The 288358-nt window shown below is 43.0% G+C and overlaps 1 protein-coding gene across 1 annotated transcript; it reads left to right on the top strand.

The window, feature by feature from the left end:
- Positions 1 to 115750: 115750 nt before the first annotated feature.
- Positions 115751 to 286556, top strand: LOC126176324 (calcitonin gene-related peptide type 1 receptor-like). The gene is made up of 9 exons (XM_049923474.1): positions 115751 to 115765; positions 116417 to 116564; positions 159707 to 159875; positions 180512 to 180626; positions 215658 to 215814; positions 239866 to 240002; positions 251075 to 251160; positions 280121 to 280301; positions 286422 to 286556. Exons 1-9 carry the CDS (start codon positions 115751 to 115753, stop codon positions 286554 to 286556), a joined length of 1143 nt encoding a protein of 380 aa, XP_049779431.1.
- Positions 286557 to 288358: the final 1802 nt, after the last annotated feature.

The following is a 288358-nucleotide window of genomic DNA, read 5'->3' as shown; positions in this document are numbered from 1 at the left end:
AACTGTTTCATCTGAGACAGGGGGTCGGTAAAAGGAGCCAGTTATTAATTTATTCCGGTTGTCGAATATAACCTCCGCCCATACTAATTCATAGGAAGTATCTGCTTCAATGTCGATTGTGAGCTTGAACACACATTGCATTATTTTTCCTTAAGTTGTCCTTGTTTCTGTTGTAGTGCAGATAATTACAATTATGGCTTCTCCCTCCAGAACCCAGAATTCTTTCTCTGTGACCCTGTAAATACCAGAGCTAAACAATGTAGAACAACGTAAGTTACAAGCGTAGCATTCTGTATTACTTCATTTCCTTATTTCTAACATTTTAAAATTGTACGTCGACTTTAGATGACATGTCAATCATAGATGTTATTATCTCTATTTAGAGAACGTATTTTCAGTTATGTTTTGAACATTGTCTCGCCACACTTCATTAACTAATGTTTTTAGAGAGTAAATTAATATGGAGTATGTCGTTCTTCTTTTCAGACATTCACATACCCATTTATTCTTTCCTTATTGTCTTTTGGGTATGCAGTTGCAGTAATTAAAGTAGGCACAACTGCAGTGATCAAAAAGAAATGATTAGCGTACATTCGCAATCTCGTTACATCGTTCCTTTCTTGTTGCTCCCATGGCGATGGACTGTTTCTATCGCAATCAGTAAGCGTCAAAGGAAGCTACTGTACAGACAGAGGGATCTATATTTATACTTGGCAAAACTAATTACATACTGACATAATCGTCGGAATTTGCTTTCGCTTCCCAAAAGTTATAAATATTTCGATTCGTAAAAGAAGCTCTGTATTTCACCAAGATGAAGAAGACCCCTTACGTGCTGGTTGTATCGAGTAAGACGTGGAGACGGCGGTTTGAAAGCGGACAGAAGAAGTACGAGGAAGGGCGTCCCTTACCTGAGGGATCGCTACCCAGGCTACCTGGCGAAGGGGCAAGTGTGGCAAATGTCCGGCGTGGCAAATGTCCGGCATTCATACCAGTTTCTTTGGTTCTTCAGTGCATATTGTAAACAGTAATGGTCCTATAACATTTTCTTCGGATACTTCCGAAATTACCTTTACTTGTGCTGAATTTGTTGCGTTAAGAGCACTGTGCGAGGAGGTCTTGAATCCAGTCGCAGATCTGGTCCTATACTCGGTAACATTGTATTTTTTCCACTAATCGGCGGTACGGGACAGTAGCAAATGCTTTGCTGAAGTTGCGAGGAACACGACATCAACTTGAGAGCTGATGTCTACAGCTCTGTGGATCTCATGGAGGAACGGAGCGAGCTAAGTTTTGCAGGATCTCCGTTTACGGAATCCATGATGAATTTTATAGAGGTGATGCTAGCTACAACGTGACGACACTTGTTCATAGCTGCTGCTGACTTGTTCGTAACTGCAACTGGAATTGGCCTAATGAATCTGTGTTGCCACTTAAATCTATCTTCAGAGGAAGAAAGTTCATTTACGAACTAGTTGGCGGATGAAAGATGTAGTTCTTAGTATCAGCACCTTCTGCGGCGTCAGACAGTTCTTTACGGATGGATCGTACCGTGTGACTCGTGTGGCGGAATCCTGTTATGTGGGGCGTCTATGTGGCGAGTGATCACAACTATCTGACGTCATACTGCACACTGCGTCCAGGTATCGTTGTGTACCGTGCCTTGCAGCGGACACAGGGATATACCACGAACAGTAATAGTACTGTACCAAGTAATGGTGCTACAATACTCCCTTGAGATATTCCCAAATTCACTCTTAGATCCGCCAGTTTTTCCCCCTTAAGAACGACTTGTTGCATGTGGTATGAATTTCTGAATCCAGTCACAAATCTGAAGCTCGTATTTCATTCTGTAAGCGACATCTACGTCTAAAGGGTGTACAAAAACTGTTTCGACAAAAATCGAGTGATTGTAGAGGGCGTGTTGAACAAATCGAGGATAGGAACCCGTGTCCGGAAACATAATCCAATGCCGCTACAGAGCGTCGAAATTACAGGTGCTGGCGCCTGCCACGAGACCACGCCTTCAGCAGCAAACGTGACTTTGCACGCAGGCCATAGGCGAAACGTCTCGCAGTGTACACTCATGCTCATAAATTAAGGATAACTGCAGAATGTGGTGCCACAAAACGTAGCACTACAGAAAATTGGCGCTAATAGCATAGGCAAATAGGGAACACACACTACACAGATCTGTAAGTCCACGGTATTGGTGATAAGTTGAGAAAACCGTCCCGAAACACATGTGCTACAAAACGCCACTGTTTCCTACGTATGTACCCCGACATAAATATTGGATGTGATGACCATGCACACGTACACAGGCCACACAACAGGTTGGCATACTCTGGATCAGGTGGTCGAGCAGCTGCTGGTGTACAACCTCCCATTGTTGCACCAGTGCCTGTCGGAGCTCCTGAAGTGTCGTAGGGGTTTGAAGACGTGCAGCGATACATCGACCGAGAGCATTCCAGACGTGCTCGGTGGGGTTTACGTCTGAAGAACAGGCAGGCCACTCAATTCGCTAGATATCTTCTGTTTCAAGGTACTCCTACACGATGGTAGCTCGGTGGGGCCGTGCGTTATCATCCAGCAGGAGGAAGGTGAGGCCCACTGCACCCCTGAAAAGGCGCACATACTGGTGCATAATGACGTCCCGATTACACCTGACCTTTTACAGTTCCTATGTCAAAGACATGCAGAGGTGTACGTGCACCAATCATAAACCCATCCCACACCATCAAACCACGACCTCCATACAGGTCCCTTTCATTAACGGGTTTGTATCTGCTTCCTGGTTCATGCAAGATGAATCAATGTTGAGACTATACGTGGACTCGTCCGTGAACATAACCTGGGACCACTGTTCCAATGACTATGTGTTCTTGACACCAGGCTTTACGGGATCTCCTGTGACCAGGGGTCAGTGGAATGCACCTTGCAGGTATCCGGGCGAATAAACCATGTTTGTTCAGTCTTCTGTAGACTGTCTGTCTGGAGACAACTGTTCCAGTGGTTGCGGTAAGGTCCCGAGCAAGGCTACCTGACGTACTCCGTGGTCGTCTGCGGGCACTGATGGTGATATATCGGCCTTCTTGTGGTGTTGAACACTGTGAACGTCCCGTATTGTAGCACCTAGACATGTTTCCTGTCTGCTGTAATCGTTGCCATAATCTTGAGATCACACTTTGTGGCACACTGAGGGCCCGTGCTATGATCTGCTGTGTTTGACCAGCCTCCAGTCGCCGTAGTATTCTACCCCCACAACGCCATCAATATGTGTGCTTTGAGCCATTTTCAACACGCAGCGACCATTAGCACGTCTGAAAACGTCTGCACACTTACTCGCTGCACCGTACTCTGACATGCACCAAGACACCTCTGCATATGTGGACTGCTTCCAGCGCCACCGTGCGACGACCGCAGGTGAAATGCACCGCATTGTCATACCCCGAGGTGATTTAAAGCCGCAAACCGCCCACCAGAGCGTTATTTCGCCATGGATCAGCATTATCCTTAATTTGTGAACATGAGTGTAGTTTATTAGTCTGTGATGGTGACTCATTGCCGCTATCGCCAGCAAAGAAGATGGAGCTAGCTGCTGCAGAGACAGGCGTTGTCTTCTATGAATGCGATACTCTGTTGTCTCGGTGGATGACTGTTGCGGACACAAGTATCCATCTACAGTTTATTTTTCTCGAGGAACTCTCCAAAATCTCCAACATTTTCAGTATACAGGAGAAAATTAAACTGCAGATGGAAAGCTGTGCATGAATCTGTCATTCACAGAGCCAACAGAGCAACGAATTGGTAAGAGACAAGGCTTGTCCACGCAGCGGCTAGCTCCATCTTCTCCACATAGGTTTCCATCTGCAGATTACTTTCCTCCTGTGCACCGAAAAATATTGTAGATTTTAGAGGTTTACGTTTGCTGCTGAAGGGGCAGCCTAGTGGCAGGCGCCAGCGCCTATAACTTCTACGCTCTGCAGCGTCGTTGGATGACGTTTCTGGACACGGGTTCCTATCCTCGATTTGTTCCTCAAAGCACCTTCTACAAACCCTCGAGGTTTTTCCGCAACATTTCTGGGACATCCTGTATACTTCGGAAGTGACACTGAGATGTATGGCGGAGAATACTTTTTGTTAACATTATTGATTTCCCCTTCCATCTTCTATTCGCAACTGAAGACAGCCAGTATAGTATCGAACTTCATAATTTTTCTCATCGTTGTCATTCCGTGAGACGTATGGGGGAGGAATCAGTATATCGCCAGATTTTTCATGTAAGGCACATTCTTGAGATTTAAGTAATAAACCTACCTATGATGCGTAAGGCCTCTGTTAGACCATGTGCCTCTAGAGTTTATTGAGCATCTCCGTAATGGTCTCGTGCTTATCAAAAGAACCTGTGAGGATAGGCGCCCTTCATTCTTGAATCTCCTGTCTGCTGAGTTAATCCTACCTTCTAAGCGTGCGACACACGAGCATTAGTCAGCGTGTGGAACTTAAATGTGGACAAATTTCGATTTGAATTTCCCGCCATATCGTAGTTCCGCCGGAGGTCGCGATTGCCGTTCTTGAAAGCCATAGGCATCTACTAAACAGGCAGGACGTCAAAATGGCTGAGATGTTACGGACAAGTACGGAGTACAACCGAAGAGCCACGATTATCGAAAGTCTTCGCGCTGGGCGTTCGGCCACTTAAATATTCCGATTCTTCAGGTACCCGAGATCAACTGTTTATTAAATAGTGGCCAAGTATAATGCTTCGATGAAGTCCGGGGTTCACGTCCTAGGTGTTGTGTCCAGTGATGGTGACATCATGTCGCCACATTTCTTCGAAAACTAACAAACTTTCACAAAAGAAGTTTATCTGCAAGTTTTTACGAATGCCGTGTAACCTTGGATGGTAACTGTGGCTCCGGGGAGACAATATGTCTTTCAACAGGACGGCGCACCGATCCATACAAGACACTTAGTCCAAAACTGGCTCTCGCAAAAACGTCCATACTTCTAGTCAAAGGAGTTCTGGCCCCAAAATAGCCCGGATTTGAACTCCCTCGACTGCTATGTTTGGAGCATATTCGAAAGAGTTACCAATAATACGAGGCACACTAATGCCGCATCTCTGCGCACCGCTATCGAAGCAGCATTCGCGAATATGGACAGCGCTATTTTAAAGAGTGTGTTCATCGCCTCAGGACAAGATTGGAGGCGGTCATTGCGTCTGAACGGGGTTACGTCGAGTAATGTTTATCTTGAAAGACTCCACTACTTATATGTAAAATGATTTTCATTTTCATTTGTATTTTGTTTTAATAATTTTTTTGAGTTTCATTTGTCCAGATTTAAGCATCTTACCCTGTAGTATTTCGTTCGTAGATGAAGTGCATTTCCTTAGAATTCTTCCAACGAATCTCAGCCGAGTATCTGCTTTTCTACAACCAGTTTTAGAGAGTCGTTAACTTTATGTAACTGAAGATGGGTGTTTCCGGATACTTTGTTGCTGTTAGCTTCACAGTTATTTATCGCCAACGTTGTAATTGAAGAGCAATGTTACTTTCCTTCTGTTTATGTTATACTTATACACATTAGTGATCAACTGTCAGTTCTGTACTAATCGTGGATCCTGTGCAGGTCTACAGATACTGGCCCAGTAACTTCGCCATGTTCAACATTACTGTTTGTTCACGTTACCCAGACAATCGTCAACTTGCACGGTGAACACCAACGTTCCTAATACACTCCCTTGGGCAACTTTGGAATTAATTTTTTTAGATACGTTGTTTCCTTCCTGTTAAGAACGACCTTAACCCATGTCATGAAAAAAAAAAAAAAAACCGTACGTCTTGAATGGACATTCGTATTCACAGTACATGTACATTAGTATGTTCTGCAGAAATGATTACCGTTTGAACCATGTCGACCCGCGGGTTCAAGGTCAACTTCGCTATGGCGGCACAACACCACCTACCAGTAAAATGTGTCATGTGCCTGCCTGCGGCTCTCGTTGTCGCTATGAGCCGAAGGTAATGGATCAGTGTGACTTGAACGTGCAGGATACCTCGCAGATGTGTGCGCGAAACGCACCGTCAAATCGGTGAGTTTAAAAGACGGCGCATTATTGGCATGAAAGAATGTGATGCATCCATCCGCGAAACTACTGCTAGTATTGGACAAAGAGTTACGGCAGTACAGTTCATGGAAGGCCGTAGAACACGACGAGGTAGATTATGTCCCACCAGCCAGCGCATCCGTTGAGAAGATCGACACCTCATCCGAATGTAGTTGCAGCACAGATCTGCGTCCTCCTCGGCTGTGGTGCAACAGTGGAACAGTGGAACGCATCGTACACTATAAGAATAGATAGTCCGTCGCCGTTTATTACGGCATGGGTTTCGTGCGCGCCGTCCACTTCTCACCTACCTTTGACGAGTGTGTAGAAACGTGCTAGACGCCAATGGTGTATGGAACGACGACACTGGGTACAGAAGTGGCATCGGGTAGTGTTTTCGGACGAATCCAGGTTCTGTTTACCTGCATTTTGGTTCGACACAGGGAGAGGAATCGGCATCACAGTGACTGCATTCTCACAAGACATGCAGCGCCAACTCGTGGTCTTAAGGTGTGGCATGCTACAAATCATATTTGGTCAGTGTCCAGCGAGCTGAGACATATGTGACTTAAGGGAATGACGTCATGAAACCCGTAACCATACCCTTCCTGCACAACATCCCAAACGCCACTTTCTAGCAAGACAATGCACGACCACATGATGTTGCATAAATACGTGCCTTCTTGGTGTCGCAGGATATCGGCCTTTTGTCCTAGCCACCCAAATCACCAGACATGTCGCCAATCTAAAATGTGTGGGATATGGTGGAACGAAGGTGCTACGTTGTGACCCAATGCCAAGCATCACAAATGAACTTTGGAACCAGGGGAATGCAGCATGGATGGCTATACCACAGGATGCGCCGCATTCACTTCGATGCCATCACGCACGGAACTCGTTATCAGGGCCCATGGCAGACCCTATGCCTACTAGGTAATAGAACGCATCCTGAACCGAGATGACTGAAATGCTAATCATTTCTGCAGAACATACTAGTGTAAATGTCCTGTGAATATGAATGTCCAATTTCTAGTCGTTCAAGGTGTTCTGTTTCCTCTGAACATGAGTGTAATTTCTGTCTCCTAAGTCCTGCGTCGTTACAGAATTCTGGCCAGATACTCGGTAAGGTAGTACCTGATCCACTCAGTGACAATATTAAATTGCACTGACCGCAAAAAAAAAAGGTTCAAATGGCTCTGAGCACTATGGGACTTAACATCTGAGGTCATCAGTCCCCTAGAACTTAGAACTACTCAAACCTAACTAACCTAAGGACATCACACACATCCATGCCCGAGGCAGGATTCGAACCTGCGACCGTAGCGGTCGCGCAGTTCCAGACTGTAGCGCCTAGAACCGCTCGGCCAAAATGGCCAGCGCATTCACTGCCCTTGGCTTGTAACTATATTAATAATGAAGCTAAACTTTATGTAATGTGCCAATTCATTGTGCTGATATGGCGAATTGTTAATTGAAAATTGTCGATGTTCACATTACAAGCTACATCTTGCACACAGAATCTCAGTTACTCCATTGTGTTACCGGTACTTACATACGAGGGATGATCAGAAACTGAGAGCTGCAGTGAAACGGGTACATTTTGCTTCACACAACCAATACAGCCAATTGATCTTGAGTCTTTAGTCTTCTGAGTGGTTTCATTCGGCCCACCACGAGTTCCTTTCCTGTGCCAACCTCCTCATCCCAGAGTAGCACTTGCAACCTACGTCCTAAATTATTTGCTGAATGTATTCCAATCTGTATGTTCCTCGACAATTTTTGCCCTCTACAGCTTCCTCTAGTACTATGAAAGTCAGTCCCTGATGTTTTAACATATGTCCTGTCATCCTGCCCCTTACCAGTGTCTTGCATATGCATCTTTCCTCGTCGATTCTGCAACGAACCTCCTCATTTCTTGCCTTATCAGTCCACGTAATTTTCAGCTTTCTGCTGTAACATTGCATCATTTGCTCCGGTCTTACCACAGTCAGTCTCTCACTAACATACAATGCTTTGCTCCAAACGTACATTCGCAGAAATTTCTTCCTCAAATTAAGCTTCTCTCGGCCAGGAATGCCCATTTTGCCGTTCATACTCTGCTTTTTATATCTTCTTTGCTTTTCCCGTCACTGGTAATTTTACTTCCAAGGTAGTAGAATTCCTTAACTTCGTCTACTTCTTGATCACCAATTTTAATGCTAAGTTTCTCTCTTCTATCATTCCTGCTACATCTCATTACCTTTGTCTCTTTAGATTTACTCTCAGTCCATGTTCTACACTCATTAGACTTTTCATTTCATTCAACAGATCCTGTAGTTCTTCTTCACTTTCATTGAGGATAGAATGTCATCAGCGAGTCTTATCATTTCTATTCTCTCGCCCTGTACCTTTCTTTTGAATCCGTCATACCTTCTTTAATTTATAGATTGAACGGTAAGGGTGCAAAACTGCATCCCTGTCTTACACCACTTTTAATCCGAGCACTTCGCTCCTGGTCTACTGCTCTTATTATTCCCTCTTGGCTCTTGTACAAACTGTGTATTACCCGTCTCTCCGTACAGCTTACCCCTATTTTTCTCAGGATTTCGAACATCTTCCACCATTCTACGATGTCTAACGCTTTTTGTAAGTCGACGAATCCTGTTCTCCAGCCTTACTTCCATTATAAAGTGCAACTTTAGAACTGCCTGTCTGAAGCCTCTACCTTTCCTAAAGCCAAACTGATCGTCATCTAACAGATTATCAGTTTCATTTTGCAATGTTCTGTGTATTATTCTTGTTAGCAGTTTGGATGCATGAGCTGTTAAGCTGGTTATGGATAGTTTTCACACTTATCTACCCTCTCTATCTTCAGAATTACGTTAATGATATTTTTCCGAAAGTGTGATGGTACGTTGACAGTTTCATAGATTCTGAACACCAATTTGAATAATAGTTTCGTTGCCATTTACGCCAATGACTTTAAAAATTCCGATGGAGTGTTATCTACGCTTTCTGCTTTATTTGATCTCAAATCTTCCAGAGCTCTTTTAAATTTTGGGTCTAATACTGGATCCTCTGTATCCCCATATCGACTCTAATTTCTTCTTCTGTCACGTCATCCGACAATTCCTCCACTTCATAGAGTCCCAAAATGTACTCTTTCCACCTATCCTCCCTCTTTTCTGCGTTTACGATTCCCCATTACATTCTTAATGTTAGAACTCTTGCTTTTAATTTATATTGCTGTATTACTTTCTTTTCCTGGTGATATTTGTATTACATTCTTTCGTCGATCAGTGGAAGAGTTTCACCTTTTACCCAACGTTTCTCCGCAGCTAACGTCCTTGTACCAATCTTAATACGACACAGTATTCACTTCGGTGGAGAGAGGAGGATGTAACGGGACATGCACCTGTAGCATTACTTTTCCTCAACAGTAGTTGTCGACACCAGTATTATTTTTCGAATTCTGGATGGGCCAATATTATCTCAACTGCTTTTCTGAAAACTTTCATGTAATTTTATAGACAGCATGTTATATTTAAAGCTAAAGTGTATGAAAAGGATTTACTTTATAAAATATTTTAGTTTCGATATTATAATCGATAAGAACTATTTCTAAATGTACAGCTAAAATTATTTTTTTAGAAACATTTGAAATTACGAAATATTTGCAAACTTAAAATTTCTATTATTAATTACGCTATCCTGCAATGTTTACTGTGTTTATTTCTGGATATATTTATGACATAATAATAGAAATTCATAACGCAACAAAATCCAGAAGGAATTCATTTGTTAAGAAAAATTGTAAATCCTCTGGAATATTGTTATTTCCCGAGAGTGGGAGAGTCTTAAGTATGCCTCTAATGTGATCGGACGTAATTTTGTATTTTTGTGCGAACAATGTAATTTCGGCTTTATTTAGTTGAATCCAACCGCGAGGATCTAAAATGTGTGATTTTTAGCTTCAAGTATCACATTCATAGACAAGAAGAACTGGAGCCAACTCATCATGACCATCTAAGTTGAAACGTCCCCTTAGAAAAATTATAAATATGTTTGCTGGTAAACCTCTTATTTGATTTGATTTTCAAACAGCTGAGCAAAACTGAACGTACTCAGACAGTTCTCTCTTTACTTATTCTGATCATCACTAAACTGACACACAATACTTTTAACGCAACGCAATCTGACTTTCAATAATCCCTACAAAAAGAATGACTCTCACTAACAATAACCTATACGTTTCATGAATCACTTACCTCACAAAAATCTTCGTTACTCGAACTACAGCAATAAGCGAGCGCCAATACTGCCAGCTAAAGAAAGGATTCTAACTACTGAAAGCACTAACTACTCATAGGCATAGTTAGCAAATGAAAGATTTTCATAGAGAACAAACGATGTATTTACCTTAATAGCGTTCAGAAGTCATAATAATTATATAATTTTGTGACATCCAATTAAACAAATTTTCTTTTTCTGGCGGACACACGTCCAGACCGTCCGCTCAGAACTCTGGCATCTCTCTCGCCATATCCACCACTGCTGGCGGCTCACCTCCAACTGAACAACGCTACGGTCTGTCGACATCCAACTGCCAAACACTGCAATAGCAGATAGTCCAACAACGCCAATCAGCCACAGACTGCACACAGCACAGTCAGTGGTTTTCATACAGAGTGCTACGTGGCGTTACCAACATAAAAAGCTAAACAGAATACTTACAAAGCAAACAAGAAAATTTATTGTAATCTTCGCTCCTCTGAAATATTCGTAAAAGACTTAGTTTACAACAGCTGCAAAAAAGGAAGGACGGGGGAGGTTATAGAGAGATGCGTGGAAGAGACAGGTACAGAGACGAGGAGCAGTCGCTGCGATACGGCGTGCAGTGAATCAGAATGGGGTGACGACCTGCCCATCTGAGGGGGGAGGGGGGAGCAACTGTATAATGAGAGGCAGGGCAGGCACATAAAGGCAGGCCTGCTTCAGGCCATGCGGAAGTGGCGCCGCGGCTCGGGTTCCGGACCCGTCGTCGGGGTGAGCGACCCGCTGACGTCACGAGCGCTGTTAAGCTTTACTGCGCCGGCGACGAGGCGCGCCAACGAGCCTCTTCCGCGAGAAGGCCGTCCGTCCAAGGTGCCGGGGAAGAAGTACGTCCTCTGGTGTGTGTACCTGAGGCGCAGGTGGTTATCTCGTTTTGCGTGACCACGCTGACTGCGGTCCAGCCAGTTCCAGCGTCGCATAACGAGATGGGTACACAACGAGCGGCAGCTAGGACACACGAGGGAGAATCGGAAAGAAACGGACAAGAATTTTTTCCTTGGTATTGCAGTTGGAATGTTCGAATTTCACGATGGTAAGCGAGGTGAACATTAATAAAACTGGCAAACTGGAGGGGTGGATTCCTAACTGGAAGTGGGGGAAAAATGTCCTATGAACAAGTGTCCGCAAATACATCGTTGACGAATGGCAGAACCTCTGGTCACATGCCGTGTTTTTCTTTTGTGTTGCATACTGGGTATGTACTGTACTAAAACGAGACAGCAGTTATTCGTGGACGGACAAAACAAGAAGAGGTGCAGATACGGAAAGGTGTCCGACAAGGTTACGCACTATCCCCTTATTCCGTCTCCCTTACTCCTCCTCTCACTTTTTTACAACTGGAGTTAATTTTATTCGGCTTGTGGTTTTATTTATTTAGATATTATTATATATGTGTAGCAGCAAGTAAGTTGGTACACGGTAACTAGTAACTTTGCTTTACGATATTAAAGGTTTGGATTTGCAATGTTCAGACTGATATAAAACTGAAACTGAGAGCTGGTGGCAGTACACAAAATTATATGTAACAAGTTGCTATGGTTTTGCTTCAGTGTTATTACACTGTCTTTACTTGGTAATTCTTTCTTCATAAAAGCAAGTAACTTTGAGTAATGTTGAGTAAATATTTCACTTTGGCTGTATGAGTCACACTAGCACACATATGTTACGTTCAGACATGGAGTGGGAGAGGGAATAAACACTTTTATCATAAATGTGGCACACAGTGGATTAAATTATTGCTTTTCCACATCTGCGCTGGATAATCATGTAAGAAACATTCACTTGCTACTGTAACGTAATCACGAAAGAAAGAAAATTGTATCTGAAGTCACTACCTTGCATCGTAATCAGAAAAGTCAGTAATGAAATTCAAATGATCGTCACTGCACGGAATGTTGGTTACGTTATGCAGTGGATTTTTGAATACTGTTAATTAGAACAGGCGCGCGGCTAGCCCGCGTTCTCTTAATCTCAGGGAAAAAAAAAGTAAAATATTGCTTTAGTTTCACAGAGCAGACCTTGCCACAAAATGTGAAAATGATAAAGTCATAACACAGTTATTCGTTATATTTTTTGATCGCATACAACATATTGCACAGTGCCTTCCAAATCAAACTGAGAAATGCACTGAATAATATAATATAGTCTGCCGGCACTGCTGGAAGCTGTAACAAAATGTTAAATATTATTATGTTACCTCGCTTTACCGGCGAGACGACTGCGACGCCTGAAATAAATATTTTTTAAATGTGCCGCGTCTGCGGCCGTTGCCCTCGCAGATTGGTACAGCGGCTTCCGCTAAATTAAATGCTGAAAATGTCTGAATTATTTACGGGACGAATGGCTGGCAACTTTACAAATTATTTTAAAAACATATTTGCTCAAACTCTATATATTCATACAAAAATGCATTAATTTTACACACCTTTTTACAACAACTCGCCTAATGGCGGATCTCAAGCATCACGAACAAAAGACTCACGGCCAGCATATACATTTGCTTGAACACGCAAGTGTTACTCGTAACGAAACCCAAAGAGAACAGAGAAATTATTACAATGCTTTTTACTATTTATACATGTACTGAATTGTCATTTTTATCTGAGGCACAGATCATAATCACTAATTCATTTAACAAGAATACTATTGTCAAAGGTAATAATATGTCATCGATTCAGAGTTAAAAAATGCATAAAACGTCAAATAATTTTGAATGTTCTACATACACACATAATATATTCGTGAAATGTTTACACAGTCTTGCTTTGTTGCTTCACTTGGTCATGTTTATTCGTGTTTAAATTATTTCTCTTTCGCCTTGTGCGTGGCACTATATCGACACACGTTAACTGGCCTTACACACACGGAAAAAAATTCTGTCACACGCTTTTTATGACGATTGGCCAGGAGGCGCTATACCCTGTTATCTTTAACTTATACATTGAAGAGGCGCTGAAAAAAAGTAAGGGAAAATTCACAGATAGCGGTAGTAATTCATGGCCAATGAATAGATGTGATAAGATATGCCGATGATATAGCTGTCCTAGCTGAAAGTGAAGATCGTGTAGTCCTACTGAACAGACTGGATAAAGTTATGGGGAAAGAATATAATATGAGAATTAATATAGCAAAAACAAAAGTAATGGCATGCGACAAAAAAGATCAGGTGAAAGTCCAAGTTCATGAACTGTTTGAACAAGTTGATAAATTTACTTATCTGGGCAGTAATATTACCAGGGATGGAAGGAGCAAGGCAGAAGTGACAAGTGGAATTGCTCAAGCAAAGGCTACTTTTAACAAGAAGAAAAACATCTTAACATCTAAGTACATCAGCCTTGAAATCAGGAAAATATTTTTGAAATCATATGTGTGGAATGTGGCATGCAATGGGTGTGAAGCTGGCCGGTATGGTCGAGCGGTTCTAGGCGCTTCAGTCCGGAACCGCGCTGCTGCTACGGTCGAAGGTTCGAATCCTGCCTTGAGCATGGATGTGTGTGATGTCCTTAGGTTAGTTAGGTTTAATTAGTTCTATGTCAAGGGGACTGATGACCTTAGATGTTAAGTCCCATAGTGCTTAGAGCCATTTTATGGGTGTGAAACATGGACTCTCGGGACAGAGGAAGACCAGAAGCTAAATTCTTTTGAAATGTGGTGCTATAGACGCATGCTCAAAATAAAATGTATCGACAAGGTCACAAACGAAGTGGTTCTGGAAAGAGCAGATAAGAAGAGAAGCTTCTGGAGTTTCATTGTTAAAAGAAGAATGCAATTTACAGGCCATCTATTAAGACATAAAGGACTCCTGAACACAATCATAGAGGTATATGTAAGGGAAAAAGACCAAGAGGAAGACCACGGCTGAGGTACATGGATCAAATCGTGAAAGATGTGGGATGTAACACCTATAAAGAAATGAAGAGAAAAGCTGAAAGACGCACAGAATGGAGACAAGCTGCCATTGTAACTGATGCAAACCAATCCTTGGATTGACCACAACAGAAGAAGACTGGGTGATTGACGCAGCGTGCTTAAGCAGCAGAATGGTCTGTTATTCATGTCGGGAACAAGCCGAGATAGCGTTTGTGTACGCCAGGCAAACGGAAACGGTCGTCACGCACCAAAGCTATACCAAAAAAAGTACCCTCATAGGCACCAACAACATCAGCCAACACTTCAAGACCCTTTTCAGCGATTCAGACGCACGAATGTACAGCGAGGCAATGGACTGTCTGTACACCAGATTTGGAGGACCGGATTCTTCAGGATACTGAGACGAACCTTTGTACAGGCACCAGGCAAGTGGCCCGCCAACATGGTGTAACCAAAGTCTGATTATGTGTATCCTACACGACAACCGCTATCATCCGTATCACCTCCAACGAGTGCAAGGACTATCAGCCGGGGATTTCCCTCTACAGGAAGGATTTTGTCGATAGTTTCGCACTAGACCATCACAGTCATGGGTTTTCTGTCATTAGTCCTCTTTACCGACTAACCATTCGGCTGGTTGCAGTTTCGCTGCGCCAGTCACACATCCTGAAACACACAAGGAACACACGACACGTGGTCAGAGGAACGTTCATTCGTACAGCACCGTCTACCGTGGCAACGATGCATTTCCGGACTCATGTTCATAGGACCTTCTTTCCCCCATTTCCAGTCAGGAATCCATCTCTGCAGTTGGTTGGTTTTATAGATGTTAACCCTGTAGTTTGAATTTTGCGCTATGGAGGGTATTTTCTTTTCCTGTGCATCTCCAGCGAGATAAGCCTAAACTACAAAATAAACATTACGCCCATGTTACTGTCGTCAACCTGCGAAGAGCGACGAAATGTAGACAGATATTTGTGAGCCAGAGGACATAAACCGAGTGCCCCTTCCCCCTCCCCCTGAGTCCTTTTCTATTCCCCTCCTCTGCCTTTCCCCACTTCAGCTTGTGTCTGTCCAGCCCCCCCCCCCCTTTCCTCTGAGTCCTCGTCCTCCATCGGCTCCTTTCCCCCCTCCCCCCACTTCGTTTTTCCTGTCCTTCCCACTTTCTTTCCCATCATCTGTCCACATTCCCCCCATCTGGCTTTGGCTGTGGTGTGTCATATTTGTGCCAACTTTTTAGTGCAGTGTTCAAGTGAGTGTTCAGTGTTGTGCGTCTTTCCAAAGTGTTGAGAACCAAATCATGCTGTCACTAGGTGTGATTTTTATACCTCTTGCGAACAGAAATCAGACTGTCGCTTTGTTTTTTAATTGTCTATCTATTATTTTACCTGTCTGCTTCCTGTGTATTTCATTAGCATCGCCAACTCTTTGTTTTATGTTTTAAGTTCCACAATTATCCTCCATTTTACCATTTAAGTCACCGATTTTATCGCCTGCTTTTATTATTTATTTTCTTCATTTTTTAAAACAAAATGCTGTAGGCTGAAGAGCGGCGTACTAAGGTGCTGCCAGCCCGTCCCCTTCCGGTGGAATCGAACCTCAATAAAGGAAAAATAAAATACAATAAAATAAAATAAAATAAACAGAGTGAAATTCGGAGTGACATGTAGGCCTCTATGCAGACGACATCATGAACTAGGGCTATTGAAGTAATATCGATGTATCGATACTTCTCACAGAAGATATCTATACAGGGTGAGTCACTTAACGTTACCGCTGGATATATTTCGTAAACCACATCAAATACTGACGAACCGATTCCACAGACCGAACGTGAGGAGAGGAGCTAGTGTAATTGGTTAATACAAACCATACAAAAATGCACGGAAGTATGTTTTTTAACACAAACCTACGTTTTTTTAATGGAACCACGTTAGTTTTGTTAGCACATCTGAACATATAAACAAATACGTAATCAGTGCCCGTTTGTTGCATTGTAAAATGTTAATTACATCCGGAAATATTGTAAGCTAAAGTTGACGCTTGAAACCTCCGACGTTCAGTTGCGTGTTGTAACAAACACGGGACACGGTCGTTTCATAGGACGTGGAGGACGCATAAATTGGCCAGCCCGTTCTCCTGATCTTACACCTCTGGACTTCTTTCTGTGGGGTACGTTAAAGGAGAATGTGTACCGTGATGTGCCTACAACCCCAGAGGATATGAAACAACGTATTGTGGCAGCCTGCGGCGACATTACACCAGATGTACTGCGGCGTGTACGACATTCATTACGCCAGAGATTGCAACTGTGTGCAGCAAATGATGGCCACCACATTGAACATCTATTGGCCTGACATGTCGGGACACACTCTATTCCACTCCGTAATTGAAAACGGAAACCACGTGTGTACGTGTACCTCACCCCCTCATGGTAATGTACATGTACGTCAGTGAAAAAGACCAATAAAAAGGTGTTAGCATGTGGACGTAATGTGCTGTTCCAGTCTCTTCTGTACCTAAGGTCCATCACCGTTCCCTTTGGATCCCTACGTAATTCGGTGCTCTCCGATACACACGATCGAACAGCGGAGGAGTGGTACTCTAGCGCCAACTTTAGGTTACAATATCTCCGGATGTAACTAACATTTTACAATGCAACAAACGGAACTGATTACGTATTTGTTTATATGTTCAGATGTGCTAACACAACTAACGGGGTTACATTAAAAAAAAACGTAGGTTTGTGTTAAAAAACATACTTCCGTGCATTTTTGTATGGTTTGTATTAACCAATTACACTAGCCCCTCTCCTCACGTTCGGTCTGTGGAATCGGTTCGTCAGTATTTGATGTGGTTTACGAAATATATCCAGCGGTAATGTTAGGTGACTCACCCTGTATACATCGGGTTTAGTTTCCTCTCGGTATATCGATATATCGATGTCAAAATGACACTATCGAGTGTCGATAGTTTTGTTTTACATTATATTTTTTGCAACTTTCGTTATACATATTTGAAACTCTTTTTTTAAATTGTAATAGTACGTAATGTTACTTTCATTGCTTGAAGGAGAATCTAGGAGCATATACCACGTTTAAACATTAGGAGATACGAGGAGCGTTCAGGAAGCAATGCAACATTTTTTTCTCTGCCAGTTTAGGTTAAAAAAATTCGGACTTTGTTGTAGGGCATCGCGGACTATTCCCGCTTCACCCGCTATAGTTTCACGAAGTTTCGAAGATTGGTGGCGCTATAACGTTGTCTTCAAAATGTCGTCCGTAGCGGAGGTGCGTTTCAAGCAGAGAGCTCTCATTCAGTTTCTTTTGGCGGAAAACCAGAGCATCGTAGATATTCACAGGTGCTTCATGATTGTCTACGGAGACGTAGCAGTGAACAAAAGCACAGTGAGTCGTTGGGTGAGGCGTCTGCCGTCATCACAACAATGTAGTGCAAACCTGCCCGATCTCCCACGTGCCAGTCGGCTGCTCAAAGTTGTCTCTCCTGCAATGTTAAATCGTGCGGACACTCTCATTCGAGGTGATAGACGGATCGCAGTCAAAAAAATCCATAGCAGAGCAACGCCTCACAGAAGTTTGCACACCCAAGAAGAGCTCACAAGACTAAGAAGGCATGTTCTTCCTCATCCACTCCTACAGCCCCGGCTCTCGTACATTCCCACTTCATTCTGTTTGGTCCAGTGAAGGATGCTCTCCGCAGGAAGCAGTAGCCTACGTGGATGATGGGTTGGTCACTGAATCAGCAGACGTTGGCTCTGACGACGACCAGTGGAGTAGTACCATGATGGCATACTGACTCTCCAAGCGATGGGAGACCATGTTGCTAAATAGAGTTTTGTAGCCAAAAAGGGGGTAGTAATTTGGTGTACTGGAATCCTGAAAAAACCAACCTGCTTTCAGAAATAAATTTGTTGCGTTACTTATTGAATGCCCGTCATGTTTTCGCAGCCCTTCATTACAAGTTATTTTGCCACTCAAGTGTAAAGCTTTATTGCAAGCACGCTGATTCAGCAATTGCAGTAAATTACTCAGTTTAGTATCTGCACTATTTTATTTTATTTTTTTCCTTGCTATATGACTGCTGGTTGGCTGTATGCTGGTTCTTTATATATTTTTAATTTATATTGAACCTGTGTTACCATCTCCTCGCGTTACCTTAGAGAATTTTTATATGGTATCTATATTTTGACCCTTATTTGATTAATTTGGTAAACAAATTAATTATTTTAGAAATGCGCGCAATGGAAACCGGTGAGAGTTTCTCTAAGATAACACATTCTGGGGTGGTTGTTCTTAAAGCCGTCACTATAGCAGCTGATAGCTTTCTAAATTCACATTGCAGATTGTTTCTGTCTTTCATTAACTTTAGAAAATCGGACTGTATAAGATACATCCTACCCACTTCATGTGTCTGGTGTCTGGGGGAATATTTCTTAACTGAAATGCTGACTCTCATTTAATAGATTTATTTTCTATTTTGATGAAAACTTTAGAAGCCGACACATTACAATTTTTCTTTCGCTACAAAACTTATGTCTGAATCAGCGTTACCTCTCATGGGTAGGACAATGACAAAACGAAAACACTAGACGAATAATTTCATATAAGACACATAATTTCATAATAACACAAAAAATACATAAGTGGGCCACACCGTCTTTAGAGGGAAAATCGTCATTCATTCTTTAAGACTCGCTTATCGTCATGCATGAATTACACCTCTAGAAATTTAAGGTAGGCCACTGCTGAAGGTAGGTAACCTCTATCAGAGAATAGATTCTGGGCAAAAATGATGTACTATTGGCGCCAAAATGAAGTGCGAACTGAATTCACAAAGGAAGTACCAAAAATAATTAAATTTCGCGACAGAAATTTCTCGATCTAGCATCCGATACGCAATCTGCACTCATTGAGCTAAAAGTGAAGCTTATAACTCGGGAAATAGCTACATGAACTGATGGTTCCTGTTGCATGCTCACTACCACAAAGCAAAATTTCACAAACACATTTCAGAGAAAACTATTGCAAATAAATTAATACCGTAACCTGTACCGATGAAGGTATGTTGAATGCCTGCTATGAGCATACCCTGTCGTGAATTTTTAGCCATATTACCTCATTTCTATCTCACCAAATCTGCGAGCTGCTGTGCTCCCATGTCCGGTCCGTCTCATGGCTGACCCCACCATGTTCTCCACGCGCCAAAATCCGACCAACGTTCCTATTCAAACGCGGTGGTGTGGAGACTCACTTCACCCCCGCACCAACTTTGTAACCTACCCTCGTGCCTGTTTTCATCTTTGCCTGCTGCTCTGGCCAACCTACCGTTATTCTTGTAATGTTGGCAATGACTGCTACTCCCTTAAACTGTTCCCTTTGGTCTATGCTCCCGCTACACTTGACGTCCATTCATACCCATGCACACTCATACAGGATAGATCAAGGAGTATACATATAAACGGCGTGTGACCTCTTTGTGAAATGATGAAAAGAAATAAACAAATGCATCAAATATTCCTTTCACCCAGTAAGTATTGAAGCTGCTGGCAATGAAAGAAAAACTTATGCCTTGATGTATAAAACATAATTACTTCCTACTGTAACCTGAGGCAAAACGAAAGTAACGCCTCACCCTTTATTGTTATTTCACTCCACAAAAAGGGGTGGGCTGGCAGCGGCACAATACGCCACTCTTCAGCCAAGACAATTACAGAGAAAAGATAGGCAAATGAGAAAAAAACACAACACTTAACACAGAATGGGATAAAATGAAAAATTAACAAGAACAAAACTAGATGAGTAGAAATGGTAGATTTAACAACATAGATGAGAGCCATACACACATGCGGAGAATGAACACTGTGAGTCGACACAAAAACAAAGAAACATCACAATGGGACCAGAAATCAATGACACTAGTGACACTGCTGGTGCTGGTAGAACCTAGCACTGCACGTGGCACCGGAGTGACACTTACACCACAACAAAACCGTTAAAAATCACTGCACCAAAAGGGACCTACCACTGGGTGAAGGAAGGAGGGAGGGAAGAAAAGGGGGGAGATATGATAGTGGGGAACCAGGAAGGGACAGTGGAGTGGAGAAGGAAAGAAGCTGGAAGCCTGAGTAGGGGGGGGGGTGAAAAGGAAAAAGAAGGCATTCAGCAGGGGAAAAGGAGGAAGAAGGGAAGGGGAGAGGTAGAGAGGGAGCCCTGTGGAGGGGTGGAGAAGGAGGGATTAGATCTGGTAGGAGGGATAGATGGAAGGCTCAAGGACATCATCCGGGGGGGGGGGGGAAGTTGGCGGAAACCACCTCGGGCGAGGATATGGAGCATGTGGAGATGGAGACCAGGAGGGACACTGTGGTATAGGTGTGGCAGCAGGCTAGGGGTGGGAGAGGATGGGAGAAACCAATGGATGGGGGCAATCCAGTTTGCGGGAGACATATAGGATCCGTATTCGTTCTAGGAACAGGAGGCGATGGGGGGAAGGGAATCAGATCATAAAGGATCCACGTGGGGGATGGGAGACAGATGCGATAAGTGAGGTGGAGTGCATGGCACCTGCACTATTTTACCTGTGTAGGTAGTTATATTGCTTACGCCATGAAGAGTATTTTAATGTGAGTGTTGATATTGTGAATGGTTATTGTAGTTGTTATGTTGACAGATTATTACATGATTCAGTGACGTACTTAATGCGTCGTTAGCTAATCCATGTCAACTTTCTATTTGTCACAGCAGTTTTGTTTCGTTCTGGTTACTACACTGGTGTCCAAAATTAAAGCAACGAACTGCTATTTCCCCATTCTGTGTCTAATTCACGGTTTAATCACACAAACTGTCAACAGATGTCGTTGCGATCGTGTTCTGCACGGAAGATGGCGTTACGATCAGAGGACAACCACTCCAGCAATGATGTCAGGGCACCTATAAAGCGGGTTAGTGTTTACAGGGTAGTCCCACATCCACAGTCGCTGTGTCACTGACGGTGCAGTATGACACAGAGAAGACGCCTACCAGACTCTCTGCTGTGGAGGGCCATAGGATGAATGGAAGCACGAGTCACAAGCTGACGGGGCCCCATGGCTTAACATGTGAACCGTTCTGTTGTTTCTCGGATGTGGCGACAGTTAATAAGACCGAAACTGTATCCCAGAGAGCAGGACAGCGCAGACTAGGTATGTCATCAGACAGAGTGGACCTTTATTTGGCTGTAAGGGCACTATGGTACCGCCTTAGCACTGCACAGAAACTGGCATCTGACCTCGCAGCATTCCCAGGACGTATTATATCGAGGTAGACGGTGTACAGAAGGCTTTAGCCGAATGGCCATTATTGTTGAAAATATTCTGTCTTATTTGCCTCGGGCGTGTCTTCACAGAAGATAACGTCTAGAGTGGAGCCGTCAACATGCCACCTGAACGGTCGAACGGTGGGCCAATGTTTTTCCTACAGATGAGTCCCAATTTGGTCTGGAGAATGATTCTCGACGGATTCACATCTGGAGGGCATGTGAAACACGATTTCCCGACCCAAACACTGTGGAAAGAGACCGATTTAGAGGAGGAGCCATAATGGTATGGGCAGGGATTATGTTGACCACTCGAACACATCTTCACTGAATTGTACCGGTAAATCGGCAAGGTTTTATTGCTGTCAGGCACCGTAAGGAGATGTTGGGGGTCTTATGCGCGGTTGTTGCGAGATGCTGTGGGCGCAGACTTCGTGTTGATGGACGATGATGGTCAACCTCTTAGAGCACAGATTGTTGATGTTTTTTTGTAAACGGAAGATCTTGCACGCATCGCGTGACCTGCTCGATCTCCCGATTTGAATCCCATGGAGCGCGTCTGGGATGCATTAGGGAGACGGGTTGCATCACGTCAAACACTCTCCAAGGGTTGTGAGCAGCTCTGCAGGAAGAACGTAATTGCCTCAACATGAGGTTAATGACATCATTCACAGCATGTTCCGTAGTTGTCATGCCTGTATTGGTGCCAGAGGTGATCACACTCTATACTGAACGCATTAACCAGTTGTCACAATGTGTGTGCAAATCTATTAAGTTGAAAAAAAAACGAACATTTTGGTCTTGCGTTATGCATGTAGCAGTTGATTACGTTCTGTACTCTTTACATTGTTTCTACTTTACAGTCATCTTTTTATGCTGTTTTGTGGCAAAATAAATACAAACTTGCAAAATTTCCGTTTTTTTGGTTAATTTTGGACACCAGTGTAGTTGTCAATACGTGTGCATGAAAATAGGATAATATTATCGTGCATACTGTAATTTAGTTGTAGCTCGTCGTCGGGTAGTCCGATGTCTTCATGGTTACATTTTCAATCAATTGACGTCTTTTTGTAGTAAAACCGCGACGGTCATTTTGCATGGTGCACATGCCATTCGCGTACTAATTATTCTGACTCTCATATCCAGTACTCAAAGTGTGAGTGATTACGTAGAGTTAATACTACCAGATGAATTTCATACAGACTTACAACAGTGGTTTTTTTAAAAGGCATTATCTGTCTTCAAGAGTCGTCAGTGTTTTTTGTAGTCGAGGTAATTAAAAGGCTTTAACTCTGATGAACATGCAGTTCACTCATTTATGCAGGGCTTTTTGACTGCCAACACTTTCAACAGGCGTCTATGCCGTGCTGATCTTCCTGTATGTCGCCAGACTTCTCCTATACCCATGATGCACTAACACCCTAAGGGATGTTCCGATGGCATCCGGTAGATAGTTTATATACATCGTGAACAGTATCAGTTCTATAACAGTAGTACTCACTGAGTTACTTTTACAACTTTCGTCGCTTTGGCGTCGTTGAGACTTCAGTAACTTAGGACCACCACTATGACACGAATTGGAGTATCGGTTTGATTCAGGCAAGTTACACTGGCGTTAATATTCGAAACACTGTGATATTTTTACTTTGTAGCATCATTACATTATTCTTAACAAAACAAGCAAAAAATACAGACAAGTGTTATTTTGTCAAACACTGACATACTGAGCCGGTGGCTGTGTACAAAATATAGGCTGACTCTTATACAGAAGATTACAGCAACCAACCACTTTTCAGAATGCTATTTATTCATTTAAACAGTGCCGTTACCGGTTCCGAACTATGGTCATCAGGCCCCTAGAACTTAGAACTACTTAAACCTAACTAACCTAAGGACATCACACATAGCCATGCCCGAGGCAGGATTCGAACCTGTGACCGTAGCGGTCTCGCGGTTCCAGACTGTAGCGCCTAGAACCGCTCGGCCACTATGGCTGGCGGATGTGGAAAGATACATACGCGAAGTATATGAGTGGTGCGTTACATTATGTGCATTATATACACAAAAATTTGCATCACACAGTTTTGGATGTTGCAATATGATAAGCAACCCGCACTTGAACGTAATGACGCGGATTCATCATTGTCATCACTACGCCAAGGAAGTTTCGTCAGGTGGGGAAACAAAACTCGAAATGTAATGTAAAACGTGAACTAGCCGTCTGAAGATGGACCTATCGGTTCGAAACCGGTAACGGTGCTGTTTAAATAAATAAATAGCATTGTAAAAAGTGGCTGGTTGCCGTAATCTTCTGTGTAAGAGTGAACATATTCAACCAAGTGTTACATTAAGTTAAATGTCTTGCACGTAGTAACTAATTTTTGTGAAAAATAGATGTTTCAATATCTTGCTGGCTAGCCATTCTGTTGTATCACTTCCTTCAAACGCTGAGGCATATTGCTAACAGTCAGTACATAGACTGTCCCATTCTTATTTTAACAGACGCTTCAAAGGTGCTTTGGAAGATGATGGTGTTTTTTTAATACGTCGCTCTAGTTCACCCCACACATTCTCAGTAGATTTGAGGTTTGGAGATTGAGGTGGTGTTCGTAAGAATGTAGTGCAACTGTACAACAAACATTCCTGCATTATGCGAACATTATGTTTCGGGTGATTGTCCTGGTAAAACTTGATCGTGTTTTGATAGCCCCAATTTTCAGCACTTTTGCGTAAACTGTTTTTCAATATGTTTTTGCCATAACACTGTCGATGAAAAATGTGGATGTACAGACCCCAATAAGAACACTGTTACTTTCATGCATTACAGGCGGCTTGACATTTGAGACTAAATTATTGTGTCACACCATTCTTCGTCCATCCAAAACAGAAACGTTAAATTAACCTTCGTTGATAAAAATGACGTCGTTCCACAATGTTCCTTCCTTCGTAATAAGCTCTTAAGCAAAGTTCTACCTCTTATTTCAGTTTTGTTCATCCAAATGCTGTTTATTCCTAACCTCCATTGCAGCCACTGTCGTTCAGTACTTTGCGAGTCCTTTGAGGATGCCCCTTCTTTCTTCTCTCGTTCAGAAGCTCACTTGATAACCTGGGTGAACTAACTGTAAGATCCTTCTTTATTTTTCGTATTGGATTCCTCTTGTCAGGTGCATGCAATTTCTTTGGTTGGCCCTTCCGAGTGTAGAGTCCATACAGTCCTCGTTTTTGATTCGTCTGACGATATCTGCCACCCTACTCTCACTCATGATGAGGACGGCAGCTGCAATTTGCCTACATGATTTACATTTCGCGTTACGAAAAGTCAATCACAAGCAGTAGTTTATCCAAGCTGGTTTTAGTTTTGCAAGGCACTGGGGTGGGTTGGGTTTTTTGGGGGAAGAGACCAAACAGCGAGATCATCGGTCTCATCCGATTATGGAAGGATGGGGAAGGAAGTCGGCCGTGCCCTTTCAAAGGAACCATCCCGGCATTTGCCTGGAACGATTTAGGGAAATCACGGAAAACCTAAATCAGGATGGCCGGACGCGGGATTGAACCGTCGTCCTCCCAATTGCGGGTCCAGTGTGCTAACCACTGCGCCACCTCGCTCGGTGCAAGGCACTGTATCGTCTGGATAGTCGACTGCGCTTGTAAACTAACACTGCCTCCTAACTCTGAGTATATAACTTGGCGTGAACGATCAAAACAAGCACTACATTACTTCCTGAATGTTAAAGTAACATGAACGTCGAACATTTATTTAAATCCTATTATTTAATAATTGTTATAAATTGTATAAAAAAGTTCATTCTATTATTTACTGGACATCTACATTAATATTCCAACAGCGTTGCCACAGTGGTAACACCGATTCTCGTCAGATTACCGCAGTTAGGCGCTGTCAGGCTTGGCTAGCACTTGTATAGGTCACTGTCCGGGTCTGCCGAGTGCTGTTGCAAGTGGGCTGCACTCAGCCCTTGTGACGCCAATTGAGGAGCCACTTGACCGGGAACTAACGGATCCGGTCACGAAAACTGTCAATGGCCGGAAGAGCGGTGTCGTGACCACGTGTCCCTCCATATCCACATCCAGTGACGTCATTGCTGAGGATGACACGGCGGTCGGTCGGTACCGTTGGACCTTCCAAGGCCAGTTCTGAAGGAGCTACCTTAATATAATACTTTATATATTATTTTTGTTTTGTTAAGAATAAAATTATGATGCTACCTAGAAAACATCATAGTCTCCGAATATTAACACTATTCGCTGCTCACATGGCTCTCGAAAACAATCTATAGATTCACAATACGTCCAAAACCGCATCTCTGTTCCTGTGAATGTATGCGGAACTTACCACATAATCGTGTATACTGCGTTCAGAGTAAAATTTTAAAATCTGCCCTTTGCTTCTGATCTTCTGCTAGCGGGTAATGAATGTGTTCTGAGAAAGCAGCGGGCGGGTTTGTAGCAGAGTAGAGGCCACAATAGCAGAGGCCCTCCCCCCTCTCCCCCAGCACCCTCCCGCGTCGCTGAGCCTTGTTTGCCGCGGCTGTATTTCACAGCTCGTGTAAACTGTTTACGCGCGCCTTCTTTGAGTAAGCCCCGGGCGCTGCACTCGCGACGGCAGATTCTGTCTAACGTAAGACTAAGTGGTCCCACGGCTGCTGCGTATTTCGTTCTGCGCCTGAATAAGTGTGATTCACCGCCACTTGTTGTCATCCGGCCAATGATTCCACTGTAACGAAAAACTTTATAACTTAATCCGTTTTGCTGTGTTCGCAAATGTGACGAATGAGGGTGCAGTACACACCCGAAAAAAAAAAAATCGAACTGGCTGTCATTTTCCTCTTTGAGGCGTCTGCGATTTTCAGCACTCGTCTTAAGTTATATTTGTATTGAGAATCCACACGGCTGTATTGTCCATAAAAAGGAGAAACGACAGAACAGAGTCCTTCTGAGAGCAAAATAGGAACAAAATTTCTTTATTGAACCTGTCAGTTCAGCCGGCCGAAGACGCCGAGAGTTTCTAGGCGCTTCAGTCCGGAACCGCGCGACTGCTACGGTCGCAGGTTCGAATCTTGCCTCGGGCATGGATGTGTGGGATGTCCTTAGGTTAATTAGGTTTAAGTAGTTCTAGGTTCTAGGGGACTGATGACCTCAGATGTTGAGTGCTCAGAACCATTTGAACCTGTCAGTTCACATGGTATGATCAGTAGTTGCGTAGAACATATATGCACATACTTTTGGTTTACATAGTGCGGCAAGGTCAGTATATTTAGCAATGTATAAACCTTTTCAGCTTCATGCAGTAATATTAACTTGCTTTATTTTAAGTACCTGCTTCAGAAACGTTCAGTCGATTTAAATAAGAGCTTTGCAACGAAGCTGTATTGAGTGTAGTGCTCTTTTTAGCATTCCATGTGTATAATTAATGTGTGAACTAACACAAACGTTATATATACAGGGTGAGTCACCTAACATTACCGCTGGATATATTTCGTAAACCACATCAAATACTGACGAATCGATTCCACAGACCGAACGTGAGGAGAGGGGCTAGTGTAATTGGTTAATACAAACCATAAAAAAATGCACGGAAGTATGTTTTTTTAACACAAACCTATGTTTTTTTAAATGGAACCCCGTCATTTTTGTTAGCACCTCTAAACATATAAACAAATACGTAATCAGTGCCGTTTGTTGCATTGTAAAATGTTAATTACATCCGGAGATATTGTAACCTAAAGTTGACGCTTGAGTACCACTCCTCCGCTGTTCGACCGTGTGTATCGGAGAGCACCGAATTACGTAGGGATCCAAAGGGAACGGTGATGGACCTTAGGTACAGAAGAGACTTGAACAGCACATTACGTCCACATGCTAACACCTTTTTATTGGTCTTTTTCACTGACGCACAGGTACATTACCATGAGGGGTGAGGTACACGTACACACGGGGGTGAGGTACACGTACACACGTGGTTTCCGTTTTCAATTACGGAGAGGAATAGAGAGTGTCCCGACATGTCAGGCCAATAGATGTTCACTGTGGTGGCCATTGCAATCTCTGGCGTAATGAATGTCGTACACGCCGCAGTACATCTGGTGTAATGTCGCCGCAGGCTGCCACAATACGTTGTTTCATATCCTCTGGGGTTGTAGGCACATCACGGTACACATTCTCCTTTAACGTACCCCACAGAAAGAAGTCCAGAGGTGTAAGATCAGGAGAACGGGCTGGCAAATTTATGCGTCCTCCAAGTCCTATGAAACGCCCGTCGAACATCCTGTCAAGGGTCAGCCTAGTGTTAATTGCGGAATGTGCAGGTGCACCATCATGCTGATACCACATACGTCGACGCGTTTCCAGTGGGACATTTTCGAGCAACGTTGGCAGATCATTCTATAGAAACGCGATGTATGTTGCAGCTGTTTGGGCCCTTGCAATGAAGTGAGGACCAATGAGGTGGTCGCCAATGATTCCGCACCATACATTTACAGTCCACGGTCGCTGTCGCTCTACCTGTCTGAGCCAGCGAGGATTGTCCACGGACCAGTAATGCATGTTCCGTAGATTCACTGCCCCGTGGTTTGTGAAACCCGCTTCATCGGTAAACAGGTAGAACTGCAACGCATTCTCTGTTAATGCCCATTGACAGAATTGCACTCGATGATTAAAGTCATCACCATGTAATTGCTGATGTAGCGACACATGAAACGGGTGAAAGCGGTGACGATGCAGTATGCGCATGACACTACTTTGACTCAGTCCACCGGCTCTCGGAATGTCCCGTGTACTCATGTGTGGGCTCATGGCAACAGCAGCTAACACACAAACTGCACCCGCTTCTCCTGTGGCGGGCCTGTTACGGACCTGTTTGCGTGCTACGACCATACCTGTTGCATACAGTTGGCGGTAGATGTTTTGCAATGTGCGGCACGTTGGATGCTCTCTGTCCGGGTACCGTTCTGCATACACCCTGCAGGCTTCAGATGCATAGGTGAGTATCATCTCCGCCTTTTCAGAGTTCGAATACACCATGGTCACAGTTCCTTCAACACTACACTATGACAGTCGTCTGGTAACACGGTGTACTACAGTTGGTCTGCGTGCGGAGACGAATGCAGAATAACAATAAGAGCAAGCGCTACATGCGGACACTGCGACAGCTAGAGCAAACCACGACAGTGCACTACAGCCACACTCGTAAACACGGTCGTCGTCGTAAACATGTCCCTGCAGATGCTGCTCGCCGACCGTGGCCCGTGTTTGTTACAACACGCAACTGAACGTCGAAGGTTTCAAGCGTCAACTTTAGGTTACAATATCTCCGGATGTAATTAACATTTTACAATGCAACAAACGGCACTGATTACGTATTTGTTTATATGTTCAGATGTGCTAACAAAACTAACGGGGTTCCATTTAAAAAAACGTAGGTTTGTGTTAAAAAACGTACTTCCGTGCATTTTTGTATGGTTTGTATTAACCAATTACACTAGCCCCTCTCCTCACGTTCGGTCTGTGGAATCGGTTCGTCAGTATTTGATGTGCAAAATTACTAATGTTGTGTAGCTCGACAACTGATAATTTTTAAACTACGGAAATGCGCTCCGATTGGCCGCGGGATTGCCCTGTTGCCGGGTGCTCTGGACAACGCATGACGGTGAATGCTTAAACTACCGGAGATCGCGATGCAGCCAAGGCGGCGCGCACACTCGGTGGTAGCACGCCAGCCTTCCAATCAGATGGTAACCCACAATGCCTGCCCAAATGTTGAGCGAAAATCTTTCCTGTGTCCGTGGACGTACGTGACGTGAGGATTTCCTCTTGCCCAGTAATGAACTTTTCGAGTGTTGTCAAGGCCGTCCCGATGGAAGGTGCACTCGTCGGTACACAACACAATGGCGGGAAGTAGGAATCTCGTGCAACACGTCGCAGAAATCACCATCAAAACCCTAGCCTTTGTTCATAGTCCGCCACAGGAGTTAGTCCTTGGACTGGATGGAAACAAAATAGATGCTGGCTGTCATCCGACAAAACCTCCCAGACTAACCAATGAGTGACCCCCCATGTCGTGTCCAACCGCTCCAGTACTTGTCTTAGGTGCTTCCTCGAAGCGTTCGAGAACACACTCTTCAAATGCAGCATCCCGTCGTGTTCGAGGTCTTCCAGTATCATCACGACATCCCGCTAATGAGCCTGTTTCGCCAAGTCGCCGGGTTTGGGTGGTGTTTTGCTGAGTACCGTTCCTCATACAATCGTCGAGCTCCATGCGCATTACCGTCGGCTAGTCCATAAACAAAAAACATATCTCGTTGTTCTTCAAACGAATACTGTGCCGCCATGCTGAATAAATCGCAGGTGACGTATGTTTACTCCGAAGCGAAGCTTAGGTGTGAATGCCTCTGACGTGAGGTGGAGACAAACAGCAATGCCTATTCGACAAGTATGCGTATCACGTTGCCGGGCGAAGTGGTCGTGCGGTTCTAGGCGCTGCAGTGTGGAACCACGAGACCGCTACGGTCGCAGGTTCGAATCCTGCCTCGGGCATGGATGTGTGTGATGTCCTTAGGATAGTTAGTTTTAACTAGTTCTACGTTCTAGGGGACTAATGACCTCAGAAGTTCAGTCCAATAGTGCTCAGAGCCATTTGAACCATTTTTCGTATCACGTTGGGGCAGTGATGGGTCGAGGGACGTTTGTGTGTGAGAACCAACAACCATATCACTGCCCGTCAACCGACGAGTGGCAACAGGGTAATCCCACGGCCAAACGGAGCGCGTGGCGCCAAGTTTCCGTAGATAAAAATGGTGCGTTGTCGACGTACACAACATCAATAATTTTGGTTTCCACTGGCATCAGCTACCCAGTGTTAAAATTTCCTGACACAATTTTTCCCCACCCTGTACATACACGCACGCACACTCGCTCACGCACACGCGCAGGTCCGTGTGTGGGTATAATGGATATAAGTGCAGATATTTCTACTGGTGAGTGACAACAGCGTACTGAACGACATTACATCAGTATTTACGTCATGTGGAGACTAATATTAATACAAGTCGCATGTTTTTAGGTTGGTTAGTGTCTCAAAATGCATCTAGCTTGAGTAAGCCGTTTACACGTACAGGGTTATTACAAATGATTGAAGCGATTTCACAGCTCTACAATAACTTTATTATTTGAGATATTTTCACAATGCTTTGCACACACATACAAAAACTCAAAAAGTTTTTTTGGGCATTCACAAATGTTCGATATGTGCCCCTTTAGTGATTCGGCAGACATCAAGCCGATAATCAAGTTCCTCCCACACTCGGCGCAGCATGTCCCCATCAATGAGTTCGAAAGCATCGTTGATGCGAGCTTCCAGTTCTGGCACGTTTCTTGGTAGAGGAGGTTTAAACACTGAATCTTTCACATAACCCCACAGAAAGAAATCGCATGGGGTTAAGTCGGGAGAGCGTGGAGGCCATGACATGAATTGTTGAACATGATCTCCACCACGACCGATCCATCGGTTTTCCAATCTCCTGTTTAAGAAATGCCAGACATCATGATGGAAGTGTGGTGGAGCACCATCCTGTTGAAAGATGAAGTCGGCGCTGTCGGTTTCCAGTTGGGGCATGAGCCAGTTTTCCAACATGTCCAGATACATGTGTCCTGTAACGTTTTATTCGCAAAAGAAAAAGGGGCCGTAAACTTTAAACCGTAAGATTGCACAAAACACGTGAACTTTTGGTGAATTGCGAATTTGCTGCACGAATGCGTGAGGATTCTCTACCGCCCAGATTCGCACATTGTGTCTGTTCACTTCACCATTAAGGAAAAACGTTGCTTCATCACTGAAAACAAGTTTCACACTGAACGCATCCTCTTCCATGAGCTGTTGCAACCGCGCCGAAAATTCAAATGTTTGACTTTGTCATCGGGTGTCAGGGCTTGTAGCAATTGTAAACGGTAAGGATTCTGCTTCAGCCTTTTCCGTAAGATTTTCCAAACCGTCGGTTGTGGTACGTTTAGCTCCCTGCTTGCTTTATTCGTCGACTTCCGCGGGCTACGCGTGAAACTTGCTCGCACGCGTTCAACCAAAAAATGGTTCTGAGCATTATGCGACTTAACTTCTAAGGTCATCAGTCGCCTAGAACTTAGAACTAATAAAACTAACTAACCTAAGGACATCACACACATCCATGCCCGAGGCAGGATTCGAACCTGCGACCGTAGTGGTCACGCGGCGCGTTCAACCGTTTCTTCGCTCACTGCAGGCCGACCAGTTGATTTCCCCTTACAGAGGCATCCAGAAGCTTTAAACTGCGCATACCATCGCCGAATGGAGTTAGCAGTTGGTGGATCTTTGTTGAACTTCGTCCTGAAGTGTCGTTGCACCGTGATGACTGACTGATGTGAGTGCATTTCAAGCACGACATACGCTTTCTCGGCCCCTGTCGCCATTTTGTCTCACTGCGCTCTCGAGCGCTCTGGCGGCAGAAACCTGAAGTGCGGCTTCAGCCGAACAAAACTTTATGAGTTTTTCTACGTATCTGTAGTGTGTCGTGACCATATGTCAATGAATGGAGCTACAGTGAATTTATGAAATCGCTTCAATGATTTGTAATAGCCCTGGATTTTACCCTGGGCAGAAGATCAAGTATTGTAGACGCTTGGACGCAAAACAGCTGTACGGACAGGCATAGTCCACTTAGTGGTGCAGTTACTACCACGCAGGAAACATTAGGTCGTGAAGTTTTTAACGTGTTTGTGGGAAGACTGTTCAACATAGAGAGAAAACAAATAGTACACTGATGTGAGTTCGTATTATGGTACCACACATAATTTTATCTCCACTTATAACTGTTTCACGACATATATATGTAAATCCTGGGGAGAACTGTCAGTTAACGAAGAGGAACACCGGCATTCAGGCAAAGTAGCTCTGGAGAAACCACACACGAGCAATGAGCGACATTGATAGGTCATGAGCTTCACCTTTTTTCCTGTGTGTGCAGCACCTTTGAGTCCTTAGGTCACCCCCTCCCCCTTTCCACCCTCCTTTCTGTACTTCATGGGCAACATCGAATTTTGTGCCACTGGTTACGAGTAACACGTTATTCTGTCGACGGTGGAAGCTGTTGCTGTTGACTAAGGTTCACACTTTACCCCACTTAAGCAGCTATTCTCTTCTTCTCACAGAAGTTTATTAGATTTCATCTTTCTCTCTAAAATAACATTCTATGCTATTTTTATGGGTTACCAGGCATTGTACACCTTCTCCTGTAGGAAGCATACGTTGCGTCCAGAGACAAGCTTTAATTCCATTCCTCAGTTCCACTCTCACTGAAGAGAAACGAAAAAGGAATGAAAAATGCGGCATATGGCCCTTGCTTCCACAAGTCTTAGGAATAGGTTGATATCGAGGAAAAACTGTTGGTGGATAATGACTTCATGGCTGCCTTGTCGTAGGTAAGTGTCTTGATTTACAGGACGTTTCAGGAGGAACAAAAAATATGTAGGGTTAGTTAGTTAGTTAGTTTGCTGTACCACGGACCATTTGCACGATAAATCGTAATGATGTGGAATACGTCATTTTACATTCATATCACAAATTAATTTATTAATTAATTTGGTTGCATGCTGAACTTTTACAAGATTCATTTGTTTGTTTATGTCACCACATTTCGCAGCAGCTACTACAATCACGTATTAGTGATTCTCCACTTTAAGTTTATGGTAATTAAAGAGAATTTTACACTGAAGCATTAAGCTTTTATTTATAAAGCATCTTCTTTGGTCATTGCTGTTTCTGCCTCATGTTCACATCCATTCTATACCATCTCTACACATTATGTTGATCTAATGAAACAGTTTGTGGAGCGAGACTCAAAGAAGGAGGATGTTTCAAGTACCTCTGTAGAATTTTTCCTCACCTGTCAAAAACAAAACTGAAAACAAGGCGTGTTTGCTGGATGTGACATTTGGAAAAAAGATGTTTAGTTCCCACTCTGAATAAATTTGACTGTTAGTGAGAAGCAGAAACCAGTATCATTTAAGGAGGCGTCATTAAGTTTCTAGGTAACAAATTATATTTCTGTTGTTTTCCGTTGATTGAAGAATTAAAGGCAATAGGGTGGATCAGCATGTAATTCACTTTGTGAACAGTCATCTCGAATTTCTTCCTGGAAATGCGGGTGACACCAGCGAACCGAATGTGAGCCTACCACCACCGCATCAAAGTGCTGGGAAGATAGTATCGCAGACGCCGGAAAAACAACATAGTTGATCACTTTACCAAGACATAAAACAGGCAATTCATGCTACGTACTATGTTATATTAGACCCTTTTGTGGGAAAGAAAATATAAATCGTCTTTTTATTCTTATCTAATACAGACCGACTTCAATGAAACGTTTGTCCATATTGATAAATTAATTTACTTTTCATTATAGTTACATGTGTTTCGCTAATTTTTTAGTATATAACGAAGTGAAACTGGGAGAAAACTGTACGTGATAAAATACACTAAGATCAGATATAGGTTTACGGCAACAAAAAACTATAGGTTTAAGCTGTTTCCTAACTAAAAGCAACTAAAAAATACAGTGGTTTGTTCACCAGCGTAGTTTTGGTGTTACTGTCTTACTGCTTTAGTACTTTAGTCTCGAATTTCTCAAATCGTTCAAAGGGCTCTGAGCACTATGGGACTTAACATCTGAGGTCATCAGTCCCCTAGAACTTAGAACTACTTAAACCTAACTAACCTAAGGACATCACACACATCCATGCCCGAGCCAGGATTGGAGCCTGCGACCATAGCGGTCGCGCGGTTCCAGACTGAAGCGCCTAGAACGGCTCGTCCACAGCGGCCGGCTCGAATTCTCACTGTCATAATAAAAACTAATTGAAGCTGTAGCATTATTTTATATATTGATTAGTTTAAATCAAGTTATATCAATAACATTTTCCTCAACAGTACTTTTAGTACTGCCTGCACGTATAACAACAAATTTTCAGATATAAACAGCAGTACATCTCGTTGTGTTACACTGGAACGTTCAACTTCATGTACGTTTTCCGTGAAGCTATCGGTAAAGACTTTGTCTACCATTTCACTCTCACTCAGTTCCATTACTGGACTCGAACGGCTCAACTGAACATTCACCAGAGATATGAATGATGTCTGGAAGTAAAACAATGCCATCAGAAAATCTCAAGCATCATTTTTAACTTGGTAACATTAATGTCATATTTTTCGTAACAGTGAATGCCTTGTAACCTGTTTTCTGTCAGAGAGATAAAAAGCTAAGGACAAACAGAATCACCATGGCAGACTCCTCTTTGAGTTTTAAAAAGCATCGGAAATGACTAAAGTTGGATAGTTTTGCTGTTGTGCTGAAAAATTTGAATGAAGTACTTCCACACTCCCTGTTTTGTTGTAGTGTTCAACATAGACAAATGGCCTGGTATGAAAGACGCAACTCGCATAAAACTCACTCACCGTGAGTCAAAATATCTCACTTTATGAATTGGTCCTTTGGTAATAAGGTCCTTGCCCACGGAAAAGCAACTGTTGGAAAAGTTAAAATTCATCTACAAACGTATCCAGCTTCTTACGTAGTGTAGATGAGTAAACATGTGTAAAGTTCAGCAGAGAATTTGACACATACTTCGTGTTCCATGTATGAATTTTGGTGTTGATTATTGGATTTGTTTGGAATACTGCTGCAATGCCTCAAGCTTGCAGTGGCCACGTGGGGGGTTCTCTAAGAGGAGCGCGCTTTTTGAGTCTTTGACCTTCGTTACCAAACCATAAACACAGCGGCAGCGCTTCCGCCGCGCAAAAGCTCCTGTAAATATTTCCGCCTGTCACGGTGATTTAGCTCATGTGGGAGCTAGCTAGCTAGTTGCTACGACAAGCGTGTGAGTCACCGCTATTCCTTATCCACGAATTTTCTCTTGTCGGTGTGGCCTCTGAGATGGCTGGGCGGTCGAGACACTGGACTTCTACATCTAAATCTACGTGGATAATATTCAAATCACATTTAAGTGCCTGGCAGAGGGTGCATCGAACCATCTTTAGAATTCTCTATCGTTCCAATCTCGTACAGAGCGCGGAAAGAACGAACACCTATATCTTTCCGTACGAGCTCTGATTTCCCTTATTTTATCATGGTGATCGTTTCTCCCTATGTAGATCGGCGTCAACAAAATATTTTTGTATTCTGAGGAGAACGTTGTTGATTGGATTTTCGACAGAAGATTCCTCTGCAACGAAAAATGCCTTTGTTTTAGTGATGTCCATCCCAAATCCTGTATCATTTCTGTGACACTCTCTCCCTTGTTTCGCGATAATACAAAACGTGCTGCCCTTCTTTGAACTTTTTCGATGTATTTCGTCAGCCTTATCTGGTAAGGATCCAACACTGCGCAGCAGTATTCTAAAAGAGGTTGGAAAAGCGTACTGCAGGCAGTCTCCTTAACAGATCCGTTACATTCCCTAAGTCTCCTGCCAATGAAACGCAATCTTTGATTAGCCTTCCCCACAACATTTTCTGTGTGTTCTTTCCAATTTAAGTTGTTCGTCATTGTAATTCCTAGGTATTTAGTTCAATTTACGGCCCTTAGATTTGACTAATTTAACGTGTAACCGAATTTTGACGGATTCCTTTTAGCAATCATGTGGATGACCTCACACTTTTCGTTATTTAGAGTCAATTGCCAATTTAAGCATCATACAGATATCTTTTCTAAATCTTTTTGCAATTTGTTTTGATCTTCTGATGACTTTAGTAGTCGATAAATGACAGCATCATCTGCAAACAAAATAAGACGGCCGCTCAGATTGTCTCCCAAATCGTTTTCATCGATAAGAAACAGCAAAGGGTCTAAAAAACTACATTGGGGAACACCAGAAATTATTTCTGCTTTACTCTGTCTTTCCGTCAATTACTACGAATTGTGACCCCTCTGACAGGAAATCACAAATCCAGTCACATAACTGAGACGATATTCCATAAGCATGCAATTTCGCTACGAGACGCTTGTGTGGTACAGTGTGAAAAGCCTTCCGGAAATCCAGAAATACGGAATCGATCTGAAATCCCTTGTCAATAGCTCTCAGCACTTAATGTGAATAAAGAGCCAGTTGTGTTTCACAAGAACGATGTTTTCTAAATCCGTGTTGACTGTGTGTCAATAGACAGTTTCCTTCGAGATAATTCATAATGTTTGAACACAATATATTTTCCAAAATCCTGCTGCATATCGACGTTAGTGATAGGGGCCTGAAATTTAGTGGATTACTCCTACTACCTTTCTTCAATATTGGTGTGACCTGTGCAACTTTCCAGTCTTTGGGTACGGATCTTTCGTCGTGCGAACGGTTGTGTATGATTCTGAAGTATGGAGCTATTGCATCAGCATACTGTGAAAGGAACCTAATTGGTATACAGTCTGAACCAGAAGATTTGCTTTTATTAAGTGATTTAAGTTGCTTCACTACTCCGAGGATATCTACTCCTACGTTACTCATGTTGGCAGCTGTTCTTGATTCGAATTCTGGAATACTTACTTTGTCTTCTTTTGTGAAGGCATTTCGGAAGGCTGTGTTTAGTAACTCTGCATTAGCAGCACTGTATTAGATAGTATCTCCATAGAGAAGGCTTTGATTGTGTCTTGCCGCTAACATACTTCACATACGACCAGAATCTGTTTGGATTTTCTGCCAGTTTTCGAAACAAAGTTTCGTTGTGGAAACTATTATAAACATCTCGCATTGAAGTGAGCGCTAAATTTCGAGTTTCTGTAAAAGACCGCCAGTCTTGGAGATCATGCGTCTGTTAAAATTTGGCATGTTTTTGTCGTTGTTTCTGCAACAGTGTTCTGATCAGTTTTGTGTACCAAAGAGGATCAGCTCATCTACATCTACATCTACATCTATACTCCGCGAGCCACCTTACGGTGTGTGGCGGAGGGTACTTATTGTACCACTATCTGATCCCCCCTTCCCTGTTCCATTCACGAATTGTGCGTGGGAAGAACGACTGCTTGTAAGTCTCCGTATTTGCTCTAATTTCTCGGATCTTTTCGTTGTGATCATTACGTGAGATATATGTGGGCGGTAGTAATATGTTGCCCATCTCTTCCCGGAATGTGCTCTCTCGTAATTTCGATAATAAACCTCTCCGTATTGCGTAACGCCTTTCTTGAAGTGTCCGCCACTGGAGCTTGTTCAGCATCTCCGTAACGCTCTCGCGCTGACTAAATGTCCCCATGACGAATCGCGCTGCTTTTCGCTGGATCATGTCTATCTCTTCTATTAATCCAACCTGGTAAGGGTCCCATACTGATGAGCAATACTCAAGAATCGGACGAACAAGCGTTTTGTAAGCTACTTCTTTCGTCGATGAGTCACATTTTCTTAGAATTCTTCCTATGAATCTCAACCTGGCGCCTGCTTTTCCCACTATTTGTTTTATGTGATCATTCCACTTCAGATCGCTCCGGATAGTAACTCCTAAGTATTTTACGGTCGTTACCGCTTCCAATGATTTACCACCTATGGCATAATCGTACTGGAATGGATTTCTGCCCCTATGTATGCGCATTATATTACATTTATCTACGTTTAGGGAAAGCTGCCAGCTGTCGCACCATGCATTAATCCTCTGCAGGTCTTCCTGGAGTACGTACGAGTCTTCTGATGTTGCTACTTTCTTGTAGACAACCGTGTCATCTGCAAATAGCCTCACGGAGCTACCGATGTTGTCAACTAAGTCATTTATGTATATTGTAAACAATAAAGGTCCTATCACGCTTCCTTGCGGTACTCCCGAAATTACCTCTACATCTGCAGATTTTGAACCGTTAAGAATGACATGTTGTGTTCTTTCTTCTAGGAAATCCTGAATCCAATCACAAACCTGGTCCGATATTCCGTAAGCTCGTATTTTTTTCACTAAACGTAAGTGCGGAACCGTATCAAATGCCTTCCTGAAGTCCAGGAATACGGCATCAATCTGCTCGCCAGTGTCTACGGCACTGTGAATTTCTTGGGTAAATAGGGCGAGCTGAGTTTCACATGATCTCTGTTTGCGGAATCCATGTTGGTTATGATGAAGGAGATTTGTATTATCTAAGAACGTCATAATACGAGAACACAAAACATGTTCCATTATTCTACAACAGATTGACGTAAGCGAAATAGGCCTATAATTATTCGCATCTGATTTATGACTCTTCTTGAAAATGGGAACGACCTGCGCTTTCTTCCAGTCGCTAGGTACTTTACGTTCTTCCAGCGATCTACGATAAATTGCTGATAGAAAGGGGGCAAGTTCTTTAGCATAATCACTGTAGAATCTTAAGGGTATCTCGTCTGGTCCGGATGCTTTTCCGCTACTAAGTGATAGCAGTTGTTTTTCAATTCCGATATCGTTTATTTCAATATTTTCCATTTTGGCGTCCGTGCGACGGCTGAAGTCAGGGACCGTGTTACGATTTTCCGCAGTGAAACAGTTTCGGAACACTGAATTCAGTATTTCTGCCTTTCTTCGGTCGTCCTCTGTTTCGGTGCCATCGTGGTCAACGAGTGACTGAATAGGGGATTTAGATCCGCTTACCGATTTTACATATGACCAAAACTTTTTAGGGTTCTTGTTTAGATTGTTTGCCAATGTTTTATGTTCGAATTCGTTGAATGCTTCTCCCATTGCTCTCTTTACGCTCTTTTTCGCTTCGTTCAGCTTTTCCTTATCAGCTATGATTCGACTACTCTTAAACCTATGATGAAGCTTTCTTTGTTTCCGTAGTACCTTTCGTACATGATTGTTATACCACGGTGGATCTTTCCCCTCGCTTTGGACCTTAGTCGGTACGAACTTATCTAAGGCTCCGTCGTTTGTTAATCTGTATAGTAAAAATTTCTCAGCTACTGCCGACACTATTTCTTTGAATTCAAGCCACATCTGATCTACATGTATATTGTTAATTTCGAAGGAGTGCTGATTATCTCTCAGGAAGGCGTCAAGTGAATTTTATCTACTTTTTTGAATAGGTACATTTTGCGTTTATTTTTGATGGATTTTACGGTTACAATATTCAATCTTGCTACGACAAACCTATTTTCACTAACACCAGTATCCTTGTGATGCTCGTTATTAACTCAGGATTATTTGTTGCTCAGAGGTCAAGTGTGTTTTCACAGCCGTTTACTGTTCGTGTGGCCTCATCAACTAACAGCTCGACATAATTTTCAGAGAATGCCTTAAGCACAATTTCAGATGATCTTTTATGTGTACCTCCGGAATTAAACAGGTATTTTCGCCGACATATCGATGGAAAATTAATGTTTAATCATATGAGTGGGGCACATGTTTGAAATCAAAGTCAAGTTTTCTTTGAACATTTCAGCAATTGTATCATCTGAACTGAGAGGCCGGTAAAAAGGTCCAACTATTATTTTGGTCGCTGACAGTGACATCTGCCCATACTACCTCAAACGAACCATCCATTTCAGTTTCACGACAAGATAAACTACTACTAACAGCAACAAACATGTCACCGGCAACCGTAGTTTGCCTATCCTTTCGGAACACCCTTAGATTCTTCGCAAAAATTTCGGTTGAGCTTATCTCCGGCTTTATCCAGCTTTCAGTGCCTATAACGATTTGAGCATCAGTCCTTTCTGTTAGCGCTTGCAACGGTTATACCAATGGTTCCTGTATAAATTTTTTTCAAGTGTTTGGCCTGCACTCTTTGTGACTGATGACCTTTTTGTGTTTTTCCCGAGACCTTCTAACCTAAAAAACCGCCCAGTCCATGCCACAGAGCCCCTGCTACCCGTGTAACCGCCTCCTTAGTGGACTACTGTCCTATTCAGCGGAACCCTATTGCGCAAGTCGAGGAATCTGCAGCATACACAGTCGCAGAACCGTCTGATTCAGACCCTCCACTCGGCTCTGTACCAGAGGTCCGAAATCGGCCCTGTCGACTATGCTGTAAATGGTGAGCTCTGCTTTCATCTCACAAGCAAGACTGGCAGCCTTTACCACTTATGTTAGCTACTCGAAACCAGAATGAATCTCTTCCGATCCAAAGTGACACACATCATTGGTATTGACGTGAGCCACCACCTACAGCTGACAGCATCCTGTGCTCTTCATGGCATCCAGAAGGTCCCGTTCCATATCTGGAATGACTCCACCCAGTATGCACACACATTGGCTTTCTTCTGCTTCTTGGCAGCCACGTCCCTAAACGGCCCCATAACGCACCTAATGTTGGAGCTCCCAACTATAAATAATCCCACCCTCTGTGATTGTCCAGATCTTGCAGGCTGAGAGGTTTCCTCTGAAACAGGACAGTCAACATCATGTGGGTGAGTGGTGTCATTCACAGACAGCACCTGGAATGTGTTTGTCAGACTAACTGGGGAGGCCTTATGTGTGGCCCCCTGGTAAGTCTTTAGCCGCCTGCTGTGCCCCGGGGCGTCCCACCATTCGACCAGAAGTGAGGGGTCATCCTCAGTGCGAGCAGTAACTGGGCTGGCCATGGGTGAGGACCGATCGTACAACTTGGACAGGCTGGACGTCCGTCAGATCCCCATAGCCGACCCACAGCAGTAGTACCCATCCACTGCAGCTTCAACATGTGGAACAGAAACCATCACAGCCTGGAGCTGAGAGTGACGTGTCACCAACTTGGCTCGCAGCCACACAAAATGATCAAAGTCCATATCCATGCTGAAGACCGTGGAAAACTAAACTTTGCAGGTAAACTGACTATCAGTATGTGCTGCAGAACTCTACTGTAGACGCTGACGAAAACACAACCAAGATGTGTTTGTTCTGAAACACTTTCAAACTGGTTCATGAAACAGTCTGCCATGAAGAAATGGGAAAATATTTTTACATTTATAATGAGAATCCGCTCGGCTATATTGTCTATGAAAAGGTGGTCGCAGGAACGACAGGGCAGAGCCCTTCTCGGAGCAAAATAGGAACAAAAAAATATTTTTTTAAACATATGTTGGGGCTATCACTTTATATGATCTGATCAGTAGTTGCGCAGAACATGGATGCACACATCTTTCGATTTATTTAGCATGACAAAAGAAGTGTATTTAGCAATGTATAACCTTTTTCAGCTTCGTGTGGTAATAATAAGTTGCTACATTTTAAGTACCTGCTACACATACATGTAGTCTGTTTAAATAAGGGCTTGATAATGGAGCTGAATTGAGTGTAGTACTCTTATTAGCATTCCACGTGTATAAATAATGCGTGAATTAACTAAAACGTAATTCACAATAAATTGCCACACTTTTAGCAGGTAGGCAATGTGACATAAACATACACATGGGCGCGCGTGCGCGCGTACACACACACACACACACACACACACACACACACACACGACGAAATGAGTTAAGTGTAGATATTTCTTCTGGTGAGTGACGACAGTGTACAGAAGAACATTACATTTGGAGACTAATATTTATACAAGTTGTATGTTTTTAGGTTGTTCAGTATCACGAAGTACATATGGCTTGAGGAAGCCATTAATACGTATTTTCGCCACGGCAGAAGGTCACATATTGAAGCGTGGACACTTGAACGCAACGCAAAAAAGCTATACAGACAGGCATAGTCCACTTAGTGGTACAGTTACGACCATGCAGGAAACATCAGGTCTTGGAATTTTTAACGTGTTTGTGTTGTGTTCGCATAGGAAGGAAACAAACATTACACTGATGTGACTTCATATTAAGGTACCACACATAAACATATCTACAAGCATAAATTTTGTAAAAGCCTCGTCGCTATTGCTGTGGAGGCCAAGTTGCCACTATGGTTACGATAGACCGAGTTCATGAGTTTGTGAAACTGCTTCTGGTGCAGCACACCGCTAAGACAATTTCTCCCTGCTACTGTTACACAACTGTGCCCCAGTGTGACGTAACAGGATAGGAGAACGAAGGTTCTACAACACTCCAACAAATTAATAACAATATTACACAAATGAGTTAAAAGGTTTATTTATCTTGGGGACTAATTGAATATTGAAGTCTGCAACACTGCTTGTAATGTAGCACAGAAAAAGGCCTTCAATGACTAAGTGCAAATAATCGTAGGTGAACTTCACAGTATTCACTTAAAACTTCCGGGCCGATAGGCCGTGGTCGAAGTATAAAACTCTCCCCTGACGTTTCGTCTCCGACTGCGGGAGACATCCTCGGAGGTACGGCGGTGAACTGCGAAGAGAACTTGAGGAAGCGCTGATTATATAGGCAGTACGGAGGGCGCCACTGTCGATCACGTGACGTCGGCTATGAGATTGTCTCTGGTAATGCCAACATTCTCGATTGAAAGTAATCGATCGTCACGCTTGCGGTGCAACGCTGACATCCACATTTTATCCAGTTTAACACCTTCGTCTTTCCTGTTAAAATTATTACGGTGTTTATCAATCTCGATAGCCTCTCTAGACAAGCGTGCATAATAATGCGAGGTTTTTGATATGACGCTCGTCCCGCTGAATTTTATTTCATGATCACCTTCCTGGTAAACATGTTCCGCTACGGCCGATTTATCCGTGTGACCCAGGCGGAAATTCCTCTTATGTTCAACAAGACGGGTGTTCACACTTCTCTTTGTAGTACCGATACAAACCTGTCCACAACTACAAGGAATTTTATATACCCCCGATGTAGCCAAAGGGTGTCGTGCATCTTTTGCCGATCTTAAATATTCTTTTATTTTCCTGGTGGGTCTGCAAATAGTTTCCACCCCATACTTGCTTAAAACTTTCCCAATGCGATCTGTGACCTTACTAATGAACGGAAGAAAAACTTTGCCCTTGGGTGACTGTTGACTCACTTCATTGACAGGTTAAAGGAAACGAGCGTGGGCCCGGATGATATCCTCGTCAGTTTTGACGTTGTGTCCTTATTTACCATGATTCCGGTAAACGAAGCTATCTTAGGCATACTAAAGACCGTGGAAAACTAAACCTACGCAGAAAATGGACTATCGGCATGTGCTGCAGAACTCTGCTGTAGACGCTGACGAAAACGTAGGAACTATAATAAATTTGATTAATACAAAGAGATTCAAAAACCTAACTGCTGAAGCATTCAGGTGAATCTAAATAATTCGCCCCTGATTAGGAACTTGTAATATGTCACAAAATTGTTTTAATCTCCGATGCAAACAAAAACGTGAGAACTGTGGCTATTATATATAAATTAACATGCAGATATTCAAGAAACTGAACTATAAAAGCATACTTGGAATCGGGGAGCTTCCAAATACAGCGCAGATTTACCTTTCACATGCCTACGTTGAACAGCTCCATGCAAATTCCGAGATGCTGTGTTGTTTAACAAATGTTCTTTAACTGACTATTTAACCCGTCTGTAATAAACTCGCTGTCTATATCTACATCCACACTCATTTGTGGCAGGGTAACACATACTCTGTGTATAACAGATGTCGGACGTAGTAGGCTCGGTAGACTGGTAAAAAGAACATGTGGAGAACTGTGGTGGAACTAACATCAGAATTTAATGTTGAGCAGAGCACAAGTACAGAAAATTTCGAAAAAAAACCCACCTTTCAGACGTTTAAATTTCCAGTTGTTATTTTATTGAACATTCATTGTCGATATGGTACGCCATCTTCAGGCACCCTGACCTTCGTGGAGGAAGATTCCCACCTCTGGTCCAGTCAAAATAGGCGCTACCATTTATTGACCGGAGGTGAGAATCTTCCTATACGTCGGTCAGGGCCTGAAGATGGCGTAATGTCTCGCCAAAACCGGTTTCTCAATAAAATAACAACTGGAAATTTTGACGGCTGGAAAGTGTTTTTACTTTACTGAACAGCCGTGGTCCCGCAACCATCTGTATAAAGATGGACTTACAGTGCATCGAACATTCCTAACGTTAGGTCTTCGCAGACGATGATCCATGCATGTGCCAATGTCAGTGCCACGAAATCGGCAACTACGACTGAAATGGGCACGTCACCATCGGCACTGGATGTTGACGCAGTAGCAGAGTGTTCCATGGTATGACGACCGCTGACATCTTCTTCATAATGCCGATGGGAGGGCACGAATCTGTCGTCTTCCAGGGGAACAGCTCCTTGACGTCAGTACTGAGGGACGGAGACAAGCTGGTGGTGGCTTCATTATGCTCTGGGGAACATTCACGTGGGCATCCTTGGGTTCACTGGAGCTCGTGCAAGGCACCATGACGGCCAAGGCGAATAGTACTCTGGTTGCAGACCACGTACACCCCTTCATGACTGTCGTATTTCGCAATGGCTGTGACATTTTTGAAAAAGATAATGCGCCATATCACAAGGCCGGGATTGTGATGGATGGTTCGAGGAATGGAATAGCAAGTTCCAGTTGATGTGCTGGACCTCCAGTCCCGCAAATTGCCTGATCTCAGTCGAACACATCTGGGATTTAATTGAACGTGACGTCAGAGCACATCGCCCACCTCCCCGGAATTTACGTGAGTTAGGTGACTTGTGTGTGCAGACGTGGTGCTGACTCCCTCCAGCCAGCTATGAAGGCCTCATTGCTTCCTGGCCACAACGCGTCGCCACTGTTATCTGTGGCAAAGGTGGTCGCACTGGCTATTATGTTGTTGGTCATAATGTTCTGGCTGATCAGTGAATAATTAGATCACCTTACGTTTCATCGCGAATGACAGTTGCTACGCGTCTGGGCACTTCATTATCTCCACACGCAATTGTGTAGATGGCTGAATGATATTCACAGTTTCTGCTCTGACATACGTTTCTTATAGTTTTGCAAGCAGATTATGCCGAGATTTATGTGTTTCTTCGACTGTAAAGCAGTTTTTTCAGTATTTCTGTTAAACTCTCTCGCCATTTAAACAGATCTCTGACTGTTCGAAACGCTCTGCTTTCCATAGTATCTAATGAACAGTATCTGTACACCTACTAGTGAACATTAATGTGGGGAGTGTTGACCGTTCGCCTATGAGGGCTTGAAATCTGTTGAAGACAGTCTGAATGAGATGTCTGAATGTCTGTGGAGAAATGACAGTGCATTCGTCTCCAAGACCCAAAACCAGAGAAGGTAGAGATGTTGGACGCTGGAATCTGGGGCGAAGACGACATTCTCAGTCAAAGTTATTCCATTAGGTTCAGGGCGGGACTGTGGGTGAGCTGGCCAGGTCCACAAATCATTGCCTCGCACATGCTGCCCGATGACAGGGTGCATTGTCGTGCTGATACAATCAGTCAGCGTCTCTGAACTGTTCATCTGCTGTTCTCAGCACTAATTGCTACAAATGTCTTCAGATCCTTCTGAGTTTACTGTTTTGTTAACCGCAATAACTAGATCACTCCCGAACCATGGCTAATACCTACATATTGAAACATCACCTCCTCCATGTTTCACTGGTGACACTACACATAAGGCAGGTAATGTTCTCCACGCACTCGCCAAACATAAACCCTTTCATCGGATTGCCGTAGGGTATAGCGCTATTAATCACTCCCAATCACTCCTATGCAGCCATACACTGTCCAGTGACGTCGCTCTTTACACCTCCTCAAGCGTCACTTATCACTGACTATGTGGAGCTTATGATGAGCTGCTCAACCATTACACCCCATTCTTTTTAACTCCCAACACAAAGTCGTTGTTAGCTGGCCTTCCGGAAGCATTTTGGAACGCACGACTGATTTGTTCCCCTGATTTCACGCGATTTTTTGCAAGGACCTTCTATCATGCCCGATAACCCCTGTTCGTCAGTTCGTGAGGTCGGCTCCATCTTGGTTAGGCTGTGGTTGGTCCTTCATTTTCCACTTCACAATCACATCAGTCATCGACTTGCTCAGCTTTAGAAGGGTTGAAAGGTCGCTGATGGATTTGTTGTTGGGCAGACATCAATGACTAGTTCACATTGGAAATCACTGTTGTAGCGCAACTTTACGCTAGCACAGGGAAGGTTCGGTTAATGGAAGGACTACGCCACAATTCTCAAACATGATTGACTTTATTACAATATAACTCTCTGAGCAAGTTTCATAGTGAGCGATGACTTAGCAGTTTGGTCCCTTCCCCCCTCTTTTCAACCAACCAGCAAGCTTCATTCCTTGGTACCGAAAAAAAAGCAGAGAGCATAAAATTTTAAGACAAAAAATTACTCTAATTAAATACAGAAATCTCAAAAACAAATTCAATCTGACAAGTAAATGACTTTAGAGTTAACAGGATCATTAAACAACATTAAACGAACTCGTGGTTTTAAAATTAAGCCACCACTCACGCAACTACAAATGCATCAAGAGATAATGGTTATAATTGGACGTGTATACTTAAAACAGGATTACACAGCTTTCCTTTCATTACACTTGAACTGCCGCTCTTGGTACGAGCCCTTTTACTCTCCAACAATCAACAGGCCCAGCTCACCCGTCTCCTCGGGCAGGTCGTTGTACACACGGGAGAGAACACAAAGTAACGAGACAAGCTTTAAAAACACACAAACAGATGATGTTAATTCAACAAGCCCCAAAAAGATATTCATACGTGCTTCAGGGAATACAGGCCAGACAATAATGATAATTTAAACTATGGCCTGTAAACAAAATAAAAAAAATTTGACCACACTCGACAAACCATCAAAACACGGGTATTCCATTACTAAGGAAATCGTTCAGGACTGGCATTTGGCAATACCCATAGCACAGATTGAAGCAGCTGACGAGAATTTCGAATGAGGCAACAAGACTCAGCAGTAGATTAAATCACGTTGTTACCACAGTTCATGTGCTGAAAGTTTGCTCTCTCTCTCTCTCTCTCTCTCTCTCTCTCTCTCTCTCTCTCTCTCTCACACACACACACACACACACACACAAGCAGCTGACGAGAATTTCGAATGAGGCAACAAGACTCAGCAGTAGATTAAATCACGTTGTTACCACAGTTCATGTGCTGAAAGTTTGCTCTCTCTCTCTCTCTCTCTCTCTCTCTCACACACACACACACACACACACACACACACACACAAACACACACACACACAAAACTATCCATGGTTCCAATGCCGTCGTGAGCAGAAACAAGGCTGTCCACTCAGAATCCCGTCAACCAGTGAACGTTAGAATCACCAACGCCAGTACCAAAAGTCTCAGTTCTACGCGTTACCAGCTTATACAGGCGCCCAGCGTGCTTCTAAACACAGTGGATGCGCGACTCACGCCTCCTAACTGCTCCGTGTTCACTCTCTCTTCTCGTGCCTCCTCTCAGGCGCGCTATATAGGCAAACTTCACTCTAGACGGTATCGATGACCGCTAGGTCGATGTGCACACATAAACTGTGCCGTATTGTCCAGAGACTGCGGTGCCACAGCGGAGTCGGCAGCACATATCGATACCAAAGACGTTAGTGAGGTCTCTCTGCAATCCACAGCGGCGTATGGGACTAGGCTCTGCACAGCAGCGCCTTCACTCTGAGGTCAACATAGTGGAGAGCACGGAAGCTCTCTGTCCAGTCTGTGACCTCAGCTAAAGCAGTCAATATCATCGAACAGGACACGACTCGTTCAGTTTCAGATGGACATGTACTTTTGTAAATATGAAACACTATACTTCAAGAGAACAGTTTGTTAATTAGACTATAAAAGTGTGCTTTGCTAGTCAGTGACAGTTGTAAATTATACGACAATCCTGTGGCAGACAATTACGTCACATTAAGTAAATCTTTTATTGATTTATATGATAAAGTGGACTCATATTTCACGTGTTCTGGTTCCAATGTAACACCTCACCGAGCAATCATAGAACCCACAGCCAGACGGTTGTAGCTTTCTCTGGAAACAACGCAATGAGCTCTGTTCACCGTCCTATTCTGCTCTTACTGCTTCTCTACTGACAACACAATACTCCCCGCTTCCTTTTGTTGTGGCGGGTCGGCCGCTCGTTGCATCTAGTGGTCAATTCCGCATTACGCACACGTGTCCGGGTAACTTTTGATCAAATAGTGTACACTCATGACATTGCGTGCCAGACCGACCTAACGTGGGTCTGAAATACAGGAGAAGTATTAACACTGGAACGTACAGGGGTTCCTATGCAGTCTCTTTTACAGACGACGTGCAGTTTTCCAGTAGTCAACCATCGATTCGCATATTGACATTTTATTTACGTACGACTGAGCTTATGCAATCTTTCGATGCCACTTTTCTTACACGCTGTGGGGTTACGCGTATTTTGGGGGATGGTTATCTACTGACGCTTACCGTACCAGGTACTTTATTACGTTACCACTTCCATTTCAATACTACGCTGTCCTGGAGCTTCTTACATTACAGTGTGAGTAAGCCTCTTTCTCAAGTCATCTGTTAGGTCTGAAACATAACAAAGGCAAATTAAATTTTGTATAACAGGTTCGCCGCAAGATTTTACTACATATAAAAGAAGGAAATAAATTCTGCTGCTCTGGATGTCTACGTCAGAGCAAGGAATCAACTTTCTTATTCATAAACTATCAACTGTCGGAGTTTACAAGTTGTAATGGTACTTTCGTAGCATGAGGCAGTAATCACTTGTTAACATTTGATTTAAATAAATTAATTACTTTAAATAAATACATTACTGTGAATTCGGTTAATACAGGTTGTGAGGCTTAATTAACGTTAATGTGGAGTCAATTTCTCTAGCGTTATATCACTGTACATATGATACGCTGTGGTAAAAGTCATGGGATACCTCCTAATGTCGTGTGGGATCTCCTTTTGCCCGAAGTAGTGCAGCACCGCGACGTGGTGTCGACTGAGCAAGTCGTTGGAAGAAATACTGAGCCACGCTGCCTGTATAGCCGTCCATACCCGCGAAAGTGTTGCCAGTGCAGGATTTTGTGCACCAAGTGACCTCTCGATTACGTTCCATAAGTGTTCTTTGCGATTCATGTAGGGGGAGCTAGGTGGCCAAATCATTCGCTCAAATTGTCCACAACAATTGTTATCCTGTACCATGGGGCATTGTCATCCATGAAAGTTCCATCGTTGTTTGGCTGTAAATGGTCTCCCAATAGCCGAAAATAGCGATTTACAGTCACTGGACGGATCCAGTCCATTAAATATAAACACAGCTCACACCATTATGGAGCCACCACCAGCTTGCTCAGTGCTTTGTTGACGACTTGGATCTACGGCTTCTTGGGGTCTGTGCCACACTCGAACTCTACAGTCAGCTCTTACCAACTGAAATCTGGACTCGTCTGACCATATCACAGTTTTGCAGTCGTCTAGGGTCCACCCGATATGGTCACGATCCCAGGAGAGGCGTTGCAGGTGATGTCATGCTGTTAGCAAAGCCACTCGCGTCGGTCGTTTGCTGCCATACCTCATTAACGCTACATTTCACCGCAGTGTCCCAACGGATACATTCGACCCAAATCCCAGATTGATTTCTCTCGTTATTTAACGCGGTGTTGCTTGTCTGTTAGCATTGACACCTCTACGGAAACGCCCATTCTTCACGGAGTACTGCACTGAGGATATCGGTCGGTGAGGCCTGGCACGAAGTCGCGTTCCAAAACATCCCAAAGGTATTCTATAGGAGAGGTTGAAAATACCGCTTCAGTTGTAAATTTATTTTCGCGCGACCGGTTTCGGGCTATTATAAGCCCATCTTCAGGTGTCGTACTGGAAATAGCAAGAGACGGGAGATAATTTTCACACACCGCAACACATATAATTTTTTTTTTCTAACAAACTTTTAAAAATCATTTCGTAACCGCCAGTCGGGCTAGGCGCTGTGAAACCTATGTCCATGCGAAAGTGACACCAGACAGCACTACGGACGACTGCCTGGGTAGGGAAATATACAAATGATATCAGCACACTTACACTGTGCTGTGACCTCCGAGAGCCGCGGTTGACGTGTACCAGGCGCGGTGCGAACGAGGGAGTAGCAGATGCGAACGAGGGAGCAAATTGGTGCACCAGAGTGGCAAAAGCGCTGCCATTTATTGACGGAGGGAAGAACGCGGGGCCACTAGCCCGGCCGTTCACAATTTGAATTAGGGGTTTACATTTAAAATGAAGAAAAAAAGAAAAAAGTACATAAAAAATACACGAAATAAGTTAGTGCATTATGCGTAGTAAAGGAGCGTATTAAACAGGCCGCTATAGAACTGTGGTAAAACTGAGTGGAAGCGATGATATACGAGATGCATTCAAGTTCTAAGGCCTCCGATTTTGTTTCTAATTAACTACTCACCCGAAATCGATGAAACTGGCGTTACTTCTCGACGTAATCGCCCTGCAGACGTACACATTTTTCACAACGCTGACGCCATCATTCCGTGGCAGCGGCGAAGTCTTCTTTAGGAGTCTGTTTTGACCACTGGAAAATCGCTGAGGCAATAGCAGCACGGCTGGTGAATGTGCGGCCACGGAGAGTGTCTTTCATTGTAGGAAAAAGCCAAAAGTCACTAGGAGCCAGGTCAGGTGAGTAGGGAACATGAGGAATCACTTCAAAGTTGTTATCACGAAGAAACTGTTGCGTAACGTTAGCTCGATGTGCGGGCGCAGCCCTTCCCAGACGTTTTTGTTGCAGTGCAGGAAGGAATTTGTTCTTCAAAACATTTTCGTAGGATGCACCTGTTACCGTAGTGCCCTTTGGAACGCAATGGGTAAGGATTACGCCCTCGCTGTCCCAGAACATGGACACCATCATTTTTTCAGCACTGGCGGTTACCTGAAATTTTTTTGGTGTAGGTGAATCTGTGTCCTTCCATTGAGCTGACTGGCGCTTTGTTTCTGGATTGAAAAATGCCATCCACGTCTCATCCATTGTCACAACCGACGAAAAGAAAGTCCCATTCATGCTGTAGTTGTGCGTCAACATTGCTTGGCAACATGCCACACGGGCAGCCATGTGGTCGTCCATCAGCATTCCTGGCACCCACCTGGATGACACTTTTCGCATTTTCAGGTCGTCATGCAGGATTGTGTGCACAGAACCCACGGAAATGCCAACTCTGGAGGCGATCTGTTCAACAGTCATTCGGCGATCCCCCAAAACAATTCTCTCCACTTTCTCGATCATGTCGTCAGACCGGCTTGTGCGAGCCCGAGGTTGTTTCGGTTTATTGTCACACGATGTTCTGCCTTCATTAAACTGTCACACCCACAAACACACTTTCGACACATCCATAACTTCCATCACCACATGTCTCCTTCAACTGTCGATGAATTTCAATTGGTTTCACACCACGCAAATTCAGAAAACGAATGATTGCACGCTGTTCAAGTAAGGAAAACGTCGCCATTTTAAGTATTTAAAACAGTTCTCATTCTCGCCACTGGCGGTAAAATTCCATCTGCCATACGGTGCTGCCATCTCTGGGACGTATTGACAATGAACGCGGCCTCATTTTAAAAGAATGCGCATGTTTCTGTCTCTTTCCAGTCCAGAGAAAAAAAAATCGGAGGCCTTAGAACTTGAATGCACCTCGTAAAATTATTAGATAAACCGTAAAGTGCAATGAAACTTTCCTTTTACATGAGTGGCATACAAGTTTTAAACTTAGTGGAGATATATAAGTGCAACGTGGAACAACGCGCCATAGTCATAAGATAAAAGAACATACATATATGCCACTCCTATTTACAAGCTCTCGTTACTGATCAACAGGGAAAGTAGCAAAACTTTACAGTCTATGCTCTCTGAAAGCAATACGCCAGTTAATAGCTAGCGGCAATAGCACTAAAAGGATACATTAAAAGTGGGGTGAATTTAAAACCTGCTAACCAGCGGTCGACAACTAATCGAAGCTTACATTAGATAAGACCTGAGACATACTTTACATCATGAAAGACAGGTAAATTTTTAATTAATGAGGTTACTGATAATGCCATAGTACTACTCATATAATACGGCATAGTCATAGGATAAAATGAAAAACATGCAAACTTTTATTAAGAGAGGACAATTTTACAGCTATGTAAAATGAACAGAGTAGACCTTGCGGACTTTACTATAGGAACCAGGTATATGCCGTACATTCTTTAAAGCTATTGATAACCACAAAAATAATGGCAAAAAAAGGAAAAAAACACTGACCCGATTAAGAAGTATATATGTATGGCATACAGTAATCAGGGACCAGAAAGCGAAGGAAATGAGGTTGGACGCAGCTTCAAAAAAGAAAAGTTATTCAGCAGGACTGCGTGCTTAAGCACAATTTGCTCGTTCACAATGATTTCTATTTCTTCTAAATGTATTTACAACAAATAGAAGCAACGGATGAGAATGACGTATGGGAATTAAGGCTTCCTCGACGAATTCAGTTGATGAAATTTTCTTCGGTTATCAACCGAGTCGTGGTGTCGTGTTGTGGCAACGTTTCGATGAGTTTCTTATTCGTCATCTTCAGGCGATGTGTCGGGGACATGAACCTGAAATTTTGTCACAACACTACGCTGCAACTCGGCCGCAACCGAATCAGATTTCAACAATAAGCATCATGTTTCCAGATCGAATTATTAACACTCCTGAAAATTGAAATAAGATCACCGTGAATTCATTGTCCCAGGAAGGGGAAACTTTATTGACACATTCCTGAGGTCAGATACATCACATGATCACACTGACAGAACCACAGGCACATAGACACAGGCAACAGAGCATGCACAATGTCGGCACTAGTACAGTGTATATCCACCTTTCGCAGCAATGCAGGCTGCTATTCTCCCATGGAGACGATCGTAGAGATGCTGGATGTAGTCCTGTGGAACGGCTTGTCATGCCATTTGCACCTGGCGACTCAGTTGGACCAGCGTTCGTGCTGGACGTGCAGACCGCGTGAGACGACGCTTCATCCAGTCCCAAACATGCTCAATGGGGTACAGATCCGGAGATCTTGCTGGCCAGGGTAGTTGACTTACACCTTCTAGAGCACGTTGGGTGGCACGGGATACATGCGGACGTGCATTGTCCTGTTGGAACAGCAAGTTCCCTTGCCGGTCTAGGAATGGTAGAACGATGGGTTCGATGACGGTTCGGATGTAACGTGCACTATTCAGTGGCCCCTCGACGATCACCAGTGGTGTACGACCAGTGTAGGAGATCGCTCCCCACACCATGATGCCGGGTTGTGGCCCTGTGTGCCTCGGTCGTATGCAGTCCTGATTGTGGCGCTCACCTGCACGGCGCCAAACACGCATACGACCATCATTGGCACCAAGGCAGAAGCGACTCTCATCGCTGAAGGCGACACGTCTCCATTCGTCCTTCCATTCACGCCTGTCGGGACACCACTGGAGGCGGGCTGCACGATGTTGGGGCGTGAGCGGAAGACGGCCTAACGGTGTGCGGGACCGTAGCCCAGCTTCATGGAGACGGTGCGAATGGTCCTCGCCGATAGTGTCCCTAATTTGCTGGGAAGTGGCGGTGCGGTCCCCTACGGCACTGCGTAGGATCCTACGGCCTTGGCGTGCATCCGTGCGTCGCTGCGGTCCGGTCCCAGGTCCACGGGCACGTGCACCTTCCGCCGACCACTGGCGACAACATCGATGTACTGTGGAGACCTCACGCCCCACGTGTTGAGCAATTCGGCGGTACGTCCACCCGGCCTCCCGCATGCCCACTATACGCCCTCGCTCAAAGTCCGTCAACTGCACATACGGTTCACGTCCACGCTGTCGCGGCATGCTACCAGTGTTAAAGACTGCGATGGAGCTCCGTATGCCACGGCAAACTGGCTGACACTGACGGCGGCGGTGCACAAATGCTGCGCAGCTAGCGCCATTCGACGGCCAACACCGCGGTTCCTGGTGTGTCCGCTGTGCCGTGCGTGTGATCATTGCTTGTACAGCCCTCTCGCAGTGTCCGGAGCAAGTATGGTGGGTCTGACACACCGGTGTCAATGTGTTCTTTTTTCCATTTCCAGGAGTGTACACTGTACTAGTGCCGACATTGTGCATGCTCTGTTGCCTGTGTCTATGTGCCTGTGGTTCTGTCAGTGTGATCATGTGATGTATCTGACCCCAGGAATGTGTCAATAAAGTTTCCCCTTCCTGGGACAATGAATTCACGGTGTTCTTATTTCAATTTCCAGGAGTGTAGTCACACAGCGGACTAAATTTTAAAGTTAAACTCATAGTTTCCTTATACACCTACACTACCAGAGTGCGTCATGTGATTTGTTCATGAAGATACAATCAGGAGGAGGAAGAACATTAGGCTTCACTCGACGGTGCGTGAGAGTGTGCGTGTGTTGGGTCCTTAGCGTAGTGTGCAGTGTAGATGTTGAGGTGCTTGCTGAACTCGCGTGGCTCCCGTGCGTTCCCCTGCTCTGCTTTACGACCAATAAAGATAAGCCAGGCCGCGGTCCGGCCAATTACAGAGCGCTGCTTCGGACGCCTGTTGCGTGGGAGGTAATACAACCACAGCATCTGCGTGAGGCGATATATTGCTGCAGCACTGTTGTAACAACGCGAAGTTCCTCTACCTGTCGTACCCTGGGCCAAGTGTGGTCCTCCTGTGTTAAGTAATATGCATTCTGCTCACAATTCTTAACCCAAAGGTGGATCCACTGGCGACCATGCCAGGACAGCAATCTCTGCACTTCGCCAATGTAGCGATGAAATGTTGCGTGATGCAGCATTTAACGAAGCACTTGCGAGATATGTGGTACTGAATAAATTTCGACATCTATATCTACGTGTATACCCTGCAAAACCCTTAGAATTTCATGGCAGAGGGTACTTCCCACGATATCACTTGTCACAGCCTCTCCCCATTTCATACGTGTATGGAGTGCAGGTTGGATATTTGCTTAAATGCTTATGTAAGTGCTATAACTAGTCTAACCTTGCCTTCACGATCTATGTGATAGCCACACATCTGGGCTTGCAGTATATTTTTCTCTTAACGCTCGTTCTTGAAAATTTTCAAGTATGCGTCTTCAGGATAGTTGGCTTCTACTTTAAGACGTCTCCCAGGTCCGGATTTTCAGAAATTACGAGACGCTCTCTCATAATTATGTCAAACAGACCTGTGACGATACTCGCTGCTCTTGTTTTTTATACACTGCTGGCCACCGTAAATGCAACACCAAGAAAGACAAGAGGTAGCACAACAAAATTTATTTTGTAGATAAAATGTTGACCAAGTATCAAATGATTACGTTTACAGACGTCTGTGACATGTGGTTCCTGCCAGAATCAGTAGCCAGAGTAGCCGCCATTGTTCACCGCTGCCACACGTCTCGGCATTGAGTCAAAGAGACGTTGGATGTGTTCCAGGGGTACAGCAGCCCAAGCAGCTTCCACACGTTGCCAAAGATCATCTGGTGTGGCAGCTGGGGATGTAATCTGGGTCACTCGTTGAGCAACCATGGACCACATGTTTTCTATCGGCGAAAGATCCGGAGAGCGAGCCGGCCAGGGAAGCTATTCAATCTGGTTATTGACGAAGAACCTTTGGACAATGCGTGCCACGTGTGGTCGCGCATTATCCTGTTGAAATATGGCTGTGGCCGAGCCCTGAATGTAAGGAAGGACAACTGGCTCCAGCACCTCGGATATGTAGCGCCGGCTATTTAAAGTACCGGCAATGCGTACTAGAGGCGTGCGAGAGTAATATCCAATACCGCCCCATACCATAATAACCGGTGCAAGACCAGTGTGGCGGTGCATAATGCAGCTGTCCAGCATCCTCTCTCCACGGTGTCTCCACATTCGAATCCGACCATCGTGGTGCTGCAGACAGAAGCGTGCCTCGTCAGTAAATACAACGTCATTCCATTCTGCCGTCCACATCCGTCTGTCATCACACCATTGGCGACGGAGACGTCTGTGGTTCTGCGTCAATGGTAGACGAAGCAATGGAAGTCTTGCGGACAGACCACTCTGCTGTAAACGGCGTCGAATGGTACGCGCAGACACTGGATGATGCGTTACAGACGCAATGTGCTGTGCTATGGTTCGGGATGTCACTGAGCGATCCGTCACTGCCATGCGCAGAATTTGCCTATCAGCACGTGCAGTGGTGCACCGAGGTGAATGCGATCGACCACGTCGGTCCGTCGTACCCTCCTGCATCCAACGGTCACATATCCGCATTACAGTTGTTTGGTTTCGTCCAACACAACTAGCGATTTCTCTGTATGATAATCCACAATCTCGGTAAGCCACTATCCTTCCTCTGTCGGATACTTGATCAAAAGATGTTCGCTGTTGTCTACGAGGCATAACTGATCGTCTTGTGAAACAACCACAAGGTAAACACACGTGCCGAACGTACACTCGTCGAAATCGCCAAGCCTTAAATGGCGCTATGAGGTGGCGCCACAGGCGCGCGTGATGTGCGTCTGCGCTGAAATTATAATCAGTTGCATATCTCATCGCTGCAAACCCATGGTGTAAATTTCACTTGATTCGGATGCTTCCTTCAGGGTGTTGCATTTACGGTGGCCAGCAGTGTATGTTTGGTATCCCCTGATAGTTGGTATGGGCTCCATTCAGTTGAGCAATATTCTACGATGGCTGTCGTGAGTAATTTGTTAGCAGTCACCTTTGCAGGCTATGGAATTTCGCCAATGTTCTACCAATGAAACGAAGTCTACCACCTGCTTTACCTACGATGCAGCCTATGTGAAAATTCCATTTAATATTCCTACAGACTGCTCCACCCAGTGTAGGATGATTCTCATTGTGTCCTATTGATAGTATATTCTCAGGGACAACGCTTTTTGTCCAGTCTGCCTTCTGTTTATTGATTCAGACAATTAAAGGTGGTAGCGATCTGTCTTGGTACACAGTTGTCAGGAACTTTCTTAAGCTAAAAGTTCTATTACACAGTAGGTACAAAACAAATTCACAACCACTAGTTCCCTTTCGTGCCCCTCGACTCTTATAACTGCCATCTGGTTTCTGTACAAATTGTAAATAACCCTTCGCTCCCTGTATTTTACCCCTGCCACCTCCAGAATTTGAATGAGAGCATTCCAATCAACATTGTCAAAAGCTTTCTCTAGGTCTGTAGACGCTAGAAACGTAGGTTTGCCGTTCCTTAATCTGTCTTCTAACAAGAGAACCTCCCCATCGCACCCCACTCAGATTTAGTTATAAGTTGGCACAGTGGATAGAACTTGAAAAACTGAATCCCGATCAATCGAGAAAACAGGAAGAAGATGTGTGGAACTATGAAAAAATAAGCAAAATGTACAAACTGAGTAGTCAATGCGCAACATAGCCAACATGAAGGACAATGTGAGCTCTAGAGCGCCGTGGTCCCGTGGTTAGCGTGAGCGGCTGCGGAACGCGTGGTCCTTGGTTCAAGTCGTCCATCGACTGAAAAGTTTAATGTTTTTATTTTCAGACAATTATTATCTGTCCGTCTGACCGATGTGAGGTAACTGCGCCGTAGTATGGGGACGCCACACCTAAACAAACATCGAAACAGACGACGTCAGTCGACTACAGCGCACGGAAGAGAGAGCATTGCTGCTAACGAGGCTCCCTGGCTGGCAGTTGACTGTTCGCTACTTTGGACGAGAGTGCATTAAATACGTGAGATGTATTCCGTGGGCAATATGAATCCAGCAAATATAGCTCGCGACTTCAATAACAATCGCACGGTTTTGCGGTGCGGTCGCAAAACACAGGCGCTAAACTTATTACAGTGAACAGAGACGTCAGTGAACGAACGGACAGATCATAACTTTGCGAAAATAAAGAAAGTAAAATTTTCACTCGGGGGAAAACTTGAACCAAGGACCTCTAGTTCCACAGCGGCTCACGCTAACCAAGGGACCACGGCTCTCCTACACTGACATTGTCTTTCATGTTGCCTATCTTCCACATGGACTACTCAGTTTGTATATTTTGCTTACTTTTTTCATAGTTCCACACAACTTCTTGCTGTTTTCTCGATTGATCTGTGTTCAGTTTTTCAAGGCCTATCCACTGTGCCAACTTATAACTAATTCTGAGGGGGGTGCGATGGGGAGGTTCCCTTGTAAGATAAGTCGAAGGGTGAGTATTGCCTCGAGTCTTGCAACATTTCTACGAAGTCTATAGTGATCTTCCCCGAGGTCCAATTCTACCAGTTTTTCCATTCGTTTGTAAAGAATTCGTGTTAGTATTTTGGAACCATGACTTATTAAACTGATAGTTCGGTAATTTTCACACCTGTCAACACCTGCTTTCTTTGGGATTGGAATTATTATATTCTTCTTGAAGTCCGAGGGCGTTCCACCTGTCTCATACATGAGATGGTAGAATTTTGTCATGTCTGGCTCTCCCGAGGCTATCAGTAGTTCCAAATGAATTTTATCTAGGCCCAGGGCCTTGGTTTGACTTAGGTCTTTCAGTGCTCTGTCAAATTCTTCACGCACTATTTGTCATCCATAAAAATGAAATCACGGACTCATGCACCCCTGAAAAGGCGCACATTGGAAGGGAGTAAAGTACTCCATCTTCAGGCCACAAGTGACCCATTGGGATCATCCGACTACCGTGTCATCCTCAGATGAGGACGTAGATAGAAAGGTCGTGTGGTCAGCACACCGCTGTTTCTGTGACCGGAGCCGCTACTATTCGGTCGAGTAGCTCCTAAATTAGCATCACGAGGCTGAGTGCACCCCGAAAAATAGCAACAGCGCATGGCGACCCGGATGGTCATCCATCCAAGTACCGGCCACTCCCGACAGCACTTAACTTTGGTGATCTGACGGGAACCGGTTTATCCACTGCGGCAAGGCCGTTGCCAACATTGCAATTACGCTGACCGTTTGAATGTACCATGTTCAAAGGTTTGCAACTCAGTTCTCCGATGCAACATTATGCCTCCCAACAGAACCGTAAATTCTGTATCACCAAAACGATCATGTTCTACGTTTTTCTTGAGTGCATTACATATTCTCACCTCTCGCCATATGAGGGTAAGTATGTGTGGTGTGCGTACTGTAAGACCTTCGGTACACACACCATCAGATTATTTGACTTGTCGCTCTAACGAAGTAGGCGAGTGTCAGCAATATGTCTCGTGGTCTTACCGTGGCGTGTTTATCTTCTGCCGTTAGGTCAGACGATAGAAATGCCACTTGCACACTTAGAGTAGCAGATTGACGGTGACCAACTTTAAACAGAACTTGATTAATTTTCACACACATTTATTAAAATAATAAAAAATATAGACATTATGTTACTTGATTCTGGATGCTGTTTACAATTGACAATCTGAAGTTCCTTTGGTCTTGGTACGTTAATCTTATTCTCACATATCTCTGATACTTGACAAAGTATCTATTCATTTATCTTCAGGGCTATGTCCAGGAATATGATAATCTTATTAGGCACAGACTGAAACTCGACTACAGACTAATGCAGACTAATGCAGACTGATGCAGACTAATGCAGACTGACTAATCGGAGTTTTTTTCCTTTATTGAGTTTCGATTCCCCCTAAAGGGGGCGAGCTGGCAGCAGCTTATTACGCCGCTCTTCAGCCTACAGAATTTGTTTTAAAAAGATGAAGATTATAAAAAAAATAACAGTTGGCGATAAAATCGGTGACTTAAAGGTAAAATGGCAGAAAATTCTGGAGCTTAAAACATAAAACACAGGGTGGATGATGCTAATAAAATACACAGGAAGCAGAAAAATAATAGACAGACAATTAAAAAACACGGCGACAGTCTGGGTTCTGTTCGTAAGAGATAAGAAGCACACCCAGCGACAGCATGATTTCTGTTCACAACACTGTGGAAGGACGCACAACACTGAACACTCACTTAAATATTGCACTAAAAGTTGGCACAAATATGACATACCACACCTGAGAGCAGGTGGGGGGAAACTGGTCAGATGATGGGAAAAAGGGGGGGAAGGAGAGAAAAAGTGAAGGGGGAGAGGGGAAAGGAGCCAATGGAAGAGGAGGATCCATAAGAAGGGTGGGGTGTGCTGAGCAGACGTGCCAGGGAGTGGGGAAGGCAGAGGAGGGGAGTACAAAAGGACTCGGGGGGGGGGGGGAGAAAGGAGATAGGGAGAGGATAGGCGGGGAGACTAATCGGAGGTCTGTACACTCGTTATAATACCTCGCGCATTCAGGTATCACTGTGTGAGTGTGATCCGTGAGGAGAAAAGTTTCTACGTTAGCAGCAATATCATTGCGGATCGGCGGAAGCAGAATTTGGTCCATCTCTAAGACAGCGCCATCTCGTAGTGCGGAGATGGACGAGCGCTACGCCTGCGCTGTTGTGCTTAGCGGGGCGCGCTGTAGTGGGAAAGTTGTGTACGCGCTGACTACACGGAACTATGTACACAACAGTATGCCACTGTTGAACATGATCGTAGAGGCCTCGGTATTCTCTTTCAACTTCTCTGCAGTTTACTCTTAATGTTGTCACTATTGCTTTTAATTTCACCGAAAGTTGTTTTGACTTTTTTATAGGTTGAATCATTTCTTTCGACGAACGTGTCTTTTTCTGTATTGCTACCATAGTAGATTCTCGGAGTGCTCTGGAAGAACCAGAACATCCTTAAACATCAGAACGAACTGTTACCTCCCCAATGTACAAAAAGTATTTTTATCGGTCCCTCATGTAGTCCAAAACAATTTGTGTAATTAATGAAAAGACCACTACAGATGCTATGTAGAACTTGATCTAGTCCACTACGTGTTCAGCTTTCATGTTAAGCCACTGGCAGACGGTTCTGAAACCCCCATAAATATGATATATACACATAAATAACTGGAAAAAAATTATACGTTTTGGACGTTACATCCCTGTTGTAAGTTTTATAATCTGTTTGTATATAGGTTGGTGAGAAACACTCTGAAAAGCTTTAAAGTTATTGTGTTGGAAAGTAATTGTTAAGAAATAAGTCGATAGGTTGTGCCATTTCCAAGACGTTTAGCATTGAGGTTAGCCAATCAGGTCGTTGCGCACGCAAATTCAAACACTTGCTAGCGCTGAAATGCGGTGATACATAGACATCTCAGTGTCCTTGAGTTACCACTTGTTGAAAGGCTCATTACAGATTAAAACGTCTGTCTTTTTTAAGTTATAAATTTAAACGAGGTGAGCAAAAGCAATATTTATTCAGTTTGAGGAAAACAAACGTACAACTAGTTTCGCGACACCGTCTCATGCAGGCTGCTTGAATTTGCGCGAGCGTCGACGTGATTGGCTAACGTTAATGGTAAATAACTTGGCAATGACGCTATGTATTTTTCCTTAACAGTTACTGCTTTGCGCAACCTCCCCTGCAACACTGTTACAAGCTTTCCCGACTGTTTCTGACCACGGTGTACACAGACAGAATATGAAACTTACAGTAGAAATATAATGTCCAAAATCGTAGGTTATGTGGACCAGTTAGCAAAGAATAGTGACTCAAAGTGATGCCTTTCTTGGTACATCTCCATTATTCAGACGCTTGAGTCAGACAGTAAAGTGAAGGACTTAGGACGAATGGTAGCGATTATGAGTAACGTACAACACTAGAGGACGACCTTTCGCGAGGATGCAACCATTCTTTTCTTATAGAGCGTGCTATCCAGAGTTGGAAAAATGGTTCAAATGGCTCCAAGCACTATGGGACTTAACATCTGAGGTCATCAGTCTGCTAGACGTAGAACTACTGAAACCTAATTAACCTAAGGACATCACACACATCCATGCCCGAGGCAGGATTCGAATCTGCGACCGTAGCAGCAGCGCGGTTCCGGACTGAAGCGCCTAGAAACGCTCGGTCACAAAGGCCGGCCCAGAATTGAAATCTTCAGCACGTCATATAATACCAATAATCAGATTGCGAAATACCACGCTAGCCCTGCGCATCTCATAGGATCAAAGTTGTAACTGTTGTGACTTGGCAAGACAGCCAAGCCACTATGATTGGTAGCCGAAAGGCACGCGTTTAAGCTCACGCAGGCTGGCGTGAGGTCTGGAACAGTTAAGGGAATTTAAAGTATCAAGAAAAGTACGTAGCTTCTGGAATACTTAACTTTAATTCATAATTGGTGAACATCGGTCTGACGGTACATGCATCACAAGATAAATGGCAAATGATAATGACGCCTTGCTAGGTCGTAGCAAATGACTTAGCTGAAGGCTATGCTAACTATCGTCTCGGCAAATGAGAGCGTAATTTGTCAGTGAACCATCTCTAGCAAAGTCGGCTGTACAACTGGGCCGAGTGCTAGGAAGTCTCTCTAGACCTGCTGTGTGGCGGCGCTCGGTCTGCAATCACTGATAGAGGCGACACGCGGGTCCGACGTATACTAACGAACCGCGGCCGATTTAAAGGCTACCACCTAGCGAGTGTGGTGTCTGGCGGTGACACCACAGTAACCTATCCATATTATGAAGATTAACTTTAGGAACTGTCAGATACAAATCACTGACTCATCTGCTGTAGTCCGCCGCTCGTGGTCTCGCGGTAGCGTTCTCGCTTCCCGAGCACGGGGTCCCGGGTTCGATTGCCGGCGGGGTCAGGGATTTTCACCTGCCTCGAGATGACTGGGTGTTTGTGTTGTCCTCATCATTTCATCATCATCCAGGAAAGTGGCGAAATTGGACTGAGCAAAGGTTGGGAAATTGTACGGGCGCTGATAACCGCGCAGTTGAGCGGCCCACAAACCAAACATCATCATCATCATCTGCTGTACCCATTATGCCACGAGGCAATCGTCAGATTGGGAATTTCCCTGGCCACAAGTGCCACGAACCTTGCTCGAGACCCGAAAATCTTTTCACAGTCGGCGAGATATGTAAGAAAACGGGACATTCCTTTGTAGATCCCACAATGGAAAGACACCTAACCACAATAACAGTTTTCGATTGATTCGAGGAGAGTTGAACACCGAGCAGCTAGTGCCAGAAGTAGAAACTGCCCGCCGTTTCTTCCTCATTAGCGGGTCTGTCTGAACACTCTTAATATCAGTTCTGTACTGCATATTTATCTCTTACATTGCTCCTTATCAAACGTACTAACAGTGCCATATCACTATCAATTATGGATGTCTGTTATTTTTAATTGTTAAAGAAACGTAAGAAAGTTCGTAAAATTATGTTTGTGTTATTCGGATTAGTATAAAAGAGCGCAGAGAATGATGAACTGAAAACTCATTATAACACACCTTATGATAACCTGTAAACATATACGGGAACGAACGAGTGGTGCGGCCTGTGTTGCTGGTTGCAGAACACAAAGGCGCTGGCCTCCTCAGACGTCGAAGCACTGCCTCTCTCTCCCGAATGGCATGCTGGTGGAACACAGGAATGGGGTAACGCTATAATCAAACTCTGACAGGTACTCGTTTATACCACTGTCAATACCACTGTGTGATTTCTTAGTTACGTCTGGTTTACCTTCCACTAATCTTGCCGTTGTGGGATAGTTGGCGACTGGTAGTCGTGGAATACCGTAGCGCGAAGTGACAGTAGGACTCGAATAGTAATTAAGTAAATTGTGTGGCAGCAGAAGAAATCACGTATCGGTGCTTGTGAGATAGAGATACTGGTGGATCCTTCAGTGCCTCGATGTCGCAAGTGGCTGAACTCATAGGGAGTTGAAGAATTGTGTACGTCGAAATGTAGTGAAGGTGGTATTAGTGCAGAAAATAGACCAACACGAGAAGGATGAGAACTAGAACAACGTATTCGTGCTACCGAAAAATCATTCAGCATGTTCGAATGTAAACTGTTCCATCTAGACATTTTGACAGAATTCTGGTGAATTCTCCACTCTAAGATCAGTTGCAAGCAGTCTATCTATAACTGACAGTTTCAGGCATAAGGCTCATCGTAAGCTAACTTCACGTAATAAAAGTTGGTCCTGGTGTAACGCAAGACACTATTTGAGTGCACCATAAAATTGCTTCAAATTCCCTATCGTTTAATATATGGGTCTGCTTAATAATGTTTAACTTAACAGTTCTCATCGTGTGATTCAAGTTTTTCCTTTCGTATTTCTTCTTAGAAATTATGCCCAAACGTACCAACATTTTATTTAAAGCCAGAAAAATCCTATTTTTCGCAGTGAAATAATAGGTTCTGTAGGAGATGAGTGCGATTAGCCTGATACGTATAAGGTGCATTCAAAAGAAACTAACATCTGGATAACTTTCGAGATACTTTGCCTTGATAAAATTCTATTCCAGAGCTGTGTTCTATTTATAAAAAGCAGTCTTTCTATATACACAAGTCAAGAAATTTCTCTTCAACTTTTATTTCGAAATTTTTGTAGTGACTTTGTTTTTGCATGTTTCAGCCCTTGTATCAATATGCCAACCCAGTTAAATCACAATCCTACAAAAATATTTCACATGTGAACAGAAGCGGCACTCCATGAGGTTTCCGAATCTTATTTCATTACTCTGAACTGTGTTTAAAAGTGGCCTTCAGCGTAGTTTGAAACTGAATAAAAGTCAATTTAATTCCAATGGCATTTTGTAATCCTGACGTATGGCTTGATTGACGCCACAGCAATGACCAGAGTTAGGATTTTTAAGATAGGGCCCATATTTTCGGTAATATTGACCTGTTCCTTAAATACATATAAATTCTTGTTGTGAAGAAACTAAATGAATTACTGTAATTTGTTAAGTCATACGTATGGATATATGACCACTTCTCTTTGGTAGAACCTATCTTAGTAACTACATTGTTATATTCTTTACATTTTCGCTCTTTTAAGGAGTAAAGAACTTCTCTCACGCAATTTATTTCTGTAGTGTTACATTTCTCAAGATTGACCATTTCAATTTGTTTCTTAGAAAAGAGAAAACATATCTTGCTCCCGTACTTCCTTCGAATTCTCAATATGGATTTCACACTTACGGAGCCATGAGTCTGTGTTGTCTATTGCCACTCTATGTACAGGCATTTGCTTAAGACATCTCCGACACTTGACTGCAGACAAGTGTCACTGTTTTATTCAACCTTTTTGAAGAAGGATATGTGTGGAATAAAGTTCAGAAATAATCCTTAAGTGAACCAAAGTATCCAAGTGAAATTACAACAGTTTGTGGTTCAATATAGCGAGAAAGTATTTTCGGCTGATGGTAAAACGCTATATTGTAAACCGTGCGACGTAAGAGTAACTGCAGAGAAGTCATTTAACGTTCAGCTGCATGTGGCAACAGAAAAACACAAACGTGGAGCACGACGGATTGAAAACGTATAAACAATACAGCAAATGCTCCTATGAGAATCTCGCTAATCTTATTCACCTTTCTGTGAAGAACTTGGTGCAGCTTTCCTTTGTGCTGGCATTCCATGAAGTAAACTGTACCATCAAAAATTTCGTGAATTCTTAGAAAAGTACGCAGGCAAATCTGTTCCTGCATCTTCCAACGTCAACAGAATCTACGAAAAACAGTGCAACAGATCAGACAACGGATTGCAACTAAAAAAAATGTAGGTATCAATTGGTGAAATAAATTAAAATGTCATTGTGAGAACTTTAGAAGAAAACGGTCCAGGGGAAAAGTTTCAAATACACTCTGAACATTTAGAAAATTTAAATTTTTTCTAAATGAGTAAACCATTCGACAGATCTACGGCTGCCATACGGTCTGAAGGCATTAAGCATGACAACGTACTACTATTAGTAACAGATTTGCGCCTTATGTGGTGAAAGCTGCGGATAAAGCATTATAGCATACAGTCAAATGGTGCATGTGACTTGTTTAGCTCACGCCTTACAAGAAAGTCGTAGTAAATTTGTTGATGTTGACAAATTTGAACGGTGTGTCGAAGAGGTATTTTTGAGAGCCCCTTCAAAAATGGCTCTGAGCACTATGGGACTTACCTGCTGTGGTCGTCAGTCCTCTAGAACTTAGAACTACTTAAACCTAACTAACCTAAGGACATCACACACATCCATGTCCGAGGCAGGATTCGAACCTACGGCCATAGCGGTCACGTGGTTCCAGACTGTAGCGCCTAGAACCGCTCGGTCACTCAGGCCGGCGAGCCCCTTCATGTGTTACAGCATTTAAGTTGTTAGCTCCAGACATTCCCTACCAGGGTCTCCCATTTTAACAAAATGGCGGTCCTGGATAGATGCATGCAACTTCAACGTTGGGAAAAGCATAGCTATTTCATTCTGAAACAGGGAAACCGCTTCGGTCTAATGCTGAAATTTTAGACAAAACTTCGTACATATAGTCAAATTTTGGATCTAGTCCTGCTGCCATAACTAGTTTGGAACAATGAATAATGCCACTAGTGAAGCAGACAAAACAAGTGAAAAAATAATGAATAAATTATAAGCGGTTTGTGATAAAGTGGGAAAAGAAATGTGAAAAATTTGGATAAAAAGTCCTCTGTTAATCATTCAGATTTAGGTTCAAATGATACCGTCTATTTTAAATACGCTGCTATTGTATCAGCTCGACTATAAAAAGTTTTTCGAGGTCCATGGATTTTTTATTTGAAAATTTGTACAAGTTATACATTGCACATTACAACTCTCAGATCATAAATCGATGTAAAAAGGAGGAAGGGGAAAAAAGAAAAAAATCACATGTTAACTTGAAACACTACCGGCCCTTACAAAATTGGCAATAGCCGATAACGTTAACCTTCTGTGAAGGGTTTTGCCTGACCATGACAGTAGCCAATGACAAGGAATCTAACTATAATTTGGTGATCGCGAAGTTAGTGAAACAGTAACAACAGCAAAGCAACGCGTTTTGAACTGGCGTTCTACTGATACTAAAGTAAGCTGCAGTTATAATTACATGAGGTCGCCAGCCTAATGAGGCAATGCGGTATCAAGTTTCATGGCAAAGCGGAAATTAACTTCCCTAAGAAAACTAATCTCACTTGATACCCTAACTGATCTCTAGTAACACGGTTACTATCAATATTATATAGTAATTTGTCCTAGCAAACAACACATCAGCTAACTCTTATGCAGAACATATAACGTCCAGTAAATGCAGCTATTACACACTATCACACAATAACACTTGCTACTGGCAAAAATCTACTGTGGAATATAATGAACAAATGCAGAAAGAGACACGAAACTAATAATAAACACTGGCTGGTAATAGCATGAACTACTATTATTTTAATTAACTATCACAAAAAAGATCCTGATTTGAAAAATACTGATTACTATGGGGTTCAAAAATTTGCACATGAAGTTACTCTATACAAATGTGCAGTACAATTATAATTTATAAGAAAAGGTTTGGTGCAGAATAAATGATTGTAGCGACTGCTGCACTTGCTCAGAAAGAACCTTTACTTTTATTTACCACACAAGTTAAATAGCTAGTGGAGTCTCTTAAACTGGTATGGTCTGCAGAACCGTCCGCAGTTATAACTGTAGTGACAAATTTAAGTAGAATGAATACTGCCAAATTAATTCAACAGTTAACAGGGGGATCTAGGAACTAGTCTCTAATTGAACTCAAAGTCAAACTGCTTTTGTAAGTGACTGCACAACTTGAAAAACGACTTTAAAAAACATATACAAATAAACAAACAGTTACAAGCTTACAAACCTGTTCAAACTGAAACAATACCCTTGTCTTTTTATAACTTTTGCTTACAGACAGCTATAAGGACTTCATATTTTCATCATTGATCATATTGATGGCAGATTCTTATTTAATGAAAAGCTTTCTTTATGGACACACTTTAGATAACTTTAAGATGAAAAATTATGTGGAGTAAACCATTTACTACTGTGCAGGAAACCAGCCAAACTTCATACTCCACGAAGTAAATAAAAAACTGTAAAATGTTTTACTACCAAAGTTGCCAGTTTAATAAAAACAGTGTACTCGGAATTACAGCGGCTATAAAACTGGCGGTAAAGCAACCATGGTTCGTGATGTTAGCCAGGCCCAGATATAACATTTCTTCGCATCGTAAATTTAGCCAGACAAGGCCAGTAACGATACCATGGTCGACAGGCCACTTTACATTCCATCCGAGGCTAATTTATATGCACGCAAGATCTTCTTGCCTTAATTTATACATCCGAATTGATCACAATAGCTGACCAAGGCAGACGCTGACCACTCAGTATCACAGTCAGAACTCGAGTAAGGCACTCGCCACAAATGAATGAAGCACCTTGCGCGCCAAATCCTCCTTTTCTAGTCCCGCCAAACTACTTCCGTAGCGGTGCGGCTTTACTACAGGTTTTATATTTCCATACCCTCCTTATGGACCAGTAAAATATACAGAGCTTTTACAAATTATTACATTCACGGAGTATTACATGTCAAACCAGAGGTACAGTTATGATGCAATACCTTAAAACGCCAAAATAATTAACATAATTACTCCGTATTTATACAACCAAAGACCTTGACAATGCATGTACACTAGTGTACAGTGTTAACAGAGAACTTATACCAGATACACGTAAATCCAACGATTGTTGGTGTTACAAACTATGTTACGATAAAGTGAATAATAAGCATACAACAACATCAAATTCCACAGTTGAACTTCCTTCTCATGTGAATTTTATTCTTAAATAAATACACTACTGGCCATTGAAATTGCTTCACCACGAAGATGACGTGCTACAGACGCGGAATTTAACCGACAGTAAGACGATGCTGTGACATGCAAATGATTAGCTTTTCAGAGCATTCACACAAGGTTGGCGCCGGTGGCGACACCTACAACGTGCTGACATGAGGAAAGTTTCCAACCGATTTCTCATACACAAACAGCAGTTGACCGGCGTTGCCTGGTGAAACGTTGTAGTGATGTCTCGTGTAAGGAGGAGAAATGCGTACCATCACGTTTCCGACTTTGATAAAAGGCGGATTGTAGCCTATCGCGATTGCGGTTTATCGTATCGCGACATTGCTGCTCGCGTTGGTCGAGATTCTATGACTGATAGCAGACTGAAATCGGTGGGTTCAGGAGGATAATACGGAACGCCGTGCTGGATCCCAACGGCCTCGTATCACTAGCAGTCGAGAGGACAGGCATCTTATCCGCATGGCTGTAACGGATCGTGCAGCCACGTCTCGATCCCTGAATCAACGGATGGGGACGTTTGCAAGACAACTACTATCTGCACGAACAGCAGCATGGACTATCAGCTCGGAGACCATGGCTGCGGTTACCCTTGACGCTGCATCACAGACAGGAGCGCCTGCGATGGTGTACTCAACGACTAGCCTGGGTGCACGAATGGCAAAACGCCATGTTTTCGGATGAATCCAGGTTCTGTTTACAGCATCAAGATGGTCGCATCCGTGTTTGGCGACATCGCGGTGAACGCACATTGGAAGCGTGTATCCGTCGTCGCCATACTGGAGTATCACCTGACGTGATGGTATGGGGTGCCATTGGTTAGACGTCTCGGTGACCTCTTGTTCGCATTGACGGCACTTTGAACAGTGGACGTTGCATTTCAGATGTATTACGACCCGTGGCTCTACCCTTCATTCGATTCCTCCGAAACCCTACATTTCAGCAGGATAATGCACGACCGCATGTTGCAGGCCTTTCTGCTCCTCTGGCCAGCACATTCTCCAGAACTCTCACCAATTGAAAACGTCTGGTCAATGGTGGCTGAGCAACTGGTTCGTCACAATACGCCAGTAATATATTTGTCCAATTAGTACACGTTTATCACCTGCATTTCTTCTTGGTGTAGCATTTTTAATGGCCACTAGTGTAGTTCATTACCATAAACTGACTTACTGACTTCTTTTAAATAGGATAGGGCAGGATAAAAGGCGGTGGCAACACTGCCGTAACATGAAGAATGTGGTCACAAGGCATGCGCTCTGTCTATAACTAATAGCAGAATGTCAGCTCACGTAGTGCAGCGAGCTCGGCGGCTGTATTTGAGTCAGTGTCTGTAAGTGCGGGAGGCCACTTCAAGCGCTCTAACAGTATTTTTAAGAAACACGAACAATACGCGTTGATACAGACTGAAGTGCCACATGATCGGAACCCACAATGCACCTGCAGAGTAATTGCTCAGTCGCTACCACAGGGAGGTTGAAGATTACCTTGGAAGGACCGTCGCTATGTGCGAAACCTGGGCTCTGTCGTACCAACCACGATTAAAGCGGCAATCCAACGAATGGAAACGCCCTGTTAGTCCTCGCCCATAGAACGTGCGCCATAAATCAGCCTGTAGCAAAGTGACAGTTATTGTAGCTCATGATGTCCATGGGTTAATCCTACGTCACGTCATATCGCAGGGGCAGGCGGTCACTGCAGCCTCCTGCGACGTCACCCTTGTCCCGCACCGAGAAGAAAGCGACAGCACCTTCTGACACTGCATCCAATCATCCTTCATGACAATGTGCGATTCTACACGGCGCACCCGTGCAGGAGTTCCTGCTTACGTGGTGGTGGGAGATACTGGAACATCCAGTGTCTCAGAAAAAAGGCGAAACACTGTCGCAAACATTGAATGCTGTGGTTGTTGTCAGCAGCGATAGGTCTCGTGATACAACCTTGATGCCCGCCGCCCGTTGCCCGTTGCCATTTGCCTTTCCGTAAGTAAACTCTATCTCGGCAAGCCCTCGATTAGAATGTGGAACCATTCAATAAATAGTCTTCTGATTTAAGCAGCACTGTGGCGTTGCCTTTGTCCGCTGCCAAGACCACTGTGTCCTGGTCTTCCCTGAGTGCCTGTTGCAAACATTGAATGCTGTGGTTGTTGCCAGCAGGGACAGGTATCGTGATACAACCTTGATGCCCGCCGCCCGTTGCCATAAATGTCGAAACAAAAGTTGAAGATATTCAACTTTTATTTCGACAATTTTGTAATGATTTTCGTTTTTATTTTTGTCCTTGTATCAATACGTCAAACAAGTTAAATCAAAATATTACAAAATGTTTCACATGTGAACAGAAGCGGCACTCCAAGAGGTTTTCCGAATTTCATTTTGTTACGCTGAACCTTGTTTGAAACTGGCCTTCAGCGAAGTTTGAAATTGAAGAAAAGTCAGTTTAATTACAATGACATTTTGTAAATCTGATATATGGCTTGGTTGACGCCGTAGTAGTGACTAGGTTTAGGAATTTTAAGAGTTCTAGCTACGGAAAAAACTAAAAGAATTAGTGTAATTTGTTAAGTTATACTGATAGATATATGATCACTTCTCTCTGATGGAGCATATCGTAATACATAAATCGTTATGTTCATTAGATTTTCACTCTTTCAAGGAGTAAAGAACTTTTCTCGTGCAATTTATTTCTACCGTGTTACATTTCTGACGGCTGAGCATGCCAAACTGCTTCTTAGAAAATAGAAAATAAACCTCGCTCTCGTATTTCCTTCGAATTCTCAATATGGATTTCACTATTACGGAACCGTGAGTTTGTATAGTCTATTGCCACTCTATGAGCAGGCATTTGCTTAAGCCATCTCCGATAGTGGACTGCACAGAAGTGTTTTATTCACCCTTATTGAAGGCGGAAGTGCGTGGAGTAATGTTAAGGAAAAATCCTAAAATGAAGCAAAGTATTCAAGTGAAATTATAGTAGCTTATGGCTTGATACGGTGAGAAGGAATTTTCGGCTGATGGTAAAACACTGTATTGTAAACCGTGCGACGTAAGAGTAACTACAGAGAAGTCATTTAACGTTCAGATGCCTCTGACAACAGAAAAACACAAACGTGAAGCACGACGGATCGAAAACGTATAAACACTGTAGCGAATGCTCCTAGGGGAATGTCACTAATCCCATTCACCTTTCTGTGAAGAACGTAGTACAACTTTCCTTAGTGCTGGCATTCCCTTAAGGAAACTGAGCTATCCAAAATTTCATGAATTCCTAGAAAAATAGCCAGACAAATCTCTTCCTGTATCTTTCACGACGTCAGCAAAAGCTACGAAACACAGTGCAGGGCTGCTAGCAAAGAATGTAGGTATGAATTGATGAAGCAACGGATAAATTATAAATGTCACTGTGGGAACTCTGGAAGAAGACAGTCCACGCGAAAAGTTTCTAATAAACTGTGAACATTTGGAAAACGTAATTTTTTCCAAAATCAGTAAATTATCCGACAGATCTGTGGGTGCCATATGATATGAAGGCATTAAGCCTGACAACGTACTGCTATTAGTAACGGATACTACAGCATACAGTAAAATAGTGCATGTCATTTGTTTAGCTCACGACTTACAAGGAATTCATAGTAAATTAGTTAATAATGACAAATTTATTCGGTGTGTCAAAAAGGTATATTTAAAAGCCTCTTCTTGTGTTACAGCATTTAAGTTATTAGTCCCGGACATTTCCTTAGCAGTATCTCCCATTTTGACAAAATGGGGGTTCTGGATTGATGCCTGCAACATCAACGTTGTGAAAAGCATAATTGATTCTTTCGGTAGCAGTGAATCCGCTTCGGTTGACTAACCCAAGAATTAATGTCTAATTCACAAATTTCAGGCAAAATTTCGTACATAAAATCAAATTTTGGATTTATTACCGGTGCCATAACTGGTTTGCAGCAATGAGAGGTGCCACTAGTGAAACAGAGAGAACACGTGTAAAAATTGTGAATAAATTAAAAGCCGTTTTTGAGAAAGTGGGAAAAGAAATTTAAAAAGAAGCATAACAAAGAAACGAGGATTGTCGTACACAGTGTTCCAGTCCAGTGATTCTGTTGGATGAAAAGTCCTCTCTTAACCATTTAGATTTAGATTCAGATGATACTGTCCATTTTAAATATGCTGCTCTTGTGCCACATGAAGCAGAAAAAGTTTTCCGTAGCACATGGCTTTGTCACCTAACAATAGGAAATCTTTTTTATTTGAAAATATGCACAAAGTATACGTTGTATATTACATCTACGAGCTGATAAAATTAAATAAAGATGAGTAAGGGCAAAAAAAGGTAAAGTCATAGAGTCACTATGTTCTCTTAGCGTGCACTGACTTGTTTAACTCACGCCTCACAAGGTATTTGTGAATAAAAAGCGTACATCAGATTTCAAAGTTAAGCTTCTCTCTCGTGTGAGTTTTATTGTTAAATAAACAGTTTATTATCGTAAACTGACTTACTAATTTTGTACATGTGTGCGCGCACTGCTAGCAGCCTTACGGATGTATATAACAGCAAATGACAACAACATATAAATGTGTCAGCATGTATAAAGCACACACAGCTTAAAGCCAAAACATGTTAGTATACATGGTTACATAGCTGCATTTTTCATTTTGTGTAATTGGCCGAGTGTCAAAATACACAACGATTTTTCTAAAATATTTTAGAAACATTTTGTATTTCAGCTGCACTTGATAATGGCCTAAGGCCGAAATTGCAATAGTGGACATAAAATGTTTAACAGTCACTGGCGTAAACATGATGTCTTTCAATAAATTTCACATGACTGTGAGTCCCAGTTATGAAATGTTTTATTTTATTGGCCTACCAGTTTCGACGATTTACTACGCCATCTTCAGGCCCGTTGACCGACGTGTAGGAAGACTCCAACATCGATTCTGGTCAAAAGGGGGTCCAGTTTCAAAGACTGGAATCTGTAGATTTCTCCTTCATACAGTGATTACTTCAAGCGTCATCTGCCGACTCATCTTTTGTTGATGTTGATCGCTGTTGTCTTCATAAGCTTGATTTTATTAGCAATGAATCTACTGCACATAAAGTTTCTTCATGTCCACCTTTTCAGAGATGGTTCCAGGATCTCGGCTGTCCTTACAGAATGTCAAATCAAACACCTTTCATCCGTCTAATTTCCAAATTGTTATTTTATTGGGCTACCTCTTTCGACGATATTACGCCACCTTGAGTCTGTAGATGATGGCTGAAGTGATCAATGTATCAAATAGAACTCTACAGACACCAGTATTTGAATGGTCGCCCCTATTTTGATCGGAACCGAGGTTGGAATCTGTTTTATTCTCCAACAGTTTATTGAACGTAACTTCCTCTACAAAACAATAGCTGGCTGTACAAGAGATGTAGACGTCCGTCGATCTAGCCAGAGATGTGGTTCCTCTCGGTCGGCTGGTACTTCGATCGACGGTGCAGTACAGCGGCTTCGGTGATATCTTCTCGGACACTCTGCTATAGCGGTTGCCATTAGCAGCGGATGAAGTCTGGTCTGTCTTCGACCGGCCCGGCCTATACAGGGTGTTACAAAAAGGTACGGCCAAACTTTCAGGAAACATTCCTCACACACAAAGAAAGAAAATATGTTATGTGGACATGTGTCCGGAAACGCTTACTTTCCATCTTAGAGCTCATTTTATTACTTCTCTTCAAATCACATTAATCATGGAATGGAAACACACAGCAACAGAACGTACCAGCGTGACTTCAAACACTTTGTTACAGAAAAAGTTCAAAATTTCCTCCATTAGCGAGGATACATGCATCCACCCTCCGTCGCATAGAATCCCTGATGCGCTGATGCAGCCCTGGAGAATGGCGTATTGTATCACAGCCGTCCACAATACGAGCACGAAGAGTCTCCACATTTGGTACTGGGGTTGCGTAGACAAGAGCTTTCAAATGCCCCCATAAATGAAAGTCAAGAGGGTTGAGGTCAGGAGAGCGTGGAGGCCACGGAATTGGTCCGCCTCCACCAATCCATCGGTCACCGAATCTGTTGTTGAGAAGCGTACGAACACTTCGACTGAAATGTGCAGGAGCTCCATCGTGCATGAAAATGGTTCAAATGGCTCTGAGCACTATGGGACTTAACAGCTGTGGTCAGCAGTCCCCTAGAACTTAGAACTACTTAAAACTAACTAACCTAAGGACATTACACACATCCATGCCCGAGGCAGGATTCGAAACTGCGACCGTAGCAGTCGCGCGGTTCCGGACTGCGCGCCTAGAACCGCGAGACCACCGCGGCCGGCATTGTGCATGAAACACATGTTGTGTCGTACTTGTAAAGGCACATGTTCTAGCAGCACAGGTAGAGTATCCCGTATGAAATCATGATAACGTGCTCCATTGAGCGTAGGTGGAAGAACGAAACTAAAATGAGCTCTAACATGGAAATTAAGCGTTTCCGGACACATGTCCACATAACATCTTTTCTTTATTTGTGCGTGAGGAATGTTTCCTGAAAGTTTGGCCGTACCTTTTTGTAACACCCTGTATAGTGAGCTGGAGCCAATAGAAACCCGGCGTAGGAATCCGTGGCCGGATATGTAGCGGCGACCTCTGCAAGGAAAGGTTCCTATTAATCGACTGGAATCTTCGACGCGTTTACCTGATGTCTTCGCCTGTTTGGCTTTTGGTTTGTTTCCCTCCTAGCGTGGCTGTTATGCGGTGCTGCCTGCCATTTAGGGGAACCCGATGGCAAACAGTACAGAATCTTGCTACACGTCGGTCATGGGGCCTGAAGATGATATATCGCCGTAACTGGTAGCCCAGTAAAATAACAATTGGAAATTAGACGGCTCAAAGGTGTTTGATTTGATATTCTATACGAACAACCGACAACCCCAACCATCTCTGGAAATACGGACGTACAGAGCCTTTGTTTGTCGGTGGTGAGCCCGCTTTCGGTGTAGCAGCAGTGATGCTAAGTGGTGTGTTGGTTGCTGGTCCGGCAGGTGGCGTGCGCTGCGGCGCTGCTGGGTTGCACACCCGGGGCGTGGGCCGGCCTCTGCCTGCTGAGGGACCTGCCGCTCGAGCCGGCCGCCTTCTCGGTGCAGGCGTGCGGCCGCTGCTACAACTACTCCCTGCCACACGCCTTCCGGGGCCGGCGCTGGCCGCTCCTGGCGGTGCCCGGGGACCCTGGGACGCTCGTCCTCCAGCGTGGAAACCTTACCGTGAGTTGTCACAGGATATACACCCAAATACTTTCTGGTAGGACTGTGGGCTCGGCGCCATTGCTGACGTTGTCGAACGACACTTGCAGTAAAAGCTGTATTTTAAATAGCAGGATGAATATCTACTCCAATGCCAACCAATTAGATAATCTACAGAATTAATTTCATCATGTCCATTCTGCCATGCATCACTAATGTTTAAGTATCTGTGCTTGTACAGAGTCTGTATCTTTAAAATACAATGTCCTTCCGCCACGCATGCATGTCTGAATGAACAGACACTGTGACAGACGATTACAGCCGTGGTAATCATTGCGAAATAGATTCGGATTCTGTGAATATGCAATGACATCAGCTGCTTGTGAATTCTGTGCCAGACCAGGACGCGAAATCGGATTTCTCGCTTATCGCGAACGGCCGCTATCCGAGCACGCCTCCAAGATCGATCCAATCTTCCATATGTCACGTAGTGACAACACTTATCCTGGCACATTTCGTGATTTCTGCATAGTGATATGTTATATCGTCAATTTAGGCCATAGAGGCATGCATGCATTTCTGCAGGACATGGTATTGTGAAGATACTGACACTTCATAAACACTGATATTGTACCATTAATGATGTATCCATTCCTGAATGGGACAAAATGACGTTATAGTATTCGTCTTCCTGTGCGGGGACCACGAATTGTGCGAGCATATGAGTTGAGGCTATGTGACACGTGGAAGTTTGGATCGGTCCTGGAGGTATGCTCTGACAGCCTAAGTGGTTCAGGCGACGACTCACAATAAGCGGGAAAACCGGTTTCGAGTCTCGGTCTGGTACAGAATGCTCATTTATTGCAAACAGCTGAGGCAGAATGCAAATCCGTTTTGTAGTTATTATGTTTAGGTGATTTTAAGTCTGAAGACTAATTGAACCTCTCCATGCTACTTCATATCATGCAACCTTTAACTCTGCATAACTACTGCAACCTACATCCATCTGAAACTATAATCATGCCATCACCTGTTTCTCCAAGTTTATCTGGTCCCTCCCAATTCCCATAAGAATTCCATCCCCCTCTCCCAAAACCACCCTTCCTTATATTACCAAACTGATCATTCCTCAATGCCGCAAGATGTATCCTGTCAAACGATATATATTTTTAGTCAGGTTGTGCCAAATATTTCTTTTCTCCTCAGTTTCATTCAGAGTGCCTTCAGTAGTCACCTGATGCACCCATCTAATCTGTAGCATTCTTCTGTAGCGTAACATTTCAAAAGACACTGGTTTATCCTTGTCTAAATTGTTTATTGTCCCCGTTTCACTTTCGTAGAAGGCTACTCTTCAGATAAATACCTACAGAAAAGAGATTCTACCACTTTAATTTATATTCAGTGTCTGCAAATATCTCACTTTCAGAAACGAACTTCTTGACGGTCCATATTTTATATCCTCTCTGTTTCGGTTGTTATGAGTTATTTTCTTGCTCAGACAGCAAAACTCATCTATTAATGTCTCATTTCCTAATAGAATTTCCTCAGCAGCGATTGATTTAATGCAACTACATTCCACTGCCCCAGTTTTATTTTTCTTACTATCCATATTATAGCCTCTCAAGAGACTATCCAAACTATTAAACTCCACGTTAATGATTCTACTGTATCTGGCAGATTTACGATGTTACCGGTAAACCTCAAAGTTCTTATTTCTTCACCCTATTGTTATTCTGAATTTCACTCTCAAGGGCTTGACAGACGGTGCACAACATAATTGTTGTTTATCTCTACAGCCCCGATCTATAGCCGCACGTAGGAAAACTAATACCTAACTCATTCCGTGAAAGCTCTGATTTCATTTTATTGCTATCGAATGGGAGGAAATGAGAAACACTTTTTCAATGTCTGAAGTCCGGATTCGTTTACTCGCCCGTGATATTTTCATCCATGATGCCTGGTGGTCGTCTTTAAATCCTTTTTGGTAGGCACCCCATCCCGTGCAGAAATACTGCAGAGTTGTGTAAGCAGCTTGACTAATACATTTGTTGTACATTTTGATTGTTCTGCCAAACAAACACAGCTTGCTGTTAATTTTCGCAACAACATTTTCCCTACTATCGTTCCAATTTAAGTTGTTACTAACAGTAATTCCTAGGTATCTAGTAAACTCAAGAGCCACAAAATTTGTCGTTTAACTTGTAACATAAAGTAAACAGAGTTCTCTTGGTACTTATTTGTAGGACCTCACACTTTTTATCGTTCAGACTTTTTGCGACATCCAAGGTCTGTCCCACTCCCTTGGGGAGTGCCAAATTTATCTCCTTTTGTCTACGAGACAAGGTTCCCATCAATTACTGCGTACATGACTGTTCTGCCAGAAAATCACGAATCTAGTTGCGGAGATGAGACGATGCTCCATTGGAAATAGAATTTGGGGAACGGTGGCAAAAACCTTCCGGGAATCTAAGAACACTGAATCAAATCGAGATCATCTGTCGGTAACACTCATAATTAGATGTTAGTTTTTCGCGCACTTTTAAAGAGTGGAAAGTTAGAGAAATAGCTTGAAGATGGTTCGATGAACCTTCAGCCAGGAACTTAATTTTGAATTCCAGAGTAATCATGTTGACGGAGATTACTTCGTGCGAATGAAGCCAGTTGTGTTTAGCGAATCACTGCTGGCTATGTGTCAATAGTCCGTTTTATTCGAAGTGTGCAGCAAGTGATGCAACACATTCTTTTTCTAAAGATAGGTTGGTTTTATTCAGGATCTCAATACACCACTCTTTTTGCTTCAATGGAACGGCGTTACGCCACGTTACTGGGAAGGCCCGTATGTCCACGTGGTACCACTCTACTGGTGAAAATTGAAGCCAACGTCTTGCTGCAGCAGTAACCTCCCCATCATCCACGTTCTGTTTGCCGTAGAGTGCATCCTTCATTGGGCCAAAAGGATAGAAGTCGGAAGGTGCGAGATCCGGCCTATAAGGTGCATTAGGAAGAACAGCCCAGTGACGTTTTGTGAGCTCCTCTCGGGTAGACAGACTTGTGTGTGGCCTTGCGTTGTCATGGAGAAGGAGAAGTTCGTTTGCATTTTCTAGTATTTTATCCATCTTCTTCAGCAACTGTCGATTGCTTAAAATCATTCCGACCTCCACCTCACCTTGGCTTGTGGCTACTCTTCCTTCCTGTTTTTGCTGTCGACTCCACGCACTTATTGGTTGTTGTAATGTGCCACAGTCTCCAGCAACGCCAGACTGCGACTATTCTTCTCCAAAGCACGCAAAACAGCTTATCAGCCGAGTAGACTTTTTATTTTGGCATACTTCTAGTTGTCTTACCAAGTAAATAAATACCGTCTGAACTCCTAAGTAACAATAGTTAATAAATATCGCGCCACTACAGCTGCAATGTCTCAGTTCATTCATTGTTGTTGGTAACGGAGGCACATAAACAGTGTCTTTTACAAGCCCCCGCAAGAAATAATCACATACAGTCAGGTCCAGTGACCTTGAAGGCCAGTAATGTAAGGCTGAATCATTAGGTCCTGTGCGACCGATCCATCGTTCAGTAATCCTTTGATTTAAAAATTTCCGCACTTCCAGATGCCAGTGTGGCGGTGCCACAGTCTATTCGTAAATGAAGTCTGCGGATCAGTTTCCAACTATGGAAAAACAAAGTTCTCAAGCATATCGAGGTATGTGCTTCTTGTATCAGTGTTCTCCGCAAAGAAAAGTGGGCCATACACCTTTGCCCGGTAAACAACACAAAACACATTAAATTTTGGAGACTCCCTCTCATGTAGTAAAACTTCATGCGGTTGTTCCGTACCCCATATTCTCACTTTATGACGGTTCACCTTCCATTTAAATGGTATGCTGCCGCTTCACTAAACACTAACCGTGGATGAAAACTGTCATCTTCCATCTTGCCAAGAACGTAATTACAGAACTCCACACTCTTTTTTTTATCATTTTCACGACGAGCTTGCAGTGCCTGAATTTTGTATGGTTCTCTGTGTGAACGTCGACGCAACAAACGCCAGACGGTCATCGGTGGCATGTTGAGCTGTCGAGCTGCACGGCGAACGGATTTCTGCGGACTCCTTGTGAAAGTATGGTGGATGTGTTCGACGTCTGTGTGAGACACTCGGGGACGGCCCGACGATTTGCCTTTACACAGGTAACCTGTTTCTCGGAATGGTTCGTGCCATCGTCTAATGCTGTGTGCTGTAGGAGTTTCACACCACACCTACACTACTGGCCATTAAAATTGCTACACCAAGAAGATGTGCTGATGATAAACGGGTATTCATTGGACTAATATATCATACTAGAACTGATATGTGATTACATTTTCACGCAATTTGGGTGCATAGATCCAGAGAAATGAGTACCCAGAACAACCACCCCTGGCCGTAATAACGGCCTTGATACGCCTGGGCATTGAGTCAAACAGAGCTTGGATGGCGGGTACAGCTGCCCATGCAGCTTCAACACGATACCACAGTTCATCAAGAGTAGTGACTGGCGTATTGTGACGAGCCAGTTGCTCGGCCACCACTGACGAGACGTTTTCAATTTGTGAGTGTTGTGTACATAGTTCCGCGTTGTCAGCTCGTACACAACTTTCCCAATAGAGCGCGCCCCGCTAAGCACAACAGCGCAGGCGCTGCGCTCGTCTGTCCCCGCACTACGAGATGGCGCTGCCATAAAGACGGACCAAATTCTGCTTCCGCCGATTCGCGTATTAATATGTAACGCAGCCAATGAGATTGCTGCTAACGTAGAACCTTTTCTCCTCGCGGATCACACTCGCGCAGTAGTACCTGAACGTTCGAAGTATTACAACGAGTGTACAGACCTCCGATTAGTCAGTCTGCATCAGTCTGCATTAGTCTATAGTCAAGTTTCAGTCTGCGCCTAATAAGGTTACCATATTCCTGGACATAGCCACGAAGATAAATGTATAGACACTTTGTCAAGTATCAGAGATATGTGAGAATAAGATTAACGTACCAAGACGAAAGGAAATTCAGATTGTCAATTGTAAATAGCATCCAGAACCAAGTTATTTTTATGCTTGTTATTATTTTAATAAATGTGTGTGAAAATTAATCAAGTTCTGTTTAAAGTTGGTCACCGTCAATCTGCTGCTCTAAGCGCGCAAGTAGCATTTCTATCGTCTGACCTAACGGCAGAAGATAAACACGCCACGATAAGACCACGAGACATATTTCTGACACTCGCCTACTTCGTTAGAGCGACAAGTCAAATAATCTGATGGTGTGTGTACCGAAGGTATAACAGTACGCACACCACAGTGAGAGATCTGGAGAATGTGCTGGCCAGGGCAGCAGTCGAACATTTTCTGTATCCAGAAAGGCCCGTACAGGACCTGCAACATACGGTCATGCATTATCCTTGTAAAATGTAGGATTTCGCAGGGATCGAACGAAGGGTAGAGCCACGGGTCGTAACACATCTGAAATGTAACGTCCACTGTTCAAAATGCCGTCATTGCGAACAAGAGGTGACCGAGACGTGTAACCAGTGGCACCCCATACCATCACGTCGGGTGATACGCCAGTATGGCGATGACGAACACACGCTTCCAATGTGCGTTCACCGCGATGTCGCCAAACACGGATACGACCATCATGATGCTGTGAACAGAACCTGGATTCACCCGAAAAAATTACGTTTTGCCATTCGTGCACCTAAGTTCGTCATTGAGTACACCATCGCAGGCGCTCCTTTCGGTGATGCAGCGTCAAGGGTAACCGTACTCATCGTCTCGAAACTGATAGTCCATGCTGCTGCAAACGTCATCGAACTGTTCGTGCAGATGGTTGTTGTTTTGCAAACGTCCTCATCTGTTGACTCAGGGATCGAGGCGTAACTGCACGATCTGTTACAGCTATGCGGATAAGATGCCTGTCATCGCGACTGCTAGTGATACGAGGCCGTTGGGAACCAGCACGACGTTCCGTATTACCCTCCTTAACCCACCGATTCCATATTCTGCTAACAGTCATAGGATCTCCACCAACGCGAGCAGCAATGTCGCGATACGATAAACCGCAATCGCGGTAGGCTACAATCCGACCTTTATCAAAGTCGGAAACGTGATGGTACGCATTTCTCCTCCTTACACGAGGCATCACAACTACGTTTCACCAGGCAACGCCGGTCAACTGCTGTTTGTGCATGAGAAATCGGTTGGAAACTTTCCTCAAGTCAGCACTTTGTAGGTGTCGCCACCGGCGCCAACCTTGTGTGAATGCTCTGAAAAGCTAATCATTTGCATATCACAGCGTCTTCTTCCTGTCGGTTAAATTTCACGTCTGTAGCACGTCATCCTCGTGGTGTAGCAATTTTAATGGCCAGTAGTGTAGTACGAAAGTCACACTGAATAGTCTTTAGTGTCACGCACTGCGCAAAACGTAGAACACAAAACGCTTCCCGTTATCGCGACACCATTTTTGATAGAACTGAAGTGGGTGCACACTGCTGCTACCTAGTGGGAACCATGTAAAAGTCGAGAGTTTGCTATTTTCTACAGTACGTTGTTCACGCACATATCTGAAATAACATAATAGTTATTATTTTTTAAATCGGATGATTCTTTTTGACACACCCTGTACTTTTGAGCTAAAGCAATATATGATTATGTTGTTAATGCATGACGTTGCTTGCTTGCTTACTTGATAAATAACCACTGCCGCATGAAGCACTTAATGGAGGGACACTACAAAATACTTTTGAGCGCTACTATAAGAGCAGGTGTTCCACAGCAATGACGATTTTTTAGGATAAAGAAATACTGCCAGAGCAGATCGATGGAAGAAAATTCTGACACAGTATTAATTATGTGCAGGAACGTCTGTGGAAAGGTCCGCAACTTGTCTCAGTTGTAAACGACGACAGTACGCACATAGTACCAGGGAGAGACAGCTGGCTGAAACCACATGTCAGCAGCAACGAAATTCTAAACTCCGACTGGAATGGAACTTCCTGGCAGATTAAAACAGTGTGGTGGACCGAGACTCGAACTCGGGACCTTTGCCTTTCGCGGGCAAGTGCTCTACCAACTTTTTTTTTGTTTGTAATCTCATTTTGTTCGTTATAGTTCGTTGCAATTGTTCGTGGCGGACGTCCTCTGACGCCCGTGAAAGTTCGTTATTGATCCATTCACTCAGTTTTTTTATTACAGAGGGCAGCTAACCCTCTGACCGAACACGCTGAGCTACCGTGCCGGCAATAAAGCTACCCAAGCACGACTCACGCCCCGTCCTCACAGCTTTACTTCTGCCACTACCTCGCCTGCTACCTTCCAAACTTTACAGAAGCTCTCCTGCGAACCTTGCAGAACTAGCACTTCTGAAAGAAAGGATATTGCGGAGACATTGCTTAGCCACAGCCTGGGGGATGTTTCCAGAATGAGATTTTCACTCTGCAGCAGAGTGTGCGCTGATATGAAACTTTCTCCGATTGGAATGTATGTCGCAAAGACATGTTGTACGCTCGCGGTAGAACCGTTTTTATGGCAATAAAAAAATACGATGATATATACGAGAATGAGAGTTTCACTCTACAGTGGAGTGTGCGCTGATATGAAACTTCCTGGCAGATTAAAACTGTGTGCCGGACTGACGTCGCTGCCTTACTGATGGTCTGTGTCGAGATGTTAACCACGGTACGAGCTGACTCCAGACTTAGCTCTGAGGGGTGTTTGTTTCCCTTTAGCTCCTCAAATTCCTTTTTCTGTCGACTGCTGACCATGTCCTCCTCCATGCTGGCCTGGTTGTGGGTTATTTGGTCGATGCTATCCCAGTCCTTCGCGACGTCAGTTCTGTCCAAAGGGTTAAACTTCGCAGTTACGCCCACAAAGATTCCCACAGAAAAGATCATTCAATCTGTGGAGGCGTCACTCCACGAAGTACCACGTGTCGAAGCAGAAAAGATAAGGCAGGAAACTGTGAGAATTTTACAAACAGCAAAACTACCCAGAGCCAATATCACACGTGAAGAAAGACAGGCCATAAAGGAGCTCAGGAATAACAAGGATATTGTGGTCCTACATGCGGACAAAGGAAACGCTACGGTTCTGATGGACACTGCTGAATATGAAAAGAAGATGGACGAACTGCTAAGCGACCCCATTTACAGAGTACTAAGAAGTGACCCGACGGAGGGGATAGGCAGAAATACGAAGGCCCTCGTAAAGGACTCGAGAATTGATCCTGACACAGCCAGGAGACTAATCACCAAGGTTCCTCCTAGAATTTACGGAGTACCTAAGCTCCATAAGGAGGGTTATCCGCTGAGGCCCATAGTGAACAGAATAGATTCACCTACGTATTATGTTGCGAAACATCTGGCACCTAAGTTACGCCGTCTTGTGGGACAAACAGACTCCAACGTGAAAGACTCTCCCCACTTCATACAACTGATTAGGGAACAGCGAATAAAGCCATCAGACATTATGGTCAGTTTAGACATCAAGTCTCTCTTCAATAACGTTCCTATTGAGGAGACTATACGCATTCTACAGGATCGGATCCCACGAGATATCTGCGATCTGGTGCGCTTATGCATGTCATCTACGTACTTCACCTGGCGGGGAAAATATTACGAACAGTTAGATGGAGTGGCAATGGGTTCCCCGCTCTCACCTATAGCTGCGGACATCTTCATGGAAGCCTTTGAGCAAACGGCCCTAGCTGCTGCTCCGTTACGTCCCAGTTGTTCGCTAGGATATGTGGATGACACATTCGTTATCTGGCGTCACGGTGAAGCGGAACTGGGAAACTTCCTCCAGTACTTAAATAGCCTGCACAAAAATATAAAGTTCACACATGAGGCTGAAAACAATGTTTTCTTGCCATTTCTGGATGTGGAAGTATACAGAGCTGCCGAAGGTGAACTGGGACACAAAGTGCACCGGAAACCAACGCACACTAATCGGTACCTGCACGTGGAGAGCCACCACCACCCAGCTCAAAAGTGTTGTCCTGCATACGTTAACTGCCCGACTCTACCGGATAAGCGATGAAAATAACATCAAAGAAGAATTAAAGGAGCTACAACACACGTTTCGTGCCAATGTCTATGATGATAAAATCATAAGCAAGGTAGCTAAAACCAAAGGGAGCAGAACACGAGAAGAAGGCAAAGAAGAGAAGCTTCCACTGGTACACTTACCATATGTAAAAGGCGTCAGTGAGCGGCTAGGCAACGTCCTCCGCCGACGAGGTTTCAAACCGATTTTTCGAAGCAATCACAGGATCCACGAATTGATAGGTTCCACCAAGGATGTAGTCAACATTCTTAACACTGCAGTTGTTTACGGACTACGGTGTGAGTGCGGAGCTGCCTACATAGGAGAAACAGGGAGACCTGTCAGCTTGCGAGTAGCAGAACACGAACGCTATGTACGATTACAACAACATAACAAATCGGCGTTAGCGGAACACCACCGTGTCTGTGGACAACCTATCAGGTTCCAAGAAGCCCGAGTACTGGCGAAAGAATCGTGGATGCGAGAACTCAAAATACGGGAGGCGATCGAAATTATTAAACAGCCTGACAACATCAACATCAACATCAACTCCCGGCGTCCTGGCTGCCGGCCATCCCAGTCGAACGGGCCGCTAGCGGTCGCGGGGCAGAAGCTACACGGGACACGGACGTATCTGCACACACAGCTTTCAGCAACTGTCAGTCCACTTCCGCGCACACCAGGAGGAAAACTTGCCGACCAGAAGCCGAACGCTGATTGGCGGACAGCTACCAACTGTTGACGACATGGACATCCACGAATAGCCTCTTTCTTTCCATCTTCCCTTACGTCATGACTAGCCAATCATATTAGAGGGCCAATTAAAAGTTTTACAACAGTGACGTCAGACATCGATAGTCTGTAATAAATAGAAGCACTTATCCCCATGCAAAACCAGTCGTGCCCTGAGGAAGGCCGTTGCAATTCGGCCGAAACGTCGGTTTTAGTTTATCATTGTTGTTAGTTTTTAGCAATGAAGTACTGTCGACGGTTTAACGACAGGGATGTTCTCATCAGAGTCGACAGCTAACCAACGCAGATAACAATAGTACAGATATACGTGTCGACGTTGCAAGCAGAAGATGAAGAGATAGTACAAGATAATACTGAACGGATAATTCAGGATGTAAAGGGAGATGAAATTCTAAAAAGAATTAGAAAAAAAAAGGATTACGGAAGGATCTGGGCTTGGTAGGTAGAGCCGGCCGGTGTGGCCGTGCGGTTCTAAGCGCGTCAGTTTGGAACCGCGTGACCGCTACGGTCGCAGGTTCGAATCCTGCCTCGGGCATGGATGTGTGTGATGTCCTTAGGTTAGTTAGGTTTAAGTAGTTCTAAGTTCTAGGGGACTCATGACCTCGGTAGTTAAGTCCCATAGTGCTCAGAGCCATTTGGTAGGTAGAATGAGAGAGGAGGAATTCAGAGTGTGCTCCGCTGTGAATTTCAGCTAGTAATAGCGAATAATCTATTCAGGCATCACAATAGAAGGTGGAAGTATACTTGGAGAAGGCCAGGAGATACGGGAACATTTCAGTTAGGTCATTACATCGTGGTCATACAGAGATTCCTAAATCAGATATTTGATTGTAAGGCGTACACAGGAGAAGATATAGCCTCAGGTCACAGTTTAGTAATGCTAAAGAGTAGCCTGAAGTTTACGAGACTAGTCAGCAAGAATCAGTGTGCAAAGAAATGGGATACAGAAGTGCTACGGAATTTTTAAAAAAAATACGCCTTAAGCTGTCTGGGGCTATTGATACTGCGATAATGGATAGTCCAGCAGGAAGTTCGTTTCAAGAGGAATGGACGTCTCTAAAAAGAGCAATCACAGAAGTTGGAAAGAAAAAATTAGGTATAAGGAAGGAGGCAGAAGAAAAAGCTCAGCTAATCGACGAAATTCAGAAATAAAAGTCGTTTAGGGATGAAGTAAATAGGAAGTGCAGGGAAGCTAAGGCGAAATGGCTACATAATAACTGTGAAGAAATCGAAAAAATAACTCTCGGAAGGACAGATTCAGCATCCAAATCTTCAGCGAGATTAAAAGCATTGGGAGTGCAATGGGAAGTCCACCGTTAAATGCAGAAGAGAGAGCGGATACAGGAGTTGACAGAGACAATACAGAACAGCTTTAGAAAGGTTAAGATCCAATAAGGCGGGAGGGATCGATAAAATTCCATCGGAATTTCTAACATCATTGGATGGAGTGGCAACAAAATAACTGTTCACAAAAAATCATTGGATGGAGTGGCAACAAAATGAGCATTCATGTTGGTGTAGAATGTATGAGACTGGCGATATACCATCTGACTTTCGGGGAAACATCATCCATACATTTCTGAAGATAGCAGGAGCCGACAAGTGCGAGAACTCTCTCTCAATCAGTTTAATAACTCATGCATCCAAGTTGCTGACAAGAATAATATAAAGAAAAATGGGAAAGAAAATTAAAGGTGTGTTAGATGACGGTCAGTTTCGACTTGGAGAGGTAAGCACAGCAGAGAGGTAGTTCTGACGTTGTGGTTGATAATGGAAGCAACACTGCAGAAAATTCAGGGCACGTTCATAGGATTTGTTGACGTGCAATAAGCATTCGACAGATGTTCGAAATTCTGAGAAAAATAGGAGTAAGCTACAAGAAAAAGCGGGTAATATATAATACGTACAAGAACCAAGAAGAACAATGAGACTACATGCCTGTCTTACACTCGTTCTTAGTAGAACGAGTGCTCGGATTAAAAAGGGTGTAAGACAGGGTTGTAGTCTTTCGTCCACACCGTTCAATCTATACATCGAAGAAGCAACGACAGAAATAAAACGAAGGTGCAAGAGTAGAATTAAAATTGAGTGTAAAAGTATATCAATAATAAGATTCGCTGATGGCGATAGTATCCTCAGTGAAAGTGGAGAAGAATTACAGGACCCGTTGAATGGAATGAGCCGTGCAATGAGCACAGAATATGGACCGAGAGTAAATCGCAGAAAGTCGAAAGTAATGAGAAGTAGCAGAAATTAGAACAGCGAGAAACTTAACATCAGAATTGGTGATCACGAAGTAGATGGTCGGCCGGGATGGCCGAGCGCTTCTAGGCGCTACAGTCTGGAACCGCACGACCGCTACGGTCGCAGGTTCGAATCCTGCCTCGGGCATGGATGTGTGTGATGTCCTTAGGTTAGTTAGGTTTAATTAGTTCTGGACTGATGACCTCAGAAGTTAAGTCCCATAGTGCTCAGAGCCATTCGAACCACTTTTTTTTTTGAACGAAGTAGATGAAGCTAAGCAATTCTGAAACCTAGGCAGCAAAATAGCCCATGATGGATGGAAGAAGGAGGGCATAAAAAGCAGACTAGCACTGGCAAAAATGGCATTCCCGGCGAAGAGATGTCTATTGATATCAGACGTAGCTCTTAATTTGAGGAAGAAATTTCTGAGAATGTACATTCTGACCACAGAATTGTATGATAGGGAAACATAGATTGTGGGAAAACCAGAACAGAAGAAAATCGAAGCATTTGAGATATGGTGATAGAGAGTCGTCGAGGAAAGCAGTATATGGAGAATACGGACAAGAACAAGTGACACTGTGATAGGACATCTGTTAGGACTTCAGGGAATAACTTTCATGGTACTAGGCCCGCATCTCGTGGTCGTGCGGTAGCGTTCTCGCTTCCCACGCCCGGGTTCCCGGGTTCGATTCCCGGCGGGGTCAGGGATTTTCTCTGCCTCGTGATGGCTGGGTGTTGTGTGCTGTCCTTAGGTTAGTTAGGTTTAAGTAGGTCTAAGTTCTAGGGGACTGATGACCATAGGTGTTAAGTCCCATAGTGCTCAGAGCCATTTGAACCATTTGAACCATGGTACTAGAGGGAGCTGTGGAAGATAAAAACTGTAAAGAAAGAGAGAGATTGGGATACATCCATCAAATAATTCAGAACGTAGGTTGCAAGTTATACTCTGATATGAAAAAGTTAGCGCAGGAAATGGTGAAACATTCCGATTGTGGGCTCGTCCCTAATCAGGTCCACTTTTTCTCCTCTTCATCTATGCGTTATCATAATGGGAAAGAGTACTTTTGATAGTGGGTATTCAGGACTTTCCCGAACATATGTATCTCCTCTCTTGTATGGATTATTTACCATTACGTCCACTCGTTATTAAAGCGCGTCCGCGCAGTAGCATAAAACCTAGGTGGGCTGTTTTCAGGGGCGAAAAGAGTATCAAATTATTTCAGTTACGTTGTGTCATGTATGTTACGATGTGTCGTATTTCGATGCTGGATGATCGGCAGCTAAAGCTTATACCGGAGGCTCGCTCTTGAAGCTGCAGCTTACACTCACGCACTTCCGCTGGCGTTAATCCGGCCATCTTCCGTTCTGTTTGACTTGCCCCACCCTTAACCACTTAGCGCTACATAGTGTAAACTTGACATTCAGTGGTGGCGCATGTTTCTGGAAGTATCCTGAAAATTTACTGGTGATCCACGAACCCGGTTTATTTAGTTTCATGAATTTAATATGTAGCAGGCGAATGACTAAATAGACGAAAGATGAATAAGTGCCTAATTAAACTGGAGTGTTTGCTGTTCAGGGGAAACTCAAGTCTTTGCATTTCACAGCAGCATCAAAGAACGCGCATCGCGCGATAACTTCAGTTTGTGTGCTAACAGGGAGGAATTTTCTGCAGGATTTTATTGCCCGTGAAACATAACCTTACTGAACTGCTGACACTCACATATTTCTGAAAGAGTTCGCATTTCTGCGAAGATATTTGTTTATTCGGAAACACAGCGCACGCTTTCGTTGACATTATCAGAATCGTACTTCATGTATTAGTGTATCACTTAAGTAAGCGTTAACCCATAGCCTCCTTGATGCAATCTTGAAACATTTTCCGATTGAAACGATATTTAAAAGTAGTACGATTTGATACTTTTAAACATTATTGTGTATGTAGCGTCAAATTTAGCATAACGTGATTAAACTGATGTTAACAATGAAAGGTCAATTCGGACATACTAACCGCCTTCCTTCATTCACTAATGTGTTATTATTAGCGTTTGTTTTACCTGAATTGATTTTTATCGCCAGTAACTTGTCTAAATTTATTGGAGAATTTATGAATTTTCTGCATAATGATTACTTTCCATTATAGACCAGATTATTTCTCTATACGTCCATTTTTCCAGAGATGGTTGCGGGACTCTGCTGTCCAGTAAAGAATGTCAAATGAAACACCTTTCAGCTGTCTAATATCCAAACTGTTATTTTACTGGGCTACCAGTTTCGGCGATTTACTACGCCATCTTCAGGGCCCCTGATCGACGTGTAGGATGATTCTAATCTCGGTTCCGGTCAAAATAGGACTCGGCATTCAAACACTGGTCCGCAGATTTCTGCTGGAAGGTGCTAGAAGGTTTCTTGGGGAATGGTAGCCCATTCTTCACGGAGTGCTGCACTGAGCAGAGGTATCGATGTCGGTCGGTGACGCTTGGCACGAAGTCGGCGTTCCAAAACATCCCAAATGTGTTCTATAGGATTCAGGTCAGGACTATGTGCAGGCCAGTCCATTACAGGAATGTTATTGTTGTGTAACCGCTCCGCCACAGGCCTTGCGTGATGAACAGGCGCTCGATCGTGCTGAAAGATGCAATCGCCATCCCCGAATTTCTCTTCAACAGTGGGAAGCAGGAAGTTGCTTAAAACATCAATGTAGGCCTGTGCTATGATAGTGTCATGCAAAACAACAAGGGGTGTAAGCCCTCTCCATGAAAAACACGACCACACCATAGCACCACCGCCTCCGAATTTTACTGCTTGCACTACACAAGCTGGCAGATGACGTTCACCGAGCATTCGCCATACCCACACCGTGCCATCGGATCGTCACATTATGTACCGTGATTCGTCATTCCATACAAAGTTTTTACACTGTTCAATCGTCCAATGTTTATTTTCCTTACATCAAGCGAGTCATCGTTTCGCATTTACCGGCGTGATGTGTGGCTTATGAGCAGCAGCTCGACCATTAAATCCAAGTTTTCTCACCTCCCGCCTTCATAGTACTTGCACTGGATCCTGATGCAGTTTGGAATTCCTGTGTGATGGTCTGGATAGATGGCTGCTTATTACACATTACGATCCTCTTCAACTGTCAGCGGTCTCTGTTAGTCAACAGACGAGGTCAGATGGTTCAGATGGCTCTAAGCACCATGGGACTTAACATCTGAGGTCATCAGTCCTCTAGACTTAGAACTACTTAAACCTAACTAACCTAAGGACATCATACACATCCATGACCGAGGCAGGATTCGAACCTACGACCGTAGCAGCAGCCCGGCTCCGGACTGAAGTACCTAGAACCGCTCGGCCACAGCGGCCGGCTTGACGAGGTCAGCCTGTACGCTTTTGTGCTGTACGTGTACCTTCATGTTTCCACTTGACTATGACATCGGAAACAGTGGACCTAGGGAAATCTCGCGTACAGACGTACGACACAAGTGACACCGAATCACCTGACCACGTTCAAATTCCGTGAGTACCGCGGAGCGGTCTATTCTGCTCTCTCACGATGTCTAATGACTACAGAGGTCCCTGATATGGAGTACCCGGCAGTAGGTGCCAGCACAATGCACTTTATATGAATAACGTATGTTTTTTGGGGTGACCGGATACTTTTGATCTCATAGTGTACCATTTAAGAGGTTTGTTCAAAAAATTCCCGAACATTCGTAATTTCGCGCCAATGGTGTGTCGGAGCGAAATGCGCTTGGCGGCCCGGCACACGCCTGTGTTTAATGTGTAACTACCGGAAGTTTTGTTGTTGTCTGTCCGTTAGTTATTGTTCAGTGCTGTATTGAGTTGAACGTTGTGTAGCAGAGCTTGCGAATTTCGAGATGGCAGAATTAGAGGAGCAACACGACTGCATTAAAATTTGCGTGAAACTCAAGAAAGCCTTTACAGAGACACAACAAATGATGCAGGAATCCTACAGTGATGTGTGCTTAAGTCGTACTCGGTGTTACGAACGGTTCACGCGATTTAAAAGTCTGACTGTCCGAGAGATTGCAGAAGAATGTAACATTTCAGTTGGATCATGTCATGAAATCCTGACACAGCGCCTTGCAGTACATCGTGTTGTCGCCACGTTCATCCAACGGTTAATGAGTCAAGACCAGAAAGACCTTCACCTAGCAATCTGTGAAGAGCTTTTGGATCGGACAAATGAGAACGAGATCTTCCTTACGAGAATCATAATTGGTGATGAGACGTGTATCTACGGTTGAGCCGTGGTAAAAATTGCTGTTGAAGAGCACGCCGCAGCGCGTAGTGTGAAGCAGTTGCCCTCCGTTTCTGGCGGTGGCGCCGCTGTGGCAATCGCAGCTTTGGTGTCTCCCTCTGGTGGGAAAGGGGAAAGGTTGCCTCGTCACGTGCATTTAAGAGGCGCTATGAGCTCGCCAGTGGGTCAGTCTGGGTCAGTCTCTCGTCCCCATCTTGCTAGTCTGTCTCTCGTCCGCATTTGTTAGGCAGTTAGTGTCTGTCTGTCGTTCGGAGAGCTCTTACGTCTGTCGTTCGGATCAACCTTTAAAGCCGGCAAAATGAGAGTCTTTCCACTCCGCCAGTAAGAGAACTCCGTGAGTGGTCGCCCGGTCGGGGCTTATTTCCTGCATCTCAGTTTGCGCGTTAGGCCGCCAGTCTGCTCGAGTTCGCTCAGGCAATGGTCATTGGCGGTTGGATCGATCGGTTGGTCGGTCGTGCACTGAGACACGAGATGACTTGTCCGTCTTGATCGTCGGTTCATGTGAGGTCGCCACGTGAGTCCAGTGGGCCGCGGCGTATAGCGAGGGGTAGTGACTTCGCGGTCGACACGAGAGCAACAGGAGTCAAACCACGACATCGGTCTGGCCGGTGCGAGCTGCGACGCCGTGAGACGGGAGATCAGCGCGCCTTCCTGCGTCCGTTGAAGCGGTTGGCAGCGGACGGTTCGGGAGAGAGATTTGGGGCTGCCGCGGCAGGTCTTCTCGAGAAATCCCAGTTTATTAGAAGTTAAGTGATTGGTGATATGTTGTTTGATTTACTCTTGTTAAATTCTACTTGTTTTCTTGGTGAGGTCACCAGCCGTTTTGCTTTGGGGTCGTCCCACCATTCTTCTCCGTTTGCCCACCCGCGGGAAGGTGGTTGTTTATAAATCGGGTGGTCCGTTTTTCCCTTGTGTAGTAGGGCGGGTTAGAGCAACCTGCGGTTCGGGTTGTTCGGTAATCTCCCTATCAATCTACCGTACGTTGGTAGCTGCCTCTGTCATGTTTGTCGGATTTGGTGTGTTAGAGAATTTATTGCTTGGAGTGTAACGGCCTAGTACCTGAAATATGTTTTGATCTTTGGAAACTTTGATATTATTGCCTATGACCTTGAGAGGCGGTATCTGTGTACTGTACTCGATGTTGAGCGCCCATAAACCCCAACACACACACACACACTGTGTACTGTAGAGCATCTTAACTATTGTTTGGCCAACTTTATAGAATTTTATATAAGATTGCATTTCATGGGCTTTTATTTAAATGATAATTTTAGTATATGAAGTTGTCACCATGTCACCGTAAGACTTTTCTTAGAAGTTAAAATCAAGTTGCACCTTCTGTGGCAAGGTTAATACTTAAATGGTTAGTGTTTTGTACCATTTCCATCCCTCCTACGGGGCGTGCATAGTTTGTGTGCTTGTGTAAATTGTTAAAACTCTTGGTTTAAAGCTATCTGGTGTGTCGCAGATTTGCACCAGTGTAGTCTTTCAGAGGCTGTTGTGAGCGGTCGTAACTACGGCCGTGTCAAAAGGGAGTGGCAAGGTTCTCTGCCCGAAAGCTCATACAGTCAAAACTTGTTTCTTTCTGCCTCTGAATAAATTGTAACTTTGATATTTAGAGGGTGCTTTCTGATTACAATTTTAAATCTGTTTCTTTAAAAAAATGCTTTTAGGCACTATTAAAGTGAATAAAATTTCCATTTTTTAAAAGGAATTTGGATATGATTTCATCAGTCACTCCCTGGCAACTACTTCCATGCTTACATAGCGTGATTAAATGTGTTAATGTTCTTGATGAATTGCCAGTAAATAAAAAAAATTCTTAAGAATATTCTTTGAAAATAAATCACGGTTCAACGGTTACGATGTTGAGATCAACGTTCAGTCTTCACAGTGGGTCGGAAAAGGTTCTCGAAGACCAAAAGAAACTCGTGAGTTCAGGTCCAATGTCAAAGTCAGGATGATAGTTTTCTTTGACTTTGATGGATTAGTTCATCATGAATTCGTGCCACAGGGACAAACTGTTAATCTATGGTAACATCTGGACCTGTTGAGACGTCTGCGAGAAAGTGTGAGGAGGAAACGGCCTGAAATGTGGCGAGACGATTTATATCTCTAGGATTATGATAACGCACTCGCACATTCATGTCTGTTGGCGCGTGTCTGTTGCACGGAAAACGAAATCACTGTGCTGCCTCGTCCTCCGCACTCTCCAGACCTGGCCCCTGCGGACTTTTTTTCTACTTCCAAAGTTGAAAATCTAAGATCTAAGATTTTCAATGGTAGACGAGATAAAAGAAAATTCGCAGACGCCGCTTCGTGTGATCCAGCAAGAGGCGTACCAAGAATGCTTTCGGAAGTGGAAACAGCGTTGGGAGCGGTGTATCAATTTGGAGGAGAGTATTTCGAAAGAGACCAAGTACAATGAGTAAAATGTAAGCGTATTAACATATTATGGACAAAGTTCCGGAACTTTCTGAACAAACCTCGTATTAACACTGAATATTTACAATAAATGTACTGCTAGTAGGTGGATGAACGGTATTGGATTCCCATACCTAATACAGCTCAAACTAACTCTTCTGTTTCTTTGCAATCTGTGACTTAGTGACTGAAAGTACTTTGCAGACAGCTGTAGTTAATGGTTTTCCTCCATAAACAGGGACTGATATGTCAGTACCGTTGTCAACGTAGAACTTTGTACATGTCTGCAGAAGAGACGGGACTGTAGTAGCCTTGGAAGAGAACTGCTGAAACTGTGCTCCTTACCGAAATTACGGGAACTGTGATGCAGGTGTGACAGGACTGAGTGAGTACGTCAAATGTATTCGCAGTTGTGAATGTGGACAAGCATCAACTGTATAACGGAATGACGGCAGTGAAAATTATTGCCGGGCCAGGACTCGAACCCAGATTTACCGCTTATCGCGAGCGGTCGCCTATCATTCGGCTATCCGAGCACGTGCCACAGTCAGACCCAAATTTCCACATGTCGTCCACCACGTGTCAACAACCTGTGCTCGTACATCCGTTATGTATATTCCTGTGATGTGGAGACATCTTAATTGAAAGCCGCTTGCCCGGTGCCGGCGGATAAATAAAATATTGCAGTGGCTGTGTTGTTTAGAAGTACAGGTTGTTGACACATGGTTGACGACATACGGAAGTTTGTGTTTGGCCGTGTATCGTGCCCGGGGAGCCTAACGGTAAGGCTAGGGCCTCCCGTCGGGTAGACCGGTCGCCTGGTGCAAGTCCTTCGAGTTGACGCCACGTCGGCGACTTGCGTGTCGATGGGGATGAAATGATGATGATTACGACAACACAACACCCAGTCCCTGAGCGGAGAAAATCTCAGACCCAGTCGGGAATCGAACCCGGGCCGTTAGGTATGACATTCCGTCGCGCTGACCACTCAGCTACCAGGGGCGGACAGCGGTAAGGCGGCCGCTCGTGATTAGCGGGAAATCCGGGTTGGAGTCCTGGTCCGGCACAACTTTTCACTGTCGTCATTCAATTATGCAGCTGATGGTTGTCCGTATTCGCAACTTCGAATACGTTTTATGCATTTCATATCGGCTGTAGCTGCCCCAGCATGCATGTCTGAAGGATCATTGCATGGTAATACGGAATAACACATGCACTGCGATATCGTGTATACGAACTGAGTGGGTGTCGGCGACGCATTGGCTTTTGTAAATGTCGGCGTAGGATCTCCATCCGCGGTGGTGTTTTGCGGAAACAAAGTTGGTTGACAGCAGTCTCAGTGAGAGCTGGTAACACTGTCGGCGAATGGGTGTGACGCGCTGATGGACGTGTTGCAGAAGCAGAAGACGGTCCCAGTTGGCAAGCACCATCTGGAGGCGGCCGCCCCGAACTAAGGCCGCACCTGACGAGTGATTTGCTTGTGTGGCGGCGCCTCTCATGGTACTACTGCGTTTGAAATCTAACAAGAAAAACTCTCCGCCACATCCCCATCAGATTTAGTGGTCAGATGGGACAGTGAATAGTCCGTCAAAAGCTGAACACAGATCAAGCATGAAAACAGGGTGAAGATGTACTGAACTATGAAAAAAAGCAAAATACAAACAGTGAACGCTCTAGGAACAAGAAGTGCAGCAAAGACCAGCCTGAAAAAGGCGTCTTGGGGAAGTGGTCGGTTGTTTTTCTTTCCTCTCCACAACGTTAGGAACTGTCCGTCCGGTCATTGAAACATTTCTTCTCTTTCTGCAGTCTTGGCAGTTCTCATACTGATGAGGTCCCATACTCCGAGGAGTATAGGGGACGATGCGGGAGACCTGCACTTCCGTACTAGGCAAGGTCCTAGTGGACGTGGTTTGCCATGACCTTCCCCCGACCGTAATAGGGATGAATGATGATGATGATTAAGACGACACAACACCACCCAGTCAGACAGGAAATATCCCTGACCCCGCTGGGAATCGAACCCGCGACCCCGTGAACGCAAAGCGAGAACAGTACCGCACTGTCGTCGTAACTGCCGCCTGCTTCACGTCTGCTGTGCAGCGAGCTACCTTAATTTAAGTATTAACTGTATTTTTCTTACTTGTCACTTCTTCTTCCGTGTGTATTTGCTTTTAGGAAGCTTTATTTTTCGAGTGCTCTTAATAGTGTTCCATAGATTTCGTGTTTGTTTTGAATACAGTAAGAGAGAGTCCCTGTAGTCAACCATAGTGCCAGTAGTGCTAGAGTTTGTTTTCAATACAGTCCAGAGACAGGTAGTGCTATTTTCATTGTTTTCTACAAGAAGTGGCTAGCAACCACAGTTTAGTGAATAAGCAGCCGCCTTTAGTGAATTAGCAGTCTAGTTAAAGGTTGATTAACTCCCTTCAGTAAATTGTTTCCTTAGGATGGATAGGATGTGTGACAGCTGTGTACGGACGCAGGAGGAGCTGGCCACTGTTCGCGAACAGCTGAGCGTGTTGATGGCCGCGGTCAGCCGTCTTCAGGCTGCTGCCTCGGAGTGTAGCGGCAGTGGGGGAGTCTGGTGCGTCGCAAGGTACACCCCAGGTGTTACATACTTCACCCACTGTCCCTGCTGTCGAGACATCTTCGCGGGTACCGGGCGCGGTTGGGCCACCCTCTCCCCAAGGGGAGTGGCGGGTTCAGCGGCGTTCGCGGCGCACGAGGCGGAAGGTCAATGTGGAGGCTGGCCGTGTGGCATCGCCCGCTCTGCCTGTGAGGGGACATGTGGCTGCTCCTTCAGCAAGGTCCGAGCAGGCACACGGGGGGAGGGGTTTATTAGTTATTGGGAGCTCCAACGTTAGGCGGGTGATGGAGCCCCTTAGGGAAATAGCGAGAAGGTCGGGGAAGAAGGCCAGTGTTCACTCTGTCTGCTTGCCGGGGGGGTCTCATCCGAGATGTGGAGGAGGCCCTACCGGCGGCGATAGAGAGCACTGGGTGCACCCGACTACAAATGTTGCTCATGTCGGCACCAATGACTCCTGCCGTCTGGGTTCAGAGGTCATCCTCAGTTCGTACAGGCGGTTGGCAGAATTGGTGAAGGCGGAAAGCCTCGCTCGCGGGGTGGAATCAGAGCTAACTATTTGTAGTATCGTTCCCAGAACCGATCGCGGTCCTCTGGTTTGGAGCCGAGTGGAAGGCTTAAACCAGAGGCTCAGACGATTCTGCGGAGATCTGGGGTGCAAATTTCTCGACCTCCGCTATCGGGTGGAGAAATGTAGGGTCCCCCTGCATAGGTCAGGCGTGCACTACACGCCGGAAGCGACTACAAGGGTAGCGGAGTACGTGTGGAGTGCACATGGGGGTTTTTTAGGTTAGAGAATCCCCTCCCTAGGCCCGACAAGACGCCTCCTGAGACGCGGCAAGATAGGAGTAGGCAAAATGCAACAGGGAATAACAATATTAATGTGCTAATAGTAAACTGCAGGAGCGTCTATAGAAAGGTCCCAGAACTGCTCTCATTAATAAACGATCACAACGCCCATATAGTACTAGGGACAGAAAGTTGGCTGAAACCAGACGTAAACAGTAACGAAATCCTAAACTCAGATTGGAATGTATACCGCAGAGACAGGCTGAACAGTGAAGGGGGAGGCGTGTTTATAGCGGTAAGAAGTGCAATAGTATCGAAGGAAATTGACGGAGATCCGAAATGTGAAATGATTTGGGTGAAGGTCGCGGTTAAAGCAGGCTCAGACATGGTAATTGGATGTCTCTATAGGCCCCCTGGCTCAGCAGCTGTTGTGGCTGAGCACCTGAAGGATAATTTGGAAAATATTTCGAGTAGATTTCCCCACCATGTTATAGTTCTGGGTGGAGATTTTAAATTGCCGGATATAGACTGGGAGACTCAGACGTTCATAACGGGTGGCAGGGACAAAGAATCCAGTGAAATTTTTTTAAGTTCTTTATCTGAAAACTACCTTGAGCAGTTAAACAGAGAACCGACTCGTGGCGATAACATATTAGACCTTCTGGTGACAAACAGACCAGAACTATTTGAAAAAGTTAACGCAGAACAGGGAATCAGTGATCATAAAGCGGTTACCGCATCGATGATTGCAGCCGTAAATAGGAATATTAAAAAGGGTAGGAAGATTTTTCTGTTTAGAAAAAGTGACAAAAAGCAGATTTCAGAGTACCTGTTGGCTCAACACAAAAGTTTTGTCTCAAGTACTGATAGTGTTGAGGATCAGTGGACAAAGTTCAAAACCATCGTACAATATGCGTTAGATGAGTATGTGCCAAGCAAGATCGTAAGAGATGGAAAAGAGCCACCGTGGTTCAACAACCGAGTTAGAAAACTGCTGCGGAAGCAAAGGGAACTTCACAGCAAACATAAACATAGCCAAAGCCTTGCAGACAAACAAAAATTACGCGAAGCGAAATGTAGTGTGAAGAGAGCTATGCGAGAGGCGTTCAATGAATTCGAAAGTAAAATTCTATGTACTGACTTGGCAGAAAATCCTAAGAAATTTTGGTCTTATGTCAAAGCGGTAGGTGGATCAAAACAAAATGTCCAGACACTCTGTGACCAAAATGGTACTGAAACAGAGGATGGCAGACTAAAGGCCGAGATACTAAATGTCTTTTTCCAAAGTTGTTTCACAGAGGAAGATTGCTCTGTAGTTCCTTCTCTAGATTGTCGCACAGATGACAAAATGGTAGATATCGAAATAGACGACAGAGGGATAGAGAAACAATTAAAATCGCTCAAAAGAGGAAAGGCCTCTGGACCTGATGGGATACCAGTTCAATTTTACACAGAGTACGCGAAGGAACTTGTCCCCCTTCTTGCAGCGGTGTACCGTAGGTCTCTAGAAGAGCGTAGCGTTCCAAAGGATTGGAAAAGGGCACAGGTCATCCCCGTTTTCAAGAAGGGACGTCGAACAGATGTGCAGAACTATAGACCTATATCTCTAACGTCGATCAGTTGTAGAATTTTGGAACACGTATTGTGTTCGAGTATAATGACTTTTCTGGAGACTAGAAATCTACTCTGTAGGAATCAGCATGGGTTTCGAAAAAGACGGTCATGTGAAACCCAGCTCGCGCTATTCGTCCACGAGACTCAGAGGGCCATAGACACGGGTTCACAGGTAGATGCCGTGTTTCTTGACTTCCGCAAGGCGTTCGATACAGTTCCCCACAGTCGTTTATTGAACAAAGTAAGAGCATATGGACTATCAGACCAATTGTGTGATTGGATTGAGGAGTTCCTAGATAACAGGACGCAGCATGTTATTCTCAATGGAGAGAAGTCTTCCGAAGTAAGAGTAATTTCAGGTGTGCCGCAGGGGAGTGTCATAGGACCGTTGCTATTCAAAATATACATAAATGACCTGGTGGATGACATCGGAAGTTCACTGAGGCTTTTTGCAGATGATGCTGTGGTGTATCGAGAGGTTGTAACAATGGAAAATTGTACTGAAATGCAGGAGGATCTGCAGCGAATTGACGCATGGTGCAGGGAATGGCAACTGAATCTCAATGTAGACAAGTGTAATGTGCCGCGAATACACAGAAAGATAGATCCTTTATCATTTAGCTACAAAATAGCAGGTCAGCAACTGGAAGCAGTTAATACCATAAATTATCTGGGAGTACGCATTAGGAGTGATTTAAAATGGAATGATCATTGTCGGTAAAGCAGATGCCAGACTGAGATTCATTGGAAGAATCCTAAGGAAATGCAATCCGAAAACAAAGGAAGTAGGTTACAGTACGCTTGTTCGCCCACTGCTTGAATACTGCTCAGCAGTGTGGGATCCGTACCAGATAGGGTTGATACAAGACATAGAGAAGATCCAACGGAGAGCAGCGCGCTTCGTTACAGGATCATTTAGTAATCGCGAAAGCGTTACGGAGATGATAGATAAACTCCAGTGGAAGACTCTGCAGGAGAGACGCTCAGTAGCTCGGTACGGGCTTTTGTCAAAGTTTCGAGAACATACCTTCACCGAAGAGTCAAGCAGTATATTGCTCCCTCCTACGTATATCTCGCGAAGAGACCATGAGGATAAAATCAGAGAGATTAGAACCCACACAGAGGCATACCGACAATCCTTCTTTCCACGAACAATACGAGACTGGAATAGAAGGGAGAACCGATAGAGGTACTGAAGGTACCTTCCGCCACACACCGTCAGGTGGCTTGCGGAGTATGGATGTAGATGTAGATGTAGAAGACCACGAGCTGCAGACTACTCCTACCGTACATTGGTTATAGAATAAGTGTCGTGTGGTAAGAATACGTTACCGTCGTAAGTCAATGTGATGAATAGTAAGAGCAGGCGAGATACCCCATAGACGTCTCACAGAAATGAAACAACAGATAAACGTGTATGAACCACGTTACAACAGAGGAATTCAATAGTCAATGCTTCCAAATCGGAGCGCAACTTCAAAAACGTTAAAAACACATGTTTTGACAGAGGACAGAGGAACTGTGATTGTGAAACTTTTGCGTTCACTTGTTGCAGCTTATGTGACAAACTATTATGTTTCCATAGTATCCTTCGGAGCGATCACTTTCACATTCATACGAACACCTAAATCGGGCAAAGAGGCATACTCACACACTTACAGATCGTACAAATTAGGTGCGTCGATAAGACATTCCTATCATATGACACACGTACTGTCACTAATGCCTTGTATGGCACTCCGTAAGTGTTTTCCGATGGAGGATTCTGTTGACCTGTCGCTTTGTCATCAAATGTTTGCGGTTCCCATTCGAAAGCCAGTTCATTTCGGCTGTTAATAGAATAGATGTGCAGAATCAACTGTCATTATAGGTCCCTACCTCGCTGTTGCAAACGGACGTTACTCTACGGCACAGACGCAAATTCGAAAAATTGAACAGTGAAAAAAAAAAAAAAACTAGCATGAGGGAGGTTTGAACACGGTTTGCCCGTGTAGTAGTGTAACACCGTAACCACTTAACCACGAATCCATTTTTCGCGAGGGCTGCTCTATATTTCCCTTCTTGCTCTTGGACCGTTCACTGTTTCTATTTTGCTTCTTTCCTCACAGTTCAGTACACCTTCTTCCTGTTTCCATGCTTGATCTGTGTTCCAATTTGACGGGCTGTCCACTGGGGCATCTTACCACTAAATCCGACGGGGCTGCGATGGGACGTTTCCCTTGTAAGTGATAAACACGTGGGAAAGTAACGTGAACTATGACCTACATACACGAATGAGCGACATTAATCCTTGTACACAAAAAGTCTCGATCGGAACAGTTTTATGTTTGGTCACAAGGAAATCACCTTAACAGAGCTGAAATGCACGTAACCCCCAGTGGGAAAATGCTCCTATCGAAGCACAAATAATGTAAATATGTTCCTGTTTATTTAAAAGACTGTGACTGAAACGTGGGCTACCACCTTCCCCGTTCTACCTTCCTTAGCATCTCTAAAAGTACTGTAGTCTCTTCCCACTGCCACTTTGTCTGCCTGTCTCTCTCTTCCTCGTTGTCACTGCCATATACTCTGTCTCTCATTATCGCTAGCTCTCACCCACTTCCACTTTCTCTTTATTCCTCCCCCGCTGGCACTGTGTCCTTAGCTCTTTGCCTACCACTGTTCTGTTACCGTCAGCTAAGTTCCACTGCCACTGTGTACTTCAATTTCTTTCATACTGCCACTCTCTCCTTCACTCTTTCTGTAGCACAACCACTGTCTACTCTCTTCCAGTATTTATTACTTTTCTGTGTCTTTGCTACTGCCACTGTCTTCTTCTCTCTCTGTAAACAGAAGCGCGAATACGTTCGCATGCGGAAATTTTTGGGAAATTTTTTAAACGTCCGGTTAGTGGTAGAAGTACGCAACTGGTAGCCCACTTTTCAGTCATACTCTACTAAATAAACATTAGCACATTCGCATTTTTTGTGCTAGAACATTTTTCCGCTGGTTCCCATCTTTCCCCTGCTGCAGTAGGGCATGTAACTCATATGAGAAGAAATGTACGAGTACTGATCATCAAAATTTAGATAGTATACTTAGCTGAAACTGAAATGATGCAAAACTAATTTTACCTCTTAGACCGGATTTTACGTTCCAAAAATTTTGCATGTGCTTCAATACTACGGCATGGGGTTCCCAGATGATAACGTAGACACGTTGCAGCATATTTCTCCGCGCTACGTCGCTTTATGAAATACGGTTTCGACTCTCACAGGTTTTTATCTGCATATTTTATTTTGAACCTCTGTATCTCGAAAACGGATAAAGATATAAACAAAAATTTGAAAATTGTTCATGATGTTAGGAACGCATACAAACACTGCAGGCATTTGCTGTGCCATGCTATCTCGGAATCCGCGTATGGTTTTTGGTACAAATAAATAAGTAAATTCCAGGGTTTGTCGATAACGGATAGAAATGTTTGAAAACGGTAAGTTCCTAGAAAACTAAGCGTTAAAATTTGAGCAATTTTCTGTGGTTGTTTATTATTTAGATTTCTTCTCATTCCGGATTTTATGTGTTGAAGTAGGGTAGCTTTGAACCTCCATGTCATCGAAACGGATGAAGATATCAAGAAAAGTTTCAAAGGTGTTCGAGATCTGGATCTTAGGAATGTATCGTAAAAATTTCAGCTATTTGTTACGCAAAGTCGTTTTGGAATCCTCTGTTGTGTTTTGGTCCGCCGGTGACAGCCAAAATATAATGAAAAACCTTTTGATGGGATTTTATTAGGAATAGCCGATGAACTAATGATGCATCGATAATTCCCATCAAGCCCACGCTGGACTACATCCAATTCAAAAGGAACAAACCGATTTGGTCCTTTTGCCTAAGCAGGAGGAAATGTGTTCAAAATGGTTTAAATGGCTCTGAGCACTATGGGACTTAACATCTGAGGTCATCAGTCCCCTAGACGTAGAACTACTTAAACCTAACTAACCTAAGGACATCACACACATCCATGCCCGAGGCAGGATTCTAAATTGCGACCGTAGCAGTTACGCGGTTCCGGATTGAAGCGCCTACAACCGCTCGGCTACAGCGTCCGGCCAGGAAATGTGTAATATTCATATTTTGACCCTGTCCTGTAGGATAGTGACACTAAGATGATGCTTCTGTTGGGTATACAAATGTTCCCTTGCCGAAGAGCTGTCCAAAACACTTGGTACCACCTTTTTATAAATAATATAACCGAAGGTATGAGCACAGCATACCGATAAATAAAATCACGCTGGCGGGTAAGATTTTCACCATGAATTCTTGAATGTTACAGCTCAGACATGGCCACCTCAGCAGCACACAAAACAAATGCGTCGGAACTTAATAAAAAGAGCCATGTTGGCTCCACGTGGGGTCCATACGAAGGGAAGCATGCCAGTAGATCCAGCGGCGAGTGAAAGAGAGGGATGTTTATGTCTCCCCATCCGTTTGCCCGTGATAAGTCAGATTTCAATCACCCAGTCACCTGGTTTTACCGGAGGTCACACTTAGTTGTTGTTATATGGTAGTCTGAGCCATTGACACATCCTACTGTGGCTTGCATATACGTGAAGTGACGTCCTACCTTGAACTTTATTTGGAATAATCTGTTCTTTCCATGTATCTCAGTGAAAGCCACATACAGTGAAGAGCCAAAGAAACTGGTACACCTGCCTAATATCGTGTAGGGCCCTCGCGAGCATACAGAAGTGCCGCTACACGACGTGGCATGGACTCGGCTAATGTCTGAAGGTGTTCTGGAGGGAACTGACACAATGAATCCTGCAGGCCTGTCCATAAATCCGTAGGAGTACGAGGGGGTGGAGATCTCTTCTGAACAGCACGTTGGAAGGCATCCCAGATATGCTCAATAATGTTCATATCTGGGTGTTTGGTAGCCAGCGGAAGTGTTTAAACTCATAAGAGAGTTCCTGGAGCCACTCTGTAGCAATTCTTGACTTGTGGGGCGTCTGGGATGTCGTATTGTCCTGCTGCAATGGTCCAAGTCCGCCGGAATGCACAATGTACATGAATGGATGCAGGTGATCAGAGAGGATGCTTACTTACGAGTCATCTGTCAGTGTCTTATATAGACGTACCACGGGTACCATATAACTCCAATAGCACATGCCCCACACCATTACTGAGCTTCCACCTTCTTGAACAATCCCCTGCTGACAAGCAGGGTCCATGGATTCATTAGATTGTCTCCATTCCGTACACGTCCATCCTCTTGGTACAATTTGAAACGAGACTCATCCGACCAGTCATCAACAAGTCGGTGTTGACGGACCCAGGCGATACGTAAAGCTTTGTGTCGAGCAGTTATCAAGGGTACATGAGTGGGCCTTCAGCTCCGAAAGCTCATATAGATGTTTCGTTAAATGGTTCGTAGACTGACACTTGTTGATGACCCAGTACTGAAATCTGCAGCATTTTGCGGAAGGGTTGCACTTCCGTCTCGTTGAACGATTCTCTTCAGTCGTCGTTGGTCCCCTTCTTGCAGGACCTTTTTCCGGCCGCAGCGATGTCGGAATCTTGATATTTTACTGAATCCCTGATATTCACGGTACGCTCGTGAAATGGTCGTACGGTAAAATCCCCACTTCATCGCTACCTCGGAGATGTTGTGTCCCATCGCTCGTGCGCCGACTGTAACACCACGTTGAAACCCACTAAAGTCTTGGTAACCTGCCACTGTAGGAACAGCAACCGATCTAACAGCAGCGCCAGACACTTGTTTTATATAGGCGTTGCGAACAGCAGCACCGTATTCTGTCTGTTTCTATATCCCTGTATTCGAATACGCATGGCTATACGAGTTTTTTTGGCGCCTCTGCGTATTTGTAGATAGTTTTTTCCTGAATAAGATATTCTTCCATGTAATTGTTTAAGTTCATCACTGGCATGTTTACAGCGACCGTACCCTAAAGATCGAGCTGCTCCTCGTGTTAATGCGTTACCTACGATTCAATATTGAACATCACCCACCACATTCTCGTCGCCATCTCACCTCTCACCAGTCAGAAGAACGGGCGGCAGCGTTTGCAGTGAAGGGAGCCTGCCTTCCACGTATTGGTTCCCTCACACAGCAGACGGTTAAGATTGCGTCGTATACTATCTGATCAAAACTTCCCGGACACCTATTAGTGGTCATTAGTGTCAAGTGTGTCCACGCTTGGCCGACACTTTCATTGGAATGTATGAATAAACTCACTGAAAAACAGTCTAGATCGGAATGGTTATTTTATTCAAAATGACCGGTTTCGACCTCGTCTCACGCCATCTTCAGAATACCGCCATTAGCTGAAGTTGACGATGTCCAGAACAGTCAGTACATCTCAGTAGCTGAAACTGCTCTGCATCTGCACTGCTTTTTCACTACTTTTGTATAGCTTACAAGACCGCTGCTCGCCAAAAATGTTATCAAAATTTTAGATGTCTGAATGTCTGGAACGGCAGCACATTCTTTCTCAAGAGCCGGCACCAGAGATGGTAGTTTGGTTCCGACGATGCGGTTTAGAGCCAACTCGACGTTCTAACACGTCCTAAAGTTGTTCCACTGGACTCATGTCGGCACTCTGGGCACGCCAGTCCATTTCAGGAATGTTACTGACCACAAATCATTGCCTCACAGATGCTGCTTTATGGCAGGGTGAATTGTCAAGCTGATATAAGCAATCTTCGTCTCCGAACTGTTGCTCTACTGTACGCACTAAATAGCAGCGTAAAATCATATTCTTCCGGATCAGGATTTTCTTAAGCGTAAGAAGAGGACCACACCCTTTGGGACTACAGGTAACTTCCTCCAGGCATCCGCCAAACCCAAAATATTCCATCGGATTGCCACACAGTATAGGGTAATCCATCACTCGTTTCCAGTCAGCCACTCTCCACTGGCGTCGCTCTTTACACCACTGCACGCGTCACTTATCTCTAGGGCTGTTGATAAAATGTCGATATATAAATTTTTTTCCGAAAGACGTCGTAAATATCGGCGATGCTCTTTGCGCGTAAGTATCAAAATTGATTCAAATGGCTCTGAGCACTATGGGACTTAACATCCGAGGTCATCAGTCCCCTAGACTTAGAACTACTTAAACCTAACTAACCTAAGGACATCACACACATTCATGCCCGAGGCACGAGTCGAACCTGCGCCCGTTGCAGCAGCGCGGTTCCAGTCTGAAGCGCCTAGAACCGCTCGGTCACAGCAGCCGGCCACATAAGTATCGATATATCAATACCGAAATTGCAATATCGTGTCCCGACATTTTTATTTTCTATTATATTTGGAAATTGTGGAAGAACATAATTTTACTTTTACTGTTTGAAGTAGCCTTACTACTTTTTGAGCTTTCATCAAGCCCAATCTTTCTCTTTGACTTCGTGAAGCAAGTATAGGTGACACAAAGAAGAAGTCCGATTGGCCCCGGGGGTGGCGGTGTGAATGGAATAACATGATATCCGATGTGAAGAAATAGCACACCAGTTACTTTAAAAAACGATTTTTAACGCACCTTGTGTGCTATTTCTTCACATCGAAATTCATGAAAAACAGTTCCTGAAACTCTTGAACAAAAATTTAAATTAAATGATTGGTGGGCGGAGCCGTGTGAGGCGAAAGGCTGACGTAATCGGCACTCGGCGCTACCAGTAGAAACTGCAACGTTTTGCTTCAGCACGCAATTTTCATACTACAGCTGCTAGGTCCCTGGCGTTGGCAGAAATGAGTCGATATGAAGTGTTCCGGAAAAATCCGATATCTGACGAAACCGAGCGACTGACCCATCGGACACCTTTTATTGCGCCACTTACCTGCAGTTATCGCTGTTAGCAAAGTGGTTATCGCCATGTGTGAACGTGCATCGTTTGCCTTCCCATTCTTGCTCTAATTGGAGATATGCAGGGAGCTAGCTTGTTGATGTACAGAATATCTAATAATAAATCAATACTTAAATATACAGCTCTGAAACAGGCAGTGTATTTACAATGTGCATGCGATAATTTTCTTGGCCGGTGTGTCGATATTTTTTCCGTCGATATATCGATAAAATTTTTACCTATGCCAGGAGCCAATAATGATATTTTTTTAAAATATCGATGTGCCGCATTCCCAATATTTTTAAAAATATCAAGTGCCCTACTTAGCATTGACCTCAGAAATGCATGACTCATGAGGACCTCTGCTCGACCATTGCACCCCACTATTTTTAACTCCCTATGTACAGTCACTGCACCAGCTGTACTGCTGGCGAAAGTTTGGAACTCACGAGTGATTCCTTCCGTTGATTTCACGCGGTTTTGTACGAAGCTCGACTGTCGCTGGCCGTCAGTATTGAGATTTAAGGTCTTGAGGTTTCCACTTCGCACTCACATCACCAACTATAGACTTGGGCAGGTTTAGAAGGCTTGAGATGTGTTTGATGGATCTATTAATCAGGTGACGTTAGCTATTAGTGAGCTGTCACTGCTTCTCTGCTGACAACACGATACTCCCCTCCGCCTTTCACACTAGTGATTCCGCCTTTCTTAACATCTGGTGGTCGATTCCGCATTACAAATGTGTCCGGACATTTTTTGATGGGCTAGTGTAAGACGTAATCTACATACAGGATGTTTCCCTAAGAGCGTGCAAAATTTCTACACGACATAGACGATGCTCCTCCGAACAATTTGAGGTACGGAACATAGAGACGGAGAAACCAGCTTAAGGAGATAATAAGAATAAAATCACATTATTATGTACTTTATTATTTCATTAGTTAACAGCAAGTACCATCATTGACACACTGAACGTACCATTTGTACTGTATCTTACAAAATGTGCTGAAACTGACGCCCATGAACCTCATTGCAAGCATGAAATCGGCGGGGAAGATTCTGACGCACACTGACAGATGTCCCTGGTGTGTTTAGAATCACATCATAGGCAGCTACAATTGTGGTGTTGTGGATTGGCAAGAGAGCCAACCCGGTTTTGAGAGGAAGCCGAAAGGCACGCGTTTTAGCTCACGCAGGCTGGCATGAGGTCTGGAACAGGACAAGGAAATTAGACTAGCAAAAAAAGGACGTAGCTGTGGAATACTTAACTTTAATCCGTAAATGGTGAACATCGCTCTTGACGGTACATGTTTTACAGCATCAATAGTAACTGGTAATGGCGCCTTGCTAGGTCGTAGCAAATGACGTAGCTGAAGGCTATGCTAACTATCGTCTCGGGAAATGAGAGCGTATTTTGTCAGTGAACCATCGCTAGCAAAGTCGGCTGTACAACTGGGGCGAGTGCTAGGAAGTCTCTCTAGACCTGCCGTGTAGCGGCGCTCGGTCTGCAATCACTGATAGTGGCGACACGCGGGTCCGACGTATACTAACGGACCGCGGCCGATTTAAAGGCTACCAACTAGCAAGTGTGGTGTCTGGCGGTGACACCACATGTGGCGTCTAATTTCATCTCTGTATCCACTGGGGTGTCATACACAAGTGAGGTTAGATATCTCTGTAGGAAATATTCATGGGGATCTGGGTCAACTGACCTCACAGGCCATGAAATAGTACCTCCTCTTCCAATCCAGCGACCAGGAAATACTGTACTGGTGCTGCTCCATCGTATTATACTGTACGTCTCTGAATAGCGCTAATTAATGGGTCCGTCGATGATTCATAACATATTCTGTCATGAGAAAATGAAAATACGATACAACAGAGCCACCTTATGGACAAGTAAAGTAAACAAAACGTTCATCATAACTTCCTGGTTACCAGGCTCGTCCTCCTTGTCTATTGCAAGAAATTAAGAATGTACATATAAACAAACAGCACAGCACTTGTACGCATTTTGGTTGTCAATAAGATAGAAATCAACAAAGCTAGACAAAGCGGTAGACAAGTTTACTTCCATATCTCCTTAAACTAGCTTCTCCGACCCCAGGTTCCCTACCTCAAATTGTTCATTGGAGCATTCTCTATGTCCTGTTACATTTTTGCACGCGTTATGGAAACACCCTGTATAAGCATCGATAAAAACTAATCTCTCATTTTATAGTGATTTCAAGCTGTTGAATTATAATGGTGATCATGAATAAAGTTTAGGGTTTAATTGGAAAAAAATGTGGTTAAGCGGCACATTTACACAGGGAGCTTAGGGCAGGTTAAAAAAAAAGTGTTTAAACTTGCTCCGTGTTTGACGAAATATAACCCTCATGAACTAATATTCCTCCATAATAATTTCGCACGCCTCATTACTTTCAGATGAGAACATAGTACCTATATGGAAAAGAATAAACTACGGAAACAAAAATATTGATGCAAACGTAAAATTTTTGAGAACATTTGCTGGAGCCTTTAGTTTCACTTTCAAGACTCTTGCTAATTACTGTAAAAAAAATTGAAGTGGACAAAGTGGACTCCGCTAAAATGGCAGAATCACATCTGCTGAACGAAGGACTGTAACGATGATGGCAGTAGCTATAAACGGAGCCGCAGACAATATTCAGCCTTCCACGGTGTGACCTCGAATCAATTTCATTCTTGGAAATCCTGTGGAATGTGAGGTGAGAATGAATGATACACGGAATGTTTTCAAAACCTGTCAAGCATTTTAGCCATAATGTTCGACGTTTACCTGCAAGGCCCTGACTATTGCTATTCGACAAACACAACCCCAAGCTATCAGTTGGGGTTCTTGACTGTTTCAAAGGCAACACCGCGCCAGTTCCTGTCGATTCTTCGTGCGATGTGAGTATTACAGTCAGTATAGAAAGTATACAACGCAGATTTCACCGTTTCAACGGAAATGGAAGCACCACTATTCCCAGATCTTGGAAAGATGTGGACATGGGCTCATCTGTCGCAGTCAGTTCAATTAATAAAACAGTTGCTCTGAATCACAAGAAACTGCACATGATACGGTGATGATGGACAAGCTGATGTAAGTCGCTGTGGGCGAGATAAACAGATTGTGACAATATGTAACGTCGCGAGTCAAACCGCAATAGCATTTTATTGCAGTAAGCTACCTTGCAGCACGGGCCACGGGCTTTCGAGTCGGTGGCGGTGACAGCCGCTGGTTTCTCGGCGTGATTCACTCGCACCTGTCGCTAGCACGACCGTGGGGAGCGCTACTTGTATCAGCTCCAGCGACAGAAAATTCAAACCCTTAAGAATCTAAATAAACTATACTAAATATTATTCCATTTCGAAAAAAAACTTTATATTTAGACTTTTGTTATTAAAAAGAAGCTGTTTGCAAAATCTCAGCTTTCTGGCTGGAATATTTTCACAATTAGAGAAAATTACCTAAAGTACCAAACACCAACACTAGTAAGATTAAGGTCAGTTCGAAAGCATAACAGTTTGTCTTCTACTATCATTTGGAATTAATACAGAAGGTTATAAAAGGTTAGGTCAGAATGTTTGAATTTTTATGCTTGAATAACGTTCACTATTTTTCGTTTTCGTAATAAAGAATTCAGTAAGAATTAATATTCATTTAATAACTACTTGTTTTGTTGTGTAAATAAATGAGAGTAAATGAGAGTGTGTATGCGGGACATACATAAACATTCAATATTATGTCCTGTTAAACATTATGTAACTTGGTCATAGGAAAGTATGCAACAAGCTGTTGCAACGAAAGCTGTAATTCTCCTTGCTTGCTGATGACGTATGTCCAATTGTGCTTGTTTTTGTAAAAAGGCAGCCAGAATAGTTATTTGTAGAGTAATGGTTTTCTAAAGTTATTTCTAGACTAGTTTCCGTTTGGTTTGGTTTGGTGGGACATTTTATTAATATTTGCAGCATAAAATGACGTAATATTGAATTTAATTGATAAAAGGAGAAAATGTAAAAATTCAGTAAATGAAGCAGGCGAAAGGAATACAAACATCTCAAAAATGAGATCGACAGGAAGTGTAAAATGGCTAAGCAGGGATGGCTAGAGGATAAATGTAAGGATGTAGAGGCTTAACTCACTAGGGGTAAGATAGATACTGCCTACAGGAAAATTAAAGAGACCTTTAATAAGGCAGCCGTTTAATAAGGCACGGCTGCAAAATATTAACGCGAATTCTTTACAGACGAATGGAAAAACTAGTAGAAGCTGAACTAGGGGAAGATCAGTTTGGATTCCGTAGAAATATTGGAACACGTGAGGCAATACTGACCGTACGCCTATCTTAGAAGCTAGATTAAGGAAAGGCAAACCTAGCTTTCTATCATTTGTAGACTTAGAGAAAGCTTTTGACAATGTTGACTGGAATACTCTCTTTCAAATTCTGAAGGTGGCAGGTGTAAAATATAGGGAGCGAAAGGCTATTTACAATTTGTATAGAAACCAAATGGCAGTTATAAGAGTTGAGGGGCATTAACGGGAAGCAGTGGTTGGGAAGGGAGTGAGACAGGGTTGTAGCCTCTCCCCGATGTTATTCAATCTGTATATTGAGCAAGCAGTGAAGGAAACAAAAGACAAATTCGGAGTAGGTATTAAAATCCATGGAGAAGAAATGAAAACTTTGAGGTTCGCCGATGACACTGTAATTCTGTCAGAGACAACAAAGGACTTGGAAGAGCAGTTGAAAGGAATGGATAGTGTCTTGAAAGGAGGATATAGGACGAACATAAACAAAAGCAAAATGAGGATAATGGAATGTAGTCGAATTAAGTCGGGTGATGCTGAGGGTATTAGATTAGGAAATGAGACACTTAAAGGAGTTTTGCTATTTGGGGAGCAAAATAACTGATGATGGTCGAAGTAGAGAGGATATAAAATGTAGACTGGCAATGGGAAGGAAAGCGTTTCTCGAGAAGAGGAGGTTGTTAACATCGAGTATAGATTTAAGTGTCAGGAAGTCGTTTCTGGAAGTATTTGTATGGAGTGTAGCTATGTATGGAAGTGAAACATGGACGATAAATACACTCCTGGAAATGGAAAAAAGAACACATTGACACCGGTGTGTCAGACCCACCATACTTGCTCCGGACACTGCGAGAGGGCTGTACAAGCAATGATCACACGCACGGCACAGCGGACACACCAGGAACCGCGGTGTTGGCCGTCGAATGGCGCTAGCTGCGCAGCATTTTTGCACCGCCGCCGTCAGTGTCAGCCAGTTTGCCGTGGCATACTGAGCTCCATCGCGGTCTTTAACACTGGTAGCATGCCGCGACAGCGTGGACGTGAACCGTATGTGCAGTTGACGGACTTTGAGCGAGGGCGTATAGTGGGCATGCGGGAGGCCGGGTGGACGTACCGCCGAATTGCTCAACACGTGGGGCGTAAGGTCTCCACAGTACATCGATGTTGTCGCCAGTGGTCGGCGGAAGGTGCACGTGCCCGTCGACCTGGGACCGGACCGCAGCGACGCACGGATGCACGCCAAGACCGTAGGATCCTACGCAGTGCCGTAGGGGACCGCACCGCCACTTCCCAGCAAATTAGGGACACTGTTGCTCCTGGGGTATCGGCGAGGACCATTCGCAACCGTCTCCATGAAGCTGGGCTACGGTCCCGCACACCGTTAGGCCGTCTTCCGCTCACGCCCCAACATCGTGCAGCCCGCCTCCAGTGGTGTCGCGACAGGCGTGAATGGAGGGACGAATGGAGACGTGTCGTCTTCAGCGATGAGAGTCGCTTCTGCCTTGGTGCCAATGATGGTCGTATGTGTGTTTGGCGCCGTGCAGGTGAGCGCCACAATCAGGACTGCATACGACCGAGGCACACAGGGCCAACACCCGGCATCATGGTGTGGGGAGCGATCTCCTACACTGGCCGTACACCACTGGTGATCGTCGAGGGGACACTGAATAGTGGACGGTACATCCAAACCGTCATCGAACCCATCGTTCTACCATTCCTAGACCGGCAAGGGAACTTGCTGTTCCAACAGGACAATGCACGTCCGCATGTATCCCGTGCCACCCAACGTGCTCTAGAAGGTGTAAGTCAACTACCCTGGCCAGCAAGATCTCCGGATCTGTCCCCCATTGAGCATGTTTGGGACTGGATGAAGCGTCGTCTTACGCGGTCTGCACGTCCAGCACGAACGCTGGTCCAACTGAGGCGCCAGGTGGAAATGGCATGGCAAGCCGTTCCACAGGACTACATCCAGCATCTCTACGATCGTCTCCATGGGAGAATAGCAGCCTGCATTGCTGCGAAAAGTGGATATACACTGTACTAGTGCCGACATTGTGCATGCTCTGTTGCCTGTGTCTATGTGCCTGTGGTTCTGTCAGTGTGATCATGTGATGTATCTGACACCAGGAATGTGTCAATAAAGTTTCCCCTTCCTGGGACAATGAATTCACGGTGTTCTTATTTCAATTTCCAGGAGTGTAGTTTGGACAAGAAGAGAATAGAAGCTTTCGAAATGTGGAGCTACAGGAGAATGCTGAAGATTAGATGGGTAGATCACATAACTAATGAGGAGGTGTTGGATTGGGGAGAAGTTAGTGGCACAACTTGACCAGAAGAAGGGATCGGTTGGTAGGACATGTTCTGAGGCATCAAGGGATCACCAATTTAGTATTGGAGGGCAGCGTGGAGGGTAAAAATCGTATAGGGAGACCAAGAGATGAATACATTAAGCAGATTCAGAAGGATGTAGGTTGCAGTAAGTACTGGGAGATGAAGAAGCTTGCACAGGATAGAGTAGCATGGAGAGCTGCATCAAACCAATCTCAGGACTGAAGACCACAACAACAACAACAAAATGACGTAAATGCATCTGTGATTGTTGATTGGAGTAAAACAGTTTAGGCGCGAATATGGTCTTGAAAGATTGATCTGATTGGCTGTTCATTTGATCAACCAATCAGAGTGAAGTTTTCCCGGCACACTGTCAAGTAGTATATCCGCTGTGAGCAACGGCATTGAGAGAGTCGTAGTCTCGCTGTCGGACGCGCAGGTCATGTTGAATGTGTCCGAAAATGTTATATGTAAAATGAAGAAGGTACTGTTATTTCGCGTTCGGTTTATATTGCCGTGAAAGCAGATGCATTTACGGACAGATTTGAAAATTTGAGCTTTGTGAAGGAATTAGTAGGAGAGATAAACGCGTGTGAACTCTTGGCCTTTGTGAAGAATTCTGCGTGGCATATTTCGTAATCGTTTACGGAATAGTTGGCGAGCAACTTCTTTCAAAGAAGTCCAGTGAGAACGACCCAATGTATAACTCATGTTGTAGCTGAGTATAAACTGTGAAAATCGCGTAACATTTCGGGTTGAACTTTGGCACATTTCTGGCTGTCTTGCGTGTGTACTAGATAGTATGAGCTGTGAGATGAGGACAGTAATATTAGCTGTTAGTTTTAAATGCGGACTGATGGAACCTATTTGATTTGTCATCTAAAGCAAATAAAGAACTACCTGCCGAATTTTGACATTTTTCTAAGAGATGAAACAATCGTCCTCCATCTGTAAATTGTTATATTTACATAACATTTAGCAAGAGAGTTAATGCGGACTGTGCTAACGTAAGTATTGATGATGATTTTCTTAAACGCTGTTTTTAACATCGACAGATCGGTATCTACATTGCAGAGAAGCGGGTTAGTGACCAGACGCCGTACTGAGGTAGGTGGAACTTCTGTGATTGCCAGTATGACGGAAGAAGCAGTAAGCAGTTACGCGAATTATAATTCAACAATGTCGCTAATAGAACTGATCGTCACACGTACTACTCACTGACGCTTACTATGAGCGTTGGATGCGCTTTATATAATGCATCTTAACCATCAGCTGCTTATTTGTCCCGTTAGTCATCTAGCGGTTTCGGTCATTAACTATCATCCAGGATATCTATCAATAGCAACATTAAAAAATTATGCAATAATAGACTCAAAAAGTATAAGAGTGCAAAGTTCCATTTGTATACTTACAGAGTACAACATATTAGTTAAAAGCATCCCATATTCCTGAAGATGAACAATATCGAAATTAACCAGTGAAATTGTACAAACACCTGACATAATTTGTCTTAGATTAGTAAGTCATATGTCAAACAGACAAACATCGAAGGGAAAATAATAATCTGCACTTTGTCAAAGTCGATTATCTCAACGGATTTCCCACTTTGCAGCCCATACCTGTCCACGTCTGCTCCATTTATGTCCTTTTGTTACTGCGTCATGTGCCCGCAACACCACCAGGTGGCTTGCAACGTCGCGGGAGGAAGTGGTCATAATGTTTTGGCGAATTGGTGTATACATAGACGTGGAACAAAGTGTGAAAACTGAAAGCGGTGTGCGCGACGTTTCTGTGTTGCAGGAGGTGGTGGAGAGCCGCGACCAGCTGCGGCGGCTGGTGTGGGACAGCTTCAGGGAGGAGCAGCTGGCCAGCAGGTGGCTCTCCTGCTGCGACGAGGCCGACCGCTGCTGCGCCCTCATGGCCAACTCCTCCGGCCAGCCATCGCCAGGTGGGGCGCGCGTCTATTACTACTACTGTAGCTTACCCAACCCGCGTCTAAACACAGTATATTACTACCACTGTAGCTTACCCAACCCGCTGCTTCTCCAGCGTTGCCTGCAACGTCCGCACCGACTTTCTTTTGTTTTTTCTTTAATCGAATTTGTATGTTGTCATGCATATTGCTCAATGGTAAATCTACTCACTATAAAAAGAGTCAGTGACCCTTTACACGGCTGCGAGTCTTTGCATAACTGGAGTGTTCCCACCGGCTTAATTTAATTTCATATGGCGAATTATAAAAAAGGACACACTAGATAAGTGGTGGTATGGGTATCAGAGCTAGTCTTACGCCGGAGACTGAATTCCCTCATCTCAAATCGATATCCCTGTACATGAAATCACATTTAAACGCGATATACAGTTTGTCATCAGTAATCGTGTTTCCGTAGTAATTACAACAGAAAATAATTTTATAAACGTATATTGTTGTTGTTGTGGTCTTGTGCCGTCCTGAGACTGGTTTGATGCAGCTCTCCATGCTACTCTATCCTGTGCAAGCTTCTTCATCTCCCAGTACTTTCTGCAACCTACATCCTTCTGAATCTGCTTAATGTATTCATCTCTTGGTCTCCCTATACGATTCTTATCCTCCACGCTGCCCTCCAATACTAAATTGGTGATCCCTTGATGCCTCAGAACATGCCCTACCAACCGGTCCCTTCTTCTTGTCAAGTTGTGCCACAAACTCCTCTTCTCCCCTATTCTATTCAATACCTCCTCATTAGTTACGTGAGCTACCCATCTAATCTTCAGCATTCTTCTGTAGCACCACATTTCGAAAGCTTCTATTCTCTTCCTGTCCAATCTATTTATCGTCCATGTTTGACTTCCATACATGGCTACACTCCATACAAATACTTCCAGAAACGACTTCCTGACACTTAAATCTATATTCGATGTTAACAAATTCCTCTTCTTCAGAAGTGCTTTCCTTGCCATTACCAGTCTACATTTTATATCCTCTCTACTTCGACCATCATCAGTTATTTTTCTCCCCAAATAGCAAAACTCCTTTACTAGTTTAAGTGTCTCATTTCCTTATCTAATGCCCGCAGCATCACCCGACTTAATTCGGCTACATTCCATTATCCTCATTTTGCTTTTGTTGATGTTCATCTTATACCCTCCTTTCAAAACACTGTCCATTCCTTTCAACTGCTCTTCCAAGTCCTTTGCTGTCTCTGACAGAATTACAGTGTCATCGGCGAACCTCAAAGTTTTTATTTCTTCTCCATGGATTTTAATACCTACTCCAAAATCTGTCTTTTGTTTCCTTTACTGCTTGCTCAATATACAGATTGAATAACATCGGGGAGAGGCTACAACCCTGTCTCACTCCCTTCCCAACCACTGCTTCCCTTTCATGCCCCTCGACCCTCATAACTGCCATCTGGTTTCTGTACAAATAGTAAATAGCCTTTCGCTCCCTGTGTTTTACCCCTGCCACCTTCAGAATTTGAAAGAGAGTATTCCAGTCAACAATGTCAAAAACTTTCTCTAAGTCTACAAATGCTAGAAAGGTAGGTTTGCCTTTCCTTACTCTAGCTTCCAAAATGTCAGTATTTCCTCACGTGTTCCAATATTTCTACGGAATCCAAACTGATCATCCCCGAGGTCGACTACTACCAGTTTTTCCATTCGTCTATAAAGAATTTGCGTTAGTATTTTGCAGCAGTGACTTATTAAACTGATAGTTCGGTAATTTTCACATCTGTCAACACCTGCTTTCTTTGGGATTGGAATTATTATATTCTTCTTGAAGTCTGAGGGTATTTCGCCTGTCTCATACATATTGCTCACCAGATGGTAGAGTTTTGTCATCACTGGCTCTCCCAAGGCCGTCAGTAGTTCTAATGGAATGTTGTCTACTCCCGGGGCCTAGTTTCGACTCAGGTCTTTCAGTGCCCTGTCAAACTCTTCACGCAATATCACATCTCCCATTTCATCTTTATCTAGATCCTCTTCCATTTCTATAATATTGTCCTCAAGTACATCGCCATTGTATAGGCCCTCTATATACTCCTTCCACCTTTCTGCTTTCACTTCTTTGCTTAGAAATGAGTTTCCATCCGAGCTCTTGATGTTCATACAAGTGGTTCTCTTTTCTCCAAAGGTCTCTTTAATTTTCCTGTAGGCAGTATTTATCTTACCCCTAGTGAGATAAGCCTCTACATCCTTACATTTGTCCTCTAGCCATCCCTCCTTAGCTATTTTGTACTTCGTGTCGATGTCATTTTTGAGACGTTTGTATTCCTTTTTGCCTGCTTCATTTACTGCATTTTTATATTTTCACCTTTCATGAATTAAATTTAATATTTCTTCTGTTACCAAAGGATTTCTACCAGCCCTCATCTTTTTACCTACTTTATCGTCTGCTGCCTTCACTACTTCATCCCTCAGAGCTACCCATGCTTCTTCTACTGTATTTCTTTCCCCCATTCCTGTCAATTGTTCCCTTACGCTCTCCCTGAAACTCTGTATAACCTCTGGTTTTTCAGTTTATCAAGGTCCCACCTCCTTAAATTCCCTCCTTTTTGCAGTTTCTTCAGTTTTAATCTACAGTTCATAACCAATAGATTGTGGTCAGAGTCCACATCTGCCCCTGGAAATGTCTTATAATTTAAAACCTGGTTCCTAAATCTCTGTCTTACCCTTATATAATCTATCTGATACATTTTAGTATCTCCAGGGTTCTTCCATGTATACAACCTTCTTTCATGATTCTTGAACCAACTGTTAGCTATGATTAATTTATGCTCTGCACAAAATTCTACCAGACGGCTTCCTCTTTCATTTCTTACCCCCAATCCATATTCACCTACTATGTTTCCTGCTCTCCCTTTTCCTACTACCGAATTCCAGTCACCCATGACTATTAAATTTTCGTCTCCCTTCACTACCTGAATAATTTCTTTTATCTCATCATACATATCATCAATTTCTTCATCATCTGCAGAGCTAGTTGGCATCTAAACTTGTACTACTGTAGTAGGCGTGGGCTTCGTGTCTATCGTGGCTACAATAATACGTTCACTATGCTGTTTGTAGTAGCTTACCCGCATTCCTATTTTTTTATTCATTATTAAACCAACTCCTGCATTACCCCTATTTGATTTTGTATTTATAACCCTGTATTCACCTGACCAAAAGTATTGTTCCTCCTGCCACAGAACTCCACTAATTCCCACTATATCTAACTTTAACCTATCCATTTCCCTTTTTAAATTTTCTAACCTACCTGCCCGATTAAGGGCTCTGACATTCCGCGCTCCGATCGGTAGAACGCCAGTTTTCTTTCTCCTGATAACGACGCCCTCCTGAGTAGTCCCCGCCCGGAGATCCGAATGGGGGACTATTTTACCTCCGGAATATTTTACCCAAGAGGACGCCATCATCATTTAACCATACAGTAAAGCTGCATGCCCTTGGGAAAAATTACGGCTGTAGTTTTCCCTTGCTTTCAGCCGTTCGCAGTACCAGCACAGCAAGGCCGTTTTGGTTAGTGTTACAAGGCCAGATCAGTCAATCATCAAGACTGTTGCCCCTGCAACTACTGAAAAGGCTGCTGCCCCTCTTCAGGAACCACACGTTTATCCGGCCTCTCAACAGATACCCCTCCGTTGTGGTTGCACCTACGGTATGGCCATTTGTATCGCTGAGGCACGGAAGCCTGCCCACCCACGGCAAGGTCCGGGGTTAATGGGGGGGGAGGGGGGAGGGGGGAAATATATTATGCCTAATGAAAAGTTAGTGTTTTAGACAATATTTTCATTTTATGTAGTTTAGACAAAGCCGGTTTGTCGTTATGACTGTTATGTAGCTTTCTTTGATCTATTGCAGCACCTTCTAAACTTTTCAAGCTAATTCAGGGCATGTTTTTTTCCAGATATACTTTTGACCAAGAAGCCATTCCACTTCCACAATGAAATATTTTCCTAAACCTTTTCATCCCCCGCTTCACTGCCTCAGAGGTTTAATTTCCAAAAACAGTAAAACACGTATTTTTTAAATTTCTAATCAAGAAGTCAAATACTAGTTTTGATTGCTGAAGCTTCAAAAATGCTGCTAGTAGTTTACTAATGATTTATTTTTAAAAAGTCGCCCTTTATTTCACCCGTTGAGGGGATGAGTTTGTAAAAATACTGTAACTTGTATTTCTTCGTTTCTGACGGAGATACCAAATATCAATTTTCGTAGTTCTTGCAGCAAAACTGCCTTAATAGCGACATATTTAAAAAAAAATGTTTATCCCCTTAGAGCAGTGGTTCCCAACCTGAGGTAACTACCCCCTGAAGGCTAAAGTGAAATTTTCTGAGGGGTAAAAACTGAACGATTCGATTCTGCTTCAGCCACGAATCTAAATTATTTTCAAAAGATCATTACTATTATCAAACTTTAGTAAGTCTCTAATATCGATTATATAAGATATCAATAATTACTTTTTCTCAACTTAGTAATATTAATGCGATGCAGCTTACAAAATGGCTCTGAGCACTATGCGACTTAACTTCTGAGGTCATCAGTCGCCTAGAACTTAGAACTAATTAAACCTAACTAACCTAAGGACATCACACACATCCATGCCCGAGGCAGAACTCGAACCTGCGACCGTAGCGGCCGTTCGGCTCCAGACTGTAGCGCCTAGAACCGCACGGCCACTCCGGCCGGCATGCAGCTTACAGGTTTCCCACATAGTCCGCCCATTACACACATATGTTGTGCTTTGTCCTGTATATCCTGCTGATAAAAGTGAGACATATACGGGACAAATGCTAAATGTGTCATGTTGTAGATAGTACCTGCAGTAGTCCAGAAATTGCTTCATTACTCTCTTCGAAACAGATAAATAAATTAATTGGCAGCACGACATAGCAGTAACTACATAACGGGCGCTATAGTGCTGTACCAGTATTATTATTATTATTATTATTATTATTACTGTTAGTGGCTGTGGTCAGACACAAAGCATTAACAGCCTGAAGTTTTCCAATTCCTGCCAGTTCAGAAGTAAGGAGTGCAGCAATCAAGTGATTTACCAACAGTAAGTATAGTGTACACTTTCTCACTTGGTTGATTTTAAATGGTGTTGCAGTGTGCAGGTCAAGCGAGTCCCGCAGTGTAGAGGAGTAATGCAGGAGAATCATGTTTTGTAACAAGTGTGTGCCCTCACTGTGGATAGTTAGCTTTCTTATCTGATTAGAAGTAATGAGTAGCACTTGCGATGCACCACGAATTCCTTCATCAGTCATTCTAACACACACGCACACACACACACACACACACACACACACCCACACACACACCCAAACACACGCACGCACAACTCTCTCTCTCTCTCTCACACACACACACACACATACACACAGACACACAAACTAAATATCATGCATCTTTTACCATTTTAAAAATAAAAGTGTTCCAATAAAAGTCGTTCATTCTACAATTTAGTTGTTAATAATGTGAGGAAGGAGAGGGGGGGGCAACAGACGGTGGGAGAGGGGGAAGGCGGGGGGTTAGAGCTAATGTCTCATTCCATTCGGGGGTAATGACCTAAGAAAGCTTGGGAACCACTGCCATAGAGGTAGAATTTCGAAATATTGGTTCTTAAACGATGCCCACAGTATAAGAACAAGAACCTCTTCAGATTTCAAGATTCTATTCTTAGCAGTTTTGGTTGGGTGATGGTAAGTCCGTCAGTCAGAACATTGATTTTGCATCTGGAGGATACTAAACTGTCACCCAGTCACCCAATACCAATTACGGGTTGCCTATCTAAAGGCTTCCAGAGTCTGCAATAATTTGACTGACAATATTCGGCGTAATTATGGACCGAATTTAAAAATTTAAAAAGCTTGCGTATCTACTCATTAATAAGTATAACTCATGTTAAATGGGAGCGATGAGCTCGCTGTTTGGTCCCCTCTCCCAAAATCAACCAACCAACCTCACATTAAAGGTTTGACACAATAATTCAAATATTAAAGTTACAAACTGTATATGGTTGGTTCATTGCTTTGAAGGGACCAGACAGCGAGGTCATCGGCCCCATCGGATTACAGAAAGATGGGATAGGAAGTCGGGCGTTGCCTTTCAGAGGAACCATCCCGGCATTTGCCTACAGCGATTTAGGGGAGTTACGGAGAACCTAGATCAGGATGGCCGGACGCGGGTTTGAACCGTTGTCCTCCCGAATGCGAGTCGAGTGTGCTAACCAGTGCATCACCTTCTTCGGTAACTCTATATATCTAGAAGCAGCGTAACTGAGGAGCGCAAATTACCCACAGTATATTACTACAGTATTTGCGTCTCTGAGTACTTAGGCGACTAAAAACAAACTTAACATGTAAACAAATAAAACTACATGATTCCACAGACATTGTCACTTCTGAAAAATGATGTCTGACACTTGAAAAGGTGCAAATACTCTTCCTGGGTTTGCCGTCGGATCCTGTTGTGCAAATCCCACAGTATTTCGTCGATACAGCGGTTCGACGCCTTGATGGCTAACAGTACCGTCTTGTTGTAGCGACCACAGCAACTACCGCCTCCTGAAGACGTCTAACACATGTAGTTACGAAATATTGTGCGACTTGCACGGTATTATCCGGCGGCAAACCCGAGAAGAGTATTTGCAACAGATCCGTAGGCAAAACCTGAAAAGTCACACCTGCAAAAGAGTTTTATTTGATTAAAGCACCTATGCCTTGGTTTCAGACAGGATCCCTCGTTTCGTTCAATGCTGAGGTGCCATTCCAATACCGGCGGAGAGCCCTGAAATGCTGTTCGCGTTTAGGGGGAAAACCAAGCGGGTTGAGGCGTGAAAATGAATGTGGGCTGGAGAGGAAGGCGTGATAGGGTAGTCCATTCCGTTGTGCAAAGCCACTGTGCCGGGGTGATGTGGTGGTTAGCACATCTGCTCAATGAGCAGGAGTCCTGGATTAGAATCCCGTCTTGGTCCAAATTTTCATTCTTCGCTTCAGTCTGCACATATACAACGCAATTTAAAACTTTTTCGAAACATCTCCTTGCGTTCAGTCGCACAAAGTAATGAAAGGAGTACAGTTTATTCCTTACTGAAGGTTCTAGGCGCTTCAGTCCAGAACTGCGCTGCTGCTACGGTTGCAGGCTCGAATCCTACCTCGGCCATGGATGTGTGTGATGTCCTTAGCTTGGGTTTAAGTAGTTCTAAGTCTAGGGAACTGATGACCTCAGATGTTAAGTCCCATAGTGCTTAGAGCCATTTGACTTCTCACTGAATGTTCCTCACCCATCCATTTTTGGAGTCCTAACATAAACGTTTTAAAGTCAAATATTTAACACATTAACTCATATGTAACGTAATCACATATTTGGAACTATTTTATACCTGGTTCCTTTGAAGAATCTGGAGTGGGACTGTGGAGGGAAGGGGGAATTACTGGGAGAATAATGTTAGCACTACAATATAATTTTCACCACCAACGCATCAGGACGTGGTGATGGTACCCAGCGACCGTGTTATACTCTGACAACAGCATCATTCCGATGCGGTATGGAGGGACCAAAGCGAAAGTGTGAAGAATAGTTTAGTACATGAGGGGCGAAATATAACATTCAAGTAACTAATTAAGGCAGTTATGGACGCTGTAGGTATGGTGAGAGAAGAGGCCAAGGAGCTATGAATGGCTGAGGAAATATTCGACCTTATGGATGGATGAAGAATATTGCAGTGCCTGTGTTGTTAAAAATACAAGCTTTACAATCGGCTGTATAATGAAATGACGATGGCTGAAATTTGTGCCGTCCTTCTTTATAATAATAGTACCGTATTCATCCGCCGATACCGGGCTGGTACTTTCAGTTAAAATGTCCGCCATGTACGAGACATACATAATGTGTACGAGTACAAGTTGGGACCCAGCGACGGCGACATGTAGAAGTTTGTTTCTGGCTGTGAGTAGTGCACGGATGGCCGAAGCGGTAAGGCGATGGATCGCGTAGAACGGGAAATCCGGCTTCGAGTGCTGTCCTGGCACAAATTTTCACTATCATCATTCCCTTATACAGCTGATAGTTGTTCGTATTTGCAACTGCGAATGCATTTCATGTACAGCAACAACTAACCCAGCGGTATACATAATTTATGAATAAATTTAACAGGAAATGCAAAGAGGCCAAGTCGAAATGAATGAGAGAAATTTATTGAGATATTATGAAATACACGAGTGTAGCAGAAATTAATGTGGCGCAAAGTTTTAAAAAACAGTGAAAACTGGTTATTTTAGAGTAAAATATCTCATGATGGACGAATCTAGGGAACAATAGGAAGCAGACTAGCAGAGGCCTGGAAGGAAGGAAGATTAGAGTTTAATGTTCCTGCGGCATCGAAGTCATTATAGTCAGAGCACAACCTCGGATTGTTGCAAAGATGGTGAAGGAAATTGGCCGTGCCCTTTCAAAGGAACTATTCGGGCATTTGCCTGGAGCGATTTTGGGAAGTCACGGAAAACCTAAATATGGATAGTCGGACGCGGATTTGAACCGCCGTCCTCCCGAATTCGAGTCCAGAGCAACGACCAGTGGCGACATCTCGCCGGGTCAGACGCTTGGAGAAGAAGAATTCTACTCTGCAAGCCCGTTGGGTACTTTGTATACAACTGATACTTCCCCTTCTCCTGTTCCAGTCACGGGTAATGAGCCAAAAGAACGGTCGGTGCTAAGTCTCCGTGAATGTTGAACTCTGGATCTTTCGCGAGATACTCATTGAGTTTCTAAGCCTTTGCGTTTGCCAGGTAAGGAAAACTCATTCTTTTTTCTCTAAGTTCATTAATCCGCTGATCGATTTGTTCAATTCTGTGGTTGTTAATGTGCTAGCTCCCGAACTAGAATGTGACGTAATACCTTGAACACTACACATTATTCATAAGTGACCTTTGGGGCGGGGAGAGGCAACGTGGCATCATTAGGTGCCAGGTAAGGAAAACTCATTCTTTTTTCTCTAAGTTCATTAATCCGCTGATCGATTTGTTCAATTCTGTGGTTGTTAATGTGCTAGCTCCCGAACTAGAATGTGACGTAATACCTTGAACACTACACATTATTCATAAGTGACCTTTGGGGCGGGGAGAGGCAACGTGGCATCATTAGGTGGCATTAGTTGCGAAGGGCACATTTGAAACGGCATCGAGCTAGATGTGCTAGCCTTAGATCCAGCGCTAACAAGTTTTTCTTAGTCATGGGGGATGTTCCACATATCATGTGAGTCCGTACCGTGATGAAATGTTGATATTAAAGTGAAAGGGGTACCCTACACTAGGAGGTAGTTATATTTATCTCAGTTGAATGTGATTACATTATGGATGTTTGTGTGTAAGGTATTTACCGACTGGAATGTAGTACGTTTCACTGTGTGGTTTACAGATCAGTGTCCGATGTCATGGGATGGGTGGACCTGCTGGCCTGAAGCCCCAGCGCCATCTGAGCAACACCTGCCGTGTCCTCCGCAGACCACTGTCAGCTCACAGCTGCCGCACTGCCCACGTGAGTACAGGGGGAGATAAACGCATGTGTGTGAAGTGTGTGTGTGTGTGTGTGAGAGAGAGAGAGAGTGCGTGAGAGCATGAGAGAGAGTGGGTGAGAGTTTGAGAAAGAGTAGGTGAGAGTGTGAGGGAGAATGAGTGAGAGTGTGAGGGAGAGTAGGTGAGGGTGTGAGGAAGAGTGGGTGAGAGTGTGAGGGAGAGTGAGAGAGAGAGAGTGCATGAGAGCATGAGAGAGAGTGGATGAGAATTTGAGAAAGAGTGGCTGAGAGTGTGAGGGAGAGTGGGTGACAGTGTGAGGCAGAGTGGGTAAGAGTGTGAGGGAGAGTAGTTGAGGGCGTGAGAAAGAGTGGAGGGGTAGGGGCTGTTCCTACTGAGTGGTACTAGAAAGTGACACATCAGGAGCGAAATATCTTAGCAGACTAATGAAGTTATCCTGTGATGCATAACAGAGTTTTAGAGGTGTATATGAGGGTGGCTGCAGTGCTGCTGGAAGTCTCGCATTATGTCAATCTTAACTCCTTACCAAAAGAACATGAGATGCGTTGAAATTCTAAATTTTATAAAAGTAGTTCACCTTTTGAAATAGAGAGAAATTTCAGTCTTATTTATATCATATACACATCATATACAGAGAAACGGATTGGCGTGATCGCATTCTGATTTTACTTTCAACAGCAATTTCCGAAAATAGACGTTTGGGGGATTACATTAATAACACATGGATGTAAACAAAAGAAAAAAATTGTGTTTATAGATGAACGATATTTATCATCAAAGCAGATGGAACTTGAAACGTGATTCATGCTGTCTTTTCCAGATGAAAAACATACACGGAGGCATTACAAAATACGTTTTCAACAATTTCATTAAACCCCTTAAGATGTACGAAGCAACATACCGGAAACAGTACTACAGCAAGACGAAAATACAGTAAACTACGTGAAAGTGACAAAGTGCGATTGACCACCTTAGTATTGGGACAATGCAAGGAATTTTCATTAAATATGTGGAAAGCCCAACTACCAATTTAACATCTTCAAACATTTTTCTCACATTAGCACAGTAGTGTAAAGACCGCGAAGCCCAATATTAAGTGGTACTTCTGTCTCCTTGAACTTCTTTTTAGTACGTTTTATTTTTGTACGTCCAATACCCAACTATTTCCTTAAACTGATTGCTCACGCTTCCGCTTTTCTCTGATAACTTTTCTTCATAGGTTCTAGTTTCATGCTGCGTTTCGCAAACCATGACTATAGCTTTTCGTGAAATTTCCTAAAGAGTTTGAAGACAGGGTTGCAATCGGATTGTAAAAGTGGCCTGACCACTTCATGCAAGTATGTGGTCCTCTGTAAATTTTTTGTCACTGTCATATGGTCTTGGCATAAAATCGTTTACTGTTTTTTTCCTCTTTTTTATTCATATTTTCACGTGATAATGTGATTTAAAATTACGAGACGGAACGTGCCTTTAGTAAAGGATTTACAATAGTCGTAGAGGTTTTCATTCAACTTGCAAAAATTTGGCTGTGGATGCCCACCCATTAAACTGAACTATAAATTATTAAAATTCATTCAACAGCCAAGATCGCATAAAATATTTCTTTATTTAAGGCAACCGGTTTCAACAGACTTTTCTGTTACCTTCAGGTCTGTAAGAAAGTGCATATACGTGGAATATGTCTCATAAGTTATCATGTAACATTTGATATAACAGTTTTAGTTTGGTATTATAAAAACAAGAAGCGGACCTGCACATTAACACACATCAAAAATCATTTTGTTGTAATAAGTGTTCGTTTTACGCTGAACATGTTCGTTTTACGCTGAACATCAAGCAGAAGATGTCAAGTGGATAAAAATCAGGACATTATAAAAGGTTTGTCATCACTAAAGTATTTAAAGACATAAAGCACCTTTTGCAAATGGCCATGTCTATAAAGATATTGTTCACAGATACTTGTTACATCACACAAACACAGTAGCCAATAGCATGTCTGTTTGCAAAAAAAAAAAAAAAAAAAAAAAAAAAAAAAAAAAAAAAAAATGGTTCAAATGGCTCTGAGCACTATGGGACTTAACATCTATGGTCATCAGTCGCCTAGAACTTAGAACTACTTAAACCTAACTAACCTAAGGACATCACACAACACACAGTCATCACGAGGCAGAGAAAATCCCTGACCCCGCCGGGAATCGAACCCGGGAACCCGGGCGTGGGAAGCGAGAACGCTACCGCACGACCACGGGCTGCGGACTGTCTGTTTGCATGTGTTGGACATATTCTAGATAGTGCGAATCCACTTTAAACAGCTTATAAGGTACAACAGACAGGTGTTACTGCAAAGACAACATTTGTATAGTGTGTTGCAGCCACTAGATGGGTCTTACATCGGAACCATGTGACAGATCGTAAATATTGTAATCTCTTGCTCCTTCCTAATTCCATCTATTGTCCTTATTACTCTTTTATGAAGATTTGAGAGGAGCGAAGATTACAACAAACTTTCTAGTTCACTTAGTTTTTCCTGTTGAGTTGGTTCCAGTTCTTCTTGTGTAGGGGTCTGATTCTTGAACCTGAAAATGTCGCATTTTAGGTCCTCACGGTTGCATTGATCTACATAAATTTTAAGTTTGTTGTTGCAGAATTTTGTTTTTATGTTGATATATTTTCTCAAATTTTAGTGCATCATACACTCTTCTGATTTTTTCACATTAACAAAGCCGAAATTACATTTTCACACAAAATACAAAAATACGTTTGATCACATCAGAGGCATACTTACTACACTTCATTCTGCGGTAACAACCATATCAGAAAGGGTTTACAATTTTTCTTAACAAATGAATTTCTGCTGGTTTCTGTTGCATTATTACTTTCGATCATTATTCCATAAATGAATCCGGAAGTAAACACAGTAACCAGTACAGCATTGCGTAATCAATAATATAAATTTTAAGTGTACCAATAGTTTGTAAATTAAAATGTTTCTAAAAAATGTAATTTTAACCGTACATTCAGAACTATTACTTATCGATTATAACATCAAGAATAAAACATTTTATAAAGTAATTCATTTTCATAAATTTTAATTTGAAATATAGCATTCTGTGTATAAAATTATATGAAAGTTTTCAGGAAAGCAGCTGATCTGTCGAAAATTCGAAAAATAATACTGGTATCGACAACTACTGTTGAGGAAAAGTAATGCTAGAGGAGGATGTCCCCTTACAATATTTAAAATTAACTACCTTAGTGAGTGGCCTTTAAGAACAGTAAATATTACAAAACTGTGATTTACTGGCAACAGAAATAAATATTTAATTCTCACAATTCCCTTTACAGATTCTTATGCATAATAGGAAAATTAAGCTACTTACTCTGCAATAGTTTACTTCGTTGTTACTGTGGCGCTTATCTGCCGCAATCTGGACAGTTGCACAACCACACAGCTGCAGGTGTACCGTGTTTGTGTGATGTAACATGAATCTGTGAGCAACACATATGTGGTCATGGCCTTTTCCAAAAGCTGCTATACGTTTTTAAATATTTTACTGATGACAAATCTTTTATAATGCGCTGATTTTTATCCACTTCATATCTTGTACGTGAGGTTCGGTGTAATATGAACACGTTTTACAACATAAAGATTTTTAAGTTATGTAAATGTACAGACCCACTTCCGGCTTTTATAATACCGAACTAACACTTTTGTGTCAAACGTTACCTCTTAACTTATGAGACACATTCCATGTATATGCATTTATTACGGATCTGAATGTGACAGCAAAGTCTGTTGAAGCCGGTTGTCTTAAATAAAGAAGTATTTTATGCGATCTTGACTGTTGAAGGGCTTAAAACAGATCGCTCTTCAGTATTCCCAACTGACAACATTCAAAGAACTGTGAATAACACGTTGCAAAAGAAAAGACAAACGTGCGTTAATTGTTTCCAATGAGTTTTCTTACAGGGACGTTAGGCCTTTGCCTTTCTGGCAATAGGGACCATCCCTGATTTTATTTTGACTATCTGATACCAGATACACATGTTGGATCTCCCACCGTATAGTTATTATCGCCGACAGAATGTGGAAGCATCATCAACCGTTTCTAATGTAATTTCCAATAATGTTTGTCTATCGAAGCCGCGGGCTCCAAACGATAGATATAGAAACTGCGATTCTATATAGATTCCGCGACTGTAGTGGCGCGCTTTATGAGCAGTGTTTACAGAGGTCACTACAGCAACGACAAAAGAAGAGCGTTGACTAAAATACTTGTAATTAAGAAGGAAATGACTTCACTCGTCGTCGACGTTTTCGTCATGAGAAAGTCCATTTGATGCGTATGCTACGGGAAGCATTCTCTTTTTGCCCTAACTTGGGTAGACTCTGCCAACTTCACGCAAAAATATGGCTAGAGTGTCACATGCGCCAACTTTTCCTTGCAACCGCTTGTTATGGAAATACAGATACTGGAACAAGTAGAGTTCGTCCCTTTCTCCTCGACGCTCTTCTCTTTTGATGGAAGATTTCGCTGATTTCCTCAGCCGCTCGATGTTCTGCGTGAGCACACTGCTGTCATCGGAACGCGAACTCTACATAACGGTTCAAGAACTTGTGGTTGAATCCTTATGCTTTCAGTATCTTGTAGGACTGAAAGCTGTCAGTAATCACTTTGCTACTGGATAGTATAAAGTACTTTTAACAAAATGGCTAAAGTCACCTTGTCTCTGGAGAACTTTCTTACCACAGAGTGCCGACCAGGGTGGCCGAGCGGTTCTAGGCGCTACAGTCTGGAACCGCGCGACCGCTACGGTCGCAGGTTTGAATCCTGCCTCGGGCGTGGATGTGTGTGATGTCCTTAGGTTAGTTAGGATTAAGTAGTTCTAAGTTCTAGGGGACTGATGACCTCAGAAGTTAAGCCCTATAGTGCTCAGAGCAATTTTTTTTTTTTTTTAACCACAGAGTACTTCTGGCACTCTCGTTCTATACCACCGAATCCCAAGAAATGGTCGATTTCATTCCTTAAAGGTCGTCCTCTCTGGTTTTTCCTTCTTGATATGTGCGACTCGTCCGTATTATGTTCGAGTATAATGACTTTTCTGGAGACTAGAAATCTACTCTGTAGGAATCAGCATGGGTTTCTGAAAAGACGATCATGTTAAAACCAGCTCGCGCTATTCGTCCACGATACTCAGAGGGCCATAGACACGGGTTTCCAGGTAGATGCCGTGTTTCTTGACTTCGGCAAGGTGTTTGATACAGTTCCCCACAGTCGTTTAATGAACAAAGTAAGAGGATATGGACTATCAGACCAATTGTGTGACTGGGTTGAACAGTCCCTAGATAAAAGGACGCGGCATGTCAAACTCAATGGAGAGAAGTCTTCCGAAGTAAGAGTGATTTCAGGAGTGTCTAAGTTCGTTGCTATTTATTTATTTATTTATTTATTTATTGTTCCATGGGACCAAATTAAGGAGAAGTCTCCATGGTCATGGAACGAGTCAATACATGAAATTATAATACGATATTAGAAACAGATAAAATGAAATATAAAAAAAAAAAAACATATTCAGGTGACAAGTCGTAAGTTTAATTGAAGAAAATCAGCAATGTAACACTGGAATTTGCTTAATTTTTAGCTCTTCCAGGAGCTCCTCGACAGAATAGAAGGAGTGAGCCATGAGGAAACTCTTCAGTTTAGACTTAAAAGAGTTTGGGCTACTGCTAAGATTTTTGAGTTCTTGTGGTAGCTTATTGAAAATGGATGCAGCAGAATACTGTACTCCTTTCTGCACAAGAGTCAAGGAAGTGCATTCTACATGCAGATTTGATTTCTGCCTAGTATTAACTGAGTGAAAGCTGCTAACTCTTGGGAATAGGCTAATATTGCTAACAACAAACGACATTAAAGAAAATATATACTGTGAGGGCAATGTCAGAATTCCCAGATTTTTGAATAGGGGTCGTCAAGAGGTTCTCGAACTTACACCACATATAGCTCGAACAGCCCGTTTTTGAGTCAAAACTACCCTTTTTGAATCAGAAGAATTACCCCAAAAAATAATACCATACGACATAAGCGTATGAAAATATGCGAAGTAGACTACTTTTCGTGTTGAAGTGTCACTTATTTCAGATACTGTTCTAATGGTAAATAAAGCAGCATTTAGCTTCTGAACAAGATCCTGGACATGGGCTTTCCACAACAGCTTACTATCTATCCGAATGCCTAGGAATTTGAACTGTTCCGTCTCGCTTATAATATGCCCATTCTGTCTCATCAAAATATCGGTTCTTGTTGAATTGTGAGTTAGAAACTGTAAAAACTGAGTCTTACTGTGATTTAGCATCAAATTATTTTCCACAAGCTACGAACTTATTTCATGAACTACATTATTTGTTACTGTTTCAATATTACACACAAGATCCTTCACTATCAAGCTGGTGTCATCAGCAAACAGAAATATTTTTGAATCACCTGTAATACTAGAAGGCATATCATTTATATAAATAAGAAACAGCAGTGGCCCCAGCACCGACCCTTGGGGAACGCCCCACTTAACAGTGCCCCATTGGGACTGAACATCACTACCACTCTCAATATTGCGGAGAATTACCCTCTGCTTTCTGTTCTTAAAGTAAGAGGCGAACCAATTGTAAGCTACTCCCCTTACTCCATAATGGTCCAACTTCTGCAGTAATATTTTGTGGTCAACACAGTCAAAAGCCTTCGTTAAATCAAAGAAAACACCTAGCGTTCGCAACCTTTTATTTAATCCGTCCAATACCTCACAGAGAAAAGAGAATATAGCATTTTCAGTTGTTAAACCATTTCTAAAATCAAACTGAACAATTGACAGCAAATTATGTGAATTTAAATGCTCCAGTAACCTTGTATATACAACCTTCTCGATAACTTAAGCAAACACCGATGGCATAGAAATAGGTCTAAAATTGTCAACATTATCAATGTCTCCCTTTTTATAAAGTGGCTTCACTACCGAGTACTTTAATCGGTCAGGAAACCGACCACTCCTAAAGGAAAAGTTACAGATATGGCTGAGAACTGGGCTGACATACATAGAACAATACTTCAGTATTCTGCTAGATACCCCGTCATATCCATGAGAGTTCTTGGTCTTTAGTGATTTAATTATTAACTCAATCTCCCTCTTGTCAGTATCATGGAGGAGCATTTCAGGTAACAGTCTCGGAACACTTTTTTCTAAGAGCGCTATATGATTCCCTGTTGGGACTAGGCTTCTATTTATTTCACCTGCTATATTCAGAAAGTGATTATTAAATACTGTACATATATGCGACTTATCAGTAACACGGACATTCCCACTACGCACTGATTCTATATCCTCGACCAGTCTCTGCAGACCAGCAACTTCCTTTACGACTGACCATATGGTTTTAATTTTATCCTGAGACTTAGCTATTCTATCTGCATACCACATACTTTTTGCCTTCCTAATAACATTTTTAAGCACCTTACAATACTGTTTGTAATGGGCTGCTGCATTTAGATTTTGACTGTTTCTAACGTTTTGATATAATTGCCACTTTGTTTGTGCTAGTACCCTGTTTTAAACGTTCTAACGGAAAGCAACTTTCAAAGAGCATGAGAAAAGTCTTGAGAAAAGCATTATATTTATTGTCTACTGTATCAGCGCTATAAACATTTTGCCACTCTTGTTCTTTTATAAGGTTTACAAAGGTCTCTACAGCAACTGGATCAGCTTTCCTGAACAGCTGATGACTATATTTAACACGTGATGCAGCATAAAAATCTTTTAAAGTTAAAATTTGCGCATCATGATCTGAAAGGCCATTCACCTTTTTTCTAACAGAATGCCCTTCTAGTAATGAGGAATGAACAAAAATGTTGTCTAAGGTTGTTCTACTGTTCCCTTGCACTCTCGTTGGAAAGAATACGGTTTGCATAAGATTATATGAATTAAAGAGGTCTACCAGCATCCTCTTCCTTGCACAATCACTTATACAATTAATATTGAAGTCACCACATATAACTAACTTTTTGTATTTCCTATAAAGTAAACCAAGAACCTCCTCTAGCTTTAGCAAAAATGTTTTGAAATCGGAGTCTGGGGATCTATAAATAACAACAGTTACAAGTTTAGCTCCGTTAAATTTAACCACACCTGTACAACATTCAAACACCTTTTCAATGCAGTACTTTGAAACATCAATTGACTCAAATGCGATGCCGTTTTTCACATACATGGCTACTCCCCCACACCGCAAAGAGCTCCTCGAAAAGCAGCCAGCCAACCTGTATCCTGGTAAAGGAAGCCTCTGAATTATCTCCTTATTTAAGAAGTGTTCAGATATACCAATAATTTCAGAGTCAACATCTATAAGCAGTTCACTAACTTTATCTCTAATACCTTGTATATTTTGATGAAATATACTAATTCCCTCATTACTCGGATACCTAAGCTCTGTCAAAAGTGATTCCCTTGTTAGAGAGACTTCCCTTAAGCAGGAATACCTATCAGCTGACTTCAATCTAAAAAAGGTGCAGCTCTAACACCCACTACTGCAGGAATTTTTCCATGAGTGATCCCACCAACCCCACCTATGCTGTCACCTATAAGCTTTGCCAACCTCCCCTTCCCATACCTGTTGAGGTGCAGGCCGTGTCTAGTGAAACCCGTCCTACTGATAGACTCCACCGACACCACTGAAATGTGACCCATGCTTTCTGTCATCAGCGCACCCCCAAGTCTCATGTTATTACGCCTGACGGCTGTATTAAGATGAGGCCGATCGTGACGCTGAAACAGTTCCACGAAATGCAGATTCGTGTTGCCAGTCTGAGTGGCTATCTTTTCCAGGTCACCATCTATGTTATACTCCCCATCCCTATCAATACTATTACCAGCCCCACCCACAATAACTACCTGATCCTCTTTAGTAAAATCCCTACATAACCCCCCTATGTTAACAGTCACCTGAGCCAACCCTGCATTAGGCTTCACAATGCTGGTGACCTGGTACTCACTCCCCAGCACTTCCTGCAACTGCTGGCCTACACCTCTGCCATGAGAACTACGTAACAGCAGAACCTTCTTCTTCCTCTTAGACTTTGCAACTGTTCTAGGCACAGTAACTACTGAGGTCTGCTGCATACTTCCTACATCTACAGCTACTAGAGATTCCTCTCCACTAGACTCTGACAGTTGGTCATATCTATTGTAAACACCAATAGTAAAACTATCTGAAAATCTTCTTCTCCTAGCAGATCTCTTGCCAACAGCCAGCTCCCATTCCCCAACCCCCTTCTCCCTCCTCATCCTGTCTAGCTCCTCCTGTGCGTTTTTCAACTGCACCTGAAGGGCACAGATCTTACGCTCCTGCTCCTCTATTAACTTACTCTTGCTACATAACCTGCAGTTCCAGGAGAGGATCTCACCAGAATGCCCACTGGCTTCCCCACTGCATTCCCCCCAGTGAAAATACTTCGAACAAGTCTCACACCGCAATCCACTACTCACGAACCTACGGCAAAGCCCACACTTCTCACTCATGGTAAAATTTTACTTTTTCTAAGTTCCGCTACTACAATAAGAAGATGTTAAAAACCTGACTACAATCATCACAAACTTACTCTACAAGGGAAGTAACTACTATTATTAACAGTATTAATAAACAACAAATGTGAATATAACAAAAGACTAATACAGAAAGAGAATCAAACGTCTAATGACACAGTAACGAAGCTGTAAACAGTTCCCAAAATTCGCAATATATATAATATATTATATATGTATAATATATATAATATATTATATATATATATATATATATATATATATATATATATATATATATATATATATATATAATTCGCAATATATATAAATGACCTTGTGGATAACATCGGAAATTCACTGAGGCTTTTTGCGGGTGATGCTGTAGTATATCGAGAGGTTGTTATAATGGAAAATTGTACTGAAATGCAGGAGGATCTGCAACGAAATGACGCATGGTGCAGGGAATGGAAATTGAATCTCAATGCACACAAGTGTAACGTGCTGCGAATACACAGAAAGAAGGATCATTTATCATTTAGCTACAATATAGCAGGTCAGCAACTGGAAGCAGTCAATTTCATAAATTATCCGGGAGTGGGCATTAGGAGTGATTTAAAATGGAATGACCATATAAAATTAATCGTCGGTAAAGTAGATGCTAGACTGAGATTCATTGGAAGAATCCTAAGGAAATGCAGTCCAAAAACAAAGGAAGTAGGTTACAGTACACTTGTTCGCTACTGCTTGAATACTGCTAACCGGTGTGGGATCCGTACCAGATAGATTTGGTAGAAGAGATATAGAAGACCCAACGGAGAGGAGCGCGCTTCGCTACAGGAAAGCGTTACGGAGATGATAGATAAACTCCAGTGAAAGACTCAGCAAGAGAGACGCTCAGTAGCTCGGTACGGGCATTTGTTGAAGTTTCGAGAACATACCTTCACCGAGGAGTCAATCAATATATTGCTCCCTCCTACGTATATCTCGCGAAGAGACCACACAGAGGCATGCCGACGATCTTTCTTTCTACGAACAATACGAGCCTGGAATAGAAGGGAGAACCGATAGAGGTACTCAAGCTACCCTCCGCCACACACCGTCAGGTGGCTTGCTGAGTATGGATGTAGATGTAGATGTAGGACAACTTTATTTGGTCCACTGATCGGTACACTGTCGTTCGTCACTATTATACAAAACACTTCTCTGCAAAATCACACACGGTATTGGTAGCTAAGTTAGTTTCCGATACTGTTGCTTGCAGGGTGTAGTCTCTAATCCAGTCAAGCTTCCCGAAAAAAATTCAAACAATCTTCTACGTTACATAAACATGGAATCAGATTCTTCCAAGTGAGCCAATCGGCCGAAGAAACGGCTACTACCACAGACACCCCAACTCACTACCGACATAAACCGTGCAGGTTTCCCTAGCGATTCACAAATAATTTATCATAACGCCCGCCACCACAGTCCCTTGATCGATTTAGAACCTCACGTTCTATATCTATAGTTTGGAGCCCGCGGCTTCGATAGGCAAACATTCTTGGAAATTACCGCTTCTACACTGAAAACCTTCGCAGTCATGCATCCCGGAACGGATCGCAAATACCTCGGTGGTTTCGTCCTTCCACTTCTTCCACACGGCCTGACGTCAGCGGTGTCTGTTTTCGGCAGGGTTGCGGTCCAGCGTAAACCTCGTTTCCGCCATCGTGTTTAGCTCCGAGACACAGCGCAGCCGTCGGAAATGCGTGGAACGTGGTGCAAGCTGGAGACATCTGCGAACTCGTCCGTGCCTTGGGTACTGGGGGAGCGGCTGAGTCGCGGCAAAGCTGACAGTCATTCGGATCCAATTTCATCGCTACCGAGGACAACCCGTGTAAGAGCTACGCGCACTTTTTAGTTTGTAAGTAGCAATACCAACTATATTGATCAGGCAAAACGTTATGACTACTGCCCATTGTGAAACCGAATGCCACCGGGCAGCTTTGCGGTCACGTGACGCGGTAAAAGACGTACGTAACAGTAGCAAAGACGAATGGTGAATGGGACGATACAGGGCGCAAAAGGGCAACACCACTGACATAAACGTCTCTGACAAAGGGCAGGTTGTGATGTCTCGGCCCCCAGGAACGAGTGTCTCGAAAACCGTGAATCTGGTCGACTGTTCGCGTACTACTGTTGTGGGCATCTACAGAAAGCGTTTCAAGGAAGTTTATGCCACGAGCAGGTAACACGGCGTTGGCTGTCTACGACTCATCAAAAAAGTGGAGATGAGATGGTTGCTCGCTCTCTGAAGCAGAATAGGTGGCTATAGATTCCTGACATTTTCAGTCTGGGAGTGATCTGCGATGGGCCGGCCGGTGTGACAGTGCGGTTCTAGGCGCTTCAGTCTGGAACCGCGTGACCGCTAGGGTCGCAGGTTCGAATCCTGCCTCGGGCATGGATGTGTGTGATGTCCTTAGTTTAGTTAAGTTTAAGTAGTGCTAAGTTCTAGGGGACTGATGACCACAGATGTTATGTCCCATAGTGCTCAGAGCCATTTGAACCATTTTTTTGATCTGCGTTGTTTGATAACTGAAGAAAACTTCAAAAGCCAAGATTGCTAAAAAAAGCATCTTGTTTTGGATGACTGGTTTCGACAGAGCTATGCTGTCATCATGGGGTCTTCATGGTATGATAAATGAATATGCAATGTGAAGCGACTTGAAACACTGGTAGACAATATGTAGTTAAAATTTTAAAGCATTATATCCGTTACACATAGCGCTCCCGTAGTTACATAAAAATACCGTCGTATTCGAATCCAACGTTTTGTCAAAAAAAAAACCAGTCGGAAAAGAAATTCCAAAAATTTAGGATTTTGAACAAACGAGCGTTTATATCTATCATAATATTAATACGTGGACACGAAAATTGAAGTACCAATTTTTAATATTAATTGTAGAAGGAGGCCACTGATCCTTATATAATTCGAAAGGAACTTTGCCATACATGTACACAAAAGAAAAAAAAACCTTTGTATACATAGACACAAATGAGAAAAGTTTTCCTTTGTCTCTGATGTTGCTACCAACTGCCGGCCGGTGTGGCCGTGCGGTTCTAGGCGCTTCAGTGTGGAAGCGCACAAACGCTACGGTCGCAGGTTCGAATCCTGCCTCGGGCATGGGCGTGTGTGATGTCCTTAGGTTAGTTAGGTTTAAGTAGTTCTAAGTTCTAGGGGACTGATGACCTCAGGTGTTAAGTCCCATAGTGCTCAGAGCCATTTGAACCATTTTTGCTACCAACTTTTACCACGCGTAACGATCGGGTGTTATGGTAGAATCGACACACGAAAGTAACAAAGTTTCGTGTAGTTCATTCTCAGCACGCTCATGTTTGAATGACGCAGATAGTTCATTTGCAGTAACCCATGCTTACCGGATAGCTACGTTGCCGCAACTGCTACAACGTTGATGTCGACAGCGGAAAACGAAAAGTAATAACGAAGCCGTCGGGGACACAAACGTTATTAGCGTCGTTTTTTCACTCGCTTTGGCCCAAAAGTAAATGGAACTACCTGTGTGTTCGTCTTTTGGCATCACGACAAATTTTAGAGTATTCCGAATTTTCAGTATCTTCATTTAGAGTAGCTGCAGAGTCCCTTGTTATAAGTAAACTATTTTGTTTCAGGCTATGCCTCAAAGAAGAACGTCAACGGGTGGGACTGAAAGACGAAAAGCTAGAGCGACACAATTTTTGTGTAGTGAAAGTAATAGGAACAATGCAGATGTTAATAACGATAATTCTATTGTCGTTCTGAAAGCTATATTTAAATATGCACTGAACATAATTACAAATAATTTTGATAACTGTAATTGCGGTATGATGACTTTACAGTGCATACATTTTAATGCAAATCATTTCGCGTCTGAGGTGACTTTACGTGATACAGCAACATTCACATTGTGTTGTCATAAGGGAAACAGTAATTTGCTGCCACCATCACAAATTTATTTTACAATGCAGTGTATCACAGACTCCCTTCAGATCATCGAACAATTAAAGAGAAATGAAAGAATTATTTCAAGAATACATGTAGCTACAATTCAGCATATGTTACGGATCAGTTCTGCGGCTAAAATTTCAGACACGTTAATACACATGACATTTACTATTACGGATCAGTTCCAGTGAGCAACTGGTCGAATTTCGACCACAGGCGATACTAGTATAAGCAAAAACATATACGTTCGTATGTTTAGAATCTCAAAACTCCGAAGGTTCTTGTCCGATTGATTTCAAATTTTAACACAACGTTGCATTCAAATACGCGCGTGTTTTCATATAACGGTTTATATATATATACAGGAGAATAGCTATTACTAAAAATCTTGAGAAGTGAAAGACCGATTTACTTCTAATTTGTACAAGTTACTATAATAAATGTATGGAGACAAATAGGATATAGCCAGTTACATTTATCACAGTATTTACATTTATTACAGTATTTAGCAGTGAAATGTCATTAGTAAGTTTGCGAACGGCAAAGTTGTATGTATGGCTCATCGGCTTGTGGTAAGAATACTACTACGGAATTTGAATTTGCAGTAATAAGCAAGGCACAAAGTTAGAGAGAGTAGAGTATAGGAGAAGAATAGGGGGTGGAAGAAAATGGAAATAGCAGAAAGCAAGAGATGGGCGGAAAGAGGAGACAGGAGGAGATGGAGAGAGACGGGGAACGAGAAGATGGACATAGAAATGGGAAAAGAGGGGATGAGAGAAGAGGCAGGCGCAGATGGAAAGTAAGGGAGGACAGGAAGAGGAGATGGACAGAGATGGAGATCAGATTCCGATACATACGAGGGTCACTCCAAAAGGAATGCAAACTATTTTGTAAAAATACAGTTTTCATTCTGCATGTGTGAAAGATTTACAGTGTGTAAGGACATCCTTCCCGCTTGTTTACAAACTTAGTTCAACCTGTTCCTGTGAGTGGTGCCGTCACAGCATGTCTTCAAGATGGCTGCTACACTTGACGTTCGTCAGAAGCAACGTGCTGTCATGGAATTCCTGTGCTGTGAAAACGAGACAGTGGGAAACATCCACAAAAGTTATGGCTACGGTGTTTACGATTCCGAAGGACTCTTGCTTGTGGACATCATGCCAAGTGGAACCACCATAAATTCTGATGCATATGTGACGACACTGAAGAAACTTCAAGCTCGATTGAGTCGTGTTCGACCACATCGGCAAAAGCAGGATGTTTTGCTGTTGCACGACAATGCACGGCCGTTTACGATGACTTCTTTCTGTGGGGTACGTTAAAGGAGAATGTGTACCGTGATGTGCTTACAACCCCAGAGGCTATGAAACCACATATTGTGGCAGCCTGCGGCGACATTACACCAAATGTACTGCGGCGTGTACGACATTCATTACGTCAGAGATTGCAATTGTGTGCAGCAAATGATGGCCACCACATTGAACATCTATTGGCCTGACATGTCGGGACACACTCTATTCCACACCGTAATTGAAAACGGAAACTACGTGTGTACGTGTACCTCACCCCTCATGGTAACGTACATGTGCGTCAGTGAAAAAGACCAATAAATAGGTGTTAGCATGTGGACGTAATGTGCTGTTCCAGTCTCTTCTGTACCTAAGGTCCATCACCGTTCCCTTTGGATCCCTACGTAATTCGGTGCTCTCCGATACACACGATCGAAGAGCGGAGGAGTGGTACTCAAGCGTCAACTTTAGGTTACAATATCTCCGGATGTAATTAACATTTCACAATGCAACAAACGGCACTGATTACGTATTTGTTTATATGTTCATATGTGCTAACAAAACTAACGGGGTTCCATTTAAAAAAAACGTAGGTGTGTGTTAAAAAACATACTTCCGTGCATTTTTGTATGGTTTGTATTAACCAATTACACTAGCCCCTCTCCTCACGTTCGGTCTGTGGAATCGACTCGTCAGTATTTGATGTGGTTTACGAAATATATCCAGCGGTAATGTTAGGTGACTCACCCTGTATAGGCGCTGGTTCCAAGATGGCGTAAGGCAGTTGAGAGGGATGGAATTTATGTGGAGAAATGAAAATATTGTTCCTAAAGAATGTATCTACACATTGCAAAACTTTCAAACATGTAGAATAAAAGATGGATTTAAAAAAATATATTATGCATTTCTTTTGGAGTGACCCTCGTATTAGGAACGTGTACTTTCTCTCTTCTTTCTTTCCATTTAATCAGACTGAGCTACAACAACGCGTGGCTGGAAATAAATAGTTTTTGAACGAAAATATGTGACGCTATCTGAGGTCCTTTATCTCTTCCTTTAAGTGGTTGTGCCTGCCTTGGAAACCACTTCTGGCCATATGTCCATACGACCTTTTTTGCTCCCCATTTTCTAACGGGTCCTTGCCTACAGCTTGTCCCCATTTAGTGGAAGCACCCCTGTATAAGGCTTGTGATGACGTAGGCTATGTCGTACTACACCGTAGTTATCACCGTCACAAGCGTGCGATCTATTTCGTTCAACATCCGAAAGTAAATTCGTGTGAGGCATAACAGTATTAACATGCATGTAGAGGGTAGGTTGGTGCTATTCACGATTCCAGTACACAATATTATTCCCTTTGGATACCGTATTGTTCAATCTCCGTGCAATGCGATGGCCTGACGACACATCACTGGGCGGGCCTGTATGCCCGCATGATGCCGCTCTACTGCTCAACTTCGGAACCAACATCTTGTTTCATTAATAACCTCCCCATCATGCACAAACTGCTTCCCGCGGAGTGCATCATTCACTGGGTCATACTAATAAAAGTCGAAGGGTGCAAGATCCGAGCTGTAGCGTGGATGAAAGAGAAAAGTCCGATGGAGTTTTTGCAGCTCATTTGGATCGGTAGACTTGTGTGAAGCCTAGCGTTGTCATCGAGAAGGAGAAGTTAGTTTACATTTCTGGAGCGACGTTCACGCTAATGTCATCTCTTCAGTTTCCTGAGGGTAGCACAATTCACTTCAAAGCTGATCGTCGGACACAGAGGGAGGACATTAGAAGGAAAAATCCCTTCAGAGTCCCAGGAAACATCACCATGACTTTACCGGGTGAGGTTGCCCCTTTGAACTTTTCTCTGGAGGAGAGGTGGTATATCGCCACTCCATCGATTTCCGTTTTCTTTCCGGTTCTAAGTGATGCACCTAACGCGCAAGCAGTTCCGCGCAGGTGGTCCTTCGATGCTGTTTGTCTTCTGTCAGGCGGCAAAGAACCCAGCGGACACACAGCTTTGAGTGCCTCAACTCGCAGACGAGTGTGCCAGCATTACCGACAGGGACGTTCGGTTGAGTAGCGATGTGTCTGTTTGTGATACGTCGATTACCTCGAATGATAGTGTCCGCACGTTCGAACATTGCAGGAATCACAGTCAGCACGCGGGAGCTCGGACAAGTTTGCGCGATCTTGTTGCGATGATGACAGACACATCGCCCAATGACTCACCGTGCTTTTGTTCACTGACAGGTCTCCGCAGACGTTCGGCAAGCGCTTTGGAATATCTGCAATGCTTTGGTTCTCCGTCAAAAGAAACGCAGTGACAGATCCCTGCTTGGAGAGCACGTCGTTTACAGACTACCTACAGCGCCACCACCTATCGGAACTTATGAAACTATGCGGGCTGAAGTGGGAATATTACGCATTGCCCCACGACTAATCCCGCATTTGTCAACCGAAATTGCCCGAGGAAAAAAAAGGTGTTGCAGAAGTTGGGTTATGTACTCAGAATGGCTTCACTTCCAGAAAAGCGAAATCTTATAGTGTATTATGTATCCTACGTTGCCCGCATCTCGTGGTCGTGCGGTAGCGTTCTCGCTTCCCACGCCCGGGTTCCCGGGTTCGATTCCCGGCGGGGTCAGGGATTTTCTCTGCCTCATGATGGCTGGGTGTTGTGTGCTGTCCTTAGGTTAGTTAGGTTTAAGTAGTTCTAAGTTCTAGGGGACTTATGACCACAGCAGTTGAGTCCCATAGTGCTCAGAGCCATTTGAACCATTTTTTATCCTACGTTGGTTTTTGCAAAACAGAACAAAAGGATCTATTTCAAATATTGAAATTTTTCTCTAAAGAATTTTTCCGTCTGAACCTAGGTCTTGATTACTTCTTACTTTTTTTTTTTTTACCACTAGGTAATGGGTGCTATATGTGCTGGGCTGATATAGAATGTCAAAAATCGGCACGAAATAATAAAATAACTATAAAATGATGAATTATGAATGCGAGTAGCGTTTCCACTTGAGACATAAGCATTACAGACATAAAATGTCCCAGGACTTTGGCGCACAAAATCATTTAAGTCAGTGCCTGATTCGTGAAACAGTTTTACGTTTAAAGACGACAGATCGCACAAAAACCCTATTTTCAGATTACTGTTCCCAGTACACTAATACAACAACATTTACACCGTGGTTGTTAATAATGAAGTCACAAAGTTCACTCACTAATATCTCACAAAATGGTTACGAGCAGAACACAATACACATCACCTTTCAATGAACAGCCCTGGGAAGGAGGGGAAATCAATTCATGGAAAATTTAAGCATCTTCTTCTACGCACAAAATAATTTTCGTTGTTGATTACATAGGTGGTTTTCGCCTTAAGAAAACACATATTAGCTACATGAGCTCCTTCTCTTATTTCATTATCCTTTGACACAGATAAATCTACTCATATAGAGTGGTTACAATTAAAGCGTTCCTACTCGCAGAGCTCCAGCGTGGCATGTAATTATCGTATCGCAACGAGGTCAAAATGAGGCGCTCTGAATGTGAGAAAGACGTGTAGAAATGTTTCCTTATGTAATGGATTAGCAAAGAGATGTGAGCAGAAAAGATAAAAAGTGAGAAATGCATAATGTTTCTTTTATTATTAACCGCCATTTTCACAATTTATTTAATCTTAGCACCAGATACGTCGAATGAGATGCTGTATCTTTAAAATGATGTGATAAACAGTTGCTCGTAGCAGTTCCGGTGGAATGTGAGCAGCGTGTTCCTGCATACTGGCCTTTAGATCAGGTAGGGACCGATCGTGTCCTTAGTAAATGAGTTCTGTAAGTATCCCCAGAGCCAAAAGTCACACGGATTCAAATCTGGAGTACGCGGGCCATCCCTCTGGAAAACCTCTGGAGATAACACGGTCGGGGAAGGTTGCATTATGCAAATGTTTCACTGGGCGAAAGGTGTTGCCCCATGCTACAAGTAACCTGTGGTTTCCACACAGTTGCGCACTTCCAAAGCAGGAATCGCTTGCTGTACATGGAGGTATACAGTAGTAATAGACTGAAAGTCATCGAGTAAAACAGAAGTAATATCCGGCGTTCCCCAAGGAAGTGTTATAAATGGCTCTGAGCACTATGGGACTCAACATCTTAGGTCATAAGTCCCCTAGAACTTAGAAATACTTAAACCGAACTAACCTAAGGACATCACACACACCCATGCCCGAGGCAGGATTCGAACCTGCGACCGTAGCAGTCCCGCGGTTCCGGACTGCAACGCCAGAACCGCTAGACCACCGCGGTCGGCTGGAAGTGTTATAGGCCCTCTATTGTTCCTGGTCTATATTAACGACACAGGAGACAATCTAAGTAGCTGTCTTAGATTGTTTGCAGATGATGCTGTCATTTACCGTCTTGTAAAGTCATCAGAGGATCAAAACGACTTGCAAAATGATTTAGATAAGATATCTAAGATATCCGTATGGTGCGAAAAGTGGCAATTGACCCTGAATAAGGAAAAGTGTGAAGTTATTCACATGAGTACTAAAAGAAATCAACCAAATTTCGATTACGCGATAAGTCACACAAATCTGAGGGCTGTAAATTCAACTAAATACTTAGGGATTACAATTACAAATAAGCTAAATTGGAACGATCACATAGACAATATTGTGGGTAGAGCAAACCAAAGACTGCGGTTCATTGGCAGAACACTTAGAAGGTGCAACAGGTCTACCAAAGAGACTGCTTACACTACACTTGTCCACCCTATTCTGGAGTATTGCTGTGCGGTGTGGGATCCGCATCAGGTGGGACTGACGGATGACATCGAAAAAGTACAAAGAAGGGCAGCTCGTTTTGTATCATCGCGAAATAGGCGAGATGGTGTCACAGACATGATACGTGAGCTGGAGTGGCAATCATTAAAACAAAGGCGATTTTCATTGCGACGGGATCTTCTCAAGAAATTTCAAGCACCAGTTTTCTCCTTCGATTGCGAAAACATTCTGTTGGCACTCACCTACATAGAGAGAAATGATCATCACGGTAAAATAAGAGAAATCAGGGCTCGCACAGAAAAATTTAAGTGCTCGTTTTTCCCTCGTGCCGTTGGAGAGTGGAACGGTAGAGAGACAGCAAGAAGGTTGTTCATTGAATCTGTTGTGAATAGCAGAGTAATCACGTAGATGTAGAAGTAGGTCACGATAACTCGCAGACGTCGCGGTACACCTGACAGACCCTCTCTGTAAATTCTCTTCAAGGAAGAACGGGCCGTGGATAAAGGTGCCTGTGAAACCACACCACAGTCACACACGGTGAGTACAATGGTTCTTCGTGCACAACACGCGGTTTAACGCGTCAAATTCGGCAGGTCTGTGTATTCACTACACCCCGTAGTGTAAAATGTGCCTCGTCACTACATAGAATATTGAACAGCCACATGTCATCAACTTCGATACGTACCAGAAAGCGAAGAGCAAATTCAGAACTCCGTTGCGGATCATCAGATTTGAGTTGCTTTACCGTCTGGGTCTTGTATGCGTACCATAACAAAATAGACCGCCAAACTTTCCGTATTGTTGACCATGGGATGGTCAACAGTACGGAATTCAGGTGACACTGCACGAGCACTACCGCTACCCAGGGCGCGTGTTGTATGATGATTTATAGCAACAGCAACCTCGTCAATAACTTCCAGTGGGATAGGACGCCTTCCTTTTCCAGTTGCCACACCAAGCTCACGCGTGTTTTCGAATCTCATCATCGTCTTCTTTAACCATTTAATGACATCGGGCCTCTCCTCAGATATTTCATTCGGCAATACTCTCTCAATACAGCACTGTAATTGCTGCCGTTCACATAGAACATTTTCTCGATAACCATACTGATCACTAACGTTATGCAATTTTGTCATATGATGACATGATGGAGACCGTGGCTGTTATTTGAAGACAAATGTTGATCGCGTTAGGACAGTCACCAGCCACAAATTTACTTTCCGTTCCTTTATTCAAAGGGTGCCGTTACCGGTTTCGAATCGTGATTCATCTTCAGACGGTTTACACGCTTTCCTTATGACATGTGGTGTGTTTTTTACAGATTAATTGTCCTAAAATATAAATAATACATAATTATAAGCACGCCATACACAGATGGTTGCGTTAAAAATTTTCGTTACGTGTGGCTTACGTGAAATGTCGGTTTGGAGTGTTTGTTTTCATAACATTCGTCCAACAGATGTGAATACATTCCCACTGCATTCTTATTCTTGCACACGTAAATTTTTCTCACTGAACACTTTACATTTGTCACCGAGAAGATTTCTACCACGCACCACATGTTTTGATACATACAAAGAGCTTACAAACATATGAGTATCAAAGATGCTACGATATATCGTAACATATGAAGATGTCCTATGTTTGGAAAGGATCATATATTCACTTACGCAACTGAAATGCCTTTTACACTAGTACAGAGACATAGACTTTTTGATTTGTTACTGTTATATTAATTATAAAGTTGTTTTTTTAGTACTGTATAGGTAAAATAGTACATTATTTAATTACATTTACCATCACGAGAATTATAGTAACATATAAAATTGCTACTTGATCTGCAGATAGGCGTACTAATATTATTTGCTTTGGAGGTTGGAAATTAATTTTCGGAAATTTTTCAGGAAAGGGGTGTTAGCTTACTCTGTTTGTTCATTAAGGATATAGTTTGGGGTGCTGTTTTTGTGTGTGTGTGTGTATTTCTATTTATTTTAATATATTCATAGTGACTCCTTTTTCTGCTAGATGTAAAATTTTTTAGTTGTTCTCAATGTTTCCCACTGAATGGTTTTCTTCAGCAATATGGCCTGCAAATGCAGATTTGTTCAAGTTATCAATTCCTAATGCATCAATGTGTTCTTTGTATCTAATTTCAAACCTTCTGCCTCTCTGTCCAATGTAGAATTTTGGGCACGTATTACATTTGAGTTTGTATATTCCTGATTTACAGTAGGGACTCTTGGAGGTATTTACATCATGGATTACTTTTTGTTGTAATTAATTATTTGTGGAAAAGCTGATTGTGATATTTATGGCTTGTCAAGTCACAGCGTGTATGCCATATTGTCATACAAACGGTGTACAGCGCTAGATTTGCACCAATGTGTTTGCCACAGTAATCGGTTCCGTATTAGCGCATTGCGGTATCTATCAAGTCTCGCTGCCATGCGATAATATGCAAACTCCCCACTATATTTGTTTCTATTAGAAATTTAACCCAACTTTACCTCCCACTCTATGACGCACAAACTGCTATCCAACTTAACCTCGTATGCTAACCTTTGACTAAGCCACTTGTCTTTATATTAAATGCGTGAGTGACGTAAAACAATTATCTGACACTAATCAAAATTTCCACTTACCTCGCGTCTTGACAACATTGTTGCAGATTTCTCGAAAACGCGAGAGCAAACTGCAAGCAGGCAGCGGCTAACAAAGATTTCTATTTGGAAATAAAATTTGCAACTGTTGCGTACCACATGTGGTAATACGTAATGTTAAACAATGGGATGGGGAGAGAATAACTATTCCCACAAAATGATATTCCAAGAAAACGATTTTAGAATGAAGTATATATATTCAAAAAGCCAGATTAAAACTTCGCATGATCTTCACACATAACACAGGTCTGAACAATACTATGGTTAACAAAGAGAACAATGATTTAAAGGGAGTGCAATGTTAACAGAGAATTTCTATAAAAATAAAACACCTTAATCACTTAATATGTTAACACCTGACAGGGAAGTGGGGTGGTCTCTCTCTCGGCTCTGGGCGAGAGAACAAAATCAACTAGCTGCCAATAATCATTTCTAAAATAAAGTTCGCAGTGCTGCAGTCTTACCTCAAACATCTTCCCTTCAAAAATTAATATTCAAATTTTATATTCCTTTCGATTTCCGATATGTACATAATATTCACCCTTGCTGTCCCTTACAATAAATCTTTCTTCATCTAACAGATAATATCACAAGTCAACACAGCACTACAGAATACGTCCATCACCTACCACACTTCAACTAAGAATGGATCGGACTGTGCAGAGCAGTGGTCTCTATACTACCTGGATGTTGAACTCCAGCTGTCTGATCGTGCCAGCCACATATTCTCGTATTTCGTTTCTTGCAGAACTACAACGTGGCTGTTAGGAAAGTCACTGGAACATGAAAAGAAAATACTTTCGATCCGGCTCCCACATCAGCCAATTACATCACATGTTGACATAAGGTTCAAAACAAGAAATCAGTCTGCAATTCTTTGTCACGTACAGACCGAATTTGTTTGCCAAATTACAACATGGCGAACGATGCAAAGCACATGACTTTGAAGACGCTCTACAGTTCTATACTCAAAGAGCAGACTTCTACATCCGAGTTGTAGAGAGATCACTGGTGCAGAGGCAAAGACTGTGCCACGACAAGATCAAAGATTGTTCAACAGTAACATAACTTGCTCACTCTCTGATGTGCAAATCGATGACATCCAAGAATCAAAATGACATGACCAGCTTACAAATTACAGTCCACTCTGGCCTCTGTGAGGAGCTGCACTTTAAATCTAACCACGCGGTACATCTAAAGTATAAATTTATACACTAATGGGCATACACCACGACGATGGCGTGCTACAGACGCGAAATTTAACCGACAGGAAATTATTAGCTTTTCAGAGCATTCACACCAGGTTGGCGCCGGTGGCGACACCTACAACGTGCTGGCATGAGGAAAGTTTCCAACCGATTTCTCATACACAAACAGTAGTTGACCGGAGTTTCCTGGTGAAACGTTCTTGTGATGCCTCGTGTAAGGAGGAGAAAAGCGTACCATCACGTTTCCGACTTTGATAAAGGTCGGTAGCCTATCGCGATTGCGGTTTATCGTATCGCGACATTGCTGCTCGCGTTGGTCGAGATCCAATGACTGTTAGCAGAATATGGAATAGGTGGGTTCATGAGGGTAACACCGAACGCCGTGCTGGATCCCAACGGCCTCGTATCACTAGCAGTCGAGATGACAGGCATCTTATCCGCATGGCTGTAACGGATCGTGCAGACACGTCTCGATCCCTGAGTCAACAGATGGAGACATTTGCAAGACAACAACCATCTGCACGAACAGTTTGACGACGTTTGCGGCAGCATGGACTATCAGCTCGGAGACCATAGCTGCGGTTACCCTTGACGCTGCATCACGGACAGGAGCGCCTGCGATGGTGTACTCAACGACGAACCTGGGTGCACGAATGGCAAAACGGCATTTTTTCGGATGAATCCAGGTTCTCTTTACAGCATCATGATGGTCGCATCCGTGTTTGGCGACATCGCGGTGAACGCACATTGGAAGCGTGTATTCGTCAACGCCATACTGGCGTATCACCCGGCGTAATGGTATGGGGTGCCACTGGTTACACGTCTCGGTCACCTCTTGTTCGTATTGACGGCAACGGCACTTGGAACAGTGGACGTTACATTTCAGATATGTTACGACCCGTGGCTCTACCCTTCATTCGAGCCCTGCGATACCCTACTTTACAGCAGGATAATGCACGACCGCATGTTGCAGGTCCTGTACGGGCTTTTCTGGATACAGAAAAGGTTCGACTGCTGCCCTTGCCAGCACATTCTCCAGATCTCTCACCAATTGAAAACGTCTGGTCAATGGTGGCCGAGCAACTGGTTCGTCACAATACGCCAGTCACTACTCTTCAAAATGGTTCAAATGGCTCTGAGCACTATAGGACTTAACATCTGAGGTCATCAGTCCCCTAGAACTTAGAACTACTTAAACCTAACTAACCTAAGGACATCACACACATCCATGCCCGAGGTAGGATTCGAACCTGCGACCGTAGCGGTTGCGCGGTTCCAGACTGAAGCGCCTAGAAGCGCTCGGCCATTCCGGCCGGCCTCACTACTCTTGATGAACTGTGGTATCGTGTTGAAGCTGCATGGGCAGCTGTACCTGTACACACCATCCAAGCTCTGTTTGACTCAATGCGCAGGCGTATGAAAGCCGCTATTACGGCCAGTTGTTCTGGGTAGTGATTTCTCAGGATCTATGCACCCAAATTGCGTGAAAAAGTTCAAATGTCTCTGAGCACTATGGGACTCAACTGCTGAGGTCATTAGTCCCCTAGAACTTAGAACTAGTTAAACCTAACTAACCTAAGGACATCACAAACATCCATGCCCGAGGCAGGATTCGAACCTGCGGCCGTAGCGGTCTTGCGGTTCCAGACTGCAGCGCCTTTAACCGCACGGCCACTTCGGCCGGCGCGTGAAAATCTATTCACATGTCAGTTCTAGTATAATATATTTATGCAATGAATACCCGTTTATCATCTGCATGTCTTCTTGGTGTAGCAATTTTAATGGCCAGTAGTGTAGTACCTCCTTCTTGTGGGAGGTGTTGGAATGATGAATCATCCTGGAGCCCGTTAGGCTTCTCTCACGTAGCATACGAAGTCGGTAGCACAGAAAGGGATTTTTCTCGTAACTAATATGGAACGCCGTACTTACAAAAACAGAAAATAAAGTGCTAGTAGTTATTCGTATTATCTAACGTACTCATCGTTACGTTTTGATGCTGCGTAAATAAAGCAATGAAACTGCTGTTATGAATTTGGAAGCGTACGTTGACAGAAAGTGTCAAGTAAATGAGAAAGGCATAATGTTGATTTTATTATTAATTTACGCTTGCAGAATTTGTTCAATATAAGCACCGGGAAAGTCGACGAGTTTCTGCATCCGTAGAACGACGAGATCAACAGTTTCTCTCAGCCGTTCTGGTGTAATACTTCTACGCATTCAAATGTAATCGCCATCACTCGGAACAACGGAACGAGAATATGACGAACCATACTGAATAAATAACTGTAAATATTGGTGAAAGGTAAAGCATGAAATTGCAAATGTTCCCACACCACGTCAAAAGTTTGATTAGTCTCCTGATGTCAGATCAGTTCCTTTAAACATCTGTAGGTAAATTTTCACTGTTGACTGACTGTTCAATGAACCGGTTAAATATTTATCTACCTACTATTTCGGTAAGGTGTTCACGTGGCAGATGAAACCTAAGGCACTACGCACGGACCCAGACAGGGTCAACACGTGTGAAAGTGAAAGAGATGTGTAGCCCTCCTGAGGCTGTGGAGCGGGTCCTGGCTCTCCACAGCGTTTGCTTTTGTAACCGAGGTTCTGTTTACGCGACGAGGGATAAGCTTGTCCGCTGTAAAAGATCACAGATATCTCTCTCACCTGTGGAAATTCTTGTGTGCCTCTCCGAGGAGGGTGGATGTTGGTTTAATTCCGAACTTTTTCTCCTTTAGTTTGTGTCTCTGGCAGGGTTACGACAAAACGGCGTATCCTGGCTGTGGGTGAAACTATCAAGGCAGTCTCACTTTCCTATTGGCATCTAGCTTTCGAAGTATGTCAACAGAAAAATACCACATGTGGGGGACTACGAAAAATACTGATTGTTTCCCACCAGTGGTTTGATTACGATCACACATTTAGTTGCTTAAATCTAGCAGTGGTAGCAGCTTTGCACTTGTTCTTTTCTATATAGGTTCAGTCGAGATGGAGAAGATAACGTATTAACATTTTCTTGTGCGACCGACAGTTTCATTAATAAATTATGTGTTTCGACACTGCACTGTGTAATTTTTGCTATCGTGGCAACCAGCCGCCTTTGAAGCCAGGCGGTGAGGCTGCATTGCAAAATGAGTTTAGAGCAAAAAGTTAAGTAAGCTAACACGCTTAGTATTTTACAACAGAGTAAGGGAAATATTCGATACATACATACGACTGTCGCTATGAAACTGTGTAATGTAAAAATATGGCATTATTGTTATCATTGGGTGTCGTCGGATCCGTGTGGATGACTATGTTGCAGAGCCTTGAAACACATCACAGAAGGTGGTAAAACCAAGATGCCCTCTGCAGCTCGTAAAGAATGAAAAAAAAATCTCTCGCAGAAACACACTTGCGAGCACACACTTTGTCGGTTAAACCGCAGAGAACGACTTACTAGCTGATGCACAGTGATGCTAAGCTCCGCACTATTTGTTCCGCGTGCTGTGTGACGTGAAATGCACTTCCTCTCTACTAGTGACCTCTGCAGCAAGCCTCTAGAATTAGCTAGCCGATTTACTTCGCCTGCTGAGTCAGCCGTCCTGCGTAGCTGCCGTTGTTGCAGAGAAGTCTAACATGCAGGAGTTGCACACACGGTCACAACAAAGAAAGTTGTTCCAACAAAATCAACGAGTTTGCGAGGTAATTGCGAATGAGAAGTTACGGCTAGCTGGCCAGTTGTTGCTATCAGCTCTTTTACTTGCCTTCTTAATTAAGCTCAAATTCAAATGGCTCGAAGCACTATGGGACTTAACATCTGAGGTCATCAGTCCCCTAAACTTAGAACTATTTAAACCTAACTAACCAAAGGACATCACACACAGCCATGCCAGAGACAGGATTCGAACCTGCGACCGTAGCAGCAGCGCGGTTCCGGACTGAAGCGCCTAGAACAGCTCGGTCACAGCCGCCGGCGACTAAGTTCACCGCTATTATTACTAGACACCAGAATGCTCGCATGCCTGTTCGTTCCACTGGCCACAGGGTTTAATAACTGCAGTGGTTTTTCTGTAGTGTACCGTGAAACAGTTTAAGATAATTTTCATTCCTCTTTCGTTCTCACAATTTTACGGCAATAACGCAGCACGTGAGAGGGAAATAACTACGCAATATTTGTTTGTATTCCCTTATTTTATACGCAGTCCAGAAAAACATTCATTTATCGGAATACAAGTTTACATATTCTTCGCTGTTTGAGCCACTTGTACATGTAACTTAACTCTTTTTAAAAATGTTATATTCCAAATTTTGTCTTTCTCTTTACCACGCCAGCATTCTCTGGTTCAAATGGCTCTGAGTACAATGGGACGTAACTTCTGAGGTCATCAGTCCCCTGGAACTTAGAACTACTTAAAACTAACTAACCTAAGGACATCACACACGTCCATGCGCAAGGCAGGATTCGAACCTGCGACCGTAGCGGTCGCGCGGTTCCAGACTGTAGCGCCTAGAACCGCACGGTCACCCGGACGGCGCCAGCATTCTCTCAACAATGCTCCTACAGTGAAGGCGTGTGTAAAAATGGCATTAACGCTTTGCTATACATATCTTAAAGGATAAATCACGGCAAAGATTTACACCGAGGACAGTCCCTTGTGACGTTTCATACCAGCCGTCGCTCACTTCAGTATGAACTACTGTCCCTGTTCCTAAAAATGTACTTGAAATGTGAACTTTTAGGTTAAGTCCTCATACAACTAGGCTAATAGTTCAGTCATGTCGTTCCTTAACAAGAAAGAAAGCACTACTTTAGCACGTTATGCATTACGATATACTACACACGCGTACCTGTTGATGAAAGTATGACACCTGTCGCTTCGAGTTTAGATATAATACCTCACTCTTATCTGCAATGAATCACTAATTCCTTCAAGCACCGCTGCATTGTGCTGTAAATCTCGCCAGTTCTTCAGCTGTACCGCAGAGAGTGCTGTACACTTCATTTTTGAGATCGTCTCAGACAGATAAATCCAGACGATTAACGCCAAATGCTCTTGGGGTTCGAGGTAAAGACCATAATCGACCATCTATGTTTGACCGCATTATGTAACCTCATATCGGCAGCAAAGCGTGTCTGTTTCCCACAATACATATTTTCTGTTTCCCAAATATCAGTTAGTGAAGCCTCAGTCAATTGCGGGTACAATCGAACAGCGTATATTTTAAGTACATTTGAATTAAGCACAATATTTCATACTAAAGTCAGCGACAGAAATCGCAACTATCCTGGAAACGTCCCGTTCCCCGACGTATGTTTACTGGAACGTCCTTGCAACCATTATGCTGCTCAACAACCATTTTTCATCTGGTGTGAGATGTTTCTATTCCTATGTTGTTTTGGTTATAGATTCAAAATGTACCCTTAGAAATATAATATCATATTAAGTTTTTGAAACATTTAAAAATTAACTATTCTTTGTTATGTGTTAGTTTTCTGTTGGTTTTATTATTTTGTTCCTTTATTTAGAATATTGAAGTCAACACTATGAAGTCGCTTACTTTTTGCGTTACGTACTGTTAGTTTTCAAAACGCTAGGTGACAAATAATTTTTATTTCCCAGAACTTTACGGCTATATCAGTTTTTACGGAAAGACATACTTATAAACTAGCTGGTTGCCCGTATGTTTGCCTTATTCAGTGGATAAGAAGGAAACATATGAAAGCACGGTCCCGATACTTGAGGCAATCGAATATGAAGCTCTGGTGTTATTTGAAAGTTTTTTTCACTACTTAGATGTTTACAAGACTGATTTGGTAAAACACTGCTGTTTTCTTTTTCGTGGGACGGCCGAGTCGTTAACAATCACTACAATGTCAAGAAATATGTTATAAGGGAGATGCGTATTGTATCAAAGCAAAACGTTAAGATCAAACCATTACTTGTCCCACGTAATGTCATATCATATCCGCTTTATATTAAGTCAAGAATTTGCGAAGGCTCTTAAAAAGTAGGGAGTCATGTGGAGAAAGATTTTACCAAGATGAATGAGGCAAAGTGGAACCAAGGAGTGTTTACTGGACCACGATTGAGAAATTTGTTAATTGATGAGACCTTTGATGCTAAGATCAATAATTTCGAGTTACATTCCTGGAAATATTTCAAAAGTATTTTTCATGGCTTGTTGGAGAAGGGAGGAAAATTATGTTTATTTAGTAATTGAATTGTTGAATAAAAACCAAAAAGCGGGATGTAGAATGCTACTAAAACTGCACTTTTTAAATCCGTACCTTCAATTATCCCGCAACAGTTAGATATTGTTCACGATGATCAACGTGAATGCACCAAGACATTTCTTCGGTGGAACATCAAAGACAGTGGAACCCTTCAGTTACTGTTGATATTTCTTTAGAGAGACTGAACAGATATCTCTCAAAAGGAAAGCATCCACATTTCATTTCTCCAAATAAATTCACATTAAACTTCGCAATACATTAATATTTCTAATTATGATTACTACTTTGATAGTATGTATGACTCGCTCTATATCATGATTAAACTATGCATAATTTTCAGCATACTTTGATCTCAGTAAAGTTCATTACATTTTCGATTTGAAATTCGTATCATTTTATTGATATTTTCTATCTCAGAAATGTCATTTGACAGACGAAATTTAGTTGCTCCTTTGAATTCACCAATTAGAAATAAGATGCACGAAAAAAATTACAATTTACAGACCATTTTTTCGTAGACATTAAAACATGCCACATTTTGATATATATCACGTAATACCCCGAAACTTCGTGGCAGGTTAAAACTGTGTGCCGGACCGAGACTCTAACTCAGGACATTTGCCTTTCGTGGGCAGGGGCTCTACCAACTGATCTACCAAAGCATGACTCACAACCTGTCCTCAAGATTCAGTTCTACCAGTACGTCGTATCCTACCTTCCAAACTTCACAGAAGCTTTTCTTGGTCCTGAGTTCGATTCTCGGTCCGGCACACATTTTTAATCTGGCAGGAAGTTTCATATCAGCGCACGCTCCGCTGCAGAGTGAAAATCTCATTCTGCATAATACTTCGTTTATTTCGTGAACGGTTGGTTACATACCACATATCTAAAAGATCCTTTCGGCAAATGATAGTAAGTTGAGGGGCACGTACTATCTTCACGTGATATATTAACGCTTGCATTCATCGAGATATTGAAGCAAGTATAATTTCATGAACAGAATAATAGGCTTTTTTAACGGCACCCGAAAGCGCTTGAAATGGCGGCTACAGCGATGCTTGTTAATTTTGAGGTTGAAACTTTTCCCAAAAGAACACGAAAAATATTATAAAACTGAAACAAGTTGGCCAGAATCAGGTATTGCGTTGAAAACACACTCATGACATTCTACGTCGTTGTATTAAGACTTTTAACTGTTTACTTGTCTGCGCAGTAGATCTAGACCAATTGTGTTGACTATCGGCAGGCCTTTTCTGCCTCAACAGTCTTTGTAAGCAGACAAGTTCACCAATGGGCTTCGGCTTTGACAAGTAGGCAACAACGGGGACGGTTTAAATGGGAAACTGGCTTACGTAACTGTAGTTGTTTCCACGAAAACGTAGAAAGTACACACATTTGCAGTAGTTTTCCTAAGTTCCATGTGTTGCGCCAGAAGTTAGCAAATGTTGTAGCCCTATGAACAAAAATCCAAGCCGACCCTGTATCTATGTCCTATAGGAAATGAGGTTTTATCTTAGTGGTGTAGGCCTGTCTTACTGCATATAACGACGGAGCTTGGCATGCTTACCAGTTTTAGTACATTCCTGGGGTTCATTTGTGAAATGTTTCAACTTCTGTATTAACAAGCCCTATCACAGTAACCGCCTTTCCAAGAGGTATACACTGCAGCTACTAAAAGTGTACAGTTCCATTTAAAAGTACCATACTTGTTTAAATATATTAGTTGATGAGTTTAGAGTATTATCCACACTAAACATTCTGCGCCACTGAGAAAAGTATCAATTACAGAGAGTCTCGTTTCGATGTATGGAACCCTTTAGGAAATAGAAGGGGTGTTACGTTTTACGTAACTCACTCATGAGCACTTGCGAAGAGAGATTGAACAACACATGGTGGCAATATGTGGTAGCACTGTAGGCATATGCGCGTTAAGTATAAAATATGAGCGAAGCAGACATGAATGGGGAACCATTCTAGTGACGATAAAGGCCAAAAACAAGGAAATTTACTGGCAGAAGCTACTTTGACAAAGGGTAGATTGCTACGTCCGAGATCCAATGAAACAGTATCTCGGAAACTGTGTGGTCGGTTGACTCTTTGCGTGTGCTTCCGTCATGAGGGTCTATGCAAAGTAGTTGAAGCACATGAGTAGACGACAAGGTACTCGATATCCACCCCCCCATCACAGAAGGTGGAGATTGGAGGCATGCCCGCCCAGCAGAGCAGGACAGGCGGCCATCGGGGTAGATCGACGTCGGCGTACAGTACTGATGTAAGCTCAAATGTTTCAGAGCACTTTTTGAATATGTGGCTCTGCAGCAAATGCAACGACATCATCGCCGGCCGGGGTGGCCGAGCGGTTCTAGGCTCTACAGTCTGAAACAGCGCGACCGCTACGGTCGCAGGTTCGAACTCTGCCTCGGGCATGGGTGTGTGTGATGTCCTTAGGTTAGTTCGGTTTAAGTAGATCTAAGTTCTAGGGGACTGATGACCTCAGAAGTTAAGTCCCATGGTGCTCAAGGCCAGCCAACGACATCATCAACTGCAATTGCAGTTTATATGGGATCATCGAGATTGGACCGTGAATCAGTAGAATGTGGCACCTGGTCGGATGAATCACGATTCTTGTTAAAACAGGTCGGTGGCCGTTTGTGTTTACAGTCACTCAGGGAAACGATTGCTCGAAACACGCGCAGCGTTGCATACGCATGCCAGTGCAGGCTGTTTTATGCTATGGAGGACATTCACCTGTGATTCTATGGGACATACGGTAGTAAGCGAAGCCATCGTGACAGCTGTGGACCGAAAGAGCATTCTTGTGGACAGCATGCAGACTTCGTACTTGAAGTGTTGCGTGAGAGTGATGTCATCGTGTAGGTCTATAACTGTCCGTGTAGCAAGGCCAGAATCGTGCGACAGTGGTTTGAGGATCGTGATAATGAATCCACGTTGATGTGTTGAACACAAAATTCACGTGATATGAGGTCGACTGAACACGACATGGACACTTTCGGGCACCAGCTCTGTGCCGCAGTCAATCGGGCCGTAATTACAAGTCGATGACGTGGCCTCTCCATAGACATCTAGCGCCAAATATCTGTGGAAAACTACAAAGGATTTGTCAATCCATGCTACATACAATCGCTGGTGTACTGTGTACCTAAGGTGGATTAACATGGTATTAAGCAAATGGGCAAGTTTTGGGTCTTCTCTCTCTCTCTCTCTCTCTCTCTCTCTCTCTCTCTCTGTGTGTGTGTGTGTGTGTGTGTGTGTGTGTGTGTTGTGTGTATGTATGTTAGTAAACCCAAGAAGCCATATTCCTTCCATTGTGTGTGTGTGTGTGTGTATGTGTGTGTGTGTGTGTGTGTGTGTGTGTGTGTTGTGTGTGTGTACTTACGTCAGTAAAACAAAGAAACCATATTCCTTCCACAGGCTGGGCAGAGTAAAAGTGAGTTTAGAGATGTCATCTGCTCCTACACGCTGATAAACTGCAACAGAAAATGTGTTGTATCTCGATAACTTTTTATTTGTGGACCCATGTTTATTGGCGTTTTATAGCTAGTTTTGGCCTTTTCTTTCCATGCGTGAATTATTGACGATCACTTCTGAAACACCGTTTGTTTCTTACACCTTAAGACAAGCAACCTAAGTTATTCTTCCACACCATGGGCCAGATGGTGTAAGTTCAGCAGTCTGTCTTAAGGTACATGAAATATTTTACAAGCCATTTTTACTTTACCCACACTGTACGTTCTCATCTCTTCCTAGCATTGCGTCATCTACTGTGTGTGCTGAGGACCCCAGCACCTCACTATAACTCACACTGCAGAACCCACCTTTACCAGCCCTTGCTCACCCACCTGTTGCTGGCTGCTTGCAGAGCTGTCCCGCAGAGAGTGCCTGGCTGGCGGCTCGTGGCGGCTGCCCACCGACTACTCGCCCTGCAGCCGCCTGCCTGGTGTCGTACGCCGCCTCTGGGTCACCGTGGCAGCCCAGGCTGCGTCTGCTGCCTGCCTGGCGCCCGCCATCCTGCTCTTCTCCTCCTATGGGTGAGCGTAACAGCAGCCACACACTGCTGCATCAGGTTGACACATCACACCAACATGAAAACATCTACACTACTCGCCATTTAAATTGATACACCAAGAAGAAATGCAGATGATAAACAGATATGCACTGGACAGATATATTATACTAGAACTGACATGTGATTACATTTTCACGCAATTTCGGTGCATAGATCCTGAGAAATTACTACCCAGAAGAACCAGCTCTGGCCGTAATAGCGGCCTTGATACGCCTGGGCATTGAGCCAAACACAGCTTGGATGGCGTGTACAGGTACAGCTGCCCATGCAGCTTCAACACGATACCACAGTTCATCAAGAGTAGTGACTGGCGTATTGTGACAAGCCAATTGTTCGGCCACCATTGACCAGACGTTTTAAACTGGTGAGAGATCTAGAGAATGTGCTGGACAGGGCAGGAGTCGAACATTTTCTGTATCCAGAAAGGCCATTACAGGACCTCCAACATGCGGTCGTGCATTATCCTGCTGAAATGTAGGGTTTCGCAGGGATTGAATGAAGGGTAGAGCCACGGGTCGTAACACATCTGCAATATAACGTCCACTGTTCAAAGTGCTGACAATACGAACAAGAGATGACCGAGACGTGTAACCAGTGGCACACCATACCATCACGCCGGGTGATACGCCATTATGGTGATGACGAATACACGCTTCCAATGTGCGTTCACCGCGATGTCACCAAACACGGATGCGACCACCATGATGCTGTAAACAGAACCTGGATTCATCCGAAAAAATGACGTTTTGCCCTTCGTGCACCCAGGTTTGTCGTTGAGTACAGCATCGCAGTCGCTCCTGTCCGTGATGCAGCGTCAAGGGTAACCGCAGCCATGGTCTCCGAGCTGATAGTCCATGCTGCTCCAAACGTCGTCGAACTGTTCGTGTAGATGGTTGTTGTCTTGCAAACGTCCTCATCCGTTGACTCAGGGATCGAGACGTAGCTGCACGATCCGTTACAGCCATGTGGATAAGATGCCTGTCATCTCGACTGCTAGTGATACGTGGCCGTTGGGATCCAGCACGGGATTCCGTATTACCCTCCTGAACCCACCGATTCCATATTCTGCTAACAGTCATTGGATATCGACCAACGCGAGCAGCAAAGTCGCGATACGATAAACCGCAATCGCGATAGGCTATAATCCGACCTTTATCAAAGTCGGAAAGGTGATGGTACGCATTTAACCTCCTTACACGAGGCATCGCAACAACCTTTCGCCAGGGAACGCCGGTCAACTGCAGTTTGTGAATGCGAAATCGGTTGGAAACTTTCCTCATGTCAGCACCTTGTATGTGTCACCACCGGCGCCAACCTTGTGTTAATGCTCTGAAAAGCTAATCATTTGCATATTACAGCATCTTCTTCTTGTCGGCTAAAATTCGCGTCTGTAGCATGTTATGTTCGTGTTGTAGCAATTTTAGTGCCCAGTAGTGTAGTTCATCCAAAGGCTAAGCATAATAAATCATTTACTGTAGTGTCCTATCAGCCATTGTAATGAATTCTGGGTTCCAGGTCACTGAAGGTAAACTGACAGCGGTCATATTTATATGTTATTCACAGATTACGTTGGACGAATCAGTGACTTTGAGCATGAACTAGTCGTTCGATGTCACCTAAGTAACAGTAAATCAAGGACGTTTCAACCCTCCTAAAGCTGCCCACATCGTCTGTTTGTGACATAATTGTAAATTGGAAGTGTGAGGGGACAGCCACAGCTTAAACAAAACCAGACACTCTGCAGGTCACGGAAAAGCCTTGCAGAGTGTGGTTTGGATAAAGATAAAATTGCATGAAATCAGTGGAAGGAATCACTCGTGACTTCGAAAGTACCACCATCACTTCGGCACCCCACAACCAATGTGCGATAAAAAGAATGATGTACGGTAGTAGGGGGACAAGGGGCGCGCTAGGCCACGCTGCATTGTTGTCAAATTTATTCAAGATGGCGGCGATGAAGTCATCCAAGATGGCGGCATGTAGACTTGGCAACTTCGCATGACATCAGCCAAGATGGCGGCTTTTGGTGGGAAATACGTCAAATGTGGTATGTCCACTAACCTAACCTCAAGAAAAAAATTGCGGAAATTTTGAATTTTGGTGGGAAAATATTCCAGTTGTGCTACATCCACTAACCTAAGCCTCCAGAAGAAAAAATGGCGGGAAGTTTCAATTCCAACAGGATAATGCATAAAAAGACTGTACTTGTCTTTTTATTATTATTGATTATCATTATCATTTATTATCATTTATTATTATTTATTATTATTGACCTGCCTCCACTAGAAAATTCCCTCCAAATTCAAATTCCAACATGATAATGGCTGCAAAACCTTACTTTAGTGTATTATTCATTATCATTTATTAACATTCATTATCATTCATTGTCATTTATTATCACTCATTATCATTCATTATCATTTATTATCATTTTTTATTATTTATTATTATTTATTATTATTGACCTGCCTCCACTAGAAAATTCCCTCAAAATTCAAATTCCTACACGATAATGGCTGCAAAACCTTACTTTTGTTTATTGGGGAGTTGTTTTGGGGAAAGAGACCAGACAGTGAGGTCATCGGTCTCATCGGATTAGGGAAGGACGGGGAAGGAAGTCGGCCGTGGCCTTTGAAAGGAACCATCCTGGCATTTGCCTGGAGCGATTTAGGGAAATCACGAAAACCTAAATCAGGATGGCCGGATGCGGAATTGAACAGTCGTACTCCCGAATGTGAGACCAGTGTTTAACCACTGTGCCACCTCGCTCGGTACTTTTGTTTATTATTACTCATTATCATTTATTATCATTCATTATCATTCATTGTCATTCATTATCATTTATTATCATTCATTATCATTTATTATTATTGACCTGCCTCCACTAGAAAATTCTCTCCAAATTAAAATTCCAACATGATAATGGCTGAAAAACCTTACTTCTGTTTGTTATTCATTATCATTCATTATCATTTATTAACATTCATTACATTTTTTTTTAAAATAAGATCTAATTTACACCTCCCACCGCACCTAACCTCACACCTGTCCCACCATCAACATACGCAAATGTCCTCAACCCTATCTTAACACTCATATATCACCCCACAAAGCACACCTTTCAATCAATTTACCATTCGCATCCCCTCTTTTCGAATTACAAATTTAGCCTCTATCTAAACACCAATCAACTCATCTTTCTCGCACTTTCAACAGTAAAATTAATTTTACCCGCACCCAGAAATACCAAACGCAATTAAAGAGTCAAACTTTTATACAGAGCATCAAGCACATATGACAATATTCAAAGCCCGGTCCATATTTACCACCTCCACCTTCAATTAAATATTAATACATTGCCTCAACATTCTGCCAGCGCTCAATTTGTACCTATTTTACCGCTCTTAACTGTTGTCACTAGCAGTCGAATACCACTATCTATAGATTGCGTAAATTTCCACATGAAAAAAAATCTCGCCCCGCCGTTACTCCTATATCTGAACACATAGCATCATTCAACTTTCACTTGCTCTTGTCTAGTAACTCATCCATCAGGTCTGGGGGCAAGGTCATCCCTTTCTTTCTTTCTTTTCTTTCTTTCAGCAGCAGACAGCTATTTTTTTACAGTGGTAGCTAAACTGAGCCATCAACTTAACATCGCCATTCGCAAAACATATCTTCAAATATGTAAACACACTTATTCAATTATACAGCGGTCCCGCTGAGGACATGACCTTCAATATTACAGTTCTTAATCCAATAACCACCAAAACAAGTACTAAATGCTCAAACTAATCCCATAGCGCGTACAAAGCGAGTGTCCGAGCGCCACCGGCGGCATGTCAAAGTCACATAGCTGTCCATCTAAACAGCTGTCCACTCAGCCCCAGGACCAGAATGCTGAAGTGGGCTCTCCCTATACCTGCTCTCCAGCTATTGTCTAACGACATACAGTGCACAAATGGATTCCTGAATAGCGCAGATCTATATCTCCCCCTCCCCCTTGCATCTCCGACAGGACATGTAAACAGTGTCTCCCCCAGCCACTGAACCCGACGTCATTCACCCTTCGCTCACAATTTCCACTCGCATATATAAAACCATATTCACTCCTGCCAAAACTCACTTAATAATAAAAAAGCATTCTCCCTTTCCAAGCATACATGAGTATGCATTTATCCTCACCCATCTGATCTCTGCAATTTAAGTTGGAGAAAGACATATCTATTACCTTCTGCAACCTGTCTATAAACAGAACGACCTCAGTTACTACAACAGGACCTTGTTTTGACCATTCGTCGGAAATGCGCGCAATGTTGTACGTCTCAAACTAGGTACAAGTACAACAGATCCTCAACACCTTATCATCTTTATCCTCTACCATCAAACAGTGAAAAAGTCATGAAGGCACCAATGCGATCCACCTCCAGCGCAGACAAACGGAATTCGCAATACTTCCCCCGAATAACTCAGAGTGCAGCCATCCAAGAATTCCTAACAGATCGCCAAATCCAACACCTCAAACTACAAATGCCTATATGAACAAGATCATATTAAATATACACACATGCTGCAGAGACCCCTTTAAAGTTTGATCACCGATACTCTAAGCGAATGAGAAGCTGCCTCTGGCCCTTGTTCAAACAGTGTTTTCTAACACACTTTTGCACACTGCCGAGCATTTTCTCTTTCTGCTGTGACTTTGAAGTCATTGTCTGATTCTAAACAGACATTGACACGGACTGATGCACGGTCTCTCACAGGAAACTGTACATTGCACCTTATAAATCATGGGTGTTTACAGAGCCGATGATGGGATGAGTTTTAATTTTCACATGTTGGACGCTGCTGTTATGCGTATCTGTTTGCTTGTAGGATGTACTGGTTGCTAATAACTATCATTTTTTATTTAGACCTGATGGAGTAATAGTATTATTTCTGACTCGTGATCTGGTGTGATCATTGGGCACTAGACATGTCCGCAGGGCTATATTGGGAAATTTATGCAATCTATAGATAGTGGTATTCGACCGCTAGTGACAACAGTTAAGAGCGGAAATATAGGTACAAATCGAGCGCTGGCAGAATGTTGGGGCAATGGTAATAGTATTTAATTGAAGGTGGAGGTGGTAAATATGGGCCATGCTTTGAATATTATCGTATGTGCTTGATGCTCTTATAAACGTTTGACTCTTTAATTCCGTTTGGTATTTCTGGGTGTGTGTAAAATTAATTTTACTGTTGAAAGTGCGAGAAAGATGAGTTGATTGGTGTTTAGATAGAGGCTATGTTTGTAATTCGAAAAGAGGGGATGAGAATGGTGTGTTGATGGTGGGACGGGTGTGAGGTTAGGTGCGGTGGGAGGTGTAAATTAGACCTTATTTTAAAAAAATGTAATGAATGTTAATAAACGATAATGAATGATAATGAATAATAAACAGAAGTAAGGTTTTGCAGCCATTATCATGTTGGAATTTGAATTTGGAGGGAATTTTGTAGTGGAGGCAGGTCAAGAATAATAAATAATAATAAATGATAATAAATAATAATAAATGATAATAAATAATAATGAATGATAATGAATGTTAATAAATGACAATCAATAATAATAAAAAGACAAGTACAGTCTTTGCATGCATTATCCTGTTGGAATTGAAACTTCCCACCATTTTTTCTTTGGAGGCTTAGGTTAGTGGATGTACCACAAATGGACTATTTTCGTGCCAAAATTCAAAATTCCCGCCATTTTTTCTTGAGGTTAGGTTAGTGGATGTAGCACAATTGATCATCTTAAATGACGTCATGCGATGTTGCCAAGTCTACATGCCGCCATATTGGATGACGTCATCGCCACCATCTTGAATAAATTTGGCAACAATGCTGTGTGGCCTGGCACGCCCCTTGTACCCCTACTTACGGTGGTCAACCAGATCCTGAAAAGCCAGACATTTCCGTAGTCGGTGCTAAGCGGTGCTTGGGGGGTGGGGGGTGCGGGTGTAATCACCGCCACTGGGCAGTGAATGACTGTATACAATAGTGATGGCCCATGCTATACCCTGTGCAATGGGATGGAAGGGTTTGGGTTCGACAAATGCCTGGAGAACATTACCTCTCGTCTTGTGTAGCACCAACAGTGAATAGGTGGTGGGGGATCTTGTTCGTCATTAGGGTATGGTCCCCTTATTGAGATTAACAAAATGCTAGTTTCAAAAGGATATGATTTTACAGCATTATGTGTCCTGTAGAGTACAAGAACAGTTCAAAGACAATGAATCAATTGTATCAGCGTGAGAGTGCACCTGTCACACAAAGCAGCATTCACAAGTCAATGTCATGAGAACAATAACATTCCTGAAATGTAATGGTCTGCTCAGAGTCCCAGTCCAAACCCAATGGGCGATCTTCGGCATCACTCTGGCCGTCGACTTGTCTTTACAATGCCTGCATCCAACATCAAAACCTTCCAAGGTTCTGGCTTGATTGAGATAGTTAACGTTTGGTAACTGTAGTATAATACATTCTCGTTCTCATCTTACAACTGTTCAAAGTAAATTTAAGACCATAACTCCCATGGTGACTTTTCCGTAACGTGTACCATGAGGTGAAGTTTCTTGGACCGCTATGTTGAAATCGAGATTTAAGGCAAAATCTATGAAATTTTTAATTTATGCTATATAACACTTATTTTCACAATTATTTAGTGTTATTTAAATGTTTCTAGTTTAGTTTATTGCACTAAACAAAGCATTTTACTATTTATCACAAAAAAGCACAAAATTTTGTGTGGTTATTTTAAATAGTACACATAAATGGACTGTTATAGTACTAAATTAAAAAAAAAGAAAGAAAAAAAGAACCTCGGATTCGCATGGACTGCTAGGAACTATATTATTTTAATCACTGCTCACAACACATTCGATTTTAACAGAAACTTTAAGTATTTCATTTATATATTTATTTACACATCAAGTTCCATAGGACCAAATTGAGGAGCAAATCTCCAAGGTCATGGAATGTGTCAGTAGAAGGAAATAACAACATAAAAGTAATAACAGATAAAAATAAATGTTCATGAATCTGAAAATAGTCAGTCCATAAGTTTAAGTAAACGCTATCCGCAATACAATAAGAATTAGCTTAATTTTTCAAGGAATAGAAGGAGAGACCCATGAGGAAACTCTTCAGTTTCGATTTGAAAGCGCGTGGATTACTGCTAAGATTTTTGAATTCGAGTGGCAGCTTATTGAAAATGGATGCAGCTGTATACTGCACACCTTTTTGCACAAGAGTTCAGGAAGTTCGATCCAGATGCAGGTTTGATTTCTGCCGAGTATTAACCGAATGAAAGCTGCTTATTCTTGGGAATAAGCTAATATTGGTAACAAGAAACGACAATAAGGAATATACATATTGAGAGGCCAATGTCAAAATACCCAGACTCGTGAATAGAGGTCGACATGAGGTTCGTGAAATCACACCATTTATTGCCCGAACCGCCCGTTTCTGAGCCTAAAATATAATACCATACGGCATAAGTGAATGATAATAAGCAAAGTAGACTAATTTTTGTGTCGAAGTATCACTCACTTTTTATATAGTTCGAATAGTAAAAATGGTAGTATTAAGTCTTTGAACAAGATCCTGAACATGGGCTCTCCACAACAGCTTACTATCTATCTGAACACCTAGAAATTTGAACTGTTCAGTTTCACTAATCATATGCCCATTCTGTGAAATTAAAAACATCCGGTTTTGTTGAATTGTGTGTTAGAAACTGTAAAAACTGAGTCTTACTGTGATTTAAAGTTAGTTTATTTTCTACAAGACATGAACTGAGGTCATGTACTGCACTATTTGAAACCGAGTCAGTGTTGCACACAACATCCTTTACTCGCATAATATTTTAGAGTTACCCATAATACTAGAGGGCATATCATTTATATAAATAAGGAACAGGAGCGGCCCGAACACTGATCCCTGGGGCAGCCCCCACTTGACAGTACCCCACTCAGATCCCATATCACAGCCGTTATCAACATTGTGAATAATGACCTTTTGCTGCCTGTTGCTAAAGTAAGAGGTGAACCAATTGTGAGCTACTCCCCGTATTCCGTAATGGTCCAACTTCTGGAGCAATATTTTGTGATCAATACAATCAAATGCCTTAGTTTGAAAGGGTACAGTACCGCCTGACATTGAAAATAGGTACAACATACTTCATTATTTTTGTCAGAACAACACATTTTTTTTTTGTAAAATAACTATATTTCAATTAATACAGCGAAGCTGGATACCAGTGTGGGAAAGAATGACAATTTATTTATTTAATTGATAACATGTGCACTCCCACAAAGTAAATCCCTACATCCAGTTTGGTGAGATCTGTGAAATGAATGAATGTATGGTCGTCTGCTAACCGCAGATAGTGAATGTGAATATATGATCATCTTTGAGACGATCCTTTGGTGGGACCAAAGAGATGAAACTTACCTGACCAATACTGTAGCAAGGTGCTCCCCCACTTCAGCAGATGTGCGAGAGGACCTCGAGAACGGCCATGTTTCAGAACTCTGCCGCTGGATCTTGTGCTGTTAAGACCTGTTTTAGTTGTGCTCCGTAAAGACAAAAGAGTGGAGACATGGTATGCATGTGGAATATTTAAGAGTAGTTTGAAATAATAATTTCTCTATTTCAAGGTCTTTTGTGGGGAGAATTAAATGTCAGGCAGGTAATATTAATGGGATTGTAGTAATCTTCTACATCTACATCTACATCTACATCCATACTCCGCAAGCCACCTGACGGTGTGTGGCGGAGGGTTCCTTGAGTACCTCTATCGGTTCTCCCTTCTATTCCAGTCTCGTATTGTTCGTGGAAAGAAGGATTGTCGGTATGCCTCTGTGTGGGCTCTAATCTCTCTGATTTTATCCTCATGGTCTCTTCGCGAGATATACGTAGGAGGGAGCAATATACTGCTTGACTCTTCGGTGAAGGTATGTTCTCGAAACTTTGACAAAAGCCCGTACCGAGCTACTGAGCATCTCTCCTGCAGAGTCTTCCACTAGAGTTTATCTGTCATCTCCGTAACGCTTTCGCGATTACTAAATGATCCTGTAACGAAGCGCGCTGCTGTCCGTTGGATCTTCTCTAAATCTTCTATCAACCCTATCTGGTACGGATCCCACACTGCTGAGCAGTATTCAAGCAGTGGGCGAACAAGCGTACTGTAACCTACTTCCTTTGTTTTCGGATTGCATTTCCTTAGGATTCTTCCAATGAATCTCAGTCTGGCATCTGCTTTACCGACGATTAATTTTATATGGTCATCCCATTTTAAATCACTCCTAATGCGTACTCCCAGATAATGTATGGTATTAACTGCTTCCAGTTGCTGACCTGCTATTTTGTAGCTAAATGATAAAGGATCTATCTTTCTGTGTATTCGCAGCACATTACACTTGTCTACATTGAGGTTCAATTGCCATTCCCTGCACCATGCGTCAATTCACTGCAGATCCTCCTGCATTTCAGTACAATTTTCCATTGTTACAACCTCTCGATACACCACAGCATCATCTGTAAAAAGCCTCAATGAACTTCCCATGTCATCCACCAGGTCATTTATGTATATTGTGAATAGCAATGGTCCTATGACACTCCCCTTCGGCACACCTGAAATCACTCTTACTTCGGAAGACTTCTCTCCATTGAGAATGACATGCTGCGTCCTGTTATCCAGGAACTCCTCAATCCAATCACACAATTGGTCTGATAGTCCATATGCTCTTACTTTGTTCATTAAACGACTGTAGGGAACTGTATCGAACGCCTTGCGGAAGTCAAGAAACACGGCATCTACCTGGGAACCCGTGTCTATGGCCCTCTGAGTCTCCTGGACGAATAGCGCGAGCTGGGTTTCACATGACCGTATTTTTTGAAACCCATGCTGATTCCTACAGAGTGGATTTCTAGTCTCCAGAAAAGTCATTATACTCGAACACAATACGTGTTCCAAAATTCTACAACTGATCGACGTTAGAGATATAGGTCTATAGTTCTGCACATCTGTTCGACGTCCCTTCTTGAAAACGGGGATGACCTGTACCCTTTTCCAATCCTTTGGAAAAAGGATTGGAAGTGACCAACGGTCACAATGAAATCACATGTAGCAATAAGCTGAAATACTTCTGTGTGCTTAAGTTAAGCTGAATTACTAGCGTGTGTACAATAAGTTGAAATATTTAAGAAATAGCGTGTGACCCATAAGTTGAAATATTTAAGAAATGGCGTGTGCAGGACTTGAAATTAGAGACGAGTACTTCCACGTGGTGAATACTGTGTGAGTCTCAATCTGTGTATGAGACAAAGGGTAAAGAGAAGTACTCGTCCATGGTATCAGTTGAGGACTCGCGTGTGTGATGAATATGTTCTTAATATTACTTTGTGTGGTATGATTCCGTGTGACGCTAGATTCAAACTCTGAGAGAGAAGCAAGGTGAGTCGGCCGTCTATCCATCAACGCCACTTGGCTTGCATTGCACAGGAAGATGTGCATATATCTCCAGACTTCATAGTAGGAAAGTAGAATTACAAAGTGGGGCAGTGTCGTGTAAAACTGGGATAAATATTAATTGAAGTGGGAAAGCTGAAAGTGATAATGTTGTGACTATTCCCTGTGTAGTATTGCATATTGTAGTGTGGTGTATGTCATGTAATTTGGGTATGTGTGGTTTGCATGGGAGAGTAGCAAGGTAGTTTCAAAAGATTAGTGGGTTATGCTTGTTCCTTCGGTACCGCTCGGTCTGGAGGAAAGTTTCGTGATGATAATTGTGAGTGTCGAAGTGTGAGGTATAAAAAAAGATCCACCATCCTATCCAGAAAGTGCACTGTAGCGTAAAGTAATTACGAGACCAAAAGGTAGAGAATCACCAATGTTAAGCCATGCCCACTGGGCGGAATTTCTCATGTGTTATTGTTGTAGGTTATAGAATTTGTGTGTTTAGGTTATAGAATTTATCGGAATAAAGATGTTAGTGAAAAGAAAAAGATTGGTGGACTTTTCCTTCAAATTGTATGTTGTCATGATGTCCCGAATTTATAATGTGTGCGCCACTCATATTCAGTGCGATGGCCACGTGCTGATAAAAGCCGTTAAATAAATAAAAGACAAAAAGAAAATGTGGTATTGCCAGTGCGTGGTGAACAGTCAGAGTTCTGTAAATTACTGATAGTCAGATATGCGTTTCCGTTGCGTATTATTCATACAGGAGGATAATTTGTAACTTAATTTGTGAGTACGAGAGTTCATGTTACTCGATAAATAAGAATGAATCCACTCGCTTGGCAGACCACTCATCTTGCAGGCCTGACTGCTTGATGCCACAGTATGAGCAAGGCACGTGGGTGCCTCTCAAGTTAAATCAAAAAATATGCTAGGAGTTCGAAACTTTTTGTTTAGCCCATCCAGTACCTCACAGAGAAAAGAGAATATAGCATTTTCAATTGTTAAACGACTTCTAAAGCCGAACTGTACATTTGATAGTAAATCGTATGATATAAAATGATCAATTATCCTTACATACACAGCCTTTTCAATAACTTTTGCAAACACTGATGGCATAGAAATAGGTCTAAAATTATCTACATTATCTTTTTCTCCCTTTTTATAAAGCGGCTTTACTACTGAGTACTTTAATCAGGAAACTGACCATTCCTAAAGGAAAAATTACAAATATGGCTAAATTCAGGGCTGACATGTGCAGCACAGTACTTTAGTATTCTCCTAGACACTCCATCATAACCATGAGAGTCCTTAGTCTTCAGTGATTTAATTATTGACTCAATCTCCCTCTTGTTTGTATCACAGAGGAGTATTTCAGACATCAATCTCGAAAAGGCATTTGCCAAGAAAGTTATATGATTTCCTGTACAAACTAAATTTTTATTTAATTCACCAGCAATGCTCAGAAAATGATTGTTAAATACTGTACATATATCTGATTTGTCAGTAACAGAAATATTTTTACTGCAAACTGACTTTATATCGTCAACCTTGTGCTGCTGACCAGACACTTACTTCACAACTGACCATGTGGTTTTAATTTTATCCTGTGAATTAGCTATTCTATTTGCATACCACATACTCTTTGCCTTCCTAATAACATTTTTAAGCACTTTACAATACTGTTTGTAATGGGCTACTGTAACTTGATTGTGACTATTTCTAACATTTTGATATAATTCCAGCTTTGTTCTACATGATATCCTTATCCCACTAGTCAGCCACCCGGGCTGTCCATTACTGCTAGTACCCTGTTTAGAATGTTCTAATGGAAAGCAACTCTCAAAGAGCATGAGAAATGTGTTATGGAAAGCATTGTATTTATCATCTATATTATCGGCACTATAAACATCCTACCACTCTTGTTCCTTGACAAGTTTTGAAAAATTCTCTATTGCTGTTGGATTAACTTTCCTACGTAGTTAGTAATTAAATATGACATTGGTTTGAGTACAAAAGCCTTTTAGTGTTAAAATTTGTGCATCATGGCCTGTAAGGCCATTCACGCTTTTACTAACAGGATGCTCATATAGTAATGAAGAATGAATAAAAATATTGTTATGACTGTGCTACTTTTCCCCTGCAACCTAGTTGGAAAAAACACAGTTTTCATCAGATCATATGAATTTAGGAGATCTACCAATATCCTTTTTCTTGCACAGTCATATACAAAATTAATATTGAAGTCACCACATATAACTACTTTTTGGTACTTCCTATAAAGTGAATCAAGAACCCTCTCTAGCTTGAGCAAAAGTGTTCTGAAGTCTGAGTTAGGGGACCTATAAACAACAACAATTAGATGTTTAAGTTCACTAAATTCAACTAACGCTGAACAACTTTCAAATATCTGTTCAGTGCAGTGTCGTGATACGTCTATGGACTCAAATGGAATACTGTTTTTTACATACAGAGCTACTCCCCCACCCTGCAAGGAACTCCTTGAGAAAAAGCCAGCTAATCTGTAGCCTGGTAAATGAAGCCTCTGAATTATCAAATTATTTAAGGTGCTCTGATATACCAATAATTTATGAGTCAACAGCTATTGGCAATTCACTAACTTTATCTCTAATACATATCAGATTTTGATGATATATGCTAATTCCTTCTCTACTTGGAAACATTACATCCTCTGAAGGTGAACCCTTATTTAAAGGGACTTCCTTTAAGCAGGTATACCTATCATCTGACTTCAATTTAAAAAAGGTGCAGCTCTAACACCAAATACTACAGGAATTTTTCCATGAGTGACACCACCACCACCACCACCCAGTACACTGTCACCTATAAGCTTAGCCAGCCTCCCCTTCCCGTACTTATTGAGGTGCAGGCCATGCCTAGTGAAACCCGATCTAGTGATAGACCCAGACAGATCCCCATCACAACTTTTCTGAAGTTCTTCCTCTGAATGATACTCTTGTTCGATATCAGAACTGTGATCTCTGGCTAATGTAAAATCTTCGTCTTTTTCATTTATTTCGTGATATATATCACTGACACCTACCTGAAAAGACCGACTAATAAGTTGATCAGTATCGGGGAAGTTAAAATTGACACATTCGTGCGAACACATTTTGAGCTATAGGGTACTGTACTGAAGAAAACAGGTTTGTAGTTCACGAGGCGCGATCTAGGAGACTCAAACACCTATCAATAACACGTGTCAAGAATAAACACAGAAGGCGATAACGCAACCGACAACAAAACATCGTAGGCTTGACAGTTTAAGAGGGTTGGGGGAGTATAGAAGCATTCCACCACAACTGGCCTTGGTGAGCAAGTTCGACAATTTTCGTGCAGTCTGAGAGACCACACCGCGTGAGTTGAAGGTCAAGAAACTACCGGGAATCAGTTGAGTGAAATCAGGCTATCGCACTCCATACGAAGTATAACAAAGGTGACCAGGAAAGTTGTGAGAAGAAGGCGAAACTGTGCTGGTTAATTTTAGCGAACCTGTGTTCGAGAACTTTGCGACCGTTATTCTATCTCCACCATTTACCCCGTGAAGTCATCCTGATAATGACATTAAAAGGGAGTTGGACACATATAGTGGCATATGTAGGACGATTGACTACAATATGTAGAAACAAAGGGAGCGAACAGACCACAATGAACCAAGAAAATAATCATAATTTACATATGTCTGGAAACCAATGGTTTTCCCCATACGACGTATTACGACTGAGTAAATTAACATCTTTTAGCAGAGTCCCCGAGGATCCAAACTACAGTTAAGCACTTGAGGGCAAACACATTACAAATCTTCCATATGGCCACCGTTCATGTAAAGGCAGGCTTAAGCACCTATCATCATCGATGCCTGCACACGTTCAAAAATCCCAAGTGTGTTTCGAACGCGCTGACTACCATACACAACGTGTTCGTGGATTACGTCTACACTACCAACAGGGCCGGAACACGCGATAATTCTTAAATATCGCTACACAAAGAAGACCCAACAGGTAAACCAGACAGGCCATGTTATTTCCCAAAATTCGTGCTAAATTAAATTGATTTGCAACTGAGAATATGGACAACCATAAACTGTAGAATGGAATGACGAAATAAAAATTTGTGCCGGTGTGGGACTCGAACCCGGATTTACCGCTTATCGCGAGCTGTCGTCTTACCATTTTTATTTTTATTCTTTTGTTTTTAAATCTCATTTTGTTCGTTTTCGTTCGTTGCGTCTTCTCGGGGCGGACGTCGCAAGACACCCGTTTCAGTTCGTCAATGATCCGTTAACTCAGTTTTTTTATTACAGAGGGCAGCTAACTCTCTGACCGAACACGCTGAGCTACCGTGCCGGCGCCATTTGACTATTCGTGCATGACTATGACCAGCCCCAAACTTCTATGTCGTCAACCATGCGTCAACAACTGTACCTGCACATCCATTGTGTATATTCCCGTACAGATTAGACATTTTAATTGAAAGTCGCTTTCCCAGTGTTGGCGGATAAATACGATATTGCAGAGACTGTGTTATTCTGAATTATGAAGCAACGTTCCTTTGGACATACGTACACGACCAAAGGAACTTTGCGTCATAATTCAGAATGCATGCGTGCATGCATGTCTAAAGGTGTTTTGTATTATAATTCAGAATAACACAGGCAATTGCATTATCAGATTTGTGCTACGTATTCCCGAAAGGCCATATGAACGTGTGTCTGTGTACCATCATGCATGTACCATATATGCACCCTTTAACCATAAGGAGCATCATAATTTGTTGTTTAGTTTGTATTACTGAAAATAAATGTGCGCACGACAAGTAATTCGGGCAGGTAAGAAACGTGATACTATCAACCGATCATCACCGACACGACCCGAAAGGTCAACGGAAAATATCGCTAATTTCATTGGTAGCATGTGGGCTCTCATAAACCCAAACGTGTCTGTGGACGTTCATAGTATAGCTGTCTGTAAATTACACGTTGACTAGGAACTGTGGAGCAATCAAACATGGTGTAAGGATACATTAGCAGGATCTGGGCTGGAAAACCAGATGCAGTAAGGGCTTAACACTTTGTACTTGATAAGGGTACAACTTCCCCTCGTATAGTATCCGCCATACGGCGGAAGGGGAATACTTTCTGCTGCATTAGTCCTTCTGATACTTGTGCCCAGCATCGCATCCATTCGTTACAGTATACGCTCCTCTAATCGTGGTGTCTACCTTTATGTCAGATGTAGAGATTAAGTGGTCTCGTGGAGGTGCCGATGGGACCTCGTGAACAAACTACTGTCTTGCTGTCTACTCTGAAGATATGCTTGATGATACAATCTTGCTGCCTCAAGTGCTTTGCCACTACCACATCCGTACATGATATAGATGTCAGAAATCATCTGTAAAAGAATGTGGGGCTGTGGCAACCACTTCTAATGACGCATGTGCACAGTGTGTTTGCCGCACACTGTGGGAACTCATAACCTGGAACATAGGATCAGACACTGACACTGTTGTATCATTGGCATAACTTCACTTGTAGATAAGTCGGATAAGGGAAACCATAGGTTTCCGGACCTATGTTTATTAGGATGAGTTGCTCGTTTCATTATCCTCTACTCGTCCCTTTCGTCTGTATTTATAATTCTCAAATATCCTGTATATTATACAAGTATTTATCAGGTAGATGACTGTGGTTTCGCCCCCATCATCGGCGCCTCAAGGTTCACTCACCACATTGTAAAACTACTAGGCAGCAGATGGTCATAAACGGCGATAGTCTGCTCGTACATGACCGTCAATGGACTAAGTTGCATGGCTACATACTAGAACTCTCTACAGATCTACAACAGGTGACACCACACTCATAACATTAACATGACTCCTTTTGTGAGCAGCCAGTCCTTACACCTCACCTGTTCTGCACATCCTGAGATATGTTTTACTCCACTTTCAGCATTGGTCAGAAGCAATCTTATATCGTTCCAGCAATGAGTAAGCTGTTACTGATTTATTAAAAGTTGTCTCTTCCCCCTAGCCTTTGACTATTTTTTTATGCTAACCACAGTTTGCTACCTGTCATTAGGCGTTTAAGAAACATGTCTAGGCGATTTCTATCGTCTCTAAGATCTCACATATCTTCTCGCAGTGAGAACATAGTCTGCATCCAGTATCGTTTAGTGCAGGCGGGGCTTAAATTACCTCCACAGAGTTGTGTGTCAGCTGACATTGAAAGTAACTGAAAGCGGTCATAAAGGGAACGAGAAGTGTCCGATACTCTCTTTGGTTCAAGGCAGCCGCGCGGATGCACGGAACGAAGAAATGTTACGATTTTATGGTTATATTATTGAGACAAGTATGGAAGAGTTTATGGTTACATCACTAAAAGTACGCATCGTCCAACAAAATAATGAAATGTTGAAAGGACAAACAAACACACCCATGCCCGAGGAAGGACTCGAACCTCCGCCGGGACCAGCCGCACAGTCCATGATTGCAGCGGCTAGACCGCTCGGCTAAACCCGCGCGGCAACGTCCAACAAAGAAGGCGTCGTTGGAACAAGACACTACTTTCATAACGACACAAGCCATTGACTTGTAACTAAATGTGGTCCATTTTCCTTATTATTTTCATTAGAGTTCGTTGTGTCTCAGAAATTTTCAGTGTCAAGCTAACGTTATGGCAGGAGTGAATAAATCGTTACTGAGGTCCATAAATGTGAAATTTTACCATAGCAGTGAATGTAGAATCTATTACCCCTATCCTGAAGCAAACACACACTAATCTCTATCCCTGCATTTGTGTTAGTTCTTTCTTCTGTGCATCTAGCAGTCTTCCCACAAACACATGGCAGTTTACTACCTGATGTCCTAACTGTGCTGTGAAGTTAACTAGACCTGTCAGTGTAGACTGCCCATTTTGCGTCCATGTGTTCAAACTTCATCACCTTTCCTGCTGTCCAAGGTAAAATAAGCACTAATATCTAGCTCTTGCCACATGTACTTGGAGGTACTAACCAACCTAAAAACATACTCCTCCCAACAGCTATAATTATTATTCTGAAAATGAAGTATATATGGATTTAATGCTGTTCACAACACTGTCCTTAGACATCAATAGAATTATCTGTACATCTAACCGCAACACTATATATATTCGCCTGGCAGGCACTCCGCATGCGTATGCAATGTGTGTCACCTGCCTTTTGTGAAAGGTGTAGGACGAGTTCGTGATTAGTTTCTAAAATATCTTTCTCTGTTTACAGACACTCATTCTTAAGATTTTCTTGTTCAGTTTACTAAGGTAGGTAGTATGCAGCACACTATTTTAGTAGATCCTACTAGTCTGCCTAATTCTCTTTGCTCTAGGGCCGACAAACTCAGTAAAAAGATGCCTAACATCGCCGGGAAGCGTCCCCATTGCATGATCTATCACACCTGGAAGTTTGATGCAAAGACTTCGGAACCCCCTATAATCAAATTAAAAATAACCACCTTCATGATTTATGTACAACATACATGAGTAGAAATGTTTGGCCGTTTGTTGTCGTCAGGTAACTATCAAGTTGTAGTAATTTGTTCTGTCTGAACATTGTACAAATGACAAAAACTAGACCCCAAATTTCGTGAGCCATGCTACCTAATAATGAATTCAAGAAGAAGTTGTGCATTGTTACTCAAAGACTGTTAGTACCAGAGACAAAATTTACGAATCGCAGACAAGCCGTGTTTCGTGTTTCACACTAATTACTTCTTTGTGAATTTCATTCAATGCTAAAAATCATCTGTGTTATGTCTTCTTACGAAGTTAGCTTGTCACTTTGCCTTGCTGAAATCTACTTTTTAGACAAATCTATTTTTTGTACGTTGTGAATGTTACGCACACTGGGAAAGGAGATTGGTAGGTCCATTGCGTTTTACAACTTAATATTTTCCTTTCGTGTAAAGTAGAATAATTCTAGACTCGTTCCGTTGTAGTGAACGGTCTTCATCCACTCACATTCTGTAAACATTTCTGCAAGCTTTTTTGTAAAATTATTTCTGCAGCTTTCACTATTTCTATTGAAACATCCCATTCAGGCGCTACTCATCCCTTCATATCCCTACTGAATTTATGCACGTCATCTGGCTTTACTAACTCTTGAACAGATACGATTTTAAGAAAAGTAAAAGTTTTCGATAGTTGCTCTTTCTGCTTGAAATACCCAGTACATACACTGAAGAGCCAAAGAAACTGGTACACCTGCCTAACATCGTGTAGGGCCCCCGCGAGCACGCAGAAGTGCCTGAACACGACGTGCCATGGACTCGACTAATATCTAAAATAGTACTGGATCGAATTGCCACCATGATACCTCCACGCCTGTTCATAAATCCGTAAGAGTAAGAGGAGGTGGAGATCTCTTCTGAACAGCACGTCGCAAGGCATCCCAGATATGCTCATTAATGTTCATGTCTGGAGAGTTTGGTGGCCGGCGGCAGTGAGTTTGGTGGCTAGCGGAAATATTTAAACTCAGAATAATGTTCCTGGAACCACTGTGTAGCGATTCTGGACGTGTGGGGTGTCGCATTGTCTTGCTGGAATTGCCCAAGTCCGTCGGAATGCATAACAGACAAGAATAGATTCAGGTTTCAGGTGATCAAACAGGATGCTCACGTACGTGTCACCCGTCAGAGTCGTATCTAGACGTATCGATGATCCCATATCACTCAAACTGCACACGCCCCGCACCATTACAGAGCCTCCACCAGCTTGAACAGCTGACATACAGGGTCCATGGATTCATGAGGTTGCCTCCATACCTGTACACGTCCATCCGCTCGATACAATTTGAAACCAGGCAACATCTTTCCAGTCATCGACAGCCCAATGTCGGTGTTGACGGGCCCAGGCGAGGCGTAAAGCTTTGTGTTGTGCAGTCATCAAGGGTACACGAGTGGGCTTTCGGCTCTGAAAGCCCATATTGATGACGCTTCGTTGAGTAGTTCGCACGCTCACACTTGTTGAAGTCCCAGTATTGAAATCTGCAGTAATTGGCGGAAGGTTGGACTTCTGCCACGTTGAACGATTCTCCTCCCTGCTCGTTATTCCCGTTCTTGCTGATTTTTTTCCGGCCATAACGATGTGGGAGATTTGATGCTTGTCGGATTTCTGATATTCACGGTATAGTGATGAGTATTCCTTGAGCTGTTATGGACGTGTGGGGTGTCTCATTGTCGGCTGGAATTGTCCAAGTCTGTCGGAATGCACAATGCACATGAGTGGATGCAGGTGATCAGACAGGATGCTTACGTAATTGTCAACTGTCAGATGCATCAGGGGTCCCATATCACTCGAACTGCACACGCTCCACACCGTTAGAGAGCCTCCACCAGCTTGAACAGTCCCCTGCTGACATGAAGGGTCCGTGGATTCATGAGGTTGTCTCCGTACCCGTACACGTTCATCCATTCGATACAATTTGAAACGAGACTTGTCCGACCAGGCAACATGTTTCCAGTCATCAAGAGTCCAATATCGGTGTTGTCTGGCCCAGGCGAAGCGTAATTCTTTGTGTCGTTTAGTCATCAAAGGGTACACGAGTGGGCCATCGGCACCGAAAGCCCACATCAATGATGTTTCGTTAAATAGTTCGCACGTTGACACTTGTTGATGGCCCAGCATTGAAATCTGCAGCAATTTGCGGAATCGTCGCACTTTTGTCACGTTGAACGATTCTCTTCAGTTGTTGTAGGATCTTTTTCTGGCTGCAGCGATGCCGGACATTTGTTGTTTTACCTGATTCCTGATGTTCACGATACACTCGTGAAATTGTCATACGGGAAAATCCCCACTTCATCGATACCTCTGAGATGCTGTTTCCCATAGCTCGAGCGCCACGTTGACTCTCACTTAAAGAGTGGTAACCCGTCGTTGTAACAGCAGTAACCGATCAAAGAACTGCGCCAGACACTTGTCTTATATAGGCATTGCCGACCGCAGTGCCGTATTCTTCCTGTTTATATATCACTGTATGTGAATACGCATGCCTATACCACTTTCTTTGGCACTTCAGTGTATATGTTTCTTAATTTTTTGGTTTCAGGCAGTTACAGAGCCACCGCGTTTCGCTGCACAAGCACTTCTTCAGCTCACTGCTGCTCTACTCGTTGTTCGAGATCGCCTTCACCCTGGCCGTCATGCTGCCGTCCCGTTACCAGGTAGCAACTTCCAGCTATACACTGCGCGTGCCCATTACGCATCCGTGTGTGCGACTACTAGCATGAGCGTCCCAACGCAGATCTACCACTATTTAAACACACACACACACACACACACACACACACACACACATACACACTGAATAGGGATCCACCTGCAAATAAATACAAGAGTAAAACTAATCATTAACTTTATTTATTAAATACGCGCATATTGTGAGAACTTTGTAATCTTCCATTAAGAAACATGGGGTGTGTATACAAGTAAAAAATAACCACATTTTCCTCAATGTTTTTCCTAATCAACAACGAGACAGCAGCAAAAAGGACGTGAAGACTGTTCAAAATAATATAAAACTACCTGAACAGGAGGATGAAAACGCTACATCATTTCTGACGCAAAGCTTTTGAGAACTGTGTCGTGGAACAGTGTGTAACACTACGACAGGTGTTAATAGCGGCAGTGCTACGTTCCTCCTCTACACTTCTAACTGCCCACATACATGTATTTCTTTGCTAGGATTTTAGAAAGCAGGCTGTTGTGTATTCCCCCAATAGCAATTAATGCCGGCACACAGACTGCATGATTTATTATCGAAACTGTTGTTTCTTGCAAACCTGTTCAAACTACACATCCTGTATGCGGCCTTACACAGTTAACTACTTCACACTGAATCTTTTCATACAGTGAAAACGTAGTACGAATTGATAGACTAAACATATTATCGATTACCTCCAAGCATACACGTTTCAGCGCGTCTGCACCTAGCAAGCGCGGCCGACCAGCTTTCACTGACTTTCATGGTGACCCAAAAGTCAGTAAACATTTGAAAATGCACTAATTCACGGAATAATGAAGCTAGAGAGGTAAAAATTGCCACATATGATTGAAATATCATGGAGTTATATTGAAACCGAAAAAGAGTGCAAAAATTGGCCAACAGATGGCGCTGGACAGCAACACGTCAGTGACGAAGCATGAGAACCCCGTCTAAAATGAGTTGTAGCAAGAGAGGGACTCAGATGTGCCAGCAATCGCGGCGTGTATACTCCACCAGGGAAAGACACTGCTCGTGAGGCTCTACTATTAGAATGGAGAATTCACTATTGCAGTTTTAAGATACTTTCGCCATAAGAGGTATATTCGAACAGGTAAAGGTCTTGACGGGAACTCTCACCGCAGTACTAACATGCTGAACAATGCTTTTCACAGTATTTACTCTCGAATATAGGTACTGTTGATGAATGACGACCTACATGTTGAGCATTTTTTATGAAGAACATCGTGTTTGCTGAATTATTGCTTTTGTGTCGTATGAAGTGCCACCTGTTCGTCATTTTGTGCACTTTTTTTCTTTTAATAAAACCTTATGTAATTCTAAATAAGTGTGTCAAATATTACCTCTCTACCTAACATTATTCTGTGAAGTATAGAATTATCAGTACTTTGGGTCACTCTATAGTACACCAAGCGCGCCCACGATACAACAACAATAATAATTTACCGTCCATTCATAGCGTGCGAAGGTTAATTATAACCGCTGGAGACGGCATGACCATCTGTAGCTGCATTAATATAATACCCAATCAGGAGTAACGCTAAACAATAAACTTACAAAAAAAAGGCGAAAATTAAGACGAGTGAAGATATAAGATCCTCTCAATTGATCGCAATAGTCTCTTCAGTTTTGTTTAAGATAACTTTAAATGTTTTATTTTCGTACTGAAAAATTTAGAAAATTTAGAAAATTTTTTGGCCGTTTTTGATTATTATTAGGAGTGACAGGATTGCCTCAAGCCTATAGCATCACTTTTTCTCTTTATGGCTATACGTTTTCTCAGTTTTCCTTAAATTTCTTCGACAGCTCCAGAGTTAGGGTATAATACATGAAAAATTCACAAAAATGCATCCACTTTTATACACGACAGGGATCCCAAACCCTCGAGCTGTACTCAAGAATACGTCACACAAGTGTTGTGCATGCAATCTCCTTTATACGTGTGCTACACTGTCCAATAACTCTCCCGGTAAGCCGCAAATGGTCATTCACCTTCTCTGCAACTGACTTTATGAACTCTGTCTGTCACATATCGTTCTTCAGTATTACTACTATAAGTGCAGTCCACGTGAGTCCGTAAAGGAGCAGAGCTACAGGTATTGTGTTCTAAAGTTGCAGGGATGTTGGTCCTCCTCATCGGTACTTACCTTTATCGTCTTTAAGGCAAGTTGCTATTATTACACCAAACAGAAATTTTGTCGAAGTCAACTTGAATTCCCCCACAGGATGACACTTTCTCTACATAACAGGAAATATTATTCTGTTGCTGTTCACCTTTTCCGTCAGATCATTTCTGCAGATGGAAACCAGAAATAGTCTTATCACATTGTCCTCGGGCACATCTGATGTTACCTTTGTATGTGATGAACAGTCATAATCCTTGTATGCTGGAACACATTCCGGATATGTCGGAATATGAAAACTGCCTGTTGACCTGCATCCACGGTTCACAGGATATTGTGTGTGAAAGGGATTTATTGTTGTTTTCTACGAATGGCCCATTCTGATTTATGAACAGACGCTTTTACATCTTTAGACAACTGAGTATATCAGAGCCTAGACTATGCAGCAGACTAATATTACAGAAATGGTCCATAATGTTTAGCGTATACAGTCTATCTGCACTTTATCTCAGTTGCTGGGCAATGTTCCCTGTGCAAGGGATTCACGATAAACAGAAGCTAAGAGAGCGACAAATGCCGCAGCGACTCTCTGTAAAACCAAATTAAAATTCAGTCAGCGCCTCCATGCTCACTAGTTTTCAACTGATCAGTTCCTTCCCAAGACATGGATTGCTTATTTGTAAATCATCTGTTTGAAAGTTTGTTCTGTAGTATAGTGATGGTAAATCTGTACGATTTTTGTGTGTTAATTACTCATTAAATATTACGTTTAACGTCTCTGGCTTCCTTTTACCGTCTTCTTCTCGCAGCAGACTAGTCGACAAGATGCGGTGGAGGGGGTCGGCGTCTCACTATCCTTTAAACTACCGGTCTACCTATCTGCATAGGTTTCAGGTTATCTGCCCCTTCACTCTGCGATGGTAGACGCTGGTTTAGCTGACAAAAGCAGAGTTGACCAAAATTCGAGTAAACACCTACCACGCAAAGGCCAGATGTCTCCAGTCCATGGACAGCAGCTGAAAGTTAAACTATCGAGCGTTCGGGATTCTTGCGCCAGTCGTTTGAAAAAAATGTGAAAAAATTTGCTTTCCCTTGGTTTATTGTCTTCAAACAAGGAAAATTTCTATCAAGTCCGCGTTTAACATCCCGACATCAATTTTGCAATGTTACTGGCTGTCTTTGTACCAAGTCCACATCCGAAGGCAGACAGAAGATATTTAGTCAGACCCGATATTTTAAACGTCCTAAACAGTCACTGACCAACGACTACTTGCGAATTAACACATTCAGTCGTTCAGTAGGCTTCCTGTAAAGGAGTGTTCGCCATAATGTCTCGTTATCTGCACGAAACCCGCCACTCAGAATTTGTGGACGAGATGAAATGTTCACACGCTAATATTGCCTTACGTAAACCATTCACAAGGCTCCAAATGTCACAAAATACTCAAAAGTGCAGTCGCTCTTCGTCAACGACACGAGAACGGATAACACATGCGAATTTCTTCATTTTGGTACAAATTCGATCAGCGTGGTTTAACATAGGTGTTTACAGGAAGACCGCTCCCGAGCGACTACCTCGACTCATGGAGCTGAGACACAAAGCCCTACTCAAACGTGCGGGAAACGTTGAATTCCTATTGGCTAGTTTGTTAAGCGGCCAATCAGATCATCTCGAATACTTCTATGTTCGCGGTACTTATAATGTGCAGAACAATACGAGACTGGAATAGAAGAGAGAACCGATAGAGGTACTCAAGGTACCCTCCGCCAAACACCATCAGGTGGCTTGCGGAGTATAGATGTAGATGTAGATGATGAATGTCAGCCAATCAGATTACCACAAGTAATTTACACCAGAAATTTGATACTTCCGAAACTAAATAAAATTTAACGAAAACAAAATGCTATTCCTTTCCAAATATTAAATTTCTAATAAATGCAATACTGAGCGCCCCTTCTGGCTGCCTTTTACGAAATCAGACTCATGCGGAAACACGTCAGAAATTCCCTATTGCACAACAACTTTCTCACGCACGCATTAACATAGTTTTAATAAAATATCACATTCTCACTTTACGTATGTCCTCCATTCACTCTCTCTGTCTCTCCAAAACACACACACAACCAAAAGACGGTGAAATAATAATTTTCCTAAGTACTTTTTATTAAGTCATAAATCTGTGGTAATGAAACTAAAGAAAATGTGAGAAAATTAGATAGTATAAACCTAGCCTCTTCGATATAGTTTGAATTGATACTATAGACGAATGCATTACAGTATCTAACTCAATTTACAATGCCAGCTCGGTTATAATGGCTTTAGGAAAAAATTTATATCTCCGAAAGTATTGAAGTTATTGATTTGAAATTTTAACTGCATGGTAGCGTTAACCATAAGATTTGGTATACTGAGTATGGAAAAGACCGATTAATACTGAACAACACTTCTTCAGATTCATAGAGGTATGTGTAACGTATTGCACGCAGCGGTAGGCAAGCACGCGGCTCGCTCGGCCCAGCAGCCACCATCAACTGTGCCATCGTGAGAACCAAATATTGCTCTTCTCCCGGCTCCAAGGAAAAATGGTTCAGATGGCTCTGAGCACTACGGGACTTAACTTCTGAGGTCATCAGCCCCTAGAACTTAGAACTACTTAAACCTAAGGACATCACACACCCATGCCCGAGGCAGGATTCGAACCTGCGACCGTAGCGATCGCGCGGTTCCAGACTGTAGCGCCTAGAACCGCTCTGCCACCCCGGCCGGCCTCCAAGGAAAGCTACGCTTTCAGTGCAAGACGACAATTACGTTACAAAGTGTCTAAGTAGCTTTGCGATTTTCTTTAAGACTGATCCATACTATCACCAGTTACCGTTAGTCTGATCTGCAGAGGGACGTATTCAACCGTGGGAATTCCGAGAGCCCCGAGCTCTGCGAACTCTAGACTCCGAGTTCTCTGCCTTCTGGAGAACCGACCTCGCTTGTCAATTATCACTCCTTAGTTGACGGTCATCGGTTCTCGATTTCAGCTTATCATTTCTCGATTCTAATTTGTCATTTCTCCGTTCTTGCCTCTCGTTTCTGAGGTCTCGCTTCTCAGTTCTCCGTAAACCAGAGGAGACCAAAGTTTTCAGTTTTCGGACTTGTAAGCGTTTCTATTTCGAGCAAGTTTCCCTTTACTACAACAAATGCGAGATTGCCACTGATTTATTGAGTCGTGAAACAAATTAGAGGGTTGCATCAAAAGGTATATTTTGCATTGAAAGATATATAAAAAAATGTAATATATTATAGTTGTAATAACAAATACATACAATTCTGCAACAAACTGTTCCATCAACTATCAAAAAATAATATGAAAATACAAAAGAACAAAAATTTTGAAAAAGATTTTGATGAGAATTATGAAGTTGTCTGAAGAGTAACGGTACGTGTGGGCCCCGAAAATGTAGCAAATTGCCGCAGGGAGCGTCATGGTGATTGAGCTGCTGCCTGGGCAGCAGACATCCGTGAGTCCAGGGTAGCATCGGTGACTAGCGCCACAGAGGTCACAGGTTCGAGTCCTGTGCTGCTACGGATTTTGATATGTGCCATTGCCGTGCGGAGTACGTCTTCTCTATGGATCAGAATAACAGTGTCAGCCTAGTTCTAATTTCAGTTCTGTGTGTTGCTCATACGTGTAGAGAAATTATGACTGAAATATGTGATATGTAGTATCGGACTGTTGTGCAGATTCAGATGAAACTATGCGTACGTGTTTCGGTGCGGCTCTGGAAGTCCTGGAGCTATATTAACCAAATTTTTTGCACATCCTGTTTACTACATGGATCAAAATACTGTGAGGATTGGACTGTACGGCCACACATGTAGGTAGTGATGACAGCGAGAAGATTTAATCGAAAATGATCGATGTTTCCGTAAAATCGACAGTCTTCGTGGAATCCAGGTCAATTGATAGAACATAACACATCTGATGTCATTAATGTCAAAGTTTAATCGAAATAAATCAGTGAGATCATTTAGGAAATTTTTAGCAAAGAAGATAAGTCCTTAAAGTTTTATTTAAGAATGTAATCTAAAAGCATTTTAACACCCCGTTCTGCTCCTGCACATACACCCCCTTCAGCCCAAAAAGATTCGAGATTCGATTAATAATAAAAAAAATGGTCTGTGCAACTAATATCTGTGTAAGTAAAACATCATGTTTATCTGTGTTTGCGACATTCAGTTGTCATTCGAAGATGACCCTGAAAACCGAAAGCCAGTTCGTGACCAAATAAACCAAACATTGCACATTATTAGGAAGGGTTTTCCTTTTTAATATTAAACAAGAAAAGTTAATATGTCTATTTTAATGTTTCGGGCGCTCTGCATAGCCTCCGCACTCGAGTAAAACGCATGGAAGGTTCAGACAACCATGTGAAACTGTCAGATAAGTTCCATCTTCGGCATGTTGCTCTACTCGTGCCTCACGTTTGCTTGAATGTCCTTTATGTCATCAAATGGGTTTATGTGAATCTCTGCACTTCCTCGTTTTGTGGCATGTACGCACTGTTAACACCAAATCTTGTGATCAGTGATGATATTTTTCAGAAAAGAATTGTCCGTCTTTATCGTTTTAACCAAGTCGCGACGGGCGTGCGGGGCAAACTTTTTACGCACTTTTATCTTCTTCAAAACATTCACGAAAATGTATTTCACGCTTGATTTAGAGATGTTCCATTGCTACTTGTGACACAAATATGTTAACACATTACGTCAGTACGTGTACTACTTAACACTGCCTGTTCACAGCTGAATGGTGGAATGCACATATGTTGTTGCAGTTGTTAGTTGAAGCTGATACGAAAGTTTTCTTGCGAAAGAACGCCTTCGTCAGCTGCTTTTCTTTTTAAATTGCGAAACACATCAAAAACGATAAAGACTGACTATTGTGGAGCTGACGCAGACAAATTACAGTTTATCTTTCGGCGAACACTAGTTGTAATCTAGTAGGATTTCACCTTTGGTTATAGCACTACAGTGGCTAGTTTGGATGTCGAAGTTACAGGGTGGCAGAAAATAGGTGTTCGAAATTTTGTCTTCTGCGAGTTAATGTGAGGTGATAGGTTCTTGTCATCAAATTTGTGCTGTAGCAGACAAGATGAAATTTAACTCAGAAGGTTTTCAAAGTGCATTTCTTCTACAGCAATGTGTGTAGAGCCTTGAACTAAATTCCATGATGACTTTCTGGAGAACATCATTTTAGACTGCAAGAATCTCTTATGAATTGCAGTACCAACACCGTGGAGTGTTGCAAATGCATCTTCGAAGACTCCGTCCTTTAGATAACCCCATAAGAAATAACCATATGCGTTGAGATGGGGACTACAAGGGGGTGATTCCACAATTTTTCCAATGAATGCTGAGGTGATCAGGGCAACGAAATGATCTCTGAACATCTCTTGAAGCAAATCAAAGACATCTGCAATATGTGTAATATGGTGTGGACGTTTTCCGTCCTGTATGAACCAGTAGTTTTAGAGCATTGGGCTGCGTATTGCAGCCGGTACAAATTCAGGTTCCAGTATCTGTCTGCTTTTGCTTACCGTGACAGGTCTCTCAATAGAATTGGGCCCAGTAATGCATTTTTCACTGATTGCGCACAGAACAGTGACTTTTTTGCTGATGATGTGGAGCAGCAGCCTGACCGAGTGGATTCTCAGTAGCCCAGTGGAGCCAGTTGTGTTTATTGACGAACCCACTGAGATGGATGTGTGCCTCATAAATAACCCAGATCTGGTCCCTATCGACTGTTGCTTTCTCAAAGGTCTTAATCACCTCATTTCCAAAAGAATATCGCCGATCCACATTCCTGTCCTTCAAAGGTTGACAATATTGAATTTGTTGAGGGGAAATGTTAAGGTTTTTCTTTTTTTAATTATTCCCTGAAGAGACCATCGTGACATTCTGAATTGCTGTGATGCACGTCTTGTTGATGTAGTGAGCCACTCAATGAATTTCGTTCGGACGTGTTCGACATTTTCCAGGGTTACATCTGTGGCAGGCGGTCTAAGGTGCTGCAGTCATGGACTGTGCTGCAGGTCCCGGCGGAGGTTCGAGTCCTCCCTCGGGCATGGGTGTGTGTGTTTGTCCTTAGGATAATTTAGTCATTTAGGTTAAGTAGTGCGTAAGCTTGGGGACTGATGACCTTAGCAGTTAAGTCCCATAAGATTTCACACACATACTGTGGCAGGTCGTCATGACTGGCCATTTCTGGAATCATTTAGGGATGCGGTCTTCTCAAAACATTTAATCAATCTGGCAAAAAAGGAAGGAAAACAATTCACAGATTGAGGGGATGCCCACACAAATTTTGTCATCATAATTTGATATTAGTTCTGTACTGTAGTCTCACCGAGCAGTCGTCATTCCGAATGGTGCAGTTAATTAGACCAAATGTTCAAAAATGGTTCAAATGGCTCTGAGCACTATCGGTTGGTTCAAATGGCTCTGAGCACTATGGGACTCAACATCTGAGGTCATCAGTCCTCTAGAACTTAGAACTACTTAAACCTAACTAACCTACGGACATCACACACTCCCATGCCCGAGGCAGGATTCGAACCTGCGACCGTAGCAGTCACGCGGTTCCGGGCTGAAGTGCCTAGAACCGCACGGCCACTGTGGCCTGCGGACCAAATGTGTTTTTGAATGTTTGTGTGATCTAGAATTTTCATAAAATGTCTTTACGATCAACAAAATGCCGTTCCTATGTAAAATGTAAATTGAAACATCGTTGCAGGAGATACAGAATTTTCAGGGCTACAACAGAACAATATCACAAGACATATCATTTACGGCACACTACTAAACCATAGCCGACAAATACTTTCTAACGGCTATGGGCGCCACCTTATACACATCCTTCTTTTAACTGCATAAACGGACACTGCAAGTGGATCACTGAAAAAAGGAGACTGGTTGCTGTACTTGTGGAGGTTCCCGGATGTGTGCTCGATTCCTTTTGGTTCGGGAGAAGAGAGTTCTCATTTCTGCCTATCTCTAGCAGGCTGCGTGCGTGTATTAAAAAGAGGCCACGGTCGATCATCTGGAGTGGTGGCAGCCCTGTCAGGCACGGAGAATCTCTGTACTGTGACGTCTCGAGATATCACGGTATGGCGCTTGCGCTTGCGCCTCCGGACAGGGAGCGTAATGGGGTCTGTGGGGCGCGGGTCACGGAGGGCCCAGCTGTTGACGGACGGCAGCTGTCAGGGGCGATTAGATAGCGGCTGCCTGCTCTCCTCTCTGGCTCTCCCTCTGAGCCCCTGCAAAGCCCGCCACTGCGTGGCCGGCCCTCCTGACCGCGATAACGCCACCAGACTCATCCACTTCTGTCTCCCTGCTAATCGAAGGCCAGCCTCCCACGTCCTCGTTCCTGTTTCATTACCAGCGACAGTTTACCACGATTACCTGCTCCAATTGTGATCCAAAACACTGATGCCACGTCCATAGTAGTGGCTTCTTTGCTCCTATATTTCGTTCTTTTCTATTTACCAATTTCTCAGCTTAAAACTCCCAATATGTTTTCTTTAGCTGATTATAATTAGCTTATGGCAAATAATGGAGAAGTGTTACGAGTGGAACAGGGAATTGTATCTATGTTTTATAGACCTAGAAAAGGCATATGACCGGGTTCCTAGGAGGAAGTTATTGTCTGTTCTACGTGATTATGGAACAGGAGGCAAACTTTTGCAAGCAATTAAAGGTCTTTACATAGATAGTCAGGCAGCATTTAGAGTTGATGGTAAATTGAGTTCATGGTTCAGAGTAGTTTCAGGGGTAAGACAAGGCTGCCACCTGTCTCCACAGTTGTTCATATTATTTATGGATCATATGTTGAAAACAATAGACTGGTTGGGTGAGATTAAGATATGTGAACACAAAATAAGCAGTCTTGCATATGCGGATGACTTAGTTGTGATGGCAGATTCGATTGAAAGTTTCCAAAGTAATATTTCAGAGCTAGATCAGAAATGTAAGGACTATGATATGAAGATTAGCATCTCCAAAACAAAAGTAATGTCAGTGGGAAAGAGATATAAACGGATTGTGTGCCAAGTAGGAGGAACAAAGTTAGAACAGGTGCACGGTTTCAAGTACTTAGGATGCATATTCTCACAGGATGGCAACATAGTGAAAGAACTGGAAGCGAGATGTAGCAAAGCTAATGCAGTGAGCGCTCAGCTACGATCTACTCTCGTCTGCAATAAGGAAGTCAGTAGCAAGACTAAGCTATCTGTGCACCGTTCAATCTTTCGACCAACTTTGTTGTATGGGAGCGAAAGCTGGGTGGATTCAGGCTGCCTTATCAATAAGGTTGAGGTTACGGATATGAAAGTAGCTAGGATGATTGCAGGTACTAGTAGATGGGAACAATGGAAGGGGGGTGTCTACAATGAGGAAATCAAAGAAAAACTGAGAATGAACTCTATAGATGTAGCAGTCAGGGCGAACAGGCTTAGATGGTGGGGTCATGTTACACGCATGGGAGAAACAAGGTTACTCAAGAGACTCATGGGTTCAGAAGTAGAGGGTAGGAGGAGTCGGGGTAGACCAAGGAGAAGGTACCTGGATTCGTTTAAGAATGAGTCGAAGTAACAGGTTTAACATCAGAAGAGGCACCAATGTTAGCACTGAACAGGGGTTCATGGAGGAATTTTATAAGGGGGACTATGTTGCAGACTGAACGCTGGAAGGCATAATCAGTCTTAAATGATGATGATGATGATTATTATTATAATTTTAATGGGATAGGTGCCCTTCATCACCGAAGTCTCTTACTCATGCCTGTGAGGCGATACTCAACTCAGAGATAAGCATCTTCGAGTCCTCGTGGAGGATGATACTTTCGCTAACAGTATTTAACCAGCAAGTGGAAGAGTGCTGGAAGAAACCTTCTGGCCACCAGACTCTGCCCGAATGCCATGGATTAAATTCCAAGCCTCTCCGCTGTGTCTCATGCACTGAGGCCATATGACACTGTGGATGGTGATATGTCCATTGGATGGTTGAAGGTTATAGAAAACAAACTGCGGTCGCTCTAGTTGACCGCACAGGCATGACGGACTTCTTGTCAGCGTCACTGCTGGAAGGAGGTTCTGCTTACCAGGTTGCATATTGGATATAGCCCTTTAACACATGACTTCCTCCTCTCTTGTGAGTATCCACCGTTCTGTGAGATTAGTGGTGTGCCACATTCAATTCAGTATATTTTGGCAATGTGCATTTATATACTGGTGTCAGGGCAGCCCTAAGTCTCCATGGAGATCTAACCATCATTCTCATCGATACTGAATCCAGTATAACAATAGTGGTGAAATTTTGTGAACTGTCAGGCCTCATCCCTAAGTTGGTGGGGAAGGAAGGCAGACTTTAGTGCATCATAAACTGCTCCACATGCAGGGGCAGGCTTCATCTCCAACCATGAGACTGGCTTGCTGACTTTTCGTTAGGGCGCTGATGACCAAGATGTTGAGCGCCCCTCACCTAAAATCAACATTAAGTCCATCGGATGGGTACATTAAGCTCTGCTGCCACTTTGGTACTATTACAGAGAGACAGCGTGTTTGCAGGTTCTGGATTTCACTCTCTCCCTTCACTCATCATCTTCACCATCATAGAACATGATCATGACACTACACACACACGCACACGCAGAAACACACACACGCACACACTCGCACACACTCGCAAATCTTAAAGTTACCTAGACTTAACAGGTACGTTTAAGACAGACCTTTCATATACTTTGAGGAAAAGTACCAGCAGTGCTATGATTCTTTTGAACCTTACGGTATGTAGCAGAGGGTACTTATAGCACATCATTTCTCATCTTTGCTATACCGTTGCCAAATGGTGTATGTGGAGAACAACTGTAGCTGGAATTTATCAGATTTTTTCCCGTTGTCGTCTTGTCGCGGGATTTATGACAGTGGACGTAATATATCTGCCATTATAGTTTGATTAGGCTCCTGTGCTTACTGAGTGGACACGCCACCAATAAGGCCGCTCTTCCCAGATGCGGATCAAAGGTTTGTTCCGGAGGGGCAGGAGGGAGAGAGTCACACTTTGTTACTACACCATTTTTCCTACCCGCTCCTCTATTAAACTTGTCACTACCCTCAATTTTAACCAACCACAGATGCTTAAGACTGTAAAAATAATAACTTTATATGATTATATGGTTATCTAGTAACAGTTTATTCAGCCTAATTTAAGGTAGTTAAATTTTGTACTGGGATGCATATTCGCCAGCGGCCGTAGTTTTCGAATTATTATAATAAAAAAAACGAAAGTGAACCCCAAAAACTTTTTTCTGAAATAACTCGAAAACCACGGCCTTCCGCGAAAACGCATCCCAGTGAAAAATTTAATTACACTAAATTTGCTACAAAAATGTCCTGTTCATTTTTGCTGTAGGATTAATCGTTTGGCCGTTGTGGCCGAGAGAATATGAGAATCTTGCGCATGGTATTTGAAGACATTGCTTGTTGCAGTGGTAGGGAAAACCGAGCACCCGGTATAATTTGTTGACATCGGTGTTTAGCACATTGCATTAGTAAAATTTCCAATACATCGCAACTGAGGTGATTAAAAGCAAAGAGCTGTAAGTGGCAAAATAACGATTGTGAGAAAATGAGCTTCAAACTTAGTATGACATTTAAAATTATATGTCTATTTGTGAATTGTCTATAGTAAGCGTCATGTGGAGTGGTTATTAATGAAGCTATACATACAATAACAATCAATTATATTCATAATGTAGAGATTGATAATGTTTTTACCAATAATCTAGTTAGCATTCACACCGCCATACTTCTAAGGATGTCATTTATATCCCTTTGACTCTCACGAATATCGCGTTCGGAATGTCACGTAACAATGTAATACTATATTTTTGGCATTTCCACGTACTATATTAATCCACACACATAAATTTTATTGATTGTACGCACAATGGAGCGGATAAAGGAAACAAATAAACTATGTTACATACAGAAAGACAGATTTCCAAGCAAGCTCTTAGCGCACACACACACATACCTATAATCGCATTTGTTTTTACTATGGGAAATGTCTGTTCCGAGTCCATCGCTAGCAAATTGTGTGCTTGGTACTCCACTTGCTGGTGATCTCTTGTATCGCTTGGAAACAGATTTTTCTGTTTTGCACTTGAGATTTGTGTGGAACAGATGGTAAATGGGATCCACAAATGGAAGTAACTGCTCCTGATTCTGCTATTTCTCTGTTGTAGTAACACATTCACCTGTTTATTCGCTGAACTTCGGTATCGTAGGTTTCATCGTCGTAAGTCAATGGAATCAAAATTCACGTCATCAGTGAAGGTAACCTTATAAAACATTTCATGAAAGAGTGGCCCGAAATAAAGAACTTGAGGTTAATTGTCTTCCCCCCCCCCCCCCCACATGAACCATGGACCTTGTCGTTGGTGGGGAGCTTGCGTGCCTCAACGATACAGTGCAACCACAGCGGAGGGGTATCTGTTGAGAGGTCAGACAAACATGTGGTTCCTGAAGAGGGGCAGCAGCCTTTTCAGTAGTTGCAGGGTCAACAGTCTGGATGATTGACTGATCCGGCCTTGTAACACTAACCAAAATGGCCTTGCTGTTCTGGTACTGCGAAGGGCTGAAAGCAAGGGGAAACTACAGCCGTAATTTTTCCCGAGGGCATGCAGCTTTACTCTATGATTAAATGATGATGTCGTCCTCTTGGGTAAAATATTCCGGAGGTAAAATAGTCCCCCATTCGGATCTCCGGGCGGGGACTACTCAAGAGGACGTCGTTATCAGGAGAAAGAAAACTGGTGTTCTACGGATCGGAGCGTGGAATGTCAGATCCCTTAATCGGGCAGGTAGGTTAGAAAATCTAAAAAGGGAAACGGATAGGTTAAAGTTAGATATAGTGTGAATTAGTGAAGTTCAGTGGCAGGAGGAACAAGACTTTTGGTCAGGTGAATATAGGGTTATAAATACAAAATCAAATAGGGGTAATGCAGGAGTTGGTTTAATAATGAATAAAAAAATAGGACTGCGGGTAAACTACTACAAACAGCATAGTGAACGCATTATTGTGGCCAAGATAGACACGAAACCCACGCCTACTACAGTAGTACAAGTTTATATGTCAACTAGCTCTACAGATGATGAAGAAATTCATGAAATGTATGATGAGATAAAAGAAATTATTCAGGTAGTGAAGGGAGACGAAAATTTAATAGTCGTGGGTGACTGGAATTTGAGAGTAGGAAAAGGGAGAGAAGGAAACATAGTAGGTGAATATGGTCTAGGGGAGACAAAATGAAAGAGGAAGCCGCCTGGTAGAATTTTGTGCAGAGCATAACTTAATCATAGCTAACACTTGGTTCAAGAATCATGAAAGAAGGTTGTATACATGGAAGAACCCTGGAGAGAAGGTATCAGATAGATTATATAATGGTAAGACAGAGATTTAGGAACCAGGTTTTAAATTGTAAGACATTTCCAGGGGCAGATGTCGACTCTGACCACAATCTATTGGTTATTAACTGTAGATTAAAACTGAAAAAACTACAAAAAGGTGGGAATTTAAGGAGATGGGACCTGGATAAACTAACTAAACCAGAGGTTGTACAGAGCTTCAGGGAGAGCATAAGGGAACAATTGACAGGAATGGGGGAAAGAAATACAGTAGAAGAAGAATGGGTAGCTTTGAGGGTTGAAATAGTGAAGGCAGCGGAGGATCAAATAGGTAAAAAGACGAGGGCTGGTAGAAACCCCTGGGTAATAGAAGAAATATTGAATTTAATTGATGAAAGGAGAAAATATAAAAATGCAGTAAATGAAGCAGGCAAAAAGGAATACAAACGTCTCAAAAATGATATCGACAGGAAGTGCAAGATGGCTAAGCAGGCATGGCTAGAGGACAAATGTAAGGATGTAGAGGCTTATCTCACTAGGGGTAAGATAGATACTGCCTACAGGAAAATTAAAGAGACCTTTGGAGAAAGGAGAACCACTTGCATGAATAGCAAGAGCTTTGGTGGAAACCCAGTTCTAAGCAAAGAGGGGAAAGCAGAAAGGTGGTAGGAGTATATAGAAGGTCTATACAAGGGCGATATACATGAGGACAATATTATGGAAATGGAAGAGGATGTAGATGAAGATCAAATGGGAGATATGATACTGCGTGAAGAGTTTGACGGAGCACTGAAAGACCTGAGTCGAAACAAGGCCCCTGGAGTAGACAACATTCCATTAGAACTACTGGCAGCCTTGGGAGAGCCAGTCCTGACAAAACTCTACCATCTGGTGAGCAAGATGTATTGGACAGGCGAAATACCCTCAGACTTCAAGAAGAATATAATAATTCCAATCCCAAAGAAAGCAGGTGTTGACAGATGTGAAAATTACCGAACTATCAGTTTAATAAGTCACAGCTGCAAAATACTAACGCGAATTTTTTACAGACGAATGGAAAAACTGATAGAAGCCAACCTCGGGGAACATCAATTTGGATTCCGTAGAAATGTTGGAACACGTGAGGGAATACTTACCCTACGACTTATCTTAGAAGAAAGATTAAGGAAAGACAAACCTACGTTTCTAGCATTTGTAGACTTAGGGAAAGCTTTTGACAATGTTGATTGGAATACTCTCTTTCAAATTCTGAAGGTGGCAGGGGTAAAATACAGTGAGCGAAAGACTATTTACAATTTGTACAGAAAGCAGATGGCAGTCATAAGAGTCGAGGGACATGAATGGGAAGCAGTGGTTGGGAAGGGAGTGAGACAGGGTTGTAGCCTATCCCCGATGTTATTCAATCTGTATATTGAGCAAGCAATAAAGGAAATAAAAGAAAAGTTCGGAGTAGGTATTAAAATCCATGGAGAAGAAATAAAAACTTTGAAGTTCGCCGATGACATTGTAATAATGTCAGAGACAGCAAAGGACTTGGAAGAGCAGTAGAACGGAATGGATAGTATCTCGAAAGGAGCATGTAAGATGAACATCAACAAAAGCAAAACGATAATAATGGAATGTAGTCGAATTAAGTCGAGTGATGCTGAGGGTATTAGATTAGGAAATAAGACTTGAAGTAGTAAAGGAGTTTTGCTATTTGGGGAGCAAAATAACTGATGATGGTCGAAGTAGAGAGGATATAAAATGTAGACTGGCAATGGCAAGGAAAGCGTTTCTGAAGAAGAAAAATTTATTAACATCGAGTATAGATTTAAATGTGAGGAAGTCGTTTCTGAAAGTATTTGTATGGAGTGTAGCCATGTATGGAAGTGAAACGTGGTCGATAAATAGTTTAGACAAGAAGAGAATAGAAGCTTTCGAAATGTGGAGCTACAGAAGAATGCTGAAGATTAGATGGGTAGATCACATAACTAATGAGGAGCTTTTGAATAGAATTGGGGAGAAGAGGAGTCTGTGGCACAACTTGACTAGAAGAAGGGATCGGTTGGTAGGACATGTTCTGAGACATCGAGGGATCACCAATTTAGTAGTGGAGGGCAGCGTGGAGGGTAAAAATCGTAGAGGGAGACCAAGAGATGAATACACTAAGCAGATTCAGAAGGATGTAGGCTGCAGTAGGTACTGGGAGATGATGAGGCTTGCACAGGATAGAGTAGCATGGAGAGCTGCATCAAACTGGTCTCAGGACTGAAGACCACAACAACAACAACAACAACGAGGTGTTCTTAATGATTGATATCCATAACTTAATGGTGTTTTTGTTCTGTTTTTGACCTCTGCGTTGTGGCTAACGGAAATGATGGTCTTTGCAGACAGAGTAAATTGTTTTACATGCCTTAGAAAACTATCACTATTAGCGTTTTCAATGCCTGTCTGTTCATTATCTTCATTCTTCTTAATATGTTCACCTTCTTCTATTTTTCGGTTTTAATGTTTACAAAGCAAAAACGGCTTCTAATCTGGCTGATAAATTGCCTCTTGACATCTGTCTCGGATTCTTCGGACGACGGTTGAAAATCTCTCTGACGTTTCGTCAGCATGAGTTGCTGGCGTTATCAAAGCTTTACCCTCCTTCGCTGGTAGGGGAGTGGAGCTCGCGGCCGCAGATTGTATGTACCTGGCTCACCAATGTCTGAGGTCTCTTTCACTGTCATTTCCGGTGCGGTTCTCCTCTTGCTATCTGCAACAGTCTTTGCTGCAGCACTGGAATACAGGATCGGTGCACCTTGAGACTTTGTTCTCTCTTGTTTAAGCTATTCCCATGTTTGTGTTTATTTATAGCTTCCATGAACAAACGGGTGTAATAGCTCTCCTCTACAGCCGAACTTTCATGTCGGAGAATTTTATTATGTGTTCGGTCTCACAAAACGCGTGCTCTGCCGCGGCCAATTTCTCCACCTGCCCTAACCTGCAATGTCGCTTATGTTCCATGACCCTAATGTTGATTGATCGTCCAGTCATTTCAACATAAACTTTTCCGCATTGGCATAGTATGCGGTGTATTGTCGACATAGGAAGTGGGTCCTCATTCTCCTTTTCCCGAGACACTCTTGATATTCTTTGTCGGTTTATAGATAGTCTTACGCTGTGTTTGCGTAATAGACTTGCGGTTCTGTCCGTCCCTCTGGGAACATATGGCATAAAGGCCGTACCCGACATTTATTTTTCGGATGTCTCACTTCGCCCAGTGTTTGAATCAGTTACACTTCTTATGTATCGAGCGAGGTGGCGCAGTGGTTAGCACACTGCACTCGCATTCGGGGGGACGACGGTTCAATCCCGACTCCAGCCATCCTGATTTAGGTTTTCCGTGATTTCCCTAAATCGTTTCAGGCAAATGCCGGGACGGTTCCTTTCAAAGGGCACGGCCGATTTCCTTCCCCATCCTTCCCTAACCCGAGCAAGCGCTCCGTCTCTAATGACCTCGTTGTCGACGGGACGTTAAACAACACTAACCTAACTTCTTATGTAACTGGCGGAGTACGCATTGCTCCGCAGAACGCTTTCCAGGTGTTGCATCTGGCTTCTGAGGTGCTGCGTTTCACATATTCGTCTAGCTCGCGTAACGAGCGTATTAATCATGCTTCTTTTTTGGCTAGGGTGGTGATTTGACAATTTGTGCAGGTATCGATCCACATGTGTCGGTTTTCGATACACGCTGTGTTCCAGGTTTTCACCATCTCCGACGACCAGCACATCTAGAAAGGGTAGCTGTTTGCCCTTTTCTACTTCCATGGTAAATTTTATGTTGACATGGAGACTGTTCAAGTGTCTTAGGAAGTCATCGAGCTGTCCCTCACCATGGCTCCTCAGAACGAAGTTACCGTTGACATGTCTGTACCACATCGTAGGTGTACAAGGTGCCAAATCCATAGCCTGAGCTTCGAAATGTTCCGTGAAGAAGCTGCCCACCACTGGACTGAGTCACGACGACTTCTAGCTCTTCGTAAAAGTTGTCATTCCACACAAAATAGCTCATGGTGAGACATGCATGAAAGAGATTGGTGATTTCTTGCGAGAAAATGGAACCGATACTTCAGAGAATGAGTGAATGGAACATGGTAAGCACAGAAACAACATCAAATCTGAACAGAATATAGTTTGATCCAATTTTTATTTTCTTCAGCTATTCTATGAAACGTCCTGACTCGTTTATGTATGTGTCAGTCTTTCGCACGTGTGGCTGCAGCAGAGAGGCCAAGTGTTTCGCCAGTTTATACGTCGGTGAGGCAGGAGCGCTAACGATAGGTCTTAATGGAAGATTATTCTTATGGATTTTTTGTAATACACACAGCCGAGGTCGTAGGACTTTTGTGATGCGCGGGTTCCTCTGTACGTGCGCCGAAAGAGAAGACGCCTTGATTAACCGATTCGTATTCCTTGTGATCCGCTGCGTCGGATCTGCGCTTAGTTTTCTGTACGTCGTTAGATCCAGTAGGTCCCGGATCTTCTGCTCATAACCTTCGGTCGTCATTACGACGACTGCATTTTCCTTATCGGGAGCGAGTTCCAATACACTCTTATCGGCATTAAGCCTCTTGATAACTTTTAACTCTTCTTTCTTCAGCTTGCGATCAGGTGGTTTTGCTCGGTGTAGTAGCCCGACGGTACGTATTTTCTCAGTTCTTTCACAAGGGACGTTCCGAATGGCCGCTTCCGTATTAGCAATGATAACGTCTATAGTTACAGTTCTCGTAATGAAAGCCAAATTGCCTCATTTTTAAGGACAGACTGTTCCTAGTCGGTCAACTGTCGTTCGATGAGATTGACCACTGTGGGTGACGGCGTCGTAAGAAGAAATTGGTACTCCACCACTTAAGTAAGAAGTGTCACAGAATCAAACACTCGGGGAAGTGACACATTGGAAAAAGAAATGTCCGGTACGGCTCTTCTACCATAGATTTCCAGAGTAATGGACAGAATCGCCAGTATATTGCACAAACATAGTGTAAAGACCATTTATACACCGACAGATAAAGAAGATCTCAGACCGGGAAAGGAGAAAAGGGACCCACTCGCAATATCGGGAATATACCGCATACCATGCTCATGCGGAAAACTTTATGTTGGGATGATTGGATGATAAATCAACACTATGATCACAGAACATAAGCGGAATTGCATGGTAGAATAGGTGGAGAAATCGGCAGTAGCAGAGCACGCGCTGTGTGATGCCGGCCACGTAGTAAAATTCGCAACACGAAAGTTCTGGCTGTAGAGAATAGCTATTACACCTGCTCGTTCAGGGGAGTTATAAAAATACACAAACATGAGAATTACTTCGACAAGAAAACAAAGCCTCAAGTTGAACGGATCCCGTATTCCAGTGCTGAAGCGAACGACCGTCGTAGGTAGCAAGAGCAGAACCGCACCGGAAATAACCAAGGGAAAGGCCTTTGACATTGGCGCGCCAGGTACATATAGTATGCGGCCGCAAGCTTGACTCCAGTCCACCACCAGCAATGGCGGGTGAAGTTTTGATAATACCGGCTACTCTTTCTGGCGAAACGTCAGTAAAATTGTCTAACAAACGTCTTCCGAAGAACCCGAAAAAGAAGCCAACAAGAAAATTGTCAACAAGTGACAAGGAAAGCCTTAACAGTTTTATAACTTGTAATCTACCAATCTGTAATGCATCATATCAGCTGATCACAACAGTTTACAAAACATTTGGAACGAAAGACGTGTGTGCACTTTCATCTCACTGGATCCAAAGAGAAAACATTTCTTGTTAAGCAGTCCTTCAAATAAACGCCACGAGGCAGTTCAAGTCACCCAATATACCTACATCTCTTTATGACCGTATAGACTGGTTCTTCCACTAGAATATGATGCATATAATTATCTCGAAATGTTCGGTTTTGTCAGTTGTAAACTCCTCAAGTCACACAAATACATCATCCTAAAAGCATTTCTCTGAAAATTTGAGAAATACCTGATTTGAACTAATTTTTTATTTGGTCCTGTTGATTACTTATTGTACAAATGGTGAACTAGTAATATAGGACAAGTCGAGTGAAATAATAGAAAACTGTGTGAGCATTTTGTACATCATACAAATACTTATTTTCTACGAACGATTTATTGCGGACAATATTAAAACTTGCATGTTACTGTTCAAGTGAATGCTTAAAATACGAGAATGAATGGAAGTACACGTTTTTATCCAATTGCCACATATAAATAATTAAATTTACATTTTGTAATTATAATTTAAATTAAAATACAAATTTTTTATTTCCATCACGTAAGTTCAAGTGAATACTTAATACTGTAGAATAAATTTTGGTACACATTTTAACCTGTGATATAAGTACATTTACATTTTATCACTACAATTTATGTTGGGAATACACAATTTTGTCTTCATGACATAAGTAAAGATGCTCTTTTAAAAACTTTTTTTTTAATTTAAGTGGTTTCCTCTATTTTTAATCAAAAGGATGCCTTATTACTCCACGAATTCATTTATTTTATAAAAAGTTTGTTCTCTAAGGAAAGGTCTTATTAATTTCCTTTTTTATACTGATGGGAAGTTTTTTATGTACTTCTATTCCTGACACATTTACTCCCCTATGGATTTCTCTGAGAGATGCAGAGCCTTGGTGTAAATTTTTCCCCTGTGTTGTGTTATGCTCGTCACAGATTTTTCCTGACTACAAACATCATCAGTGAGAATGTTTATTGATCTGTAACGGTAAATATCCTGAGAGAATCTTAGAGATCTCTGCGGCATGGTCTGTTAGAGATCCCACATATTAACCTCACTGCTCGTTTTTGTAGTTTGAAGACACTTTAAATTCTTGTAGAATTTCCCCAGAAGACAATACCATAGGAGAGTACAGAATGGAAATATGGAAAATATAACAAAAGCAATATTTCTCTGTTGCCAAAGAGAGAAGTAGCTCTCAGGAAACACACGCTGTGCTAATCTAGCTGACTCACTCATTTATTTCAAGAAGTGTAAAAGCAACAACCGATCACTATTTTCATACCTTCATAATTTATGTGGTATAAAATAAAAGTGAGGGCTCATCATCATTGCCAGTACTTCACTCAGCACTGCGACTGTGAACGCTGAACCGGCAGCTGTGGCTAATACGAGGGTTGAATGGAAAGTAATGCCTCCAACTTCGTTAATTCGGTTTTGATAGGAATATTTTAATAAATCAAACGAAGAAATAATCCTTATAATATGATCTTCAATTACCAATATTCACTTTTCCACATAATCACCAGCCAATTGGATGCATTTCTGTCCACGATGAACAAGTTTTCTGAGCCGTCACGGAAGAAGTCGACACTCTGTTTCCGCAACAACAGTCTCACAGTTCTCTCAACGTCTTCATCAGAAGCATAATGATGTCCCCGCAGATCGTCTTTCATTATGGGGAACAGATGGAAGTCAGACGGTGCTAAATCTGGACTGTATGGAGGATGCAGTTTGGTGCTGAGGGTCAGTCTCCCATCGTGCACAGATCTTCCGATAGGCCAGCAAAGCAATAATGTGACCCACATGTTCTTGTGAAATCCCGATTGTGCTTGAAATTTCTCTCTGACTGATAACAACGATCGTCCTGAATCAATTTGTCAGCATTTTGCTTGTGAAACTCGCTGGCTGCTGTCAGGCAGGTTAAATGTTCCTGCCTCATCATCTTTAAACTTACCCGCCCAACGACCCACAGTACTCACATCAACACAATCACCATAAGCTGTCTTCATTCTCTGATGAATCTCCTTTGGGGTGTCACCTGTCAAGAACTCAATGACTGCACGTTGCTTAAATCGCATTGACCGACCGTCTGCGCAGGGTTCCATACTTTACACTGTAACGACACAACCGTTCAATGCTGAGGCTTCCCACCAACTGGAGCTGTAGAGAGGAGGCTACGGAACAAGCCCGTACCTGCCGCATACCAATGCTGCCAACTGTTGAAGAGTTACGCAGGTGGAGGCATTACTTTTCAGTCAACCGTCGTAACATGAAACTAGGGGCGGAGGGGGTTGGGGAAGAGCTATACTGTATCTTCGTTTCGTTTCCACATTTGTTTGGGAAAGTAAGTGCTTCTGTTCTCTTACAGGTGCGTCCTCGAACTACTGTCTTGCCTTCCCACAAAATGGCGTGGTTTGCCGGTTCCACCTGTGATCTCACAAACCGCGACAGAACTGTTGTTGGCTGCATCCACTGTCAGCCTCAAAATGGGCCCCTAGATGTGGCTAGAATGTTTTCTACAGCCAGTCAGACAAAAAATAGTCGACGTGGGCTAAGCTTCAAGAATGTAACCAAATGCTGAGTGTTAAACGAAGCTTTTACTCTTTTAAAACCTCTTGCAGTTTTTGAGATTCATAGTTTTCAGGCTATTGTATTCTCCGACGGAAATTAGTATGCACTGCCTGAGTGAATGAGGAAAAGCCATGAAACTTCACAGGCTGAAAGGGTATTTGACGTTATTCAGTGATTACACAAAAAGTCAGACCTGCAAAGGACTTGTCAGTGTGAGTCCATTTACCAGTATGACGGTGCACCAGCTCTGGCTTGGATGCATGCACTGATTGCGGTGGTTGTGGTAAAGTTGTTGTGTCCTCACCTAAGGCAAATTGGACCACAGCTGCTGTAACGTATACTCGCGCTGAAACACGGTTTCCCCGTCATACGCAGCGTCCGCTCTGACAGAACGTTTATACAGCATCTTTTGCCCACCGTGCATGTCGTCTGATCAGAAGCATCCAGGCACACCTGTGCAGTGAGCAACTGACCACCAGATGTCACGAGGTGCGAACCCGCTAGTATAAGAGAAGGTCGGGAATATTATGACGTAAGTACAGAAGAAAACGCAGCCTTCCGAAATTCCTTCACCAAAGAAGATGAAGTAAATATTCCAAAATTCGAATCAAGAACAGCTGCCAACATGAGTAACTTTGAAGTAGATATCCTCGGAGTAGTGAAGCAACTTAAATCACTTAATAAAAGCAAGTGTTCCGGTCCAGACTGTATACCAGTTAGGTTCCTTTCAGAGAGTGTTGAAGCAAGAGCTCCATACTTAACAATCATATAGGACCGCTCACTCGACGAACGATCAGTACCCAAAGACTGGAAAGATGCATAGGTCACACCAATATTCAAGTAAGGCAGTATGAGTAATCCACTAAATTACAGGCCCATTCGTTAACGTCGATATGCAGCAGGATTTTGGAACATATTTTGTGTCCGGATATTACGAATTACCTCGAAGAAAACGCTATATTGACACACAGTCAACACAGATTTAGAAAACGTCGTTCTCGTGAAACGCAACTAGTTCTTTACTGACATGAAGTGTTGAGTGCTATTGACGAGAGATTTCAGATTGATTCAGTACTTCTAGATCTCCAGAAGGCTTTCGATACCGTACCAAACAAGCGGCTTGTAGTGAAATTGCGTGCTTATGGAATATCGTCTGTTATCTGACTGGATTCGTTATTTCCTGTCAGAGAGGTCACAGTTCGTAGTAATTGAAGGAAAGACATCAAGTAAAACAGAAGTGATTTCTAGTGTCGAAGCAAATTGCAAACTATTTAGGAAAGACACATGTATGGTGCGATGATTCATGATTGACCCTAAATAATGAAAAGAGGGATGTTACCCACAGTGAGTGCTAAAAGGAATACGTTAAACTTTGGTTCACAATAAATCAATCAAATCTAAAGGCCGTAAATTCAATTAAATATCTGTTGTTGTTGTTGTTGTTGTTGTCTTCAGTCCTGAGACTGGTTTGATGCAGCTCTCCATGCTACTCTATCCTGTGCAAGCTTCTTCATCTCCCAGTACTTACTGCAACCTACATCCTTCTGAATATGCCTAGTGTATTCATCTCTTGGTCTCCCTCTACGATTTTACCCTCCACGCTGCCCTCCAATGCAAAATTTGTGATCCCTTGATGCCTCAGAACATGTCCTACCAACCGATCCCTTCTTCTAGTCAAGTAGTGCCACAAGATCCTCTTCACCCCAATCCTATTCAATACCTCTTCATTAGTTACATGATCTACCCACCTATTCTTCAACATTCTTCTGTAGCACCACATTTCGAAAGCTTCTATTCTCTTCTTGTCCAAACTATTTATTCTACATGTTTCACTTCCATACATGGCTACACTCCATACAAATACTTTCAGAAACGACTTACTGACACTTAAATCTATACTCGATGTTAACAAATTTCTGTTCTTCAGAAACGCTTTCCTTGCCATTGCTAGTCTACATTTTATGTTCTCTCTACTTCGACCATCATCAGTTATTTTGCTCCCCAAATAGCAAAACTCCTTTACTACTTTAAGTGTCTCATTTCCTAATCTAATTCCCTCAGCTTCACCCGACTTAATTCGACTACATTCCATTATCCTCGTTTTGCTTTGGTTGATGTTAATCTTATATCCTCCTTTCAAGACACTGTCCATTCCGTTCAACTGCTCTTCCAAGTCCTTTGCTGTCTCTGACAGAATTACAATGTCATCGGCGAACTTCAAAGTTTTTATTTCTTTTCCATGGATTTTAATACCCACTCCGAATTTTTCTTTTGTTTCCTTTACTGCTTGCTCAATATACAGATTGAATAACATCGGGGACAGGCTACAACCCTGTCTCACTCCCTTCCCAACCGCTGCTTACCTTTCATGCCCCTCGACTCTTATAACTGCCGTCTGGTTTCTGTACAAATTGTAAATAGCCTTTCGCTCCCTGTATTTTACCCCTGCCACCTTTAGAATTTGAAAGAGAGTATTCCAGTCAACATTGTCAAAAGCTTTCTCTACGTCTACAAATGCTAGAAATGTAGATTTGCCTTCCCTTAATCTATTTTCTAAGATAAGTCGTAGGGTCAGTACTGCCTCACGTGTTCAACCATTTCTGCGGAATCCAAACTGATCGTCGCTGAGGTCGGCTTCTACCAGTTTTTCCATTCGTCTGTAAAGAATACGCGTTAGTATTTCGCAGCTGTGACTTATTAAACTGATAGTTCGGTAATTTTCACATCTGGCAACACCTGCTTTCTTTGGGATTGGAATTATTATATTCTTCTTGAAGTCTGAGGGTATTTCGCCTGTCTCATACATCTTACTCACCAGATGGTAGAGTTTTGTCAGGAATGGCTCTCCCAAGGCCGTCAGTAGTTCCAATGGAATGTTGTCTACTCCCGGGGCCTTGTTTCGACTCAGATCTTTCAGTGCTCTGTCAAACTCTACACGCAGTATCGTATCTCCCATTTCATCTTCATCTACATCCTCTTCCATTTCCATAATATTGTCCTCAAGTACATCGCCCTTGTATAGGTCCTCTATATACTCCTTCCACCTTTCTGTTTTCCCTTCTTTGCTTAAAACTGGGTTTCCACCTGAGCTGTTGATATTCATACAAGTGGCTCTCTTTTCTGCAAAGGTCTCTTTAATTTTCCTGTAGGCAGTATTTATCTTACCCCTAGTGAGATAAGCCTCTACATCCTTACATTTGTCCTCTAGCCATGCCTGCTTAGCCATTTTGCACTTCCTGTCGGTCTCATTTTTGAGACGTTTGTATTCCTTTTTGCCTGCTTCATTTACTGTGTTTTTATATTTTCTCCTTTCATCAATTAAATTCAGTATTTCTTCTGTTACCCAAGGATTTCTACTAGCCCTCGTCTTTTTACCTACTTGATCCGCTGCTGCCTTCAGTTTTTCATTCCACAAAGCTACCCATTCTTCTTCTACTGTATTTCTTCCCCAATTCCTGTCAATTGTTCCCTTATGCTCTCCATGAAACTCTGTACAACCTCTGGTTCTTTCATTTTATCCAGGTCCCGTCTCTTTAAACTCCCACCTTTTTGCAGTTTCCTCAGTTTTAATCTACAGTTCATAACCAATAGATTGTGGTCAGAGCCGACATCTGCCCCTGGAGATGTCTTACACTTTAAAACCTGGTTCCTAAATCTCTGTCTTACCATTATATAATCTATCTGATACCTTTTAGTATATCCAGGGTTCTTCCATGTATTCAACCTTCTTTCATGATTCTTGAACCAAGTGTTAGCTATGATTAAGTTATGCTCTGTGCAAAATTCTACCAGACGGCTTCCTGTTTCCTTTCTCTCCGCAATCCATATTCACCTACTACGTTTCCTTCTCTCCCTTTTCCTACTCTCGAATTCCAGTCATCCATGACTATTAAATTTTCGTCTCCCTTCACTACCAGAATAATTTCTTTTATCTCATCATACATTTCATCAATTTCTTCATCATCTGCAGAGCTAGTTGGCATATAAACTTGTACTACTGTAGTAGGCATGGGCTTCGTGTCTATCTTGGCCACAATAATGCTTTCACTATGCTGTTTGTAGTAGCTTACCCGCATTCCTATTTTTTTATTGATTATTAAACCTACTCCTGCATTACCCCTATTTGATTTTGTGTTTATAACCCTGTATTCACCTCCTGCCACCGAACTTCACTAATTGCCAATATATCTAACTTTAACCTATCCATTTCCCTTTTTAAATTTTCTAACCTACCTGCCCGATTAAGGGATCTGACTTTCCACGCTCCGATCCGTAGAACACCAGTTTTCTTTCTCCTGATAACGACGTCCTCTTGAGTAGTCCCCGCCCGGAGATCCGAATGGGGGACTATTTTACCTCCGGAATATTTTACCCAAGAGGACGCCATCATCATTTAATCATACAGTAAAGCTGCATGCCCTCGGGAAAAATTACGGCTGTAGTTTTCCCTTGCTTTCAGCCGTTCGCAGTAGCAGCGCAGCAAGGCCGTTTTGGTTAGTGTTGCAAGGCCAGATCTGTCAATCATCCAGACTGTTGCCCCTGCAACTATTGAAAAGGCTGCTGCCCCTCTTCAGGAACCACACGTTTGTCTGACCTCTCAACAGATACCCCTCCGTTGTCGTTGCACCTACGGTACGGCCATCTGTATCGCTGAGGCACGTAAGCCTCCCCACCAACGGCAAGGTCCATGGTTCATGGGGAAGATTAAATATCTAGGATTTACCATTGCGAACAACTTAAATTGGAAGGAACACATAGAAAATATTGTGGGGAAGGTTAACCAAAGACTGCGTTTTATTGGTAGGACACTTAGAAAATGTAACAGATCATAGAAAATGTTATGGGGAAGGTTAATCAAAGACTGCGTTTTATTGGTAGGACACTTAGAAAATGTAACAGATCACAGGAAATGTTATGGGGAAGGTTAATCAAAGACTGCGTTTTATTGGTAGGACACTTAGAAAATGTAACAGATCTACTAAAGAGACTGTCTAAACTACACTTGTCCAGTGTGGGTTCCTTGCCAGATAGGAGTGACGGAGTACATCGGGAAAGTTTAAAGAAGGGCAGCCCGTTTTGTATTATCGCGAAATAGGAGAAGGAGTGTTAGGGATACGATAAAGGATTTGGGGTGGACATCTTTAAAGCAAAGGCGTTTTTCGCTGAGGCACAATTTTCTGACGAAATTACAATCGCCAACTTTCCCCTCCGAATGCGAAAATAGTGTTTTGACGCCTATCTACGTAGGGAAAAACTATCATAATAATAAAATAAGACAAATCAGAGCACGCACGGAAAGATATAGGTGTTCGTTTTTTCCACGCGCTGTTATTATGAAGGTCGTTCGATAAACCCTCTGCCAGGCACTTAAATGTGATTTGCAGGGTATCCATGCAGAGGTAAACGTAAATGTTCCATCAGCAATGCGGCTAGTACAATGACGGTGCGTACGGACTTGAAAAGAAAGGGGAGCAATTGTCGAGGGGATCTTCATGAGGCACGGATTTCTGCTAACATCAAGCGGCGCTTGAGATGGTGTAAAGAGCGACATTACTGGACAGCGAACCAGTGGAAAGGAGTCATTTGTACTGACGAATCATGCTGTACTCTGTGGCAATCCTGTGGAACGGTTTGGGTGTGGTGAATGTCCGCAGAACGTTACCTGCCAACGTGTGTAGCCGGCAGTGAAGTGCGGAGCAGGTAGTGTTATGGTATGCGGATGTTTTTCGTGATTAGGGTGTGGTCCCCTTATTGCGATTCATAAAACGCTGAATGCGGATGCATAGGAAGACATTTTACCGCAGTTGTGTAGTGCACGCAATAGAGGAATAGTTCAGAGACGATGATCGATTGTAACAGCGTGGCAATCGAGACTGTCATAAAGTCGAGTCTATGAATCAAGGGTCCGTGGACAATAACATTCCTGAAATGGAGAAGCCTGCCCAGAATCCCGGAGATAAATTCAACGGAATGCCTTAGGGATGAGTTACAACGTCGTATTCACTCGAGGTCTCAGCGTCGAATATTACTATCGTCTTTGGTTTGGGCTCTTGTGGAAGGGTGCGTGACTGTTCGTCCACAGACACTCACATTCTTCGCTGAAAGTGTTACTAGCAGAGTTCACACAGTCGTGAAGGCGAAGACTGCACACACCCCATATTAATGTTCACTAACAAGTGTACTGTTAGTTTGCATCTGGTAGCGTCTCCCTTCTCGTAACTCCGATATACGATACTGCAGGCTAAACAGACCATTTTACATTCGCTCGTACTGTCCTGTCATTTTGGCAGATACGTTGATTAGGCAGTACTGACAATAGCAATATCAGATCTTATGACTAAAATGGTCCTCTTAATAAGAATGCCATTTAAATCTTACAACAGGTCTAATATTTCAATAACACACTGATGAGACAACCCATTATGACTACCGCCCACAACGGAATGGAATGTCGCGTGGTGGTGTTAAGGCGGGCATGTGACGTGGTAAGGAAAGTACATGAGAGGAGCAGAAGCGATTGGGAAATCACTGTAGGGACGATAAGGGCCGCAAATGGGAAAACCCACTACTAAGCTTTGACAAATTATAATGGCCCATTGCCTGCTAAGGAGCATAACGGAAACGGCGAACGTGGTCAGCTATTGGCGTGCTGCCTTAGTGAGCGTCTGTGGAAAGTGGGTGAACGACGGTGAAAATATAAGTAGGCTGCAAGGTGTTGAAGATCCATGTGTAACGTAGCAAATTATTATGTGCTACCGTCTTGCACTGAAAGTGTCGCTTGCCGTGGAGCCGAGAGGAGAGCAGATTTTGGCTCTCACCCTGGCACAGCTGACGCTGGCTACTGGGCCGAGCGGGGCGTGTACTTGACTAACGCTGCAAGCAATACGTTACACATACTCTAATTTGAAGAAGTACTATCAAATATCAATCGATCCTTTTCATACATAGTATACCAAATTCTATGGATAACACAACCATACTTTTAAATTTCAAATCTACAACATCAATATTTTCGTAGGTAAAATTTTTAACCTAAATTACATAAAAGCGGTGCTGAAATTGTGAAACTGAGTTAGAGACTGTAATGTATACATCTATAGCATCAGTTGAAAATACAGGCAAGAGGGTAGTTTCATATAATCCAATGTTCTGGAATTTTCTTTACTTCCATTACCACAGATTTCTGACGTAATTAAAAGTACTTTAGAAAATTATTATTTCATCGTTTTTTGATTGTGTGAGTATTTTGGAGAGACTGAGAGAGTGAATGGAGGACATACATAAAGTAAGAATGTGATATTTTACTAAAACGTATGCGTCAAAAAGTTGTTGCAAGAGGAGAATTTGTCATGTATGCCCAAGCGAACTTGATTTTGTAAAAGTCAGGCAGAAGGAATATTAAATTTTATTACTAATTTATTGTGTGAAAAGGAATAGTATTTTGTTTTCATTAAATTTAATTTACTTTTGGAATTATATGATTTCTAATCTAAATTACTTGTGACACTCTGGTTGGCTGACATAAGAAAACAGCGAGTATGGAAGTGTTCGAATTCATCTTATTGGCTGCTTAACACAATAACCAATAGGAATTCAGCATTTTCAGCGCATTTGAATAGGGCTTTGTGCTGCAGATCTGTGAGACGATATAGTCGCTCGCGAGCCGTCTTCTTGTAACATCGATGTTCAACCACGGTGATCAAATATGTGCCACAATGAAGAAATTCGCACGTTTGACCGGTTCTCGTGTTGTTGACGAAAGGCGATTACAGTATTGAGTAATTTGTGGAAGTTTCAGCTTTGTGAGTGATTTGTTTTAGGAGATATTCGCGTGTGAACATTTCATGTCGTACATGAACTCCGCGTGGAGTGTTTCGTCCAGATTGCAAGACAGTATGGAGAGCATTTCTTTACAAGGAGTCTACTGAACGAGTGAATGCGTTAAGACGCAAGTAGTCGTGGGTCAGTGACTGTGTAGTACGTTTAAAGTATCTAGTGGGGCAGAATATCTTTTGGCTACTTTCGGGTGTGAGCTTGTAACAGAGACGGTCAGCAAAATTGCATAATTAAGTCGGGATATTCCGTGTTTTAAAGACAATAAACCAATATAAATAAAATTTTAGGCGTTTTTTTCTACCGAATCATGTAAGAATCCCGAACACTCGATAGTATAACTAACTTGCCCATGGACTGCAGTTATGTGGCCATTGCGTGGTAGGTATTTAGTCGAATTTTCGTCAACGCTGCTTTTGTTGGCTAAACCAGTATCTAACCTCGCAGTGTGAAGGGGGAGACAACCTGAAACATATGGAGGTGCGTGGACCGATTGTTTAATGGATAATGAGCGACCAACCCGCCACGACGCACATGCTTCATCACATAGACCTCTGTAAATTAGGATCTGTGGCAGATCTGATGACGTCATGATTTGTGTTTGTAGTGGGCGCGAGATTATCGAGACTGGACCGTGGTTTATACTGGTCGGATGAACGGCGTTTATCATTATATCCGATCGATGGTCATGTCCAAATACGAATAGATGCTTCAATCGTGCACCGTCTCAAACTCGAAGGCCGGTGTGTGCAGTAGTTTGCTATGAGGGTCAATCAATGGGCCGTAGATGCGACCTCTGGTACTAATCGAATGACAGCTGTGGACTGCATGAACATCACCTTCTCATGCTCGATGTATTCCCAACAGCGACAGCATCTTCTGGCAGGATAACTGTCCATTTTGCAAGGCCAGAATCGTGATACAGCGGTTTTAGGGGAACAATAATAAACTCATTTTCATGTCTTGGTCGCGAAATTCGTCTGATCTCAGCCCAGTGCAACACATGTAGGGCAGAAACCTACCAATGACATGTCCATCTGCTGCTAAGCAGAATCGCTGGTGAATTGAGTTCCAAGGGTGGACCAACACGCTGTTAAAGAGGTGACGGTAATGTAAATAAGTAAAGCGTATTCATAGTTTGTTTAAATTATGGATTACAGATTAAGAGGTAATGGAACAAATACACGTAGAATTCGCGCACCTTGTTGAATCTCCTGGCATGCCGGCCGTCAGAATCGACTTCACGACACTTCATAACAGCAGCTTCCAAATCTACATCTACATATATATTCCGCAAGCCACCATATTTCCTCCGCCCTTTGTTCCACTCACGGATCGCGCGAGGGGAAAACGACTGTCTGAACGCCGCAATACGAGCTCTAATTTCCCTTATCTTTGAATGGTGATCATTACGCGATTTGAAAGTTGGTGGTAATAATATATGCTCTACATTCTCGGCGAAGATCGGATTTCGGAATTTAGTGAGCAGCCCCTTCCGTTTCGCTCGTCGTATATCTGCAAGTGTGTCCCACTTCAAACTTTCCATGAGATCTGTAATGCTCTCGCGATGTCTAAATGTACCAGTCACGAATCTTGCCGCGCTTCTTTGGACCTTCTCAATCTCTTGAATTAGACCCAACTGGTAAGGGTCCCATACAGACGAACAATACTCTAAGACTGGACGAACTAACGTATTGAAAGCAATTTCCTTTGTTGAAGGACTGCATCTCTTCAGGATTCTAGCAGTGAATCGCAATCTAGAGTTCGACTTGCCCGTTACTTGTGTAATCTGATTATTCCATTTGAAATCATTTCGAATAGTCACATCCAGATACTTGACGGATGTTACTCCTTCCAGAGACTGGGCATTTATTTTGTACTCGTACATTAATGGAGATTTTGGCTTTGTTATGCGGAGTAGGGTACATTTATTAATATTGAGAGATAACTGCCAGTCATTACACCACGCATTTATTTTCTGCAAATCCTCATTGATTTGTTCACAACTTTCGTGTGATACTACTTTCCTGTAGACTACAGCATCATCGGCAAACAGTCTAATGCCGTTGTCAATACCATCAACCAGATCGTTTATGTAAATCGTAAAAAGCAGCGGACCTATTACTCTGCCCTGGGGCACACCTGAAGTTATGCTTGTTTCTGTTGAAGTCACCCATTCAGGACGACATACTTCTCCCTATCTATTAGAAAACTTTCTATGCAATCGCATATGTAATCCGATACACCGTAAGCGTGCACTTTTTGGAGCAAGCGACAGCACGGAACTGAGTCGAAAGCCTTTCGAGAAATATGGCACCAACCTGGGAGCCGGTATCTAGAGCCTGTTACATATCATGCACAAAGAGGGCCAGCTGTGTTTCGCATGACCGCTGTTCCATAAAACCTTGCTGGTTTCTGCAGATGAGCTCCTCAGAGTCTAGAAAGGTCATTATGTCTGAGCACAAAATACGTTCCTTAATTCTACAAGAAATCGATGTCAGTGTAACTGGCCGGTAATTATGTGCATTCGATCTTCTCCCCTTTTCATAGATTGCTATGACCTGGGCCTTGTTCAGTGCCTTGGAACTTTCCGCTGTTCGAATGACCTCTGATATAAGAGTGGTGCTATATTTGTAGCACAGTCAACATACGAGGTGCATTCAAGTTCTAAGGCCTCCGATTTTTTTTCTAATTAACTACTCACCCGAAATCGATGAAACTGGCGTTACTTCTCGACGTAATCGCCCTGCAGACGTACACATGTTTCACAACGCTGACGCCATGATTCCATGGCAGCGGCGAAGGCTTCTTTAGGAGTCTGTTTTGACCATTGGAAAATCGCTGAGGCAATAGCAGCACGGCTGGTGAATGTGCGGCCACGGAGAGTGTCTTTCATTGTTGGAAAAAGCCAAAAGTCACTAGGAGCCAGGTCAGGTGAGTAGGGAGCATGAGGAATCACTTCAAAGTTGTTATCACGAAGAAACTGTTGCGTAACGTTAGCTCGATGTGCAGGTGCGTTGTCTTGGTGAAACAGCACACGCGCAGCCCTTCCCGGACGTTTTTGTTGCAGTGCAGGAAGGAATTTGTTCTTCAAAACATTTTCGTAGGATGCACCTGTTACCGTAGTGCCCTTTGGAACTCAATGGGTAAGGATTACGCCCTCGCTGCCCCAGAACATGGACACCATCATTTTTTCAGCACTGGCGGTTACCCGAAATTTTTTTGGTGGCGGTGAATCTGTGTGCTTCCATTGAGCTGAGTGGCGCTTTGTTTCTGGATTGAAAAATGGCATCCACGTCTCATCCATTGTCACAACCGACGAAAAGAAAGTCCCATTCATGCTGTCGTTGCGCGTCAACATTGCTTGGCAACATGCCACACGGGCAGCCATGTGGTCGTCCGTCAGCATTCGTGGCACCCACCTGGATGACACTTTTCGCATTTTTAGGTCGTCATGCAGGATTGTGTGCACAGAACCCACAGAAATGCCAACTCTGGAGGCGATCTGTTCAACAGTCATTCGGCGATCCCCCAAAACAATTCTCTCCACTTTCTCGATCATGCCGTCAGACCAGCTTGTGCGAGCCCGAGGTTGTTTCGGTTTGTTGTCACACGATGTTCTGCCTTCATTAAACTGTCGCACCCTCGAACGCACTTTCGACACATCCATAACTCCATCACCACATGTCTCCTTCAACTGTCGATGAATTTCAATTGGTTTCACACCACATAAATTCAGAAAACGAATGATTGCACGCTGTTCAAGTAAGAAAAACGTCACCATTTTAAGTATTTAAAACAGTTCTCATTCTCGCCGCTAGCAGTAAAATTCCATCTGCCGTACGGTGCTGCCATCTCTGGAACGTATTGACAATGAACAATGCGCATGTTTCTATCTCTTTCCAGTCCGGATAAAAAAAATCGGAGGCCTTAGAACTTGAATGCATCTCGTATAATCTTACGGGGAGGGCCAGATGCATTCCTGACGTGTAAGGATCTTAACTGTTTTACAATCCCAGATACACTAAACACTATTTCGGCATTCTTGGGTTTGTTTGATAAATAAAAGGGGGAATGGTGCTGTAGTCCTTTACCGTAAACGAGTTTTGAAAGCTAGGTTTAGACGAAAGGAACACAGCGCCCTGTTTACTGATTAAAAGTACCGGTGTGGCCAGGTGCGTGACGCTTGCTTTTGCTGCGGTGCCCACAGGACGTGTGGCTGTGCAACGTGCTGCTGCTGACCACCAAGTACTGGCGCTGCAGCAACTACCTGTGGATGTTCTGCGAGGGCTTCTACCTGCACCGCCTGCTTGCCGCCGCCTTCCAGCCCGAGAGGTCGCTCATCGTCTTCTACGTCATCGGATGGGGTGAGCACCCCGCCCCACTTCACTTCGTATGTTACTTAGGCCGGTATTACACTATCAAATTTCTTTGTCAAAGATTTGATCAAAGGATGTGATCAAATATTCGTCAAATATATTTGACAAAGATCTTTGACGTGGCGGTAAAAAGGGGTATTACACTGTCATCATATTTTTCGTCAAAGTTCAAGATGGCTGACAATAACTACTTACTATGCACAGCAGTTGCATGTACCACAATTGCCACGACACGATAAAAGCATTCAGCAAAACTTGTTACGTGAGCTTATAGTTACTTAGGAATGGATGAGCATACATTTCTGTATGTGCTCAGTGAAGTGTATCCTCATATCACAAAGCACAATACTCACTTAAGAATTGCTATATCTGCAGAAGACAAGCTCACTGTAACACTCCGATTCATTGCTATTTTTGTATTCAGGGAGCCTCATGTTGTGAAGCACCTTATCAGCCTCATACATCTCTATTAATTTTGTAGCTGTCGGTAAACACCAATTGTATTTACCAGCAATGTTTATAAACACACTACACATGACAGAACGCTGCAGCGATGCTAGCGCTCCACGTGTTAACATGTAACATTGCTGTGAACAGAAGACAAGCGAGTTCTTTGATCAAATCAACAGCGAGGCCCTAGATTTGATCAAATATTTCACGAAATTTGACGAAGTTCCCTATTACACCATCAAATTTCTTTGACAAAGATATTTGACAAAGATATTGGACAAAGAAATTTGATAGTGTAATACCGGCCTTACCTGTGGGCATTAAGTCTCAGTTCTCGTTCAGGATAGCTCTAGTATTCCACAAATGCAACTTGTTGGTTTTATCAATGAACTACTATGACTTGAATTGCTGCAGTTAATTCCAGACCTCTGGTCTGCAAGTTCACTCTTGTTGCCAGTTGGCGAGAGGACATCAAAAAGTAAGCTATACACTATTATGCCTTGCGAAGTAGCTTTTATTACACGTTGCACTACCGTTCAAAGTGACACATTTTTCAACTTGGTCGCCAAGTCTCTGTAACTCGCTCGTGCTCCTGCGAAACTCACATGACATACTGCAAACAATGGATGAAGGGCAACAGTTAGATTCCATATTTCTAGATTTCCGGAAAGCATTCGGCACGGTACCCCACTGCAGACTGTTCACGAAGGTATGGGCATATGGAATAGGCTCCTAGATATGTGACTCGCTCGAAGATTTCTTAAGTAATAGAACCCAGTATGATATCCTCGACGCGAATGTTCTTCAGAGAAAGGGGTAACACCAGGAGTGCCACAGGGAAGCGTGACAGGACCGTTGTTATTTTCTATATACGTAAATGATCTGGCAGACAGGGTGGGCAGCAATCTGCGGTTGTTCGGTGATAATGCTGTGGTGTACAGGGAAGGTGATGAAGATAAGTGACTTTAGGTTGATACAAGATGACCTAAACAAAATTACTAGTTGATGTGATGAGTGACAGCTGCCACTTAATGTAGAAAAATGTAAGTTAATGCGGATGAGTAGGGAAAAAAACCTGTAATGTGTCCTGCTTGATACACTCACGTCTTTTAAATATCTGGGCGTAACGTTGTGATGCGATGTGAAATGAAATGAGCATGTGAGGATTGTGGTAGGGAAGGCGTATGGTCAACTTCGGTTTACTGGGAGCATTTTAGGAAAGTGTTGTTCATCTGTAAAGGAGACCGCATATAGGACGCTAGTGTCACCTATTCCTGAGTGCTGCTCGAGTGTTTGGGATCCGCACCAGGTCGAATTGAAAGAAGACATCGAACCAATTCAGAGACGAGCTGCTATACTACCGGTGGATTTGATCAGTACGCTAGTGTTTGGATATACTCCGGGAGCACAAGCGGGAATCCTTGGAGGGAAAAAGACATTCATTTCGAAGAACACCACTGAGTAACTTTAGAGAACCGGCTCTTGAAGTTGACTGCGAAACGAGCCTACTCCTGGCAACACACATTTTGCGCAGGGACCACAAAGATAAGACACGAGAAACTAGGGCTCATACGGAGGCAAACAGACATTCGTTTTTCCGTCGCTCTAACTGCGAATGGAACAATTAATTGTGGTAGAGGGTACCCTCCGTTACCCAGCGCGTGGTGGCTTCGAGAGTATACTTGTAGATGTAGATGCAGAAGGCCGGAACGTTCTACCAGTCATTCAACTGCTCGACGATAGAAACCCGCTTATTGGTTATGGAGCCATTTGAGAACCGCTGTGTATACGTCCTCCTTCCCCTCGGAAAAATCCGCTATTTCAGCGATTCCGTTTTTCGATTACGTGGACTCTGTCATCTCTCGTCGATGTGGATGACCTTCTTTCCCGATCAGCGTCACCCACATCTGTACCGCGGTGGTCAGATGGTTGGCACCGTTTCGCTACAACTGGACACGACATTGCATTTGGTCCACATCCCACCAGAATTTTACGGTGAATCTGTGTGCCATTTAGACGTTTTGCCCACAACAATTGTTCTGTTCGGCGTCCTTCAACTTTGGAGTACGTTTCAAGTTGTCGCACCATTTCACTCGTACATCTACGTCTACATCTACGCCTACATCTACATGTGTACTCTGCAAATCAGGCTTAAGTGCCTAGCAGCGACTTCATCGAACCAGATTTACAATAATTCACTATTATTCCAGTCTCGAAAAGCTCGTGGAAAAAACGAACACCTATACCTTTCTTTGTGAGCTCTTATTTTCCACATTTTATTATGATTATCGTTTCTCTATTTGTAGGTCGGCGTCAAAAAAATATTCTCGCGTTCGGAGGAGAAAGTTGGGATTGTAATTTCGTGAGAAGATTCCGCTGCAACGAAAAACGCCTTTGTTTTAATGATGTCACCCCAAATGCTGTATCATTTCAGTGACACTCTCTCCCCTATTTCTCGATAATACAAAACGTGCTGTTCTTCTTTGAACTTTCTCGTTGTACTTCGTTAATCCTGTCTGGTAAGGATCTCCAAAAGAGGACGGACAAGCATACTATAGGCAGTCTCTTCAGAAAAATGGTTCAAATGGCTCTGAGCACTATGGGACTTAACATCTGTGGTCACCAGTCCCCTAGAACTTAGAACTACGCAAACCTAACTAACCTAAGGACATCACACACATCCATGCCCGATGCAGGATTCGAACCTGCGACCGTAGCGGTCGCACGGTTCCAGACTGAAGCGCCTAGAACCGCACGGCTACACCGGCCGGCTAGTCTCTTTAGCAGATCTGTTAACATTTCCTAAGTGTTCTGTCTACAAAACGCAGCCTTCGGTTTGCCTTCCCGCACAACTATTTTCTACGTGTTCTTTCCCATTTACGTTGTTCGTAAATGTAATTCCTAGGTATTTAGTTGAATTTACGGCGTTTAGAATTGACTGATTTAACGTGTAACCGAAGTTTAACGAATTCCTTTTAGCACTCATGTGGATGACTTCATAGTTTTCATTATTTAAAGTCAACTGACAATTTTCGCTCCAGAGATGTCTTTTATAAACCGTTTTACAATTTGTTTACATCTTCTAATGCGTTTAGCAGACGAGAAACGACATCATCATCTGCAGACAATTTAAGACGGCTGCTCGGATTGTCTTTTAAGTTGTTTATATAGATAAGGAACAACAGAGGGCTTATATCACTACCTTGGGGAACACCAGACATCACTTCTGTTTTACTCGATGACTTCCCGTCAGTTACTACGAACTGTGAATTCTCTGACAAGAAATTACGTATCCAGTCACATAACTGAGACGATATTCCATAAGCACGCAGTTTTACAAGCTGCTTGAGTGGTACAGTGGCAAAAAGCCTTCTAGAGATCTAGAACTACCTACTTCAATTTCACTACAAGATAAACAGCAACAAGCACTGCACTGCCGACTGTGTTTAGCCAATTTTTTCCGAACACCGTTAGGTTCTTCATAAACATTTCGGCTGAACTTATCTTCGGTTTTAAACAGCTTTCAGTGTCTGTAACGATTTGAGCGTCAGTGCTTTCTATTAGCGCTTGGAGCTTTGGTACTTTTCCAACACAGCTGCTATACCTGTTATACCGATGGTTTCTGTATCTACGTTCTTCCTGTGTTCGACCTGGCCCTTTCAGACTGAAATCCTTTTTGTGTTTCCCTGAGACCCTCTAGCCTAACGTTGCGGCCGAGTGGTTCTAGGCGCTTCAGTCTGGAACCACGCGACCGCTACGGTCGCAGGTTCGAATCCTGCCTCGGGCATAGATGTGTGTGATGTCCTTAAGTTATTTACGTTTAAGTAGTTCTAAGTCTAGGGGTCTGATGACCTCAGATGTTAAGTCCCATAGTGTTCAGAGCCATTTGAACCATTTTTGAACCTCTAGCCTAAAAAACAACCCAGTCCTATCCACGCAGCCTCTGCAAACCGAGTAGCCGTCTCCTGTGTGGACTCCGACTTATTCAGCGGAAGCACAGAGCCCATGAGCACGCTCCAGAAATTTCTTGGCATGCCTGAGACACATTATGCGTCAGTTTGTAAGCGTGCTGTAGTATCATTGCCTGTCCCATGCCAGTACCGATTGTTTGCACAACTCAAGTTGAGATATATTGATGAATTAACTAAAGTTTTTACCACGGACGTTGTGTATTATATGCCACTGTTGACTGCTCGGTATTAATGGGTCATTCGATTAGAGAAATTTCCGAACTCTTTTCTCTTGTCGCGAGCCAACAATCACCATTGGTGCGACAGTTACGGGACAAATAACGCTGACTGGATGGAACCTGAGTGGACATTTCAAGTGGAAAAAAGACATTAAATCAGATTGAGTAAACCTTAGTCTCGTTTGGTACAGTAAAGCTAAATCTTAAAGCACCCGCATCGTCTAGCAAATAACTATTAACACCACTAGGATACCTACGTCTACATGACTCTTCTGCAGTTCAACTTAAGTGTCTGGCAGAGGATTCTTCGTTTCACCTCCGGACGATTTCTCCACCGTTTCATTCTCTAACAGCGCGTGGGAAATTGAACTCTTAAATAAGTTATGTTAATTAATTAATGTTAATTGCAAGAACTGTGATGTCAAAACTTACCACAATCTATTTGAACAGGTGATTGTACTCTAAATAATTAAACTGTGTGTCTAACACTTCGACAATAGGCATCATTGTAGTTACAGCATACTGCGTGGCCGAGGCTGTAATATACAGCCCTGCAGAAAATTGTCAAGCCCTATATTGTCTACCTAAGGATATAACAATCTAGTACGTGGAAGACGTCACAGTTAGGGAAGCAATAGAATACGGTAGATCTTGCATACGAAGCAATATTGTGATATTAATCGCTTTCAAAAGTCTACCAAAGAGCGTTAAAAAAGAAAAAGAGATAAAAGTGTGTCGCCTATAATTATAGACGTCATAAAAGAGATCGTTACAAATAAGCAAGAACGAATAGGAGAAATTTATTGTGGTTTCCAGGGCACAGTGGCATCTTCCATAATGAAATAGTAGACAGCTCAACGAAGAGAGCAATGAGCTTAGGGAAAATCCTAAATGGTAGATTTCCTTATCAATAAATGGAAAAGTGAGTGGCAATGGGAGTCGATAAAGATTTTAAAAGGAGTACAATATCGCCAGCTGCAACCTAAAAGAGAGTTATACCCTCGGTTGACTGACTGGAATAGAAGTAGACGATTCATAACGATTACGCACATGCGTTAAATCATGGCAAATCCCAACTCACCTGTTCCGAGTATGACTAAAGGTATTTCTATTATGTGATTTACACAATGAAGGGGACCTGAATCATCTACTATTCACATGTAGCGTACACTAGACACAACAAAAATCTTTATCAGCCCATTGGATGACGCAGTGATTCCTCTTCCAACGTCGGCCGTAATGTTGTTGTCAACCGAAAAGAGTGCACTAGTATTACATGTGATGATCAAACATTTAAATATGTGTTGCCTAACTATCTAGAGACACTGCGTACATGATGTGTAGATTTTTGTATGTTAAGCTTTCTTTTTTATTCTTGCTATGGTATTAACACTTTATGAGTAACTTATAGTGGTGACATGTCAATCATTCATTCAGATACATTTTTTAAATAGCAATTTACGTAGTTTGTTGTAGAATAACCATTAACGGAGACAATTAATGACTGTGTAAATAATAATAATAATAAATGTTGGCCGAGAAAGCAACAAAATTCATATGGTGATTGTAATCAAATTCGTTGTGAACAGTGCAGCTGGCCTTCTAAATTTATGATATAATACAATTTAGTGTCTACAATTGTTTGTGACCATCATTGTGTGTTTCCCAGCCTAAATGACCAACATTGCAGGATTTTATCTTTAGCTAACAGTGGGAGCAGCAAGAGAATAGCTGCCTGGGAGAAAGCTATGTGGGTTTAGGTATGCGGTCATAAAATGCACAGTCCATGCGGCTGTTTTTACGTAACTCGGTGCACCAATCGCAAATTGAAGAGAATGTTTGTTGTTTTTAACCCATCCCCCCCAAGGCGTTTCACAAGTTCGCTGAGCGAGGTGGCACAGTAGTTAGCACACTGGACTCTGGAGGTCGGCGGTTCAAACCCGCGTCCGGCCATCCTGATTTAGATTTTCTGTGATTTCCCTAAATCTCTTCGGGCAAATGCTGGGATGGTTCCTTTGAAGGGGCACGGCCGACTTCCTTCCTCATGCTTCCCTAATCCGATGGGACAGATGATCTTGCTGATTGGTCCGCTCTCCCAAATCAGCCAACCAACCATTTCACATGTTGTTGAAGCATGCTGGCTGGAGGCGGTTTGAAATTGTATGTGTTCCGATCACATCCCACTCGTTCGCTCGGGGTGTCAGGTCAGGGAGGCAAGCCAGTCAGGGACGCACAGATTCCTGAAGGCGTTCGTAGAGTGAACAGCAGTGTGCAGTCTTACATTATCCTGTTGGAATACGCCATTTTGTACGCTGTAGTCTGTGGTATCAGCGGTGTAACTGTGTCGACCACAGATGGGACGGCGCCCACATCTCACAAGGGAAACTCCCCATTGCACCCCCCCCCCCCCCCTCAGATTTAGTGGTAAGACGACTCAGTGGGTAGCCCATCAATAACTGAACATAGATCAAGCATGAAAACAGGAAGAAGGTGTACTGAACTCAAAATGGTTCAAATGGCTCTGAGCACTATGGGACTTAACATCTACGGTCATCAGTCCCCTAGAACTTAGAACTACTTAAACCTAACTAACCTAAGGACATCACACAACACCCAGTCATCACGAGGCAGAGAAAATCCCTGACCCCGCCGGGAATCGAACCCGGGCGCGGGAAGCTGTAACGTGCGCGTGGGATCACACAATACTCGTTAAAGCCTGTGCTATGGTAAGTGAGTAGGATTCACCTTATGAGAAAGGATTTTCGTATAGATATCGAGCGCGTGTACCTGAATGGTGGCAAATCATACTTACACTCTATCTGTAATAACAATGACCCGTCAAGCAAGTTCGAAATGCAATTACGCGTCAGTATGGACCAAAAACAACACTGAAGGTGCTACCAATTTAATAATAATACGGTCGCCAGCCTAATTAGGCATTAACTGAGTTTCTTCCCTGTACAAGTTGGTGTATATTCATGAAAAACAACACGTAGTAATACTGCATAATATAGTAGAGTTTTAGAACCAGAAAATCTATTGAACTGATAGTTTCACGTTCTGTACTGATATGGAAAAACCATAAATACATAACACTACACTTCAATGTATACTACAAAACTTTATACTGTCTATTAATCTGATTAAAATCGGGCATAGGTTACCCTAGAAATAGCACTTTCGAGCCACACAAAAAATGTCGATTTTGATAAAGATAAAACACTGATAAATTTTGACTTTTATATTGACTTAAACTTTTGTTGGTCAAAACAATTTAGAACATTTCAGAATTCAAATGAATAAAAAGGGGGGGTCCTGAAACTGTTATGATCACTGTATAAAAAAAATTGATTACTGAAATTATTATGCGTTCAAGATTTCCAGAATATGAGTTACTACTCTTTTCATCTTATCTACTGCTCATTTAAATACCTTTATATCTGTCTCTAAATAATTAAACTTCATTACTATATCAATATTAAAGTTATCTTTCAACTTTGTTAGACCTTCGTTATTCATTTACTGGTTCATTAACAAAACAGTTCTTTAAACACCATTCTAACATAGCTAAGTCTGCAAGTAATTATTATTAACACAAAATTTAATTTTTCATTTCGGGACACTCGGATTGCACAACATTTGGAAAGGACCCTGCTTAGGTTAGTTGTGAGGATAATTAAATGATGAGAAAGTTCTGGTAAAATTTAGGTTATTATTGAACAGTTCATTCTATGGTCCATAGGAATACAGTACTAAAAGTTTCAACCTGCTTGTATCGATGCGGCGGTTGGCAGGCGGCGAGATGGCGAGGCACAGAGCACACATACTTAAGTCCCATAGTGCTCAGAGCCATTTGAAGCACACATACAACCACAGCTATGGCTCTTGACGTATCGGCACTATAATTCTTCTTTGCATCGCAATACTTTTCCATTTAGTGCCTATGGACTTTTGCCATGCTGTGTGGGCGTTGGAACGGCATACCCGAGGCTCAGTGAAGCTACGTCTTCCAGGAGAGCCTCCTCGCTGTAGAAGGTGTTTCTCAAACCAGTGCCAAACTCCAACTAACTTCTGCGCCCGTTGTGCCGTGCAGTGCCCGTGCGCATTTTCCCGCGCTCGCCTGCCATCCACCTTTTACCGCTCCCTTACAGACAGGGCATTCACCCGAGGTTTTGCATTCTACATATCCTAACACATTGCCTACTTATGGACCAAACGCACAGTTTTAAACATCTTACAACAGTTCCAAAATTTGTTACATTTCAACTCCATCACAATATTACTTGACATTTAACATAAACATTAATTTTCACATTGAAACTTGTTTACAGTTTTCTTATCACAATGACATGAAACAAAAAAGAAATGAAATCAGAATGTCAATTACACTAGTTTATCGAAAAATCAGATGGAAAAAAATTTACTTATATGTACAATAGTACAGCGTCGTTGTTGTTACAAATCGAGAACGCTACCGCACGACCACGAGCTGCGGAATGTCCTGTGAAGAAAGAAGCAAAATCGAAAAAGGGAACAGTACAAGTTCTAGGTGTGTAACATCGAGTGAATCTGACGAGTCCAGGCGTCATGATTGTGTGGTCACGGTTTTGGAATGCGACGTGGGAGATCCGCATTCGAATCTCCCTCGCAATCCCTCTTCTTTTCCTCATAAAATTGTGAACTGTCTGTTTGTTGTGTTCAAATTTGTGTCTATGACGTGTTGTAACGTCCGTTTGCATTAGCGAGGTGTAAGGAAGGGACTTTCAGACGAACATGCCTCCTATTTGTTTTACAGGAGCATCACATTTTATGACTCAAAGTTTTGACTCTTGTAACATATAGTTCACCCGTTTATTTGTTGTTTTCATTTCTGTGAGAGGTCTATGTGGCATCTCGCTTGCTATCACTGTTCATAATATTTACTTGCCATGGTAATATGTTCTTATCACATGACTGATATTGTACGACCAATGTGCGGTATGACTATTGCCATGACTACAAAAGGAGAACAAACAAGTTTTTGACCGGACCGACAGTTCATAATTTTGTGGGAAAAAATGGTGCTCACACCGTGACCACACAGTCACGATGCCGTGGTTGTACCCATGCGCTCAGTGTTGTTCTTTTGAGCTTTGACAGTGCACTGTTTCTATTTTGCTTCTTTTTTGACAGTTCAGTACACCTCCTTCCTCTTTTCATGCTTGATCGGCGTTCAGTTTTTGACGGGCTATACATTGGTCCATCCTACCACTAAATCTATGGGGAGGTGGTGCGGGGGGGGGGGGGGTGCGATGGGGAACTTCCCTCGTCTACAGAAGACGCGACTCACAGGTTGGACCGTCAAATGGTGCCACCGCCAGCGGATCACTGTATTCCTAGGGGTGGAGCTTAGGATGCCATCAGAAGACGCCGCCTTAGGCTGCGCTCACAGTTGCTCCGACGTCGGTGGATTCTGGCGACGACCGACATCGGCCGGAGACCGCCGATCTTCGCAAATCAGAGCGCCACTACGTGCTTGGTCACACTACAGCCGATCTTATCTCCCGAACGTACATACTTCAGACAACAGACGGAGAAGTTCAGATCAGTTTGTTTTCTTGGGTCAAATCGAGCAACGTTCTCACACACGAAGTATGGCGCACGAGAGACTGGTAAGTTTAGTCCAAGAAAGAGTGAGTTTGTGGCATCATAAGGAAGAAAGTATCATAATCAGGGACTAGTTCTGAATATATGGACTGAAATAGCAGGTTTATTCGAAACCTCATATAGACAAAATTTTTATTGGAAATAATATCTTCAAGTAAAAAGGGTAGCGCATCTTATATGCATATAGCTACTGTACTGGATCTTTTTTGTGGTAGATTGTCATTAGTTGTCTACAAATTAATATTACCACTTACCACCCAGTGGGGTAGTGATTCTGTTAACACACTGAAGAGCCAAAGAAACTGGTACACCAGCCTAATATCGAGTAAGGCCACCGTGAGCACGCAGAAGAGCCGCAACACGACGTGGCATGGACTCGACCAAAGTCTGAAGTAGTGCTGGAGGGGTCTGACACAATGAATTTAGCGTGGCTGTCAATAAGCCCGTAGGAGTACGAGGGGGTGGAGATCTCTTTTGAAAAGCACGTTCCAAGGCATCCCAGATATGTTCAGTAATGTTCGTGTCTGGGAGGTTTGGCGGCCAGCGGAAGTGTTTAAACTTAGAAGAGTGTTCCGGTTCCTGGAGCCACTGTGTTGCAATTCTGGATGTGTGGGGTGTCTCATTGTCCTGCTGAAATTGCCCAAGTACTTCGGAATGCACAATGGATATGAATGGATGCAGGTGATCAGATAATGATGAATAATAATAATGAGCGTATGGCATTGGTGGCCGGGAGACCCCTCGCTGGTCGGTTCGGCCGCCGCTCCACAAGTTCTTTAACGCCGCTACGGCGACTTGCGAGTAAATGAGGATGAAATGATAATGAAAGACGCACAACACCCAGTCATCTCGAGGCAGAGAAAATCCCTGACCCCGCCGGGAATCGAACCTGGGAGCCTGTGCGTGGGAAGCGACAACGCTACCGCAAGACCAAGAGCCGCGGACGGTGATCAGATAGGATGTTTACTTACGTGTCACCTGTCAGAGTTGTGTCCAGACGTATCAGGGGTCCTTTGCCAGACCAACTGCACACGCCCCATACTATTACAGAGGCCCCACCAACTTGGACAGTTCCATGCTGTCAGGCAAGGTCCATCAGGTTGTCTCCACACCCGTACACGTCCGTCCCCTCGAAAGAATTTGAAACAAGACTCGTCCAAAGGGGCAACATGTTTACAGTCCAATGTCGGTGTTGACAGGTCCAGGAGAGGTGTAAAGCTCCTTGTCGTGCAGTCATCAAGAGTACACGAGTGAGCCTTCGGCTGCGAAAGCCCAAATAGTGATATTTCATTGTATGGTTCGCACTCTTACACTTGCTGAAGTCCCAGTATTGAAATCTGGAGCAATTTGTGGAAGGGCTACACTTCTGTCACGTTGAACGATTCCCTTCAGTCGTCGTTGGTCCCGTTCTTTTACTGGCAGCACTGATGTCAGAGATTTGATGTTTTATCAGGTTCCAGATATTCACGCAACAATCGTGAAACGGTCGTACGCGAAAATCCACACTTCATCGCTACCTTGGAGGTACTGTGTCCCACTGCTCGTGCACCGACGATAACACTCCTTTCAGATTCACTTAAATCTCGATAACCTGGCATTGTCGGAGCAGGAATCGATCTAAGAACTGCGCCAGACACTTGTTGTCTTATATAGGCGTTACCGACCTCTGCGCTGTACAGGGTGTCGCACTCACACCTCCCTAATTTCAAGGACCCAGGAGAGAAAAACCACTGTAGATACGACCGTGAAAAATGCACCAGGACATCTCAAAGAATTTATATTCCCGCCTCAGAAGTGCCAAGTATCGTCGCCAGAGTGCAGCATGGTCGCATGAAGTGAAAATGGCGATTCCACAACAGTGTGTGCAAGCAGTAGTGTGGTTTGCAGACACAAAATCGCCGATTACTGTGCAAAGAAATTATTCTCGTGTGTATGAATGTGATGTAAACCTTATCAAGGAACAAGAGTGGCAAGATACTACTGATACAGTAGACGATAAATATAACGCTTTTATCAAGACTTTTCTCATGCTCTCTGAAAGTTGCTTTCCGTTAGAACGTTCAAAACAGGGTACTAGCACAAACAGGCAGCCTGGGTGGCTGACTAGAGGGATAAGAATATCTTGTAGAACAAAGTGACAATTATATCAAAACGTTAGAAACAGTCAAAATCTAAATGTAGCAGCCCATTACAAACAGTATTGTAAGTTGCTTAAAAATGTTATTAGGAAGACAAAAAGTAAGTGGTACGCAGGTAGAATAGCTAAGTCTCAGGATAAAATTAAAACCATATGGTCAGTCGTAAAGGAAGTGGCTGGTCTGCAGAGACAGGTCGAGGACATAGAATCAGTGCGTAGTGGGAATGTTCGTGTTACTGATAAGTCGCATATATGTACAGTATTTAATAATCACTTTCTGAATATAGCAGGTGAACTAAATAGAAACCTAGTCCCAACAGTGAATCATATAGCGCTCTTACAAAAAGTCTTCCGAGACTGTTACCTGAAATGCTCCTCCATGATACTGACAAGAGGGAGATTGACTTAATAATTAAATCACTAAAGACCAAGAACTCTCATGGATATGACCGGGTATCTAGCAGAATACTGAAGTACTGTTCTGTGTATGTTAGCTCAGTACTTAGCCATATCTGTAACTTTTCCTTTAGGAGTGGTCGGTTTCCTGATCGATTAAAGTATTCTGTAGTGAGGCCACTTTATAAAAAGGGAGACAGGGATAATGTTGACAACTTTAGACCTATTTCCATGCCATCGGTGTTTGCTAAAGTTATCGAGAAGGTTGTACATACAAGGTTGCTGGAGCATTTAAATTCACATAATTTGCTGTCAAATGTACAGTTTGGTTTTGGAAATGGTTTAACAACTGAAAATGCTATATTCTCTTTTCTCTGTGAGGTTTTGGACGGATTAAATAAAAGGTTGCGAACGCTAGGTGTTTTCTTTGATTTAACGAAGGCTTTTGACTGTGTTAACCACAAAATATTACTGCAGAAGTTGGACCATTATGGAGTAAGGGGAGTAGCTTACAATTGGTTCGCCTCTTACTTTAAGAACAGAAAGCAGAAGGTAATTCTCCGCAATATTGAGAGTGGTAGTGATGTTCAGTCGCAATTGGGCACTGTTAAGTGGGGCGTTCCCCAAGGGTCGGTGCTAGGGCCACTGCTGTTTCTTATTTATATAAATGATATGCCTTCTAGTATTACAGGTGATTCAAAAATATTTCTGTTTGCTGATGACACCAGCTTGGTAGTGAAGGATCTTGTGTGTAATACTGAAACAGTATCAAATAATGTAGTTCATGAAATAAGTTCGTGGCTTATGGAAAATAATTTGATGCTAAATCACAGTAAGACTCAATTTCTAACTCACAATTCAACAAGAACCGATATTTTGATCGGACAGAATGGGCATATTATAAGCGAGACGGAACAGTTCAAATTCCTAGGCGTTCGGTTAGATAGTAAGCTGTTGTGGAAAGCCCATGTCCAGGATCTTGTTCAGAAGCTAAATGTTGCTTTATTTACCATTAGAACAGTATCTGAAATAAGTGACAGTTCAACACGAAAAGTAGTCTACTTCGCATATTTTCACACGCTTATGTCGTATGGTATTATTTTTTGGGGTAATTCTTCTGATTCAAAAAGGGTATTTTTTGCTCAAAAACGGGCTGTTCGAGCTATATGTGGTGTAAGTTCGAGAACCTATTGTCGATCCCTATTCAATAGTCTGGCAATTCTGACATTGCCCTCACAGTATATATTTTCTTTAATGTCGTTTGTTGTTAGCAATATTAGCCTATTCCCAAGAGTTAGCAGCTTTCACTGTTAATACCAGGCAGAAATAAAATCTGTATGTGGAATGTACTTCCTTGACTTTTGTGCAGAAAGGAGTGCAGTATTCTGCTGCATCCATTTTCAATAAGCTACCACAAGAACTCAAAAATCTTGGCAGTAGCCCAAAGTCGTTTAAGTCTAAACTGAAGAGTTTCCTCATGGCTCACTGCTTCTATTCTGTCGAGGAGCTCATGGAAGAGCTAAAAAACTAAGAAAATTTCAGTGTTACATTGTTGATTTTCTTTATTTAAACTTACGACTTGTCGCCTGAATATGTTTTTTATATTTCATTTTATCTGTTTCTGCTATCGTGTTATAATTTCATGTATTGACTCGTTCCATGACCATGGAGATTTCTTCTTAATTTGGCCCCACGGAACGATAAATAAATAAATAAATAAATCCATCTGATGTGAAAAAAATTAAGGAATTGTATAGGAAGTTTCTGGCGACAGCAAGTGTTCTGAAACATCCTGGCGGTGCACGTTACGGAGTTTCAGAAAAGACAGTGGAGGACAATATACAAACGTTTCTCAGAAGCCCATGTAAGTCAATTCGTCAAACATCTAGGCAACATGATGTACCTCGATCAACACTGCATCGTGTAGTTCACCAGCGTCTTCGTATGTGTGCTTACAAAGTGCAAATTCTGCAACATCTGACGCCGAACGATAAACCAAGCCGACAACAATTTGCTGTGGATATGCTACGGTGTATTGATACGGATGCCAGTTTCCTAGAAATACATTTATTCTCAGATGAGGCAACCTTTCATCTATGAGGAAGGGTTAATAGGCATAACGTTCAGATTTGGGGTTCGAAAAATCCGCACGTTGTCATTGAACATGTTTGTGATAATCCAAATTAAACGTCTGGTGCAGGCTAATGCACGACCGGATTGTTGGGCCGTTCTTCTTTGCGAAACAAACAGAATATGGGTCAGTGTATCTTTACATGTTGGAGCAGTCTGTGTACCCTCAGATACAAGACTTGCTGCCCAACATCAGTTTTCAACAAGATGGAGCTCCACCGCATTGGTCAACGGGTGTTCGCAAGTTCCTGGATAGGAAACTTCCCAATCGTTGGATCGGACGCAGAGGACCCATTGCCTGGCCACCAAGTTCACCCGACATTTCCCCGCTTGATTTATTCATGTGGGGATTCGTGAAGGACCGCGTGTATGCGACCAAAGAGAACGATATTTTTACGTTGCGATTGCAACAACAGAGGAAATGTTACAAAGAACTTGCCAAGAAATTGAATATAGACTCGATATTCTTCGTGCTGCAAAATGGTTCGCATGTAGAGCTGTATTGATGATAAATAAATGAATTCTTTGAGATGCTCTGTGGTGCAGTTTTCATTGTCGTATCTACTGTAGGTTTTTTTCCTGTGTCTTTGAAATCAGGGAGGTTTGAGTGGGGTACCCTGTATTCTGCCTGTTTACGTATCTCTCCATTTGAATATGCATGCCTATACCAATTTCTTCGGCGCTTCAGTGAATGAAGTGCTTTGCAAATGTATTTCCAATTTTAAGTGACTTAGGTTTTCTTATGCTACTCTTAATGCTTGTCTTTCACGTGTGTTCTAAATCTTAGTCATTGAAGGTTAATTGACGTACTTTTGCACAACTTTAAATAAATATAGCCAACAGGGTGTTTATATCTTGCTTTTCAAGGTCACTAAGAATTACCTCGAGTATACAACAGAACGTTTCTCCAGTCATCTTATAATTCGTAAAACTTGTTTGGTTATTGCGGTAACTGAGGATTGAGTCTATAGTATGTGCCGTCGATAGTTACGATACCACAACGTAGGTGCACGCTCTCGTAAGTTGGCACTACGAGAGAAGACTAACCACGCCGACCACAGCGCACTCTGGCCGACGCTGTGGAGCTCAGCGAGTGCGTCTTGATTTCTGCCCCAGTGCACCAAGAGCAGATGGCCTGGAAATATCGCTACTACTAGCTTGCTATTGAAACTTTGTATTAGTTACGTTCAGTTAAATTTTGGACAGCAACGAGTGTTTGTTAGCTTTGAGATTATATAGAAGCAGTCATCCTAACTTCAGAGGATTAGACATTGACTACGGCTTCACACCTACGTACTCATCCTAGCCAAAGTTATGTATGCATTTGATATTTACTTGTTTTTTACTCTATTAAAAGTGTTAAAGATACACGCAATACCCAAGTGCTTCACCGCTACTGCTCCTACTCGCATCCTTCACTCTCGGCCTATATTATAGAAGCATTTCACAGGAGCAGACCTATGCGCCGTCTATCCAGGCGGGATACAAAATAGTACTCGCAACGTTCTTTACCGGACGTAGCAGTGCTATTAATATTTAATATTTTTCATGAACAGCTAATATATAATTGAATAATATGTAGTTTAAGTACTAAGCTATTAGGCTAAGCCTAAGTTAATTATATTAAATAATAAAATAATTGTATTGCATGCAAATAAACTCACATTTACATCAAGTTAATACGTAGAGGCTTTTTTACAGCGTATCTCTTGATGACGTCATCACTAAAACTTTCTGTTGGCTCGTCGTCCCCTTCAGTTGAAATCTTCACACAAGCTTGGAGCGTTCCCTGACCCATCCTATTCCTTAATTTTGTCATCATCCTGTTCATTGTACTAAATGACCTTTCTACTCTGCAAGTCGAAACGGGAATGCACAGTACACATTCGGAAAGTGTCTGTAGTGCTTCGTAGCCGATGTCGGATGTCAGAATGAAAGAAGCAACATCAGAAGACGTATCGTCTAATTTATTACTAACAACGTACCTAAAAGATTGCAAGTCTGCAATAACAGCGTCGACGTTTGTAAGTCCCAAAATCAAGCACAGTTCTTTAGTCATTGTCACTAAACTCTAGAAATTTTTTAAAACTTTTGAAATATGCACTTAGTTCTATCACTTTTATTGCCTTCTCACTAAACCGTTGCTCAATTTCATCAATCATACTTTTAACAAATTTTCTTGCCCTTTTCATAGCTTCAATCTGCTTCTCTACGTTCGTGAATGGCACACCTTTAACTTCTGTTGCGTCCTCCTGCAGTTTTTTTAAATTTTATTAAGAGTTTCATTTTCTGCACAATGTCCATCGCAGTCACAAAGACAGTCGATGTCTCTTAAATGTTCCACAGTTCCCGAAACAAGTAGAGGGATTTGCGAAATTTTAAGTGATTGTCCCTGCAAAACTTTACTTAAGTTTGAGGCTGTATTTAACGTATCGTCTAAAATCACTAAACCTACAGTGAAATTGGAATTCATCATTTCTAACAAGATTCCTCCAGCTAAACTTGTTAAATCTGCTCCGTCCTTGTGTATATGTTCACACGCCCTTATAAGGTTAGGAAATTAGCATGAATTGTGCGATACGTACTTAACCATCGGATGTCAACAGCTTAGGGTATTTTTAAAACAGGTTGCTCTAAAGTACACTGAATTTCATGCAAAACATTTTCTCGTTTGGAAGAACCATGAAAAAGTTTGTAAATGTCTTTAACAACATGTAATGTGCGTTTTATAATAGGGTGTTTATTCCTAGAGTTGGTGGCAGCAATTGACAAAACATGTGCTCTACAGTGAATGTATGGCAGCTTATGGCCCTTCCTCTCTGACAACCGAGCGCGGGATCCTGAGATAGAACCACTAAAAGTAGCATCACCGTCGAAAGAACAAAATAATAATCTGTCGTAAGAAAGATTTCTTTTCTTTAGTTCAGTATCAATTGCTGTAAATGTGGATTCAGCTGAAGTGCTTTTCAACTCAGCGAGACATAAAAACCTTTCCTTCACTTCAAACGATGGAGACGGTGCAACATATCGAACTACTAAAGACAGTTCACTTTGGTTGGAAACATTTGTAGATTCGTCTGCCATTAATGAAAAATATTTGTCATGGACAAGTGTTTCATCTTGAAAGTCTAGAGATTCTCCCAAACAAGTCAACAATTCTGATGCAGTATACTTACTAAGATATGTGGACCTTTTGCTCTGAAATTTTAACCACTTTTCAAGATTAATGTCGCTTTTCAGTACTGCCTTACAAATCAGAGGTTCATATTTTGTTGTGTGGGGTATTTCTTCCTTACTAAGGAAATACAGACTTCGAATTAACGATGACAATGCTTTGCGGTTTAAAGATTTTTCATTTTCATTTTGTTTAAATATCTGTGTAGGAATTGGAGCGTTTAATCCCTGTAATCTGCAGTTTTCAAGTGCAACGGCTCTTGCATGTTTTTCTGAGTTGGCGTGCTTTTCTAGTTTTCCCGTGCTTCCGGTAGCTTTTCTAAATTTAGTGAAAGATGCAGAAATGAACACACCTCCTGTTTTCTGTAGAGCTTAGATATCGTTTTTTAAATGCATTTCACACAATTTGCAGAAAGCCCCACCCCGCTCGTGATCAAAGTACAACCAATTATACTTAAACTCCCATTTTTGCTGATACTTAATCTCGCGTTCAGTACTTTGTTTAGAAAAGAAAGAAATTAAAGTTTGTTGTTTCGACATTGTATTTCGGCACTAACACTTCTTTTTATGTTATAAACTGACGAAGTCTGCACGTAGTACACTACATAAACACTTCACACTTCCATAGTAACCTGTCGACTGACTGTTACAACCTTACAACAGTTTCAGCAATGCATTGAGTTTTTATACAACAATGAAAGCTTAGATTATACTCCTAGAGCAGCGTTGCCAAACGTCGCACTCATGGTGGAATGTACCTCTTCTTTAGGCAAAAATTGTGTATGCCCATTGACACTGCGAAAATCATTGTCAAGTGTACACAAATATTTGGTTTGAGCTGTGGACTCATTGATTAGGAAAAATCTATATGGCTATTAAATCTTGGAAATATTCCCAGTAATGCAATTAAAAAAAAACAATATTTTATAATGTCAGATGCTACTTCCAATTCCGTAGCAATACCCGGGGACGTGTTTTGCGACGTCAGGTTTATTCCAAGGGCAAATAAAGTACAGATACGAGTGGTGGACAAGAATAAAGTTCGCAGAGAGGGTGGGCTGCGTAGCTAAGGGATTAGCTTACACGTTAGGCCGATTGGAGTTGCGGTGAGGGAAGACACGAGAGAGGAAAGGCTGACTTATTCCACAATCGGCGTTGCCAACACACCTTGCAACGCTCAGCTTTACCGCACACGTATTATACAGCAACTGCTAATTTGTTGGTGTTGACAATAATAATAATAATAATAATAATAATAATAATAATAATAACAGAACAATCGACACTAAGTCTTCCAAATCGAACCGATAAGTAACGAAACCAAACTATAGGGACCCAGCCGCCACCTATTGTGTCACACATTCATTTTGCTTGTAAAACTGCATGTCATCAAGACTTGTCCGTAGTTGACTCCAAACTTTGTTAGCAACAGCAGCTGGCGTAGTTTAAATTTTGTCACAATTGTACAAGTTAACAGACCAGGTGACAATTTTATGTTTCACCACAACTATAAATATAAATATCTCGGGGGGGGGGGGGCATCCCCCCCCCCCCGGGCCACCCCCTGAATTGATCACTGCACATGCATTCGGCGTTGCTTTAATAGCAGAAACCGCTATCCAGCACTCGTATCCAAGCAAAGAGGCGTCGTCGTATCCACCCCCCGGCTCCCAATCCTAAACGGTCAAAATCCAACCTACTTCGTACATAGAATAGATTCTAACCTAACCTCATTGACCCTACCAAGAACTGATTAAGGAGATCGGACGAACTATGACCACGGTGTCGGGCGATGTTTTCGGGCGACGTCAGGAAAGACGCTGTCTGACAACCGTTGTCAGTGCGACTTTGAACGCAGCCTTAGATTCCAATCCCAGTGTATCCATACGCGCTTCTTCTTAAGACACTGCTCACAGACTTCCGCCCACAGGTGACGGAAGCCTCGCAGTAAAATATAATGAACAGTGTACGGCACTGCTAACCTCCAAAGTACTGTGTGTATCAAAAAAGAATCATCTGATTTAAAAAAAATATCGTAACTACTGTATTATGTTATTTGAGACATGTGCATGAACAGCGTACTTTTGGAAAGAGCAAACTCTAAAGTTTTACACGGTTCCCGCTAGGTAGCAGCAGTGTGCGCCCGCTTCAGTTCTAGTAAAAATGGCGTCGGGACAATAGAAAGCGTTTTGTGTTCTGCGTTTTGCGCAGTGCGGTTCAGTGATAACTGTTCAGCGTGACTTTCGTACTGGGTGTCATGTGGATCCTCTCCTACAGCACAGAGCATTAGACGATGGCATGAACGACTCCGAGAAACAGGTTGTTTGTGTTAAAGGCAAATCGCCGGGCCGTCCCCAAGTGTCTGACACGGGCGTAGGACGCATCCACAATAGTTTCACAACGAATGCGGTGATACGTTCACTGTGCAGCTCGACAGGTCAGAATGCCCCCGACGGCCGTCTGGCGTGTGTTGCGTCGACGTTTACAGGCGAAACCGTACACAATTCAGCTACTGCAAGCTCTTTGTGACAAACAACAACTGAAGATTGATTCGAATGACTTCATTTACTATCAGGATGATGCACCGCCACACTCGCATCTGGAAGTGCGGGAATTTTTAAATCACAGGGTTGTTGAATGATGGATTGGTCGCAGCCTTACATTACTGGCCTCCAAGGACAAGGAACCTGAATGTATGTCGGAATTTCTTGTGGGGGTTTACAAAAGACTCTGTTTATGTGCCTCCATTACCAATAACAATGAATGAACTGAGACATCGCATAACAGAAGCTATGTAAGCTGTAACTCAAGACATGCTCGTTGCAGTGTGGTAACAATTTGAATACCACATTGACATATGCCATGCATCTCAAAGGGGGCATACTGAACAGCTACTAAAACACACGAAAAAAAACTTCTTGAGTTTTCCGTCCATCAAACACGAAATTCATTGTATATGTTTATTAGTTTCAGAAATACAGACTTGCCAACACGGGTGATACTTTTTCATACACCCTGTAGATCGGAAAAGGCCATGAAAGTAAAATTACATATATTTTAGCGTACACATCACAATGTGACTTTCGGTGTATAGACGTAGATGACGGAGGTAGAATTCGAAACGAATGGGATCCCAGGCGCTGATAAATTTCCATTTCAATTCTAATGGGCGTACACTGCACCATTAGTAGCTTTCCTAGCTCAGATTTATCGTGAAATTTTGGTACAGCAAAGGCACCCAAAATGTGCACATAATTCCCTATACAATGTGTCCAATCTAGCAAGAACACTGTACATTTACACGTGACAAGAAAATGGATCGGACAAAGATTCTTTGATTCGGAAAACTCCTCTTGCTTATGCTACCCAAAATTATTTGAATTACATAAATATGCAGAATTACTTTAAGTAGGTCTGTGGTATTTATTAATTTAACTATTTCTGCGCCAGAACAGCACATCCGCACGAGAAACATTAAGTGGTACTGGAATATTGAAGCAAGAATGCTTTTTTAATGAATTTTTTTGATACATCCTGCATCTTCAACACTATTATTCAGTGATCTAAGAGAGATATACTTTACAATGCCCTCTGTGGCACTGTAACGGGAAGGAAGCGACTCTGCGTTACTTCTCTGATTTCTGTATTACTAACCTGGTGTCTTGCTGCTTCGGTTGTCCCTCGTCGCACAGTAGTAGCTCAAATGGTTCAAATGGCTCTGAGCACTATGGGACTTAACATCTGAGGTCATCAGTCGCCTAGAACTTAGAACTACTTAAACCTAACTAACCTAAGGACATCACACACATCCATGCCCGAGGCAGGATTCGAACCTGCGACCGTAGCGGTCGCGCGTTTCCAGACTGTAGCGCCTAGAACCGCTCGGCCACTCCGGCCGGCCAGTAGTAGCGCTCAGGCGCCAAGTTCAGTGTTGATTTGTGATCTTGCTGAAGTGGGGTGTGTCGGGATGCCAGTTGTTAAATGTTAACGTTTTTAATATACTCGTTTTAATGAAGAATCCTATTGAAACACACGTCACACACTTTCCAATATGGCGGCTCTTGGCTACGCCGTTATACTTAACCATTTACAATACTTTTTTATCGATACTGTCCACGCCACGTGGCGTTCACTGTTAATTAATAGCTTCTCTTTAACTTTATATTTTGTTTATTACTGCTATATTTATTCGCGACCGTTCTTATGTAGCCGCCTCTGGTTACTCGACTGTAGGTTTTTGAGTGGCGCGTCGCTACCAACTCGCCCTGTCTTCCCGCACAAGAGAGACGCCACTTTTCTCCCTCAGCCAATAGTGACATTCCACTCGTCTCCTACTCATATGAGTAGAGCATCATACGTGTTATTTACAGTGGGTACAGAATATTAAATGTACATAACTTTGAAAATCTGAGTCTGTTCCTGTAACTTTGTAATGCATACGTGCATTCCCTTCACGTGTTTACTCTAATTATTACGGACATTTATGCGATCGGAAATCTTCAGTAGCAGCCAGGTTACATGTACATCTGACAATTATGCGTCAGTAAGAACCATTAACGATAACATCATAGGAGACAATGATGTGCAACCTTAGTAGGGACGAGATTCGACTATTCGGGACTAGGATCTTACAGTCGGAGACAGTATTCCGAGACAAACTTCCGTCACAATGTCTGCAAACGTGACGACAGATCTGCCTGGCAACAGCGATGTAAGCGCCCATCATGGGCGCTTACATCGCTGTTGCCAGGCAGATCTGTCGTCACGTTTGCAGACATTGTGACGGAAGTTTGTCTATATCATAACTCTCATCCAATAATGAATTTTACTCCCCAAGTAGCAAAACTGATTTACTACTTTAAATGTCTCATTTCCTAATCTAATTCCCTCAGCATTACCCGATTTAATTCGACTACATCCCATTATCCTTGTTTTGCTTTTGTTGATGTTTATCTTATATCTTCCTTTCAACACACTGTCCATTCCGATAAACTGCTCTTCCAGGTCCTTTGCTGCCTGTTACAGAATTACAATGTCATCGGTGAACCTTGAAGTTTTTATTTCTCTCTTTTCTCCAAAGGTCTATTTAATTGTCCTGTAGGCAGTATCTATCTTACCCCTAGTGAGATATGTCTCTACGTCCTTACATTTGTCCTCTAGCCATTCTTGCTTAGCCCCTTTGCACTTCCTGTCGATCTCATTTTTGAGACGTTTGTATTTCTTTTTGCCCACTTCATTTACTACATTTTTATATTTTCTCCTTTCATCGATTAAATTCAATGTATCTTCTGTTACCCAAGAATTTCTACCAGCCCTCGTCTTTTTACCTCCTTGATCCTCTGCTGCCTTCACTATTTCATCCCACAAAGCTACCTATTATTCTTCTACTGTATTTATTTCCCCCATTACTGTCAATCGTTCCCTAATGCTCTCCTTGAAACTCTCTACAACCTCTGGTTCTGTCAGTTTATCCAGGTCCCATCTCCTTAAATTCCCATCTTTGGAGATAACAAACAGAAATTACCACTCACAGACCTCTCCATCCATATAACGAAAGGTGAGTGTGCAAGTTTGTCTCTTATTGTTGCAAAGACTCCTACCGAAAAAGTGTTTTACTCTTATCAAATTCTGTACACAACTAGTGTTAACACTGAGCGTTGTATTTTTTTGGATTTGTTGCATGACAGACATGACTATTGTCTTAGTTTATTGGATTTCGTGCTTCTGTCGTTTCGTGGCTTTTCGCCCACAAGAAAATATTTATTTTGCACTTTTTTCCTTTTTCAGGCGACAGTACAAAGTTCCGGAGTATCAGTTTGGCATCATTAGGTTAAGGCGCTCCTGGTGTGACACTTTCTATTCCTGGCAGTCCACAGCTCGAACTACTAGACTGCCCCCACACTCCTCTCTTGTGCAGGAGTGCCGCTGCTGCCAGTGTCCGTGTACGCCCTGCTGCGCCACCTGCTGGCCCAGGGGGAGCCGGCCAGCTGCTGGGTGGAGCCCCACCACATGGTCGAGTGGGTCCTCTACGTGCCCAGTCTGGTCAGCCTGCTGGTCAGTATCACTCAGTCGTCTCCCAATCTGTCCCGTGGCTGTGCAACCTGAAATGTTTAATAATCCGTCTGAAACTAGTGCACCTCCTTTCTTTGTTTGTTTGTTGACTTTGAGTCTCCAACCTACAATGAGCAAAGCAATGTAAGGGTGATTTTTTCGAAAGCTCGTAAGTGTCTCACATTGCGACGCAGAAGTTTGAAATTTTGCTCAAAGGTGCATACAGTCTTCCTCTGCAAGGATCCAAAAGTGAAGGGCCCTGTGAGGTCACCCTGATGCTCGGCGATGCGTCAAACAGCAAAGTGTCGATACATTCGAATAAAAGGCCAACCCTTGAAAGTCCATGTGACCTGTACCGTGCAGACGTATCACATGATATGACCTGTAAGATGCAGTAATGATCTCTCAGTCGCACCACATTTTGTCATGATTCTGCCCAACGCCTCTGTGGGAAGGTCATCAAACACCATCTTACACATATTTCACCCTTCGTTGTGAACCGTCTGCGATGTATGTCAGAACTGTGACACCCAGCGTTCAAACCACTCCGTTTCCTCATGGGTGGCCGACGAAAATATTTAAGCTCAGTTTCAAAACGGCTCTGAGCACTATGGGAGTTAACTTCTGAGGTCATCAGTCCCCTAGAACTTACAAGGGAACCTCCCCATCGCACCCCGCTCAGATTTGGCTATAAGTTGGCACAGTGGATAGACCTTGAAAAACTGAACACAGATCAATCGAAAAAACGGGAAGAAGTTATGTGGAACTATGAAAAAAAATAAGCGAAATATAGAAACTGAGCAGTCCATGCGAAGATAGGCAACATCGACAGCGTGAGCACAGGAGCGCCATGGTCCCGTGGTTAGCGTCAGCAGCTGCGCAACGAGAGGTCCTAGGTTCAACTCTTCTCTCACGCTAGACCCACTCTTCCATATGCTGTCAACCATGCGTCTTCAGCCTGAACCCGCATATCCATTATGTATATTTCCTTACACGTGAGGCACTTTACTTGAAAGTCGCTTGCCCGGTGTCGGCGGATAAATACGATATTGCAGTGACTGTGTGATTCTGAATTACGAAGCAAAGTTCCTTTGCATATGCATGTGTGTCCAAGAGAACTTATCATCGGAATTCAGAATAACAAGGCACTCCAATATCGTATTTTCTCACATATGTCGACACCTTACCGTTTGAAGTGATGCCGAGCCCGACATTGACGTTGGAGAGCGCCACGCTTTTGTGCCATTACAGTGGAAGGTTTAGGTACCTTTGAGCCAAATTTCAAGGTTTTGCGTCTTCATGGGAGACAATTAACGGGTTTCGGAAAAGTTACCCTGTAATAGTGTAGCGGAATGTAGATTATATCCGTGTAGTTTTATTTTTGAATGGTTCTGCTAATAACCTGTTGGATTCGATCTTCTGCGATAGATACCAGGGTCTTGGGAGCGCTCCAGTATGATGTATAACCTCGAGGTCAGCATAAAAATGAACTGTATCATTGAGGTCCTCACTGCAGGAGAAATGGAGCCGCCTGCAATCAATGAACGCTTTCTTGTGTGGATATGATAAAGTAGAGGTGATTAATGTGAAGCAGTGTTTATTGCGTTTCAGTAGCTATGGAAAGGCTGTGCTCGGCAAGCCACGCCTTGGTCGACTCTGCTCAACTACGGTTCCTTACAATGAGCAGTGTCTCGATCAACTCATCGTGACGATGGTTCAATTAAAATCAACTAATTTTGTGCACAGCTCGAATGTCGGCAAGATCTTATGCAATCTTGGTTATCGGAAAATGTGTGTAATATTGTTACTGAAAGAAAAATGAAAATGTATTAGATGACGATCAGTGTGACTTTAGAAGAGGTTAAGGTACCAGAAAGGCTATTCTGACGTTGAGGTTAATAATGGAAGCAAAAACAAAGAAAAATAAAGACACATTCATAGGATTTATCGACCTGGAAAAAGCGTTCGAGAATGCAAAGTGGTTTTTCTGAGAAAAATAGGGGTAAGCTATAGGGGGAGAGGTGATATATAATATGTACAAGCATCAAGAGGGAATAGTAAGATTGGACGACTAAGAACGAAGTGTTCGGATTAAGAGGGGTGTGAGAATGGGATGTAATCTTGCGCTCCTACTGTTCAATCTGCACATCGAAGCAGCAATGATAGAAATAAAAGAAAGGGTCAGGAGTGAGATTAAAATTCAAGGTGAAAGGATATGAATGATATGATTCGCTGATGGAATTGCTACCCTGAGTGAAAGTTAATAAGAATTACATGATCTTCTGAATGGAATGAACAGTCTAATGAGTACAGAGACTGGGAGTAAATCGAATAAAAACGAAAGGAAGTAGCAGAAATGAGAACAGCGAGAAACTTAACAGGGTTGGTTGTCACGAAGTAGATGAATTTAAGGAATTGTACTACCTAGGCAGCAAAATAACCAATGACGGACTGGCAGAAAGGGTATTCCTGGCCAAGAGAAGTCTGTTGGTATCAAACATAGGCCTTAATTTGAGAACGTACCTCTGGAGTACAGCATTGTATGGTAGTGAAACATGGACTGTGGGAAAATCGGAACAGAAGAGAATCGAAGCATTTGAGATGTGGTGCTACAACTTAATGTTGAAAATTAGGTAGATTAATAAGGTAAGGAATGAGGAGGTTCCACACCGAATTGGAGAGAAAAGGAATATATAGAAAACACTGATAAGGAGGACAGGATGATAGGACATCTGTTATTAAGACATCAGGGAATGACTTCCATGGCACTAGAGGGAACTTTAGAGGGCAAAAACTGGAGTGGAAGACAGAGGTTGGAATACATCCAGAATGTAATTGAAGATGTAGGCTGTAAGTGCTACTTTGATATGAAGAGGTTGGCGCAGGAGAGGAATGCATGGCGGGTCGCATCTAACCAGTCAGAAGTCTGGTGACTCAAAAAAACAAAACAAAAAAAAATGGTACTGTGGATGCTTACACAAGACTAAAAAAATCATCGAACGCAAATTTGGCGGAAGTCAACTGCACCAGCACGAGGATCAAGTTGGCAGTTTTCTGAACACCTTTATCTCCAGAGACACAGACAAAGTACTGTACATGGGTTTCTGGGATAGACAGGGTATGGATGGTTTGTATGTCTTAGAGCCTGAAACAGTTGTCAGTTCAGTACACTACAGTACAAAAGTGACTAAGCTGAAAGCTCAAATTTCCAGTGTGAAGACAGAGATGAAGGCAAACTTCAGTTTGCAACATAAGGCCATTCTCACTAGAGTTTGTGAGTTTGAAAGTTGTTACCAAAATTGGCTTCGCTATCTCACTGCATTCACTTCGCGTCTCGCTCTACCTGTGACAGATGGACTAAGCGGGCAAAGTTTCCCAGACTCAGATACTGTCGTCACAGTGACTAGGTTCAGCTGTGTCAGATTTTTACGACCGTGACATGCAGGCTCTTGTTTATCATTACCCAAAGTGAATAACGAATCATGGTGAGTGCATGGGAAAATGACGGTCTGTAGTTGACATTTAGCTGTATTTAACTACTTTACTATCTTCTTTGCATTTGTTTTAGTTAGACGAAAATACATTGGAGGCATTATTTTCAAATTTATCGTATTTGATTCGTGCCAATACTGCACGGTATACTCATTTTAACGTTGTCCTGAGCAATCTCCTAATACTGGATCACAGTTCATTGGATTTGAGGTCCAAAATAGAATCCTCTTTTTCGTCTGACCAGAAGTACATGCAATATATTGGATACACATACCTATCTTTTGGTATGACTGTTGGTTTGAAAGTGAAGTGAATCCACAGGACTGTTGCTCTGTAGGCTTTCCCACAAAACGGACATTCCGTATATTTTGCATCAGTCACCAGATACAACATAATGGACATAGTGACCCATTCGAAAGAAACCTAACGTTCTCATGGCGATTGACACAGAGGTATCTCTTCGTGGCATTTCAAACTCCCACCCTTCATACGTGATTTCCTATGAATCAAGAGGTAAGGTGCTTTCAGTCTTCGCTGGTTTGATAATAATCCTTTGTTCAGTATCGCGCTATTAATACATAATGTTATCTTATGTATTACTGACTGAATTTCATGATTGGTGGGAGAACGTATTGTAAGGTATTGCGTAGCTTGTTAATAGTGGATGGTGAGTCGTTTGTAGATATGGGAGTAATTTTAGGTATTCCTTAGCGAAGTGTGGATTTGTAAACACTGTTGACGTCTATGATAGAGTTGACAATCAATGTTCTAGAAGTTAACAGATTTAAAATAAGGCAATATTGTCTACGTCTGGCTGGTTGACTGGATCTTATAAAAAATAACGTACTCGTTGAACGTTATATGTCTGCTATGTATTAGTCAATGTAACAGTTATCAAAGATTTGTGCACTTGCTCATCCTCCTGGTTGGTAGTAGCATACATATTCCTTGATACATCTGTTAGCCCCACCATATGAAACGGTGCACTGGTCAAGACATGGGGCTCACTGTCTGGCTGACTACGTTTTAGTTCCCCATTTGGTCATCCAGATAAGAATTTTCTGAAATTTTCCTAAAATTCCCAAACTGAAAGTCATATCCATATCCAGTTTCGAGGCCATATAGTACAAAACTTTTTAGACCTCATGATATATTCGTTATGTTGTATGTGCACCATATCGCAACGGTTTCTTCTCACATGAGATCATTGCATTTCAATGATCCATTTCATCGTAATTTTAATTCATTTTAAATATTTATTTTGTCCTGTGAACAAGTATTCTGTCATATCTTTGACATCCACAGCAGGCAAGTAAGACGTTACTCACTCTGTAGCTATTTAAGCAGAAGTCTGAGGTTGCACCCAGGGTGCGACTGGTGCCATCATGAATCCTAGCTGGAATCTGCGCTGCTATCTGTCTCTGTGTTTGTCAGGCATTTTCTCGAACTCATCACCATGAAACCGGCTACAATTGATTTCACTGGACAGAAAATTATGTTTGGTAGTGAGAGGTATGAACATCATGAAGTGGGAAGACACAGTGAACAATAACTTAAATTCTTTGATTGTTGTGGGAAATCTTAGCCGCAGAATAAATGAAGTACATCATTCAGCCACTTCCACTGCTATTTCTAAGCGGTTCGTTGGTGCTTTTCCAAACAGCTATCGCATACATTACACAGCAATCACTCCGAAGAAAGTCCAGTTTCTGTGGCCAGCTTTCGTGCCCAGCTTTCGTGGCCAACTTGCCTGATCAGCTTTCGTGGCCAACTTGCCGGCACAGGTTTTGTGGAGAACTTTCCATCTAAGCGTGCCCGCTCAGGATGCCCCTCATCGTACCCTCTCAACCTTCAGGGCCACTTGCCTGGATAGTTTTCGTAATCAGCTTTAACGTCCACTTGCCTGGACCACTCTCTTAGTTCATTTTCATGTCTACTTGCCTGGTTCATTTTCTTAGTCAGCTTTCCTGTTCAGGATGTATGCAGTGCCTCTTTCCCACTAAGTATTAGCGGGAACAGTGGAATCAAAAGTGATCTAGCCTGTTTCCCTTCATCAACTGAAATAACATTTGAAAATGAAGTATGTCTCTGTGTTCATCTCTATACACAGTTTTAGGATTGTACTTATGGGAGGCTGCTCAAGGCATTGGATCTGTTGTCTATGGCAAACTGTCGATTCTGGTATGATCCTTTGGAGTATGCTGGGTTGAATTGGGCAAGATGAAACTCTCTTTCTATTTGCTGAACGGTTCAATATATTGAAACGAGGTTTTCAAAAAATAATAGCACGCATAACAAAACGTAATTTAGTATCCCATTAATAATATTATTATTTTGAAATTGAAAGACAAAGGTGTTGGCAACCACTATTGAAACATAAACACGGGTAACTGAGATTCTAATGCCGAACTCAGTTATTACGAGTACACGCAGCATATATATAGCTTGAAGCCTTTCGCATAATGAAAACAGTTTTTGTAATCAGGCTACAACCCTGTCTCACTCCCTTCCCAACCACTGCTTCCCTTTCATGCCCCTCAACTCTTATAACTGCCATTTGGTTTCTATACAAATTGTAAATAGCCTTTCGCTCCCTATATTTTACCCCTGTCACCTTCAGAATTTGAAAGAGAGTATTCCACTCAACATTGTCAAAAGATTTCTCTAAGTCTACAAATGCTAGAAGCGTAGGTTTGCCTTTCCTTAAACTAGCTTCTAAGATAAGCCGTAGGGTCAGTATTGCCTCACGTGTTCCAATATTTCTACGGAATCCAAACTGATCTTCCCCGAGGTCAGCTTCTACTAATTTTTCCATTCGTCTATAAAGAATTCGTGTTAGTATTTTGCAGCCATGACTTATTAAACTGATAGTTCGGTAATTTTCACATCTGTCAACACCTGCTTTCTTTGGGATTGGGATTATTATATTCTTCTTGAAGTCTGAGGGTATTTCGCCTGTCTCATACACCTTGCTCACCAGATGGTAGAGTTTTGTCAGGACTGGCTCTCCCAAGGTTGTCAGTAGTTCCAATGGAATGTTGTCTACTCCCGGGGCCTTGTTTCGACTCAAGTCTTTCAGTGCTCTGTCAAACTCTACACGCAATATCATATCTCCCATTTCATCTTCATCTACATCCTCTTCCATTTCCAAAATATTGTCCTCAAGTACATCGCCCTTGTATAGACCCTCTATATACTCCTTCCACCTTTCTGCTTTCCCTTCTTTGCTTAGAACTGGGTTTCCATCTGAGCTCTTAATATTCATGCAAGTGGTTCTCCTTCCTCCAAAGATCTCTTTAATTTTCCTGTAGGCAGTATCTATCTTACCCCTAGTGAGATAAGCCTCTACATCCTTACATTTATCCTCTAGCCAACCCTGCTTAGCCATTTTGCACTTCCAGTCGATCTCAGTTTTGAGACGTTTGTATTCCTTTTTGCCTGCTTCATTTACTGCATTTTTTATTTTCTCCTTTCATCAATTAAATTCAATATTTCTTCTGTTACCCAAGGGTTTCTACTAGCCCTCGTCTTTTTACCTACTTGATCCTCAGCTGCCTTCACTACTTAATTCCTCAGAGCTACCCATTCTTCTTCTACTGTATTTCTTTCCCCCATTCTTGTCAATTGTTCCCTTATGCTCTCCCTGAAACTCTGTACATCCTCTGGTTCTTTGTTTATCTAGGTCCCATATTCTTAAATTCCCACCTCCTTGCAGTTTCTTCAGTTTTAATTTAGAGTTGATAACCAATAGATTGTGGTCAGAATTAACATCTGCCCCTGGAAATGTCTTACAATTTAAAACCTGGTTCCTAAATCTGTCTTACCATTATATAATCTATCTGATACCTTTTAGTATCTCCAGTATCCATGTTTACAACCTTCTTTGATGATTCTTAAACCAGGTATTAGCTATGATTAAGTTATGCTCTGCGCAAAATTCTACCAGACGGCTTCCTCTTTTATTTTTTAGCCCCAATCCATATTCACCTACTATGTTTCCTTCTCTCCCTTTCCCTACTGACGAATTGCAGTCACCCATGACTATTAAATATTGTCTCCCTTCACTACCTGAATAATTTCTTTTATCTCATTGTACATTTCATCAATTTATTCGTCATCTGCAGAGCTAGTTGGCATAGTCACAAACATACGGCTCACAATTTTAGACGAACAGTTGGTAACTGGTAGGTACGTTTGAACATTTTATTGCGGTTGTTCCAATGTGATACATGTACCTTTGTGGACTTATCATTTCTGAGAACACATGCTGTTGCTGCGTGATTACCTGTAAATACCACATTAATGCAATAAATGCTCAAAATGATATCCGTCAACCTAAATGCATTTGGCAATACGTGTAACGACATTCCTCTCAACAGCGAGTAGTTCGCCTTCCGTAATGTTCGCACATGCAATGACAATGCGCTGACGCATGTTGTCTGGCGTCGTCGGTGGATCACGATAGCAAATATCCTTCAACTTTCCCCACAGAATGAAATACGGGGACGTCAGATCCGGTGAACGTGCTGGCCATGATATGGTGCTTCGACGACCAATCCACCTCTCATGAAATATGCTATTCAATACCGCTTCAACCGCACGCCCTCTATTTACCGGACATCCATCATGTTGGAAGTACATTGCCATTCTGTCATGCAGTGAAACATCTTGTAGTAACATCGATAGAACATTACGTAGGAAATCAGCATGCATTGCACCATTTAGATTGCCATCGATAAAATGGGCGTCAATTATCCCTTCTCCCATAATGCTGCACCGTACATTAACCCGCCAAGGTCGCTTATGTTCCACTTGTCACAGCCATCGTGGATTTTCCGTTGCCCAATAGTGCATATTGTGCCAGTTTACGTTACCGCTTTTGGTGAATGACGCTTCGTCGCTAAATAGAACGTGTACAAAAAATCCTTCATCGTCCCGTAATTTCTCTTGTGCCCAGTGGCAGAACTGTACACGACGTTCTAAGTCGTCACCATGCAATTCCTGGCGCATAGAAATATGGTACGGGTGCAGACGATGTTGATGTAGCATTCTCAACATCGACGTTTTTGAGATTCCCGATTCTCGCACAATTTGTCTGCTACTGATGTGCGGATTAGCCGCGACAGCACCTAAAATACCTACTTGGGCATCATGATTTGTTGCAGGTCGTGGTTGACGTTTAACATGTGACTGAACACTTCCTGTTTCCTTAAATAACATAACTATCCGGCGAACGGTCCGGACACTTGGATGATGTCGTCCAGGATACCGAGCAGCATACATATTATACGCCCGTTGGGCATTTTGATCACAATAGCCAACATCATCACGATATCGACCTTTTTCGCAATTGTTAAACGGTCCATTTTAACACGGGTAATGTATCACGAAGCAAATACCGTCCGCACTGGCGGAATGTTACGTGATACCACGTACTGATACGTTTGTCACTATTACAGCGCCATCTGTCACAAAGCGAATAAAGTGGTCCAACTAAAACATTCATATTTCTTTACGTACTACACGAATATGTAATAAAAATGGGGTTTCCTATTTTAAAAAAAACGCACTTGATATCCGTTTGACCTATGGCAGCGCCATCTAGCGGGCCAACCGTAGCGCCATCTGGTTTCCCCCTTCAAGCTAGACGAGTTTCGTTCTTTGTAGTTTTTTCGTTTGATGCTTATTTCGTGAGATATTTGGCCCGGTCACTATCAACGGACCACCCAGTATGGGTGTAAAGAAGTTCATGTAAGGAAGGGTTTCATCGGTTATGCTAGTATGTTCCACAACTTTGTGTTTCCCATAATTAATGGACTACAATATCTTGTGGAAATTAGTGTCTGATGTGGAAATTTTGTCAAATTCTTAATTTCTAAATACATAAAAAGTACAATGTTAATAGCTGATATACATTTTGGGAGATACAGTAGTTAAGCAGCGGATACAGAAGGTACATTCCAAAATATAGCGTAGAAAAGTTTACTTGATGCTTTCACTGAATCTGTTGAGCGACAGTCTGAGTGCCCTGCAATTTAATATCCGATGTGCCCAGACTACCATCGTATTTCTTAGGAGTTTTTATACATTGACGAATGTGAATCATTGTGAACAAGTAGCTAATTTAAAAATACACGCATTATTTCGTCTATATGCTGATCATATTGTTGACAGATGTGAAAATTACCGAACAATCAGTTTAATAAGCCACAGCTGCAAAATACTAACACGAATTCTTTACAGACGAATGGAAAAACTGGTAGAAGCCGACCTCGGGGAAGATCAGTTTGGATTCCGTAGAAATACTGGAACACGTGAGGCAATACTGACCTTACGACTTATCTTAGAAGAAAGAATAAGGAAAGGCAAACCTACGTTTCTAGCATTTGTAGACTTAGAGAAAGCTTTTGACAATGTTGACTGGAATACTCTCTTTCAAATTCTAAAGGTGGCAGGGGTAAAATACAGGGAACGAAAGGCTATTTACAGTTTGTACAGAAACCAGATGGCAGTTATAAGAGTCGAGGGACATGAAAGGGAAGCAGTGGTTGGGAAGGGAGTAAGACAGGGTTGCAGCCTGTCCCCGATGTTATTCAATCTGTATATTGAGCAAGCAGTAAAGGAAACAAAAGAAAAATTTGGAGCAGGTATTAAAATCCATGGAGAAGAAATAAAAACGTTGAGGTTCGCCGATGACATTGTAATTCTGTCAGAGACAGCAAAGGATTTGGAAGAGCAGTTGAACGGAATGGATGGTGTCTTGAAGGGAGGATATAAGATGAACATCAACAAAAGCAAAACGAGGATAATGGAATGTAGTCGAATTAAGTCGGGTGATGTTGAGGGTGTTAGATTAGGAAATGAGACACTTAAAGTAGTAAAGGAGTTTTGCTATTTGGGGAGCAAAATAACTGATGATGGTCGAAGTAGAGAGGATATAAAATGTAGACTGGCAATGGCAAGGAAAGCGTTTCTGAAGAAGAGAAATTTGTTAACATCGAGTATAGATTTAAGTGTCAGGAAGTCATTTCTGAAAGTATTTGTATGGAGTGTAGCCATGTATGGAAGTGAAACATGGACGGTAAATAGTTTGGACAAGAAGAGAATAGAAGCTTTCGAAATGTGGTGCTACAGAAGAATGCTGAAGATTAGATGGGTAGATCACATAAGTAATGAGGAAGTATTGAATAGGATTGGGGAGAAGAGAAGTTTGTGGAACAACTTGACCAGAAGGAGGGATCGGTTGGTAGGACATGTTCTGAGGCATCAAGGGATCACCAATTTAGTATTGGAGGGCAGCGTGGAGGGTAAAAATCGTAGGGGGAGACCAAGAGATGAATACACTAAGCAGATTCAGAAGGATGTAGGTTGCAGTAGGTACTGGGAGATGAAGAAGCTTGCACAGGATAGAGTAGCATGGAGAGCTGCATCAAACCAGTCTCAGGACTGAAGACCATAACAACAACAACATGCTGATCATTTTAGGCAGCATTAGTTACAATTCTGTTTAACATTTTTTCACATTCCTATACAGTAAGCAGATGCTTTGCTGGCTTGTGAACTACGCTGTTGGGTGTGTGCAGGTGAACTCTGTGTTCCTGGCACACATCGTGTGCATCCTGGTGAGCAAGTTGCGAGCCAACCACTGCCGGGAGCCCAGCTTCTTCAGGTGAGTCATGGCGTCGTCGCCACTTCAGTTTGTGTGTTTTGTTGTAGGCCAGCCGTATAGTGACGAAGGAGCCTTCGACAGCTGTTGAGGTTATGCATTATGCTGTGCTCAGTGATGGAATTAAAACAACAAGTAACGTTGAGATTCAGTGTCCCATCGACAGGAAATTCATTAAAGACTGAAGAGCATCAGCTCCGATTTGACAAACATAAAGCCAGAAATACTGTGGTGGGATATTGGAAACAACCATTTTAACATTCGCCGTATTTAATTTACGAAAACCGCAGAAAATTTGGTTCAAGATGTTGACAGTCCTCTCAAATGTACTGTTTGCTGACTGTTTCCCTGTAGTTCTTGTACTAACATTTCTTTGTGTTTACACTGACAAAACGAATGCAATATGAGCATGATATTACTCTGTTAACTGCTTCGCAAAACTAAATGCCACAAAGATATTTAGGGTTTTATGATAGGTGAGGACCTTGAAAGGTGCTACTACCGGTTCTAATTTAACTTGAATGCACAGAAAATTATGGAGTCCAGTATTAATGCCCTGAAATTTTCTCCATTTGCATGAATTTGTATCCATAAATGAATAAAATCACCATTTGAACACACTGAATGTAATATCACGTAGTAGGCAAACATTCACAGAGCAACGGGTCGTATAAAGGCGTCATTTAACGTAAATAAATGGAAGACAAGTTGCAACCACGTTTTTCAGCCATCCTAAAACAACCTGTCAACGTGAATGCCTCATTCCTTGTAGGAGACACACATGCTATGCAGTTGCACACCATGTGTCCTAAGACGTAACAACAAAGTTGTTTCCATAGCAGTTTAAAGTTTCTATGCGTTCACTACTACAGCACATATACTGAATTTCTCTGCAATTCGTATTTACCTTGCTAGACTGTGAAATTGAACATAAGATGGGAACGTACTGTTTCTGGTGAAGGTATTTTATCGCTTTATTAGTTCTGGCAAAGCCATTTCTTTATAAATTTACATTCGCACATGGCAATCGCATGGACGAAGGTAAGTGAGCACATGCGCATATGAGCATAAAAGATCGCAGATTGAAGCATGACTTCGAAAGTGAAGTAGTTCGTGAGAGATTTAAATTTCATTTCCAGTTATTATTCAGAAAGCAGAAAAGAAAATTTATGAACAACATATGCAAGTGTGAAATTACAGTGAAATCGAGACCTTCAGCCGCGTACAGGCGATGATAAACGGGGACAGTTAAAAATGTGTGCCCCGACCGGGACTCGAACCTGGGATCTCATTCTTACATAGCAGACGCTCTCCTCGTCTGAACCATCGAGGACACAGAGGATAGTGCGACTGTAGGGACTTATCTCTGGCATGCTCCCCGTCAGACCTACATTTCCAACTTACTGTCCACACACTACATTTACAGTGCACCTGCCCACTGTACTCATTACTCGCGGCAGTCAATTTACCGATTCCCGATTTCCGATTCGGACATGTCCGAATCAACAGATAATATCTTCATATAGATAAGGCTTACCGGCCAATAATCTTTTTCAGTGCGGATGCACTCACATTGCACGAAATCTTACGGTAATAGGTAGATCGACTGGCGCAAGTAATGAGTCTGTTGGACAGAGGCATTGCAAATGTAGCGTGTGGACAGTAAGTTGGAATTGTGTGTCTCACGGAGAACGTGCCAGAGATAAGTCACTGCAGTCGCACTATCCTCTGTCTCCTAGATGGATCAGACGTATAGAACGCCTGCCAGATAAACAGGAGATCCCGGGTTCGAATCCCGGTCGGGGCACATATTTTCAACAGTCCCCCTTGATATTCATCAACCCCTCTACGGAACTAAAGGTCTGGATTTCATTGTAATTTCATTCGTCGAGAGCTGCAAGATCACCAATCGTATCTGTTCTTTCGGACATGTCCGAAAGAGCAGATACTATCTTCGTATTCATATAAAAGTGTCCCCTGACGGACCACACGAACGTACAAACATTCACAAAAAGCAGAAAATAATCTTATATGGTTTACAGAGAAACGGAAGACTGGAATGTGCTACAGGTCACACTGACCAACCGTATTTCAAATCTGCACCAAGCAACCTGATTGGCTGACAAAGATTTGCTCAGAATGACTTACATGTAGACATGCGTCTCTCTACTCAGCTGAAGAAGAGACTTCTCTTTCAGGCGAAAACATAGACTAGTAGGTCTCTGAATTATTAGAGTGACTTGCTACTCTCTTATTGATACATAACGTCAAAGACGTTTATAACAGATGACTTTCAACCTTACACTACAGAAAATATCGTTAATAGCAAATTTTACATCTTCATAAGTACTCCAAAGTCACCGTGTCTTGTGTGGCCAAGTGCTTTTGCTAAAGGAAACATTATCCCATAGCACTTACCACTCTACCAACAATAAGGCAGTCGACAACATCTCTTCTTCTTTCCCCACCTCCATAATTTTCTTGCTTTTTTTACATTTGCTCGTCAAATACTTTCGATTACCGTCGACTTATAGGTTATATTTGTATTTACAATCACCGCTTTTTTAAAATGCTGGTAATTCCCTAATGCCTCATTCATAAAAAGATTCACGGCTTCGGTATTACGTGACGAATGGTGGTGCCCTGTATAACACTTAAATTCAAGTATATATTCGAGTCATTCTACCGAAGGTGACTCCCACAGGGAGTTATTAAATAGTTTCTTATAAGGACCACGACCTCTCAGCACGAAAGCTTTAACACAAGTTTCATACAGTGCGCAAATGTATTCATTGTATCATTCACAGGATTGTGTACATTTGTTATCCATACTGAACCGAATCCAATTTCGATAGCTGTGAACATTGGTAATTAAGATCTGGCTCAGAAATATATATTCTAATGGGAGTATGCAGCATAAGGAAGTTAGATTATTTTTGACAGTTATGTCGAGAGTACTAATGCAGTGGAAAATTACTTGGTGTAGGTGAAATTCAACATGGGGATGAGCCGCGAGAACATTCCTCCATTCCTTTCTGAATGAATTCTGTAGAAGAGTCATTCACGCTTTTGCCTTTTATTTACTGCAGATCCCTTAAGGACAATTGTTGGTGTCAGTAACTGTAGCGAACAATTGGTCACATGGTCATCGAAAGCAGCAGAACTTCTACATGGTTCTACTTGCCTACCTTTCTAACCTCGTCACTAATTTTTAAACTGTGCAAGCCACTATTTGATGTGTTCCAGTCAGTCAAAAGCTTCCTTTGCATCTTCAAGTGGTATAAATGTAGATTTCCCTTTCTTCAGCTATCTTCTGAGAAAAGAATGCCATCATTACTGATTTAAGTGTTCTTATATTTCGCTAGAATCAAACCGACCTTCTCCGAGGATTGCTTCTACCAGTCTTTCCATTCTTCTGAACATATTTTGTTTCCTTTTTTTTCGACCCTGACTTATGAAAATGTCTCGGTAGTACAAAGATCTTTGAGTGAAATTTGATGTATTGCGTTGTTCTTCAAGCATGAAGGTGTTTCACCCGTCTCATACATGTTGCATACCAGGTGTAACAGTCTTGTCGTAGTACATTCTCCCAAGGATATCAACAATCCTGAGAGAATGTCGTCTACTCCACGGACCTCGTTTATACTTCGGTCTTTCAGTATTTTGTTAAACTCTTCTCGAAGTATCGCATCCACCATTTCCTCTTCATTCACTTTCTCTTCTCTGCCCATAATATTGTGTTCAAGACTGTCCTCTTTGTGTAGCCCATTTATGTATTATTTTCAGCCTTCCCTCATTTACTAGTACTAGCTCGTCCTCGGAGCTCTTAATACTCATACAAGTGCTTTTGGTTTCTTTAATCTTCCTATAGCCACTACCTATCATTCACATAACCACACATGCTTCTACAACATTTTTCTTGCAGCAGTTCCTGCTTTGTAATTTCACAGAATTACTAAATTCTAAACGAAAATATTAAACCATTTTACTTTGTTTATTCAAACAAAGTTTGCTTCAGTATGTGTACTTCCAAACTACTTCGGATTTTTCTCGATTAGCACAAGCACGTGAAGTAGGGGTGTTCGATCCATTAATCATAGGCGTTGAGCTATCGCTTACACGATCGTGTATGAGTCCCCCACCTGGCTGAGAAACTGATGAGGAATCTTCAGTACAGCGGTGGGTTTATCTACAGACTGTCTCTCGTTATGCAACTGCTTTAACGAAGATCGATATTTCCTCAGAGACCGTATTCCAGGACATGGGGCAAGAAGAGACAGGGAAAAACCGTTTTTTAATTTTTATTTTAGGTCATTCACAAAGAAAGTTTTTATGTATCCTAGACTGTCTACCATCGATAAGCTAAGAATAAGAGCCTGAGAGATTACACATGGCATGCTGCAGTGAGATTGGGGAGAAAGGGAACCGAAGTTCAGTGTTTACTGTATCAATGGAAATAGCGTTGAACTTAACATGAAAAGTAAATTAATATGGTAAATGGTATAAGAGATTAGCATTCCTAATCAACTGTGAGGATCGTCACAGTAAATTTATACACAGCTACAACGCTATTGAAAAAAAAGCCGTATTTTACAATAATGCGATTTGCTTTCGATACTGGTCTGCATTATCGCGTCTTAAATATGTGCGTACTCAATATCCGAGCAGATATGCTATTTAATAAAGAACTTGTTAGGAAACATATCTCAATACATCTTTTGTAAATGAACAGACGTCATCAGAAATGTGGTTAGCGATCTACGTACCTAGGGGTATTGTGATCGGTCCGCCATTGTCCCTACTCTATGTAAATGACCTGAAGGTCAGCATACGTAGCCCCACAAGACTCTTCACAGACAACAAAGATGTGCACGCGGATGTGACACATTGGAAACTTTTTGTTACAAAATGAATGGTCTTTTCATGGTGCAAAGATTGGCAAACCACTGTAAACATAAAAAGTAACGTAACGTGCCTACATAGACATTTAAGATCTTTTATCTCTTTTATAGGTGATAAGTCAACACCTTGAAAGATCCCCTCGTTGTATTAAACCTCTATAAAAGTTTCTCAGAAAGTGGTACAGGTGACATACAGTACAACTGGTCGCTCCTTCCCACTCGAGACAGTGAAAGTTACGTTAACGCTCTCTTGGATTACCTTAATGTATTGGCGCGTAGGATTCTCTCCCACTTGTTCTCCGTAATTTCTCGTTGATATCATTTACAACAGTACTTGCAGCATACTGGATCAGTTCGAAGAGGCAAGCATATGATTTGTCTCTATAAACTCGGAATGCGGGTAGCTAATCTTTTTGAAATAAGTCCCGGGATGCCATTACGGTATATTTACGAGGGTTGCCCAGAAAGTAATGCTCCTCATTTTTTTCTTCAACAATTCTTTATTGAATATAACGAGAATTATACACACTAAAGAATGGTGTTTTATGTACAAACCCTGTTTCTCCATTCCGTTCTACGGCGTACCTACAGCGCAAGACAAGGGCGTGTATGCCCTCTTGGTACCAATCTCTGTCCTCGTGTCGCAGCCAGTGCTTCACTGTGTGAATCACCTCCTCATCGTCCTCAAAATGTCTTTCATGAATGGCATCCTTTAACGCGCTAAACAAGTGGAAGTCCGAAGGCGCTAGGTGAGGGGTGTAGGGTGAATGGGGAAACACTGTCTAACACTGTTTTTCGATGTGTTCAGCAGTCCCCAGACATGTGTGGGGCCGAACGTTATCGCGTTGCAGCAAAACATCTCCTTGGTTGCTGTGGAGCAGAAGTCACCGGAAGCATGCCTTGAGATTTGTTAATGTGTTGAAGAAGCTTCTGAATTAACGGTACCGCCTCTTCTCATCACCTCCACAGTCCCAGAACACTGTGATCATGACCTTACCGGCGGGAGCAGTTGCTTTGAATTTTTTCTTCGGTGAGGAGTGGAAATGGCGTCGTTTTATCGACTGTCGTTTTGTTTTGGGCTCAAAATGGTGAACCCAGGTTTCATCACCTGTCACAATCTGGGAAAAGAAGGCCTCCCCCTCAGCTTCAAAACGTTGCAACAAATCAAGACAAATAAATGTTTTTCCTGTGCTATTTGTGATCCACCGTTAGACGTCGCGAAACCCATCTTGCACACACTTTTGAATATCCAAGAGTGCGGATAATGGCATCCACACTTCCTTTGCTGATTGACAGATGCAGCGCCAACTGCCGAGTCGTAATGAGTCTGCCCTCGCGAATGACATCAACTCGCTGCAACATGTCAGGTGTGACAGCCGAGGATGGTCTACCCGACCGCTGCAAATCATGGAGCTCCACCGAACCGCCTTCTGACGACCTCACCCTCCGTGACCAACGACTAACTGTACTTCTGTCGACAGCAGATGCTCCATTGTCTTTGCACAAGCGTTAGTGAATATTCCCCACAGGTTCTTTCTCTGTAGAGAGAAATTCAATGGCGACACATTGTTCGTAACGTACATCAATTACATACGCCATTTTGAAACTATCCTGCATCTACACTATTTGTTGAAAGTGAGGGAAACTTGGCGCGCTCACTCATGAGACTTCAAATAATACATACTCGTACGTAACGTTTCGCATTCGTAACATTGTTTTCGGCTGAGAAAAATATGCGGTGCATTCCCTTTCGGGCAACCCTTGTATTAGCGAACGCTGTAAAATAGTTTAAAGTTAAGCAGATGAAACAATTAAGCACGAAAGTTGCTAACGACTGAGAGCGTGCTTAAGACGACTATTATGGGGAATAGTCTCACATTACACCCTCTCGCCGACTGACTAAGTTCATATCTGGATAATTTTTATTCATTTTCAGATTTAACAAGTTTAATGCATAATTATACTGTAGTATAAAAGCTTGACTCACAATTAAGCTCCTCCTAGCATTTACCGTGTCAAATGTTGTCTCTAATAATTAGTATTTATTAAAGGAAACTATCAGTTTCGTCCCTGAGTGCACGTGGCTCCTCTACGTATAGATCACAAAGCGTGATTCCAAACGGTCTGTGAACAACATTGCACGATACCAATATGTTCCAAAATGCCGCGCGTGAAAATATGATTCTTCAGGTAGTCATATCTCGAATTCTATGGATCACAGAGATAAGGGGTCAACTGTTTTGAGTAGCACTTAGTCTAGCGATCATCTGTATAACTGTCGGAAGAACAGGCATACCGTAGACATCCTACAGTGCAGAGTCAGAAATTAAACATTACAAACTTCCTCCAGCGCAGGCTAATTGAGCATATCGGTTGGTTCTTTTGCATCATGTTGCGGCTTTTAAGCACCATCAGTTCATGGGCGGTTCCTGAGGAAACGCCGAAAAACCATGATTTTTGGGTATGAAAAGTACCGAGTGTGGAGATCGCCACCTCTGTAATTTCTATTCATGGCAGACCGGCCAAATTTTTACCACATCTTCGTAAGCAGATATTCTCTGGAAACGTCAAAGCTTGTTTTGATATTGTTATCTGTTACCGCGATGTCGGGGTTCAAAGTTACCGCTCGTATGCACCTAAAATGTGCACGTAATATCAGGTTTGAAGCGTAAATGTTGTTTTAAATAACCTATTGAACGTATAGCAATGTTCTTGGGGTCTCACAAGGGTGCTGAGGCCACCAAAATCTGTTTGTAGTCGTCATTTCGTAATCAGTAAAACTTCAAGACGTGCTGTCTCTATACAAACGGTTCTTCACGCCAGGCTAGTCTGTCTTCGCGTGGAAAATTATTCGATAGTGCCACCTTCTGGAGTTAGCGCCTTGCAAAAATTATTTTGTCGTACAAAGTTCCTTGGTCTAGCCTAAAATTGTTGTGCATTTTTGTGTAAAGTAGTGTAAAATGAACCTGTATTGGATGGGAGACGATTTTATGTTAACCCTTTGTTATTTGTTGTGTACATGAGTCAAGTATGTACATGTGAGAAGTGTATAAATGAACTGTCAAAACATTACTGACTTACAGAATTCGTTTTACATAAGCAGCACACTCTGCTGTAACGGGGAAATGAAGGGAACGAGCTGAAAAATGCTCTCACCGGAGCACAAAAATGATGAACATGTTCCTCTTTAAAAGACTTCGACAGAAACTTGAAGAACCGACTGCCATAATCCTTACTCCGCCTTCATCACCAAACATTTTGGCATGCCGAGATATTCATGCTTTCTTGTGCTGAAAAGGTGTAGCACAGAGACAGTGAGGATGGAAGAGAGAGGAGACAGTGACAGTGGGAGATGGAGAGAGGAGATAGTGATGGTGGTAGAGAAAAAGTAGTAGTGAAAGAGAAAGAGACATGCATGAAGACAATGTCAGTCCGAGCCGAAGAGGCAGGAGATAGTAATGGTCACAGCGACAGTAAAAGGGACAAAGAGATGGGTGGAGAGGGCAGTAGTGGGAGCAAAAGAGAGAGTGGAAATGAAAAAAGAGATGATACATAGGCTTGAGTGTGGTCTGGACCTCCCCCAAACTCCACCCAGACCATTATACTTTAACACGAAAAACATATCCCAATTTGCCCTATCCCCTACTTCCACATGTTAAAGTTTCCCAGTGTAGGAGGCAAAACCTTGAGCAAACCATATCCAACGATCTGTAAGGAGGGGAGACAATGGTGGCTGAAAAAAATACAGCAGACTGTAAGCAAGACAGAAAGGAACTATGGCAATGGGAGAGAAAAAGAATGGAACAAAGACAATGGGAGTGAGAGAGAGAAACAGTGAAAGGAGGGTGGTAAGGAAGAGCGAGAGAAATGGTTGAAGCCTGGGACAGTGTAGGAGATAGACAGAAGGAAGTACCAGTGGGAGAAAAAAGACATATTGAGAGTGAGACATATATGTAGGCAGTGGCAGTAAGAGGGAGATCCTGGGTATGAAGGCTTCACTACAGAGAGAGAGATAACGCGGAAGGGATTTAGAATGTTCTGTGTTAAAAGACAGCGAAAAAGGTTGCATGCTGAAGTTTTTGGTGAGGAATGTGGAACAAGGCTTGAGACAGTTGGTGCCCGCTTTCTGTCAGCCTTTTAAAGACGAGCCTATCCTCCTTTTTTGTGCTCCAACAGGAACATTTCTCAGCTGATGTCTTATTACTGTGCCATATGGTTCCACCGTTACCGATGCCTGTGTGGGGAACAGTTTCTCGCTCGCTGCTGTTGTATTCTGCTGTATTGCTTAAGCGAGAATGTGCTAGCTGTAGCGTTCCAACAAAATGTAGAAATTAGAAAACAAAAGTCTGCCCCACATGAAAAAAACTTCAACATTCGCGTATGTAGGAACTATCGCCAGGAGTGGTTTGAGGTGAAATGAGTGCATGAACCTAACCTTCGGGAAAGCATACATCCTAGACGCCAATTTCTTGCAAGAATCGTAAAGGAAACATAATTCAGTCATGAAATATTTCTTACAAGAAACCTTCTTTCCAGAAATTCTGTAGAATTGTTCTTTATGGAACTGGATTAACAGAAGAGAGATGTAGATTCAAGGAATAGCTGCATCTTTTATAAGGGGGCATGTTTCTTCTGGCCTTAGTTTGTAATTTTATCCGTAGACCTTCCCCTACGAAGAAGAGTTGCCTAATCAGGTTTCGTCACTGCATTACCCCTAACATTTACTATCTGTAACTGCAATATAGCCTGATTAATTTAGAGTCTGCTTCACCCCCAGATATATTCCCGCAACTAATACTCGACTTATTAACTCTGTCAGTTGGTAGTCGCTTGTATATGATGTCCCATATCCCGGGTTCGATTCCCGGCGGGGTCAGGGATTTTCTGTGCCTCGTGATGACTGGGTGTTGTGTGATGTCCTTAGGTTAGTTCGGTTTAAGTAGTTCTAAGTTCTAGGGGACTGATGACCATTGATGTTAAGTCCCATAGTGCTCAGAGCCATTTGAACCATTTTTGATGTCCCATACTGGTGATGCTCATATTTCTTCCACTGTCATGGCTGCAGATGAATGCCCCAATGAAGGTGTGCCACTCGGCTGCGCTGGATGTCGACCTTCCAAGTCTCTTTGTCACTTTTACACTGAAGCTCCAAAGAAACTGGTATAGGCATGCGTATTCTAATACAGAGGAATGTACTGGGCAGAATACGGTGCTGCGGTCGGCAACGCCTACGTAAGAGAACAAGTATCTGGCACAATTGATAGATCGGTTACTGCTGCTACAATGCCAGGTTATCAAGACTGAAGTGAGTTTGAACGTGGTGTTGTAGGTGTACGAGCATCTTCGAGGTAGCGATGAAGTAGGGTTTTCCAATGCGACCATTTCACGAGTGTACCGCGAACACCAGGAATCCAGTAAGACATCAGATCTCCGACATCGCTGCGGCCAGAAAAAGATCCTGCAAGAACGGGATCAACAACGTCTTCAGAGAATCGTTCGACGTGACAGGAGTGTAGCTCTTCTGCAAATTGCTACAGGTTTCAATGCTGGGCCATCAACGTCAGTGTGCGATCCATTCAACGAAACATCATCGATATGGTCTTTCGGAGCCGAAGGCCCACCCGTGTGCCCTTGATGACTGCGCGACACAAAGCTTTACGCCTTGCCTGGGCCTGTCACCACCGGTATTGGACAGTTGATGACTGGAAACATGTTGCCTGGTCGGACGAGTCTCCTATCATATTGTATCGAGTGGATGGACGTGTACAGGTATGGAGACAAGCTCATGAATCCATGGACCCTGCATGTCAGCAGGGGACAGTTGGAGCCGGTGAAGGCTTCGCAATGGTGTGGGGCCCGCGCAGTTGGTGTGATATGGGACCCCTGATACGTCTAGATACGAGTCTGACAGGTCACACGTATGTAAGCATCTTGCCTGATCACCTGCATTCATTCATGTCCATTCCACATGCAGACGGACTTGGGAAATTCCAGAAAGACAATGCAACATCCACACGTCCAGAATTGCTACAGAGTGGCTCCAGGAACAGTCGTCTGAGCTTAAACACTTCCACTGGCCACCAAACTCCCCAGACATGAACATTATTCAGCATATGTGGGATGCCTTGAAACGTGCTGTTCAGAAGAGATCTCCATCCCCTCGTACTCTTACGGATTTATGGACAGCCCCCACGACTCTTGGTGTCAATTTCTCCAGCAGAACTTGAGACATGCCACGTCGTGTTGCGGCATTTCTGCGTGCTCGCGGGTGCCCTACGCAATATTAGGTAGGTGTACCAGTTTCTTTGGCTCTTCAGTGTATTTCCCTCTGTGTGTTCCCTTTCAGTGAGTGCCTCACAGACTGACACCAGACCGAAGTGTCTTTGGGTTACAGCCTACTGTAATCAGAAATACCTCCACCAGCGCAGTCAAGAAGGTTCGCCCGAGTCTAATGAGCACTGAAGTTTGAACGTGACGCGAGCCCTCTCTACGACGATCAAGACAGACCTTCTGGTGGCAGGCTTGGACACACACTGACGCGCCCCCTGGGACGGCTGTTGCAGAGATTCACCCTTGGAGCCGCCAGACCGCCCTCGGCGCCCACCGCTGGTGATCATCCCTCTAGAGATCCTCCCAGACCTGTCCTCCTCGAGGTCCATAGGCGCCCAGCTAGACCCCTGCCTGGTCTGGTGAGTCACTGCCTGCATTGCGGTATTGGGTCACTTCTCAAATAAACCTCGGCGTAACACCACAATACACTGCTGACCGTTAAAATTATAACAGCATGAAGACTGTATAAACACTCGTTAAATTGGCGTTTGGACATGAAAATGATTAACATTTCAGTACAACAGCACAAAAGCATGAGGCCTATTTCTTTTAATGTCTTTTCGGTCACGAAATGGAAACCACAATGAAAATGAAAAAGTTTTACTTGCAGTATTTAGCTACACCATCGAACTACTGCTCTACATAGTCAAAAATGGTTCAAATGGCTCTGAGCACTATGGGACTTAACATCTATGGTCATCAGTCTCCTAGAACTTAGAACTACTTAAACCTAACTAACCTAAGGAAAGCACACAACACCCAGTCATCACGAGACAGAGAAAATCCCTGACCCCGCCGGGAATCGAACCCGGGAACCCGGGCGCGGGAAGCGAGAACGCTACCGCACGACTCTACATAGTCGCCGCTCAGACTTACGCATTGGTCGTTGTGGCCGAGTGGTTCTAGGCGCTTCAGTCTGGAACCGGGCGACCGCTACGTTCGCAGGTTCGAATCCTGCCTCGGACATGGATATGTGCGATATCCTTAGGTTGGTTAGGTTTAAGTAGTTCTAAGTTCTAGGGGACTGATGACCTCAGATGTTAAGTCCCATAGTGCTGAGAGCCATTTGAACCATTTATTTTATTTATTTATTTATTTTTTTTTTTTTTTGCGTCGTGCCAACATTCCAATACTGTCGTTGCAGAAGACAGTCGCCTTTACTCTCTGCAAATTCCCTGCTCCTTGTCTGTAACAAACTGCTGTCATCATAGCCAGCGGTTCATGTGAGCACAACAGATTTGCACAAACCTTGATCGCATTTTCAATGTGTTTTTAATTGCGCGACCGAGCGGACTTCGGAAAAAAAAAACCTCGTATGTCGGCAATACACCATCTGTATTCTGTACACAAAGAAATATTACGCAGAAGATTTCTATTTCATATTTCGCATTTGGGTGTTGGTTGTTCGTGAGACGTCTGTGTTCAAAGAACAAACTTCTACTAGCGTGTGTCGGAGTTGGACAGCTGCAGGATTGTGACCTATCGGAGCGTGGATTATCGTTCTGCAGTATTGCTGCTCGATTTGGTCGGGATTCCACGATTGTCACGTGAATATGGAATCGAGAAGTTCAGGAGGGTCGCACTGAACTCCTTGAAAAAGGATCTCAATGTATCCATGTGGCCAGTGACGGACAGACATACACTGAGGTGGTAAAAGGCATTGGATAGTGATACACACATGTATAGGTGGTGGCAGTATCGCGTACATAAGGCATAAAAGGGCTGTGCGACGGCGGAGCTGTTATTTGTACGCAGGTGATTGATGTGAAAAGATTTCCGACGTGATTGCGCCCACAACATTAACAGACTTTGAACGCGTAATGGTACTTGGAACTACGCGCGTGGAACAGTCCATTTCGGAAATCGTTAGGGAATTCAGTATTCCGAAATACACATGGTCAAGAATGTGCCGAGAACGCCAAATTTCAGTCATTACCTCTCACTACGGAGGACGCAGGGTCTTCACTTAATGATCGTACAGTTGTCAGTGCTAACAGACGAGCAACACTGAGTGAAATAACCGCAGATATCAATATGGAACGTACGACGACCGTATCTGTTAGGACAGTGCTGAGAAACTTGGCGTTAGTGGGCTGTGGCAGCAGACGAACGACGCGAGTGGCTTTGCCAACAGCACATCAGAGCTAACAACTCGACAGGGGCTATACTGGGCTTGGGACCATATCGGTTGGACCCTAGACAACCGTAAAATCATGCTCTGCTCAGATGAATCCTGTTTTTAGCTGGTAAGAGCTGATGGTAGGGTTAGAATATGGCGCAGACCCCACGAGGTCATGGACCTAGGTTCTCTTCAAGGCAGTATGAAAGCTGGTGGTGGCTCCATTATGTGCGGGCTGTGTTTACATGGAATGTACTGGGTCCTATGCTCCAGTTGAACCGATTATTGACTGTCAATTGTAATTTTGGGCTGCTTGGAGACCATAACCTTCATATTCCCAAAAAATTACGGAATTATTATGGATGACAAAGCGGCTGTCACCGGGCTACAGTTGTTCACGATTGGTCTGAGGAGCATTCTGGGCGATTCGGGCGAATAATTTGAGTACCCAAATGAGACTTACGGCGACTTGTTCAGTCCATGCCACGTCTGCTGCACTGTGCTGCGAACAGAGTTAGGAGGTATGCAATGACTTTTGTCACCGCAGCGTACTGTTCGTGCAGGATTGTACAGTCACGTAACATACACTGAGTCATAAAACGGGCCTGTTTGCAGCAAGAGAAGTATCTGCAGGACGTCTGGAGCTTCACGGATTGCCAGCCCTGTGACCATTGTTGCGGCTTTTCCTGAAGCGGCAGCAGAAAGAGACGCGAACTTGTGGTGCTTTCAACGACATCAGAGAACGCACAGCGTTATCACGGTGTTTTTTCAGACGAGTCCCTGTGTTGTGCACAGCATCACGATAGCCGTATCCGTGTGTCGAGGCTGCGAGAAGAAAGTGTTGCCAGATTCGACGAGTCGTCATCATGCGGGTCCAGCACCTTCTGCTATACTAAGGTGTTACATTGGGTACAAAATGCAATTACCTCTGGTTTTGCACAGCGACCGTTACGTTTCAGTACGTAAAAGCCAGTTCCTGTGCTCTACCTTAGAGAACTCTCTGACATTGTATTTCAACAAGGTCACATGTCACCAAGCCGTACTGATGTACCTCGATACAGGTGGAGTTCGACTTCTGCCCCAATCATCGCGTCCTACAAATCTCCCGTCCACTGAAAACACCTGCGGATAAACTGGCACGCCATCACCGGCTAGCCACTAAGATTGGCATAGAGTTGAATCGGCATGGAATGACGTGATCCAGTTTATAATCAAAACTCATTTCAATTCAACGTCCAGCCTCGTTACATATATTGCCGCTAGCAGATGTGACAGTTCTGTCTACTAAATTTAACACTTTGTATGCACCAAAATCAGCTCAAAATGCAATCATCTGTTGCTTGTGCTCTACTGTATACGCAAAATGACTGAAAATTCGCTATTTCCTATCCTCCCTAGTGTTTCAGTTTTAATCACCAGTAGACTATGAGCGGACTGACGATATGTCGATGCGACCAGCGGTGGCTACTATGTTTCTGGAACATTCCTAAGACCGTGATTCGGTCCGTCTGAAGCAGAAATGTTTCTATAAATACGGTAGTCACAAGCTGACTGAACAAAATGTTAGTCATCCGGAGAGGAGGTGCCAATACCAACATCAAGAATCGTTCAGCCACATTCTGCTTCCGAGTAGCAGGAAGCCGACTCCGAAACAGCTTTCTGCATTACACTAGAGAACTGAAGGACACCTCCAGCTTCAGAAGACACGTAATGACGTATCTACTAAAGCAATAGTACCGATTACCATTGTCACTGTACACACTTTTGCTCTTGTACACTACTCTTTCCATTCTGATCTTCCTCATTTCCCAGTATTTTTAGCCGATGTAATGTCCTTAAATTTCCTCTCCCCAGAACTCGGTGTATCAGAAAAAGTCTATGTTATAGAGGTATTAATTCTTTCTGTATATGCCACTATAATTATTGTCATTGTTATCATTATTACTGTCACTGTTACTATTATTACTATTGGTAGCTGCGGCTGCAACAGTACAACTAAACCCAGTATTAACTTTCTTAGTTCATATTTAGTTTAACCTACTCAAATTTCCACTTAAGACACTCAAATTATTTTAATACTACTTCTCATACTACAATTGTTATTTCGTAGGTAACTATGATGAATTGGATACTGTATGTGTGTAATCTTTGTCCAATGTAAGAGAAAGCCCAACAGCCCTAATAAGATCAGGTTAAACAAATAAAGCAACGATCTGTGCATCGTATCGTATGGAATGGAGTGGACTGCAGTGGAAGCACTTTAGACAGTATAGACTCATATTCAGTATCTACAGACGGAAGACGTCTCGGAACTGATCTCGTCTACAGTGTGTAACATGCGGTGCGACTCCAGAGCTACAAACTGTCAAAAGCAGATCTTGACCGTCAGAAGGACCACATTTTGATGGCTGTAATATATTTCACAAAACAATCGTGGCATACTATCCAGCTGGTATACCAGAAATGCATCATGTCCCCGCTATCAACGAATTCGCTTCGCAAGCGGACGGTACGAAGTTCCCCTAACCGATATGATTCGCATTAACAGAGTGTGTAGGGGACAACTAAGACTTCAACGTGTGTAAATAGGAAAAGGCCACTCTCAACTACCTTCGAGAGAAACGAGTGAGAAAATTTCGGCGTGTTTACATACTTTCTATGGTCTCTAAAATGCAAGGAGATCGCAGCAGAGCTAGTAAACGCTTAGTTGCATAAGCGTGATGTCTCTGTATCGAATCTCGCTTTCTTGTGATTATCTACACCAATAATCGGTGCTACGCTTCGATACACGTCGTACGCCGCGAAAATGTGTGACGGCCAAGAACCGATTATGAAATGTAAATCGAGTTTTTTTTCTTTTTTTTTCAATAAACATATTGACAAAAACCATCGACAACAAAAATTCTGCGTTTATAACATCTGCTGTATGTAGCAATAACTATTGTTTTCAATGTTTCTACGATCGGTATCATCCTGATACGTGTAGTGCTCCATAGGTTACATATTACACTTGTCACAAATGAAGATACAGTAATATAAACAAAATGACTATACTAATTCGATTCAAGGTTTTCGTGTATCCTTTCTGTGCTTCCAGTCTCCTTAAGAAAACAAACTTTGTCTCCTTTTTTCGTGTTTAAGATTAATAAATTAGTAAGCGAATGATTAAATATTGATAAATTCCACGACCATTAAAAAGCTATTGTTTGAATTACGTGGGAATAACAAACTGCTGGCAACGAGATCCGCTCCACAGAACTAAGTGCTTACACACTCTTTTTTTTTGTTAGGAAATTGGCTTGCTACTTTCATGAACATTCATTATGTGATACGAGCTGCAAATTAAAAAAGTAATTAGTAACAAAGCAAAATAAAAAGATCCTCAATAATGAGGAAGCCAGCTCACAAACTGCCGTTTAATTTTTTAATTTTTTAAACGTTTTGTACTTTTTATTTTTTAATTTTTTACTGTGTAAGGAAGAAAGGCTTCACATGACTGATCGCCAAAAACTGGGAGGAATCAAAGACTACAGGGGAACTCAGCTAACAGCCTGTCAACAAAAAGCACTCGAAAATGTTGCAAGACCACACCAGACTTGCGGTATGATTTGTACAGCTACAAGAGACTATGAGTTTACACCCTACCAGAAATCACTTTAACTAGTAAATTTTCCACTTGACCACCTGGCCAATTTGTCTCGTGAACTGATTTTTCCCATTAACTGTGTTTGTTGTTGTTAGCCTACATTAGAGGTTATCACATTTAACAGAATCTAAATGAGCTTGAGTGCTGAAATAGTATTAATGACATGGTGCCCCTGTCATCATTTTAGTCAATTGTTGATGGGTGATTAATATATCAACGTGAGATTGATCTTTTAAAAAGTTATGACACAAGTTCATTGATTAAAAAATAGAAAAACAATACACTTAAGCTTGATGATAAATAAAACATGAACTATTAGCAACAGCCGGTCGCAATAGCGGAGCGGTTATAGGCGCTACAGTCTGGAACTGAGCGACCGCTACGGTCGCAGGTTCGAATCCTGCCGCGGGCATGGATGTGTGTGACGTCCTTAGATTAGTTAGGTTTAAGTAGTTCTAAGTTCTAGGGGGCTGATGACCTCAGAAGTTAAGTCCCATAGTGCTCAGAGCCCTTTGAACCATTTTTGTTGGCTACAGAAACAGGCCCAACAAATAGTAACACGATACTGAGTGGCAACTGGTCGGCAAAGACTAAGGTTTGCCTGATTGAACTAAGTACTCTGACTCATAACATGGTTGGTTTATTGAACAAATGGACTAAACAGCAAGTTTATCAGTCCCTTAACTCAACACATGGATAACACAGCGTTAAATTATCACACTGATTTTGATGGATTTATTCTACCGAGAAGTTACATTATGTTTCTGCAGCTGACAATTGACGAGGCTGTGATTCTGTTTGCCCTAACAAGCTGGAGCAGCAACACTACACCCCTTTCTAGATGTGTATCGCTGCCTCAGATGACGGTCATGGTACACGTATCTGTGATGTGCGGCACCTGTAATTCATTGTCACAGACAATATGTAGTGTCGCAGATGGACGGGTGGCTACTACTCTCTAATGCAACCCTGAAATCACGGCAGGTTCCAACGTGTGACACTCTCGTTCGCCGGTCATACCATGAACCAATTTGACTCAATTACACGGCCGTGCGCACAAGGAGATCAAACATGAAAGCTGCAAGCCTGTCATGAATAGGATCGCCCTCGGCACAGCGAGTTGTCCGAGACGACTGAGGTCTAAACCGTTAGTACAGCTGAGTCCTCAACACAGGCTCCGCAGTCAAGACCAGTCCTTGTGTAAAGTTACGCTCAGGACAAGTGTCCAAAGTGCAGCCCACTCATAACTAAAGTCTAGACCAGAATCCTCTCCAGACCGGAATCTGAATCAGAAGGCCAGGTTTACCCTCTCCTGTCTTTCCATCAAACCTTGGTAAACTTCACCAAAGTGGTGCTCCAACTCCCCCCCACCCCAAAGGGTTTCGCGCCAATCGCAAGTCTCAACGAGCCCCTCTAACTCGTCTGCTCTACTCATAAGCCAATAAGGCTAATCCAAATTAACAATATCCATCTCTTTTCTGAAGAAGTAGCCAATTCCTGACTCACTAATTCCTATGCAGAGAGGAGAAGACGTTGTGCTCCAAACTCGTTTTTTTTTGTTTCTTTCCACGGTCACGTCAGGCAACGTGTTTTGGGTTTTCAATTAGTTCTAACGTGAATAGCCCATTTATCGTGTAGATCACTATCTGGATGGTCCGAACGTTATAGTGTGTCCAACCAGGGGCCATGGTAAAACTAAACGAATTGCATGTACGTCCCAACATAGACCATTTCAGAGCCGGCATAAATGTTGCGTTCCATCTTGTTTCAAGGCCTGAGGCTTCCCAAAAAAAACTCTGCAAGCAGAGGGATGTTTCTGAGATCATAGACGGCTTATGTCCCTACTCATATCAAAATGCCGTGGAATTTGCACAGTTCAGTGGCCCAGTGGTTTACCCCTGCTCAGTCATACAATAGGTTTGAATCATATATAATACATAAACGGACAACAATTGTATCTTCAGAAACACACTCATTCTCAAAATCAAGACAAGCAAGTAACATGTATCATATGTTGTGCTTATTTCATATGGCAGTATAATGTTGTTTATTGTAGCTACAAGACATCTGAAATTCAGTTTTCACATAAAATTTACATAAACTCTTGACAAATTATCTTCACCCGAGCAGTTGTTCCAAAAATTAAATCAGTTTCACAAGAAAATATACAGAATTACATGAGAATCAGTCACAAAACATCCTATCTCTCCATCCACAAAAGTCTCTGAGAAGACTATTTGCATTTACAAAGTGACACATGTAGAACACGGTGCTAAACACGCACACAAATGGTCTCTGCACAGGCTGAAACATCAAGGTAGCCGGAAGCTGTGGCCGAGCGGTTGCAGTTGCTTCAGTCAGGAACCACGCGGCTGATACGGTCGTGCCGGCTGAAGTGGCCGTGCGGTTAAAGGCGCTGCAGTCTCGAACCGCAAGACCGCTACGGTCGCAGGTTCGAATCCTGCCTCGGGCATGGATGTTTGTGATGTCCTTAGGTTAGTTAGGTTTAACTAGTTCTAAGTTCTAGGGGACTAATGACCTCAGCAGTTGAGTCCCACAGTGCTCAGAGCCATTTGCACCATTTTTTTTTTTTAATACGGTCGTAGGTTCGAACCTGCCTCGGGCATGGATGTGTGTGATGTCCTTAGGTTAGTTAGGTTTAAGTAGCTCTAAGTCTAGGGGACTGATGACTTCAGATGTTAGGTCTCATAGTGCTTAGAGCCATTTGAACCATTTGAGCATCAAGGTACAACGAGGCTGTGCCCGAGTCATGGCCGCCCTTTACTCAGCGCTTGATGTAGAAGCAGCAGCGGATGGCTATGGGCCCCTATCTGGTCCAGGGCAGCATCAGTAAGGTGGCTGGGCTGTTGGCATCATCTCGAACTGGCAGCGCTGTTTGGTGGAAAGGAATGAGAAACCAGTACACTCTCACGACGCCGAACAACTTCAACTCAGGTGCCCCGGTCTTGTCTCGCGATTGGGTAGCTGAAAGAGTGCAGACTTCCCTTGGATTAGGTGGTGAGACAGAGTTGGATCTGGTGTGCAGCCAGTCTCCTGGTGAGGATTTATTCTTTTTGCCACTGTGCCACTGCCAATCTGCGTCATAGTGCACGAATGCGGGGGCAGCTCGTCCGGATCGTGACCACCTGGTACTGCACGGCGTCTGTAGAGGGGGTGTGCCTGCTCGGGGGTCCCACTGAGCATCGTTGTGGTGCCGACTCGTATGCGGGTCTTTCGACGTCAGGGACGAGCCTCCGGTCCGGCGGTCCCATTCACAACCGTTCGACGGGTGGTTGCTGTCAGCTGTCATTTGCTCGGCACCATGCAGGCTGCCAGGCTATCGAGAAAGTGGCTTTCACTTTCGCTGGGCTGCAGAGGCGGCAGGTAGACCTCCAGCTGTTCTGGCCTACGTTTAGCGCTGGTAACTGGCCCTCCACTCGGCATGTCACCGGGGCACCCAGCGCAGGCGCTCTCCTTCAAGCTGGCACGTGCTCGTTGTCGCCGTCCTCAGGGTGTTGCCTTGTGACGCCGTACAGGACGCATCGATAATGGGTCTGATAGGTCCTAAAATCTGCACAAGCATTGTCTTTGTATTATGTTTCACTGCTAATGTTTTTCATCGATCTTTGTACATAGCTTCTTATGAATAAAACAACAACCAAAAATAATGTCTTTGTATAAATGCAGTATGAAGACATATATAATTACCCGAGCGATCGTGATAAAAAATGAAAAGTAGAAATATGTTTTTCATATAGAATAAGCATGAGATGAGCCCGCCGGAGTGGCCGAGCGGTTAAAGGCGCTACGGTCTGGAACCGCACGACCGCTACGGTCGCAGGTTCGAATCCTGCCTCGGGCATGGATGTGTGTGATGTCCTTAGGTTAGTTAGGTTTAAGTAGTTCTAAGTTCTAGGGGACTGATGACCACAGCAGTTAAGTCCCATAGTGCTCAGAGCCACTTGAACCATTTTTGAAACATGACATGCATAAAACTTACAGTCGTCCTAAATGTATGGTGTGAAGTGTCTCTGGTCTGTGTGTTACTACCATTTCCCTCATGCATACCCCTATGATAGGCCAGCACTGCATCCGCCCTTCACCCAACATGCTCTTTCCACACAGCACTTAAAATGGTTCAAATGGCTCTAAGCACTATGGAACTTAACATCTGAGGTCATCAGTCCCCTAGACTTAGAACTACTTAAACCTAACTAACCTAAGGGCATCACACACATCCATGCCCAAGGCAGGACTCGAACCTGCGACCGTAGCAGCAGCGCGTTTCCGGGCTGAAGCACCGGCCACAGTGGCCAGCGACACAACACTTAGTATTAACTTATTTCCTTTAGCCAGTACCTCTTAACTTTACCTCCAAGCACTTTCTACTCGTAGATTATTGCTACACCACGTATACTCCTCCTGCTCTTGGTACTCAAAAATGTTCGAATGTGTGTGAAATCTTATGGGACTTAACTGCTAAGGTCATCAGTCCCTAAGCTTACACACTACTTAACCTAAATTATCCTAAGGACAAACACACACAACCATGCCCGAGGGAGGACTCGAACCTCCGCCGGGACTAGCCGCACAGTCCATGACTGCAGCTCCTTAGACCGCTCGGTATTCCTGCGCGGCTGTTCTTGGTACTCTCGGCGGTGTTGTCACCCAATGCCGAAGTGTTCTGAAACTATGCTTCCATTTGTCTAACACCTGCTCCTACATTCGCACATCTGAAACTTACAGATGTCATTAGTTTCCAGTTACTTGTCCTACATGTTACGAAAATACCTCAGATTTCCTCTTGTTGGATAGAGGCTGGAATAAAATACAGAAACGTAAATTAGTTCTCCTATGCAGGTTGGTCCTTAACCTCACCAGTGGTCCCCTTCTCATTGCTGCTCTCCTTTTCCTGAATCTGAGGTACGACGCATCACGGTGACTCTCACTGTACGTGCTCATGCCTTATAGTGTCTTTCGCTTACGGCGCTCTAATGGCGCCCGCAAAATAAAAAGACCTAGAGAAGACTGGCGATGGCTCAGAATTCCAGCAGGAATAGTGTCTCCACCCATCTCATGAGTGGGCAGTTAATACCACTTATAAAACACCCGAAAATCGAGACAAACATGCTCAGTGACATGACCGCAATCTCGTCATCACTAAACAGCAAAAAAACAACGTATGCTCTCCTCTTGGGCCGTACATAAGGTACCGTGAAAAAATCACAGAAATACACTCACAGCCCATAGTGATATTATGGGAGGCGCCACTACGAGAACTATACTGCTGAATTTGATGTTCATCATGCGATCGTTACGTGACTAGCATTCTTATGCTGCTTGGAGCGCCATAATGGACAACAATAGTGCCATACGAAGGCATAATAACCAATTGTCACAAAGGGAAATGCAGGCTGGACCCTGAGCTTAGTTCAGTCACTGTACAGAGGCTATCATAACACCAAAAAGGTATCAGTTAAAACGAGCAGCTATCTGCTGGACCCTGAGCTTAGTTTAGTCAACTTGCAGAGGTTATCGTATCACAAGAAGGCTGTTGGTTAAAACGAGGAGCTATTCAATCTAGACTTTGATTTTCAATCAGACAATGAACGCGTTGATACAACGATGTAACAATCATGCTACTCATTTGAACACGTCACTCAAGGAATCGTACCATAACCTAATAAATGACAGTTACAAATACATCAATTACAGACATTCAGCAAAAGGATAATGTAGACTATGCTACGCATCATCTTCTAGAATTACTAATCCATTGATGTTCTATGTAGAAATTGATTGTAACCTAACTGAACACCTCTTTTATAAATGGTTTCACGTGACAGGTATGGTAATACCAAAAGATTTCCTTGATTTGAGGTTTAGAATCCCAGCGTGTTCATGTGAGCGATCCTGTGTAATCGGAGAATCCACTGTAGACAGGGTAAAATTTGTGGCACAGCTGTTTATGCTTGCTAGACACATGGGAAATTTTGTTCAACACCTTTTGACCAATGCAGAATTGTCTTCGGCGTGCTTTTTTATCCCAGATATCTTTCCTCTTCAAATCCGCCTCACGTAGCTCCTAAGTGCCAGGTCAACAATTTGATTGTGTTGCATTCAGGATCTCATGGGGAAGTCCACGACTTCATTGATTAGTTCTATGGGTTGGCTCGTGTTGAGAATAGTCAGTGGTACTATCTTAATGACTCCCTGTGGAAAATCGTACACCACATCCCGGAAGTCGTGTAGGAGTACATCCCACGTGGCTTGTCGTTTCGCACAGTATATATGGCAAACGGTTCCCGGGCATTTCATTGTCCTTTGTAACGGGGATGATTGAGGATGCCCTATGGATGCGTATGTCAGTTTAATCCTGTGTTTTCCTAAAATTCTTTCTTTCTTTCTTTCTGACCGGAACTGGGGTCCATAATCCTATCGACGTAATCTACCTGGTTGAGGAAATCTTTTCAGAAGGCTGTGTACACTGTCTGTGTGGTTGCGTCTTTCAGAGAAAGTAGGGTGACACACTTTGATGTCAGCTCTCACTACTATAAGGATGTAAACTACACTGGAGAGCCAAAAAAACTGGTACACCTACCTAATATCGTGTAGGACCCCAGCGATCGCGCAAAAGTGCCGCAACACGGCGTGGCTTGGACTCGACTAATGTCTGAAATAGTGCTCGAGGGAACTGACACCATGAAACTTGCAGGGCTGTCCCTATATCTGTAAGAGTACGAGGGGAGGGTGGGGGGGGGGGGTGAAACATCTCTTCTAACAGTACGTTGCAAGACATCCCAAATGTGCCCAATAATGTTCATGTCCTGGGAGTTTGATGTCCAGAGGAAATGATTTAACTCAGAAGCGTGTTCCTGGAGCCAGTCTGTAGCGATTCTGGACGTGTGAGGTTTCGCATTGTCCTGCTGGAATTGCCGAAGTCCGTCCGAATGCGCAATGGACAAGAGTGGATGCAAGTGATCAGACGGGATGCTTACGTACGTGCCACCTGTCGGAGTCGTATCTAGACGTATCAGGGGTCCTTTACCAGTCTAACTGCACAAGCTCAACACCACTACAGAGCCCCGAGCCCCCACAACTTTGAACAGTCTCCTGCTGACTTGCAGGGTTTCGGTTCCGAAAGTCCACATCGATGATGTTACGTTCAATGGTTCGCACGCTGGCGCTTGTTGATGGCCCACAATTGAAATCTGCAACTATTTGCGGAACGTTTGCACTTCTGTCAGGTTGAACGATTCTCTCCAGTCGTCGTTGGCCCCATTGTTGCAGGATCTTTTTCTGGCCGCAGCGGTGTCAGAGATTTGACGTTCTACCAGATTCCTGATATTCGTGAAATGGTCGTACGGGAAAATCCCCACTTCATCCCTACCTCGGAGATGTTATGGCCCATCGCTCGTGCGCCGACTGTAACGCCAATTTCAAACTCCCTTAAATCTTGATAACTTGCCACTGCAGCAGCAGTAGCCGATCCTTGTTGTCTTATATAGGCGTTGCCGACCGCAACGCCGTATTCTGCCTGTTTACATATCTCTGTATTTGAATACGCATGCCTGTACTATTTTCTTTGGCGCTTAAGTGTAAATCTTCTACGCGTGTGCACAATAGGGCCCATTAAATCGGTTACACCGAAGTGTTTTAGTTTGGATGGAATTATGGGATGCAGAGGTGCCTGCATTGTCACTGTATCATACTTTGATTTCTGACCGGCTCTAGACTCTGCCTAGGCGTTCCTAATCTATCTGTCAATACCTTTAAAGTGGCACAGTGTGCGTACTTTCAGGTAGCATTTCCTGGCTCCAAAGTGTGCGTAGCAAAGATCGGTGTTACAGATGACTTTGTTCACGACCTCATCTGGAATGCAAACACGCTAGGGCCCTCCTTCTCCTTTACTGCGAAATAACAAGATTCCCTTCCGCAGTAGGCAGAACTGCCTGAGCGTAGTTCCCGTCCTGCCCTTTAACCTTTTCTTAACAGCAAACAGAGCTGGGTCCTTGTCTTATTCTCTGATGATGCACTTTTGGATCGTGGTGACATGGCTCTCAATCGCCACTTTTCAATATAATACAAGCTGTAGTGTTCTTTTTCTAGTGGGTTTTCGCCAATTCCCTCAAATCCCACAGGTGAACGTGATAGCGCATCCACGACGATGTTCTCCTCTCCTGGTATGTGGGTAATTGTATCATGAGCTCCCATCTCAGGAGTCTGTGCGGAGCTGCGCCGTGAGCAAGAATTCGAAGGCTTTGTGATCAGTGAAGACTCTTGTATTTCTCCCACAAAGGAAGAATCGAAATTTTTCGAAGCCACACACGACCGTCAAAGCTTCCAACTCGGTTACCGAGTAGTTTCTTTCGCATTCACTGAGGACATAGCTTCCAAAAGCGATGGTCTTATGCTCTATGTTCCCCCCTTGGTGATATCTCTGGAAGATGACTGTGCCTAGACCAGAGTATGAGCTGTCTGTTGCAATCCAAAATTTCTCTGTCAGGTTCGGATGCGACAAAATCGGTGCATTAACCAACTCGGTTTTGGCGGTCTGGAATTCGTCTTCCGCTACAAAGTCCCAGTGCCACGACGCCTTCTAACCGGTGACCGAGCATAATCGCGGGGTTACTAGTTTCTTAACGTGACTGAATCTCTTATAGAAATTTGCGACACTAAGAAAGTAACTGTACAGTTCGTTAGCTGTTGGCGTTGCAAATTTCGTTATCACCTTTATCTTATCCCGATCTGATGGGATTTATTCCGCGGTGTTACTCGTGAGATCCAAATACATGACTTCGTGATGTTGGCAATTACGTCGCATTCCTTGAAGGTCTGTAGTATTTCCTTAAAGATCAGACTGTTTCCTTTCTACTTCGGTTCCGAAATTAATGGATTGTCTACGTAAGAGGTGATTCTTCGTTTTACAGAATGCTTTAAGATACCGTCGAGTCCCTGACTGAAGGCAGCTGAGGACACATTTAACCCGAAGGGTAGTCGTTTGAATTGGTAACATCTACCGAGGTCGAGGAATACAGTGTATCTCCTGCAGCCCGAGTGGAATGTAATTTGCCAGGAATTGGAGCGCAAATCGAGGGACGAGAATACTGTTAGCCATGGAAGTTTTGTAGGAGCGCCTCCAGCTTCTCGGGACGATATGTTTCTGGTTCTATGATGCTGTTAATTTGTCATGAATCCAGCACCAAACGGATTGAATAGTCGGACTTCTTTACCACCGTGAGGGGGTCGTTCAACGTGGAGGTGGCTGGTTTGATGATGTCATCATCTAGCATCCTCTTGATTTCTAAGAAAACTTTTTGACCGTAGGCCCGTCGAACCTCTAAGACTTCAAGTGAATTTTTGTGTGCTCGTGCACTCGGAATGTATACTCGAAATTTCGGAAAGCTCCCGTTTACGGCAGAAATACACTGAAAAGCCAAAGAAAGTGGTACACCTGCCTAATATCGTGTAGGTTTCCCGCGGGCACGCAGAAGTGTTGCAGCATGACGTGGCATGGACTCGACTAATGTCTGAAGTGGTGCTGGAGGGAACTGATACCAGTAATCCTCCAGGGCCGTCCATAAATCCGTAAGAGTACGATGGAGTGGAAATCTCTTCTGAACAGCATCTTGCATGGCATCCCAAATATGCTCAATAATGTTCATGCCTGGGGAGTTTCGCGTCCGGCGGAAGTGTTGAAACTCAGAAGAGCGTTCCTGGAGCCACTCCGTAGCAATTCTGAACGTGTGGGGTGTCTCTTTGTCCTACTGGAATTGCCCAAGTCTGACGGAATGCACAATGGACGCGAATGGATGCAGGTGATCAGAAAGAATGCCTATGTATATGTCACCTGTCAGAGTCGTATCTAGACGTATAAGGGGCCATATCACCCCAACTGTACCCGACCCACACCATTACAGAGCCTCTACCAGCTTTAACAATCCCCTGCTGACATACAGAGACCATGGATTCTTAGGTTGTCTCCATACGCGTACACGTCCATCTGCTCGCACTTCTGTCACGTTGAAAGATTCTCTTTAGGCGTCGTAGTCCTGTTCTTCCAGGAGCTTTCTGCTGCCGCAGCGATGTCGGAAATTTGATGTTTTACCGGATTCCTGATATTCACGGTGCGCTGGTGAAATGGTCGTGCAGGAAAATCCGCACTCCATCGCTACCTCGGAGATGCAATGTCCCATCACTAGTGTACCGACTGTAACACCACGTTCAAGCTAATTTAAATCTTGATAACTTGCCACTGTAGCAGCAATAACCGATCTAACAACTGCGCCAGACACTTTTTGTGTTATATGGGCCTTGCAGACCGCAGCGCCGTATTCTGCCTCTTTACATATGACGAAGACCTGGCGCAGCACCCCCAAAACGCTCTCCCGAACCGTCTGTTGCCAGCCGCTTCAATGGACGCAGGAAGGCACGCCGATCTCCCATCTCGCGGCTTCACAGCTCGTGCCAGCCAGACTGATGTCGTGGGTTGACTCCTGTTGCTCTCGTGGCGACCTCACATGCGCCAACGCTCAAGACAGACAAGTCACCTTGTGTCTCAGTGCGCGACCGATCAACCGATCGATCCAACCGCCGATGACCATTGCCTGAACAAACTCGAGCAGACTGGCAGCCTAACACATACTAGCACTCCAGACAACAGACAGACACTGACTGCTCCACACTGTCTCGGCTGATCAACTGAACCTGGCGAGTTTTTTTTCTTTATTTTAATTTCATTCCCCTGCCCCATATGGGCAGGGGAGGGCTGTCAGCGGCACAATCCGCCGCTCTTCAGCCGAGTGACATAACAACTAAAACAAGAATAAAATGTTACAAATATAAGGCGATAAAAAAGGGGAACATAAAACAGAGTAAGGGGAGAAAATGGAGGTAAAAATACACTGACATGGAGACGTTCATGGGGGACAATTAAAAAAGTCACCAGAAAGTTAAAAGAACACATTTGGCGATTCGTAAAACACAAATAAGACATTGAATGCACATGCAAAGGTTAAAAGTCGGCCACAGTATTAAAAACACTCCAGAACAGCACTCTTAAAACTCAATTGGAGCACACACGATGAAGAATAAAACTGCCATGTGGGACCTGCCGAGGGAAAGGTCAGAGAGGATGGAAAAGGAAGGGAGGGCAAGGGGCAGCAGGGGAGGCGGCGGGATGAAGAGAGTAGGAGCGTCAGCAGGTACACTAAGAGGCAGGAGACATGTGGGGCAGGAGATGAAGAGGGAAGACAAGGCAGGAGGGAGTGCAGAGACACTGAAAGGGAGCACAAGGGAGTAGGAGCGGGAATCCGCTCAGGAAAAGGGAGGGGGAGGAGAGGGAGCCCAGAGGAGGAGGCAGGAAGATGGGGTTAGAGTTGGTAGGAGGGGTAGATGTCAGGGCGAAGCTCATCATCCTGAAGGAGTAGATGGTGGAAGTTGCGTTGGGAAAGGAGATGGAGGGTGTGGAGATGGAGAGAGGGTGGGACACAACGGTAAAGGCACGGCAACGGGTTGGGCGTGGAGAGGAAGGGAGACACCAGGGGGTGAGGGGGATCGAGGCGGCGGACAATATATAGTGTGCGGATGTATGCAAGTAAAAGGAGAACCTGGCGAGCTCATAGCGCCCCTTAAATGCACGTCAAAAGGCTACCTTTCCCCTTTCCGACCAGAGGGAGACACCAAAGCTGCGATTGCCACAGCGGCGCCACCGCCATAAACGGAGGGCGACTGCTTCACACTACCCGCTGCGGCGAGCTCTTCAAAACAGCAATTTTTACCACAGCTCAACTGTCAGTGTTTAAGCTTCATGAATACTCAATTTCCCGAGAATAAAATTGCTCTAGCTCAACTAGACTACATAAAGACGCCATGATAGGACTACAGTGGCTCATACGTGATGACGGGAGTAAAAGTGCCTCTGGCGTGTGCAGTGGTGAGCAGGTGGCTCGGCTGTTGTGTTTACAGGAAGGCGGTGCGGGGGACGCTGGCGCTGCTGCCACTGTTCGGCCTGAACCTGCTGGTGTCCCTCTACCGGATGCCCAACCCGTCCTGCACCTGGGAGCTGCTCTACGCCTACTTCGGGCTGCTGCTGGACGGACTGCAGGGGGCCTTCGTCGCTATCAGCTTCTGCTTCCTCAACAGAGAGGTACATTATCACCTGGCACAGTCCCATGCATGTACTCCATAGAACAGGTCTCGCCTGATGTCACCTTCGCAACTGGCACCATTGGTTAGCGGAAGGATGGTTCAAAGCCTACTTTGACCTGCTGGAAATCAGACAACTTCCCTTCTGTTATTTACGTATCTTTACTTACTTCATAACTTAATACATGTTTTTGTGTTGTACCACTTTATTGCTATAGTCTCTATTGTCTGTGCACTGATTACACTGGAAAATCATGAAATATCATAGGAATGTATAAAGTGGATGACAGCTCCGTCTTTATAACAAGTTAATGATCCTCCCTTCGTTGGGGACCACAGTCATAAAGTAGTTTTTGAGTGAAATAGCCACCGCTTGACTGCAAGTTTTTTATTTCACACTGGCTTTATAGTCATTATTAGGTTCAAAGATGAAATGAAACCAATAAAGCCTGTGGATCATATGGTTCAACGCATAATTTGGTAACTTAGGAACAACATAAATTTTTAGGGAGTTATTAACAAAGTTATCAAATATCCGATATATCTGAACGACATGTCGTCGGGATTTTACAACACATAAAGTTCGGGAAAAAATGCAGTAGTCTCAAGGACAAGGTCATTTTATTGACAAGTGAGTTGACAGGAAGTTCATCATTGTAGGTGTGTACTACAACAAATTCAGTCCATATGAAACACACGTCACAGTAAAGGGTGCCAAAAAAATATAATACAAAGGTGCCGAATGGCATTCAGTATTTCCCAAGCATCTTGCGCCTTTTGTTGCAATCTGGCAGTGATTCTGACAGGTCCTTCATCCTGCCATACAAGTGTTCAATTTGTCAGAGATACTGTGACCCTGTTAGCCAGGGCAGGCGATGTACGCTACGAAGAGGACGTCACGTCCCAGCAGCCATATGAGGTCGTGCATTGTCCTGCTGAAAAAGAACATCACAGTCCTGTTGAAGAAATGGCAGTAGTACAGGATTAACAAGCTGTGTAATATAACAGGCAACGGTTAGTTTACCCGCCAGAAACACCATATGTGATTGCGACCTGTAACTGACGGACCCCCACACCATGAGGCTTGGGATGGTACCAGTGTGTTGCAGACAAATGCACTCTGAAGCAGGCAGCTTACCAAGTCTCTGTCGTACACACGTACATCCATCACTCGAATACATGGAGAGCACAGTGTCATCACTGAAGAGAATAGACTCCCATTAGACTTTCTGGTGAATTCTTGCACGACAAGAGAGTAACCATGCTTGGTGGTGTAAGGTGTCAGTGGTAGCCTGGCCAGAGTCACACGTGATCTTAATCCTGCTGCAAGCAGATGGGACTCAATTGCCCCTGACGACGCAATTCAACGATTTTGACGTGTTTCTGTACTGCACAGAAGTTCATAACTGGGTCTGCAGGTGTGAGAATGTTCCACAGACCACTGTTGACACGCCACTTAGACAATGTGCCCAAAATCCGTCGATACATCCATCCAGCTTCCCGCATGCCCACAGTGTGACCACATTCAAATGACTAAAATTGTTCAACAGGAGTACATATTCGTCGGTAGGGCATGGTTGTACCCTACAATGAATGTTGTGAAAATTGTTCACCTCTAAACTGAGCACCGTTACTGCCTTCAAAGTCAAAACAGAGCGCGCACAGAGAGGCCCCCTGAGTCCCAAATAATCACCGATGACTGTGACAAATCAGTCAGTGACAATACAGTCCCTCAGCATGCAAATATTATACCTTGTTGCCAATGAATGCATCCTTGATGATGTTGCATTCTTTTCTAGTAGTTTGTAAGGTCAGGCACCCAAATTTTCAATTCGCACAAAGATCTTATAATGAAATAAGTGATGTGTATGACCACATATGTGTTGTAGTATTCCAAGGACGACATGTCATTTAGACATGTCAGATATTTGATGACTGTGTAAGTAATGCATCTTCATCTACATCTACATCCATACTCCGCAAACCACCTGACGGTGTGTGGCGGAGGGTACCTTGAGTAACTCTATCGGTTCTCCCTTCTATTCCAGTCTCGTATTGTTCGTGGAAAGAAGGATTATCGGTATGCCTCTGTGTGAGCTCTAATCTCTCTCTGATTTTATCCTCATGGTCTCTTCGCGAGATATACGTAGGAGCGAGCAATATACTGTTTGACTCCTCGGTGAAGGTATGTTCTCGAAACTTCAACAAAAGCCCGTACCGAGCTATTGACCGTCTCTCCTGCAGAGTCTTGCACTGGAGTTTATATATCATCTCCGTAACGCTTTCGCGATTACTAAATGATCCTGAAACGAAGCGCGCTGCTCTCAGTTGGATCTTCTCTATTTCTTCTATCATCCCTATCTGGTACGGATCCCACACTGCTGAGCAGTATTCAAGCAGTGGGCGAAAAAGCGTACTGTAACATACTTCCTTTGTTTCCGGATTGCATTTCCTTAGGATTCTTCCAACGAATCTCAGTCTGGCATCTGCTTTACCGACGATCAACTTTATATGATCATTCCATTTTAAATCACTCCTAATGCGTACTCCCAGATATTTTATGGAATTAACTGCTTCCAGTTTCTGACCTGCTATATTGTAGCTAAATGATAAGGGATATTTCTTTCTATGTATTCGCAGCACATTACACTTGTCTACATTGAGATTCAATTGCCATTCCCTGCACCATGCGTCAATTCGTTGCAGTTCCTCCTGCACTTCAGTACAATGTTCCCTTGTTACACACTCTCGATTTACTACAGTATCATCCGCAAAACGGAAGACTTCTCTCCATTGAGAAAGACATGCTGCGTTCTGTTATCTAGGAACTCTTCAATCCTATCGCACAATTGGTGTGATAGTCCATATGTTCTTACTTTGTTCATTAAACGACTGTGGGGAAATGTATCGAACGCCTTGCGGGAGTCAAGAAACACGGCATCTCCCTGGGAACCCGTGTCTATGGCCCTCTGAGTCTCGTGGACGAATAGCGCGAGCTGGCTTTCACATAACCGTCTTGTGTCTGTGCCCTTTTCCAATCCTTTGGAACGCTACGCTTTTCTAGAGACCTACGGTATACCGCTGCAAGAAGGGGGGCAAGTTCCTTCGCGTACTCTGTGTAAAATCGAACTGGTATCCCATCAGGTCCAGCGGCCTTTCCTCTTTTGAGCGATTTTAATTGTTTCTCTATCCCTCTGTCGTCTATTTCGATATCTACCATTTTGTCATCTGTGCGACAATCTAGAGAAGGAACTACAGTGCAGTATTTCGGCCTTTAGTCTGTCATCCTCTGTTTCAGTACCATTTTGGTCACAGAGTGTCTGGACATTTTGTTTTGATCCACCTACCGCTTTGACATAAGAACAAAATTTCTAAGATTTTCTGCCAAGTCAGTACATAGAACTTTACTTTCGAATTCATTGAACGCCTCTCGCATAGCCCTCCTCACACTACATTTAGCTTCGCGTAATTTTTGTTTGTCTGCAAGGCATTAGCTATATTTCTGTTTGCTGTGAAGTTCCCTTTGCTCCCGCAGCAGTTTTCTATCTCAGTTGTTGTACCACGGTGGCTCTTTTCCATCTCTTACGATCTTGCTTGGCACATACTCATCTAACACACATTGTACGATGGTTTTGAACTTTGTCCACTGATCCTCAACACTATCTGTACTTGAGATAAAACTTTTGTGTTGAGCCCTCAGGTACTCTGAAATCTACCTTTTGTCACTTTTTCTAAACAGAAAAATCTTCCTACCTTTTTTAATATTTCTATTTATGGCTGAAATCATCGATGCAGTAACCGCTTTATGATCGCTGATTCCCTGTTCTGCGTTAACTGTTTCAAGTAGTTCGGGTCTGTTTGTCACCAGAAGGTCTAATATCTTATCGCCACGAGTAGGTTCTCTGTTTGACTGCTCAAAGTGGTTCTCAGATAAAGCACTTAAAAAAGTTTTCAATGGATTCTTTGTCCCTGCCACCCGTTATGAACGTTTGAGTCTCCCAGTCTATATCCGGCAAATTAAAATCTCCACCCAGAACTATAACATGTTGGGGAAATCTTCTCGAAATATTTTCCAAATTATCCTTCAGGTGCTCAGTCACAACAGCTGCTGAGCCAGGGGCCTAGAGAGACATCCAATTACCATGTCTGAGCTTGCGTTAACCGTGACCTTCACATTTCGGATCTCCGTCAATTTCCTTCGATACTATTGCACTTCTTATCGCTATAAACACGCCTCCCCCTTCACTGTCCAGCCTATCTCTGTCATCGTAAAATTTATGTTATTCTTATGTTACCACAATATGCCTTGCACTATGTCTACCGCATGTTTTATTCGTTTCGGTTTATTTTTGCACTAGATAATGGCTGTAAAACCGAAATCGTGAAAGTGTTAAATAAATGAATAATAAGAAACTTACAGTCAAATGGCGGCAATTTCATTTTAGAAATCACAAAAAAGTATGTGCATGTGTCTATGTGGAGGGTGGGGGGAGGGTGGTGAAGCTTGGTGGAAAGAGGGTCATTCAATGTGCATGGATAAGAGACTGTCTGTGAATGTGGAGGAGACCGTTTGCGAATGAGTGTAGATATGGGCAGGTCTGCGTTGGAGGTACACATGTTGATGTACATTGCAGCATGACTCTTCCATATGTGTAGTAAGCTCTACAATATGTGGTAATCATGACAGCGAGGTGCCCACTGCAGTCATAGGATAGTTGTGGAAATGGGAATACACAGTGCAATTTCAACAAATGTGGTATAGAATGACTTTGTAACTGCAAAAAATAATGCGTTTAGAAATAGAAGTGTAGCAGTAAATGGTACTGGTTTTAGTTATTAGTACATATGATATGAAACAGGAGGTACTACTTTTGTAGGTACAGTAGCTTTCTTCAGTCTGGATGAGTCAGGATTTAGAGACGTGGTAAGGGAGAGAACTGGCTTTAACATTTTAATGTTCGGATAATAAATTGCCGTCTCTTTAATCTAAGAATAGATTATTAATGCAGCTACCCGCTATCTCTGTGTAATGTCTGTATAGAAGTGTATCTGTTGTCTTTAAGATCCCTTCACCTTCACACATAAGTCTATACAGTAAAGTACGGCCCTCCCAGTTCTTGGCTGATCCGTGATAAGACAGGCGAAAAATTAAACTAATGGAGGATTATTAGTATTATCTCTATTTTCATTCGCTCTCTCTCTTTCTCTCCTTTATCTATGTATAGTTTTTATATAAGATTTCATTACGTGATATAGAGATAAAAAGATTCAGCCCAAATAGAATCTTTGGTGGAGTCCTTCGTCTTGGTGATCAGCGGCTGGCTTGCTGTAAGAGATCTTTACGTTTATTATTACTGTTAAACACTGCAGTCAGTCGGGAGAATCAATCGTTTGGACAATTTGTTCCTTTTACGAAAGATTGCGAATTCCAGATGTGTACGAAGCCTTTTTGGACGATTTAACACAGACTCAGTGATTGCAGGCTGTCTTCGACACAGCTGAAACTTCCCCACTAATTACAGGGCCAACGTGATCAACAAATGATTCAGAAAAAAACTCATTCATTCATTCACTCCAGAACAAAAAAGTCACAAACCTTATTTATAGAGGAAATCGTGTATTAAATCCATCTCCATTACATGTCCAGATCTCCGGTGATTCCATGCCTTAATTATTTTCCTTTTACAACCTCTTTCTCTTCAAAACAAACCGCTAGTGGCACAAATGTTAATTGGCTCGCTTTAGCAAGAAGAAAAGCAGAATATGTATCTCTCAGAAACACGTCAATCCCTCAACCGCCACTCCAGAAGCTGTCCAAGTTACCACTCTTACAACCATGGAGAATGCATATATGCATCTCTGTTATTTCAAAGAATAAACGCACTAGAAAATACTTTGGCGTCGACGAGCTATCGCCGCATATATTACGAGAAAATCATATCAGATAACTTTTCCAAAGTGAATGAATGTGGATGGTTTGATTGAAAATGATTAACTGGTGCGTGGTAGAGGGTATTTGCTGTGGGGACATTACATGGCTATTGGAGCATTCAGATTTTCACATTATATTGCATGTGAGACAATTGCAAGTATAGTAACGGAAGTGTGTTGTCTTTTGCAGGTCCACAGCGCAGTGAGGCGGTCTTACAATCTGCTGTCGGACAAGTACCGCGGAGGAGGAGCTCGCTCACATTCCCGGAGCAGCGAAAGTTGTGGAGCTGCTCACACAACGCTGGCGAGTATGGATGGCTTCTGACAGCTGCAGAGGGTCTGCTGCTGTCTGCCACGGGCGTAGCCGCCACCTGCTGTCTGCCTCGGGGTAGCCAGAATCTGGTGTCTGCTACTGCAGTGGTAGCCAACATCTGCTGTCTGCCACAACTGTGGCCATCAGCTGCCACCTGCCAAAATAGCAATAGCTGCCACCTGCTGTCTTACAAGGCACAGTGACATCTGCAGCATCCATCTGACCTGGTGACGTGGATCTCCTGAGACTACAGTGTTGCTAATCTTCTTTCTGCCACGTGGGTTCAGCATCACCTGCTGTCTCATGGCAGCTCAACGGTAACTGGGTGTGCTACAAACACCGAACTGCTTGTGTACACCTGTGGACATGATGTCACCATTGTGGAGAACGTGTGGTATTCATCATACTTTGCCTCCTTAGTAGTCAGCAGCAACAGTGGTACAGTGACGACACACATGCACTCTGCTTTAGTGTGCTCACTGCAGCCCACTGTGGAGATAGACAACTACCTGTTGTCTCATAAGAACAGTTGGTATTTGCAGAATCAGGCGAGGCCACTGTCTTAGTGGAGAAGGACCACCTGCTGTCTCAAAAGGCCCAATAGCTGCGATACCACTGTACATAATGTAATGGCCAGCATGGAGTTTGATATTACACCCAATGCTGAGTAACAAGGATGTAGTTCCCACCTGCTGTCCTCATAGCACTACCTAATATCTCAAAATATCTGAAAGGGCATTTGCGACCCCTGTGAAATGCATACTACTGACTCTGAAGCACACAAGGGGCCATGTGCTGTTTTGTAAGTTTGTAATACTAACAATGGTGCAGATGCCAACACTGCAGTTTCTAAGGGTTGCTGTGACTACTCAAACTTTCTGAAGACTGAATTTTTATCATCTATTGCTTAATTCCAGCTTAGGCCATTACCTTGTTTGAAGTGGTCTAACTATTTCTGCTAGCTGATGCTCTGCTTAGTGGTCAGTTGCCTCCTGCCTTCTTATGACAGACTTCATCCCATTGCAGTAAACCATAAACTGGCATAAGAGGTTATTGTTACTGAAGTAAACTAACTGCAGCGTGCTACATGGACAGCCATCATCTGATGTGTGATAGTGTTGGACGAAAGACAGAAGAAAGGACAGTTGTCTTTGGCACCGTAGGGTACACAGTTGTTGCCTAGCAGATACAAGAAAGAAAGAGGAAGGAGACACTGCAGCACTACTCTCATAGACATCAGTTACACCATATCAACGTAGCATGCAACCGCACTAGTGATTTGCACATGGTTGAACTACATCATAGTTACTGTCCTCCTGGTGAAGTGAGATATCTGTAATAAGCTGTGATTAACCCTAGCAACAAGAATGTATTTTCCGCAATGCTTACTACCGAAGGGGTGGGATATACTTTATGCCTTCCTCCAAAAAAAAAGTTTAGAAAAAAATCGTTAAATGTTTTACTCGTTATTAACAACACAGTTTTTAAATAGGTACTAACGAGTAAGTACATTTCAGAACCTGAAAATTTAATTTAGAACAATATTGGCAATACCCTCTTGTTTTCCAAAACCAAGGGCAGTATTTTATGATCAACAAAAGAAATAAATAGAAAAATACTGTTTTCGTTCATTCTCGTTAACTTTTGTTGACAACAAGCTTTTAAATATGTACTGAAGTGTAAAAGCGTCCTGAACATGAAAATATGAATATTAATTTTGTTGTGAATAGTGACACCAAATACTAACACTTAAATTTTCGGATTAAGTTTTACTGAAAAATTTAAAACAATTGGAGGATGTGGTACAAGATAGC

The sequence above is a fragment of the Schistocerca cancellata genome, chromosome 3 (assembly GCF_023864275.1).
Source record: "Schistocerca cancellata isolate TAMUIC-IGC-003103 chromosome 3, iqSchCanc2.1, whole genome shotgun sequence".
Lineage (NCBI taxonomy): Eukaryota > Metazoa > Arthropoda > Insecta > Orthoptera > Acrididae > Schistocerca > Schistocerca cancellata.
The sequence above is the reverse complement of the archived record's forward strand: the minus strand, read 5'-3'. Positions and strand labels throughout refer to the sequence as shown.

Coding starts and splice junctions, on each gene's coding strand:
- LOC126176324 (XM_049923474.1), top strand. Junction 116,565..159,706: donor CTCCGGCCAGCCATCGCCAG/GTGGGGCGCGCG, acceptor GGCTGCTTGCAG/AGCTGTCCCGCAGAGAGTGC. Junction 280,302..286,421: donor TCTGCTTCCTCAACAGAGAG/GTACATTATCAC, acceptor TGTCTTTTGCAG/GTCCACAGCGCAGTGAGGCG.